This window comes from Triticum urartu, chromosome 2A, assembly GCF_056163025.1.
Source record: "Triticum urartu cultivar PI428250 chromosome 2A, HENAU_Tu73, whole genome shotgun sequence".
NCBI classification, from domain to species: Eukaryota; Viridiplantae; Streptophyta; class Magnoliopsida; order Poales; family Poaceae; genus Triticum; species Triticum urartu.
Window position 1 is genome coordinate 621,804,084 of NC_141874.1, and position 288,358 is coordinate 622,092,441.

Consider the following 288,358-nt stretch of genomic DNA (forward strand, 5'->3'; position numbering starts at 1 on the left):
CATGGGGTAGCATGCCCTTGCGTCCCGCAGTACGATGCTGCCGAAGTACACCGGGTGCTCGGCGAGGGCTGGCACACTGTTGAGGCTCGGGTCTTGCGGAGATTGTGGCGTATCCTGGGGTGGAGGGTTTCCTGAGACTTGGCCATCCTCAGGAGTTTTCGCGACGTTGCCCTGCCGAGCTTGATCTTCCGCCGCTGGTGGCTCCGGTGTGCCTTCCTAACCCTGCGCTGCATCAGCCCTGGCTTGGCGCGACACACCCTTGTCTTTGCGCTCCTCCCGAACCGCCACCAGCGCCGCGCTGACGGAGTACGGGGTGGCGGCGAGGTAGAGTACCAGAGGCTCGAGAGGTCGTGGCGCCACCATCACCGGGGGGCTGGTGAGGTATTTCTTGAGGTCTTGGAAGCCCGGTCGGCCTCTCGGGTCCACTCGAAGGGGCCTTTCTTCTTCATGAGCTTAAAGAAGGGTAAGGCGTGCTCGCCTAGCTTAGAGATGAAACGCCCTAACGCGATCACCCGTCCTGCCAGCTTTTGCATCTCCTTGAGGGTCTGTGGTGGGCTCATGTCTTCGATGGCCTTGATCTTCTCCGGGTTCGCCTTGATCCCTCTATGGGATACGAGAAACCCTAGTAGCTTGCCGGAGGGGACGCCAAACACGCACTTCTCCGGGTTAAGCCTCAAGTTCACCCGGCGTAACCTCTCAAAGGTCTCCTCCAAGTCTTGAATCAACGTCCTCGCCTCGTGAGATTTGACCACTATATCATCAACGTAGGCCTCTGTGTTCCTACCGAGCTGCCGCCCAAGGCGATGTGCATCAGCCGCTGAAAGGTTGCGCCTGCGTTGCGAAGGCCGAAAGGCATGCAGGTGTAGCAGTACACCCCACATGGTGTCAAGAAGGCTGTCTTCTCCACATCCTCCACCACCATCTTGATCTGATGGTATCCAGAGAACACATCTAGGAAACACAACAAATCGCACTCGGCGGTGGAGTCGACGATTTGATCGATGCACGGAAGGGGAACGGATCTTGGGGGCAGGCTTTGTTGAGGTTGGTGAAGTCGATGCACATCCATTCCTTCCCACCTTTCTTCGGTACTACGACGGGGTCCGCCAGCCATTCGGGGTATCAAACTTCTCGGATGGTACCTGCCGCCTCCAGCTTGTGTGTCTCTTGGACGATGAAGGCCTGCTTCTCAGTGGACTGCCGTCTTGCTCGCTGCTTCACAGGGCGTACGTTGGGGCACACCCTTAGATGATGCCGGATTACCTCTCTTGGGACCCCTACCAGTTGATTGGGCTCCCACACGAATATCTCCTTATTCGCGTGCAAAAACCTCACCAAAGCTTCTTCTTGTCCCGGGTGAAGGCCGCTTCCTATGGTGAAGGTGGCTCCTGAAGACCTGTCCTCGTTGACCGGCACCTGCTTGGTCTCCGACTAGTCTTAGGTGAACAGTTGCTTCTTCTTGGTGGGCGCGGTCTCCTTGGCCTCAGGCGCACCGGCGCTGGCTGGCTGTGTCGCTGCCGCGGTCTTGAAGGCGAGCCTGAGCGCCGTCACGACCTCCTTAGTGTCCCCCTTGATGGTGAGGACGCCCTTGCTCCCTGGCATCTTCATGAGGTTGTAGGCCGGGTGAGTCGCCGCCATGAACTGAGCGAGAGCCGGGTACCCAAGGATGGCGTTGTACGGGAGACCGATGCGGGCGATGTCAAAGTCCACCAGCTCGGTGCGATAGTTGTCTCGCGTGCCAAAGGTGACAAGGAGGCGGATCTGCCCCAGAGAGTGGGCAGCTCCACCACCCACGCCCACGAAGGGCTTGCTGAGGCCGAGCTGCTCGAGCGGCACATGAAGAAGGCTGAAGGCTTCTATGGAGAGCAAGTTGAGGCCGGCGCCGCCGTCGACGAGGGTCTTGGTAATGGCCACGTTGCAGATGGTGGGCGTGCAGAGCATCGGGAGCACCCCGGAGCCGGCGGTGGAGTCGGGGTGGTCTTCCGAGCCGAAGGTGAGGTCGGCCTCCGGCGCAGCCCAACCCGGCGGAGCCCCCGGGCGCCCGGTGGCTGCCCCAATCTTACGGAAGAAAGGTTTGACGTGGCAATCTGAAGGTGGTGCTTGAGAGCCATCCAGCAGTGTCGCGACTGTGTGGTGCACCGACACCGCATAGCGCACGGTGAAGAGGTCACGGAGTTCCCCCAAGGATGCCACCGTGGATCTCGGGAGGTGGAGCAGCCAGGCGCGCGGCTCACCGGCGAGGGCCATGGGGAACCATTTGGCCATGATCTTGTCGTCGCCCCCGGCTTCAAGGACGGCCTCCTCGTACGCCAGCAGGAACGGCGGCATCTCCGGCTTGAACTTGGTTGGCCACTACACTCGCCGCAGGGCGGGGGCCAGGGCTCGGTACCCAGACTCCCTGTTGCTGGTGTCGGCCGCAGAGGTGGGTGCCGGGGAACCTTCCATGGGAGCGAAGTGTAGCGACGCGGGGCACAGGTTGGTGGAGAGGAGCTCCGGCGCACCCCTACCTGGCGCGCCAAATGTCGGATGTGGGGTTCCAGCAAACCCTTAAGGTAACACTGGGGTGTGCGCAAAGTCTTTCCCTCCTATCGATCTACGCTCTAGCTCGCTAAGATCTTGCGGACGAACTCGACGAACTCACAACACAGAAAGACACGGGGTTTATACTGGTTGGGGCCACCATTGTGGTGTAATACCCTACTCCAGTGTCTGGTGGTGGATTGCCTCTTGGGCTGATGATGAACAATACAAGGGGAAGAACAGCCTCCTGAGGTTGAGGTGTTCTTGTGCTTATGAACTTGTGGTGTGTATATTCCCTCAAGCTAAGATGAGACGAGATCCCATCCCCTACTATGGTGGTGGCTAGTCCAACTTATAGAGGCCCTGGTCCTCTTCCCAAATATCAAGCGGGAAGGGAGCCAACAATGGCGGGCCAATTTGAAGGGGTACAGCTAGTACAAGCTATCCTGACAAAAGCGGTCTTCGCCTGTGAAAGGCTCTGGGGTGACACTGTCTTGGGCTCCACGATGACCTCCGTCTTGCAGTCCATGGTCTTGGTCTTGTTGCACCGATATGGCAACCTTTGCTTGAGGCCTCGGTACTCCGCGGCTGCACTTGCCCCCTTTGCACCAAAGGGGAAACAAGGACGCTGCGCGCGCTGGGGCCCTCCTGGCGCCCGCCTTGTGTCGATCGTCATGGCTCACGTCACAAGAGCCTCGTGAGGTTCGCCTCACCTTGATATCTCCACTCTTCGCAATCCTGCCTGACCAGGCCACACTAGAGGAGGTCTTGCGTCGTCCCCCTCGCGAGGCTTGGCCCCTCGCGAGGGTCTTGGATGCTTTGTTGATGAAGGTGGGTTGTACGGCCTGCTGGCTCCGCCACGCCGCGGACCGCAGGCAGGCAAGTCTGGGGACCCCCATTCCCAGAATGCCGACAAAAGCCTACACTCCAAAAATGTTTTTGTGCGACTTGTATGAGGGAGTCCTGGATTAGGGGGTCCTCGGACAACCGGACTAGATACTTTGGCCGGACTGTTGGACTATGAAGATACAAGATTGAAGACTTAGTCCCGTATCCGGGTGGGACTCTCCTTTGCGTGGAAGGCAAGCTTGGCAATTCACATATGTAGATCTCCTCCCTTGTAACCGAGTCTGTGTAACCCTAGCCCCCTCCGGTGTCTATATAAACGGGAGGGTTTAGTCCGTAGGACAAGAACAATCATAATCATAGGCTAGCTTCTAGGGTTTAACCTCTACGATCTCGTGGTAGATCAACTCCTATAATACTCATATCATCAAGATCAATCAAGCAGGAAGTAGGGTATTACCTCCATCGTGAGGGCCCGAACCTGGGTAAACATTGTGTCCCCCGCCTCCTGTTACCATCAGCTTTAGACGCATAGTTCTGGACCCCCTACCCGAGATCCGCCGGTTTTGACACCGACATTGGTGCTTTCATTGAGAGTTCCACTGTGCTGTCATGATAAAGGCTTGATGGCTCCTTCGATCATCGGCAACGATGCGATCCAGGGTGAGGTTTTTCTCCTCGGATAGATCTTCATATTCGGTGGCTTCGTACTGCGGGCCAAATCGCTTGGCCATCTGGAGCAGATCGAGAGCTACGCCCCTGGCCATCAGGTCAGGTTTGGAATCTTGCACTATACTGATGACATCCGCGGAGACTTGATCTTCGATGGATTCGAGCCCATGTCAGGTGCGCCGCACAGTCACAACGAGCATGACTTAGCTCTACCATCGGACGGTGTTCGGGAGGTCACACCTGTGGCTACTCCAGCCCTCAATCCGGAGCAGATCGTGCCGTCCGAGGACGGGTGGTTGGACCCCGCCACAGAAGCCGCACACTCAGCGGCGATAGAGCTGAATACTGACTTCCTATGAGACCTGTGTTACCGGACACTTGGATTCATCCCCGGCCACATGCTCCGAACCGCCTGCGGCCATGCCTGTCCAATCTGATTGGGCACCGATCATGGAGTTTACCTCCGCGGATATTTTTCAGCACTCGCCCTTGGGCGATGTGCTAGATTCATTGAGGTCTCTCTCCTTGTCCAGAGACCCTCGGCCGAACTATGTCCGGCTCGAGTGGGCAGCGGACGACGAAGGAATTCCTTCCCCACCCACCACCCACTTAATAGCCACTGTCGACGACTTAATCGACATGCTTGATTTCGACTCCGAAGACATAGACGGTATGGACGACAATGCAGGAGAGAAACAGGAACCACCGCCCACAGGGCGCTGGACAGCTACTTCATCACACGATATATACATGGTGGATACACCCGAAGAAAACAACAACGAGGAATGGGAGGATGAAGCGAAGGATAGTCCCCTCGAGAAGCAACCAAAGCGACGACGTAGGCGCCGCTCCAAATCCGGCCTCAGCAAAAACAGTGATAACAGTGCAAGAAAGAATAATACCCCGGTCGACTCCAAAGGAAACGGCGACCACATGGACCCAGCGATGGAGCAGGATGAGCTAGCGGACGGCGAGCATGGTACAGAGCCGCTGTCCGATCACGGCGGCGCCGAGGGTAAAGCTCATCAACCTGTCTCCGAAGAGGAGAACAGTCCAAACGACGATGCACACATCATCCCGGAAAGGCACTTGGAACAAGAGAACCTCCATAGAAGGCTTATCGCCACCGTGAGGAGCCTGAAGAAGCAAAAGCAAAGGCTTAAGGCCGCGCAGAATACGCTCAACAATAGATGGAACAAAGTGCTTGACACTGAAGCAAAGAGCTATCCAAAGCGCAAGCTCATGCCTGAATTTGACGACGAGGCTTTATAGCCCATTCAGCCGAAAAATACAATGGTCGATCAGCCGGATCGACCACCCCGTGGCCGCGACAGGGCGGCTAACGACGTCACACACAAGTCAGCACACGATTTACGTGAAGACCTGAACAAAAAGGCCCGTATGGCCAGGTCCATCTACGGATCTTGGAAGCGCGCTCCAGCACAAACTCATGGCTGCCCAAATGACTATACTAACTGAATAACAGCTCGGAATCAAAACAAACGCTACAACTGTCCGAAGAATGCCATGACACATCCAAATAATGGAGTGTCGCACACCCCTATGCTTCACCGATGAGGTGCTGGACCATGAATTTCCAGAGGGATTCAAACCCGTGAACATAGAGGCATACGACGGAACGACAGACCCTGGGGTCTGGATTGAGGACTTTATCCTTCACATCCACATGGCTCGCGGAGATGATCTCCACGCCATCAAATACCTACCCCTCAAGTTGAAAGGACCACCTCGGCACTGGCTGAAAAGCCTCCCCGAAAACTCAATTGGAAGCTGGGAAGAGCTTGAGGATGCTTTTAGGGCCAATTTTCAAGTGACCTATGTCCGACCTCCGGACGCAGACGATTTAAGTCACATAATTCAAAAGCCCGGAGAGTCAGCCCGAATGCTTTGGAACAGATTTCTCATGAAGAAGAATCAAATCGTCGACTGCCTGGATGCCGAAGCCTTAGCGGCTTTCAAGCACAGTGTTCGGGATGAATGGCTTGCCAGACACCTCGGCCAAGAAAAACCGAGGACAATGACAGCCCTAACAAGCCTTATGACCCGCTTTTGCGCGGGCGAAGACAGTTGGCTGGCTCGTAGCGGCACCAGCAACCCAGGCACATCCGAAGTCACGGATGGCAACGGGAAACCGTGACGCAATAAAAGCAAGCGTCGAAACAACAAAGACATCCCAGATAACATAGCGGTAAATGCCAGATTCAGGGGCTCTCGACCCGGTCAACGGAAAAAGCCATTTAAAGGCAGTAGAGATGGACCGTCCAGCCTAAACAAGATTCTAGACAGATTATGTCAGATTCATGGCACCTTCGACAAACCTGCAAATCACACCAACAGAGAATGTTGGGTCTTCAAGCAGGCTGGCAAGCTAAACGCCGAACACAAGGGGAGGGATACACCAAGCGAAGACGAGGATGAGCCTCGCCAGCCGAACACTGGGGGACAGAAAAAATTCCCACCAGAAGTCAAAACAGTGAACATGATTTATGCAACTCACATACCGAAAAGGAGGCGGCAGCGTGCAGCACGAGACGTATACGCTATGGAGACCGTCACCCCCAAATTCAACCCTAGGTCGGCCTGCCCGATCACTTTTGATCGCAGGGATCACCCGACTAGTATCCGGCACGGAGGATCGGCTGCCTTGGTGCTAGAGCCAATAATTGATGGATACCACCTCTCCCGAGTCCTTATGGATGGCGGCAGTAATCTTAATCTGATTTATCAGGACACCGTCCACAAAATGGGGATAGACCTGATAAGAATCAGCCAAAGCAATACTTACTTTAAAGGAGTAATACCAGGCCCAGAGGCCCTCTGCACGGGCTCTCTAGTTTTAGAGGTTGTATTCGGTTCTCCCGACAACTTCCGAAGCGAAGAATTAACCTTCGACATCGCTCCATTCCGAAGCGGCTACAACGCACTACTCGGAAGAACAGCCTTCACTCGTTTCAATGCAATACCGCATTACGCTTATCTTAAGCTCAAGATGCCCGGTCCACGTGGCATCATCACAGTTAGTGGAAACACAGAGCGTTCCTCATGTACGGAGGAATATGTGGCGGCTCTAGTAGCCAATCGCTGAATGGCCTCTCCAACCAGAAGAAATGATCGGTCGTCAAGACCGCGGACACGGTTAGACGAGTCCGGCGCACCACTAGTTGTAACAGCTTAGATAAACCTGAGAGTGGGTCGATAGATATACCCCCATAGGTGGTGCTAGGGGCTTCCCGCACATAAAAAGGGCTACAGTTTGGCCTAACCCTATTTAAAATTGCATTTTAATGGTTCATTAAGAATAACTAATTTTTCGCACAAAGACTTTCACCTGGGTTTTTCTCTTTTACAGATGATCATCGTGCTACACCCTTCCAGGATACAGCACAACGGAGACACAGGCGCAGACGTGCAGCAGGTCCCCGCTCAAAGGTTTCTTTTTAGATTAAGACCCTGTGTAAACCTTTTTTACTGTCTCTTGTTGCTTCACTCCCTCCGGATACTCAACACAGCCGAAAGGGATGCTGGCGTTATTGACATTTCGTCACGTCAGACTAATGCAAGTACCTGGAAATTAAGGGCTCATAATCGAGGGCGTTTCTCAGCCCAGTATATGATGCAAAGTCCGAACACCTTAGGGAGTGTTCGGCATCGCGAGTTTGGCCTTATATGCATTAGCTCCGAATCATGTCTTTGGTCAATAGTTGGGTTTGCCTGGTTCCCGTGTTTTGCTACCTTACATTCCGCTCTATCGGCTAAGGTGGCACTGGGAGAACTACTGCGATTGTGCCTTGGTTCATCTGGATGAGCACCTCAGTAGAGAAAGCCGAAAACTGACTATCATGATAAAGCGCGAGACTGGTCAACCACTCGATGACTCAGCGGAATCTTTGCGATTCCTCTGCATTAACGAAGGACCGGTTTCCCGGTCATGTATGTACGTGCACCGTGTTCGGATGAGCGCAGAAGTACCATGGGCTATATAGTAGCCCCACCGTCAAACTCCTATGGCTAAGTGAAAGTGTTAAAGCTATATAGTCTGATTGCCTTGTTCGCCGCGCTATCACCTCCTTAATGGACCAAGACGTTGGGTCAAGTGTGAACACGCGCTTTTACGAACACCCCCGCATTATATGTGTGGGGGCTGAAGCCGACAACTGCAAACTTTCAAGTTATATACATACATAAACGGCCGCACAGGAGGCATCATAATACTTTCAGGTAAAAGTATAAACACAGCCTTTATAATCCAAATAGCATTGTTTTTACAATTGAGATACATGTCACTCGAACATGATACTCTTCGAGCACTGAGCCTCGCCAAAATAACTATTCGGCCTTGGCCCCTTCGGCCAAAGATGATCCACGACAGACCTCATGGCAAGTCTGGACAACCTATGGAGCTCGGTCCACTCGGCCATTTGTTCATTCAATAGCAGTGGATGCATTGGAGCACTGAACTGCGACCAGAACATCCTCTCCACTTCATGATCTTTCTGATCTTTGAAAAACTCAGTCGCATCAGCGGCACTCATTGCCAAGCCCGAATACGCGTCTGCAACACTCCATAATTGATCCAGAGGGGCATATTTCGGATCTCCGAACTTCGACCGCAAAAAAAGGGCTTCCCAGCCGTGATATCTCTGGCCACGGAGCTCCTCCTTTGCCGCTCTGATTTCAGAGCGGGTTTCCTTGGCTGCTTCCATGGCTTTCTTCAGGTCAGCCGCTTTCTCTTGGCTTTCCTTTTCAAGAAGCTCATATCGGCCGGCGGCATCTTTCACCTCAACAGCCATCTTGGCTATTTTATCTTCACTCTGGCGACGAGCAGCATGTTCGGCTCTTAAGTCTTTGGCCGCCTTTAGGGCGGCCGCATCACTTCTCCTTGCTTGTTCCTTGGCTCGGGCAAGTTCCGCCCGAAGGGTCTCCACGACCGCAGCTCCATCTGCAGTCACAGCATATTATAGATACTAGCATCATGCTCCTCTTAATATTTGTTGACCACCCGAAAATACATACCATGTGCCTCGTCAAGCCGCTTGTTCACAAGCACAATGTCGGCATCTGCCGCGTCAAGTTGTCGCCTCAGTCCAGCCAGCCACCAGACCCTCAGCCGCCTGCACATGAAAGCAACACGATCATTACATGGGACTATGATCCTCTGTTTGTCGCCTCTGGACAGCAACCAGAGTTTCAGGGGCTACTATCTATATAGAGCACACCTAGCGTGTGCGGTATCGTCAAAAAAATTATATATTACTTTGCGTACCTCAAAGCCTCTTAGCAGGCTCGTAAAAGCCTCATGCAACCCACTTTTGGCGGATGAAATCCTCTCAGCCACCGTACCCATTAAAGTACGATGCGCCTTTGAGATAGTCGCTTGCTCCAAAAGACCCATCAGTGCGTCTGGTTGTGCACCGGACAATCTCAGACTCTTTATGTTGCTCTCCTTAGGAGCCGAATACTCCAGACTTCGGGTGGCTGAAGGGTCACCTTCTAGCCTTGGCGGATCTGGAGAAATCCTCCGTGATGACACCTCAGGGTCGTCCCCCCCAGGTGGCGGGGAGGCAGGGGGAGGCGTTCCGCTCTCCATCATCTCCGGAAGAAGATCCCCCAAGACGAACTCTGTCGAGAAGCGCTACGAGCCGGACTTCAAGATATAGGTCGCAGTTATTGTCCTTGGAGATAAAGCAGGATACATTTACCAAAAGTACTCTTGTTCACTTACAACTTGGTGGAGGGCTGGCCCCCTTGCGGGCACTGTGCGGTAAGGACGCCCTCCGGAGCAGGGGCCCCTGGCGAAGGTTTCTTCCCTCATTTGGAAGTCTTTGTTTCCAGGTCTTCAGAGGCGGTCCTTTTCCTTCCTTGGGGAGAGGGGATTCTGGATTCTTCTCCCCGATTATCCTCCTTCGCGGAGACACTAATTCCCCCGGTTTGGATGAGTAATGCATGAAGCCTGCTTTCGGCTTCTTTTATCCTCCCTTTATCTTCCCCTGATGGCACTTGATAAGGTGCACACTCAAGCATCCTGGCTAGCACAGGATACGGTGAGCCTTCGGGAAGGGGGGTCGAACACCTGATCATCTTCGCCTTTCTTATCCAGTCCTGGCCGAGAGCGATCTTTTCAGAATGATGTTGTGACAAATAAAAAGACAACATGTTCGGCCACGGAATTACTTACATGGGTGTCTGGACGGTTGCAGTTGAGACCCGCATCCTCGGTGGTGTCCGGACACTTTATTCGTGATCTGAAGAACAATCCGTACATCTCTTCGAGCGTCATGCCGAAGAATTGATGAATAGTTCGCGGTCCTTCCAGGTTGAACTCCCACATGCGGAGAGATCGATGTTGGCATGGCAGGACCGGACGAACTAGCATAACTTGAAATACCTTCACAAGACTGACATCCCTCTTGAGGAGATCTCGAATGCGACTTTGCAATGTCAGCACATCATTAACTGGCCCCTAGTCCAGCCCCTTGTTGACCCATGACGCCGGTTGTGGCGGGGGGGGGCGAGCGGAAGGCGGGGGCAGCGGCCCACTTTTTACTTCGGGGAGCTGTGATGTAAAACCACTCCCGCTCCCATAAGTTGGACACCTCTGGGAAGGAGCCCTTAGGCCATGGAGCATCGGCGCCTTTGCTTATTATGGCACCTCCTCATTCTGCGTGTCGCCCGTCGATCATCTTTGGCTTCACATTGAAAGTCTTGAGCCATAAGCCAAAGTGTGGGGTGATGCGGAGGAAGGCCTCGCACACGATGATAAATGACGAGATGTGAAGGATGGAATCCAGAGCTAGATCATGGAAATCGAGCCCGTAGTAGAACATAATCCCTCTTACAAAGGGATCAAGACTAAAGCCTAGCCCTCGGAGGAAGTGGGAAACAAATACGACACTCCCATTGGGTTCGGGAGTGGGGATGACCTGCCCTTGAGCAGGCAGCCTGTGTGAGATTTCGGCGGTCAGATACCTGGCTTCCCTTAGCTGCTTGATGTCCTCCTTTGTGACAGAGGAGGCCATCCACCGACCTTGAAAGTTGGATCAGGACATGGTTGAAGGTCCGAAGCGCTTAGCCTAATCCTTGGGTGTTGGAACTCGAGGTGGGGGAGGGGAAGGATCGGACGCGAGAAGAAAAGGACAAGCCTTGGCCCCTTTATAAAGAGGGTGAATATCAAGCGTCCTCTGCTTGGCCGTTTGGAACTTGCCTAAAATTGAGGAGTCATACTAACAAACACGATTGGGTTACCCACACCCCTATTGATAGGAATCTCGTGATAAGGGGAACAAGATCTCTGCTTCGACAAGACGTGCCAATAAAACCGCCTTGCAACACGTGCAGTGGCAGGCAGGTAAAAACGGTCCGTAATGACCGGGCCACGGTGATACGTCTCCAACGTATCTATAATTTTTGATTGCTCCATGCTATATTATCTTCTGTTTTGGACATTATTGGGCTTTATTATACACTTTTATATTATTTTTGGGACTAACCTATTAACCGGAGGCCCAGCCCAGAATTGTTGTTTTTGCCTATTTTAGGGTTTCGAAGAAAAGGAATATCAAACGGAGTCCAAACGGAATGAAACCTTTGGGAACGTGATTTTTGGAACGAACAAGATCTAGGAGACTTCGACCCTACATCAAGCAACCAACAGCAAGGCCACGAGGTAGGGGCGCGCGCCTCCCCCCCCCCCAGGCGCGCCCTCCACCCTCGTGGGCCCCCTATTGCTCCACCGACGTACTTCTTCCTCCTATATATACCTACGTACCCCCAAACGATCTGATACGGAGCCAAAACCCTAATTCCACCGCTGTAACTTTCTGTATCCACGAGATCCCATCTTGGGGCATGTTCCGGAGCTCCGCCGGAGGGGGCATCGATCACGGAGGGCTTCTACATCAACACCATAGCCTCTCCGATGAAGTGTGAGTAGTTTACCTCAGACCTTCGGGTCCATAGTTATTAGCTAGATGGCTTCTTCTCTCTTTTTGGATCTCAATACAAAGTTCTCCCCCTCTCTTGTGGAGATCTATTCGATGTAATCTTCTTTTGCGGTGTGTTTGTTGAGACCGGTGAATTGTGGGTCTATGATCAAGTTTATCTATGAACAATATTTGAATTTTCTCTGAATTCTGTTATGTATGATTGATTATCTTTGCAAGTCTCTTTGAGTTATCAGTTTGGTTTGGCCTACTAGATTGATCTTTCTTGCAATGGGAGAAGTGCTTAGCTTTGGGTTCAATCTTGCGGTGTCCTTTCCCAGTGACAGTAGGGGCAGCAAGGCACGTATTGTATTGTTGCCATCGAGGATAACAAGATGGGGTTTCATCATATTGCATGAGTTTATCCCTCTACATCATGTCATCTTGCTTAAGGCGTTACTCTGTTCTTATGAACTTAATACTCTATATGCATGCTGGATAGCGGTTGATGTGTGGAGTAATAGTAGTAGATGCAGGCAGGAGTCGGTCTACTTGTCTCGGACGTGATGCCTATATACATGATCATACCTAGATATTCTCATAACTATGCTCAATTCTGTCAATTTCTCAACAGTAATTTGTTCACCCACCGTAAAATACTTATGCTCTTGCGAGAAGCCACTAGTGAAACCTATGGCCCCCGGGTCTATCTTCATCATATTAATCTTCCAACACTTAGTTATTTCCTTTGCATTTATTTTACTTTGCATCTTTATCATAAAAATACCAAAAATATTATCTTATCATATCTATCAGATCTCACTCTCGTAAGTGACCGTGTAGGGATTGACAACCCCTTATCGCATTGGTTGCGAGGATTTATTTGTTTTGAGTAGGTGCGAGGGACTGGCGCGTAGCCTCCTACTGTATTGATACCTTGGTTCTCAAAAACTGAGGGAAATACTTACGCTACTTTGCTGCACCACCCTTTCCTCTTCAAGGGAAAACCAACGCAAGTGCTTAAGAGGTGGCAAGAAGGATTTCTGGCGCCGTTGTCGGGGAGGTCTACGCAAAAGTCAACATACCAAGTACCCATCACAAACCCTTATCTCCCGCATTACATTATTTGCCATTTGCCTCTCGTTTTTCTCTCCCCCACTTCACCCTTGCCGTTTCATTCGCCCTCTCTCTCTATCTTCCCTCTCTTTCTCTATTTGCCTCTTTTTGCTCGTTCCTTGTTTGCTTGTGTGTTGGATTGTTTGTTTGTCACGATGGCTCAAGATAACACTAAATTGTGTGACTTTACCAATACCAACAACAATGATTTTATTAGCACTCTGATTGCTCCTCTTACCGATGTTGAATCTTGTTAAATTAATGCTGCCTTGCTGAATCTTGTCATGAAAGATCCGTTTTCTGACCTTCCTAGTGAATATGCCGCTACCCATCTAAATAGCTTCGTTGATTTGTGTGATATGCAAAAGAACAAAGATGTGGATAATGATATTGTTAAATTTAAGCTATTTCCTTTTTTGCTTAGAGATCGTGCTAAAGCTTGGTTTTCGTCTTTGCCTAAAAATAGTATTGATTCTTGGAATAAGTGCAAAGATGCTTTTATCTCTAAGTATTTTCCTCCCGCTAAGATCATCTCTCTTAGAAACGATATTATGAATTTTAAGCAACTTGATCATGAACATGTTGCACAAGCTTGGGAGAGGATGAAATTAATGATATGTAATTGCCCAATGCATGGTTTAAATTTGTGGATGATTATACAATTTTTTTATGCCGGATTGAATTTTTCTTTTAGAAATCTTTTAGATTCGGCCGCGGGAGGCACTTTTATGGAAATCACTTTAGGAGAAGCTACTAAACTCCTAGATAATAATATGGTTAATTATTCTCAATGGCACACTGAAAGATCTACTAATAAAAAAGTGCATGCGATAGAAGAAATTAATGTTTTGAGTGGAAAGATGGATGAACTTATGAAATTATTTGCTAATAAAATGTTTCTTCTAATCCTAATGATGTGCCTTTGTCTACTTTGATTGAGAATAATAATGAATCTATGGATGTGAATTTTGTTGGTAGGAACAATTTTGGTAACAATGCATATAGAGGAAACTTTAATCCTAGGCCTTATCCTAGCAATTCCTCTAATAATTATGGTAATTCATACAACAATTCTTATGGAAATTATAATAAGATGCCCTATGATTTTGAATCTAATATTAAATAATTTATTACTTCGCAAAAGAATTTCAATGCTTTGATTGAAGAAAAATTGCTTAAGATTGATGAGTTGGCTAGGAACGTTGATAGAATTTCTCTTGATGTTGATTCTTTGAAACTTAGATCTATTCCTCCTCAGCATGATATCAATGAGTCTCTCAAAGCCATGAGAATTTCCATTGATGAGTGGAAAGAAAGAACAGCTAGGATGCGTGCTAAGAAAGATTCCTTTATAAGAGCGTGTTCTTCTAGTTTCCATGATAATAAAGATGAAGATCTAAAAGTTATTGATGTATCCCCTATTAAATCTTTGTTTTGCAATATGAATCTTGATAATGATGGGACTGAATATGATCCACCTTTACCTAGAAGGCATTCCAAAAATTCAGAGTTTTTAGATATTGATGCTAAAATTGATAAAAGTGGGATTGAAGAGATCAAAACTCTAGATGTTAATGAACCTACTGTTACGCCCTCGATGCGGCTATATCTCCTACGTGTCGAAGCACGACTTAGAGGCATAACTGCATTGAAAGCAATGTCGCAAGTAAGGCAATCTTCACAACATCCCATGTAAATAGATAATAAAAGGGGAAGGTACATAGTTGGATTACACTCGCCACGTCAAACAAAGTACATAAATAGCATTACATCATCCAATCACTCATGGCCCGACTACGGTGCCAAAATAAAAGATCAACCCAACATGCGACACGGTCCCGATCGCCCCAACTGGGCACCACTACTGATCATCAGGGAAAGACACATAGTATCGGCGTGAGTCCTCGTCGAACTCCCACTTGAGCTTAATCGCATCATCTGGAACGGAGTCGTCTGGCCCTACATCTGGTTTGGAAGTAATCTATGAGCCATAGGGACTCAGCAATCTCGCACCCTCACGATCAAGACTATTTAAGCTTATAGGTAAGGCAATGTAATTATGTGGAGCTGCAGCAAGCGACTAGCATATATGGTGGCTAACATGTTCGCAAAAGAGAGCGAGAAGAGAAGGCAAAGCGCGAACGAATAACTAGAGAACAACCTGCGGCAAGCATTACTCCAACACCGTGTTCACTTCCCGGACTCTGCCGAGAAGAGACCATCACGGTAACACACACGGTTGATTCATTTTAATTAAGTTAAGGTTCAACTTATCTACAACCGGACATTAACAAATTCCCATCTGCCCATAACCGCGGGCACGGCTTTCAAAAGTTCAAATCCCTGCAGGGGAGTCCCAACTTAGCCCATGACAAGCTCTCACGGTCAACGAAGGATATACCTTCTCCCGAGACATTCCGATCAGACTCGGTATCCCGGTTCTACAAGACACTTCGACAAGTTAAAACAAATCCAGCAACACCGCCCGAATGTGCCGACAAATCCCGATAGGAGCTGCACATATCTCGTTCTCAGGGCACACTCAGATTGTCCAAACTTCCGGTAGGCTAGCCTAGAGTTGCCCCTGGTGGCCATCGGCGGCTGATGAGGTGGACCAACACTCAGAGGAGCACTGGCCCGGGGGGGTTTAAATAAGATGACCCTTGGGCTCCGGAAACCCAAGGGAAAAAGAGGCTAGGTGGCAAATGGTAAAACCAAGGTTGGGCATTGCTGGAGGAGTTTTATTCAAGGCGAACTGTCAAGGGGTTCCCATTATTACCCAACCGCGTAAGGAACGCAAAATCCGGGAACATAACACCGATATGACGGAAACTAGGGCGGCAAGAGTGGAACAAAACACTAGGCTAAAAGGCCGAGCCTTCCACCCTTTACCAAGTATATAGATGCATTAAGATAACAAGATAATATAGTGATATCCCAACAAGAAAATAATGTTCCAACAAGGAACGGTCTCCAATCTTCACCTGCAACTAGCAACGCTATAAGAAGGGCTGAGCAAAGCGGTAACATAGCCAATCAACGGTTTGCTAGGACATGGTGGGTTAGAGGTTTGACATGGCAATTTGGGAGGCATGATAAGCAAGTGGTAGGCATCGTAGCATAGGCATAGCAAAAGAGCGAGCATCTAGCAAAGCAAAGATAGAAGTGATTTCGAGGGTATGATCATCTTGCCTGCAAAGTTGTCAGAGTTGACTGGATCCTCGAAAGAAAACTCAATGGGCTCCTCGTTAGCGAACTCGTCTCCCGGCTCTACCAAACAAGACAAACAAGTAACAAGAACACAATCAACCACGTGCAAACTCAAACAACATGATGCAAACATGGTATGCTATGCGAGATGCGATATGTGATGCATATGCAAGATTTGGCAAAGAATGAATGAACCTGGCCTCAACTTGCAAATCCAAGAGTTCCACTGTAAAGATGAGGTGATTCCGGTTGAAATCGATATAAAGAACACCGGAATCGGAGACACGGTTTGGAAATGGCAAGCAATTCAAATATGGCACCGGTCTGTGATAAACAGCAAGTAGCCATCTAAATGCAACAAGATGAACATGCTACAACACTCAAACATGGCAACAAAATACATGGCAGGGGTCCATTCATAATGCTTAACAAAAGATGAACACTGAGCTACGGCCAATTCATCCATTAACAGGTTCAAACAATCATGGCAAAAGTGCAATTGGTAAACAGATTTCAGACTTAGTGAAATTAACACTTGTCTGGAATTTCAGATCAGGTAGCACACTTTGGAGTAAGAAAACTATATGCTACAGGAACTTAACATGGCAAAGCAAGGCATAGAATGGATCTACTCAAATAGCTTAACAAAAGTTCCTTAGTGGCCTTGAGCCAAAAGGGAACAGAAAATACAATTGCAAGCATGTGAACATGGCAAAAACATAATCAGATCACAGACTTAGAGAAAAACTGGAGCATGCAAAACAGATATCAAGTAGGCATGTTTACGAGATCGATGCACTCAGTACAGAGCATGTCATGACAAACTAATCATTCACCCATCAAGAATACACATTACACAAGCTAGACATGGCAAGAACAATAACATAGCATGCACGGATCAACTACAACATCCTCGGCAAAATCGCTAACAAGTAGACAATCTGCCCAGATTCATGAAATAGCAAAAGTTGAGCTCGATTGACTCAAGATAGGGTGCTCCATAATTGCAAAAAAAGACATGGATGGATAGAGCACTACAAGATTAACAAATCATCCTTACTGATCATCCTCAAAAGAGGCACGGATCACTAGGAAACAACATGAACATATGGCATATTGATAAAAACAGATCAAGGACTATGGAATTGCTAAGTCCTTGAAATCAGCATTAACGAATGCACCACTTTGCAAACTTGTGCTAGTCACCACACACATCACAAAAATACATGTATAGCACCTCTGGAAAGATGGCAAAGCATATAACAAAACTCATGTAGAGCTCAGGAGCATATCATGCACACAATAATCATGGCAAAAATGACAAATAGCTATTTGGAGCAGCAGATCTGACAATTAACTCAAATAGCACTCTTCCAACAGCATTTCGGGCATCAAGATGAACTCAAATGAAAATTACGCAATGAGATGAAATGATGTGCTCTTTGAGACGAACATTTTGATATGCTACACGCCCAAAACGGATCTACGGATGCGGAGATATAGCAGGTCAAAGTATGCAAAAATGAATAAGGAGGGAGGGGGAAAGTCAACCCGAGAGTGGATCTGAGATCTAGGGTTTTCGGGGCCGACACTGTAGCTGACGGCTCGAGGTCGCCGGAGGGAAGCAGTCCGGCGAGGGGACTGGCGGATCCGGCGAGAGGGGTCGCCGGCGCGGGTCTGTGGAGCGTCGGGACGGCGGCGCGGCGTCGGCGAGGCAGGGGCGGCGAGGTGGCGATGGCAAGCGCGATGGCCGGCGATGGCGGGCGCGGTGGCGCGAGGCGAAGTCCGGCGAGGTGGGCGCCGGCTCGGAGGAAGGAGACGCGGGCGCGGGTGGCGCGGCTTCGGGCCGGGGAGGGCCTGCTGCGGGCCGAATGGGCCGGCGGCGATGTGGGTGCCGCGGGTGCCACGTGGCGTTCCCGGAGTGGCCGGTGGGGAAGCGGACAATGTCCGGCCTGCGGGTTTTTGTCCAGCGGTGGCGGGTGGAGGTGGATCTAGGGTTTCGGGAGAGGGCAAACGAGAATTTCGGAGGGGGGTATATTTATAGGCATAGAGGGAGCTAGGAGTGTCCAAATGAGGTGCGGTTTTCGGCCACGCGATCGTGATCGAACGCTCTAGATGAAGGAGAGGGTTTTGGTGGGTTTTGGGCCAAATTGGAGGGGTGTTGGGCTGCAACACACACGAGGCCTTTTCGGTCCCTCGGTTAACCGTTGGAGCATCAAACGAAGTCCAAGTGGTACGAAACTTGACAGGCGGTCTACCGGTAGTAAACAAGGGCCGCTTGGCAAGTCTCGGTCCAATCTTGAAATGTTTAACCCCCACACACGAAAGAAAGGTAGAAATGACCACCGGAGGAGAACGGAGCGCCGGAATGCAAAACGGACAACGGGGAAAATGCTCGGATCCATGAGACGAACGCGTATGCAAATGCAATGGATATGATGACATGATATGCGATGCAAGACAACGACAACAACACACGTAGACAAAAACCCGAACCCGAGGAAATAAAATAACTTAACGTCGGAAACGGCAAGAGTTGCATTACATATTAGGTAAATCATATCCGGGGTGTTACACCTACTATTTTGGATTTCAAGGAATTTCATTATGATAGCTGCTTTTTGATAGATTGTATTTCCTTGTTGCAATCCGTGCTAAATTCTCCTCATGCTTATAGCCAAAATAAAGCTTTTACCAAACATATCGTTGATGCTTTGATGCAATCTTATGAAGAAAAACTTGAGTTGGAAGTTTCTATCCCTAGAAAATGTTATGATGAGTTGAACCAACTATTAAAATTAAAATTAAAGATCATGAATGCTATGCTTTGTGTGATTTGGGTGCTAGTGTTTCCACGATTCCAAAAACTTTGTGTGATTTGTTAGGTTTCCGTGATTTTGATTATTGCTTTCTAAACTTGCACCTTGCGGATTCCACTATTAAGAAACCTATGGGAAGAATTAATGATGTTCTTATTGTTGCAAATAGTAATTATGTGCCCGTAGATTTTATCGTTCTTGATATAGATTGCAATCCTTCATGTCCTATTATTCTTGGTAGACCTTTCCTTAGAACGATTGGTGCAATTATTGATATGAAGGAAGGAAATATTAGATTCCAATTTCCATTAAGGAAAGGCATGGAAAACTTTCCTAGAAAGAAAATAAAATTACCTTATGAATCTTTTATGAGAGCCACTTATGGATTGCCTACCAAAGATGGCAATACCTTGATCTATCCTTGCTTTTTATGCCTAGATAGGGGTGTTAAACGATAGCGCTTGTTGGGAGGCAACCCAATTTTATTTTTATTCCTTGATTTTTGCGCCTGTTTAGTAATACATAATTTATCTAGACTCTGGTTTTGTTGTGTTTTTTGTGTTTAATTAGTGTTTGTGCTAAGAAGAACCGTTGGGAAGACTTGGGGAAAGTCTTGTTAATCTTGCTGTAAAAAACAGAAACTTTAGTGCTCACGAGAACTACTGCCATTTTTATTTGGAAAGTTCTATTTAGATAATTATTTTTGAAGATGATTAATATATAAATTCCTCACGTCCATCAATTTATTTTAGAATTTTTGGGGCTCCAGATATTGCGCTAGCTACAGATTACTACAGACTGTTCTATTTTTGACAGATTCTGTTTTTCCTGTGTTGTTTGCTTATTTTGATGAATCTATGGCTAGTAAAATAGTTTATAAACCATAGAGAAGTTGGAATACAGTAATTTTAACACCAATATAAATAAATAATGAGTTAATTACAGTACCTTGAAGTGGTATTTTGTTTTCTTTCGCTAACGGAGCTCACGAGATTTTCTACTTTAAGTTTTGTGTTATGAAGTTTTCAAGTTTTGGGTAAGGATTTTATGGATTATGGAACAAGGAGTGGCAAGAGCCTAAGCTTGGGTATGCCCATGGCACCCCCAAGATAATCTAAGTACACCTAAAAGCCAAAGCTTGGGGATGCCCCGGATGGCATCCCCTCTTTCGTCTACTTCTATCGGTAACTTTACTTGGAGCTATATTTTTATTGACCACATGATATGTGTTTTGCTTGGAGCCTCTTGTATGATTTGAGTCTTTATTTGTTATTTTACCACAATCATCCTTGCTGTAAACACCTTTTGAGAGAGACACACATGATTCGGAAATTATTAGAATACTCTATGTGCTTCACTTATATCTTTTGAGTTATATAGTTTTGTTCTAGTACTTCACTTATATCTTTTTAGAGCACGGTGGTGGATTTGTTTTATAGAAACTATTGATCTCCTCATGCTTCACTTAGATTATTTTAAGAGTCTTAAATAGCATGGTAATTTGCTTAAATAATCCTAATATGCTAGGTATACAAGATTAATAATAGAATTCTCTTATGAGTGTGTTGAATACTAAGAGAAGTTTGATACTTGATGATTGTTTTGAGATATGGAGATGGTGATATTAAAGTTGTGCTAGTTGAGTAGTTGTGAATTTGAGAAAAACTTGCGTTAAAATTTGTGATTCCCGTAGCATGCACGTATGGTGAACCGTTATGTGATGAACTCGGAGCATGATTTATTTATTGATTGTCTTCCTTATGAGTGGCGGTCGGGGACGAGCGATGGTCTTTTCCTACCAATCTATCCCCCTAGGAGCATGCGCGTAATACTTTGCTTTGATAACTTGTAGATTTTTGCAATAAGCGTATGAGTTCTTTATGACTAATGTTGAGTCCATGGATCATACGCACTCTCACCCTTCCATCATTGCTAGCCTCTCTAATACCGTGCACTTTTTGCCGGTATCATACACCCACCATATACCTTCCTCAAAACAGCTACCATACCTACCTATCATGGCATTTCCATAGCCATTCCGAGATATGTTGCCATGCAACTTTCCACCGTTCCGTTTACTATGACACGCTCCATCATTGTCATATTGCTTTGCATGATCATGTAGTTGACATTGTATTTGTGGAAAAGCCACCGTTCATAATTCCTTCATACATGTCACTCATGAGTCATTGCATATCCCGGTACACCGCCGGAGGCATTCATATAGTCATATCTTGTTCTAAGTATCGAGTTGTAATTCTTGAGTTGTAAGAAAATAAAAGTGTGATGATCATCATTATTAGAGGATTGTCCCAGTGAGGAAAGGATGATGGAGACTATGATTCCCCCACAAGTCGGGATGAGACTTCGGACGAAAAAAAAGAGGCCATAAAAAAAGAGAGAAAAGGCCCAAACAAAAAAAAATATGAGAGAAAAAGAGAGAAGGTACAATGCTACTATCCTTTTACCACACTTGTTCTTCAAAGTAGCACCATGATCTTCATAGTAGAGAGTCTCCTTTGTTATCACTTTCATATACTAGTGGGGATTTTTCATTATTGAACTTGGCTTGTATATTCCAATGATGGGCTTCCTCAAAATGCCCTAGGTCTTCGTTAGCAAGCAAGTTGGATGCACACCCACTTAGTTTCTTTTTGAGCTTTCATATAGTTATAGCTCTAGTGCATCCGTTGCATGGCAATCCCTACTCACTCACATTGATATCTATTGATGGGCATCTCCATAGCCCATTGATACGCCTAGTTGATGTGAGACTATCTTCTCCCTTTTTGTCTTCTCCACAACCACCATTCTATTCCACCTAAAGTGCTATGTCCATGGCTCACTCTCATGTATTGCGTGAAGATTGAAAAAGTTTGAGAATGTCAAAAGTATGAAACAATTGCTTGGCTTGTCATCGGGGTTGTGCATGATTTAAATACTTTGTGTGGTGAAGATAGAGCATAGCCAGACTATATGATTTTGTAGGGATAACTTTCTTTGGCCATGTTATTTTGAGAAGACATAATTGTTTAGTTAGTATGCTTGAAGTATTATTAATTCTATGTCAATATTAAACTTTTGTCTTGAATCTTCTGGATCTGAATATTCATACCACAATTAAGAAGAATTACATTGAAATTATGCCTAGTAGCATTCCACATCAAAAAAATTGTTAATTACTCCTTGTAGTTGATGCTAGTTGGTTTATTTGGTGGAAGATCATATGTTCAGATCCTATATGCATATTAATACCCCTCTGATTATGAACATGAATATGCTTTGTGAGTAGTCACGTTTGTTCCTGAGGACATGGGAGAAGTCTTGCTATTAGTAGTCATGTGAATTTGGTATTTGTTCGACATTTTGATGAGATGTATGTTGTCTCTCCTCTAGTGGTGTTATGTGAACGTCGACTACATGACACTTCACCATTATTTGGGCCTAGAGGAAGGCATTGGGAAGTAATAAGTAGATGATGGGTTGCTAGAGTGACAGAAGCTTAAACCCTAGTTTATGTGTTGCTTCGTAAGGGGCTGATTTGGATCCACATGTTTCATGCTATGGTTAGGTTTACCTTAATACTTCTGTTGTAATTGCGGATGCTTGCAATAGAGGTTAATCATAAGTGGGATGCTTGTCCAAGTAAGGACAGTACCCAAGCACCAGTCCACCCACATATCAGATTATCAAAGTACCGAACGTGAATCATATGAACATGATGAAACCTAGCTTGACGATATTCCCATGTGTCCTCGGGAGCGCTTTACATAATATAAGAGTTTGTCCAGGCTTATCCTTTGCTACAAAAAGGATTGGGCCACCTTGCTGCACTTTATTTACTTTTGTTACTTGTTGCCCGTTACCAATTATCTTATCACAAAACTATCTGTTACCTATAATTTCAGTGCTTGCAGAGAATACCTTGCTGAAAACCGCTTATCATTTCCTTCTGCTCCTCGTTGGGTTCGACACTCTTACTTATCGAAAGGACTACGATAGATCCCCTATACTTGTGGGTCATCAAGACTCTTTTCTGGCGCCGTTGCCGGGGAGTGAAGCGCCTTTGGTAGGTGGAATTTGGTAAGGAAAAATTTATATAGTGTGCTGAAATTTACTGTCACTTGTTACTATGGAAAGTAATCCTCTGAGGGGCTTGTTCGGGGTATCTTCACCCCAACCAGTAGAGCAAAGAGTTGCTCCTCAACCTACTGAACCTACTGAAAATGAAAATGTCTAATTTGAAATTCCTTCGGGTATGTTAGAAAAACTGCTAGCTAATCCTTTTGCAGAAGACGGAACAATGCATCCTGATGAGCACCTAATATATGTGGATGAAGTTTGTTGATTATTTAAGCTTGCAGGTGTACCCGGAGATGTTATTAAGAAGAAGGTCTTCCCTTTATCTTTGAAGGGAGATGCATTGACATGGTATAGGCTATGTGATGATACGGGGTCATGGAACTACAAACGATTGAAATTGGAATTTCATCAGAAGTTTTATCCTATGCATCTTGTTCATCGTGATCGCAATTATATATATAATTTTTGACCTCGCGAAGGAGAAAGCATCGCTCAAGCTTGGGGGAGGCTTAAATCAATGTTATATTCATGCCCCAATCATGAGCTCTCAAGAGAAATCATTATTCAAAATTTATATGCTCGGCTTTCTGATAACAATCACACCATGCTCGATACTTCTTGTGCTGGCTCTTTTATGACGAAGACTATTGAATTCAAATGGGATTTATTGGAAAGAATTAAACGCAACTCTGAAGATTGGGACCTCGACGAAGGTAAGGAGTCAGGTATGACACCTAAGTATAATTGTGTTAAATCTTTTATGGATACCGATGTTTTCCGTAAATTTAGCACTAAATATGGACTTGACTCTGAGATAGTAGCTTCTTTATGTGAATCTTTTGCTGCTCATATCGATCTCCCTAAGGAGAAGTGGTTTAAATATCATCCTCCCATAGAAGTAAAACTAGATGCACCTATTAAAGTTGAAGAAAAGACTGTTACTTATAATGATCCTATTGTTCCTACTGCTTATGTTGAGAAACCTCCTTTTCCTGTTAGGATAAAAGATCATGCTAAAGCTTCAACTGTGGTTCATAAAAGCAATATTAGAACTTATACACATCTTGAGCAAGTTAAAGTTGAACCTAATATTGCTATTGTTAAAGATCTCTTGTCTGATAATATTGATGGGCATGTTATTTATTTCTGTGATGAAACTGCTAGAATTGCTAAACCTTGTGCTAAAGATAAACATAGACCTGTGGTAGGCATTCCTATTATTTCTGTTAAAATAGGAGATCATTGTTATCATGGCTTATGTGATACGGATGCCAGTGCTAGTGCAATACCTATTGACTTATCCAGAGAAATTATGCATGATATTGCACCTGCTGAGTTAGAAGATATTGATGTCACAATTAAACTTGCCAATAGAGATACTATTTCACCAATGGGAATTGTTAGAGATGTTGAAGTCTTGTGTGGGAAAACTAAATATCATGCTGATTTTCTTGTTCTTGGTTCCCCACAAGATAGCTTTTGCCCATTATATTTGGTAGACCCTTCTTAAACACTGTTAATGCTAGGATAGACTGCAACAAGGATGTTATTACTATTGGTTTAAGTGATATGTCTCATTAGTTTAATTTCTCTAAATTTCGTAGACAACACCGTGAAGAGGAATTGCCTAGTAAAGATGAAATTGTTGTTCTTGCTTCTATGGCCGTACCTCCTAGTGATCCTTTAGAACAATATTTTCTAGACCATGAAAATGATATGTTTATGAATGAAAGAAGGGAAATAGATGAAGTATTCTTTAAACAGGAACCCATCCTGAAACACAATTTGCCTGTTGAAATCCTAGTGGATCCTCCTCCACCCAAGGGTGATCCCGTGTTTGAGCTTAAACCGTTACCTGATACTCTTAAATATGCTTATCTTCATGAAAATAAGATATATCCTGTTATTATTAGTGCTAACCTTTCAGAGCATGAAGAAGAGAGATTACTGAAAACTCTGAAGAAGCACCATGCTGCTATTGGATATACTCTTGATGATCTTAAGGGCATTAGTCCCACTCTGTGTCAACACAAAATAAATTTGGAGGAAGATGCCAAACCAGTTCGTGATCATCAATGACGGCTGAATCCTAAGATGAAGGAAGTGGTAAGAAAGGAAATACTAAAGCTTCTTGAGGCAGGTATAATTTATCCCGTTGCTGATAGTCAGTGGGTAAGTCTTGTCCAATGTGTCCCTAAGTAGGGAGGTATTACTGTCGTTCCTAATGATAAAGATGAGATGATCCCGCAAAGAATTATTACAAGTTATAGGACGGTAATTGATGTCCACAAATTAAATAAAGCTACTAAAAAAGATCATTACCCCTTACCTTTTATCGATCAAATGCTAGAAAGATTATCCAAACATGCACATTTTTGCTTTCTAGACGGTTATTCTGGTTTTTCTCAAATACCTGTGTCAGCTAATGATCAATCAAAGACTACTTTTACTTGCCCTTTTGGTACTTTTGCTTATAGACATATGCCTTTTGGTTTATGTAATGCACCTGCTACCTTTCAAAGATGCATGATGGCTATATTCTCTGACTTTTGTGAAAAGATTTGTGAGGTTTTCATGGACGATTTTTCCGTCTATGGATCCTCTTTTGATGATTGCTTAAGCAACCTTGACCGAGTTTTGCAGAGATGCGAAGAAACTAATCTTGTCTTGAATTGGGAAAAGTGCCACTTTATGGTTAATGAAGGTATTGTCTTGGGGCATAAAGTTTTTGAAAGAGGTATTGAGGTTGATAAAGCCAAGGTTGATGCTATTGAAAAGATGCCATGTCCCAAGGACATCAAAGGTATAAGAAGTTTCCTTGGTCATGCCGGTTTTTATAGGAGGTTCATTAAGGACTTCTCAAAAATTTCTCGGCCTCTGACTAATTTATTACAAAAGATATACCATTTGTTTTTATGATGATTGTGTAGAAGCATTTGAAATACTTAAGAAAGCATTGATCTCTGCACCGATTGTTCAGCCAGCTGGTTGGAATTTACCCTTTGAAATTATGTGTGATGCTAGTGATTATGTTGTAGGTGCTGTTCTAGGGAAAAGAGTTGATAAGAAATTAAATGTTATTCAATATGCTAGTAAAACTCTAGACAATGCTCAGAGAAATTATGCTACTACTGAAAAAGAATTCTTAGTAGTTGTATTTGCTTGTGATAAGTTCAGACCTTATATTGTTGATTCTAAAGTAACTATTCACACGGATCGTGCTGCTATTAAATACCTTATGGAAAAGAAAGATGCTAAACCGATACTTATTAGATGGGTTCTCTTGCTGCAAGAATTTGATTTGCATATTATTGATAGAAAGGGTGCTGAGAACCCCGTTGCAGACAACTTGTCTAGGCTAGAGAATGTTCTTGATGACCCACTACCTATTGATGATAGCTTTCCTGATGAACAATAAATGTCATAAATGCTTCTCGGACTGCTCCATGGTATGCTGATTATGCTAATTATATTGTTGCTAAATTTATACCACCTAGTTTCACATACCAGCAAAAGAAAAAGTTCTTCTATGATTTGAGACATTACTTTTGGGATGACCCACATCTTTATAAAGAAGGAGTAGATGGTGTTATTAGACGTTGTGTACCTGAGCATGAACAGGAACAGATCCTATGCAAGTGTCACTCCGAGGCTTATGGAGGACACCATGCTGGAGATAGAACTACACACAACGTATTGCAATCCAGTTTTTATTGGCCTACTCTCTTCAAGTATGCCCGTAAGTTTGTCTTGTCTTGTGATGAATGTCAAATAATTGGTAATATTAGTAGACGTCAAGAAATGCCTATGAATTATTCACTTGTTATTGAACCATTTGATGTTTGGGGCTTTGATTATATGGGACCTTTTCCTGCCTCTAATGGATATACACATATTTTAGTTGTTGTTGATTACGTTACTAAGTGGGTAGAAGCTATTCCAACTAGTAGTGTTGATCATAACACTTCTATTAAAATGCTTAAAGAAGTTACTTTTCCAAGGTTTGGAGTCCCTAGATATTTAATGAATGATGGTGGTTCACATTTTATTCATGGTGCTTTCCGTAAACTGCTTGCTAAATATGATGTTAATCATAGAATTGCATCTCCTTATCACCCACAGTCTAGTGGTCAAGTAGAATTGAGCAACAGAGAACTCAAATTAATTTTGCAAAAGACTGTTAATAGATCTAGAAATAATTGGTACAAGAAACTTGATGATGCATTATGGGCCTATAGAACCGCATATAAAATCCTATGGGTATGTCTCCGAATAAAATGGTTTATGGAAAAGCATGTCACTTACCTCTCGAACTAGAACATAAGGCTTATTGGGCTATTAAAGAGCTCAACTATGATTTCAATATTGCCGGTGAGAAGAGGTTATTTGACATTAGCTCACTTGATGAATGGAGAACCCAAGCCTATGAGAATGCCAAATTATTTAAAGAAAAAGTTAAAAGATGGCATGACAAAAGGATACAAAAGCGTGAGTTTAATGTAGGTGACTATGTATTGCTATACAACTCTCGTTTAAGATTTTTTGCAGGAAAACTTCTCTCTAAATGGGAAGGTCCTACGTTATCGAGGAGGTCTATCATTCCGGTGCCATAAAAATCAACAACTTCGAAGGCACAAATCCGAAGGTGGTGAACGGTCAAAGAATTAAACATTATATCTCAGGTAATCCTATAAATGTTGAAACCAATGTTATTGAAACCGTAACCCCGGAGGAATACATAAGGGACACTTTCCAGAATGTTTCAGACTCCGAAAAGGAATAGGTATGTGATACGGTCAGTAAACCGACTCCAAAACAGTTCTAATGGCATTTTTCTTCTATTTTGGAATATTTAGAAAAATAGAAAGATAAGAAGCAGTCCGGGAAGGACACGAGGGCTCCACAAGGGTTGTAACATCCCAAATTTTCAATTTGGAATGTTATACATTAGATCATCAATGCATATCATATTTTATTTTGCATTTTGGTTGATCCTAGAAATTCTACGCAACTCAATGACCCACCGAGAGAGTTGGAGATTTCGTTATTTTCATATTTGAGTTTTCTCAAATTTTGAGAATAGGATCATTTGATTTTATTTATTTTATCGTCAATTATTTCTATTACAAAAATATGAGAGAGGGAATAAAATGACTTTCCCAAAATAAAGAAATATTGAGGATTTAATAATAAAATCAAATAAGATTTTATTTCTGAGTTTTTCAGTGTTTTATTTGAATTTAGGAAAAAAAGTGTGTTTTTCAAAATTGCATTTAGGTCCCAATAAATGTTCACCTTGTGCGGCTTGATTTTAGAAGCCCGTGAAAATTTATTTCGGAATTTTTGGAGTCCGTTTAGTATTTCTTTTTATTTTTCTTCCGAGCGGAATAATTAAAAAAAACGAACCGACTTAACGGGCCGTGTCCGACCTGCACACCGACCGGGAGGCCTTTATAAGCCGAGGCCCGGCCCCGGGGGAAACCCTAAAGCGCCCTAAGCCACCGCTGCCCTAAGAAGCCGCCGCTGATGTCTGCCGCCGCCGTCGCCGGATCTCGCCGCCGAGGTTCGTCGCGCCTCGCTTTCCGTGCCGAAAAAAAGTCGGTGTTCGTCGTTTTTCTTTTTCTCGGATTAAATCCACGATTTTTCTGATCGTGATTCCTGATCCGATTTTCGTTTTAGTTTAACTTTTTGCTTGTTTATCGGAATCAGGCGATTCAAGCGCCTAGAGATTCGTCTCGAAACCCTCTATCCGTTTAACCAACTTAAACAAGATTTTGCTACTGTAAAATTTGCCCTAGATCCAGATTACTAGAACGAAGTTGTTTTCTTTCGCCGTTTGTCTTTCGTTGCTTCGTTCGATTTGATTCTTTTTGCAACCAGAGTTCTTAAGTTGAACCTTCTGGTTAGATCTCTTATTTGAGTTTTACCTGTGCATTAGATGATTACTTATTGTATGCTTGTTTGTTTGTCTGCGATAGAATACCCAAAGTGCGCCGCTTGTTACTTCGAATCGTTAGGTTTCGCGGATCATCAGCAAGGCAAGTAACACTTTGATCATACCTTTTCTACTACCCAGTTTTATTGCATTAGATCAATCCTCACACATTGCATGATTAGGATCTAATTAAATTGTGGGATGGGAAGTAGATGAGGTAGTACCTATTACCTGTTTATTATCAAACCTTTGGGAGTTACTTCTATGTTTGCTTATTATGCCATGCTATGCTAGTAGACGTGGATTGGGTGAGTGATATCCAGGACAGATGTGAGCTTGTTAATTAATGGTTTATCTAAGGTGGCAACTTAAACACACATCTGGGTGGATTGAGGCACCTCGGTATTCCAGGACTTGCCTGTTTTCTTTTGGACCGCCACCCAGGCTCAAGGGATCATGAGACTATCCATACTAGAAACTTCCGTGTGCAGTCACAAGCTATTATGGGCTCTAGCATAGTTGACTAAGTTGTGCGAACTCTTACAGTGGTAGACTAGCAGATGTAGGGGATGTAGGTGGTACGGTCTACCCGATCGTAAGGTGCTAGCACTTCCGAAAGACTATGTCTCAGTCATCCGTCTTCTCAAACACCATGTAGTGCGAGAAACCAAACAGAGGCGATCGAGTCTTGTGGGGAAAAGTGCGCAAACCTTTGCAGAGTGTAACAAACTAATCATGGTTAGCCGTGTCCCCGGTTATGGACATCTTGAGTATCTAGTACTTGGATTATCATGTGAATCTCAACATGTTACTCTAAAATTTATTTTGTTGGGTTATGTTTAATGATGATGCTTAATTGGGATTGAGAATGCTATCAACCATTCTCAATGTTTAACAACCACCATGATAGTAATTAAATTTTATTCCTTTGAAGTAGGGAAAAATTGGCTTTACGCAAAACTGTAACCACAGAGCTTTCCACCAGCCAAATATGCATGTAGTATAGCTGTTTCATTCCATTAGTCTCTATATGCCAGCATATTCCATGTGCTGACCCGTTTTCGGGCTACAATGTTAATGTTGCAGACTTTTCAGACAATGATTAAGGAGTTTTTAGGTCGTGGTTCTATACTCAGTAATGCCGTTGGAGTTGATGGACTCACTTATCTTCCAAGCCTTCCGCTGTTATCGTTATTAGATGGCCTTAAGCCATATTTATTGTAATAAGTTCTCTTTTGAGACACTCGATGTAATAAGTGTGTGATTGCTACTCTGTTATAAATCCTCCGAGTACTGTGTGGTGTCAGCATTACTGATCCAGGGATGACACCGGAGCACAGAGATCAGACTGTTTGAGGTCTGGTCGCTACAAGGGTGGAGGGTGCGCCCTACCCCCTGGGCGCGCCCCCTACCTCGTGGGCACCTCGTGTGCTCTCCGGACTCCGTTTTCGTACACGACACGTATTTTGGTCGGTAAAAATTCATTATATAACCTCCCAAAGGTTTTGACCACCGTATCACGCAAAAATCTCCTGTCTTTGTTTTGAGCCGTTTTTCTGACAGATCCAGGTCGTCATGTCGTCTTCAAGTGCCCCCAAGGACCAGTTCTTCGAGAAGGTCATCAACCCCTACCTCGCGGAAGTGTTCCAACACCCTCAAACCATTGAGATGCGTGAGGGGTTGTTGCACATCCGCGATGTTGAGGGACCAAGGAAGACCGGAAGCATGGAGGCAAGGCTCGAGGCATTGGAGCAAGAAGTTTTCAAGTGTCAGGAGATGGTGGAGCGTGGACTCGATTCCAATCACATTATGATCACGGAGTTCACCAACAACCACAAGCTGGATGTCAAGGACATTAGGGAGGCCATCTTCAAGCTTCATGAGAAAATCGAGCACCTCCAAGCCCACATCAAAACTATGAGTATGAATATAGATTCAAGAGGATGAGTTTGGCTGCAGATTTGAGGTTTCAGGAGACTCGATCGTCCTTCTATGATGGTGAACCTATGCCTTGGAAGAAGGACGACAAGCCTACGCCATCAACAAAACCATCAACTTCTTCACTAACACTACAAAAAAATACACTTCCGTGATGATACGTGTTTGTCACATTAGGTCGCGTTTTCTGTCATGCATGTACATCCATGACAAATTTATGACAGAATCAAGATAGTCATACCTTTGCTGTCGTAGAAGTGTTCCATGACATTACCAAAATTATCATCACGGAAGTGTCCACTTCCATGACGATAAATCATGCGTCACATAAGTGCTTTCGTAAAGGGTGACCGACACATGGCATCCACCGTAACAGAACGCCGTTAAGCTACCGGGTCGGGTTTTGGATCCGATAACCCGTTAACAGCCCCGACCAATGGGATTTTCCACGTGTAAAATCATAATTGGCTGGAGGAGACACGTGTCAGGTCCGCGTTGGCACAGGTGTCACTCATCCAATGGGCGAGACGCACCTATGATATGTTGACACGTGGACCGGCCCATCCAGTTTAAATGGGCCGGCCCAACTAAAGGCCCACAAGATTTTGTGGACCATAATGGGCCGGCCCAGCTAAAGGCCCACGAGATTTTGCGGACCATAATGGGCTGGCCCAGCTAAAGGCCCACAAGATTTTGCGGGCCATAATGGGCCGGCCCAGGTAAAGGCCCATAAGATTTTTGTGTGCCATAATAGGCCGGCCCAGGTAAAGGCCCACAAGATTCTTGCGAATCATAATGGGCTGGCCCAGCTAAAGGCCCATGAGATTTCGCCGACATTAATGGGCCGGCCCAGCTGTAGGCCCACAAGATTTTGAGGACCCTAGTAGGCCGGCCCATTAACTAGCTGCCATGTTTTGGGCCAAATGCCGACCCATATTTGATCCGGTCCATTAATGGCCTGCCACGCTCCGGACCTAATAGTGGCCCATATGACCTAATAGTGGCACATTCTGGGCCAAATTACGGCCCAGATCAGGTCCGGCACTTTAAGAGGCTTTGGGCTCAATTATGGCCCATATCAGATTCGGCCCGTCAACTGGACACTATGCTTTTGGGCCCACTTGCTAAAGGCCCACTTAGTAATTTGGCCTAATATTAGTTTTGGCCTGTTAAGGGCCCGTTTAACATTTTGGCCCTATATTAATTTCAGCATGTTGAAAGCCCGTCATATAGTTGGGCCTAACTACGGCCTGGTTTGCATCCGGCCTGCTCGCAGCCGATATCTGATTGGGCCAAACAAGGACCGAGACATTTTTGGCCTGTTAAAAGCCCATGATTTGATTCGCACAATCATGGGCCGGGATTCATTTCGGGCTGCTGCCGGCCCATGAGCTGTTCGGCACGTTTTAGGCCCAACCTACATCGTGATTGCATGATGGCCCGATTATGTACCGTAATTTTACGGTTTGGCCAGTTTACTGCGAAGACAGGATATATATATATATATACGGTAAAATAACTGCAGCATCGTGTATAAGGAAAAACCTAGACTATACAATAAAGAAATTACGGCATATTACATCCACTGGGCATCAAAGTTCGCCACTATGATAATAAAGCACAAGCAGACAGGAGATTACATACACTGGGCATCAAAGATCGCCACTAGTGCAAATAAACACGCCGACAAAATAATATACAAAACCGACAGCACTTCAATAGAGTTCAAGAAAGGTTAGCCCTGCTGGGGAGCTGCAGTGCAAGCAGCTGAGCAAGATGATGAGACTGCGCTTGTTCAACACTTATATCTTCCTCACTCTGAAAGATAAACAAGCAGACCGATGACAAGTTTTGCACATAAAAGTATCAGTGCTGACAATTCATCGCATTTCTTACTAACGAATAAAGTGACATAGTTTAAAATTGCATTAACACAATATGGTATTGTTCAGGTCAAGACATGGCAGGAAATGACATTGTGAAGGAGTTGGCAGCTTCACGACACCACTGGATTACAGATCAAGAACTCATAAGTATCAATGGTTAGTGTGTTGTCAATTTATACCATTTCAGATTGGCAAATAAAGAGACGGTTTAAATAATAGTAGAATGATATGACATTATTCATAGTTAAGACATTGCAGAATATGACATTGTGTTGTAGTGGGTAGGTTCACCACACCACTGGATTACAGATGAAGAACAGAAGCATACATGCAGTGCCAAAGAAGATCATTTGCTCTTTATAGTTTAATTTACATGGTATGAATAAGGAACTTGGTTGTACAACTGAAAACTTAAATTGAGAAAGGACAAACTTTTGTTTATGAACTACATAATAAACTTTAAACAAGCAATTTGATGCAAACACCAAAAATAAACAGCTGTTGCAGTCATGCCTAACCAAATATATACAACAAAGTTTGAAGGCTTGAGATGGACAAACTTACATTATTTGTGAAGACAAGCTCTATAAAGGCCTTGTCCATGCTGATGGGGGGGGGCAATTCAAGTAGTTTACCACAGAATCTTCTTCAAAAGCATTGCCTTTATTCTACATTTTATTAAGAGTAAATATAGATGTGATAATATACGAAAAAATGGAGAATATTTAAGATAAGATGAAGAGTGATGCTACATAACCAAGTAGCTATAAATGTAAGTGCAGCGATACAGGCAAAAGGTACAGCCAAGAGCAATGCACAGCTAAACTTCTTCAGTACCAACCTTATGGTAAGAGTAAATATAGATCTGATGTGTAGAAAATGGAGGGCAAAGGAAAATAAGCTGCAGAGTGATGGTACATGAAAAACTACCTGTCATTATAAGTACACTGATGAAGGATAGCATGTACTTACAAGAACAATGCAAAGCTAAAAACATTAGCATTGGATATATTCTACACTAATGTAACCATTCATACAGATCAGATAATTTGGAGCGAACAATTGATAAGCAAGCTATCATGCATACTGCTGTGACATAATGAACCAGGTATGTATGCAAGTACAGTGATACAGTACAACAGGTACTAACAAGAGCAAAGCAGCGGCCAGCATATTTGCGATATCCTGTCGTTCTTGTCAAACCAAAATTCTTCTTCGAGCAGATTTCCTGCAAAAAAGATCCGTAAGGCACATGCGGAAAAGTAGAAGTTCAAATTGTCATTTGATTTCATAGACAGTACCTCATCCTGGGAACGAGACCAGTGCATAACAAGGTTTTTCCATTCAATGTCTTCTAAATTTAGCACAGGAGACTTCCCAGAAATTCGTTTATAGACTTGCCATCAAAGTGTGATTTCCTCAGGTAACACCGATACTGCTGCAATGCTTCCTTGAAAATCACAAGCAAGCTTTGCTCGTCATGACTATCCAGATTGACCCTCGCCTAGTTACAACAATGTAATGTAAATCATTGATGTGTTCAATCAGCAGAAAACAGGAAAATAATAACCATGAATAATAGCACTTACACGTAAGTTGGACAGGAAGATGTGAAAATGGTGTTTGTCTTCACAATAATCTTTCCATGATGGGAATATATGCACGTAGTCCCTAACAACATTGAAAGAATTGTCTTTTAAACTGGGGATAAATGGAATGGGGTTCCAATCTGCAAGAATTGGCCGTCTCTGCAGTTGGGATAGGTCTTCGGCCGGTGGATTGCTGTACTTTTTGCTGGAGTGGGATTTTTCTGTGGTACAGCTAAACCCTAAACCACTAGCCCCACCATACAGATCCCTTTTGGCTCAAGGTTACTAAGGGACTTTTGTTAAGTACTTTGAGTAGCTTCATGTCATGCCTTGCTTTGCCATGTTAAGTTCCTGTAGCTTGTAGTTTTCATGCTCCAAAGTGTGCTTCCTGATGATAAATCCCAGACTTGTGTTAATTTCACTAAGTCTGAAACATGTTATCGTTTTCCCTTTTGCCATGCTTGTTTGAACCTGTTAATGGATGAATTAGCCGTAGCTCAGTGTTCATCTTTTCTCAAGCATCATGAGTGGATCCCTGCCGTATATTTTGTTGTCATGTTTGAGTGCTGTAGAATATTTATCTTGATGCATTTAGTTGGTCACTTGCTGATTATCGCAGGCCGTTGCCATATTTGTTTTGCTTGCCATTTCCAAACTGTGCATCCGATTCTGGTGATCTTTATATCGATTTCAACCGAAATCAACTCCTCTTTCCAGTGGAACTCTTGGATTTCCAAGTTGAGGCCAGGTTCAGTCATTCCTTTCCAAATCATGCATATGCATCACATACCGCATCCCGCATATCATACCATGTTCGTGTGTTGGTTGTTTACTATGTTGTGTGCTTCTTTCCGGTGTTGCTTCTTCGGGTTGGTTCCGGCAACGTCGTGATTGTGAGGACCCGTTCGACTACGTCCGTTCATCTTCTTCATGGACTCGTTCTTCTTCCTTGCAGGATCTCAGGCAAGATGACCATACCCTCGAAATCACTTCTATCTTTGCTTGCTAGTTGCTCGCTCTTTTGCTATGCCTATGCTGCGATACCTACCACTTGCTTATCATGCCTCCCATATTGTTAAACCAAGCCTCTAACCCACCTTGTCCTAGCAAACATTGTTTGGCTATGTTACCGCTTTGCTCAGCCCCTCTTATAGCGTTGTTAGTTGTAGGTGAAGATTGGAGCTTGTTCCATGTTGGAACATGGATATTTTGTTGGGATATCACAATATCTCTTATATAATTAATGCATCTATATACTTGGTAAAGGGTGAAAGGCTCGGCCTTATGCCTGGTGTTTTGTTCCACTCTTGCCGCCCTAGTTTTCGTCATATCAGTGTTATGTTCCCGGATTTTGCATTCCTTACGCGGCTGGGTTATAATGGGAACCCCTTGACAGTTTGCTTTGAATAAAACTCCTCCAACAAGGCCCAACCTTGGTTTTACCATTCGCCACCTAGCCTTTTTCCCTTAGGTTAGGCCAGCCCAAGGGTCATCTTTATTTTAACCCCCCGGGCCAGTGCTTGTCTAAGTGTTGGTCCGAAACAGAGCCACTTGCGGCGCCACCTCGGGGAAACTTGAGGGCTGGTTTTAGCTGTACTAGTGTTCATCCGGTGTTGCTCCGAGAACGAGATATGTGCAGCTCCCATCAGGATGTCGGCGCATCGGGCGGTCTTGCTGGACTTGTTTTACCATTGTCGAGGATGTCTTATAATCTGGATGCCGAGTCTGATCGGATTGTCTTGGGAGAAGGAATATCCTTCGTTGACCGTGAGAGCTTCTGATGGGCTAAGTTGGGACACCCCTGCAGGGTTATGAACTTTCGAAAGCCGTGCCCGCGGTTATGGGCAGATGGGAATTTGTTAATGTCCGGTTGTAGAAAACCTGAAGTTGACCTTAATTAAAATACATCAACCGCGTGTGTAACTGTCACACCCTAATTTTCATGCCACAACACTTAACTAACAATCATGATAAAATGTGGTTTGACAAAAACATTTTGAGTGTTTTGGACCTTGCCTTGATTGGATTTTTGTCTGTTGTTTGCAAGTGCTCTAAAAATCAAATAAATCCTCCAACTCCTATACTTCATCTCCTTGCTCCAAACTCTTGAACCAATGATCATGCCATGTGTATAGAGCAATATAGTATTTTCTTACAAAAATAATTTGGCCAAAAAGTATTTTCAAAAATTAGTTTTCCAAAAACCCCTGAATTAAGATTTGTACTGCAAGTACTTAATTCAGGGCAGTAAAAATCTTTCCAAAAATATGTTTGACTCCTATTAGATATAGGATACCCAGAAACCACAAAAATATAATTTTATAAGTTATTTTACTATTTTATTTAAAAGCTTTTTCTTAAGGCCAGAAATGGTCTTTAATAGGGAAAAATTATTTTATTGTTTCAAAAATATTTGACAAAAATCAGGGAAACTCAATGGACATATATTGTCCATATATAAGAGTTTCAACACATGGTCATGTTCAAAATATTGGTCAAAGCCCTCAAAAACCATTTCTGCCCATTTCAAGGATTTGAAATATTTCTACAGGAAATATTCCCCAGCAATTCCAAGAAAATTCTAGCATGTCACATATGACATGTTTGATGATCTTGCCAAGTATCATGTCATGGAGAATAGTATAACCCCATGAGATATCCTCAAAACCATTTCTGTCCATTTTGAAGTTTGAGCAACTTTACATTGCCAAACATGTCCAAATGTTCTCAAACCTTGTGAACATGCTGAAATGGTCTAATTATTCATCTAGACCAAATGGCACAAGTTGGAGAGAATGTTATCTTGCTCAAAGTGCCCCAAAACCCTTTCTGTCCAGAACCAAATTTGAACAACTCTACATTGCCAAGTGTGTCCTTTTGATCTGAATTTTTGTGGACATGTTCAAATCCTCAAATGATGACACTACACCAAGTGGTGCATCAAGGAGAATAGATTTGCATGACTAAATCTTGGTAAAGCCAATTCTATTGATTTCTAGGGTTTACCAAAGTTACATTGGCTACTTTGCCCAAATGAGCTCAAACTTGGTGGAACATCCTACTTCTATGTGCCATTCCATCCTGTTAATTCTCATGGCAAGTGGAATTAATTTTCTTGCCCAAACCAACAACAAACACCTTCTGCCATTTTCCCAAAATCATCATTTTGACCTCTTCCACTAATCTCCTTGAGCTCAACTTTTTACCACAGCTCCTCCTAGCCTTCTCCTACCTCCAGTAACTCTCCCCTGGCCATTTCTCAATGATTAAGGGGTAAAATACCCCCATTTACCTCCCTGGACAGCCCCTCTCTCCCTCTTCTTCTACCTCTCTCCTCTCCTACTGGCTCACCAGGGCACCCAAGGCCACCACCCATTTGTTTACTCCTCCCCTGACCCCCTAGACACTAGTGGCCACACCCTGGGTTCCAAAAAGATGCCAATGCCAGCCATATGCGTGCTCTGGAGCGCGCTACAGTGCACCAGAGCACTGTAGCCGCGTCCTGCCCGAGGCTTCTGACCACCTAGGGCCCTCCCCTTGTGTCCCCCGAGGCCGCCTCGGCGTCCGGGACACGCAAGACGGTCAGCCCCCCTCCTCCTTCTCCCTCCTCTTGCCCAGCTCGCACGCGCGTCAGGCCGCCCGAGCGCTCCAATGGGAAGCCTCACACGCACGATGCACTGGCCCTTCCCCGCTATCTCTCTTCTCTCCCCTCGCCCTAGACCAACCCCACGAGCACCCCAGACACGCCCACGCGCACCCCCGTGACTTGCAACGACGGCAACAGCCTCGCCGGCGCATGAGCTCACGGTGCACCATCGCCCCGCCATAAAAGGCCACCCCGAGCCCTCTCTGGCCTCGGTTCACTCCCTCTTCCCCCCAGCAACCTCCTCGAGCAGCCTGATCCTCCTCTTGCACCTTCCTTCTCCTCCAACCACCGCATGGCCGCCGCTTTGGCTCGCTCAAATTCGAGCAACACCGAGCTCACCTCCCTCCCTTTCCTCCACACAAAAGCTCCCCGTGGTCCGGCGAACCTCCCCACCTCCTCGAACCGTCGCAGGGATGCTCGAACGCCGAGAGCCACAGATGGCCGACGACCTCCCCCGCCACCGTCAAAGCTGCGGTCACCTCGGCCCCCTCCAGCGGCCGTGACCTGCACCAGCAGATGCCCCGCTCCGCGCTGAGCTCGCCCATAGGCGGAGCGCCGCGGGAGACGGCCGAAGGCGCTGGCTATCGTCAGACGAGCGCCGGCGTGCGCTCTGCCTCCCCTGCTCAGCCTCGAGTGGGAGGTAGAGGACGACCGCCCCGCCAGCTGGCAGGGGGCCCGCCCATCAGCGGTAGATGCGACCGAGCCGGCCCACCAGTCGGGTTAAGTGGAAACGGCTTCGGTCCGATCCGCTTACCCCCCTGGTCGCGCCCTCCCGCAGTACGCCTTCGGCGTCACCACCTCTGCCCACGCAGCTGAGCCGCCGGGCCGGCCCAGTGGCGCCCTGCCACTATATCTCGCCCGGTGCGCCCAACCGCCGCCCAGATCCGGCCCATTTAGGTAAATCCTTTGTCTTTTTCTTTTTCAAGTCAACTTCAAAAATCCATCAATAATTCAACAGATCTCCAAATCCAATGATTCAAATTCCTAGTAGCTCCATAAATCATGATCTATCACATGGTGTTACTTGCACATTTTTACAGAAATATTTCTTTCACAAATAATTAGCAAATCCTATTTTTCCATTCCTTTGGTAAACTTTAGAAAATCACAGAGAGCCCCTTTTTGATCCAAATTCCATGATTCAAAATCCTAGGTGTCTATAAGTTCAAAACTTACTTTTTGAACATTTTTACTAATACTTTCTGTATCACCTCAAATAATGGTCTATTTCTTCATATTTGTCAACTTTGCAAATTCATAGGAAAATCATTTCAACTCCAAATCCAGTGAAACCAACTCCTAGATGCTTATAAAATCATGGTTTGTTAAATGGGTGCCTTTGCTCATTTTTCAAAAATATGTTTCTCTACACTTCTTGCAAACCCCTTGATTCCATCATATCAAAATGTTTAGAAATATCCATTGATCCAATTCCAATGAAATCACTTTGGTCATTCCTCACATGACCAGAGGTATCCTGGAAAAGTCAAATCAATATTTTTGGAGCACTTTTATTTCTGCCTTGTTGTGTTGCTTATTATGGTTGCTTTCAACGATAGTTGACGAAGTAGACGAAATGCTTGGAGTTGGACCAGAGCTATTTGAAGACCTCGAAGACTTTGTTAAAACAGGAAAGCAGCCCTTTGACCATATTTATGAAACCCTTTTTGTGCATGTCATATAGCACTTTATTAGTGTTGCATCGGAATCATGATGAGATGGTAACCACTTTGATGGGATGCCTCTGTTACTTCCTCGTTGATACTTCCATTGTGCATGACCCTACCTCCTTATGAGGGTTATGCTGGTGGGAGTAGATAGGATGCTAAGTAGTGCTATGCAAAAGGGACGGGTATATGCATGGTGATGGAGACAAAGTATTTTCAAAAGGACTTTTCGAAAACCCCGTCGGGTGCCACTTATGCCCGAGGGAGATAATGAGATGGGTAACCACTTGATGACGAAGTGGTGTACCGAGGCAAGGGTGTGTGTTGTTTTCGAAAACGGATTAGATTTAAGATTTGTCGACTGTCCCAACCTTACATGCGCAACCACTCTACCCTTATATGGGAAAGGGCATTATTGATTACCTAGGACGATACTAGTTTGGAGCCCACATTACTAGTGACGGGAGAGTTGTTGGTGCGCTCTCTCGGGACAGGGTCGTGCCAGGTAGGGCGGCCATGACTGTTTTCACAGGGCACCGGATACACCGTTGTGTCCCCTCTCGGATGTTACGATCTCAAGTGAGTCTCGTATGATGTACATCGTGAGGATATGGAACAACGAGTGGACTCCTTGTTAGTGTCGTCTAGGGAAAGATAGTGATCGGGTGCTTACCCCAGGTACTTGAGGTATCGCGGGTCGTGGATGACACGGAAGTTCCCCGGATCTTGTGGGTAAAGTGTGCAACCTCTGCAGAGTGTAAAACTATTCGAATAGCCGTGTCCACGGTCAAGGACAGTTGGGCGGTGCTGCTTAAACTACGTCCACATGTTTACAAACCAGTGTGTGTGTTTGGATAAGTGGGAAGAACTACTTTGGGTCAAGTCAAAGGACTTGACGTGATTGAGTTGGGTTGATGCCTACTCTATTTATGTTGATATCTGTAACCTATCCTCATGGTTAATTGAATTCTCCTAATGCATGTCTTACAAGTTGTTGAACATGTCATTGCACTCAAAAACTAGCTTTCCACAAAAATTTACCTATATCATGCATTATTGTATCTTGAACCAAAACATGGGTTGCTTGCGAGTACATTCAAAGTACTCATTGGCTTGCCACTGGTTATTTTATTGGCTAGGCATGAAAGAACAGGATATGATGAAGAATACTTCGGTGACGAACATGCGAGCTAGGACGCTTCCCAGTCAGAATGCCTGTAGGGTTAAGGCAGATGGCATGGGTCCAAGTTATCGACGAAGATTTCCGCTGCAATGTTATAATCAAGACTTGACCATAATGGTCCTACTTGTGTAATACGGTATGTATGGATGTAAGACTCTTGTTATTCAGCTTCTGTGTGTTCAGTGAGCATTGATCTCTGGGATCACTGTACATGTGCATCCGGTGATCACGACTTATGAGTCAGGGTCCCCACAGAGCTGGTATCAGAGCCATCCTGACTGTAGGAAGCCTTAGTTAGCATGGTCGTTAGTCAGGGTAAAACTATTTCCAAAACTACTACTAGTTTTCAAAACTATCTATACTTCTCTTCCCTTCTCAGTTTTTCGAAAACTAAGGTATACTTTCCTTATTGATCTCTCCCCCTTCAAAACCTTTGGTCGCTAGAACCCTTATGCCCCTGACCACTGGGTTCCTTGTAATCCTCGTGGATAATCTAGAAGGAAGATGCCTTGTTAGACATTCACCCACATCTCCTGAACACAAGATTGGCGACATCACAACAAGACGATACCAACAGAAGATACATCCTCGAGGGATGAGGACCTGAAGGCCCAGGAGATGGTGACACCTGCCCCAAGATGATGCAACCTTAGCCTACGACGATTAGGGCATAGGATATGCAAGATCATGATATACATCGCTAATAGGGTAACCCTGTCACTACCGTTGTTGTATCGGCGGCCACCGGTGGATGAGGACCTAGCCATTTGGTCCGCCTCACTATAGTGAGCAGGAAAACAGTTCTCTTCATCCCCCGCTCTCGGTGACGATATTGTCAACAATGTGTCCGATGGATTGGACCTCTATTATGCCTTGTTAATGTCATTGCATATAGGATGGCCACCTAGAACCGCCGACACCTTAAAAAGGCAAAAGCGATCATCATGATTAGGAGGACAAGAGAAGACCAAGTCAATGCCAGCTACGAGGACCCACCTTCACCCCATCATCTCATCAGGCGAGAAGTGTTGAAGATTCTTCAGGCCAACCCGGATCATTTCATCAAACAACTACAAAAGATGTAGCGACACCTGAGGAAAAATCCAGAAGACTTCATGAGGCACGAAGTAAAGCACGACTACTTAGTTCGAGAACCCCTAGGGTAGGATGAGTCGTGTACCCCCTATGCGGAGTCGAGTCCGTATGAAGGTTCGAATAGAACCATTATTGTGTGTTGCTTGTTTTTATTTGATTGTGTTTTGATATAAGTCGCACTTTTGCCCTAGGCAACAAGTACGCGACTATATCACCTTCCTTGTTTTCCTTTGTTTGGCCCTTTTGGCACCCGTTTGGTTGCACTTGCACTATAGAACCCCCTTTAGGCATTCCCCTCCTCTATGCTACTTTTCCCTCGCATCTCTTTCATCAACTGAAGATCAGCAAGACAAGATGCACCAAGGATTCTACCTCGGCAACCAACTGGCAATGAAGACTTTTGCTACCGTCTCCTCGACCAAGTGAAACCCCGTAGAGTTAGATTTAACCCTCCAGACTAGAAACCCATTCTTAGACCCTTCGAGACTTCACGAGATACCCCAGGTCGAGTCCTTAACCATGTGCTTAACCCATAGAATTGCAAGAGAACTAGTTAAGTCTCTGTAAACCTTGCACAACACTGGGTTCATTATGGAACTAGTGGACATAGTGAACGAGCACATTATCATCCTAAAATAGCACCAGAACTGACGATGCCATAAGGAAGACCAAATTGAGGATATAGGACAATTGGCATCTCAGAAACTGTGCTCAAGGATGGGATGATAAACATTCACTCGCACACTAGAGTCCTTGAAACCCTTACGCCCTACCAAGCCACAACATGGTCGGATCCTGACCTTGGGCTTTGGCTCTAGATCAATAAGATCTTGGCCAATACTCAACCGTGACCACCACCAATGCCTCAGCCCACTCTACGTACCCCATAGACTTCATGGAGTGCTTGGACAAGTTAGTTGTCATCTTTCTTTGATGACATACTTGTCTACCCGAAGACGGAAGAAGAATCGTTGAGCTGGTCAAGGAACATCTGAAGATCGTCATGTCTAGGAGGAAGAACTACACCAACCACCATCTTCAAGAAGTATACATTCGCATCAAAGACCAGGCATATCTGCAAACCACTTCTCTTAAAGGAACCAAGCATTTCCATGTCAAAGGGAAGCTCACACCAAGATTTATCGGCCCTCTCCAAGATCACTGCAAGACGAAGAATAAATGGCTACCAGCTAGAGTTATCACCTGAGTCACCCACTGTGCACAACGTTTTTCCACACGACACCACTCCGGAAGCATTTCCAACTTCCTAACTAGCCCGGTCTCTACAAGGACATCGACCACCGAGCCACCGACCCCTAGCCCAATCTAACCTACCGCGAGCTACCCATTAGCAACCTGGATCAAGAGGAGCGTCATACACGAAGCCACACCATCAAGTACCTCAAGCTCAATGGAGCACTACATGGAAGCAGAAGAAACATGAGGACTTGAAGACTACCCTAGATCCAAGTTTCTGTATCCCTTTTCCGCGCCTAGTTTGGGAATCTCGGGACGAGATTCTTGTAAGGGGGGTAGGTCTGTCACACCCTGATTTTCATGCCACAACACTTGAGCTAACAATCATGATAAAATGTGGTTTGACAAAAACTTTTGAGTGTTTTGGACCTTGCCTTGATTGGATTTTTGTCTGTTGTTTGCAAATGCTCTAAAAATCAAATAAATCCTCCAACTCCTATACTTCATCTCCTTGCTCCAAACTCTTGAACCAATGATCATGCCATGTGTATAGAGCAATATAGTATTTTCTTACAAAAATAATTTGGCCAAAAAGTATTTTCAAAAATTAGTTTTCCAAAAACCCCTGAATTAAGATTTGTACTGCAAGTACTTAATTCAGGGCAGTAAAAATCTTTCCAAAAATATGTTTGACTCCTATTAGATATAGGATACCCAGAAACCACAAAAATATAGTTTTAGAAGTTATTTTACTATTTTATTTAAAAGCTTTTTCTTAAGGCCAGAAATGGTCTTTAATAGGGAAAAATTATTTTATTGTTTCAAAAATATTTGACAAAAATCAGGGAAACTCAATGGACATATATTGTCCATATATAAGAGTTTCAACACATGGTCATGTTCAAAATATTGGTCAAATCCCTCAAAAACCATTTCTGCCCATTTCAAGGATTTGAAATATTTCTACAGGAAATATTCCCCAGCAATTCCAAGAAAATTCTAGCATGTCACATATGACATGTTTGATGATCTTGCCAAGTATCATGTCATGGAGAATAGTATAACCCCATGAGATATCCTCAAAACCATTTCTGTCCATTTTGAAGTTTGAGCAACTTTACATTGCCAAACATGTCCAAATGTTCTCAAACCTTGTGAACATGCTGAAATGGTCTAATTATTCATCTAGACCAAATGGCACAAGTTGGAGAGAATGTTATCTTGCTCAAAGTGCCCCAAAACCCTTTCTGTCCAGAACCAAATTTGAACAACTCTACATTGCCAAGTGTGTCCTTTTGATCTGAATTTTTGTGGACATGTTCAAATCCTCAAATGATGACACTACACCAAGTGGTGCATCAAGGAGAATAGATTTGCATGACTAAATCTTGGTAAAGCCAATTCTATTGATTTCTAGGGTTTACCAAAGTTACATTGGCTACTTTGCCCAAATGAGCTCAAACTTGGTGGAACATCCTACTTCTATGTGCCATTCCATCCTGTTAATTCTCATGGCAAGTGGAATTAATTTTCTTTCCCAAACCAACAACAAACACCTTCTGCCATTTTCCCAAAATCATCATTTTGACCTCTTCCACTAATCTCCTTGAGCTCAACTTTTTACCACAGCTCCTCCTAGCCTTCTCCTACCTCCAGTAACTCTCCCCTGGCCATTTCTCAATGATTGAGGGGTAAAATACCCCCATTTACCTCCCTGGACAGCCCCTCTCTCCCTCTTCTTCTACCTCTCTCCTCTCCTACTGGCTCACCAGGGCACCCAAGGCCACCACCCATTTGTTTACTCCTCCCCTGACCCCCTAGACACTAGTGGCCACGCCCTGGGCGCCAAAAAGATGCCAATGCCAGCCATATGCGTGCTCTGGAGCGCGCTACAGTGCACCAGAGCACTGTAGCCGCGTCCTGCCCGAGGCTTCTGACCACCTAGGGCCCTCCCCTTGTGTCCCCCGAGGCCGCCTCGGCGTCCGGGACACGCAAGACGGTCAGCCCCCTCCTCCTTCTCCCTCCTCTTGCCCAGCTCGCACGCGCGCCGGCCGCCCGAGCGCTCCAATGGGCAGCCTCACACGCGCGATGCACTGGCCCTTCCCTGCTATCTCTCTTCTCTCCCCTCGCCCTAGACCAACCCCATGAGCACCCCAGACACGCCCACACGCGCCCCCGTGACTTGCAATGACGGCAACAGCCTCACCGGCGCATGAGCTCATGGTGCACCATCGCCCCGCCATAAAAGGCCACCCGAGCCCTCTCTAGCCTCGGTTCACTCCCTCTTCCCCTAGCAACCTCCTCGAGCAGCCTGATCCTCCTCTTGCACCTTCCTTCTCCTCCAACCACCGCATGGCCGCCGCTTTGGCTCGCTCAAATTCGAGCAACACCGAGCTCACCTCCCTCCCTTTCCTCCACACAAAAGCTCCCCGTGGTCCGGCGAACCTCCCCACCTCCTCGAACCGTCGCAGGGATGCTCGAACGCCGAGAGCCACGGATGGCCGACGACCTCCCCCGCCACCGTCAAAGCTGCGGTCACCTCGGCCCCCTCCAGCGGCCGTGACCTGCACCAGCAGATGCCCCGCTCCGCGCTGAGCTCGCCCATAGGCGGAGCGCCGCGGGAGATGGCCGGAAGCGCTGGCTATCGTCGGACAAGCGCCGGCGTGCGCTCTGCCTCCCCTGCTCAGCCTCGAGTGGGAGGTAGAGGACGACCGCCCCGCCAGCTGGCAGGGGGCCCGCCCGTCAGCGGCAGAGGCGACCGAGCCGGCCCACCAGTCGGGTTAAGTGGAAACGGCTTCGGTCCGATCCGCTTACCCCGCTGGGTCACGCCCTCCCGCAGTACGCCTTCGGCGTCACCACCTCTGCCCGCGTAGCCGAGCCGCCGGGCCGGCCCAGTGGCGCCCTGCCACTATATCTCGCCCGGTGCGCCCAACCGCCGCCCAGATCCGGCCCATTTAGGTAAATCCTTTGTCTTTTTCTTTTTCAAATCAACTTCAAAAATCCATAAATAATTCAACAGAGCTCCAAATCAAATGATTAAAATTCCTAGTAGCTCCATAAATCATGATCTATCACATGGTGCTACTTGCACATTTTTACAGAAATATTTCTTTCACAAATAATTAGCAAATCCTATTTTTCCATTCCTTTGGTAAACTTTAGAAAATCACAGAGAGCCCATTTTTGATCCAAATTCCATGATTCAAATCCTAGGTGTCTATAAGTTCAAAACTTAGTTTTTGAACATTTTTACTAATACTTTCTGTATCACCTCAAATAATGGTCTATTTCTTCATATTTGTCAACTTTGCAAATTCATAGGAAAATCATTTCAACTCCAAATCCAGTGAAACCAACTCCTAGATGCTTCTAAAATCATGGTTTGTTAAATGGGTGCCTTTGCTCATTTTTCAAAAATATGTTTCTCTACACTTCTTGCAAACCCCTTGATTCCATCATATCAAAATGTTTAGAAATATCCATTGATCCAATTCCAGTGAAATCACTTTGCTCATTCCTCACATGACCAGAGGTATCCTAGAAAAGTCAAATCAATATTTTTGGAGCACTTTTATTTCTGCCTTGTTGTGTTGCTTATTATGGTTGCTTTCAACGATAGTTGACGAAGTAGACGAAATGTTTGGAGTTGTACTAGAGCTATTTGAAGACCTCGAAGACTTTGTTAAAACAGGAAAGCAACCCTTTGACCATATTTATGAAACCCTTTTTATGCATGTCATATAGCACTTTATTAGTGTTGCGTTGGAATCATGATGAGATGGTAACCACTTTGATGGGATGCCTCTGTTACTTCCTCGTTGATACTTGCCTTGAGCATGACCGTACCACCTTATGAGGGTTATGCTGGTGGGAGTAGATAGGATGCTAAGTAGTGCTACGCAAAAGGGACGGGTATATGCATGGTGATGGAGACAAAGTATTTTCAAAAGGACTTTTTGAAAACCCCGTCGGGTGCCACTTATGCCCGAGGGAGATAATGAGATGGGTAACCACTTGATGACGAAGTGGTGTACCGAGGCAAGGGTGGGCGTTGTTTTCGAAAATGGATTAGATTTAAGATTTGTCGACTGTCCCAACCTTACATGCGCAACCACTCTACCCTTATATGGGAAAGGGCATTATTGATTACCTAGGACGATACTAGTTTGGAGCCCACATTACTAGTGACGGGAGAGTTGTTGGTGCGCTCTCTTGGGACGGGGTCGTGCCAGGTAGGGCGGCCATGACTGTTTTCACAGGGCACCGGATACACTGTTGTGTCCCCTCTCGGATGTTACGATCTCGAGTGAGTCTCGTATGATGTACATCGTGAGGATATGGAACAACGAGTGGACTCCTTGTTAGTGTCGTCTAGGGAAAGATAGTGATCGGGTGCTTACCCCGGATACTTGAGGTATCGCGGGTCATGGATGACACGGAAGTTCCCCGGATCTTGTGGGTAAAGTGTGCAACCTCTGCAGAGTGTAAAACTATTCGAATAGCCGTGTCCACGGTCAAGGACAGTTGGGCGGTGCTGCTTAAACTACGTCCACATGTTTACAAACCAGTGTGTGTGTTTGGATAAGTGGGAAGAACTACTTTGGGTCAAGTCAAAGGACTTGACGTGATTGAGTTGGGTTGATGCCCACTCTATTTATGTTGATATCTGTAACCTATCCTCATGGTTAATTGAATTCTCCTGCTGCATGTCTTACAAGTTGTTGAACATGTCATTGCACTCAAAAACTAGCTTTCCGCAAAAAATTACCTATAGCATGCATTGTTGTATCTTGAACCAAAGCATGGGTTACTTGCGAGTACATTCAAAGTACTCATTGGCTTGCCACTGGTTATTTTATTAGCCAAGCATGAAAGAACAAGATATGATGAAGAATACTTCGGTGACGAACATGCGAGCTAGGACGCTTCCCAGTCAGAATTCCTGTAGGGTTAAGGCAGATGGCATGGGTCCAAGTTATCGACGAAGATTTCCGCTGCAATGTTATAATCAAGACTTGACCATAATGGTCCTACTTGTGTAATACAATATGTATGGATGTAAGACTCTTGTTATTCAGCTTCTGTGTGTTCAGTGAGCATTGATCTCTGGGATCACTGTACACGTGCATTCGGTGATCACGACTTATGAGTCGGGGTCCCCACAGTAACCGTGATGGTCTCTTCTCGGCGGAGTCCGGGAAGTGAACATGGTGTTGGAGTTATGCTTGATGTAGGTTGTTCTAGGATCACTTCTTGATCATAGTTGTTCGACCGTGCTTTTGCCTTCTCTTCTCGCTCTCTTTTGCGAATAGGTTAGCCACCATATATGCTAGTCGCTTGCTGCAACTCCATCTCATACCTTTTACCTTACCTATAAGCTTAAATAGTATTGATCGCGAGGGTGTGAGATTGCTGAGTCCCAGTGACTCACAAATATTTCCAAAACCAGTTTGCAGGTGCCGATGTTATTGTAAAGTTGACGCAACCAAGCTTAGGAGGAGCTCGATGAAGATCTTGTCCTTTATGTTGTTCCGTTTTCCCAGTTGATCAGTAGTGGAGCCCGGTTGGGGTCGATCGGGGATCTGTGTAGCATTTGGGGTAGTCTTCTTTCATTTTGGTTCCGTAGTTAGACCTTGATTGTATCTGGATGATTGTAATGTTATTCATGTATTTGTGTGACGTGGCAAGTGTAAGCCAACTATGTATCCTTTACCCCTTTTATCTATTTACATGGGTTGTTGTGAAGATTACCTTACTTGTGACATTGCTTTCAATGCGGTTATGCCTCTAAGTCGTGCTTCGACACGTAGGAGATATAGCCGCATCGAGGGCGTTACAAGTAACCACTCGTATTCGCTATCGGCGGTGGTGGTGGAACAGTCCGGAAGGAGAGTCCTTCCCTTCTTGGACCCTCTGGCCTCCCCGGTTGGGGCGGCCTTCCTTTTCCTGTCTCCCCCGGCTGGAGGGGGAGAACCGTCATCTTCCTCCTCCTCATTTTCACGGAGGAGTTCGTCTCGGAGTTCTCGGACGATGAGTCCGATACCACCTGGCGCCGGGAACTCTTTCGGGTTCCCGTGGCCTTCTTCTTGATTTTCTCCGGCACCTCATAAGGCGCCGGAGTCTGCATCTCCGTCAGGAGAGCGTCTGCAGGGTCTTCGGGCAGAGGGGCCGGACAGTCAATCTGCTCCGATGTCTCCACCCTATCCTGTCAAAGGCATGGGAGCTCAGACCCCGCACATGGTTAAACTATGGAAAATAAATACCCTACGATATGTACAGAACTTACCGGATTCGCAGGGTGCGTCGCGCTTAGCCCACGGTCCTCGGTAAGGGGAGGGGGGACCTCGGCGCCCTTGAACAACACCTTCCAGACGTCCTTATGCATCGTGTCGAAGAGCTCACGTAGAGTCTGGTGTTGGGGCGGGTCGAACTCCCATAAGTTGAAAGCCCGTTGTTGACACGGGAGGATCCGGCGGAAGAGCATGACCTAGACTATGTTGACAAGCTTGAGTTTCTTGCCTATCATGTTCCGGATACACTTCTGGAGTCCGTCCAGCTCCACCGATGAGCCCCAGGACAGGCCCTTCTCCTTCCAGGAAGTGAGCCGCGTGGGGATTCCGGATCGAAACTCGGGGGCCGCCACCCAGTTGGTGTCACGCGGCTCGGTGATGTAGAACCCCCTTGATTGCCCACGTAGGAGCCCTTGAGCCATGTAACGTTGGGCATTTTGCCCACCATGGCTTCACCGCATTCCGCTTGTTGGCCGCCTACTACCTTCGGTTTGACATTGAAGGTCTTTAGCCACAGGCCGAAGTGGGGCCGGACGCGAAGGAAAGCCTCGCACACGACGATGAACACTGAGATGTTGAGGATGAAATTCGGAGCTAGATCATGGAAGTCCAGCCCATAATAGAACATAAGGCCACGGACGAATGGATGGAGGGGAAACCCTAGTCCGCGGACGAAGTGGGTGAGGAAAACCACCCTTTCGTAAGGTTCCGGGGTAGGGACGATCTGCCCCGCGGCTGGCAGCCGGTGCGCAATATCCGCGTCTAAGTATCCGGCCCCGCGCAGCTTTTTGATGTCTCCCTCCATAACGGAGGAGACCATCCACTTGCCTCCCGCTCCGGACATGTTTGGTGAGGGTTGAGGAGAAGGATGTGGACTTGGGCGCTGGAGCTCAAGTGCGCGAGAATGGATGAGCAAGGAGGAAGAAGGCGTGGGTAGAAAAAGGTGAACCCTTATCCCTTTATAAGGGCGGACGAAACTATGCGCCCCCACCAGCCTGATAAAACTCGCTTATCCCCCAAACGCCGTAATTGATGGCGCGGTTGAGTAACCCACGTCCGTATTGATGGGAATCCCGTAATAAGGGGACACGATCTCTGCTTCGAGAAGACGTGCCAAGGAAACCGCCTCACGAAACACGCTGAGGTTGGTTGTGAAAAACGATTCGAATGGTGACCTGGCTGTGGTGTGATGTCACACTGCGGAATGCGTCGGCAGATTAGATTTGTGAAAATATTATTCTCTCTACGGTTGTATGTGGAACTTTTTTTGCAGAGTCGGACACGATCCTCATGTTCAAAATCTTCTATGAAGTATTCAGAGGAGGAACCCGCCTTGCAATGCCGAAGATAATCTGCGCGCCAGACTCATCGTCATTGAAGCCTGGTTCAGGGGCTACTGAGGGAGTCCTGGATTAGGGGGTATCCGGACAGCCGGATTATATCCTTTGGCCGGACTGTTGGACTATGAAGATACAAGATTGAAGACTTCGTCCCGTGTCCGGACGGGACTCTCCTTGGCGTGGAATGCAAGCTTGGCAATACGGATATATAGATCTCCTTCCTTGTAACCGACTCTGTGTAACCCTATCCCCCTTCGGTGTCTATATAAACCAGAGGGTTTAGTCCGTAGGACCAAGAACAACAATCATACCATAGGCTAGCTTCTAGGGTTTAGCCTCTTCGATCTCGTGGTAGAACAACTCTTGTAATACTCATATCATCAAGATCAATCAAGCAGGAGTAGGGTTTTACCTCCATCGAGAGGGCCCAAACCCGGGTAAAAACATCGTGTCCCCCGTATCCTGTTACCATCCGCCTAGATGCACAGTTCGGGACCCCCTACCCGAGATCCGCCGGTTTTGACACCGACAGTCATGCACCCTTGAAGAGTGGTATATTTGTGTTAAATCTCGATAGTAGTGACACATATATTCATAATGTTGAAGCCAAAAGAGGCAGAGTTGATAATGATAGTGCAACTTATTTGTGGCACTGCCGTTTAGGTCATATTGGTGTAAAGCGCATGAAGGAACTCCATACTGATGGACTTTTGGAATCACTTGATTATGAATCTCTTGGTACTTGCGAACCATGCCTCATGGGCAAGATGACTAAAACGCCGTTCTCTGGAACAATGGAGCGAGCAACAGATTTGTAGGAAATCATAGATACTGATGTATGTGGTCCAATGAATATTGAGGCTCGTGGCGGGTATCATTATTTTCTCACCTTCACAGATGATTTCAGCAGATATGGGTATATCTACTTAATGAAACATTGTTGGGTTTCGTAGTAATTTCAAAAAATTTCCTACGCACACGCAAGATCATGTGATGCATAGCAACGAGAGGGGAGAGTGTTGTCTACGTACCCAACGCAGACCGACTGCGGAAGCGCTTACACAATGTAGAGGAAGTAGTCGTACGTCTTCACGATCCAACCGATCAAGCACCGAAACTATGGCACCTCCGAGTTCAAGCACACGTTCAGCTCGATGACGATCCCCGGACTCCGATCCAGCAAAGTGTCGGGGAAGAGTTCCGTCAGCACGACGGGGTGGTAACGATCTTGATGCACTACAGCAGCAGGGCTTCGCCTAAACTCCGCTACAGTATTATCGAGGACTATGGTGGCAGGGGGCACCGCACACGGCTAAGGAATAGATCACGTGGGTCAACTTGTGTCTTTCTGGGGTGCCTCTGCCTCAGTATATAAAGGACTAGAGGGGGGAGGCTGGCCGGCCATAGGAGGCGCGCCAGGAGAGTCCTACTCCCTCTGGGAGTAGGATTCCCCCCAATCCTAGTTGGAATAGGATTCGCGGAGGGGGAAAAGAGAGATAGGGGGCCGGCCACCTCTCCTAGTACTAATAGGACTAGGGGAAGGGGGAGGCGCACAGCCCATGTAGGGTTGCCTCTTCTCTTTTCCACTAAGGCCCATCATGGCCCATTTAGCTCCCGGGGGGTTCCGGTAACCTTCCCGGTACTCCGGTAAAATCCCGATTTCACCCGGAACACTTCCGATATCCAAACATAGGCTTCCAATATATCAATCTTTATATCTCGACCATTTAGAGACTCCTCGTCATGTCCGTGATCACATCCGGGACTCCGAACAACCTTCGGTACATCAAAATGCATAAACTTATAATATAACTGTCATCGTAACCTTAAGCGTGCGGACCCTACGGGTTCGAGAATAATGTAGATATGACCGAGACACGTCTCCAGTCAATAACCAATAGCGGGACCTGGATGCCCATATTGGCTCCTACATATTCTACGAAGATCTTTATCGGTCAGACCGCATAACAACATACGTTGTTCCTTTTGTCATCGGTATGTTACTTGCCCGAGATTTGATCGTCGGTATTCCAATACCTAGTTCAATCTCGTTACCGGCAAGTCTCTTTACTCATTCTGTAATACATCATCCCGCAACTAACTCATTTAGTTGTAATGCTTGCAAGGCTTAAGTGATGTGCATTACCGAGAGGGCCCAGAGATACCTCTCCGACAATCGGAGTGACAAATCCCAATCTCGAAATACGCCAACCCAACATCTACCTTTGGAGACACCTATAATGCTCCTTTATAATCACCCAGTTATGTTGTGACGTTTGGTAGCACCCAAAGTGTTCCTCCGGCAAACGGGAGTTGCATAATCTCATAGTTATAGGAACATGTATGAGTCATGAAGAAAGCAATAGCAACATACTAAACGATCGGGTGCTAAGCTAATGGAATGGGTCATGTCAATCAGATCATTCAACTAATGATGTGACCTCGTTAATAAAATAACAACTCTTTGTTCATGGTTAGGAAACATAACCATCTTTGATTAACGAGCTAGTCTAGTAGAGGCATACTAGTGACACTCTGTTTGTCTATGTATTCACACATGTATTATGTTTCCGGTTAATACAATTCTAGCATGAATAATAAACATTTATCATGATATAAGGAAATAAATAATTACTTTATTATTGCCTCTAGGGCATATTTCCTTCAGTCTCCCACTTGCACTAGAGTCAATAATCTAGTTCACATCGCCATGTGATTTAACAGCAATAGTTCACATCACCATGTGATTAACACCCATAGTTCATATCGATATGTGATCAACACCCAAAGGGTTTACTAGAGTCAGTAATCTAGTTCACATCGCTATGTGATTAACACCCAAAGAGTACTAAGGTGTGATCGTGTTTTGCTTGTGAGATAATTTTAGTCAACGGGTCTGTCACATTCACATCCGTAAGTATTTTGCGAATTTCTATGTCAACAATGCTCTGCACGGAGCTACTCTAGCTTATTGCTCCCACTTTCAATATGTATCTAGATTGAGACTTAGAGTCATCCAGATCTGTGTCAAAACTTGCATCGACGTAACTTTTTATGACGAAACTTTTTGTCACCTCCATAATTGAGAAATATTTCCTTATTCCACTAAGGATAATTTTGACCGCTGTCCAGTGATCTACTCTTAGATCACTATTGTATTCCCTTGCTTAACAAAGTGTAGGGTATACAATAGATATGGTACACAGCATGGCATACTTTATAGAACCTATGACTGAGGCATAGGAAATGACTTTCATTCTCTCTATCTTCTGCCGTGGTCGGGCTTTGAGTCTTACTCAACTTCACACCTTGTAACACAGGCAAGAAACTTTTTCTTTGACTGTTCCATTTTGAACTACTTCAAAATCTTGTCAAGGTATGTACTCATTGAAAAACTTATCAAGCGTCTTGATCTATCTCTATAGATCTTTATACTCAATATGTAAGCAGCTTTACCGAGGTCTTTCTTTGAAAAACTCCTTTCAAACACTCCTTTATGCTTTGCAGAATAATTCTACATTATTTCCGATCAACAATATGCCATACACATATACTTATCAGAAATGATGTAGTGCTCCCACTCACTTTCTTGTAAATACAGGCTTCACTGCAAGTCTATATAAAAATATATGCTTTGATCAACTTATCAAAGCGTATATTCCAACTCCGAGATTCTTGCACCAGTCCATAGATGGATCGCTGGAGCTTGCTTATTTAGTTAACACCTTTAGGATCGACAAAACCTTCTAGTTGCATCGTATACAACTCTTCTTTAGTAAATCCATTAAGGAATGCAGTTTTGTTTATCCATTTGCCAGATTTCATAAAATGCGGCAATTGCTAACATGATTCGGACAGACTTAAGCATAGATACGAGTGAGAAAATCTCATCGTAGTCAACACCTTGAACTTGTCGAAAACCTTTTGCGACAATTATAGCTTTGTAGATAGTAACACTACTATCAGCGTCCGTCTTCCTCTTGAAGATCCATTTATTTTCTATGGCTTGCCGATCATCGAGCAAATCCATCAAAGTCCATACTTTGTTCTCATACATGGATCATATCTCAGATTTCATGGCCTCAAACCATTTCGCGGAATCTGGGCTCATCATCGCTTCCTCATAGTTCGCAAGTTCGTCATGGTCTAGTAACATGACTTCCAGAACAGGATTACCGTACCACTCTGGTGCGGATCTCACTCTGGTTTACCTACGAGATTTGGTAGTAACTTGATCTGAAGTTACATGATCATCATCATTAGCTTCCTCACTAATTGGTGTAGTAGTCATAGGAACATATTTCTGTGATGAACTACTTTCCAATAAGGGAGCAGGTACAGTTACCTCATCAGGTTCTACTTTCCTCCCACTCACTTCTCTCGAGAGAAACTCCTTCTCTAGAAAAACTCCGAATTTAGCAACAAAAGTCTTGCCTTCGGATCTGTGATAGAAGGTGTATCCAAGAGTTTCCTTTGGATATCCTATGAAGATTTACTTCTCCGATTTGGGTTCGAGCTTATCATGTTGAAACTTTTTTCACATAAGCATCGCAGTCCCAAACTTTAAGAAACGACAGCTTAGGTTTCTTGCCAAACCATAGTTCATATGGTGTCGTCTCAACGGATTTAGATGGTGCCCTATTTAACGTGAATGCAGCTGTCTCTAATGCATAACCCCAAAGCGATAGTGGTAGATCGGTAAGAGACATCATAGATTGCACTATATCCAATAAAGTACGGTTATGACGTTCGGACACACCATTATGCTGTGGTGTTCCATGTGGCATGAGTTTGTGAAACTATTCCACATTGTTTTAATTGAATACCAAACTCGTAACTCAAATATTTGTCTCCGCGATCAGATTGTAGAAACTTTATTTTCTTGTCACGATGATTTTCCACTTCACTCTGAAATTCTTTGAACTTTTCAAATGTTTCAGACTTATGTTTCATTAAGTAGATATACCCATATCTGCTCAAATCATCTGTAAAGTTCAGAAAATAACGATACTTGCCGTGAGCCTTAACACTCATCGGGCCGCATACATCAGTATGTATTATTTCCAATAAGTCAGTTGCTCGCTCCGGAGAACGGAGTCTTAGTCATCTTGCCCATGAGGCATGGTTCGCAAGCATCAAGTGATTCATAATCAAGTGATTCCAAAATCCTATCACCATGGAGTTTCTTCATGCGCTTTACACCAATATGACCTAAACGGCAGTGCTACAAATAAGTTGCACTATCATTATTAACTTTGCATCTTTTGGTTTCAATATTATGATTATGTGTATCACTACGATCGAGATCCAACGAACTATTTTCATTGGGTGTGTAACCATATAAGGTTTTATTCATGTAAACAGTACAACAATTTATTCTCTTACTTAAATGAATAACTGTATTACAATAAACATGATCAAATCATATTCATGCTCAATGTAAATACCAAATAACACTTATTCAGGTTCAACACTAATCCCGAAAGTATAGGGAGTGTGCGATGATGATCATATCAATCTTGGAACCACTTCCAACACACATTGTCACTTCACCCTTAACTAGTCTCTATTTATTCTGCAACTCCCGTTTCGAGTTACTAATCTTAGCAACTGAATTAGTATCAAATACTGAGGGGTTGCTATAAACACTAGTAAAGTACACATCAATAACATGTATATCAAATATACTTATGTTCACTTTGCCATCCTTCTTATCTGCCAATCACTTGGGGTAGTTCCGCTTCCAGTGACCAGTCCCTTTTGCAGTAGAAGCACTTAGTCTCAGGTTTAGGATCAGACTTGGGCTTCTTCACTTTGAGCAGCAACTTGCTTGCTGTTCTTTTTGAAGTTCCCCTTCTTCCCTCTGCCCTTTTCTTGAAACTAGTGGTCTTGTCTACCATCAACACTTGATGTTTTTCTCGATTTCTACCTTCATCAATTTCCGCATTACGAAGAGCTTGGGAATCGTTTCCGTTATCCCTTGCATATCATAGTTCATCACGAAGTTCTACTAACTTGGTGATGGTGACTAGAGAATTCTGTCAATCACTATCTTATCTGGAAGATTAACTCCCACTTGATTCAAGCGATTGTAGTACTCAGACAATCTGAGCACATGCTCACTAGTTGAGCGATTCTCCTCCATCTTTTGGCTATAGAACTTGTTGGAGACTTCATATCTCTCAACTCGGGTATTTGCTTGAAATATTAACTTCAACTCCTGGAACATCTCATATGCTCCATGACGTTCAAAACTTCTTTGAAGTCCCGATTCTAAGTCATTAAGCATGGTGCACTAAACTATCAAGTAGTCATCATATTGAGCTAGCCAAATGTTCATAACGTCTTCATCCGCTCCTGCAATAGGTCCGTCACCTAGCGGTGCATCAAGGACATAATTCTTTTGTGCAGCAATGAGGATAAACCTCAGATCACGGATCCAATCCGCATCTTTGCTACTAACATTTTTCAACACAATTTTCTCTAGGAACATATCAAAATAAACACAGGGAAGCAACAACGTGAGCTATTGATCTACAACATGATTTGCAAAATACTACCAGGACTAAGTTCATGATAAATTTAAGTTCATTTTAATCATATTACTTCAGAACTCCCACTTAGATAGACATCCCTCTAATCCTCTAAGTGATCACATGATCCAAATCAACTAAACCATGTCCGATCATCACGTGAGATGGAGTAGTTTCATTGGTGAACATCACTATGTTGATCATATCTACTATATGATTCACGCTCAACCTTTCAGTCTCCGTGTTCCGAGGCCATATCTGTATATGCTTGGCTCGTCAAGTATAACCTGAGTATTCCGCGTGTGCACCTGTTTTGCACCCGTTGTATTTGAACGTAGAGCCTATCACACCCGATCATCACGTGGTGTCTCAACACGAAGAACTTTCGCAACGGTGCATACTCAGGGAGAACACTTCTTGATAATTAGTGAGAGATCATCTTAAAATGCTACCATCAAACTAAGCAAAATAAGATGTATAAAAGATAAACATCATATGCAATCAATATAAGTGATATGATATGGCCATCATCATCTTGTGCTTGTGATCTCCATCTCCGAAGCACCGTCGTGATCACCATCGTCACCGGTGTGACACCTTGATCTCCATCGTAGCATCGTTGTCGTCTCGCCAAGCTTATGCTTCCACGACTATCACTACCGTTTAGTAATAAAGTAAAGCATTACATCGCGATTTCATTGCATACAATAAAGCGACAACCATATGGCTCCTGCCAGTTGCCGATAACTCGGTTACAAAACATGATCATCTCATACAATAAAATTCAGCATCATGTCTTGACCATATCACATCACAACATGCCCTGCAAAAACAAGTTAGACGTCCTCTACTTTGTTGTTGCAAGTTTTACGTGGCTGCTACGGGCATAAGCAAGAACCAATCTCACCTACGCATCAAAACCACAACGATAGTTTGTCAAATAGACTCCATTTTAACCTTCGCAAGGACCGGGCGTAGCCATACTCGGTTCAACTAAAGTTGGAGAGACAGTCGCCCGCAAGCCACCTATGTGCAAAGCACGTCGGGGGAACCGGTCTCGCGTAAGCGTACGCGTAAGGTTGGTCCGGGTCGTCTCGTCCAACAATGCCGCCGAACCAAAGTATGACATGCTGGTAGGCAGTATGACTTATATCGTCCACAACTCACTTGTGTTCTACTCGTGCATATAACATCAACATAAATAACCTAGGCTCGGATGCCACTGTTGGGTTTCGTAGTAATTTCAAAAAATTTCCTACGCACACGCAAGATCATGTGATGCATAGCAACGAGAGGGGAGAGTGTTGTCTATGTACCCAACGCAGACCGACTGCGGAAGCGCTGACACAACGTAGAGGAAGTAGTCGTACGTCTTCACGATCCAACCGATCAAGCACCGAAACTACGGCACCTCCGAGTTCGAGCACACGTTCAGCTCGATGACGATCCCCGGACTCTGATCCAGAAAAGTGTCGGGGAAGAGTTCCGTCAGCACGACGGCGTGGTGACAATCTTGATGCACTACAGCAGCAGGGCTTCGCCTAAACTCCGCTACAGTATTATCGAGGACTACGGTGGCAGGGGGCACCGCACACGGCTAAGGAATAGATCACGTGGATCAACTTGTGTCTTTCTGGGGTGCCTCTGCCTCAGTATATAAAGGACTAGAGGGGGGAGGCTGGCCGGCCATAGGAGGCGCGCCAGGAGAGTCCTACTCCCTCTGGGAGTAGGATTCCCCCCAATCCTAGTTGGAATAGGATTCGCGGAGGGGGAAAAGAGAGATAGGGGGCCGGCCACCTCTCCTAGTCCTAATAGGACTAGGGGAAGGGGGAGGCGCACATCCCATGTAGGGTTGCCTCTTCGCTTTTCCACTAAGGCCCATCATGGCCCATTTAGCTCCCGGGGGGTTCCGGTAACCTTCCCGGTACTCCGGTAAAATCCCGATTTCACCCGAAACACTTCCGATATCCAAACATAGGCTTCCAATATGTCAATCTTTATGTCTCGACCATTTCGAGACTCCTCGTCATGTCCGTGATCACATCCGGGACTCCGAACAACCTTCGGTACATCAAAATGCATAAACTCATAATATAACTGTCATCGTAACCTTAAGCGTGCGGACCCTACGGGTTCGAGAATAATGTAGACATGACCAAGACACGTCTCCGGTCAATAACCAATAGCGGGACCTGGATGCCCATATTGGCTCCTACATATTCTACGAAGATCTTTATCGGTCAGACCGCATAACAACATACGTTGTTCCTTTTGTCATCGGTATGTTACTTGCCCGAGATTCGATCGTCGGTATTCCAATACCTAGTTCAATCTCGTTACCGGCAAGTCTCTTTACTCGTTCTGTAATACATCATCCCGCAACTAACTCATTTAGTTGTAATGCTTGCAAGGCTTAAGTGATGTGCATTACCGAGAGGGCCCAGAGATACCTCTTCGACAATTGGAGTGACAAATCCCAATCTCGAAATACGCCAACCCAACATCTACCTTTGGAGACACCTGTAATGCTCCTTTATAATCACCCAGTTACGTTGTGACGTTTGGTAGCACCCAAAGTGTTCCTCCGGCAAACGGGAGTTGCATAATCTCATAGTTATAGGAACATGTATGAGTCATGAAGAAAACAATAGCAACATACTAAACGATCGGGTGCTAAGCTAATGGAATGGGTCATGTCAATCAGATCATTCAACTCATGATGTGACCTCGTTAATCAAATAACAACTCTTTGTTCATGGTTAGGAAACATAACCATCTTTGATTAACGAGCTAGTCAAGTAGAGGCATACTAGTGACACTCTGTTTGTCTATGTATTCACACATGTATTATGTTTCCGGTTAATACAATTCTAGCATGAATAATAAACATTTATCATGATATAAGGAAATAAATAATAACTTTATTATTGCCTCTAGGGAATATTTCCTTCAAGCATAAGTCTGAAACATTTGAAAAGTTCAAAGAATTTCAGAGTGAAGTGGAAAATCATCGTAACAAAAAAAATAAAGTTTCTACGATCTGATCGTGGAGGAGAATATTTGAGTTACGAGTTTGGTTTACATTTGAAACAATGCGGAATAGTTTCGCAACTCATGCCACCCGGAACACCACAGCGTAATGGTGTGTCCGAACGTCGTAATCGTACTTTACTAGATATGGTGCGATCTATGATGTCTCTTACTGATTTACCGCTGTCGTTTTGGGGTTATGCTTTAGAGATGGCTGCATTCACGTTAAATAGGGCACCATCAAAATCCGTTGAGACAACGCCTTATGAACTATGGTTTGGCAAGAAACCAAAGTTGTCATTTCTTAAAGTTTGGGGCTGCGATGCTTATGTGAAAAAGCTTCAACCTGATAAGCTCGAACCCAAATCGGCGAAATGTGTCTTCATAGGATACCCAAAGGAAACTGTTGGGTACACCTTCTATCACAGATCCGAAGGCAAGACATTCATCGCTAAGAATGGATCCTTTCTAGAGAAGGAGTTTCTCTCCAAATAAGTGAGTGGGAGAAAAGTAGAACTTGATGAGGTAACTGTACCCGCTCCCTTATTGGAAAGTAGTTCATCACAGAAACCGGTTCCTGTGACACCTACACCAATTAGTGAGGAAGCCAATGATGATGATCATGAAACTTTAGATCAAGTTACTACCGAACCTCGTAGGTCAACCAGAGCAAGATCCGCACCAGAGTGGTACAGTAATCCTGTTCTGGAGGTCATGTTACTTGACCATGACGAACCTACGAACTATGAGGAAGCGATGATGAGCCAAGATTCCGCAAAATGGCTTGAAGCCATGAAATCTGAGATGGGATCCATGTATGAGAATAAAGTGTGGACTTTGGTTGACTTGCCCGATGATCGGCAAGCCATCAGAAATAAATGGATCTTCAAGAAGAAGACAGACGCTGATGGTAATGTAACTGTCTACAAAGCTCGACTTGTTGTGAAAGGTTTTCGACAAGTTCAAGGAGTTGACTACGATGAGACCTTCTCACCCGTAGCGATGCTTAAGTCTGTCCGGATCATGTTAGCTATTGCCGCATTTTATGATTATAAAATTTGGTAAATGGATGTAAAGACTGCATTCCTGAATGGATTTCTAGAAGAAGAGTTGTATATGATGCAACCTGAAGGTTTTATCGATCCAAAATGTGCTAACAAAGTGTGCAAGCTCCAGCGATCCATTTATGGACTGGTGCAAGCCTCTCGGAGTTGGAATAAACATTTTGATAGTGTGATCAAAGCATATGGTTTTATACAGACTTTTGGAGAAGCCTATATTTACAAGAAAGTGAGTGGGAGCTCTGTAGCATTTCTAATATTATATGTGGATGACATATTGTTGATTGGAAATGATATAGAATTTCTGGATAGCATAAAAGGATACTTGAATAAGAGTTTTTCAATGAAAGACCTCGATGAAGCTGCTTACATATTGGGCATCAAGATCTATAGAGATAGATCAAGATGCTTAATTGGACTTTCACAAAGCACATACCTTGACAAAGTTTTGAAGAAGTTCAAAATGGATCAGGCAAAGAAAGGGTTCTTGCCTGTGTTACAAGGTGTGAAGTTGAGTAAGACTCAATGCCCGACCACTGCAGAAGATAGAGAGAAAATGAAAGATGTTCCTTATGCTTTAGCCATAGGCTCTATCATGTATGCAATGCTGTGTACCAGACCTGATGTGTGCCTTGCTATTAGTTTAGTAGGGAGGTACCAAAGTAATCCAGGAGTGGATCAAGCGGTCAAGAACATCCTGAAGTACCTGAAAAGGACTAAGGATATGTTTCTCGTTTATGGAGGTGACAAAGAGCTCATCGTGAATGGTTACGTTGATGCAAGCTTTGACACTGATCCGGACGATTCTAAATCGCAAACCAGATACGTGTTTATATTGAATGGTGGAGCTGTCAGTTGGAGCAGTTCTAAACAAAGCGTTGTGGCGGGATCTACATGTGAAGTGGAGTACATTGCTGCTTCGGAAGCAGCAAATGAAGGAGTCTAGATGAAGGAGTTCATATCCGATCTAGGTGTCATACCTAGTGCATCGGGTCCAATGAAAATCTTTTGTGACAATACTGGTGCAATTGCCTTGGCAAAGGAATCCAGATTTCACAAGAGAACCAAGCACATCAAGAGACGCTTCAACTCCATCCGGGGTCAAGTCCAGGTGGGAGACATAGAGATTTGCAAGATACATACGGATCTGAATGTTGCAGACCCGTTGACTAAGCCTCTTCCACGAGCAAAACATGATCAGCACCAATGCTCCATGGGTGTTAGAATCATTACTAAGTAATCTAGATTATTGAATCTAGTGCAAGTGGGAGACTGAAGGAAATATGCCCTAGAGGCAATAATAAAGTTATTATTTATTTCCTTATATCATGATAAATGTTTATTATTCATGCTAGAATTGTATTAACCGGAAACATGATACATGTGTGAATACATAGACAAACAGAGTGTCACTAGTATGCCTCTACTTGACTAGCTCGTTGATCAAAGATGGTTATGTTTCCTAGCCATAGACATGAGTTGTCATTTGATTAACAGGATCACATCATTAGGAGAATGATGTGATTGACTTGACCCATTCTGTTAGCTTAGCACTTGATCGTTTAGTATGTTGCTATTGCTTTCTTCATGACTTATACATGTTCCTATGACTATGAGATTATGCAACTCCCGTTTACCGGAGGAACACTATGTGTGCTACCAAATGTCACAACGTAACTGAGTGATTATAAAGGTGCTCTACAGGTGTCTCCGAAGGTACTTGTTGAGTTGGCATATTTCGAGATTAGGATTTGTAACTAATGAGTTAGTTGCGGCATGATGTATTGTGGAACGAGTAAAGAGACTTGCCGGTAACGAGATTGAACTAGGTATTGAGATACCAACGATCGAATCTCGGGCAAGTAACATACCGATGACAAAGGGAACAACGTATGTTGTTATGCGGTTTGACCGATAAAGATCTTCGTAGAATATGTGGGAGCCAATATGAGCATCTAGGTTACTCTATTGGTTATTGACCAGAGACGTGTCTCGGTCATGTCTACATAGTTCTCGAACCCGTAGGGTCCGCAGGCTTAAAGTTCGGTGATGATCGGTATTATGAGTTTTTGTGTTTTGATGTACCGAAGGTAGTTCGGAGTCCCAGATATGATCACGAACATGACGAGGAGTCTCGAAATGGTCGAGACATAAAGATCAATATATTGGACGACTATGTTCGGACACCGGAAAGTTCCGGGGGGCTTAATGGGCCTACATGGGCCTTAGTGGAAATAGAGGGCAGCAAGGGAAGTGTGGGGCGCACCCCCCATGGCCCAAACCGAATTGGTTTAGGGAAAGGTGGGCCGGCCCCCTATTTCCTTCTCCTGCTCTCCCTTTCCTTCCCCCTCTCCTACTCCTACTAGGAAAGGGAGGAGTCCTACTCCTAGTGGGAGTAGGACTCCCCCTCTTGGCGCGCCTCTCCCTGACCTGCCGCCTCCTCCCCTTGCTCCTTTATATACGGGGGCAGGGGGGCACCCCATAGACACAACAATTGATCATTGATCTCTTAGCCGTGTGCGGTGCCCCCCTCCACCATAATCCACCTCGATCATATCGTAGCAGTGCTTTGGCGAAGCCCTGCATCGGTAGCATCATCATCACCGTCACCACGCCGTCGTGTTGACGAAACTCTCCTGTGAAGCTTTGCTGGATCGGAGCTCATGGGACATCATCGAGTTGAACGTGTGCAGAACTCGGAGGTGCCGTGCGTTCGGTACTTGGATCGGTCGGATCGTGAATACGTACGACTACATCAACCGCGTTGTGCTAACACTTCCGCATTCGGTCTACGAGGGTAAGTGGACACACTCTCCCCTCTCGTTGCTATGCATCACCCTGATCCTGTGTGTACGTTGGAATTTTTTTTGAAATTACTATGTTCCCCAACATTATTTTCTAAGCTTCCAGGCTATACTTAGCTGCTCAAAGATTAGCAGTGAGCAAAAATTAAGCCAAGCCGCTATGAAGGTTTGAGTGTGGGAGAGGAGGAAAAGGGGAAGCCTGGGAGAGAAGTGAGGGAGATGGAGCGAGAAGAGATGGAGGATGGTAGAGAGGAGGGTGGGGGAGACAGGGAGAGAGACAGAGAGTGAAATATAACATAAGTTGATTATGTGTTTGAAACTCATGTAGCTTCCATACACTATTGAGCCATGAGGGAGATGGTGGCCTCATAGGGGAAGTGGGAGGCATGTCGCGGGAGTGAGTAGGTTGGAAACAGTCGAGGGAGAGGGAGGCATGGGACTGTAGTGTGGTCTGATGATCGACAGAGGCACAAGAGTGCATAGTGCAGATTCGTCATGAAGATGAGAGGGGCAGGCTGGTGCGGGGTGGGGATGGCAGTGGAGGGGAGTGTTGGGGAACACAGTAATTTAAAAAAAAATCCTACGCACACGGAAGATCCATCTAGGTGATGCATAGCAATGAGAGGGGAGAGTGTGTCCATGTACCCTCGTAGACCGAAAGCGGAAGCGTTAATAACGCGGTTGATGTAGTCGAACGTCTTCGCGATCCAGCCGATCAAGTACCGAACGCACCACACCTCCGCGATCTACACACGTTCAGCTCGGTGACGTCCCTCGTACTCGTGATCCAGCTAAGGCCGATGGAGAGTTTCGTCAGCACGACAACGTGATGATGGTGAGGATGAAGTTACCGGCGCAGGGCTTCGCCTAAGCACTACAACGATATGACCGAGGTGGAAATCTGTGGAGGGGGGCACCGCACACGGCTAAGACAACTGTCAACTTGTGTGTTCTAGGGTGCCCCCTGCCCCTGTATATAAAGGAGCAAGGGGGAGGCCGGCCGACCCTATAGGGGCGCGCCCCAAGTAGGATTCCTACTAGGAATAGGAATCCTATTCCTAGTAGGTTTCCAACAAGGAAGAGAGGGGGAAGGGGAGAGGGAGAAGGAAAGGGGGGTGCCGCCCCCCTTCCCTAGTCCAATTCAGACCCAAGGGGGAGGGGGGGCGCGGCCTTCCCTAGCCGCCCCTCTCTCTCTGTCTCCACTAAGGCCCATGAGGCCCATTAGTCCCCCCCCCCCGGGGGGGGGGGGGGTTCCGGTAACCCTCCGACACTTCGGTTTTATCCGAAACTTCTCCAGAACATTTCTGGTGTCCGAATATAGTCGTGCAATATATCAATCTTTATGTCTCGACCATTTCGAGACTCCTCGTCATGTCCGTGATCACATCCGAGACTCCGAACTACCTTCGGTACATCAAAACACATAAACTCATAATACTGATCGTCATCGAATGTTAAGCGTGCAGACCCTACGGGTTCAAGAACTATGTAGACATGACTGAGACACTTCTCCGGTCAATAACCAATAGAGGAACCTGGATGCTCATATTGGCTCCTAAATATTCTACAAAGATCTTTATCGGTCAAACCGCATAACAACATACATTGTTCCCTTTGTCATCGGTATGTTACTTGCCCGAGATTCGATCGTCGGTATCTCAATACCTAGTTCAATCTCATTATCGGCAAGTCTCTTTACTCGATCCGTAATGCAACATATCGCAACTAACTCATTAGTCACATTTCTTGCAAGGCTTATAGTGATGTGCATTACCGAGAGGGCCCAGAGATACCTCTCCGATACACGGAGTGACAAATCCTAATCTCGATCTATGCCAACTCAACAAACACCATCGGAGACACCTGTAGAGCATCTTTATAATCACCCAGTTACATTGTGACGTTTGATAGCACACAAGGTGTTCCTCCGGTATTCGGGAGTTGCATAATCTCATAGTCATAGGAACATGTATAAGTCATGATGAAAGCAATAGCAATAAAATTAAACGATCATTTATGCTAAACTTGAAGGAAATATTCCCTAGAGGCAATAATAAAGTTGTTATTTATATTTCCTCATATCATGATAAATGTTTATTATTCATGCTAGAATTGTATTATCCGGAAACTTAGTACATGTGTGAATACATAGACAAACAGAGTGTCACTAGTATGCCTCTACTTGACAGCTCGTTGAATCAATGATGGTTATGTTTCCTAACCATAGACATGAGTTGTCATTTGATTAACAGGATCACATCATTAGAGAATGATGTGATTGACTTGACCCATCCGTTAGCTTAGCACGATGATCATTTAGTTTACTGTTATTGCTTTCTCCATAACTTATACATGTTCATATGACTATGAGATCATGCAACTCCCGAATACCGGAGGAACACTTAGTGTGCTATCAAATGTCACAATGTAACCGGGCGACTATAAAGATGCTCTACAGGTGTCCCCGATGGTGTTTGTTGAGTTGGCATAGATCGATATTAGGATTTGTCACTCCATGTATCGGAGAGGTATCTCTGGGCCCTCTCGGTAATGCACATCACTATAAGCCTTGCAAGCAACATGACTAATGAGTTAGTTGCGGGATGATGCATTACGAAATGAGTAAAGAGACTTGCCGGTAACCAGATTGAACTAGGTATTGAGATACCGACGATCGAATCCCGGACAAGTAACATATCGATGACAAAGGGAACAACGTATGTTGTTATGCGGTTTGACTGATAAAGATCTTCGTAGAATATGTAGGAACCAATATGAGCATCCAGGTTCCGCTATTGGTTATTGACCAAAGATGAGTCTCAGTCATGTCTACATAGTTCTCGAACCCGTAGGGTCCGCACGCTTAACGTTCGGTGATGATCGGTATTATGAGTTTATGTATTTTGATGTACTGAAGGTAGTTCGGAGTCCCGGATATGATCACATACATGACGAGTTGTCTCGAAATGGTCGAGACATAAAGATTGATATATTGGACGGCTATATTCGGACGTCGGAAGTGTTCTGGGTGATTTCGGAGAAAACCGGAGTTCGTGGGCCTTAGTGGAGAGAAACGGAACTCTCCCTCGAAGCTCTACTGGATCGTGAGTTCTTGGGACGTCACCGAGCTGAACGTGTGCAGATCACGGAGGTGCCGTACTTTCGGTACTAAGATCGGTCGGATCGTGAAGACGTACGACTACATCAACCGCGTTGTCATAACGCTTTCGCTTACGGTCTACGAGGGTACGTGGACAACACTCTTCCCCTCTCGTTGCTATGCATCACCATGATAGATCTTGCGTGTGCATAGGTTTTTTTTTGAAATTACTATGTTCCCCAACAAAGCTAACGGATGGTTCTTGTCCATCACATCATTCTCTAATGATGTGATCCCGTTCATCAAATGACAACACATGTCTATGGTCAGGAAAATTAACCATCTTTGATTAACGAGCTAGTCAAGTAGAGGCATACTAGGGACACTCTGTTTTGTCTTTGTATTCACACATGTACTAAGTTTCCTATTAATACAATTCCAGCATAAATAATAAACATTATCATGATATAAGGAAATATAAATAACAACTTTATTATTGCCTCTAGGGCATATTTCCTTCAGTCTCCCACTTGCACTAGAGTCAATAATCTAGTTCACATCGTCATGTGATTTAACACCAATAGTCCACATCTTTATGTGATTAGTTCACATGTCCAAGTGACTAATACCCAAAGGGTTTACTAGAGTCAATAATCTAGTTCACATCACTTTGTGATTAACACCCAAAGAGTGATCATGTTTTGCTTGTGAGAGAGATTTAGTCAACGGGTCTGCCACATTTAGAGCCGTATGTATTTTGCAAATTTTCTATGTCTACAATGCTCTGCACGGAGCTACTCTAGCTAATCGCTCCCATTTTTAATATGTATCTAGATCGAGACTTAGAGTCATCTAGATCGGTGTCAAAAGCTTGCATCGATGTAACTCTTTATGACGAACTCTTTTATCACCTCCATAACTGAGAAATATATCCTTTGTCCTCTAAGGATAATTTTGACCGCTGTCCAGTGATCTACTTGTAGGGACCCGACCCGAATGGATCAAGTCTCTGTGCTTAAGTGTCATCCCTGGATCAGTATGCTGAAACACACAGTACTCGAGGATTTATAACAGAGGTAAATCATAGGTATAAACTAATGTAAACACTATTACCTCAATCCATATAGCGGAAGTAACAATAAGGTTGTGGATTCCCATCAACACCAACGGCAAAGTTGAGTGTAGAAATTGTAACCCTAACGTATCACTTGTCGTAAGATTCCTGCAACATGAGACGTTGCAGCCACAAAGGGTTAGTACATTGAATGTACTGGCAAATTCACACCACAGGATAATAGCTATCACAACATGCATATTTGGCTGGTGGAAAGATCTAAGTTTAGTTTTTGCATAAAGCCAATTTTTCCCTACAACAAAGGAATATATTTTATTTAACTATCATGGTAGTTGAAACATTGAGAATGGTACCCCCATCTCAATCCCAATTAAAAGTAAATATCAACCCAACAAATTAATTAAGTAAAGTGATGATATCAACATGATAATCCAAGAACCAGATACTCAAGATGTCTATAACCGGGGGACACAGCTAATCACGATTAGTTTGTACACTCTGCAGAGGTTTGCGCACTTTTCCCCACAAGACTCGATCTCCTCCATTGGATTTCTCGCACTACATGGTGTTTGAGAAACAGATGACCGAGACATAGTCTTTCAGAAACATTAACTCTTTACTCTGGGTGGACAGTTACACCTACTTTGCCCTACATCTGCTAGCCCACCACTGAAGGAGGTCATGCAACATACTCAACTATGCTAGAACCCATAATAGCTTGTGTGCACACGGAAGTTTCTACCATGAATAATCTTATGATCCCTTTGATCCTGGGTGGCATTCCATAGGGTGATCACACGGGTCCTCCTGGATCCCCTTGGGCAAGCACTGGGTTCTCAAGGTGCCCGGGCAAACCACTGGGTGCTCCAGGGTGCCCCAACCATTCCACCCAGATGTGTGTTTAAGTAGCCACCTTAAGTTAACCATTAATTAACAATCTCACATCTGTCATGGTTTCACTCAAACCCAATCCACGTCTACAAGCACAGCATAGCAACATGAGCATAACATAGAAGTAACTCCCCAGGGCTTGATAATAAAAGGGCAATAGGTCCCTACCTCATCAACTACTTCCCAATACCCACATGTTATCAATCCTACTCATGCAATGTTTGCGGGTTGAAACTAATGCATAAAAACTGGGTAATGAAAAATATGATCAAAGTGTGAACTTGCCTCGTACTGTTGATGTAGAAGATTCGCACTCATAACTCTTGATAGCTCTACTCGTCATACTCCGGTCAATCTAGCGTAAGCAAGCAATAGTAACCACACATAAGAAATCACTCAAAAGATCGAGAAGAACGAAGAAGATAGTTCGGAAAAGATCAAAACCAAGAAAATAACTCTTGCAACATAAAACAATTTCTAACGGTACCAAAATTATGTGAATTTGGCCTTATCAGAAAGTTTAGGTCAAGAGCTTCGATTTGTAAAAAGAATCAATTAAATCGAAGTTATAAAACTCAAGTTATTATCAAAAGAAGTTTGAATATGAATCTGAACAAATTTCGAAATTTGAAAATTTCAAAAAGTTGATGTGACAGGTTCACTGGATAGGTGAAAACACGACAAAACTATAGGCGCTGGTTTCATCTAATTTGGATGAACGGGTAAAAAATAATGGCTATTTGAAAAATCAGGGCCAAACTGTTTTACGAAAGAAAAATAGCTACGGCTAAAAAAATTTAGGTCTAATGTATAAATACATAGACTAATTGATAATCTAATTATTCTATTGTACTTGTCTAGAAATAATAAACTACGGAAGTACAAAAATAAAAATACAAAGAAAGAGAGAAAAGACAATTTCGGAGAGAGGAGATAATTTCGGGAAGTCCCGCCGAAGAGGAAAAAAATAATTTTTTTAATGAACTTAGTCAAACCAAAATATTGATTTAACCCGAATCATATGATTTTTGGAGGCTCTATGGGTCTATATTTATAGGTAAAAAAGAGGTTTAAGGGCCAAAGGTTAGGTAATGTGGGAGTAAACATATATGTATGTAGATGAAAATTAAAAAAAATCATGGGCTAAAAGTTAGGTCCGGACGCGCGCGCTGTAGTTTTCTAAAAAACAAAATTCGGGCAAATAAAAAAAGGCTGGCTGGGCCTGGCCCATGTAGGAGAGAAAAAAATGATGGGGTGCCTGACGCCACTATGCTGCGCACGGGGGCAACAGTTAGTTCGAGGCGCACGCACAGTTTTCTTTTTTAATAGAAACCGAAAAGGAAAAACGGAATAACAAAAATAAAAGTAAAATTATATATAGGAATATTGTATATCGCAATTTTCAAAAAAAGATTTTTCTACGACTTCAACATTTTTCTAGCATCAAATAAAATCCACACAAATTCAAATAGATCAAACAGTGCTACTGCTATAATAGAATCCAATAAAATTCATTTTAAAAATACCAAAATGATTTCAAATTTATTTCTCTCCAATTTTATATTGTAGGAAATCATTTAACCCTATTTTCCATATATTTTATTTTTGAAGAAAAATAATTTGAATAAAATCCAAATAACTCCAAATTGAAAATAATTTCCAAAAGGACTTTAAATTTGATCCTTTTAAACTCCCAACTCATATTTCATATGTTTTGAAGAAGTCATTTTATCTTCTCTCATGAAAATCATTGAGTTTCTTAAAGTTTCTGAATTTAAAATATTTCCAAAGGAAATTCAAATCTTTTCAAAACCCTTTTCATTTATTTAAGTGGAAGAAGTCATGCCATCTTCTCTCTAGGGTTTTGTATTTGAAAAGAAATTGAATTTACGGATATCATTAATGCAAAAATGAAAGTTTGGGAAAGTCCTTTTATTCCCTCTCATTTAACTTTTAGAAAGTTTCAAATTTCACTAAATTTCACTCAAGCAACCACACCGCAATCAAACAATCAATCAAATCTATCTATTTGTTATAACATTCCAAAATTTAGAATTTTGGGATGTTACAAACCTACCACCCTTAAAATGAATCTCGTCCTTGAGATTCGGAGAGGCTAGAAAGAAATAGGTTAGGTTTGGGGGTCTTCTCAAAATCCATCTATCGTCTCCGAGGTCTCGGGTGCTACCACCCTTAGAAGCATTGTTACGGTTCCATCAAAACTCATATTCTCCATCCTCATTGTTGGCAGTGCTTTCTCATCTTGTAGGATAATTCCTTCTCGGGGCTCTTCCCGTAGTGGCTTAACCTTTTCCTAAATTCTTCTGCCCTTTCATCTTGGTAAGGTTCTTCCGAGACAGTGCTTTCTCATCTGACGGGTCTGGCGCCAATACTAAACAACTATCGATATCTCAGGGTGGTCAATCCTTTATGGTTTCTCCTGCAGAAAATGGGTCTAGGCTTCATTCTCACCGTTCATCCTACGAGTGGCAACGGTTGCCTAGTACAAGGGAAAAAATTGTCATACCATTCTAAGGTTTCAGCAAGGTTTTGATCGTCGTCTCTCTACTATAGGCAAGTCACTCAGATTTACCATCCCATACAACAAGGTGAATAATAAGAGTAAGTCGGTATGGTGATAAATCCATCCCGCACCCAAATCATTACCCTGTATATGGTTTAGCAAATCTCGCATTCTAACACTTGGTCATCCTCATAGGCGTTGCAGAATTTCTCTTGTTGATGAACCAAGTTCGAATAAATCCATGGATTCTGCAAGCCAAACAAACATCTATCATTCCTTCATAACTCTCAGGTTTTGTGTTTACTCCTATAAGATCGTCTGTCGATAAAATCGTATCTTCTTCCAGGGTTTTTCCTTCAGCAAGAGTGTGCTTCCTTCTTGGCAGGTCCTGAAGCCTATGGGTTATGGCCCATCTCATCACTTGTAAACCTTAAACTCATCATCGGGGCAACAAATCATTATTCCAACATCCAGCTTCCTAGCATTCTTAAATCCATCCAATTTTACTGTCCTTCTTCCTTCTATTGGTACCAAACTAAGACGTGATTACTCAGACTCATCATGGAGTTACAATTGCTCCATATTTCCAACATTCTACCTCCTTTATATCCAATAATACTTCATCTCTCCATACTCTTGGGATATCCCACATATCGAGACAAAACTCATACTTATTTTGTCCGTAGTCCACTCTGTGGAATATCTTTATCTTTTCCAGGGGTCAAGAGTCCTCACATGGTACTACCACCCTTGAGATGCGCAAATTCATCCATAGACCATATTTCTCATATCCTCAAAAATGGTCAACAATCTTTCTTCATAGAGTAACAACTCATAAAATCCAAATTAGTACCAACTATGCTAACTTTATTGATTCTCAAATTATTACAATCTCCTGCATTTCCATTACATGCATCAACTCAACACCTCAATATAAAAGAAATGTTCCCACTGCTACTACTATATTTCTCACAGACACAACTAATTATCACAAGTCTCCTTCTCCTTGGGACAATCCCTGGCAAAGTGCCCTGCTTCATTACAACGAAAACATATTACTTCTAACAAGTCCCGAGGTTTCCTTTTTGGCAACCCCTGAAGTAGTGCCCTGACTCCTTGCACCTGAAACAGGTGATATGACTCAGGTCCTTCCCGGAATCCAATCTACTTTTCTTCCTGGACTTTTCCGTTCCAATCAGGGCTTCTATTTCCTGTGGGTCATGCTCTACTTCCTCTATCGGGAATTCTACTAGATCCCCATTCATACAATTCTGGGAGATGTGTCCTTCTTCTCCACATGAATACCAAGACTTGGTGTAGGGTTTAATTATGTTTCCTTTGTGTGTGTCCTCGACATCTTCCTTCATCACCGGTTCTTCTAAAATTTCCATGAGGGCTCCTTTAATTACTTCTTTCTTCTGCTGGATGGTTCTTTGTACCATGGGGTAAATGTGACACTGAGCAGGATAGTGGGTAGTCCCTTCACAAAAGAAACAAGTAATCTGCCTAGTTGGGCATTCTTCAGCTGGGTTACTTCCTTCACAATTAGGGCATTCATCCTTGTGTTCTTTATGGTTGTGTCCTATTTCTCCATAGAGCTTGCATGCACAAGACTTCCTCATATCATTTCCATAAGGCTTCATCTTCTGGGACACAAGCCGAGACTTTAGCAGAGTCAAATTAAATTCTTTCCAAGTGGTTACTCCTTGCCATCCATTGATGGTTTGGTACATCCTCCACCAAGTAGCAGCGCCTCTTTCAAAGCACTGAAGAGCATGCTGGGTCATATACTTTCCGGCTATAGGGTTTTCCTCCATGTGATCCTCCATGTTCTGAATCCATCGGTCTCTCTCCAATTGACTCATCGGTTCAGAAAATACAAGCTCATCTCCATTCATCCTCTATTGGGTCCATGTGTTTTTGGGTGAGATAAGAGAGATAGAGAGGGATGCACACAATACAAACAATAGTTTTGAAAAGACAGATTTTTATTTGTGGCTGTCGGAAAAACATCAAACAAATGACAGCTCACAAACGTCGCATCTAATGTAGGTATATAACAGGGGTTTGGTCTTCTAAAGGTCAATAAATCTTCAACGTAGCCAAACTCTTCAAGTCTTGCTCATGTCTATGATGACTTCTTCTGATCGTGCTTGTCCTTCTCAAGTTCTTTTGCCAAATCATCTCTGTTGACGCGAAGTCTCTCATGACGTCCTTTAATATTCCTGGAGTTGCATTCCAAACTTCTGGGTTTCAACATCCTTGGCATGAGCCATGGTACTACTGTTCTTCAGTTCCTGACGAATCTCCGGTATCTCAAGGTTTTGCTCCTCCAGCTTGGCTACTTTCAGCTTCTGGGTCCCGAGTTCTTCATGAAATGCTTCCCTGTCAAATACGACTTCCTGAAGGTCCATCTAAAATTTCTTCATGTAATACTCCAGATCCTGGCGATACACCAGCTAAGGTTAAAACTGCATCCTTTTCCGACAGATGCTCCATCATCCTTCTACCATCCAATCCTTCCATGCATATGCATGCTTAACTCAGCACGGTGACAATAGCATAAGCGGGTGATAACATCATGGGTAGCCGTGTTTCTTCCCTTGTCATTGCCATGAGCTATCATTCCATAGTTGATATCTCCTGCCTTAGGGTTTCTTGACAAAAACTTTGAGTTCTAATGCTCCATGTTTCGGTCTTTCTCCGATACACCTTGATCTCGAGTATTGACAGCTTCAATAGTCTGACAAGTTCCATAAGGGTAGCCTTCCTAGTCATACCAATCGGGAAATACTTCAGAGCCTTCAAATTCTCCTAGTCTTCGGAGTCTTCAACCATTGTAGTTTCCATTATTGTAATGCACGGTAAAATCCTCTTCATTCCGAAGTGGTCTTAGTTGTCCAATATCTTGTACTTCTTGTTGTGGTCTCATCAGTCAAATTTTCGTGTGGTCAAAACGGAAAAGGGGTATGGCCTCACCAAAAAGGAATATTTGAATAAGCTCAGAAGAGAAGAGAGGCAAAAGATCTTTTTGAAAATGAAGTTTTAGAAAAAAATCTTTCCTATGGGCTTGCCAGTTTTTAGGGTCACATCATACAGTCAATATGTGCTCTGATACCATCTTGTAGCAACCCGACCCGAATGGATCAAGTCTCTGTGCTTAAGTGTCATCCCTGGATCGGTATGCTGACACACACAGTACTCGAGGATTTATAACAAAGGTAAATAACATGTATAAAGTAACGTAAATACTATTACCTCAATCCATATAGCGAAAGTAACAAGGTTGTGGATTTCCATCAACACCAACGGCAAAGTTGAGTGTAGAAATCGTAACCCTAACGTATCACTTACTTGTCGTAAGATTCCTGCAACATGAGACGTTGCAGCCACAAAGGGTCAGTACATTGAATGTACTGGAAAATTCACACCATAGGATCATGATGAATAATAGCTATAACTACATGCATATTTGGCTGGTGGAAAGCTCTAAGTTTAGTTTTTGCATAAAGCCAATTTTTCCCTACAACAAAGGAATACATTTTATTTAACTATCATGGTAGTTGAAACATTGAGAATGGTACCCACATCTCAATCCCAATTAAAAGTAATTATCAACCCAACAAATTAATTAAGTAAAGTGATGATATCAACATGATAATCCAAGAACCAGATACTCAAGATGTCCATAACCGGGGACACGGCTAATCATGATTAGTTTGTACACTCTGCAGATGTTTGTGCACTTTTCCCCACAAGACTCGATCTCCTCCATTGTATTTCTCGCACTACATGGTGTTTGAAAAATGGATGACCGAGACACAGTCTTTCAGAAACATTAACTCTTTACTCTGGGTGGACAGTTACACCTACTTTCCCCTACATCTGGTAGCCCACCACTGAAAGAGGTCATGCAACATACTCAACTATGCTAGAGCCCATAATAACTTGTGGCTACACACAGAAGTTTCTAACATGAATAATCTTATGATACCTTTGAGCCTGGGTGGCATTCCATAGGGTGATCACACGGGTCCTCCGGGATCCCCTTGGGCAAGCACTGGGTTCTCCAGGTGCCTGGACAAACCACTGGGTGCTCCAGGGCGCCCCAACCATTCCACCTAGATGTGTGTTTAAGTAGCCACCTTAAGTTAGCCATTAATTAACAATCTCACATCTGTCATGGATTCACTCAAACCCAATCCACGTCTACGAGCATAGCATAGCACCATGAGCATAACATACAAGTAACTCCCCAGGGTTTGATAATAAAAGGGCAATAGGTTCCGACCTCATCAACTACTTCCCAATACCCACATGTTATCAATCCTACTCATGCAATGTTTGAGGGTTGAAACTAGTGCATAAAAACTGGGTAATGAAAAATATGATCAAAGTGTGAACTTGCCTCGTACTGTTGATGTAGAAGATTCGCACACATAACTCCTGATAGTTCTACTCGTCATACTCCGGTCAATCTAGCGTAAGCTAGCAATAGTAACCACATATAAGCAATCACTCAAAAGACCGGGAAGAACGAAGAAGACAGTTCGGAAAATATCAAAACCAAGCAAATAACTCTTGCAACATAAAACAATTTCTAACAATACCAAAATTATGTGAATTTGGCTTTATCAAAAAGCTTAGGTCAAGAGCTTCGATTTGCAAAAAGAATCAATTAAATCGGAGTTATAAAACTCAAGTTATGATCAAAAGAAGTTTGAATATGAATGTGAACAAATTTCGAAATTTGAAAATTTCAAAAATTTGATGTGACAGGTTCACTGGATAGGTGAAAACACGACAAAACTATAGGCACTGGTTTCATCTAATTTGAATGAACGGGTAAAAAATTATGGTTATTTGAAAAATCAGGCCAAGCTGTTTTATGAAAGAAAAATAGTTATGGCTAAAAAAATCTAGGTCTAATGTATAAATATATAGATTAATTGATAATCTAATTATTCTATCGTACTAGTCTAGAAATAATAAACTATGGAAATATAAAAATAAAAAACAAAGAAATAGAGAAAAGACAATTTCGGAGAGAGGAGACAATTTCCAAAAGTCCCGCCGAACAAGAAAAAAATATTTTTTTAATGAATCTAGTCAAACCAAAATATTGATTTAATCTGAATCGGATGATTTTTGAAGGCTCTATAGGTCTATATTTATAGGTGGAAAAGAAGACCAAAGACTAGGCAATGTGGGATTAAACATATACGTATGTAGATGAAAATATTAAAAAAGATCATGGGCTAAAAGTTAGGCCTGGCCGTGCGCGCTGTAGTTTCAAAAAAACAAAATTCGGTCAAATATAAAAAAGGCTGGCAGGGCCTGGCCCATGTAGGAGAGAAAAAATGATTGGGCGCCCGATGACACTGTGCTGCACACGTGGGCGACAGTTAGTTCCAGGCGCACGCGCAGTTTTCTTTTTTTAATAGAAACCAAAAAGGAAAAACGTAATAACGAAAATAACAGTAAAACTATATATAGGCATATTATATATCGAAATTTTTAGAAAAAGATTTTCTACGATTTGAAATTTTTTCTAGCATCAAATAAAATCCACACAAATTCAAATAAATCAAATAGTGCTACTGCTCTAATAGAATCCAATAAAAATCATTTTAATAATACCAAAATGATTTCAAATTTATTTCTCTCCAATTTTCTAATGTAGGGAATCATTTTACCCTATTTTCCATATATTTTATTTTTGGAAAAAAATATTTTTAATAAAATCCAAATAACTCCAAATTGAAAATAATTTCCGAAAGGACTTTAAATTTGATCCTTTTAAACTCCCAACTCATATTTCATATGTTTTGAAGAAGTCATTTTATCTTCTCTCATGAAAATCATTGAATTGCTTAAACTTTCTGAATTTAAAATATTTCCAAAGGAAATTCAAATATTTTCAAAAACCCTTTTCATTTATTTAAATGGAAGAAGTCATGTCATCTTCTCTCTAGGGTTTTGTATTTGAAAAGAATTTGAATTTGCGGAGATCATTAATGAAAAAATGAAAGTTTGGGAAAGTCCTTTTATTCCCTCTCATTTAACTTTCAGAAAGTTTCAAATTTCACTAAATTTCACTCAAGCAACCACACCACAATCAAACAATCAATCAAATCTATCTATTTATTATAACATTCCAAAATTTAGAATTTTGGGATGTTAAACTACTCCTAGATCACTATTGTATTCCCTTGCCAAAATCATGCTAAGGTATAAAATAGGTCTGGTACACAACATAGCATACTTTATAGAACCTACGACTGAGGCATAGGGAATGAGTTTTCATTTTCTTTCTGTTTTCTGCTGTGGTCGGGGTTTGAGTCTTTACTCAACTTCACACCTTGCAACACGGGCAGGAACTCCTTCTTTGACTGTTCCATTTTGAACTACTTCAAAAACTTGTCATGGTATGTACTTATTGAAAAATTTATCAAGCGTCTTGATCTATCTCTATAGATCTTGATGACCAATATGTAAGCAGCTTCACTGAGGTCTTTCATTTTAAAAACTCATTTCAAACACTCCTTTATGCTTTCCAGAAAATTCTACATCATTTTCGATCAACAATATGTCATTCACATATACTTATCAGAAAGGCTGTAGTGCTCCCACTCACTTTCTTCTAAATACATGCTTCACCGCAAGTCTGTATAAAACCATATGCTTTGATCACTTTATCAAAGCATATATTCCAACTCCGAGATTCTTGCACCGATCCATAGATGGATCGCTGGAGCTTGCACACTTTGTTAGCACCTTTAAAATTGACGAAACCTTCATGTTGTACCATATACAACTCTTCTTTACGTTATCCATTAAGGAATTCAGTTTTTGACATCCATTTGCCAGATTTCATAAAATGTGGCAATTGCTAACATGATTCAAACAGACTTAAGCATCGCTACGAGTGAGAAAATCTCATCATAGTCAACATCTTGAACTTGTCGAAAACCTTTTGCGACAATTCAAGCTTTGTATATAGTAATACTACTATCAGCATCTGTCTTCCTCTTGAAAATCTATTTATTCTTAATGGCTCACTGATCATCGGGCAAGTCAATAAAAGTCCATACTTTGTTCTAATACATGGATCCCATCTTAGATTTCATGGCTTCAAGCCATTTCGCGGAATCTGGACTCATCATCGCTTACTCATAGTTCGTAGGTTCATCATGGTCAAGTAACAAGAGCTCCAGAACAGGATTACTGTACCACTCTGGTGCGGAACGTACTCTGGTTGACCTACGAGGTTTGGTAGTAACTTGATCTGAAGTTTCATGATCATCATCATTAACTTCCTCACTAATTAGTGTAGGCATCACTGTAACTGATTTCTGTGATGAACTACTTTCCAATTTGGGAGAAGGTACAATTACCTCATCAAGTTCTACTTTCCTCCCACTCACTTCTTTTGAGAGAATCTCCTTCTCTAGAAAGGATCCACTCTTAGCAACACAGATCTTGCCTTCGGATCCGTGATAGAAGATGTACCCAATAGTTTCTTTTGGGTATCCTATGAAGACACACTTCTCCGATTTGGGTTTGAGCTTATCAGGCTGAAACTTTTTCACATAAGCATCGCAACCCCAAACTTTAAGAAACGACAGCTTAGGTTTATTGCTAAACCATAGTTCATACAGTGTCATCTCAACGGATTTTTAGATGATGCCCTATTTAACGTGAATGCAATTGTCTCTAATGCATAACCCCAAAATGACAGTGCTAAATCGGTAAGAGACATCATAGATCACACCATATCCAATATAGTACGGTTACGACGTTCGGACACATCATTACGCTATGGTGTTCCAAGTGGCTTGAGTCGTGAAACTTTTCCACATTGTTTTAAATGAAGACCAAACTCATAACTCAAATATTCACCTCCACTTTCAGATCGTAGAAATTTTATTTTCTTGTTACGAAGATTTTCCACTTCACTCTGAAATTCTTTGAACTTTTCAAATGTTTCAGACTTCTGTTTCATCAAGTAGATATACCAATATCTTCTCAAATCATCTATGAAGGTCAGAAAATAACGATACCCGCCGCGAGCCTCAACACTCATCGGACCGCATACATCAGTATGTATTATTTCCAATAAGTCAGTGGCTCGCTCTATTGTTCCGGAGAATGGACTCTTAGTCATCTTGCCTATGAGGCATGGTTCGCAAGCATCAAGTGATTCATAATCAAGTGATTTCAAAAGTCCATCAGCATGGAGTTTCTTCATGCGCTTTACACCAATATGACCTAAACGGCAGTGCCACATATAAGTTGCACTATCATTATTAACTTTGCATCTTTTGGCTTCAATATTATGAATATGTGTATCACTATGGTCGAGATTCAGTAAACCATTTATATTGAGTGTATGACCACAGAAGGTTTTATTCATGTAAATAGAACAACAATTATTCTTTGACTTAAATGAATAACCGTATTGCAATAAACAGGATTCAATCATATTTATGCCCAATGCAAACACCAAATAACTTTTATTTTAGGTTCAACACTAACCCCGAAGGTAAAGGGAGTGTGCGATGGTGATCTTATCAACCTTGAAATCACTTCCAACTCACATCATCACCTCGCCCTTAACTAGTCTCTGTTTATTTTGCAATTCCTGTTTTGAGTTACTACTCTTAGCAACTAAACTAGTATCAAATAGTGAGTGGTTGCTATAAACACTAGTAAAGTACACATCAATAACATGTATATCAAATATACCTTTGTTCACTTTGCCATCCTTCTTATCCGCCAAGTATCTAGGGTAGTTCCACTTCCAGTGACCATTTCCTTTATAGTAGAAGCACTCGGTTTCAGGCTTGGGTCTAGCTTTGGGTTTCTTCACGGGAGTGGCAACTTGCTTGCCATTCTTTGAAGTTCCCTTTCTTTTCCTTTGCCCCTTTTCTTGAAACTAGTGGTCTTGTTAACCATCAACACTTGATTCCCTTTCTTGAATTCTACCTTCGTCGATTTTAGCATCACGAAGAGCTTGGGAATCGTTTTCGTCATCCCTTGCATATTATAGTTCATCACGAAGTTCCAGTAACTTGGTGATAGTGACTAGAGAACTCTGTCAATCACTATCTTATCTAGAAGATTAACTCCCACTTGATTCAAGCGATTGTAGTACTCAGACATTCTGAGCACATGCTCACTGGTTGAGCTATTCTCCTCCATCTTTGTAGGCAAAGTACTTGTCATAGGTCTCATACCTCTCGACTCGGGCATGAGTCTGAAATATCAATTTCAGCTCTTGGAACATCTTATATGCTCTGTGGCATTCAAAACAGTTTTTGAAGTCCCGGTTCTAAGCCGTAAAGCATGGCGCACTAAACTATCAAGTGGTCATCATACCGAGCTTGCCAAACGTTTATAACGTATGCCTCTGCTCCTGCAATAAGTCCGTCACATAGCGATGCATCAAGGACATAATTCTTCTGTGCAACAATGAGGATAATCCTCAGATCACGGAGCTAGTCCGCATCATTTCTACTAACATCTTTCAACTTAGTTTTCTCTAGGAACATATCAAAAATAAAACGGGGAAGCTATGCGCGAGCAATTGATCTACAACATAGATATGCAAATACTATCATGACTAAGTTCATGATAAATTAAAGTTCAATTTAATCATATTACTTAAGAACTCCCACTTAGATAGACATCCCTTTAATCATCTAAGTGATCACGTGATCCATATCAACTAAACCATGTCCGATCATCATGTGAGATGGGGTAGTTTTCAATGGTGAACATCACTATGTTGATCATATCTACTATATGATTCACGCTCGATGTTTCGGTCTTAGTGTTCCCAGGCCATATCTGCATATGCTAGGCTCATCAAGTTTAACCTGAGTATTCTGCTTGTGCAAAACTGGCTTGCAGCCATTGTATGTGGATGTAGGAAGCGCGTGGAATTTGGCTGGCACAAAAATTATTCTGGCGAGGCAATGCTATGTGTTGGCCGGCCTACCTTTTTAAATGATCCGTTGCATGGAGAGCCATATGATTCAACAAGGGAAGCCGTCAGATTCAGTTGTGAGCTTTGCAACAAGGATGATGTTGCGCTCGGACATTTGGAACATAGTTCATGTTGCGGAATTTTTTGCAACAGAGGTATTGCTGCAGAAATTTTTCTGCAACAGAGTAATGTTGCAAAAAAATCTTTTACCTTTATACATGTGTCACTGAAGAAAGTTTTGCAACATCACAAATGTTGCAAAATCTTTTTTGCAATAGGGAGAATATTGCAACAAAATACCACTGTCGTTTGCCACGAGCTCCTGTCACGGTGGTGAGGGAGGAGCAGCGCAGCCCATCGCCGCCGCCGAGCGCTGGATCACCGACAAGTTCCCCTCGCCTCCATCCTCCTACCTGACGAGGTGGGTGCACTGCGCACGGCTGACGGGCATGGTGGAGGCGGCTAGCAAGCACCACGGCAGCGACCGCGCCCAACCTCCGGTTGCAACGACGCACCACAACGGCGACCGCGCCGGGCCGTTGGCTCACGGCAAACCGTGACCACCCTGTTGTGCTGCTGATGCCTCGGGATGAAATGATAACAAAGACATGGTGGTGGTCAAGGATTCACGTAAGATCCAGATCCTGCAATAGATTAGTTATTGCGGTGGGGAAAATTGCAACAACAACTCAGTTGCAAAACCAGGTTGCACCCCAAACCATTCAATCAAGATAGATCCGACAGTCACAAGGCGACGGACGCGCATATTGTTATCAGCCGGCTAGCTGATGGCGAGCGTTTTCCATAGTATATACTAAACAAATTGATAAATGTGGTATACATTAGACATGTCGTTAGATAACCGGGTTGATTCATTTACTTGCATTTTGTCTGTAGCAACGCGAAGACATCTTGTATGTCATTGACAAACATCCACATAATGTATATATTCTGGAACTTATACATATATCAAAGCCGCCAGTGGTTAAAACTCTCAGGTATTTATTGAAATAAAGCAACCAGGTAGGAATTTCGATATATCTAGCTGACAACATTTATTCCTGCCTGGTATTCCAACGAGCATAGGCAGGTAATAAATTTATATATTTCTTTATCATAACATGCACAAATAAGCATTTTTATCACTATATTCAAGATAATATTAATTTAGAAAATTATTGGGATGTGTCTGGTTATTTTCTTTTTATTTTATGTTCTGAAAAAACGGTAAAGAATCGACTCGTATGGTTTGCATGCTGAATATTTCCAGTTACACATTTTAAGACTTTCGATGTGAAGTATTTTTGCTAACTACATATATTGCTTGTGTAGAACGGGTATGAGTTAAGGAATATATTTTTATTATACTTGCTCAAATACCGTGCGAATGAAGCTAACAACAACATTCCTGATATTATGTGAGAATTTTTTAAGTGTGCCAAGTGGATCTTAATTTGTAACAGATTTTGAGTTGGACAATCGCTCTATACGTATACATCATCAAATTGACTTTTGTTATCAATTTACATTGCAAGTGAACTAAACTTTAATCGTTATGCTATCTATTCTCTACATGTGAAATTTTATATGCATTATGTTTATATAACCCAACAAAATATTTCAAATGAAGTTGCAACTACAACTGATTCAGAGGAGCAAATATCTGACAACTCACAAGTGTTACCAATTACCGTTTTAAAAATCGCGTGTTTCCTTTATTACTGAATCACCTACCGGATGAGCAAGCGAAGCAGACTCAGCAGTGCTTGACGAAGTCGGCCACGACGGCGAGCTCCTTGGCGGCATCGTCGCAGTCGGGACGGAACAGGAAGTAGGTGTGCTTCTTTCCCCTGGTCTCGTAGAACTCGAGCTCACCGGCCCACCCGCACGCCTTTATCCCCTCCGCGTACACGCGCGCCCTCTCCAAAAACCAGCACAACTCCGCCATGGTGACCAGCACGCGACTGGACCCGAGCTGGCACCACTCCTGTGGCGACACCGCCGGGTTGATGTACGGGTGATCACGGCCGAACTCGCCGCCGCAGGCCACATCCCACACGCGCTCCATGTCGCCGGGGTAGTAGAAGGCGGTGTCCGAGAACTCGCCGCCCACCGGTTCAGTCCCCCAGAAGTAGGAATGCAAGAGCGCCACGCCGCTGACCTTGTTGCCGTAGCCCCCGATGCCTTCCTTCCGCAGCCTTATCGCCGTGTTGTGCGCCATGTTGGCGCCGGCGCTGTCACCGGCGAGGACGACGCGGGAGGCGTCGCCATGCGCGGCGAGCCAGGGCTCGGCGCCGTCTGGGGGGCAGGCGGCGACGACCGCCTTGAGGGCCGTGAAGGCGTCGTTGCACGTGGCCGGGAGGTAGTCCTCGGGCGCGAGACGGTAGTTGATGGAGACGACGACCGCGGGCGCCGCGACGTACTTGTGGTAGATCGGTGACGCCACTGTGTGATGTAGGGTAGGAACCCTAGGGGCCGATCTTTCATGATAGGAGCGGATCCCGTGATGAACACGAAGAACACAAGGGGAAAAACGAGGGGAACATAAAGGAAAACACAGGAGAAACACTAAACCAACACAAGCTAGTCACACATGTGCTAGATCCTCGGTACATAAGAGTTCACACGGTACACGATCAACTAGGGACAATACAAGGGTAGCCGGTCTTCTCCGTGAGGAGGTCTTGAATCCAAAGGGATCTTCTCCGAAGAGGCCACAGTCTCTCTCGAGGAGTAGATCCGATGTGGATGAGCAATGCTCTATCTCTCAAATGAGCTAAACCAATGCTAACCCTAGAAAGTTGGACGAGGTGGAGTATATATAGTCTTAGTGCAAAAGAGGGGGGGCGAAGGGGTACATGGGCTGCGGCCCAACACGAAATAGCGCACATGCGTCGAACGACCGGGAGTCACCGGTCGTCCGGAGGCTCGCGAGGGTCCGGACGTCCGGTGCCTGTCGGACATCCGTAGATTCGGCTCGGGTGGTCTTCGGTCGGACGTTCGGTCGGGGTCGGTCGACCGTGGAGCTTCGGAAGTCCATCATTTTGGCTCGGGTGTGGAAGTGTCAGACGTCCGGAGCCTGGAGGTCGTCGGACGTCCGGTCCTGGCCGGTCGTCCGGAGCCTGTAGCTTCTTCTTCATCACTTCTTCTTCTCCGTCGTCACATCCATCTTCCTCTTCCTCTTCTCCTTGCTCCTTAGCTTCTCCATGATACCTGAGCATGCACTAAGTGTCCGTATGAGGTAGTAGCCATATCTCATGTGCACCAAAGTGGAAATGTGAGAGGAGAGATGTCACCTCGGTTTCAAGAGCTCTTGCACGTGCTCGTGTCATGGGTCCAAGAGGTGTCGTAGGAGATGTAGTTGGGTCCATGGGGATGGCCTTGGGATTCTCCGCATCATCTCCCCTCCCTTGGGGAAGATCCGTCCTCGGATCAAATTGTTCATCACCATGGAAGGGAGAGAGATCTTTGACGTTGAAGATGTCGCTCACATTGTACTTGTCGCGTGGGAGGTCGATCTTGTAAGCGTTGTCGTTGCATCGTGCGAGCACCTTGAAGGGTCCATCCGCTCGGGGTCGAAGCTTGGACTTGCGTTCTTGTGGAAAACGGTCCTTGCAAAGGTGTATCTACACAAGATCACCAATGTTGAAGACCATAGGGTGCTTGTTGAAGTTGAGCTTGGACGCAAGGCGTTGAACTTGGCGCTCGATGGTGTTCCTTGTATCTTCATGCACCTTCTTGAGATGTGTCGCTCTTGCACTAGCGTCCAAATTGATGCGCTCTTGGAGTGGTAGAGGGAGAATGTCCAATGGTGACAAAGGGTTGAAGCCATAGACGACCTCTAAGGGGGACTTGCCAGTTGTTGAGTGTCTCGCTCAGTTGTAGGCGAACTCGGTGATAGGTAGGCACTCCTCCCACTCCTTGATGTTCTTCTTGATGAGTACTCGAAGTAGAGCGGAGAGTGTACGGTTGGTAACTTCCGTGTGGCCATCGGTTTGTGGATGATACGCCGTGGAGAAAAGTAGCTTGATTCCGAGCTTGGCGCATAGGGTCTTCCAAAAGTAGCTAAGGAACTTGACGTCGTGGTCCGAGACGATCGTCTTTGGCACTCCGTGTAGACGCAATATTTACCTACAAAAGAGAGTAACAACATGTGAAGCATTGTCTATCTTGTTGCAAGGAATGAAATGTGCCATTTTTGAGAAACGGTCCACAACGACAAATACCGAATCCTTCCCATTTCTAGTCCTAGGCAAACCAAGTACAAAGTCCATGCTAATGTCTTCCCATGGTTGATATGGAATTGGTAGAGGCATATAAAGGCCATGGGATTGAGCTTTGGACCGAGCTTTGCAACATGTATAGCATCGTTTGGTGAAGCGACCGACGTCGCGAAACATCTTGGGCCAAAAGTAGTTCTTCGAGAGCGTGGTGAACGTCTTGTCGCGTCCAAAATGTCCCATTAAGCCTCCTCCATGAGATTCTTGCAAAAGCAACAAACGAAGAGAAGACTCGAGGATGCAAAGTTTGTTGGCTCTCATAAGATATCCGTCTTTGATGTAATAGCATTCCCAAGAGGTGTGTGACAAACACTTGGCATAAGGAGTAGCAAAAGTAGGATCATGCTCATACAAGTCTTTGATATGCTCAAAACCAATGACATCCAATTCAAGTTGAGTAACAAGCATGCATATGCGAGAAAGGGCATCCGCGATAATGTTTTCTTTACCTTTAATGTACTTGATGACATAAGGAAAAGACTTAATAAATTCACTCCATTTAGCATGACGCTTGTTGATAACCCACAAGTATAGGGGATCACAACAGTTTTCGAGGGTAGAGTATTTAACCCAAATTTATTGATTCGACACAAGGGGAGCCAAAGAATATTCTCAAGTATTAGCAGCTGAAGTTGTCAATTCAACCACACCTAGAAACTTAATATCTGCAGCAAAGTATTTAGTAGCAAAGTAATATGATAGTAGTGGTAACGATAACAAAAGTAACGGTAGCAAAAGTAATGTTTTTGGTATTTTGTAGTGATGATAACAATAACAACGGAAAAGTAAATAAGCGAAGAACAATATATGGAAAGCTCGTAGGCAATGGATCGGTGATAGTGAATTATGCAGGATGCGGTTCATCATGTAACAGTCATAACCTAGGGTGACACAGAACTAGCTCCAATTCATCAATGTAATGTAGGCATGTATTCCGAATATAGTCATACGTGCTTATGGAAAAGAACTTGCATGACATATTTTGTCCTACCCTCCCGTGGCAGCGGGGTCCTAGCAGAAACTAAGGGATATTAAGGCCTCCTTTTAATAGAGTACCGGACCAAAGCATTAACACATAGTTAATACATGAACTCCTCAAACTATGGTCATCACCGGAAGTGGTCCCGATTATTGTCACTTCGGGGTTGCCGGATCATAACACATAGTAGGTGACTATTGACTTGCAAGATAGGATCAAGAACTCACATATATTCATGAAAACATAATAGGTTCAGATATGAAATCATGGCACTCGGGCCCTAGTGACAAGCATTAAGCATAGCAAGGTCATAGCAACATCAATCTCAGAACATAGTGGATACTAGGGATCAAACCCTAACAAAACTAACTCGATTACATGATAAATCTCATCCAACCCATCACTGTCCAGCAAGCCTGCGTTGGAATTACTCACGCACGGCGGTGAGCATCATGAAATTGGTGATGGAGGATGGTTGATGATGACGATGGCGATGGATTCCCCTCTCTGGAGCCCCGAACGGACTCCAGATCAGCCCTCCCGAGAGAGTTTAGGGCTTGGCGGCGGCTCCGTATCGTAAAACATGATGAATCTTTCTCCTTGATTTTTTTCTCTCCGAACACGAATATATAGAGTTGGAGTTGAGGTCGGTGGAGCTCCAGGGGGGCATGAGGTAGGGGGCACGCCCAGGGGGGCAGGCGCGCCCCCACCCTCGTGGCTAGGGTGTGGGCCCCCTGGTCTTGATCTTTTGCCAGTATTTTTTATTATTTCCAAAAATAATCTCCGTGAAGTTTCAGGTCATTCCGAGAACTTTTGTTTCTGCACATAAATAACACCATGGCAATTGATACGTCTCCAACGTATCTATAATTTTTGATTGCTCCATGCTATATTATCTACTGTTTTGGATGTTTATGGGCTTTATTATACACTTTTATATCATTTTTGGGACTAACCTATTAACCCAGAGCCCAGTGCCAGTTTCTGTTTTTACCTTGTTTTAGGGTTTCGAAGAAAAGGAAACTCAAACGGAGTCCAATTGACCTGAAACTTCACGGAACTCATTTTTGTAAGGAAAGAAGCCCAGAAGACTTGAAGTGCATGTAAGGGAAGCTTCGATGAGGCCACGAGGTAGGGGTGCGCGCCCACCCCCTAGGGCGCGCCCTCCACCCTCGTGGGCCCCTCGTGGCCCCCCTGACGAACTTCTTCCGCCTATATATCTCCATACACCCTAAAACTTCCAGAGAGACAATAGATCGGGAGTTCCGCCGCTAGAAGCCTCCGTAGCCACCTAAAGCCAATCTAGACCCGTTCCGGCACCCTGCCGGAGGGGGAATCCCTCTCCGGTGGCTATCTTCATCATCCCGGTGCTCTCCATGACGAGGAGGGAGTAGTTCTCCCTCGGGGCTGAGGGTATGTACCAGTAGCTATGTGTTTGATCTCTCTCTCTCTCTCTCGTGTTCTTGAGGTGATACGATCTTGATGTATCGCGAGCTTTGCTATTATATTTGGATCCTATGATGTTTCTTCCCCCCTCCACTCTCTTGTAATGTATTGAGTTTCCCCTTTGAAGTTATCTTATCGAATTGAGTCTTTAAAGATTTGAGAACACTTGATGTATGTCTTGCCGTGCGTATGTGTGGTGACAATGGGATACCACGTGATTCACTTGATGTATGTTTTGGTGATCAACTTGCGGGTTCCGCCCATGAACCTATGCATAGGGGTTGGCACACGTTTTCTTCGTGATTCTCCGGTAGAAACTTTGGGGCACTCTTTGAGGTTCTATGTGTTGGTTGAATAGATGAATCTGAGATTGTGTGATGCATATCGTATAATCATAACCACGGATACTTGAGGTGATATTGGAGTATCTAGGTGACATTAGGGTTTTGGTTGATTTGTGTCTTAAGGTGTTATTCTAGTACGAACTCTAGGGCTGTTTGTGACACTTATAGGAATAGCCCAACGAATTGATTGGAAAGAATAACTTTGAGGTGGTTTCGTACCCTACCATAATCTCTTCGTTCATTCTCCGCTATTAGTGACTTTGGAGTGACTCTTTGTTGCATGTTGAGGGATAGTTATGTGATCCAATTATGTTATTATTGTTGAGGGAACTTACACTAGCGAAAGTATGAACCCTAGGCCTTGTTTCCTATCATTGCAATACCGTTTACGCTCACTTTTACCATTAGTTACCTTGCTGTTTTTATATTTTCAGATTACAAAAACTATTATCTACCATCCATATACCACTTGTATCACCATCTCTTCGCTGAACTAGTGCACCTATACAATTTACCATTGTATTGGGTGTGTTGGGGACACAAGAGACTCTTTGTTATTTGGTTGCAGGGTTGCTTGAGAGAGACCATCTTCATCCTACGCCTCCTACGGATTGATAAACCTTAGGTCATCCACTTGAGGGAAATTTGCTACTGTCCTACAAACCTCTGCACTTGGAGGCCCAACAACGTCTACAATAAGAAGGTTGTGTAGAAGACATCAGCAATTCTTCTGAAAACAGCGTCAGTCCAGGTTAGTTCCATTCAAATCATGCAAGTTAGAGTCCAAAACAAGGGCAAACGTGTTTGGAAAGTAGATACGACGGAGACGTATCAACTCCCCCAAGCTTAAACATTTGCTTGTCCTCAAGCAATTCAGTTGACAAACTGAAAGTGATAAAGAAAAACTTTTACAAACTCTGTTTGCTCTTGTTGTTGTAGATATGTAAAGCCAACATTCAAGTTTTCAGCAAAGATTATAAACTAACCATATTCACAATAACGCTTGGGTCTCATGTTTACTCATGTCAATGGCATAATCAACTAGCGAGCAATAATAATAAATCTCGGATGACAACACTTTCTCAAAACAATCATAATATGATATAACAAGATGGTATCTCGCTAGCCCTTTCTGAGACCGCAAAACATAAATGCAGAGCACCTTTAAAGATCAAGGACTGACTAGATATTGTAATTCATGGTAAAAGAGATCCAGTCAAGTCATACTCAATGTAAACTAACAGTAATGACTGCAAATGACAGTGGTGCTCTCCAACTGGTGCTTTTTAATAAGAGGATGGTGACTCAACATGAAAGTAAATAGATAGGCCCTTCACAGAGGGAAGCAGGGATTTGTAGAGGTGCCAGAACTCGGTTTTGAAATAGAGATGAATAATATTTTGAGCGGTATAATTTCATTGTCAACATGACAACTAAGAGATGGCGATATCTTCCATGCTACACACATTATAGGCAGTTCCCAAACAGAATGGTAAAGTTTATACTCCCCCTCCACCAACAAGCATCAATCCATGGCTTGCTTGAAACAACGAGTGCCTCCAACTAACAAGAGTCCCAGGGGGAGTTTTGTTTGCAATTATTTTGATTTGATTTGCATAAAGCATGGGACTGGGCATCCCGGTGACCAGCCACTTTCTCGTGAGTGAGGAGCGGAGTCCACTCCTCTTGAGAATAACCCGCCTAACATGGAAGATACGGACAACCCTAGTTGATACATGAGCTATTCGAGCATACAAAACAGGATATTTATTTGAAGGTTTAGAGTTTGGCACATACAAATTTACTTGGGATGGCAGGTAGATACCGTATATAGGTAGGTATGGTGGACTCATATGGAACAACTTTGGGGTTTATGGGATTGGATGCACAAGCAGTATTCCCGGTTAGTACAGATGAAGGCTAGAAAAAGACTGGGAAGCGACCAGCTAGAGAGCGACAACAGTCATGAACATGCATTAAAATTAATCAACACCGTATATAGGTAGGATATAATTTACCATGAACATAAATATCATAGAGGCTATGTTGATTTTGTTTCAACTACATGCGTGAACATGTGCCAAGTCAAGCCACTCGAATCGTTCAAAAGAGGATACCACCCTATCATACCACATCACAACCATTTTAATAGCATGTTGGCACGGAAGGTAAACCATTATAAGCTCCTAGCTAATTAAGCATGGCATAAGAAACTATGATCTCTAATTGTCATTGCAAACATGTTTATTCATAATAGTCTGAATTAGGAACGATGAACTAATCATATTTACAAAAAGAAAAGAGGTCGAGTTCATACCAGCTTTTCTCATCTCAATAAGTTCATCATATAATCATAATTATTGCCTTTCACTTGCACGACCGAATAGTGCGGATAATAATAATAGTGCACGTGCATTGGACTAAGCTGGAATCTGCAAGCATTCAATTCAAGAGAGAAGACAAGGTAATATGGGCTCTTTGTCAGATCAACAATAATGCATATAAGAGCCACTTCAACAATTTAATCATGATCTTCTCCTATCGACCCCCAAAGAAAAGAAAAGAAATAAAACTATATACACGGGAAAGCTCCCAACAAGCAAAAAGAAGAACATGAAATCTTTTTGGGTTTTCTTTTTAATTACTATTACAAGCATGGAAATTAAAACTAGCTAAAAGCTACAACTAATTTTGTTTTGTTTTTCTTAATGTTTATTAAGCACACAAGAAGAAAGCATAAAAAGAGAAAACAAACTAGCATGGATATTACAATGAAAAAGTATGAGCACCGACAACTAGCAATGAGTGTGTGAACATGAATGTAATGTCGGTGGGAAATACGTACTCCCCCAAGCTTAGGCTTTTGGCCTAAGTTGGTCTATGGGCACGGTTGGCCTCGCGTATATCCATGGTAATAGTTGGGGTCGTACTAAGAAGAAGAAGACTCTGATTGCCACTGGTTGGCAATCATCTCCAGATCCCACTGGTAATTAGACTGTCGTGGAGGATCAACTTGTGGTTCCGACTCTGACTCTATGGCTGATGTAGGGTTCCGGTAGGCGTGAATAGCCTCCAACGGAACAAGGTACTTTCCTGCAGATAAATCAAACAAGGAAGGAGCAGGCAGGGTAATAATCTCAGGATGATGTTTATCAAAGAACAATTTGTATTTGAGCTCATTTTCCCTATTCTTAACAATAAAATCGTGTGCTACCATACTCTTATAATCTAAATAAACAGGAGGCAGCAATTTTTCTTCCTTCTCATATGCCTAATAGGTATGTTAAAATGTGTAGCTAGGTGCGAGGCGAAGATGCCTCCAAAGATGGGGCCCTTAGTATGGTTAAGGTTTAACCGCTTTGCAATAATAGCACACATGCTGAATGTATCATCACGAAATAAGGCGTGGCACAAAATAACAATATCAGGGGCACTCGGGTTTCCACAGTTTCCGCACCCAATTAAGCATCTACTAGCAAATATAGCAAAGTAACGTAGAACATGAAAGTGTATGCTAGTAGATCGTGCATCGGAAACCTTCCTCATTTCCCCTACAGTGATGGTATCAATAAGCCCATCCACATCGTTGCGATGTCGTTCCTCTATGATGCCCTCGAAAGGGATCAAACAAACCTGACAAAAATCACGAAGTGACATCTCCTATGCTCATCATATAAATAAAACTCCACCGTAGGTGGTGAGCTCCTAGCATGGAAATAAAAGTTTTGCACAAAGATATTGGTGAGTAAGAGATACTGTTCACGTTGGTCGTGGAGGAAGGCGGAGAGGCCTGCATTCTCAGCCAATTCATAGAAATCATCATAAATCCCGGCTGCTCTCAAGAAATCATCACAAGGCCATTCACACGGCCGAACTCCGAGATGCGAGGCAGATTATACTTGGACCTCTTTTCTTCTTCATTTTGCTTTTCCTTCGAGCTTTGGCTCGATGAGCCCCTAAAAAATCTCTTCATTATTTTTTGAAAAATTGTGAAATTTTTAGTAACTTCAAATAAAAGTGAACCAAACTCAACAATATTGATAGCAACTACTCCTACAAGTGCCTAGAGCCTATATCATGCATCAAAACTACTTGGAACCACATAAATTTGACATGCAAGCTCAAGAACATGGCCATCCTAGGCAACACAAATTTGCAATGAATAAAGCACTAGAACAAAAACTAATTGGACCAATGGAGGAGTCACATACCAAGGAACAATCCCCCAAAGAAGTTTTGTGAGAGGTGCTTTGATCAAGGAGATCAAAAATCGCAGCAAAATGAGCTAGAACTCGTGCTTCAGCTGGATAATGGTGTTTGTGGGAGGAAGAAGGAGTGTGTGGGTGCATGAATAAGTGGAGGAGGGTCATCATGGGCCCACGAGGCAGGGGACGCGCCCAGGGGGGTAGGGCGCGCCAACCACCCTCGTGGCCAGGTGGATGCCTCCCCTGTTGTGTTCTCAATGCCAAATATTCTCAAATATTCCAGAAAAAATCATTTTAAATTTCGGGGCATTCGGAGAACTTTTATTTTCGGGGTATTTTTATATTGCACGGATAATTCAGATAACAGACAGAAAATACTAATTTTATTTTATTTAATATAAATAACAAAAAGTAAAACGAGGGCACAGAAGGTTGTGCTCTCTAAATTCATCCATCTCATGATCATCAAAAGGAATCCATTAACAAGGTTGATCAAGTCTTGTTAACAAACTCATTCCGAATAACATGGAACCGAAGAAATTTTGAATAACACTATGTTACCTCAACGGGGATATGCACATCCCCAATAATTAGAATATCATATTTCTTCTTGATAGTAGGAAGAGGAAATTCAAAACCTCCAAAAATAATCGATGGAACTTTTCCAATAGAATTAATACTATGAACTTGAGGTTGTTTCCTCGGAAAGTGTACCGTATGCTCATTACCATTAACATGAAAAGTGACATTGCCTTTGGTGCAATCAATAACAGCCCCTACAGTATTCAAAAAGGGCCTTCCAAGAATAATAGACATACTATCGTCCTCGGGAATATCAAGAATAACAAAGTCCATTAAAATAGTAACGTTTGCATCCACAATAGGCACATCCTCAGAAATACCGATATGTATAGCAGTTGATTTATCAGCCATTTGCAAAGATATTTCAGTAGGTGTCAACTTATTCAAATCAAGTCTACGATATAAAGAGACAGGCATAACACTAACACCGGCTCCAAGATCACATAAAGCAGTTTTAACATAATTCCTTTTAATGGAGCATAGTATAGTGGGTACTCCTGGATCTCCTAACTTCTTAGGTATTCCACCCTTAAAAGTGTAATTAGAAAGCATGGTGGAAATTTCATTCTTTTATTAGTAACAATTTCTTTCATGTACTTAGCATAAGGATTCATTTTGAGCATATCAGTTAATCGCATACGCAAAAAGATAGGTCTAATCATTTCAGCAAAGCACTCAAAATCCTCATCATCCTTTTTCTTGGATGGTTTGGGAGGAAAAGGCATGGGTTTCTGAACCCAAGGCTCTCTTTCCTTACCGTGTTTCCTAGCAACAAAGTCTTTCTTATCATAACGTTGATTCTTTGATTGTGGGTTATTAAGATCAATAGCAGGTTTAGTTTCTATTTTATTATCATTGCTAGGTTAAGCATCAACATGAACATTATCACTAGTTTTAGGTTCATTACCAGATTGTGTTTCAGCATCAGAAATAGAAATATCATTTGGATTCTCAGGTGTTTCAGCAATAGGTTCACTAGAAGCATGCAAAGTCCTATCATTTTCTTTTTCTTCCTTTTAGAAGGACTAGGTGCCTCTATATTATTTCTCTGAGAATGTTGCTCAATTCTCTTAGGGTGGTCTTCAGGATACAAAGGTTCCTGAGTCATTTTACCAGTTCTAGTAGCCACTCTAACAACATATTCCTTATTCTTACTATTCAATTCATTGAGCAAATCATTTTGAGCTTTAAGTACTTGTTCTACTTGAGTGGTAACCATAGAAGTATGTTTACTAATAAGTTTAAGTTCACCTTTGACATTAGCCATATAATCACCCAAGTGTTCAAGCATATCAGCACTGCGTTTTAATTCTCTACCAAAATAAGCATTGAAGTCTTCTTGCTTAACCATAAATTTATCAAACTCATCTAAGCATGGGCTAGCAAACTTAGTAAATGGGATTTCGGCTTTATCATATCTATAGATAGAATTTAGCTTTACTACCTGTGTCGGGTTATCAAGACCATGTGTTTCTTCAATAGGTGATGGATTAAAACCATATATTTCTTCAACAGGCGGTAAATTGAGACCATGTATTTCTTCAATAGGAGGTAAATTCTTAACATCTTCAGCTTTAATACCCTTTTCTTTCATGGATTTCTTTGCCTCTTGCATATCTTCAGGACTGAGAAATAGAACACCCCTTTTCTTCAGAGTTGGTTTAGGAACAGGCTCAGGAGTTGGCTCAGGAAGTATCCAATTATTTTCATTTGTCAACATATTATTCAATAGAATTTCAGCTTCATTCGGTGTTCTTTCCCTGAAAACAGAACCAGCACAACTATCCAGGTAATCTCTGGAAGCATCAGTTAGCTAGTCCATTATAAAAGATATCAAGTATTTCATTTTTCTTAAAAGGGTGATCAGGCAAAGCATTAAGTAATTGAAGAAGCCTCCCCCAAGCTTGTGGAAGACTCTCTTCTTCAATTTTCACAAAATTATATATATCCCTTAAGGCAGCTTGTTTCTTATGAGCAGGGAAATATTTAGCAGAGAAGTAATAAATCATATCTTGGGGACTACACACACAACCAGGATCAAGAGAATTAAACCATATCTTAGCATCACCCTTTAATGAGAACGGGAATATTTTAAGAATATAAAAGTAGTGAGTTCTCTCATCATTAGTGAACAGGGTAGCTATATCATTTAATTTAGTAAGATGTGCCACAACAGTTTCAGATTCATAGCCACAAAAAGGATCAGATTCAACCAAAGTAATTATATCAGGATCAATAGAGAATTCATAATCCTTATCAGTAACAAAGATAGGTGAAGTGGCATAAGCAGGATCATATTTCATTCTAGCATTCAGAGTTTTTTGTTTAAGCTTAGCTAATAATTTCTTAAGATAACTTCTATCATTGCAAGCAAGAAAGTCTCTTTTAGGTTCTTCATCCATAACATAGCCCTCACACTACAAAAAAATACACTTCCGTGATGATATGTGTTTGTCATAGTAGGTCGCTTTTTTTGTCATGCATGTACATCCATGACAAATTTATGACAGAATCAAGATAGTCATACCTGTGCTATCGTGGAAGTTTTCCATGACATTACCAAAATTATCATCATGGAAGTGTCCACTTCCATGACAATAAATCACGCGTCACAAAAGTGCTTTCGTCAAGGGTGACCGACACGTGGCATCCATCGTAACGGAACGCCGTTAAGCTATCGGGTCGGGTTTTGGATCCGATAACCCGTTAATAGCCACGACCAATGGGGATTTTCCACGTGTAAAATCATCATTGGCTGGAGGAGACACGTGTCAACTCATCCAATGGGCGAGACGCGCCTATGATATGTTGACACGTGGACCGGCCCATCAAGTTTAAATGGGCCAGCCCAACTGAAGGCCCACAAGATTTTGTGGACCATAATGGGTCGGCCCAGCTAAAGGCCCACGAGATTTTGCGGACCATAATGGGCTGGCCCAGCTAAAGGCCCACAAGATTTTGCGGGCCATAATGGGCCGGCCGAGGTAAAGGCCCATAAGATTTTTGTGTGCCGTAATGGGCCGGCCCAGGTAAAGGCCCACAAGATTCTTGCGGATCATAATGGGCTGGCCCAGCTAAAGGCCCCCGAGATTTCGCCGACATTAATGGGCCGGCCCAGCTGTAGGCCCACAAGATTTTGAGTACCCTAGTAGGCCGGCCCATCAACTGCCTGCCATGTTTTGGGCCAAATGCCGGCCCCATATTTGATCCGGTCCATTAATGTCCTGCCACGCTCCGGGCCTAATAGTGACCCATATGAGATCCGGCTGTTAAAGGCCTACCACGTTCTGGGCCAAATTAGGGCCCAGATCAGGTCCGACCCTTTAAGATGCTTTGGGCTCAAATATGGCCCATATCAGATTCGGCCCGTCAACTGGACACTATGCTTTTGGGCCCACTTGCTAAAGGCCCACTTAGTAATTCAGCCTGATATTTGTTTTGGCCTGTTAAGGGCCCTTTTAACATTTCGGCCCTATATTAATTTCAGCCTGTTAAAAGCCTGTCATATAGTTGGGCCTAACTACGGCCCAGTTTGCATCCGGCCTGCTCGCAACCGATATCTGATTGGGACAAACAAGGACCGAGACAATTTTTCGGCCTGTTAAAAGCCCGTGATTTGATTCGCACAATCATGGGCCGGGGTTCATTTCGGGCTGCTGCCGGCCCGTGAGCTGATCGGCACATTTCAGGCCCAACCTACATCGTGATTGCATGACGGCCCGATTATGTACCGTAATTTTATGGTTTGGCCGGTTTACTGCGAAGACAGGATATATATACAGTAAAATAACTGCAGCATCGTGAATAAGAAAAAACCTAGACTATACAATAAAGAAATTACTGCATATTACATCCACTAGGCAGCAAAGTTCGCCACTATGATAATAAAGCACAAGCAGACATCAGATTACATATACTGGGCATCAAAGATCACCACCAGTGCAAATAAACACACCGACAAAATAATATACAAAATCGACAGCACTTCAATAGAGTTCAAGAAAGATTAGCCCTGCTGGGCTGCAGGGCAAGCAGCTGAGCAAGATGATGAGACTGCGCTTGTTCAACACTTGTATCTTCCTCACTCTGAAAGATAAACAAGCAGACAGATGACAGGTTTTGCACATAAAAGTATCAGTGCTGACAATTCATCACATTTCTTACTGACGAATAAAGTGACATAGTTTAAATTTGCATTAACACAATATGGTATTGTTCAGGTCAAGACATGGCAGGAAATGACATTATGAAGGAGTTGGCAGCTTCACGAAACCACTGGATTACAAATCAAGAACTCATAAGTATCAATGGTTAGTGTGCTGTCAATTTATACCATTTCAGATTGGCAAACAAAGAGACAGTTTAAATAATAGTAGAATGATATGACATTGTTCATAGTTAAGACATTGCAGAATATGACATTGTGCTATAGTGGGTAGGTTCACCACACCACTGGATTACAGATGAAGAACAGAAGCATACATGCAGTGCAAAAGAAGATCACTTGCTCTGTATAGTTTAATTTACATGGTATGAAGAAGGAACTTGGTTGTACAACTGAAAACTTAAATTGAGAAAGGATGAACTTTTGTTTATGAACTACATATAATAAACTTTAAACAAGCAATTTGATGCAAACACCAAAAATAAACAGTTGTTGCAGTCATGCCTAACCAAATATATACAACAAAGTTTGAAGGCTTGAGATGGACAAACTTACATTATTGGTGAAGACAGGCTCTATAAAGGCCTTGTCCATGCTGATGGGGGGGGGCAATTCAAGAAGTTTACCACATAATCTTCTTCAAAAGCATTGCCTTTATTCTACATTTTGTTAAGAGTAAATATAGATGTGATAATATACGAAAAAATGGAGAATATTTAAGATAAGATGAAGAGTGATGCTACAAAACCAAGTAGCTATAAATGTAAGTGCAGCGATACAGGCAAAAGGTACAGCCAACAGCAATGCACAGCTAAACTTATTCAGTACCAACCTTATGGTAAGAGTAAACATACATATGATGTGTAGAAAATGGAGGGCAAAGGAAAATAAGCTGCAGAGTGATGGTACATGAACAACTACCTGTCATTATAAGTACACTGATAAAGGACAACATATACTTACAAGAGCAATGCAGAGCTAAAAAAACATTGGCATTGGATATATTCTACACTAATGTAACCATTCATACAGATCAGGTAATTTGGAGCGAACAATTGATAAGCAAGCTATCATGCATACTGCTGTCACATAATGAACCAGGTATGTACGCAAGTACAGTGATACAGGACAACAGGTACTAACAAGAGCAAAGCAGCGGGCAGCATATTTGTGATATCCTGTCGTTCTTGTCAAACCGAAGTTCTTCTTCGAGCAGATTTCCTGCAAAAAAGATCCGTAAGGCACATGTAGAAAAGTAGAAGTTCAAATTGTCATGTGATTTCATAGACAATACCTCATCCTGGGAACGAGACCAGTGCATAACAAGGTTTTTCCATTCAATGTCTTCTAAATTTAGCACAAGAGACTTCACCGGAAATTCGTTTACAGACTTGCCATCAAAGTGTGATTTCCTCAAGTAACACCGATACTGCTGCAATGCTTCCTTGAAAAGCACAAGCAAGCTTTGCTCGTCATGACTATCCAGATTGACCCTCGCCTAGTTACAACAATGTAATGTAAATCATTGATGTGTTCAATCAGCAAAAAACAGGAAAATAATAACCATGAATAATAGCACTTACACGTAAGTTGGACATGAAGATGTGAAAATGGTGTTTGTCTTCACAATAATCTTCCCATGATGGGAATATATGCATGTAGTCCCTAAAAACATTGAAAGCATTGTCTTTCAAAATGGGAATAAATGGAATGGGGTTCCAATCTACAGGAATTGGCCGTCTCTACAGTTGGGATAGGTCTTCGGCCGGTGGACTTGCTGTACTTTTTGCTGGAGTGGGATTTTTCTGTGGTACAGCTGGTGCTATGGCAAATGAAATCGGTATACCTTTTGCTGGAGTGCAGGTCCTATGTGGTGGGGCTAGTGGTGTGGCCAGTGAAGTATGGGTACAGTCTGCTGGAGTCGGTCCTACGTTTTGTGTCACTAGTTGTACAGCTAATATAAGTGGGGTGCTGTCTGATTTCTCCAGCACCACCACGTTTTTCAAGGACTTTGCTGGTGCTCCTTCAGGTTCGGCAATCACCCTCTTCCTTTTTGATGTCTGATGCACCAGAACAACATTTGAGTGAAAAAACATGGTACGATGACAGATGGAATATGTATTGATAATGGATGGGCATGGCATCTCGACATATATGATGAGTAAACTAAGCAGATGGCGGTGCAACAAAGTAGAAGAAATGCAAGACAACATATGCAAGATACGCGCAATCAATAAAACCTTGCCAAATTAGAACAGGCACCTTGATGGGTGAACAGGACAGGCCATCTTCCTTTGACTCCTCGAGGTTAGAATAGTCATTAGGATGATATTCTGAACAAGAATCAACAGGTGGGGAGCGTACGAGTTTCATTGCTTCCAGAATGGCACTCAATGCCTTGGTGCCAATTTTGTAAGTCATTGCAGTGTTCCACAATATTCTTCTGATGCACGGATTCTGATATTCACTGTAATTGCGTATGATATCTGAGAACCATGAAAACATAAATAGTTGTGAGTTTATCTTTGTAATGCAGATGATATTCTAATATAGGGGCGCCCCTGTAAACACCTGTGTGCTATCACTGGATTCTGATGAGAGAGCTCATGTGTGCTGTAATATGGTGCGTGCATTTATATAATCTGGCACAAGTACACAAAAAATAGGCTCCGGAAGTAAGGATAGCTGGCAGATGATAGGTTCATAGTATACTGTATAGAGAGTTTATTGCCAAACCATGATAACAAGAGCACACAACAACTAGGCAGATCATAGTGTACATAATAGGGGTACACCATAACCAGGATATATAAATCGGGAAAGTGGAACTGGCTGGAAATTACGGTGTTGTATTGCCGCTAGTAATTGAAAGCCTATCGATCACGTACAGGCCAGCTCTATCAGCTGTTAGACTGCAGATGTCCCTACTCCCCTTCCTGACAAGGAACATACTGTGCTTCCCATACAGAACACCGCACGGGCCACCGGCCTAACCACCGGCCCCACCGCCTGTGTTCCTCCGCCACCCCCACCCCCGCCCCCACCCGCGTCGAGTTTTCTTCGTTCGTCGAGGCCCCACCACCGCCCCCACAACCACCGTCCCCACCCGAGCCCCTTCGATCGCACCGGCGAACTCCGGCGAGCTCTGAAAAATCGACTGACCCAATTTTGAAATTTAGTCTACTGTGATTTAACTAGTGTGGAATATAAAAGGGGAAAACCATGAGCATTGCGAGTATGGTGTTGAGCATGCCATGGCGGATCTGAAGGTGCAAACCGGACAAAGGCAACTTCGCAACCAAGACAAGAAATCAGAGTAAAGCAGTGGCGATCTATTTTCTTGCTGCAATAAATAAGTTGAGCAGATACGAAAGAGTACCGCCTCTGGTGCGGCGCCGTGTATGCATCTGTTGAGAATTTGACGGTGCTGCGGTAGCGATGGCTGTCGATGGCGTGGAAGCAGATCTAGGAGGGTAGACAGTGGCGGCGGGGTGCGGTGGACGAGACGGTCGTAGGAGCGGCGCCGGCAAGGTGGACGACGGCGGGGATGAAGCGAGAGGACGGGATGCAAGGATCCTGGTCTGAAGCCGTGGATGAGAGAGGTCGATCTCTTGTAATGGACGGCGGCGTGGGGGTATCAGCTCCGGCATGGTGGAGGAGGACGGCGGTGGATGGGGTGGTGGACGGCGGCGGCGGACGGAGGAGGGTGGGGTGGAGAGGGTGTTTTGGCGCCCATGGAGTACGAATGGGGAAAAGGGAGGTAGAGAGGAAGGGGGGAACCATGTATTTAGGGCGCGCTTGTCTCAAATGCGAGGAAATTTACAAACTTAGCCCCCGTTTCAAATTTCTACTACATCACCGCAACACTAGTCGGTTGGGGATAGGACGGTAATCTCGCATACACCGAATATTTGCCGACGAGAGTTTGTTTTTGGCGCCCACCGTGTATGAATATGAATCGGGGAGGGAGTCGATTTCGGCCGAGGACATACCGTGTTTTGGCGCCCACCGTGTATGAATCCGGGTGAGAGGCGGTTACGTCACATTTGGGTGAAATTACAAACCTACCCCTATCGAAACCTATAGAAATCCAGCATATAGGCTTTGCGTGGCAGGGATAGGCAGTAGTGATTTCCATCTCGCAGATTTTGGTTTCGGGCGGTTACTGCGACTTTCCCCGCTTCATTCAAATTTTGCAGAGTGCACGTTTACCGTGCCAACTCAATTCGAATCCCGTTTGTATTCTTTTTTTTCCGGGCGGGATCCATTTTCAATTGGAATTACATTCTATATACATCATTTTTATATATACTTTCAAAAGCACAACAAAGAATTCTGCTCCTTTATATGTATAATATGATTTACAAATACAACGATCTCGAAATCTTAAGGTTGAATTCGAATTTTTTTAACCTAATTATGTTCTACTAAAATGTATGGATCAGCAATATCTGCATATTAAATAACATAGATGTGCGTGAATTCATATGAGTATGCATGTTTGATAGATCAATTTTGGTTCGAGTATGGATTACATGTATCATCATCTCGAATTCAAATATTTGAATCCCTTTTTTGTTCACTCCTTTCACGCCCATCTCTCTCGCATGCATGCTTCTTCAGGTAGCTATCACTCTCTTTTCTCCAGCTCACCCGCACGCTCACTTCATGTTGCTCCTATCCTCGCAAACATGGTCTCTCGAGGTCTCCCTTGAGAAGTGTCACACTCTCCCTATCATTATACATTACACAATTTTCATTATCTCTCATGTCTCTACTGTTCTCTAGTATCACTCGGTACCTAAGCTTTCTTTTTCACCGCCAAACACACATTCTCCACTCGTCTTTCACTTTGTCTTTCTCTCTATGGGATTCTCTCACACACCCTATATGTCTCTACATATGACTCATACCACTAAAATTACTCTCTCTATCTCTCCTATAGACACAACATTTGTTGCGGTCTCCTTTTTGTCTCCATCCCAGACTGACATTATTCATTTGTTTACCGACCAGACAACCCCGACTACCGTCTCCTCTCTCTCTCACAGACACACACACACAACTCCTGCTTCCACTCCCCTTCCCGACTACCGTCTCTCTCTCTCACACACAAAACTCTCGCTTTCGCACCCAACTCGTATTTCTCTCACAAACATTTATCGACTAGCTAGCCTCTAGATAGGTTTATACACCCGCACACTCGTGCTTCCACCATCGCATACATGTCTCTCTCCCGCTCCTTGTATCTATGTAGATTTTTCTTCCCTTCTTGAGACACGCCCTCTCGATCGTGCACACACACACTATCGCCTCATTTTAAGCTGATACCTACGCACACACACTCCTTGTGTCTTTGTCACACATGCACTCCGTCCTCCTCCACTCGCCCTCTCTCTCACACACACATGGGCTTTTTGCAACAACTAGCAAGATGCCCATGCGTTGCACGGAACATCAAGATGCATTTGTATGAGTAGTTTATCTTGTGGGGGAAAAGGATGAATGAGGGAAGGCCTTATTTGCAAATGTGGAGAGGGGTGTGGGTATCTTTTTGCAAAATTGCCATAGTTTCCTTCCTATCCGTCAGATATAGATCGGACGGCCTATATTGCAGGATGGCAGGCGCACGATCATCACCGACAATGCTTATTATAAGAGTAGGGATAAAAAATAGAGTTGGTGATGATGGTGGGCTTGCCATCCTACAATGTAGGTCGTCTGATTTATATCTGACGGATAGGAAGGAAAATATGGCAATTTACCCGCACTCTTCACCACATTTGCAGATAAGGCCTTCCCTCGTTCATCCTTTTCTCCCACAAGATCCTGATGTTCTGTGCAACACATGGGCATCTTGCTAGTAAGAGTAGAAATTAGACATATACCACTTCTCGAATCTTGAAACCAACAACATTCCTCCCTTATCTCATCAAAACCGCCAAAGGAATATATTTTGAGTGAAACATAACATATTTTTAGTGGTATACGTATTTCAAAGCTAGACTTTTTTCTATCAAATCGGTGAATATGTATTAATCCAGTGGCGGAGATAGGCCTGGGGAAGCTAGGGCTATAGCCCCAGGCCTAGAAACAACTTCCTTTGTAATTTCTTCATGCAAAGCATAGAAAATCATAGAAGTTTATCACTCAACATAGCATAGCCCTAGGCGTAATCTGCATCTAGCTCCGCCACTGTATTAATCTACTTTGATCGTGTGGCAACGCATTGGCACATTGCTAGTAGTTATTATAATTTTTTGGACACCAGACAAATGGTGGAGTACATATACGAAGAGAAGAGGCGCACGCACGCAGTCGGCCTCTCGCTGTCTCGCACACATGAGTGTTAAGTAAAGGCGATGTTAACAAATAAACTCTAAAACCCTAGGGGCACGATTGCTGCATTCGCGGGTAGCGGGTACGTGGTGGAGCACCTTTGTAGGAATAGTCAGCTCGTGTGATAATTTGATCCGTAGGAGTTGATGGTCGGGACCACAGGTGAACGACTTGGAGCGCGTTGGCTCGCCAGTTGCCACAGATCGAGTAGCCATGTTTAAAATATCATTTTTTAGTGGGGGTTAAGAGTTCCAATTTTCAATGGCGCGTTATAAGTAGTAAGTAGTTTTTAGAACGATTGGTATGGAGCGAAAATGGAATTCATAGTACTACATACCTCCTTGGCGTATGGTTGTATGGTTTGTTATTTTTTTCGATGGAGGTTGTATGGGTTTATGTTGCGAGATGTTGAACCTGGTAGTTCTAGGCAAATACTATGGTTTAGATTTAGATGCTGCTTTTCTTTAATGAAAATCGGAAGGGGAAACCCTTCTTCCATTAAAAAAACTACTACCTCCATTCTGGTTTACTAGTCCCCATCGTACTTTGGGTCAAAGTTTGTCCACGAACTATACTTGTAAAATGTGAATGGAAAATGAGATTTTGTTATACCCAAACAAAAAACGACTCGAGGGAGTGATTGCTCTGACACGGACGTGACCTCTCATAGAGCAGGCATTGAAACGGCGCGCCGACCAAGAGGGCCGCATTCGCTGCAGGCCCGCCTGAGCACGCCTCCTCGCCGCGTGCAACCAGCTTAAGACTGCCCCGCCTGCCTTCATTGAATCCGCGCGTGTGCCGGCAACACGTCCTTTCGCGAGCCGGCAGGCATTTTAGAACACAAAAAATGACTAAAATATAATTAATTTACGCATGGTCTTGACTTGTTGTGCTCACACTGGTAGCAGGAACTAGTAGAGAATTTTCTTTATTTATAACTCTCCTCACATTTTTTTTGGCTTTGAAGTGAAACATGGTTGTGGACATTATGTATGAATGTGCAGATATCTATGAACATGAGTTTGGTGTGGAAGTTGAACTTGGAATGTCGGGCTTGCGCGTGAACTATACCATGTCCAATGCTTCGTCTGTTATTGTTTGGAAAGTAATTGCTGTTATTAGATGACCCGAAAAAAAACATTTTGTGCCACATCAGTAGATGCACAGACATCACAACAGGCATGCTGACTGGATAAACATTTGAACCTAGCTATTATGAAGGAAATTTTGTATTGACAACATTTTTAGATAGCAGGAGACGCCTAGCCTACTCTGCCTCTGCTAGCTTATTTTTGGCTTCTTCCGTCTCTTCTTTGGCTTGGGTGAAGAGAGCATCTGATTGCTCTTTTTGCTTCTTCAGGAACTCAGCTACATTCTCAAGGGCTGCTGCACGCTTTCTTTCAGCATTTACTAATGCCACGAGGACACGAACAGCCGACGACTCCACCTGGCTTGTGTGTAATCCAGCATCATCTGGGAATTTGCACCTTGTGTCTAATCCAGCATCATTAGGGAACTGGCACCTTGTGTGTAATGCAGCCTTATTTTGGAAACATGATCTCGAGGTTGACCATACTTCCCTCCTTGCAGGAACTGCATCCTGACATGAAGTTACTTCTTTTTTAGATCAATACTCAGAGCAACCTAGATCCATTTAGTAGAAGCCAGATAAACAGAACTCGGAGAAGTGAATTCAAAAGGAAAAAATAAATGAAAACAGACTACAAGGTGAGAACACCCACTTCCTACATCAAGCTAAAAACGAAAGCATTAGGACGATTAAGACTCTCCTTATTACACATCGAAGAACACCATGCTTAAGAGAAATATAAACAGAAACTACAACATATACACATCGAAGAACACGAGGCTACACGAAAGTAATTGAAAGGGTGTTACTTACCAAAGCTCATTTACAGGTTCGGTGCAGCTCCTCTTTAACTTGCCGCGCTCCTTGAAGATGTCCCGAATATCCCGTGTTTGGTCTCAATTGCTCCTCTGCATGTTCGCACTCGTGGCTTTAAAATCTCAACATGGCAAGAAAAATATACTACTAGTAATACTCGCGCATCTTGTGGGCAACATTAAAGCACTCGTCTGCCACGTTAGAGCATCTCCAACAAAATAAACTTCTCATACAAATGCATCTTGATGCGTGCAACACATGGCATTTTGCTAGTTCTAAAAACCTTTCCATCATTTGCCACACTACTGGATGCAGATGAAAAACCTACCCAAGCACAGCGCGATATAGGAGCGATGCACAATTACAAGCTGATATTCTGTTGGACAATGGAGGCTATAACCAATTACTTTTACGGGAACAATAGCACCCAGGAAATTTGAAGGGTAGGTATGAAACTGCACATGTACTGCTAAGTGATTCAATACACACATTACCAGTCGAGGAGGAGAACGATGGTCGCGGCAGCCTCTGTGAGTCATGGTCGGCAACGGGAGTCAGTTCATTGTCCACGATGGTGGTACTTCTACGCTTGGTGTCGGCTTCCGGGAAGCAGATCCGAGACCGTGGAAGACGATGCTGGGGAAGAGGCTCCGTGTATGACGACGATGGTGGACCGGCTCCAGTGCGGCGTACGAGGTCGTCGATGAGGCAGATGCGCTGCGGTGGACGAGTGCGCCGATGTAAAGGGGAGGAGCATGAAGGATGTGGTGCCGTAGAGAAGTCTATTTCGCAGTGGGGATAGAAAATGGGGAGTATTCAGGTGTACTACTCTGGGTGCCAGGGTGGGGTTGGCTGGGTAGGGTGAACCTAAAGTTACGAAAACAGCCCCCTACCAAGCGTCATCTGTAAGCCTGTTCCGAAGGCTATGATGGTAACTTCCCACTGCTCGAATCAGGGTCGCGGGAGATTTTCCTGCCGACCTCAAAATTTTGTGACACTGGACTCCCCGTGTGGCGTGTTGAGTGATTCGGCTAAGCAAATAGCGAGTAGTAGTAGAAAACTCTGCATATTAGGTTTGATCGAAGTCAAACTTCCTAAAGTTTGACCAAGTTTATAGAAAATATAAACATTTACCATAACAAATATGCATGATGTGAAAGTACATTCAATAATGAATCTAATGGTATTTATTTGTTATTGTATATGTTAGTATTTTTTGTTATAAGCTTTCTGAGAGTTTACAAAACTTGACTTTGACCAATGCTAATACGCGGACTTAAATAAAAACGGAGGGAGTACACATTTGTTTTCTTAGTTTGTACTGAACTAATCATTTGTTGAAATTGTGAAATAAATATATTAGGCTATTGACTTCGAATGTAATGGTCTATACAATTCAATAGTTACAATCATTATCGAATCCCATGATGTATACAAGGTCTATAGTACTTCACAACATGCTCAAACTCACATAATCCGAGTCAAATGAGAATCTAAATGCATTTCATAGTTATTACTTTGTAGGATGCAACAAGAACAACCATAACTCTACATCAACCATTATAGAAGCAACATTTTGACATATCCCAATGTGCGAATGAAACGTGCAGAGAGAGCTTTTGAAGATGGAGCAGATAGGGCGGGAAAGATTGTATGTATGTGGACGAGAGAGTAGGAATCAAACCTAACAAGACAGAGAGAGAGAGAGAGAGAGAGAGAGAAAGAGAGAGGAAGAAGTTAGGTCTGTGAGAAAGATGCATACATGTAATATACATGAGATGCGTGTGCATCTGGATTCTGTATACGTGGAAGGAGAAGAGACAACATGTTTGATGAGAGAGCAGGAAAAACATGGACGAGAGGGGAAGGATCTCGTGGGTTGAGGGATTGACAATTTTGTGCGGGGGAGAGAGGGATAGGTAATTTTGTGCAAGAGAGAGAGGGCGGGGGGAGGAGTCAGTCAGCCGTCGTCACATCACCCTGCTTCCAAATGTCCCTGCATTCTCTAGCACAGTGTGGTCGCCGTCTTCGATCTGCTCGTTACCCTCTTTGAAGATTGAGGTGTTGTGCATGTTGGGGTGCAAAGAAGCACAAGCGAGAGTGGTCGCCGTATAACCTTGGATGGGGATGAATTGTGTGCTCGGGGGAGTGTGTGTGTGTGTGTTGTGCTGCGTGTGTCTCTGTGTGTGTGTGTGTCAGATATTGAGAGAAAAAAAACCTAAGGGGAGAAATGGGTATTCACGAAGAGATTGTGCGGGCCTTGAGGTGGGTAGGGGCCGGGTGAGGGTGTCAAAATGTGCGCGTTGATGCATGTGTTACATGCAACCGTGCGAGGGACGGACGAATCGAGAGAGATGGTTGTTGTGTTACGGATGCTCCTCTCTCTGTCTCTCTTTCTCTCTCTCTCTCACACACAAGTAAACTAGAAGACCGTTCTCTCATGTATACACAACGTATCGGCATCTGTCTATCTCACTCATGCATGATCATTTGCACATTCATACCTCTCTATGTCTGTATCACACGCACACCGTCTCCACATTGCCCTTCCACCACAACACACATATGGACACATACACACATTCTCTCTCAGTCACACACGCAAAATCAGTATTAAAAAAAAACTAGCGCACACCTAAAACGTCCAAATCCAAATAAACACGAACTGCAGCTAAATTCAAATATATGGAAATATGGCAGCGTCAAGAACTTTCACAGGAAAAAAAAGTTGAGTAATACTCGAGGATTGTTTTCACACACACAAAAAGGTTCGGTGGATGTCCTTCGAGTGCGACACGGTGACGCACCGTTCGATCAACCGCGCGGGCACGGTTCACATGCTTGCACAGTATTCCGTATCGTGGCTGTGGTACTAACTAATAAAAGCGCTGCCTAAGTCTAATGTTTACGTGTACTAGTACGGTTTTCTTTTAAGTTTGACCAACCTTATATTTAAAACTAAAGTAAGCTCCCACGCGCGCACTCATCAATATGCCACCGCTGCCGTTGCGCATGCCGGCGCCCGCCTGCTCCGGCCAACAATTTCTCGCCCATCACCGCCGTGTCGCCGCCATCCCTGTGCCATGAAGCCGAAGGCTCACCCGCTCATGTCGTTTGCAGTTCCTCCTCGCAATGCCGCCGCGCTGCCAAGCACGTGAGCAGCTGGTGGAGCCGCGTCTATGCACGCAGCGTACGAAGAGGAGGATGAGCGCGTGCTCCAGCACGCCGGCGAGGAGGAACTAGCGTGTCATTGTCGTCTCCGCCCGCGCGGAGGAGGCGCGCATGGTGGCTGTCGTGGCGGAAGCCGGTCGCGCGTGCGTCGAGCCCGCAAACCGGGTGCGGACGAAGGAATCTACCTTCGAGACCTTGAATGCCACGTGGATCCTGCAATCTGAAGGAGCAATTTGGGTCAGTCGACTCATGTGAGCCGTTTGATGCAACATGGATGGCTAGAAGGGCTTCTTCTACCTCTTCTGCCGTCTTCTTCCTTCGCTCCGTCGAACTTCTTTCACAAATCGACTGACCCAAATTATACTACTAGTACGAACGTATTAAGTACAGTAGGAACATGAAGATACGAGCAGTAGTACCAACTGCAAGAAGAACACTAGTAAGACATAGTACTAGTAGTACTGTACGTACTAAAAGTTCAAATAACGAGAAAGAACATAAACATAGTTCTACTGGGGCCTCAGCACAACACACCCTTGAAAAAAAACTAATAAGCAACTAGTCCGCTTGACACTAGAGTAGAACCAGCATGAGCGACGGCACTGCCACCTATTTGGAGTCCGAGTCCACGTCCTGGACTTCGTCCTCGTCCCTCTTCCTCTTCCTCTTCGCCGACGCTTCTTTGCTTGAACCGGACACTGAGCTCTGCTTCTTCATCCAACCCTTGTAGATATTTAAACAAAGGTAGGCATCCATTGCTGCGTACAGGATGTGATCTTCATCTAATGTCTTCGACTCCCATGCATGATGAAACTCGTGATGAGGTTTCTTCAGTTTAGCGTACGAAGGATCAATCATGGCTGCTGCCAGGGTCAGCATTGAAGGTTGAGAGGAGGACACCAGGCTTGCCTTCTGGAGATCGAAGGGCTGGCCTACAACAAGACCTATCCGACGCAGGATGTCACTGTCGTTCTTAAAGCCTACAGTAACGAATTTCACTCTTTTGTCCTTGAGGAAGTTCTTAAAATCCTGGCACTCAACGTCGGCATGGCATATGTGGTACACCAAGCAAACGTTATGTACGCAAACCTGGATCACGGCAGGCTTCTTCCTCTCTTCATCCTTTAGATCCTTCTCTCGTCCTAGGACTGTGGTGTACTCAACATCTAGCCCAGCGACCCACTCATCCGTTGAACTGTTGAACATGTGTAGAAAGCGAGCAAGCCATGCTTTCACAGTCTTGGATCCATGTGTGTAGATGACGATGAACTGATCGCCGATGATGGCTCTAACCTGGTACTCAGCGGCGACCATGGAGATTTAGGAGGCCATGGATTTTGGAGGAGGGTTAGGAGAAGTTGAACTGTTGTACCCCGCAAAAAAAACTGGGAGCGAACTAATGTGAAAGGACGGGACGACTGGGAGCGAACTGTTGTAAGGTAGAAGACGGGGACGAGTAGGGCGTGTGAACGGCGTGGGGTTGCTGGCTTGCCCGGTGGATAAACGGCTGCAAGCCCCCAAAGAGTTCTCGAGAACTATGCGGGACCCACTAGATGTCATGTCTACTAGACCCACATCGTAGGCCTGATAGTATAGCTTCTGCCTGTTCGCACGCCATGCCGGCGCGTGGATGTAACTTCACTTAATTCCGTCAAACGTCGCGCCTCCCACGACCTTCGCCTCCCTCGCTCGGTCGCGCCCTTAGAGACTTCGACCGGCTATAAATGAGCAACTTTTTTTGCCTTTTTTTAGACAAGCAATTTTTTTGCCTACTCCGCATGCATGATACTCCCTCTCGTCCTTTTTACTCCCGTCAACCGTTTGCAAAGTGCTTGACCAAATTTATACTTTTTTGAACACCACCTTATATTAATTAACCAGCCACACTAGTACACTCATTCGATACAATATTCCCAAAACACTTAGGCGCGGTGCATTAACTTCTACCTCGTTTCTTGTTTCTTGACATATCAACCAATAGGAGATGTGGGTGTGCATGCTTTTAATGACTTGAGACTACCAAACACGACATGCAGTGGTTAGTTTATTGCATGCAATGCTATTAATTAGCAAATAAACATTAAGATCTCTCGTTTTCCCCTCCTCCTTGGTCACAGTGCACAATCTAAGATGACTTGCTCACCTAGACGGAGGGAGTACTGATTATAATGAGTATAAGAACTACTATTTATAATGAGTGTAAAAATATTGATTTGACATTGTGAATGTTGACACATTGTGGAATAGTTTTTTAAGTCTGCAAAAGTACTCAACTAGTGCTGTCGTTCTCCATAAAAAAATGTGTTTACCAATGCATGCATGAACACTAGTTACTCTAACCCCCCTCTCTTCTTTAATTCTTTGCCACATCAGCATGTTTGCTATTCCCGTGTGCTAAGATACCACCATTATGGCCAGCCTTAATCATCGCATGCAATAATTTAGTGCACCTTGAAATATGAACATGTGTGGGGTGTGTTTGTTTTTAATGACTTGAGACTATACCTAGCCTGGCATGCAAGATGACTTATTATGCACCATTCCCCATACCTGCAGGAAGCCCGTTCGTCTCCAAATCTTTTCCTCTCCACGTGTGGAAATAATATGCCTACCAAACTCTCCTTATCCCTCCGGAGGTCCCACCACTCCACCCCGTGTGAAAAAATTCTACATGCATGACTCTCCTCCCCCCACGCTCGTCTAATCCGTTGTGACCAGCAATATTTCCACCCCATCGCTCCCCCGTAATTTACTCCAAGAGATATGCCCACGTAGCTGTTACTTAACTGCAGGTGCATTCGGTCACTGACATATGGGCCCAACATGGGTCTGGCCCACATGTCAGTGACGCAACTGGACCTGCAGTTAAGTCAGTGCAGCTCAGTCCATATCTTACGTAGGTGTGCCATTGCTCGCTATAAATACCGCGCCTCCCACGACATCGCTATCTCCTCCCCCTCATGTTCACATTCATCGCTATCTCCTCCCCCTCCCTCTCACGTCGACCACCATGGCATTGCCCCTCCCAAGCCCTAGGAGCCCCTCGCAGCACCGCGCGGACGGTCACGCGTCGCCGCTCCGTTCCTCGCCGCCACTAGTCGAGGAGGACGCGTCGGTGTTCCGCTCCTCGCTGCTACGCGACGCGTTGCCGTTCTGTTCCTCGCCGCCACTAGTCGAGGAGGACGCGTCGGCGTTCCGCTCCTCGTCACGACGCGTCGAGGTGGACGCGTCAGCGTTCCCAATCTCGCCATCACGCGCGCCAGAGGACGCGTCGGCTCCCCGCTACGAGGAGAACGCCGCGCCGCCCGCCGAGCCCCCCCAGCCTTGAGGGGATTTGGAAAGAAATGGATGTCGCCTTGTGGGAGGCTTTGCCTCCAGCAGAGCGCGCCAAAATAGAGGCAGAGAAGAAGGCCAAGGAAGGGAAGTGCACCATGGAACAAGCTTCCTGGGAGGCCTATGTCGCGTCCGAGAGAGTCAGGCAATTGGCTCTTTGGCAGAAGGCTCGTGCGAGGGCCGTGAGGGTGGCGGAGGACGCCCGTGCCGACGCCCTGAGTGCAGTCGGGCCCAAGCGCCTCATCTACGCTTGGCGGAACATGTACCGGGTGCACGCTTCCAGCGAGGAGGAGTACCTATTGGTGCCGGATCACCACACCGGTGAGATCACGCTCGCCCGCCGGCAAGCCGCCAATCAGCACCTCACGAGTTGCGAGGCTGAGGAAGAGGCGTTGTGTCGGTGCATTGGGAAACGGCCGCGCACTAGGGCACTCGTGGCGCGTCGCAAGTGCTCCTGCGAGCGTCGTGGCTTTTAGGAGGAGTATAATTTTTGTTTTGTAAGGCGATCTCATTAGTTTTGGAACGCAAATGATAAATCCCGAATGTTCAACAATTTTTAGCGTCCTTAATTAAATATGTAAAAGGGAAAGTTTGGAAACCTTGTGTATTCGTACGCATTTTGCAAGTATGTGCATATAGCACAAACTTTACTATATACTATCACACTACACGTCTCTCTCGATATATGCTTGCAGACTGTGCTACTCCCTCCGTCCATGTCAATAAGTCATCTTCGGTTGTGCACCGTGACCAAGAAGGAGGGAAGACTTATACACCTAGACATAGGGAGTACTACTATTACTTATGTACGTGCAAATGCACGTTTTAACATTATGATGCAGGTTTTTTCAAAGTGGAAAAACAGCACTAGTCAAGCTTGTGAAACGATTCAATGCAAAACAAATGCAAAAATGCTCATTTGATTGTTTACTTTTAGCTTCCTTCTCTGTGGTTATTTCTCTGTCGTACTTTGTACGGAGTATCTCACTGGTTGGAAAGGCATGCAAATTCCCAAACCGCTTCCTACACCTTGTATCGAATTTTTTGCCTAACAGGTTGTGCCGTGCAATTGGAATTCCAACTTGAGTACTACTTCTAGTAGGAGTACCAGGGGCCAGTTCTTTTAGGCTTCTAGATTAGTAATCCCATAACTACTACCTCCGTCCTGGTTTATTGGTCCCCATTGTAATCTGTGTCAAATTTTAATTACAATGGTGAGGAAAAACCAGTTAAATCTTTGGTCAAAATTTAGCACAAATTACAATGGTGAGGAATAAACCAGGACGGAATAGTAGTTTAGAAGCCCAAATAAATGAGTGAGGCGCCTTATTGTTACTCTCCACTGTGACTAGTCTTGTGGGAAAAGCTGGGGAGCCGCCGAAAGAACTGGCCCTAGGAGTAGTAGCTAGGGATTGAGTGTGCGAGATGAACCGGAGAAAGTAAATGCAGAGAGATGAAATGCAAAAAAGACAGAGGGATGTGATGGTTGCTTGTCCGTTTATTTTACCAGGCCACTTATTACTGGGAGTGGTTGGGTTTTGTGATATGACGGCTTTACTGCCCGCCACGAGCGGGGTGAAAGGTGAGACTCTCGTGCAGCGCCGCCCTCTACACGTACTACTACTCCCTCCATCCATTTTTACAGGACCTAACTTGTCAATCTTTCGTACCAAGGCATGTCCGCAAAAAGAGGAACTGGTTTTGGGACTAGCATCTGGATCCCGTGTAATCTTGCATGCAGCCTCGTTTGAATGCCTAGCCGCTGGCCTCCCTTCCTTTAATCCCTTGCATGCAAATTACTCTCCTCCCTTTTCTACATGCATGCCCAACCATAATTCCTCAAATCATGCATGCCTTGTCTGAAATATAGAGCTCGCTCCTCCTTTGAAAATATGGTGGTGCTATCCATGCATGCAAATCAATGCTACAGCCAAAGCATTTTCACGATGAAGGGACCACACACGACTTACAAGAGAAAATTAAGATGGAGATGCCTCGGTTAGTTCATTTGGATAGGTTTGTTCGGATATTATTTCATCTCTAGAGCTCACAAACATCCAGGTGAAATAGATAAGAAGTATCTTTTGCAAACAAAAGCGTTCAACTGTTCAACCTGCATCCAAAACTTGTGAAGAAATAACTCTTATTGTGCTTTGCAGGAAATGATCTTCAAGAATTAGTTTTTGAGTATCCATTGTTATACATGTTGGCTACAGATGACATGGCACTTTCTTGTAGCCAACAGTTGGCTATACTATTTAAGTATTAACCATGCCCTTATACACCTAGACGGAGGGATTAAATCAGGATGACTTGGGAGGGGGCAGAGGATATGTAAGAAATGGTTCATCATAAGTCTTTCACCAGTACCGTAGTAAAAATTCATACATGGAAGATTCTAGACTAAACAATAAATGGATACACTTTTATTTATGCGCGATACTCCAATAGAGCAAGATCATGCATGGAAGTCTCCACATGCTTAGACAGCGGATTACATTGAGCGAAGACTAATGATCAACATTTAACTAGAAAATGCAGATGTCCAGGTGAACCTCCTTGGAGTCCCCGTGCACATTGTTGGAGTCCAAATAACACCATGGGTTTTCCATGTCCACATCGGCGGGAAAGTCCCAGCTCCACAGAGTCCAAGTATGCTCGGCGTAGCCAGTGTCGCCGCCCACGCGTGTAGGTCTCCTCTTCTCATGATCATACAAGTGGTAGAAGAGCTCACCTTATAAAGGCCTACTAGCAAAATTCCAACATCGACCAGGCCGTCCATGAAACGGGAGTGGCTGTAGGGGACGTTGCGCCAGTTGAATATATGAGCAAGTTACTACGAGATTTAATCCGAATAAGCACAAAATAAATCATGACGGCTATAACAGAGATGAAACTAATAATGTGGACTAGCATAGTAGTAGGATACAGAGTAGAAACATGAATTCTACCATGATTTCGAACAGCAAGGATAGAAACACATACGGTGCAACGGGAGCAGCACCGTTGGCGTTGAGGTTGTCGCCCATGTCCAAACACCACGTAGACACGGTCTTTGATCACGGTTCGTAGTCGTTCCATGCTCGGGCATTGAAGTTTGTAACTATTTTAGATTAAAATATACTACTCCTCCGGTGCTAGTAGTAGAGCAGAGTCCTACTCTACTACTCTACTCAAGCAAGTTAGGGCATAGCACTGCAGGGAGTACCAGTACTGTGATCACTCAAGGAAGTTGTCTGGCATCGACATGACCCTACGCCGCTGGTATGTGTCTCGTAAGTCAAGCGGCGTGATGTAGTCATCATCACCTGTCCACTTCCTGCAGCACATATTCGCTTCTCCATCTTTGTCCGCACATAATCTCGTCCAATGTTCCATCCCCGCTAAGGCGCCTCCCCCCTCGTCCGAAACCCAACCACTAACAATGGCAGAACCGAGCAGCGTCCGCCGAAAGAGTGGCTGGAATTCGCTCCCCACAGAGGTAATCAAGCTCATTGTTTCGCATGTGGACAATCTCAGTACCATGCCGTTCGCCGCGTGCTCGTCGGGGCTGTACCGTTTACTCAAAGCCCTCAGGCTGGAGCTTTTTAAGCCAGCTCCTTGCTTGCTGATGCTGCCTGATCTTCAGAAACGGCGTGTCACGCAGCATAACGATCGTAGGGTGGCGAGCATCAACCCCCTTGACTGCGTTCTGATCCCCGTCAGCCTCAACTACATTAACGGTATGTACTGGGTCGGCATGAACACGTCTTGGATGGTTCTCGTCGACGGTCGTGGCAGCTGGATGCTCGTGGAGGTCTACACCCGGCGATTGACCCCCCCCTTCCTTCGATTAACACTGCACTGCTTTGGCACCACAGCCCAGAATACTCGGAATCTTACAGTAGCCAACATGATACCAAGTTTGATTTGCTCAAGGTTGTAATCTGCCAAGTGCCCACAAGATCTGCGGATTATAAAGACTTCAGGCTAATTGCGTTCTTCAACCGCGGTCTCGCCTATCTGACAGGTCACTACGGTAAGTGGATAAATCTGCATGTCCATCGCAGGATCATACATCCTCCATGGTTCTCTGATGCAATTAAACACAAGGGCTTCATTTACGCTGTCGACTCCTTCTATGGCTGGACGTATTGCTAGCCTACACCAGTCATCGCTACAAACGGCTGTTACAGCAGTATGTTACTTTCCTATGATATCATGATGGCTTGCTTATATTACTGTCTACATTTGCTGAAAAATATTCATGCTCATAACATGCTGTTCTTAAGATTAACTAAACCAAGAGCCCTTTTTTATTTGACTCCAACTTGATATGATGTTGTAGGCCGCCTGGTGTCCCTACCCTTCCTAATCCCAGAACCTTTCAAAGAAAAGCGGCATGGCAGTTGCAGGTGGTTCCTGGCTCGATCAGACGACGGCGAAAGATTGATGATCGTTTGCACGTACCGGACGTGTTGTTTCGCGGAATACAATCACAGTCAGTGCAAGGTCTTTGAGCAGGATCCCAGCTTCTCTGGGCCTTCAGGAATTTTTGACTGGAGGCTGGTAAGTAGCCTTGGTACACGCTCTCTGTTTGTCGTTCATCAGGCAAAACTGTGTGTACACAGCGTACCATGCGTCTCTGCATGCACCATACCCTGATATGTGCCGCCATGCTCTGCAGCCCAAAGTAGGAGAGAGGGTCGCAAGTATCAGACTTCGACCTGTTGGCTGGAGTTTCCCCCGTCAGGCACCCATCTGGTTCAAGCCGTCAGCCAATCTCCACAGCTTAATAAATAGTAATGTCTAACTAAGCCAGTTAGTTAGATGCGTACACTTGGTGTAGTAGGATCTTTATTTAGTTTTATGCATACACTTGTTCTTTTTTGGTATCCCTTTTGTAATGATGGCTGATGTTTGGTTTGGAAGAGAGAGCTGCGTCTTCACTCTTCTGGCCTGCTTACTGCTTCTGTTGCACCCCCAGCCTTGGTTGCTGCTGCTGTTTTCAATGTACAATCAGTAGTATATTTCGTCTGTTGGTTGAATAAATGTGTTGTTAGAATGACAAACACAATGTTTTGGAAGTCGTTGCACGGTTCGATCCTTTAGTGCCCCGTACCGTACGTAGCGCATACTATTTTTCGTACGGAACACATTTTTTTTGAAACTCGGAACACATTTTCCACTTGTTGATAACATGCAGCCCACTGATGAAGGCCCAATAGAGAAGTCCATAATTAACTGGAAGGGAGGCTCTCACATGAATCCGGCCCAGGTACATGCTCATGGTCCCCTAAACATAAATAAGTAAATAAATAAAGCTAAATGCTCATGCACCATTTCTTTGGGAAAATAGCTAGCCGAGTATTTCTTTTTGAAGAATACCCAAGCTAGGCCTATTTGTTTTCTCTGAATTACTGGGCTGCAAATCTTTCAAGACGAGGAGGGATGCATTCTGGCCTGTCTTAAGAGTATGGTCAATGTCTGTTAAAAGTAATATCAAAAGGGGTTGAAAATTCCAAAAAATTTATAGCAAATGGGATATAAGTTTCTTTTTTTTTTGTTCTTCACTGATATCTTATACGTATTTCATTGGATTTAACATGACATAGTACTAATTTATTTTTAATTTTTTTACTATGGCTATTAATTTTTGGATTAAGAATATTTCGTTCCCCAGCAAAAATTTGCGAATTTTCAAAATTTCCCACATATTTAGTTAATTTTTGACCCTGGTACTGACCAGAAAATGGCCAGCAATTCTAAAAATGGAAACGGGCTGCAATAAATTCCATATGAATTAGAAAATGAGTAAAAAATATAAAAATAATAGCAAATGGGTTGTACACACCACGGATTTTGAGGCTGACTTGTTTACGAAAGGCTTTGTGAGTGAACACACATGCTAGCAGCAGTTAGTGTTGGATGTCCATCCAACGGCCAACGTGCTTCTTTAATCTCTGATCTTCCTGCCCCAGCCGCCTAAACTAGCGCCGGCGGGACTGCCTGCTCCCTCCTGTTGTGGCCCGCTGTGATGCCGCGCAGGCTTCCCCGGCTCACCCTACTCCCTCCGCTGGCCTGGCCGCACGCAATCAACTGCCTCCTTATTACGCGAAAAAAATTGATTCCTCCCACTGACATCTGGGGCGCACCAGTTGGGAGGCTAACCTGTGGGCCTACTAAGTTGACGTGTACGCAGGGCTTGTCAACTTAGTCAACAAACGATTCTAGCAGCAGTAACCGTTGGATTTGAATCGAACGGTCCTGCTGCTTCTTCAATCGCTGCTCTTCTTGCACCAGCCGCCCAAACCAGCGCCGGGGAGACCGCCTGCTCCTGCCTCCAGTGGCCGGTTGTGCTGCCGATGAGGCCTCATCGACCCCTACTACTCCCACCGCTAGCCAGGCCCTGCGGCGATGGCAGCCTCACACCACAGCCGAACTAGTGAACCCTCATACTCCTCTCCGCGTGGGCATCCACTACCGCGTCTTCCCTGGCTCTGCGTCGTCCCCTTCCTAGGCCTCGCCGTTGTCCACCGCCTTGGTGCTCTCAGCGCGGCGTGGTCAACGTGGTCAACGACATTCCATCGGAAGAGTACTGTACGTGGAGAGACTGACAGCTGGGTCTACGGCCACAACCCAGTTTTTTTGTGATTTGCCAAGTAAGTCACTTTGTCAGGCCTGTTGGGCTGCAAATCTTTCAAGATGAGGAGGAGAGCTTTCATTCGGCTGGCCGAGAAAATGGCCCATCAGTAATAAGAAATGGGCTGTACATTTTTAAAACACATCAAACCGGCAATTAGTTTCAAATATCTTTTTTTCATTTCGAGATTTGAAATTACATTAATTTTTATGCGTGGAGAATTTTTTGTATTTTATATTGATATACATTTATTTTTAAAATCAGTTTGAATGTGAGTCGAAATTTCGGGATTAAAAACAGTTCGGACCGCACCGAAATATGCAAAATTTCGTATAATTTTTTAACCATGGCCACAATATGGGCTGTAATGCTAACAAAAAGAATATGGGATCCAAAAAAAACCTTAATAATTAGCAAATGGGCTGTAAATTATTAGAAATAATGGCAGATGGGCTGTATGCTGTTTCCCACAGATTTGAGGCTTTCCTAAAAAAGGTTGACGCACAAGCAGTGACTGTTGGATGGCCATCCAACGGTCGTCGTGCTTCTTCAATCTCTGCCCTTCCTGCTCCAGCCGCTCAAACAGGCGCCGGCGGGACTGCCTGCTCCCTCCTCCCCGCGACCGGCTCTGCTGTCGCGCAGGCCTCACTGCCCCACTGTACTCCCATCGCTGGCCTAGCCATCCCTCTACTCACCCACACCTGCTGTTATTCTCCGGCAATGGCAGACGAACCAGTAAACCCTCGTACAGTCGTACTCCCATCCGCATGGGAAACAACTGCCGAGTCTTCCCTGCCTCCGTGTCGTTCCCTTCCTAGGCCTCGCCGTCGTCCACCGCCCTGGTGCTCTCAGCACGGCCTGGTCAACGTGGTCAACGACCGACATGCATCTGAAGTGGACTTTAGGTGGAGAGGCCGACAGATGGGTCCACGGCCGCACGCAAGGAAACGCCTCCTTATTACGCGCAAAATAATGATTCCTCCACCTGACATCTGGGACCCACCGGAAGGGCCTCTGCATTTCGTGAAAAAAACATTACCGCCGCTGACAGCTCGGACCCACCAGCTATATCTTCGCACGCCAGGAAGTGCCTCCTTATTACGCACAAAAAAATGAATACTCCCCCTGTTAGCTGGGACCCAGTATAGTGGTAGGCTGACTTGTGGGCCTACTAAGTTGACGGGGATGGAAGGCTTTGTCAACTTAGTCAATATGCACGATTCTAGCTCCAGTGACAGTACGATGTCCATCCAACAGCCATCGTGCTTCTTCAACCTCTGGTCTTCTTTCTCCAGCCGCCCAAACCAGCGTCGGTTGTGCCTCATGCTCCTGCCTCCCGTGGCTGGCTGCGATGCGGCGGAGGCCTCATCGCCCCCTACTACTCCCACCGCTGGCCAGGCCATCCCTCTACTCACCCACACCCCCTGTTACTCTGCGGCGACGGCAGCCTCACACCGCAGCGAACCAGTGCCCTCGTACTCCTCTACGCGTGGGCATCCACTGTCGCGTCTTCCCCGGCTCCGCATTGTCCCCTTCCTAGGCCTCGCCGTCGTCCACCGCCCTGGTGCTCTCAGCGCGACATGGACAACATGGTCAAGGAACGGCTTCCATCGGACATGGACTGTACATGGAGAGGCTGATAGCTGGGTCCACGGCCGCAGCAAGGAAGTGCCTCCTTATTACATGCAAAATAATTATTCCCCCACCTGACAGCGGGGACCCACCGGACGGGGTCTCGAACAGGCGGGGTCTCGAACGCCTACTCGCGCATACGTACGGCGAGGGCTCGTGTACATGGCTGGGTCGGAACAAAGAAACAGCGTCGTCATGTTCGTGGGTTGGAACAGAATGCGTGGTTGTGTTCATCGGGAGGGCTTGGACGGAAGAGGCGATGGAAATGAGGCCTGGCGTACCGCACAACGGAGGAAACAGACCTCCTACGGTCGAAACGGGGGTCATGTTCATCGGGAGGGGTGTGGCGTACCGCAAAACGGATGAAACAGACCTCCTACGGTTGAAACGGGGGACCTGTTGATCGGGAGGGGTGTGGTGTACCGCAAAACGGAGGAAACGGACCTCCTGCGGTCGAAACAGGGGTCCTGTTGATCGGGAGGGGTGTGGCGCACCGCAAAACAGAGGAAACGGACTTGTGTTGGAGCGCTACGGTCGAAACGGGGGTCCTGTTCATCGGGAGGGGTGTGGGGTACTGCAAAACGGGACTCCACGGTATACTGTTCATCTCCACCGTCGACCCCCTCCAGCCTCCACGAGCTACTGTTCATCCACCGTCGACCTCCTCCAGCCTCCACTGGCTCCTGCTCATCCAGCCTCCACCGCATGCTACTCCACCGGCTACTGTTCAACCACCCCTCCATCGTCTACTGTTCATCCAGCCCTCCACACCACGGGGTCCTTTTCAACCACCCCTCCACGAGCACCCCTCCACCATCTACTGTTCATCCTGCCCTCCACACCACGGGGTCCTGTTCATCCACCCCTCCACGGGCACCCCTCCACCGTCTACTGTTCATCCAGCCCTCCACCACACCACGGGGTCCTGTTCATCCAGAGGCAACGCCACCGCTCACTGTTCATCCACCCCCCCCCCCGCGCGCAACGCTCACTGTTCATCCCATCGATCGGCTTCAGTTAGCAGCAGTAGCCAAGGAATTGCTCGATCGGGTTCAGTAACGCGTAGCCTGCAGTGCAATCGCTCGGGTTCAGTTAGAGCCCAACGCCTCGCTCGGGTTCAGTTAGAGCCAACGCCTCGCACACACGCGCCTACGTGTACGAGAGAAGCGCGCATCGCTCGGCCCCCGACCTCCCACCGTAACCGGGAACTCCCCGAAATCCCCCCCTCGCTTCTACCACGGTTTTTTCCGTCATGGACGGCCCAAAGAATGTCATGCAGCTGCGTCTCCGGCCCGCCCAGGACGAAAAGCCCATTTTCTGTCATGATTTTTTCATAGAAGTAGGAGCCCACCACATCTATGATGATACCGGGTTTTTTCACAATTATCGTCATATAAGTGTCATATGTATGACAGAAAAAAAATTCGTTCAGCCCAAAATGTCACGGATGTGTCTTTTTTTTATAGTGTCAGGCACAACATGTAATTCATATTTATTAGGAGAGCCTTCATAATCACTTTCATTAGTATTATCAGTTTCAATAATTTAATTCTCTCTAGCCCTAGCAAGTTGTTCATCAAGAAATTCACCAAGTGGCACAATTGTATCAAGCATAGAAGTAGTTTCATCATAAGTATCATGCATAGCAGAAGTGGCATCATCAATAATATGCGACATATCAGAATCAATAGCAGAAGCAGGTTTAGGTGCCGCAAGCTTACTCAAAACAGAAGGTGAATCAAGTGCAGAGGTAAATGGCAGCTCCTTACCTCCCCTCGTAGTTGAGGGATAAATCTTGGTTTTTGGATCTCTCAAGTTCTTCATAATGATAAGCAGATATAAATCCCAAGTGACTCAAAGAATAGAGCTATGGTCCCCGGTAACGGCGCCAGAAAATAGTCTTGATAACCCACAAGTATAGGGGATCGCAACAGTTTTCGAGGGTAGAGTATTCAACCCAAATTTATTGATTCGACACAAGGGGAGCCAAAGAATATTCTCAAGTACTAGCAGCTGAGTTGTCAATCCAACCACACCTGGAAACTTAATATCTGCAGTAAAGTATTTAGTAGCAAAGTAATATGATAGTAGTGGTGACGATAGCAAAAGTAACAGTAGCAAAAGTAATGTTTTGGTATTCTGTAGTGATGATAACAATAGCAATGGAAAAGTAATAAGCGAATAATAATATATGGAAAGCTCGTAGGCAATGGATCAGTGATAGAGAATTATGCCGGATGCGGTTCATCATGTAACAGTCATAACCTAGGTTGACACAGAACTAGATCCAATTCATCAATGTAATGTAGGCATGTATTCCGAATATAGTCATACGTGCTTATGGAAAAGAACTTGCATGACATCTTTTGTCCTACCCTCGCGTGGCAGCGGGGTCCTAGCGGAAACTAAGGGATATTAAGGCCTCCTTTTAATAGAGTACCGGACAAAAGCATTAACACATAGTGAATACATGAACTCCTCAAACTACGGTCATCACCGGAAGTGGTCCCGATTATTGTCACTTCGGGGTTGCCGGATCATAACACATAGTAGGTGAATATAGACTTGCAAGATAGGATCAAGAACTCACATATATTCATGAAAACATAATAGGTCCAGATCTGAAATCATGGCACTCGGGCCCTAGTGACAAGCATTAAGCATAGCAAAGTCATAGCAACATTAATCTCAGAACATAGTGGATACCAGGGATCAAACCCTAACAAAACTAACTCGATTACATGATAAATCTCATCCAACCCATCACCGTCCAGCAAGCCTACGATGGAATTACTCACGCACGGCAGTGAGCATCATGAAATTGGTTATGGAGGATGGTTGATGATGACGATGGCGATGGATTCCCCTCTCCGGAGCCCCGAACGGACTCCGGATCTTCCCTCCCGAGAGAGTTTAGGGCTTGGCGGTGGCTCCGTATTGTAAAACGCGGTGAATATTGCTCCTTGATTTTTTTCTCTCCGAACACGAATATATAGAGTTGGAGTTGAGGTCGGAGGAGCTCCAGGGGGCCCACGAGGTAGGGGGCGCGCCTAGGGGGGCAGGTGCGCCCCCACCCTCGTGGCTAGGGTGTGGGGCCCTTGTCTTGATCTTTTGCCAGTATTTTTTATTATTTCCAAAAATAATCTCCGTGAAGTTTCAGGTCATTCCGAGAACTTTTGTTTCTGCACATAAATAACACCATGGCAATTCTGCTGAAAATAGCATCAGTCCGGGTTAGTTCCACTTAATTCATGCAACTTAGAGTCCAAAACAAGGGCAAAAGTGTTTGGAAAAGTAGATACGACAGAGACGTATCACTTGTTCAACTTGGTTTGGCCCTTAAGATAGTTGAGCATTTCATGATCGATATGAATGATAAACTCATGAGGGCGAAGATTGTGTTCCCATTCATGCAAAACGTGGACTAAAGCATAGAGCTCTTTGTCATAGATGGGATAATTGAGTTGCGCGTCAGAGAGTTTCTCACTAAGTAAGCTATGAGGCGGTTCTCTTGCGTTAACACACCTCCTATGCCATTACCACTAGCATCGCAATGAATCTCAAAGGGTTTGTCAAAGTTGGGTAATGCAAGCACGGGAGCATGAGTAAGCAAATTCTTAAGCTCATTGAAAGCGGTACCTTGGGATGGTCCCCAAACAAAAGGCGCATTCTTCTTGCTCAAAGCATGCAAATGCGAAGCAATGGTGCTAAAATCTTTCACAAAGCGACGATAGAAACCCGCAAGGCTAAGAAAGCTACGCACTTGTTGCAAATTGGTTGGTTGTGGCCAAGTCTTAATAGCATTGATCTTGGACTCATCAACATGAACACCCTTAGAAGATACAACAAAACCCAAGAAAACGAGCTTGTCAATGCCAAAAAGGCATTTCTCCAATATTAGCATAGAGACGCTCTTTTCGAAGAGTTTGGAAAATGGTGCGGACATGGGTGACATGCTCTTTGAGAGACTTGCTAAAAACAAGGATGTCATCGAAGTAGACCACAACAAACGCACCAATGTAAGGGCAAAAGACATGATTCATAAGACGCATAAAAGTACCCGGTGCTTCCGAGAGACCCATAGGCATGACTAACCACTCATACAAGCCAAACTTGGTTTTGAAAGCGGTTTTCCATTCATCACCCTCTTGTATGCGGATTGATAGTAACCACTCTTAAGATCAATTTTGGAAAAGATAGTGGCACCACTAAGTTCATCAAGCATATCATCAAGGCGTGGAATGGGATACCTATACCGAACGGTTATAGCATTGATAGGTCTACAATCGGAGCACATGCGAAAACTACCATCTCGTTCTGGCACAAGAATGACCGGGACGACACAAGGGCTCAAACTTTCACGCACATGTCCATGGTCTATGAGATGCTGTACTTGCCTTTGTATTTCTTTGGTTTCTTTGGGGTTGACGCGGTAAGGAGCTTTGTTCAGAAGCGGTGCTCCGGGGATGAGGTCGATGCGGTGCTCAATGCCTCATAGTGGAGGTAGTCCCGGGGGTAGCTCGTCGGGGAAAACATCGTGAAATTCCTGCAAAAGATAAGACAACAGTAGAGGAAGGGTGTGAGAAGTGTTAGTTTGTGGTGCATTGTCCTTGCACACAAGGACGTAGTGTAGGACACAAGATGGGTTCTCACACACTCCTCTTATCTCACTTTTGGTGGCAAATAGGACTAAGTTCTGCTTGTCGCTCATCGTGGAGGCGTTCGATTTGGCTTGTGGCGCTCACTCTCTTTTTGGCGGCTCGCTCTCTCACTATGATCTCCACGATGGGTGGCTTGTTTGCCGGCGATCACTTGACTTGGCGACATTGGACGGAGGACGTACTCCTTGCCCTTCATCTTGAAGATGTAGTGGTTCGTTCGGCCGTTGTGGATGACTCCTCTATCAAATTGCCATGTGCGTCCAAGGAGAAGGTGGCAAACGATCACTGGAATGACGTCGCACTCCAAGTTGTCTTCGTAGGCGCCAATTTTAAAGGAGACTTGTACTCGGTGCTCGACCTGGATGGTGCCGGAGTTGCTAAGCCATTCACTACAAAAAAATACACTTTCGTGATGATACGTGTTTGTCACAGTAGGTCGTGTTTTCTGTCATGCATGTACATCCATGACGATTTTATGATAGAATCAAGATAGTCATACCTGTGCTGTCGTCGAAGTGTTCCATGACATTACCAAAATTATTATCACGGAAGCATCCACTTCCATGACGATAAATCGCGCGTCAAAGAAGTGCTTTCGCCAAGGGTGACCGACACGTGGCATCCACCGTAACGGAATGCCATTAAGCTATCGGGTCGGGTTTTGGATCCGATAACCCATTAATAGCCTCGACCAATGGGGATGTTCCACATGTAAAATCATCATTGGCTGGAGGAGACACGTGTCAGGTCCGCATTGGCACAAGTGTCACTCATCCAATGGGCGAGACGCGCCTATGATATGTTGACACGTGGACCGACCCATCAAGTTTAAATGTGCCAGCCCAACAGAAGGCCCACAAGATTTTGTGGACCATAATGGGACGGCCCAGCTAAAGGCCCACGAGATTTTGCGGACCATAATGGTCTGGCCCAGCTAAAGGCCCATAAGATTTTGCGGGCCATAATGGGCCGGCCCAGGTAAAGGCCCACAAGATTTTTGTGTGCCATAATGGGCAGGCCCAAGTAAAGGCCCACAAGATTCTTGCGGATCATAATGGGTCGGCCCAGCTAAAGGCCCACGAGATTTCGCCGACATTAATGGGCCGGCCAAGCTATAGGCCCACAAGATTTTGAGGACCCTAGTAGGCCGGCCCATTAACTGGCTGCGATGTTTTGGGCCAAATGCCGGCCCATATTTGATCCGGGCCATTAATGGCCTGCCACGCTCCGGGCCTAATAGTGTCCCATATGAGATCCGATCCGTTAAAAGCCTACCATGTTCTGGGCCAAATTACGGCCTAGATCAGGTCCGGCCCTTTAAGAGGCTTTGAGCTCAATTATGGCCCATATCAGATTCGGCCCGTCAACTGGACACTATGCTTTTGGGCCCACTTGCTAAAGGCCCACTTAGTAATTCGGCCTGATATTAGTTTTGGCATGTTAAGGGCCCGTTTAATATTTTGACCCTATATTAATTTCGGCCTGTTAAAAGCCCGTCATATAGTTGGACCTAACTACGGCCCGGTTTGCATCCGGCCTGCTCGCAGCTGATATCTGATTGGGCCAAACAAGGACCGAGACAATTTTGGCCTGTTAAAAGCCCGTGATTTGATTCACACAATCATGGGCCGGGTGTCGGTGTCAAAACCGGCGGATCTCGGGTAGGGGGTCCCGAACTGTGCGTCTAGGCCGGATGGTAACAGGAGGCAAGGAACACGATGTTTTACCCAGGTTCGGGCCCTCTTGATGGAGGTAAAACCCTACGTCCTACTTGATTAATATTGATGATATGGATAATACAAGAGTAGATCTACCACGAGATCAAGGAGGCTAAACCCTAGAAGCTAGCCTATGGTATGATTGTTGTATGATGAAGTTCTCCTACGGACTAAAACCCTCCGGTTTATATAGACACCGGAGAGGGTTACGGTTACACAAAGTCGGTTACAATGGTAGGAGATCTTGAATATCCGCATCGCCAAGCTTGCCTTCCACGCCAAGGAAAGTCCCATCCGGACACGAGACGAAGTCTTCAGTCTTGTATCTTCATAGTCCTGGAGTCCGGCTGAAGGTATAGTCCGGCTACCCGAACACCCCCTAATCCAGGACTCCCTCAGTAACCCCTGAACTAGGCTTCAATGACGAGTCCGGCGCGTAGATTGTCTTCGGCATTGCAAGGCGGGTTCCTCCTCCAAATTCTTCATAAAAGTTTGTAAACACCAAGAGTAGTGTCCGGCTCTGCAAAATAAGTTTCCACGTATTGCCACAGAGAGAATAATATTAACACAAATCTAATCCGCTGACGTATTCCGTAGCGTGACATCACACTACGGCCAAGCCTTTATTCGAATCGCTTTCACTTTTCCACCTCAGCGTGTTTTGCGAGGCGGTTTCCTTGGCACGTCTTGTCAAAGCAGAGATCGTGTCCCCTTTATTTACGGGATTCTCATCAATACGGACGTGGGTAACCCAATCGTGCCCGTTAGCATGTCTTCTCGATTAAAGGCGAGTCCCAAACGGTTACGGGGAGGGCTCCTGGTATTCAACCTCTTATAAAGAGACCAAGGCCTTACTCCTTTTCCCCAATCTCAAAACAAGTTCGCCTGTCGCCTCGAGTTCCAACACCCTAGGCTCCAGATTCCAGGCGCTTCGGACCTTCGACAATATCCGGTTCCGACCTTCAAGGCCGATGGATGCCCTCCTCCGTCATGGAGGAGGACGTGCTAAAGTTGAGAGAGGCTAAGTTCTTGACCGCCGAAATTTTGCATAGGTTGCCTACTCAAAGGCAGGCTATTTCCAGTCCCCAGCCCGGTGAGAGCATAGTGTTCATGTCTCACTTCCTTCGGGGGTTAGGCTTCCCGATGGATCCCTTCATGAGGGGGCTGATGTTCTATTATGGGCTGGAATTTCATGACTTAGCTCCGGAGTCCAGCCTCCACATTTCCTCATTCATCGTTGTGTGCGAAGCGTTCCTCCGTGTTACTCCTCACTTCGGATTATGGCTCAAGACTTTTGGAGTGGAGCCAAAGATGATCGAGGGACGGCACGCAGAGTGCGGAGGCGCTGTCATAAGTAAGAATGCTGATGCTCCATGGCCCGAGGGCTCCTTTCAAGAGGAGCTCGGCTTGTGGCAACGAGAGTGGTTCTATATCACCGCTCCCAGGAGCACCAAGTGGGTGGCTCCTCCTGCCTTTCGCTCGGGTCCCCCACCACGACTAGCGTCATGGGTCAACAAAGGATTAGATTGGGGGTTATCCAAAGACGTGCCCTTGTTGTAGGGCCGCATTAGGGATCTCTTAGAAAGAGACCTCAACCTGGTCAAGGTGACGCGGGTCATGCTGATTCGCCGAACACTGCCGGCAAACGTCGCTCCCTTCGTCTGTGGGAGTTTAATCCGGAGGGACCACGAGCTCTCCAGCATTTTATGGGTGCAACGCCCGTGGAGATGTATAAAATGTTCTTCGAATCACAAGCAATGTGTCCGGATTTGACCGAGGACGCAGGTTTAAGCTGCAATCGCCCGGATACTCAAGTAAGTAACCTTGTGCCCGGACTCGCTATCCGTAAAATTGTCATAAATTCGCACCTAAAAGAGCTGTCCTTTTAAACAGGAGTGGATAGCGAAGGCAAAGCTGATCAGGTGTCCTGCTCCCCTTCCTGAGACCAGGTCGGATCCCGTGCTAGTCAGGATGTTAAAGATCGTGCCTTTGGAGGGAAGTGAGGGGGAGGACAAGGAGACTATGGCCTCCTCGAAGGAGGCTGCTCCAAAGGGAAGAAACGACAATTCCTCTCCTAAGGGGAAGAAGAGGGCCGCCTCTGACAACCCGGAGACCATGGCCTCAAAGCGGGGGAAAAAGTCCTCGTCAGAGGGTCCGACGCCGGGGAGATCCTCGGCTGAACTACGCCCTCAAAGGGATCAGCCCTCCAGCGAGCCATAAGTAGAGAAAGATTTTCCTTTAGAGGGATGAGAGAAATCCTTGCTTTTTATATGAGAAGATTAACTGAAATTTTACTTTGTAGCTCGGACCTCAGCCCTTCTCAGCAGAGCTCGTCTTCGGGGGATCTTCTTCCGGAGATGATGGAGAGTGGAACGCCTCCCCCTGCCGTACCGCCTGGCGAGGCGGGCGACCCTGAGGTGTCGTCGCGGAGGGTTTCTCCGAATTCGGCGGGGGTGGAAGGTAGCCATATGTCCCCCCAAGGTTCTCCACGTCCGGCCTTCGATGGAGGTCATAGGACGAGTCCGGCACCGTCCGATGCGCGGTCGGAGGAGCTGATGATTCTGCTGGGGTGAGCTTCTATCTCAGAGGAGCACCGTGCATTGATGGGTACGGTGATTGGAAGGATTTCGTCCGCGGAAAGCGGATTGCATGAGGCCGTCAGAAGTTTGCTGACGGGTTTTGAGGTACGTTTGATAATGTACTTCTTTGTTAGTTGCGCATAAACAAGATGCGCCCTATGTAGATAGTAGCCCCTGAGACTCTGTGCGTTGTCAAAATTGACGGCGCGCAGAGGATCATAATCCCAGGTCTAAAATGTCGCCTTTGTATACAGGTGGCGAAGTGTTCGGGATCGAGCCGAACTGATGATTTTGCCGAACTAAAGCGGAAACTTGACGTGGCAGATGCCGACATCGCGCTCGTCAATGAGCAGCTTGATGAGGCTCAAGGTATGCAATTCTTCGGGCGGCATCTGGTAAGAGGAGCTTTATGCCAGTATCTTACAATGTGTGTGCTTGACGCAGATGGTGCAGCCGCCCTGGAGAGTCTTCGGGCGGAACTTGCCCGAGCTAAGGAACAAGCCAGGAAAAGTGATGCGGCTGCCGAGAAGGCCCTTGAAGAGCTGAGAGCCGAACAGGCTGCTCACTGCCGAAGCAAGAAGGAGATGGCCGTGATGGCCGTGAAGTTAAAAAGTGCTGCTGACCGTTGCAAGTTTCTTGAGAAAGAAGACCGGGCGAGACAGACGGACTTAGAGAAGGCCGTTGCTGATGCCAAGCACGCTCGCTCTGCGATGAGAGCTGCGAAGGAGGAGCTGCGTCAGGCCGGATAGATTGCGGCTGGAAAGCCCTTTATGCTGCGGAGGAAGTTTTGCGATCCGAAGTTTGCTCCATTGGACCGGATGTGGAGTGCGGAGGACACCTATCTGGATTTGGCAGCGAGTGATGCTGATGCGACCGAATACTTTCGAGATCAAGAAGATCGCGAAGTGGAAAGGCTTTTCTAGTCGCAGTTCTAGAATCCAGAGCGTCCACTGGCAGTGGACGATCGTCTGGCTCAATGGGCCGAATTGAATAGATTGTCCGGACTCGCCATGAAGTACGTCATGGGTCATCTGTGGCCGGGGAGATCGGAGCCGAAGAGTTATTTCAGCTTGGTGCAGCAATTCCTTGACGCGGTGCCATGTATCAATGCGATGAAGAGGTGAGCATGCATAGAGGGCGCACGAATGGCTCTTGCCCGTGTCAAGACATACTGGGCAGAGATGGAGACCACCGTTGTTGCATCCCGAGATTCGGACAAAAGCCGAGTACCCTCCGAGCACTATTTTCAGGAAGTCCTTGAAGGTGCTCGTGTAATAGAGACGCAGTGCTCGAAGGATGCTATGTTCTGATAGCATATGTAATTATAAAGCAATATTTTGATGAATTGTAGTAGCCTTTTATACTTGTGCCTTCAAGTATTTGGAACACCTCCTGTGCGGCCGTTTTAAGATATATATACAAAATCTGAAAGATTGCAGTCGTTGGCTTCAGCCCCCACGCACATAGTGCGGGGGTGCTCGTAGAAGGCGCATTTTCACACTTAATCCAATGTCTTGGTCCTACAAAGGAGGTGATAGCGCAGCGAGCTAGGCAACAGGACTATAATGCTTTAACACTTTCACTTAGCCATAGGAGCTTGACAATGGGACTATTTCGGTAGCCCCTGGTGGCCACTGCGCTCGCCCGAATTCGGGGCGCGTATGTGCCTGGCCGGGAAACGGCCCTTCGTTAATGCGGAGGAATCCTACAGATTCCGGAGAGTCATCAAGTGGTTGACCAGTCTCACGCCATATCATGACAGTCGGTTTTCGGCTTTCTCTACTGAGGTGCTCGCCTGGCCGAACCAGGGCACAATCGCAGTAGTTCTCCTGGTGCCGCCTTAGCCGATAGAGCGGAATGTAAGGCGGCCGAACACAGGAGCCGGGCAACCCAACATTTGACCAAAATCATGACTCGGAGCTGATGCATATAAGGCCAAACTCGCGACGCCGAACACTCCCTAAGGTATTCGGTCTTTATGAGAGCGGGTGAGGTAACGCTCTGAGGTATAAGCCCCTAGTGTCCAGGTACGCGCAAGAATTCTGACGTGGCCACATGCCAAGACGCCAGCCTCCTCCTTGGTCATAGAACCAGGGGATGTGTATCAACAAGAGACAGTAAAAAAGGTTTATGCAGGGTCTTAATCTGAAAAGAATCCTTGGAACGGGTCCCTACTGCACGTCTGCGCCTGTGTCTCCGTTGTGCCGTATCCTGGACGGGCGCAGCACGACGTTCATCTGTAAAAAGAGAGCAACTAAGTTGAAAAAGGGGCGTGCCGAACAAAAGTTATATGAAATAAACAAACTTTAAAGTAAAATATGAAAAATTGAGCTTTATTGTCTCTTATTTTATACGTGTGAAGCCCCTAGTGCAGGGGTATATGGCAACTAAGCCTTTATCAATGATACTTTTGTGCCGGACTCGTCTATCCGTGTCCGTGGACTTAATGACCTGTTCCGATGTTCTGGCTGGTGAAGCCATTGTATTGTGGGGCTGTTAAAGCGGCTGCACAATACTCCGCTTGGGGGAGGTGTTCTCACTGCTTCCCCTTTAAGTAGATGATGCCGTGTGGACCGGGCATCTTAAGCGTAAGAGATGCATAATGCGGTATTGCGTTAAAGCGGGCGAAAGCTTCGCGTCCCAGTAGTGCTTGATAGCGACTTGAGAATGGGACAATGTGGAAAGTTAGCTTTTCGCGATGGAAGTTATCGGCAGAGCCGAAAATAACCTCGAGCCGGAGAAAACCCATGCAATGGGTGTCCGGACCTGGCGTTACTCCTTGAAAGGAGGTTTTGCTGTGGCGAATTCTTTTTGGGTCGATCCCCATGTGGCAGATTGAGTCCTGATATATCAGGTTGAGTCCGCTGCCACCGTCCATAAGGACATTTGAAAACTGGAGTCCGCCAATTATTGGATCGAGTACCAGGGCAGTCCAGCCTGGGTTCCTGACACTTCTAGAATAATCCAGATGATCAAAGATGATTGGTTTTGACAACCAGTGGCGGGATTCCTTTGGGATAGGCCGTGGGGCACGTACCTTTATGGGCGCCGCACGTTTTGTTATGTGGAGTAAGTTTACTGTTTTTACTTCTTGTGGGAAATTCTTTTGTTTCCTGGTACTCTGCTTTTGGGGTTCGTCCTCGTCTTCGCTTGGTGTGTCGAGCCCCTTGTGTTCGGCGTTGAGTCTGCCGGATTGTTTGAAAACCCAACAATCTCTGTGGGTATGGTTAGCAGGCTTTCCAGGAGTGCTGTGTATTTGACATATCCTATCCAAGATTTTGTTTAGGTTGGATAGGTCGTCCCTGTTATCTTGGAGGGGCGGCTTTTTCTGATTCTGTCGTCAGCTTTTGAATCCGGCGTTGACTGTCGTGCTCTTCGGACTTTTTTCCTTAGTCCGACGACGGTCCTTATTGCGTCGCGGTTTTCCGTTTCCATTCCTAGTTTCGGATGTACTTGGGTCACTGGTGCTGCATCTTGCTAACCAGCTGTCCTCTCCTGCGCAAAAGCGAGTCATGAGGCTCGTTAGTGCGGCCATTGTTCTTGGCTTTTCTTGGCCGAGGTGTCTGGCGAGACATTCATCTCGGACATTATGCCTGAAAGCCACTAAGGCTTCAGCGTCTGGACAGTCGACTATCTGATTCTTTTTAGTAAGAAATCTATTCCAGAATTGTCGAGCTGACTCTCTTGGCTATTGAGTTATGTGACTAAGATCGTCTGCATTCAGAGGGCGGACATAGGTCCCTTGAAAATTTGCTCGGAAAGCGTCCTCGAGCTCTTCCCAACTTCCGATTGTGTTTTCAGGAAGGCTTTTGAGCCAATGCCGGGCTGGCCCTTTAAGCTTGAGGGGTAAGTATTTTATGGCGTGGAGGTCATCTCCTCTAGCCATATGTATGTGGAGGATATAATCCTCGATCCAGACTGCAGGGTCTGTTGTTCCATCATATGCCTCTATGTTTACGGGTTTGAATCCCGCTGGAAATTCATAATCCAGGACCTCATCGGTGAAACATAGGGGGTGTGAGGCACCCCTGTATTTGGGTGTGCCGGATTCTGATAATGGCTTTATTGCATTGCTTACGAGAGCTTGCTTTCTTGGCCCGTAAATGGACCTGGCTGGGCCATGATGCGAATCCTTAAGTCGGTCGCATGCCGGCTTAAGTGCGGCGCTGCTTGCCGCTTTATGCTGGCCATGGGTCGTCTATCCGACCATGTGGCTTTCTCACTTTTGGAATGCGAGGGCTCTAAGGCCTCCTCGTCGAATTCAGGAAGTAGCTTTCTCTTCGGATAGCTTTTAGTGCGGCGACTATTGCCGTATTTGTCTGTGGTATTGATTACTTTACTCATTCTGATCCTGAGTGCATCTTCCGCAGTTTTTAGCTTCCGCTTCTGCTTTTTCAGGCTACGTGCGGTTGCAACGAGCCGTTTGTGGAGATTCTTCTGCTTCGTGGGCTTGTCCGGCGTAGGGTCGTCCGGAATGCCATTTTCGCCGGGGGAGGAATGTTCGGTTTCTCTATCCGGGTTGTCCTGTTGGGACGGTTGCTCTAAGGCATGCTCGTCGTCTACCAGCTCATCCTGCTCTATGGCTGGGTCTTTATCGAGGCGGGGCTTGGGTCGGTGTTTACGCCGACGCTTTGATTGTTTTTCGAGAGATCGATCCCTCTTTCCATCCCCGTATTCCTCGTTGTTTATTCCTTTAGGGGTATCCACCATGTACACATCGTGAGATGAGGTGGCTGTCCAATGCCCTATAGGTGTTGGTTCTTGGTTGTCTCCTGCATCGTCGTCCATACCGTCGATGTCTTCGGAGTCGAAGTTGAGCATGTCGGTTAAGTCGTCGACAGTGGCTACGAAGTGGGTGGTGGGTGGGTTTTGAATTTCTTCATCATCCGAATCCCATCCTTGCTGACCGTAGTCCGGCCAGGGCTCTCCTGATAAAGAGAGAGACTTTAGCGAATTCAGGATGTCGCTGAAGGGCAAGTGCTGAAAGATGTCTGCGGCGGTGAACTCCATTATCGGCGCCCAATCGGATTCGATCGGCAGGGGCGCGGGGGGCTCGGAGGTCGGAAAGAAATCCGGCTCCTCGGAGTCACGGGCCATGCGGAGTGCGGGGCTGGAGTTTGGCTCGATTGCCTCTGAGATCGCAGCCCCTGAGGCAGCGTCCAACCGCTGATCCTCGATCGGCGCAGTAGGCTCCAAATCAATGGTCGGAACCGATGCGTGTGCGGCCTCCAAGGCGCTGTTCGGCGGCAGAGCTATATCATGCCCATCGAGACAGTGCGACGCGCTTGGCTGTGGCTCGAATACGTCGAAGATCAAGTCCCCGCGGATGTCAGCCGTGTAGTTTAGGCTTCCAAACCTGACCTGGTGGCCAGGGGCGTAGCTTTCGATCTGCTCAAGGTAGCCAAGCGACTTGGCCCGCAGTGCAAAGCCGCCGAAGACGAAGATCTGTCCGGGGAGAAAAGTCTCACCCTGGACTGCATCGTTGATGATGATCGAAGGAGCCATCGGGCCTAAAGACGACGACACAGAGGAACTCTCAATGAAAGCACCAATGTCGGTGTCAAAACCGGCGGATCTCGGGTAGGGGGTCCCGAACTGTGCGTCTAGGCCGGATGGTAACAGGAGGCAAGGAACACGATGTTTTACCCAGGTTCGAGCCCTCTTGATGGAGGTAAAACCCTACGCCCCGCTTGATTAATATTGATGATATGGATAATACAAGAGTAGATCTACCACGAGATCAAGGAGGCTAAACCCTAGAAGCTAGCCTATGGTATGATTGTTGTATGATGAAGTTCTCCTACGGACTAAAACCCTCCGGTTTATATAGACACCAGAGAGGGTTAGGGTTACACAAAGTCGGTTACAATGGTAGGAGATCTTGAATATCCGCATCGCCAAGCTTGCCTTCCATGCCAAGGAAAGTCCCATCAGGACACGGGACGAAGTCTTCAATCTTGTATATTCATAGTCCTGGAGTCCGGCTGAAGGTATAGTCCAGCTACCCGAACACCCCCTAATCCAGGACTCCCTCACCGGGGTTCATTTCGGGCTGCTGCCGGCCCGTGAGCTGTTCGGCACATTTCAGGCCCAACCTAGATCGTGATTGCATGACGGCCCGATTATGTACCGTAATTTTACGGTTTGGCCGGTTTACTGCGAAGATAGGATATATATACAGTAAAATAACTGCAGCATCGTGAATAAAAAAACCTAGACTATACAATAAAGAAATTACGGCATATTACATCCACTGAGCATCAAAGTTCGCCACTATGATAGTAAAGCACAAGCAGACAGCAGATTACATACACTGGGCCTCAAAGGTCGCCACCAGTGCAAATAAACACGTCGACAAAATAATATACAAAGCCGACAGCACTTCAATAGAGTTCAAGAAAGGTTAGCCCCGCTGGGGAGCTGCAGCGCAAGCAGCTGAGCAAGATGATGAGACTGCGCTTGTTCAACCCTTATATCTTCCTCACTCTGAAAGATAAAAAAGCAGACAGATGACAGGTTTTGCACATAAAAGTATCGGTGCTAACAATTCATCACATTTCTTACTGACGAATAAAGTGGCACAGTTTAAAATTGCATTAACACAATATGGTATTGTTCAGGTCAAGACATGGTAGGAAATGACATTGTGAAGGAGTTGGCAGCTTCACGACACCACTGGATAACATATCAAGAACTCATAAGTACCAATGGTTAGTGTGCTATCAATTTATACCATTTCATATTGGCAAATAAAGAGACGGTTTAAATGATAGTAGAATGATATGACATTGTTCATAGTTAAGACATTGCAGAATATGACATTGTTCTGTAGTGGGTAGTTCACCACACCACTGGATTACGGATGAAGAACAGAAGCATACATGCAGTGCAAAAGAAGATCACTTGCTCTTTATAGTTTAATTTACATGGTATGAAGAAGGAACTTGGTTGTACAACTAAAAACTTAAATTGAGAAAGGACAAACTATTGTTTATGAACTACATAATAAACTTTAAACAAGCAATTTGAAGCAAACACCAAAAATAAACAGCTGTTGCAGTCATGCCTAACCAAATATATACAACAAAGTTTGAAGGCTTGAGATGGACAAACTTACATTATTGGTGAAGACATGCTATATAAAGGCCTTGTCCATGCTGATGGGGTGGCAATTCAAGAAGTTTACCACAGAATCTTCTTCAAAAGCATTGCCTTTATTCTACATTTTGTTAAGAGTAAATATAGATGTGATAATATACAAAAAAATGGAGAATATTTAAGATAAGATGAAGAGTGATCTTACATAACCAAGTAGCTATAAATGTAAGTGCAGCGATACAGGCAAAAGGTACAACCAAGAGCAATGCACAGCTAAAGTTCTTCAGTACCAACCTTATGGTAAGAGTAAATATAGATCTGATGTGTAGAAAATGGAGGGCAAAGGAAAATAAGCTGCAAAGTGATGGTACATGAACAACTACCTAGCTGCAAAGGACAGCATGTACTTACAAGAACAATGCAGAGCTAAAAAACATTGGCATTGGATATATTCTACACTAATGTAACCATTCATACACATCAGATAATTTGGAGCGAACAATTGATAAGCAAGCTATCATGCATACTGCTGTCACATAATGAACCTGGTATGTATGCAAGTACAGTGATACAGGACAACATGTACTAACAAGAGCAAAGCAGCGGACAACATATTTGCGATATCCTGTCGTTCTTGTCAAACCGGAATTCTTCTTCGAGCAGATTTCCTACAAAAAGATCCGTAAGGCACATGCGGAAAAGTACAAGTTCAAATTGTCATGTGATTTCATAGACATTACCTCATCCTGGAAATGAGACCAGTGCATAACAAGGTTTTTCCATTCAATGTCTTCTAAATTTAGCACAGGATACTTCACCGGGAATTCGTTTATAGATTTGCCATCAATGTGTGATTTCCTCAGGTAACACCGATACTGCTGCAATGCTTCCTTGAAAAGCACAAGCAAGCATTGCTCGTCTTGACTATCCAGATTGACCCTCGCCTAGTTACAACAATGTAATGTAAATCATTGATGTGTTCAATCAGTAGAAAACAGGAAAATAATAACCATGAATAATAGCACTTACACGTAAGTTGGACAGGAAGATGTGAAAATAGTGTTTGTCTTCACAATAATCTTCCGATGATGGGAATAGATGCACGTAGTCCCTAACAACATTGAAAGCATTGTCTTTTAAACTGTGAATAAATGGAATGGGGTTCCAATCTGCAGGAATTGGCCATCTCTGCAGTTGGGATAGGTCTTCGGCCGGTGGACTTGTTGTACTTTTTGCTGGAGTGGGATTTTCCTGTGGTACATCTGGTGCTATGGAAAATGAAATCGGTATACCTTTTGCTGGAGTGCAGGTCCTGTGTGGTGGGGCTAGTGGTGTGGCCAGTGAAGTATGGGTACAGTCTGCTGGAGTCGGTCCTACGTTTTGTGTCACTGGTTGTACTGCCAATATAAGTGGGGTGATGTCTGATTTCTTTGGCACCACCATGTTTTTCAAGGACTTTGCTGGTGCTCCTTCAGGTTCGGCAATCACCCTCTTGCTTTTTGATGTCTGATGCACAAGAACAACATTTGAGTGGAAAAACATGGTATGATGACAGATGGAATATGTATTGATAATGGATGGGTATGGCATCTCGACATATATGATGAGTAAACTAAGCAGATGGCGGTGCAACAAAGTAGAAGAAATGCAAGACAACATAGGCAAGATACCCGCAATCAATAAAACATTGCCAAATTAGAACAGGCACCTTGATGGGTGAACAGGACAGGCCATCTGCCTTTGACTCCTCGAGGTCAGAATAGTCATTAGGATCATATTCTGGACAAGAATCAACAGGTGGGGAGCGTATGAGTTCCATTGCATCCAGAATGGCACTCAATGCCTTGGTGCCAATTTTGTAAGTCATTGCGGTGTTTAGCTTCAAGAGTGGACTACTGCTAGTGCGACACAAAGTAGCTACACAGATCATAGTGTAGATATAACGGGAAAACCTTGAGCATCAGAGTAAAATCAGCAAAGTGGAACTTGCTGGAATATATGTGCTAGTATTGCCGGTACGGCTAGAAAGGCTTCGGATACCAGCTCTCTTCAAGTGAAGGTGCGGTATTTCTAATATCAGTGTAACTCTCAAAGGCGACACAGCTCCCCGCATTTCCTTGCTATTCTTATAGGATTCAAGTGGGCAGGCCACTACAAATCCTATTCCTATGTTTACAAGATCCTACGAATCAAAGAGGCTCAAAGTGTCCATCACAACCGACCGTATAGACCTCTACACTACAAATGTCCCTGCTCATCTTCAGTACAAGGAACATACTGTACTACTATCATACTCCCTCCGTTCCAAAATATAAGTCTTGGTAGAGATTTCCACTATGGATCACATACAGATGTATCCAGATACATTTTAGAGTGTAGATTCACTCATTTTGCTCCATATGTAGTCCATGGTGGAATCTATACAAAGACTTGTATTTAGGAACGGAGAGAGTACATATTAAAGAAGAGTGGAAGAGGAACATGGTAAAGAAGAGCAAGCAGATTTTGGATAATAAAATTTTGGTTGCGCAGTGCCCACACATGATGAACCAGAGCAGATTAAGAATGCAACTCCCAGCTGTCTCTCAACCATTTCAGGCGGCTGGATGAAGATCCTACGTTTCCTAACCCTTCTTCTTCCTCGTCTCTGATTCTTCCCATACAGAACACCGCACGGGCCGCCGACCGGACCACCGGCCCCCACCACCTGCGTTCCTCCGCCACCCCACCCCCGCCCCAACCCCCACCCGTGTCGAGTTTTCTTTGTTCGGCGAGGCCCCACAACCACCCGAGCCCCTTCGATCGCACCGGCGAACTCCGGCGAGCTCTAAAGAATCGACTGACCCAATTTTGAAATTTAGTCTACTGTGATTTAACTAGTGTGGAATATAAAAGGGGAAAACCATAAGCATTGGGTGTATAGTGTTGAGCATGCCATGGCGGATCTGAAGGTGCAAACCGGACAAAGTCAACTTCGCAACCAAGACAAGAAATCAGAGTAAAGCAGTGGCGATCTATTTTCTTGCTGCGATAAATAAGTTGAGCAGATACGAAAGAGTACCGCCTATGGTGCGGCGTCGTGTACGCATCTACTGAGAATTTGACGGTGCTGCGGTAGCGATGGCTGTCGGCGGCGTGGAAGCAGATCTAGGAGGGTAGACGGTGGCGGCAGGGCGCAGTGGACGAGACGGTCATAGGAGCGGCGCCGACAAGGTGGACGACGGCGGGGATGAAGCGAGAGGACGGGATGCAAGGGTCCCGGTCTGAAGCCGTGGATGAAAGAGGTCGATCTCTTGTAATGGACGGCGGCGTCGAGGTATCAGCTCCGGCATGGTGGAGGAGGACAGCGGTGGATGGGGTGGCGGACGGCGGCGGACGGAGGAGGGTGGGGTGGTGAGGGTGTTTTGGCGCGCATGGAGTACGAATGGGGAAAAGGGAGGTAGAGAGGAAGGGGGGAACCATGTATTCAGGGCGCGCTTGTCTCAAATGCGGGGAAATTTACAAACTTAGCCCTCCTTTCAAATTTCTACTACATCACAAGAACATTAGTCGGTTGGGGATAGGATGGTAATCTCGCATACACCGAATATTTGCCGACGAGAGTTTGTTTTTGGCGCCCACCGTGTATGAATATGAATCGGGGAGGGAGTCGATTTTGGCCGAGGACACGCTGTGTTTTGGCGCCCACCGTGCAAGAATCCGGGTGAGAGGCGGTTATGTCACGTTTGGGTGAAATTACAAACCTACCCCTATCGAAACCTATAGAAATCTAGCAGATAGGCTTTGCGTGGCAGGGATATGCAGTAGTGATTTCCATCTCGCGTGATTTTGGTTTCGGGCGTTAGTGCGACTTTCCCCGCTTCGTTCAAATTTTGTAGAGTGCACATTTACCATGCCAACTCAATTCGAATCCCGTTTGTATTCTATATTTTTTTGGGCGGGATCCATTTTCAATTGGAATTATTCTATATACATCATTTTTTATATATACTTTCAAAAGCACAATAAAGAATTCTGCTCCTTTATATGTATAATATGATTTACAAATACAATGGTCTCGAAATCTTAAGGTTCAATTCGAAAAAATTTAACCAAATTATGTTCTACTAAAATGTATGGATCAGTAATATCTACATATTAAATAACATAGATGTGCGTGAATTCATATGAGTATGCATGTTTGATAGATCAATTTTGGTTCGAGTATGGATTACATGTATCATCATCTCGAATTCAAATATTTGAATCCCTTTTTTGTTCACTCCTTTCACGCCCGTCTCTCTCGCATGCATGCTCCTTCAGGTAGCTATCACTCTCTTTTCTCCAGCTCACCCGCACGCTCACTTCATGTTTCTCCTATCCTCGCAAACATGGTCTCTCGACCTCTCCCTTGAGAAGTGTCACACTCTCCCTATCATTATACATTACACGGTTTTCATTATCTCTCACGTCTCTACTGTTCTCAGGTATCACTCGGTACCTAAGCTTTCTTTTTCACCGCCACACACACAGTCTCCACTCGTCTTTCACTTTGTCTTTCTCTCCATGGGATTCTCTCACACACCCTATATGTCTCTACATATGACTCATACCACTAAAATTACTCTCTGTGTGTGTGTGTCTCTCTCTCCTATAGACACAACATTTGTTGCGGTCTCCTTTTCGTCTCCATCCCAGACTGACATTATTTATTTGTTTACCGATCAGACAACCTCGACTACTGTCTCCTCTCTCTCTCTCAGACACACGCACACCACTCCTGCTTCCACTCCCCTTCCCGACTACCGTCTCTCTCTCTCACACACACACACAGAAAACTCTCGCTTTCGCACCCCGAGTCGTATTTCTCTCACAAACATTTATCGACTAGCTAGCCTCTAGATAGGTTTATACACCCGCACACTCGTGCTTCCACCATCACATACATGTCTCTCTCCCGCTCCTTGTATCTATGTAGATTTTTCTTCCCTTCTTGAGACACGCCCTCTAGATCGTGCACACACACACTATCGCCTCATTTTAAGCTGATACCTATCGCACACACACTCCTTGTGTCTTTTTCAAACATGCACTCCGTCCTCCTCCACTCTCCCTCTCTCTCACACACATGGGCTTTTTGCAACAACTAGCAAGATGCCCATGCGTTGCACGGAACATCAAGATGCATTTGTATGAGTAGTTTATCTTGTGGGGGAAAAGGATGAACGAGGGAAGGCCTTATTTGCAAATGTGGAGAGGGGTGTGGGTATCTTTTTGCAAAATTGCCATAGTTTCCTTCCTATCCGTCAGATATAGATCGGACGGCCTATATTGCAGGATGGTAGGCACACGATTATCATCGACAATGATTTTTATAAGAGTAGGGATAAAAAATAGAGTTGGTGATGATGGTGGGCCTGCCATCCTGCAATGTAGGTCATCTGATTTATATCTGACGGATAGGAAGGAAAATATGGCAATTTACCCGCACTCTTCACCACATTTGCAGATAAGGCCTTCCCTCGTTCATCCTTTTCTCCCACAAGATCTTGATGTTCCATGCAACGCACGGGCATGTTGCTAGTAAGAGTAGAAATTAGACATATACCACTTCTCGAATCTTGAAACCAACAACATTCCTCCCTTATCTCATCAAAACTGCCAAAGGAATATAATTTGAGTGAAACATAACATATTTTTAGTGATATACATATTTCAAAACTAGAATTTTTTTCTATCAAATCGGTGAATATGTATTAATCTACTTTGATCGGGTGGCAACGCATTGGCACATTGCTAGTAGTTATTATAATTTTTTGGACACCAGACAAACGGTGGAGTACATATACGAAGAGAAGAGGCGCACACACACAGTCGGCCTCTCGTTGTCTCGCACACATGAGTGTTACGTAAAGCGACATTAACAAATAAACCCTAAAACCCTAGGTGCACAATTGCTGCATTCGCGGGTACCGGGTATGTGGTGGAGCACCTTTGTAGGAATAGTCAGCTCGCGTGATAATTTGATCCGTAGGAGTTGATGGTCGGGACCACAGGTGAACGACTTGGAGCACGGTGGCTCGCCAGTTTCCACAGATCGAGTAGCCATGTTTAAAATATCGTTTGTTTAGCGGGGTTAAGAGTTCCGATTTTCAATGGCGCGTTATAAGTAGTAAGTAGTTTTTAGAATGATTGGTATGGAGCGAAAATGGAATTCATAGTACTACGTACACTACTAGGAAAAGGCCTACTAATGGCGCACCTAATTTGGCCATTAATGGCGCATTAGTGGTGCGCCATTAGTAGCACGCCATTAGTATATTTTACTAATGGCGCACCACAGGTGCGCCATTAGTATCTGGTATACTAATGGCGCACCCCAGATGCGCCATTAGTATATACAACAGTGCGCCATTAGTATGCCTCCCAGGGGGGCCATGTATACCCAGGTGCTTTGGCATACTAATGGCGCACGACAACAAGATGCGCCATTAGTAACTTCGGCATACTAATGGCGCACTCTTTAATGATGTGCAATTAGTATCCTTTGGCATACTAATGGCGCACTATGATGTGATGCGCCATTAGTATGAATATTAGGTTTTTTTATTTTTTTATTTTCTGTTTTTTGCACAGGTTACAAAATGTATAATTGGACAAAATATAGACAGCACACATCAACAACAAATTCATCGAATACAATAGAAGATTAGTCTCTGAATACAATTCATCATTTTAGTCTCCGAATACAAGTCATCATATTAGTCTCCGAATTGAAAAGACCGAACAAAGATAGAACATTATATTACAAGTCTCGAGACCGCGAGTTTGTCTTCACATTACAAGTCGATATCGATCATCTAAACTACCATCACATAGAAGAGAGCTGCGGTCATCACGATGAGCATCATCACGATGAAACTCGTATTCATCCGGTTCCTCCAACGCTCCCTCCCCTCTCCCGCTAGATGGCGGGCGTATCTAGATTTGGCCTCGGCCCTAGTGGCGCACCCTTTGTAACTGTTACCGCTGAATCGGTGAACCTGTCTCCGACACTCCTCCCAGTCGTCGTAGACTCCGGGAACCTTACCCTTGTACACGACATACCACGGCATCGCTATGCAGTAGCCAAACGAAACATTAGTACCAATTAACACACAATACATAAGCAATATATAAGTATGCAACAGAACGATCGGAAGAGAAAAGCAAGACATTAATAGCATCGATTACATCTTAAGTTGAACGACTCTCGAAACCAAAGAGACATACTACAAGTTCATTAAAGTTTAATTACAACATGAGACTCAAGGGACCGGAGCATGGATGAAGCTGCCGTCTATCGTGGGAGTCATGAAAGAACGGGCGTTGTCAGCCTGCATTTGTAGGATTGTGTCGATGTCACTGTTGGACGGTTGATTTCTGAGGTAGAACTGCCCCGTGGTACGAAGGACATCTTGATGGATGATTTCCGCAAACTCCGACTGGATGCGGAAGAATTCTTATCTGATGTCCGCGTCCTGGATTGCCGACACGCTCGCGGCCCAATCTTTGAGTCTACTCGGTAGCAGAAGTTGATGATGGTCCCGTACGATCGCCCGCATGTGATGGATGGCGTAGTAGGCACCCTTCTGACCGCCAGGCGGCTGCTTGACGCAGCAGAACATCGTATTGTGGGAGAACACGTGCTTGCCATACTTACGAATAGGCCTGGTGAAGGTGCCTCTAGATTTGACGTAGCCGGGGAGAACATCATCAAGAACCTTCTTGACATTTGTGTAGTCTACGTTCGACTGACGGTCCGGGTCGAAATACGTGGCCATGGAATATTTGGGGCTTAGGAGGATGAGCGTGCAACGTGTGTCACTGCAGAAAACACGGAATGTTAAAAGAAAAACGATCGAAATCTAAGAATTCATATGTTACGGGGCGGTTGAGGGGAGGACTTACTCGGGAAAGTAAGGCACAAGGAAGTTATCCTTATCTTGGTTTGCCAGAATGACGCCTTCGAGGTAAGAACTCGCGACTTGCCGGTCCCCAGCGCTGCCCAAGATCTTGGCACGCATGTAGAAGGGGTCGACTATCACGATGTCCGGGGTCTTGTCGCGAATGATCCGCATCTCCATACTCAGCAAAAATAGCCAAACAAAGGTGTAGTGCAGCGGATGAAGGTTCAACATAGCGTGGATGTCATCAAACCGCAGGACGATCGTACCCCCGATGGATTTATCCACAAAGCCCTTGCCCTCTGGCACCTTGGCCGCGAAAACCGGGTATGCCACATCCTTCTCTCCGAGACGCCGCTTCTCCAAAGAAAGAACACTGTCATGCGGACTCCGCATAGCACCGGTTGCAGCATCGAGCATATTTCTCGGTAGCATCGGCCTACCCGCCACATGCACCCTCCTCAAGATATCCTCAGGTGAAGGTGGCCCGTCCTGAGCACGGATCGTACTCGGTGCCGGCTGGCCCGCACCCTTGTTAGTCTTTCTTTTGCGTGCCTTCTTCTTCTCCTGTAATAGGACCGAGTTCTGTTCACAGACCGCCTTCTTGAGTGTGTTGGGGCTTATCATATTTCGCACCTCGCCTATCTGAGGCTCGGTGAAGTCGGCAGCTGGAGGCGTCTCCTGAGAGCTGAACTACAGACGACGCCTGTTGCAACTTGGCTTCTCCGCGGTACCAGCTAGATCGCGCACGTCTTTTGTTGGGTTGGGTTCTTGAGAAGGAGGCCCCATGAAGTCGCCACCGTACCCATGATTGGCAAAGTACTGATCGACGTTGGCAAATGTATCGTCGTCGTTCTGATCCTGTGCCATATGCATGTTTGGATCCAGTGGCATAGGGATGTCCGGCACCATTGTGGCGGTCTTGCCATGGGGCCGACTTGGCGCCGACACGACTGGCGTGTTGTCTTTGGGGTGGTGTCCCCCGCCCCCAAATGAATCTGGCTCTTCGGCCAAAGCAGGGGCCAGCTCAGGCAGGCGCTGAGGGTCATCACGTCATCATCGTCGGCCCCGACGGGTCGAATCGGAGGTAACAACTCGTCGCAGCCTGGCAGCACCCGAACCAGTTGAACCCTAAACAAGTTGGGTGGCATCTGGGTACCGTGGAACAAGGGGTTACCCGGTTGAACGACTTTGCCCTTGGCGACATCGACCAACTCGTTGTTCACGAAGTGCAGGAGAGTGCACGGAACATCGGCGGCGCCCTAAGAAAACATGTAGGGCGTCAGGGATGCCCAGTCAAAGGCAAGGAGATGAAGTCCTCGGCCGAGAGAGGCTTAATTAGTTACCGTGATGATGGCGTCGAGCTCGGCTAATGTCGAGGCACCGCCAACGGCAGGCGTGCAGTTGACGGAGGGGCCGCTTGCTGCAGAGGTGCCGGCCGACGTACACCCGGGTGCATTAAGCTCCCGTGCCAGCGTCGGAGACACCAATGCCGCCTCCGCCGGAGACACCAATGGCCCCGCCATCACGTTCTGTGAGTTGCTGGCCGTGAAGCTAGGAATCGGGGGTGGCCCCTGTTGGCCGCCCGCAATCCACGCACTAATCCCCTGGATCAAGGTAGGCACAATGGCGGTGATCGTCGCTCCGAGTTGTTGTTGCACTTGCTCTTGGACAATCTCCGGAATCCGCACCACCTGTGCCCTGAGTTCTTGAACCTCGCGCGCCTGGCTTTCCGAGCTGGTCTTTTTCTCCTTTCGCCCACCAGTGTTATAGTATGACGACCATTTTGTCGACAAGCCTTTGCCGGCCACACGACCAGCTGACGTCGGCTTACTGAGCTTATCCTTGTTCTTCATTACATTCAACGCCCTATTTAGAGTGGTGTCCCAAGGGTTGCTCTTAGTCGACCCCGCGCTACTGCTTTCAGTCGCCTGCGGAAGGAATGTGAACCATTTAGAAATTTGGCTTCATTAATTAGAATGCAACCATATGGAGCTAATTACGCGGGGGTGTATTCCTTACCAGAACAAGCTCAAGCGCCCTGGTCTTCGGATCCGTGGTAAGCTCCTTTGTTTTCGGGTCCTTCTTGTACCGGGCCCTGACAAAGTTCCTGGTCTGCTTGTCACCGTATTTATCGAAGAGGGGCGGTAGGCCTTGCTCGGCACGGTCCGCCTCCTCCTTGTCCCATATAGGCTCCGCCACTCTGTAACCGCCGGGACCGAGTGTGTGTTCCCCTAAGTTCAGCTCCCGCATTTCTTTCCCCCACTTACTTGATTTGGAGCTTGCGGTGCTCGAGCAATTGATCTTGAAGTCGTTGTAGTCATCTTCGGTGATCGAAGGATTTTTCTCCTTGATCTTCTCATAACTCTCACCTTTCTCGATCATTCTCTTCACATTGCTTTTCCAAGTAGACAGGGCCGTGCTCATCTTCGTGAGGGCAGCATTGTTCACTTTATTCCCTTTGAGGCTTGTGTTTTCAAATTCAGCGGGGAACTTGTATCGTTCATGCAGCTTCGTGAAGAGGAGGTTGCGCAAATTCCCTCGGTCAGGATGCCTTAGGTTCTCGGTGTTGATCGAGACGGTGCTCCGGAGAATGCACCCGAGCTGAAGCGAGTACCCCTTGACTATTCGTTCGGGCGCCGTTGGATTCCCGTTGGAGTCCACTTCAGTAACTTCCTCCTTGAGGGTGCAGAGCACGGTCGGGCGCCGGTCCTTCCGTTGCCTCTTCGGTTGGCTGCCATCTGTGCGTGCGCCGCCATCATCATTGGTGGCATCCTCGGCGGCACCATCAGTGGTGGCATCAGTGGGGTCATCCTCGGCGGTACCATCAGTGGTCTCAGGATTGGTGGGGAAGGCGGCGTCCTCATACAAGTGAGGTTGTTCCTCCATCTCCTGGGACAGCTCCCAGAATTTCTTGCCGCCCGAACCCCCGGCCTCATCGTTGTTGGCCATGTTTCTCTATAAATAGGAACAAAATTTGGTCAAAAAGTTGGTTATTGTCAAGGAATAAGATCTCTAAGTTGACCAAATAACCTAATTCTCGAGGAATGTCGCCAAAAAGTTGGTTATTGTCAAGGAACAATTGAGAGATGTTTGTGATATTGCCTAGGTGTTTTGGGATAGAACCTGTTAGTGTGTTGTTGCTAAGGTCCAAGTCCACGTTCTCAGGGTAACCTAGTTCTTGAGGGGTGTGTCTAGAAAGTTGGTTGCTGCAAAGATACAAGGTTGTGAGTTTGGTCAAATTGCCTATGATGTTTGTGATATTGCCTTGGATCTTGAAGGCACTGTTGCATGATGCAGTGGTACAGCCAGCATGGGACCTCATCTTTGCAGGCTAATTTTCTAGATTGTAACACTGGGATTTGTGCACAAGCTAAGCTAGCTAAGACAGTAGCTTCCTTGCAACCCACAAAAGACAAAGGAAAAGGGGTGAAAAGGGGGAGATGGTTAGCTTTGATGAGCAGGCAACATCTTCCTAACCCCCTTCTTCTTGTCTCCTCTCACTATCTCTCTCACACACATGGCAAGCAAGGGTGTCTGAGTGTGTGAAAAAAATACTAAACTAATCCAACCACTAAAGCAAATTAATTTTTATTTCGGTTGAGAATCGGGCACCTTCTAGGTCAAGAAAATTGGGCATGACCTTTGCTAATTTTCTTGACCTTGGAGTGCCCCATTTCTCAACCGAAACGGAAATTAATCAACATTTCAGGAGAAAGGGGTCATTTTAGAAGATCACAAGTAGCAGCAGCATCACTTGACAAAATCACAAATAGCAGCAGCAACTCGCAGATAGCAGCAGCAGCATCACTTGACAAGTAGTACAGCAGCAGCAGCATGCATGCACTGGTCCATGGCACAAAGTCCATGACCCAGAACAGAGCACTTTACTAAAAATGAAGAAGAAAAAAGGCATGCATGCACTAGTTGTAGCAAATCATCACTTCTGAATCAAAACACCATGCTGGTGTAGCCATAGGCCCACATTAGTCTAAACTCCTGCTTTATTTTTCACAACAGAAAGGTCAAAACAACAATAAAAAGGAGAGCCCAATCTGGTCTAATTGATCCTTGGAAATTATAGAATGTTCATCTATGCATGGAAAAACAACAATTAGGACAGGGAAATTACTATGCAGCTAATAGTCTTTAAGCATTGAAACATAGCTAAGGTTACAATCCAGAAGTGATGGTTAACACTTCTAATAAACATGGCAATTTTAAATTATGACACACAATGCCATAATTAATCAAGAGTTACTACTACAGTACTCATGTACTCCATCTTACAGAGTTACTCCATCACAGCAACAACAACCTTGCAGATCAAAAATGATTTGTGTAATCTGGTTGGTACTCTTAGAGTTGCATAAATTGAAAAAAAATTGATCTGTGTGATCTGGGTTACAGTATCAGCAACCTTGCATTTCATTTTATACAAAATTGTACTCCATCACCAAATTCATTGATGTTTCTAAGGAAAATTCACAAGTTCAGAAGATCACAAGTTCACAAGATCTACAGTAGCAGCAGCATCACAAGTTGACAAAATTCAGTGGACTTAGAAGTTAGAGCTAGAGCAGCATCACTAGAGTGCAACTACAAGAACAAGCACCGGCATCACTTAAGCAGCAGCAGCAACAACATCGAGCAGATTACACATCGCGGGTCACTAGAGCGGATTAAGTGATGACAGCCTACTCCTCGGATCTTTGGACAAGTAGCTGACCACCACCAGATGGAGTGGTCACTGGAGAAGATTACACATCACAAACAGGAACTCACTAGAGCAGATTACACATCCAAGCATCACTTAAGCTATACTCCCGACGAACCGAAGGGGAAAGGGAGGGGATCGACAGAGGAGCTCACAAAGGCCATGTCATGCTTGGCAATATTTGTTTACTGAAACTAAATGAACATTTTACTGGTAGTGTACTGATAGTGTAGTCTAGCTATTGTACTGATATTTCTGTCTCTTTGAACATTTTACTGTCAATAAAAATGATGTACTGCTGCTTTCAGTTAATTCAAATTAGCTAAAACCTTTTACTGTCAAATAGTGCTAATGTTTACTCTATGAAATAAACTACTCCTCCTCTCTTCTCTTCTTCAGTTAATTAGGAATAGTTTTAGAGGTAACTAACTGAAACTATTTATCATGTTGACAACAGTAGCATGTGGACCTATCATGGTGATTTCATATCAAAATAGAGGAGTACTCCTGTTCATTTGGAGAACTCATACAACAATTGTTATGCATCAAACTTGGGATCAACAGTAGCATGTGGCCTTATCATTCTGGTTTTTGGATGATTTAGTTAATCAAATTCCTCAATTGAGGAACACCTGGACTTGTCATTCCGGTCTTGGGATCAACAGTAGCATATGGACTTATCATTCTTGTTTCTGGATGATTTAGTTAATCAATTTGACATCAATTGACCTGGTTTTTGGATCAATTACAGTTGCTGCTGCTGTGAATCAACTATACAAAGGCCCAAAATTACACTAATAATTACAGTGTAAAAACTATGGAAATACACAGTAATTCCACTAAAAATGCCACTTGCAAATACAGAGCAAAAATCCACTAGAAGTACACTGTAAACCCACTAACATTTATAGTGTAAATTCCACTAACAATTACAGTGTAAATTTCACTGAAAATGCACAGTAATTACACTAAAAGTACACTGTAAATACCACTTAAAACACACAAAAGAATTACACTACTGGAGAGGGCGATTCCTCCATGATCTAGAGTTCTAGACACAAACATGGCTGGAGAAGCAAAAAAAAAAATCACAGGTAACCAGTCAAGAGGGGGAGAGGGGGAGAGGGGGAGAGGGGGAGGGGGAGCTCACGGGGGCCGGGGAGTGGGGCGCGGGGAGGATGCCCGGGAGTGGGGCGCGGGGAGGATGTCGGCGACGAGGTCCGGGTGGTGGTGGTCCTCCGGCGACGGTGGTGTGGACGGGGCGGCGTCCGGGCGGCGGGGTCGCGTCGAGGCGGCGGGGCAGCGTCGAGGTGGCGGGGCAGCGGCGTCGGGGCGGGGTCGAGGCGGCGTCGGGGCGGCGGGGCAGCGTCGAGGCGGCGTCGGGGCGGCGGGGCAGCGTCGAGGCGGCGGGGCAGCGGCGTCGGGAGAGGAGAGGGGAAGGGGATCGAGGGCGAGGGCGAGGGAGAGAGAGGGGATAGGGAGGGGCCGGGGAGGGAATATGGATGGGGCCGGGCACAATACTAATGGCGCACCACCCCTCGGTGCGCCATAAGTATATCCATACTAATGGCGCACCTCACCCTGGTGCGCCATTAGTATTTTTTTCTGCTCGAGCCAACAGGTTATCTTCCACCTGACCTGATCCACACCAAGCCCCCTCTACTAGCTCGACTGGTCAGTAGCCAGTTCTCACACCAGGAGGTCCTGGGTTTGATTCCCAGGCTCCACAAATTTTTTTTATGCATTTAAAATGCTATTTGATACTTATTTGTGTTTAAATATGTTCAAACTTGTTTAAATCATAACAGTAATATTTTTTTTATAAGACAGTAATAATTTTTTTTTAAATATCATCAAATAGTAATGCCGGTGGAGCGGGGGAGGGTGCGCGGGGTGCGGGGGGTCGGCGGCGGCGGTTGAGTAGGGGAATCGAGGGTGCGCGGGGTCGGCAGCGGCGGCCGGTGGACCGGGGGGTGCTCGGCGGCGAGGGGGACCGGATCTGGCGAGGTGGGATAGCGATCGAGATGGAGGAGGATCGAGATCGAGTGTCCATGAAATTTAAAAATATTCATGATAGTTCAAAAAGTGCCCATGAAATACAATCGAGAAATGAAGGCTACGATTTAAATACAATCGATCTTAGCTAGCTATCTGTTCACAATCTTCTTGCCCTTCTTTTTCGCAAATGGAGTTCTTCTGTGGAACGGGCGTCCTTTAGGTAGGGTGGTCCTGCTTCTTCTTGTGGTGTATGCTGCTACTTCATCGTCGTCGTCATGTTCGATCCTCGGGTCGCCGTACTTGTCAAAGTCTTGCTCATTGGCTACTCCATCCATTCCGATGATCTTCCTTTTGCCTCTCCTCACGACAACACGACTGGGCTTTGACGGGTCGGTAATGAAAAAGCATTGGTCCACTTGGGAAGCCAGTACCCATGGCTCATTTTTCGCGGTGACGTTTGCGCCCGCGGTCTTGGATTTGGCTTCGGGTATAACCATGGTGGTGAAATACCGGTCTTCTTTTAGGACGCTCTTGGCCCATCTGACACGGAACATCAGGACCTTCTCTCCGGCGTAGCTCAGCTCCCAGATCTCCTTGATCCTTCCGTAGTATCTGTCCTTGTCGTTACCGGTGTAGGATTCCATCGTTACCCCGGAGTTCTGATAACCATCGCTCTTCATGTCCTTGGCCTCGGTGTAGAATGTGTAGCCGTTGATATCGTACGCCTCATAGGTCATCAGGTTGTGCTCGGTGCCTTGTTACAAGGCGAATATGAGTTGTTCTTCCGTGGAAGAATCCTCATGTAAAGGGTACGACAGAAGCTTCTGCTTGAACCAATGCGTGAAACATGAGTTGTGCTCTTTGAGTATATCTCGGTCCGTCCTCTGTTGGCCTCGGTCATTGTACGTCTTCTTAATAAAGGTTTTGTGCTGTACCACCCAAGGATCGACCACGTCTATGTGTTGTAGCGCGACTAGGTTTGCTCTTTCAAAGTCGGCGAGTCGACCCTCTAAGTCGACATGCATTTCGCGACGACCCTCACGGTGACCCCATCCAGCGAGCCTGCCGAGGTGCCTATTGATGGGCAGACCAACGGGGTTCTCGATGCCTAGATAATTCGTGCAGTAGGAGATGCACTCTTCGGTCAGAAAGCCCCTGGCTATGCTTCCCTCTGGACGTGACATGTTGCGAACGTATCCTTTGATGACACCATTCATCCTTTCGAACGGCATCATGCTGTGCAGGAACGTCGGCCCGAGTTGGATGATATCGTCCACGATATGGACCAGCAGATGCACCATAACGTCGAAGAATGCGGGAGGGAAGTACATCTCAAGCTCGCATAGTATCACCACGATCTCTTCCTGTAGCCTTCTGAGTTGCCTCACGCCAACAGACTTCCAAGAGATGACGTCAAAAAAGTTGCATAGGCCAAATAGGGTTTCACGGACGTGCGCATCCATGATCCCACGGATTGCAACTGGAAGTATCTGCGTCATCAGCACGTGACAGTCGTGAGACTTCATCCCGCTGAAATTCAGCTTCGCTGGGTCTAGGTATCTGCTTATCTTCCCCGCGTAACCGTAAGGAAGTTTTACTCCTACGAGGTAGGTGAAAAACTGCTCGATCTCCTCCTGACTTAGAGTGAAGCACACGGGAGGGTAGTCATTTCCGGTCTTCTTGGACTTTTTGCCTTTGTGACGACTTTCCGTGTCCTGCTTTGCCTCATCATCATCATCATCATCATCATCATGATCATCATATATAGCGTGAAGCTCCTGCCTGATGCCCATTGATTTCAAGTCTGCCCTTGCTTTCGGCCCATCTTTGGTCCTCTCTGGCATGTTGAGCAGGGTACCAAGCAGACTCTCGCACACGTTCTTCGTGATATGCATGACATCAAGGCTGTGAGGCACATGGTGGATCTTCCAGTACGGCAAGTCCCAGAAAACAGACCTCGTTTTCCATACCTTCAGCAGCGGCTCTGGCGCCTTTCGCTTCTTTCCCGGCTCTGGCGCCTTTTGCTTCTTTCCCGGCAGTGGGCAGTCTTTCCAATTTTTCAACAGCTCGTCTATTTCCTCGCCGCTCCTCGTACGCGGGCGTCCTCGGGGTTCGGTTTCACCATCGAACAGATCCTTGCGTTTTCTCCACGGGTCATCGTCGCGAAGCCACCTTCGATGTCCCATGAACACGGTTTTCGAAGATCCGGGATCTCTATCTAGCTGGCGATACGTTGTGTCATCCATGCACCTGACGCATCCAGAAAATCCGTGGACCACCTGCCCCGCGACATATGCGTAACCGAGATAGTCGTGCACCGTCGTGAGCAGCGCGGCTCTCATAGGGAAATATTCTTTCTCTGCGGCATCCCACGTATTGGCTGGCGTTTTCCACAGCGTGTCAAGCTCCTCTTTCAGCAGCCCCAGATACAGATTGATGTCGTTCCCTGGTTGTTTCGGTCCTTCAATTAGCATACTCATGTGAATGTACTTCCTCTTCATGCACAACCAGGGGGGAAGGTTGTACATCCACACAAACACAGGCCAGGTGCTAAGTGTGCTTCTCTGGCTGCCAAACGGATTGACTCCATCGGTGCTCGCGCCCAGCACGATGTTCCTTGGATCATTCCCAAATTCTGGGTCTTCGAAGTTCAACGCTTGCCACTGGCTCGCATCCTTAGGGTGACTCAGCATCTTGTCTTTTTTATCTATCTCCGGATCATTTGCGTCATCTTCTCGCTTCTTCTCCTCCCTAACCGCGTGCCAACGCAGGAGCTTTGCTACCTTAGGGTCCACGAAATACCGCTGGAGACGAGGAGTGATCGGAAAGTACCACACCACTTTTCGAGGAGCTTTCTTCCTCTTCTTGTATCGAGTGACGCCGCACACCGGACATATGGTAGACTCCGCGTGCTCGTCCCGATAAATGATGCAATTGTTCATGCACACATGGTATTTCACGTGCGGTAAATCCAGAGGACACACGATTTTCTTCGCCTCCCCCAAACTAGTCGGGCACTTGTTCCCCTCGGGAAGACGTTTGTGCCAGAATGACATGTTCTCGTCGAAGCATGCGTCGGTCATTTTTTGTTTTACCTTCATCTCCAGAGCCATGAGCATTACTTTCAGGCGGGTATCCTCGGGCCTGCATCCTTCATACAATGGAGTAACCGCGTCTAACTCAAGTTGATCCATCTTGGCTTTCTCTCGGGCGGCAGCTCTTGCGTTATCCGTGTGCTTGAGAAGCAGCTCTTGAATATGAGGGTCCTGCACCCAGCCCATCGATGGTCCAGCGTCGTCTTCTCCGCCGGCATCATCCTCTTCATGATCATGCCCGTCGACTGCTCCGGCATCTTCCTCATCATCATGTCCTGCATCTTCTACATGATGACTGTGTACAGCATCACCGTTGTGATCATCTCCTGGGGATTCTTCGTCTTCTCGCCCGCCCGAGCCGCGGTGGTTGTCTTGCTGCCCTTCCTCATTTCTTGCCCGGCCCCCATGGACGACTTCGTAGTCATCTTCATCACCTTGCCACCGATAGCCATCCATGAAACCACGCAAGAGCAGGTGGTCCCGCACCTGCCCGGATTCCGGGTCCGCAATAAGGCTCTTCGGCTTGCATCTTCAACACGGACATCTTATCTCTGTCTCGTTCTTTTGAAGCATCTCGGCCTTCGCGGACCTCAAAAACCTATTCACGATGCCTTCGGTCATCATGCGGACCATGGTCGCCTGCGGGGCAGAGCAAAACGATATTTTAGAACCAAGAAAAAATTTGGCATGACTTTCCCTAAAAATAGGACCAAAAAGAATGCTTAATGCCAAAATTCTCGCCGAAACGGAAATGAATCAACATTTCGGCAAAATATTGGCAACTATCGAATTTCAAATACCGGTACACCTCCAAACACAAACACATATGCAACACCACAAACATATGCAACACCACGAACATACATAGATCTAGCTAGGCCATAAAAAGTGCATGTGCACATTGTTGTAGGGAGAACAACATAAATATAGCTTCCCCCCTTACTTACCTATCAAAACAGGGTAATTTAACCACTTAAATTGAATGAATCTATGGTGGAAATGAGGTGAAAAAGAGGAGGCACCCGAGACAAGGAGGAGGTGGAGAGAATGAAGTGGGGAGAAAGTGAGTGTGGGTAGGAGAGGCTGTCCAAAATATCTTGTTGCTGCCCACTTACTAATGGCGCACCAACTCTAAATGCGCCATTAGTAATCCAGGTCACTAATGGCGCACCTCCTGGTGGTGCGCCATTAGTAGTTTTGCAAAAAAAATACTAATGGCGCACTGTCCCACAGTGCGCCATTACTAGTTTAAACTAGTAATGGCGCATGGTGGAACAGTGCGCCATTAGTAGTTTTGCAAAAAAGGGAATAAAAAATATAATAAAAAAAACAACATTAGTGGCGCACTTTCCGGCTGGTGCGCCATTACTAGTTACAACTAGTAATGGTGCACTGTGTCTGGATGCGCCATTAGTATGTTTGGATAGGCGCACTAGTTAAAAAAAATTTGATACTAACGGCGCACCCGGGGCCAGGTGCGCCATTAGTAGTTTCAACTCTAATGGCGTATCAGTAGGTGGTGCGCCATTAGTATATACTAATGGCGCACCGCTTGTCTGGTGCGCCATTAGTATCAATCCCATCTATAGCCCTTTTTCTAGTAGTGGTACCTCCTTGGCGTATGGTTGTATGGTTTTTTTGCGATGGAGGTTGTATGGGTTTATGTTGCGAGATGTTGAACCTGGTAGTTCTAGGGAAAATACTATGGTTTAGATTTAGATGCTGGTTTTCAGTAATGAAAATCGGAAGGGGAAACCCTTCTTTGGTTAAAAAAACTACTACCTCCATTCTGGTTTACTAGTCCCCATCGTACTTTGGGTTAAAGTTTGTCCACAAATTTTACTTGTAAAATGTGAATGGAAAACGAGATTTTGTTATACCCAAACAAAAAAGGACTGGAGGGAGTGATTGCTCTAAGACGGACGCGGCCTCTCATAGCGCAGGCATTGAACCGGCGCGCCGGCCAAGAGGGCCACACTCACTGTAGGCCCGGCTGAGCACGCCTCCTCGCCGCTTGCAACCAGCTTAAGACTGCCCCGCCTGCCTTCATTGGATCCGCGCGTGTGCCGGCAACACGTCCTTCCGCGAGCCGACAGGCATTTTAGAACACAAAAAATGATTAAAATATAATTAATTTATGCATGGTCTTGACTTGTTGTGCTCGCACTGGTAGCAGCAACTAGTAGAGGATTTTCTTTATTTATAACTCTCCTCACATTTTTTTGGCTTTGAAGTGAATCATGGTTGTGGACATTATGTATGAATGTGCAGATATCTGTGAACATGAGTTTGATGTGGAAGTTGAACTTGGAATTTCAGGCTTGCGCGTGAACTATACCATGTCCAATGCTTCGTCTATTATTGCTTGGAAAGTAATTGCTGTTATTAGATGACCCGAAAAAACATTTTGTGCCACATCAGTAGATGCACGGACATCACAACAGGCATGCTGACTGGATAAAAATTTGAACCTAGCTATTATGAAGGAAATTTTGTATTGACAACAGTTTTAGATAGCAGGAGACGCCTAGCCTGCTCTGCCTCTGCTAGCTTATTTCTGGCTTCTTCCATCTCTTCTTTGGCTTGGGTGAAGAGAGCATCTGATTGCTCTTTTCGCTTCTTCAGGAACTCAGCTACATTCTCAAGGGCTGTTGCACGCTTTCTTTCAGCCTTTACTAATGCCACGAGGACACGAACAACTGACGACTCCACCTGGCTTGTGTGTAATCCAGCATCATCTGGGAATTTGCACCTTGTGTCTAATCCAGCATCATTAGGGAACTGGTACCTTGTGTGTAATCCAGCCTCATTTTGGAAACATGATCTCGAGGTTGACCATACTTCCCTCCTCGCAGGAACTGCATCCTGACATGAAGTTACTTCTTTTTTAGATCAATACTCAGAGCAACCTAGATCCATTTAGTAGAAGCCAGATAAACAGAACTCGGAGAAGTGAATTAAAAAGGAAAAGAATAAAAACAGACTACAAGGTGAGAACACCCACTTCCTACATCAAGCTAAAAACGAAAGCATTAGGATGATTAATACTCTTCTTATTACACATCGAAGAACACCACGCTTAAGAGAAACATAAACTACAACATATACACATCAAAGAACACAAGGCTACACGAAAGTAATTGAAAGGGTGTTACTTACCAAAGCTCGTTTTACAGGTTCGGTGCAGCTCCTCTTTAACTTGCCACGCTCCTTGAAGATGTCCCGAATATCCCGTGTTTGGTCTTCATTGCTCCTCTGCATGTTCGCACTCGTGGTTTTAAAATCTCAACATGGCAAGAAAAATATACTACTAGTAATACTCGCGCATCTTGTGGGCAACATTAAAGCACTCGTCTGCCATGTTAGAGCATCTCCAACAGAATCGCAACGTGCGGCGCTTTAGAAATCTCAACATGCTATCTCTACTCTCTTCTCTACTATTATATTTATTTTATATTTAATATTTATCTCTACTTCCTTTACTGTCTACTTTTTTTCTTGCAATATAGGCCGTCCAATTTATATCTGACAGATAGGAAGAAAACAAATCGGAATTTTGCAAAAAGATAACCATACCCCTCTCCAGATTTGCAAATAAGGCCTTCCCTCGTTCATCCTTTTCTCCCACAAGATAAACTACTCATACAAATGCATCTTGATGCGTGCAACGCATGGGCATCTTGCTAGTTCTAAAAACCTTTCCATCATTTGCCACACTACTGGTTGCAGATGAAAAACCTACCCAAGCACAGCGTGATACAGGAGCGACGCACAATTACAAGCTGATATTCTGTTGGACAATGGAGGCTATAACCAATTACTTTTATGGGAACAATAGCACCCAGGAAATTTGAAGGGTAGGTGTGAACAAAATTGGAACTGCACATGTACTGCCAAGTGATTCAATACACACATTACCAATCGAGGAGGAGAACGATGGCCGCAGCGGCCTTTGTGAGTCATGGTCGGCAACGGGAGTCAGTTCATTGTCCACAATGGTGGTACTTCTGCGCTTGGTGTCGGCTTCCGGGAAGCAGATCCGAGACCATGGAAGACGATGCCGGGGAAGAGGCTCCATGTACGATGATGACAGTGGACCGGCTCCAGTGCGGCGTACGAGGTCGTCGATGAGGCAGATGCGCTGCGGTGGATGAGTGCACCGATGTAAAGGGGAGGAGCACGAAGGCTGCGGTGTCGTGGACAAGTCTATTTTGCGGTGGGGATAGAAAATGGGGAGTATTCAGGTGTACTACTCTGGGTGCCGGGGTGGGGTTGGCTGGGTAGGGTGAACCTGAAGTTATGAAAACAGCCCCCTACCAAGCGTCATCCGTAGGCCTATTCCGAAGGCTATGATGGTAACTTCCCACTGCTCGAATCAGGGTCGCGGGAGATTTTCCCGCCGACCTCGAAATTTTGTGACACTGGACTCCCCATGTGGCATGTTGAGTGATTCGGCTAAGCAACTAGCGAGTAGTAGTAGTAAACTCTGCATATTAGGTTTGACCGAAGTCAAACTTCCTAAAGTTTGACCAAGTTTATTGAAAAATATAAACATTTACCATAACAAATATGTATGATGTGAAAGTACATTGAATAATGAATCTAATGGTATTTATTTGTTATTGTATATGTTAATATTTTTTGTTATAAGCTTTCTGAGAGTTTACAAAACTTGACTTTGACCAATGCTAATACGCAGACTTAAATAAAAACAGAGGGAGTACACATTTGTTTTCTTAGCTTGTAGAGAACTAATCATTTGTTGAAATTGTGAAATAAATATATTAGGCTATTGACTTCGAAAGTAATGGTCTATACAATTCAATAGTTACAATCATTGTCAAATCCCAAGATGTATACAAGGTCTATAGTACTTCACAACATGCTCAAACTCACATAATCCCAGTCAGATGAGAATATAAATGCATTTCATAGTTATTACTTTGTAGGATGCAACAAAAACAACCATAACTCTACATCAGCCATTATAGAAGCAACATTTTGACATATCCCAATGTATGAATGAAACGTGCAGAGAGAGCTTTTGAAGATGGAGCAGATAGGGCGGGAAAGATTGTATGTATGTGGACGAGAGAGTAGGAGACAAACCTAATGAGACAGAGAGAGAGAAAGAGAGAGGAAGAAGTTAGGTCTGTGAGAAAGATGGATACATGTAATATACATGAGATGCGTGTGCATATGGATTCTGTATACGTGGAAGGAGAAGAGACAACATGTTTGATGAGAGAGCTGGAAAAACATGGACGAGAGGGGAAGGATCTCGTGGGTTGAGGGATTGACAATTTTGTGTGGGGGAGAGAGGGATTGGTAATTTTGTGCAAGAGAGAGAGAGGGTGGGGGGAGGAGTCAGTCAGCCGTCGTCACATCACCCTGCTTCCAAATGACCCCGCATTCTCTAGCGCGGTGTGGTCACCGTCTTCGATCTTCTTGATGCCCTCTTTGAAGATTGAGGTGTTGTGCATGTTGGGGTGGAAAGAAGCACAAGCGAGAGTGGTCGCCGTATAACCTTGGATGGGGATGAATTGTGTGCTCGGGGGAGTGTGTGTGTGTGTTGTGCTGCGTGTCTCTCTGTGTGTGTGTGTGTGTGTCAGATATTGAGAGAAAACAAACCTAAGGAGAGAAATGGGTATTCACGAAGAGATTGTGCGGGCCTTGAGGTAGGCAGGGGCCGGGTGAGGGTGTCAAAATGTGCGCGTTGATGCATGTGTTGCATGCGACCGTGTGAGGGACGGACGAATCGAGAGAGATGGTTGTTGTGTTATGGATGCTCCTCTCTCTGTCTCTCTCTCCCTCTCTCTCTCTCACACACACACACACAAGTAAACTAGAAGACCATTCTCTCATGTATACACAACGCATCGGCATCTGTCTATGTCTCACTCATGCATGATCATTTGCACATTCACACCTCTCTATGTCTGTATCACACACACACCGTCTCCACATTGCCCTTCCGCCACAACACACATATTAGAGTACCACTACCTCCCTTCTAGTTTAAAAGGCTCGATTCAAAATTTTCACCTACTCTTAGCAAGATAGTAGAGGCGGTGGAATAGTTTTTGAAGTCTACAAAAGTACTCAACTAGTGCTGTCGTTCTTCACAAAAAATGTGTTTGCCAATGCATGCATGAACACTAGTTACTCTAAACCCCCTCTCTTCATTAATTCTTTGCCACATCAGCATGTTTGCTATTCCCGTGTGCATGATACCAGCTAAGATACCACCATTTTGGCCAGCCTTAATCATCGCATGCAATAATTTAGTGCACCTTGAAATATGAACATGTGTGGGGCGTGTATGTTTTTAATGACTTGAGACTATACCTAGCCTGACATGCAAGATGACTTATTATGCACCATTCCCCATACCTGCAGGAAGCCCGTGTGAAAAAATCTGCATGCATGACTCTCCTCCCCCCACGCTCATCCAAACCGTTGTGACCAGCAATATTTCCACCCCTTCGCTCCCCCATAATTTACTCCAGCAAATATGCCCATGTAGATGTTACTTAACTGCAGGTGCATTGGGTCACTGACATATGGGCCCAACAGGGGTCTGGCCCACATGTCAGTGACGCAACTGGACCTGCAGTTAACTCAGTGCAGCTCAGTCCATATCTTACGTAGGTGTGCCATTGCTCGCTATAAATACTGCGCCTCCCACGACAACGCTATCTCCTCCCCCTCACGTTCACGTTCATCGCTATCTCCTCCCCTCCCTCTCACGTCGACCACTATGGCATTGCCCCTCCCAAGCCCTCGGAGCCCCTCGCTGCACCGCGCGGACGGTCACGCGTCGCCGTTCCGTTCCTCGCCGCCACTAGTCGAGGAGGACGCGTCGGTGTTCCGCTCCTCGCCGCTACGCGATGCGTCGCCGTCCCGTTCCTCACCGCCACTAGTCGAGGAGGACGCGTCGGCGTTCCGCTCCTCGCCGCGATGCGATGATACGTCTCCAACGTATCTATAATTTTTGATTGCTCCATGCTCTATTATCTACTGTTTTGGACTATATTGGGCTTTATTTTCCACTTTTATATTATTTTTGGGATTAACCTATTAACCGGAGGCCCAGCCCAGTATTGCTGTTTTTTTTGCCTATTTCAGTGTTTCGGAGAAATAGAATATCAAACGGAGTCCAAACGGAATGGAACCTTCAGAAACGTGATTTTATCATCAGATAAGATCCAGGAGACATGGACCCTCTGTCAAGAAAGCCACGAGGCGGCCACGAGGGTGGAGGGCGCCCCCTAGGGCGCGCCCCCTACCTCGTGGGCCCCTTGAAGCTCCACTGACGTACTTCTTCCTCCTATATATACCTGCGTACCCCCAAACAATCGGGGACGGAGCCAAAAACCTAATTCCACCGCCGCAACTTTCTGTATCCACGAGATCCCATCTTAGGGCCTATTACGGAGCTCCGCCGGAGGGGGCATCGATCATGGAGGACTTCTATATCATCATCCAAGCCCCTCCGATGAAGTGTGAGTAGTTTACTTCAGACCTACGGGTCCATAGTTAGTAGCTAGATTGCTTTTTCTCTCTTTTTGGATCTCAATACAATGTTCTCCCCCTCTCTCGTGGAGATCTATTCAATGTAATCTTCTTTTTGCGGTGTGTTTGTTGAGACCGATGAATTGTGGGTTTATGATCAAGTCTATCTATGAATAATATTTGAATCTTCTCTGGATTATTTTATGTATGATTGGTTATCTTTGCAAGTCTCTTCGAATTATCAGTTTGGTTTGGCGTACTAGATTGGTTTTTCTTGCCATGGGAGAAGTGCTTAGCTTTGGGTTCAATCTTGCGGTGTCCTTTCCTAGTGACAGAAGGGGCAGCAAGGCACGTATTGTATTGTTGCCATCGAGGATAACAAGATGGGGTTTTTATCATATTGCATGAAACTATCCCTCTACATCATGTCATCTTCCTTAAGGCATTACTCTGTTTTTAACTTAATACTCTAGATGCATGCTGGATAGCGGTCGATGAGTGGAGTAATAGTAGTAGATGCAGGCAGGAGTCGGTCTACTTGTCTCGGACGTGATGCCTATATACATGATCATACCTAGATATTCTCATAACTATGCTCAGTTCTGTCAATTGCTCAACAGTAATTTGTTCACCCGCCGTAGAATACTTATGCTTTTGAGAGAAGCCACTAGTGAAACCTAGGGCCCCCGGATATCTTTCTCATCATATCAATCTCCATCACTTTATTATTGCTTTGCTTTTACTTTTTACTTTGTATCTCTATACCAAAAATATTATTTATCATCTCTATCAGATCTCACTTTCATAAGTGACCGTGAAGGGATTGACAACCCCTAAGCGCGTTGGTTGCGTTGAGCTATTGTTTTTGTGTAGGTATGAGGGACTCGCGCGTAGCCTCCTACTGGATTGATACCTTGGTTCTCAAAAACTGAGGGAAATACTTACACTACTTTGCTGCATCATCCTCTCCTCTCCGGGTAAATCCAACGCAGTGCTCAAGAGGTAGCAAGAAGAATTTCTGGCGCCGTTGCCGGGGAGTCTGCGCAAAAGTTAACATACCAAGTACCCATCACAATCCCTATCTCCCGCATTACATTATTTGCCATTTTGCCTCTCGTTTTCCTCTCCCCCACTTCACCCTTGCCGTTTTATTCGCCCTCTCTCTCTATCCTCCCTCTCTATTTGCCTCTTTTGCCCGTTTGCTTTTTGTTTGCTTGTGTGTTAGTTTGTTTGCTTGTCGTTATGGCTAGTCTCATATCTTCTCCATTGTCTCCCGAGAATGAAGTTCTAAATTTTAAACAAAGGGAGGGAGAAAATCTAAAATATGCTTGGTATAGAATTTGCAATGCTCAAAATAGATCTACCAGGAAGCAATCTACTTCAGTTCTTCTCCGCCATTTTTATGTAGGTGCTAGTCCTTGGTATAGATATATTCTTGATACCATTACCAAAGGGAATTTCTTGGGTAGCCATACTTTTGATTCTTATAATGCTATGTTAGATTTATTTGGCTCACCACCTCTTTTGGTTAATGGAACTATGGTAACTTTGGAGCATGTTATGCAAAGACTTGAAATTATTGAAAATAAAGCTGCTACCATTGAATTAATTGAAAATCTAGATAAAAAGATCCACAATCAAATTACCCAATATGGATCTAGGGTAGGAATGACTTTGAAAAATATTAAGGAAAAGGAACCCATAGTTAATGAGAAAATAAATCTAGATTCCACTAGAATCGATAAACTTGAGGATATCATTACAAACTTGGGAACCTCTTTTTATTCCGTAAAGAATACTCCAAGTCCTCCTACTAAAATTTCCAAGCTTATGTATGTTCCTAAAAATAAGGGTGAATCATCTAGTAAGGAAACTGTGGATCTTAAATCTATAAGTATTCATCCCAATCTTTTTGCTATCATTAAGGAACCAATTGCTACAAATGAATTTTTTGATCTTGTGCCTAAGAGTTTGATAATCACTAGAAAGAAAGAAATTCCTATAGGAGATAGATGCCTCATTGAAGAATTGCCTACCAAAGATGGCAATACCTAGATCTATTCTTGCTTGTTATGCCTAGCTAGGGGCGTTAAACGATAGCGCTTGTTGGGAGGCAACCCAATTTTATTTTTATTCCTTGCTTTTTGCTCTTGTTTAGTAATAAATAAATTATTTAGCCTCTATTTTGGTTGTGTTTTTTGTGTTTAATTAGTGTTTGTACCAAGTAGAACCGTTGGGAAGACTTCGGGAAAGTCTTGTTGAACTTGCTGTAAAAAACAGAAACTTTAGCGCTCACAAGAACTGCTGTCATTTTTATTTGGAAAGTTCTATTTAGTTAATTATTTTTTCAGATGATTAATAGATAAATTCCTCACGTCCAGAAATTTATTTTAGAATTTTTGGGGTTCCAGATCTTGTGCTAGCTACAGATTACTACAGACTGTTCTGTTTTTGACAGATTCTGTTTTTTGTGTGTTGTTTGCTTATTTTGATGAATCTATGGCTAGTAAAATAGTTTATAATCCATACAGAAATTGGAATACAGTAGCTTTAACACCAATATAAATAAATAATGATTTCATTACAGTACCTTGAAGTGGTCTTTTGTTTTCTTTCGCTAACGGAGCTCACGAGATTTTCTACTTTAAGTTTTGTGTTGTGAAGTTTTCAAGTTTTGGGTAAAGATCTGATGGATTATGGAACAAGGAGTGGAAAGAGCCTAAGCTTGGGGATGCCCATGGCACCCCCAAGATAATCTAAGGACACCTAAAAGCCAAAGCTTGGGGATGCCCCGGAAGGCATCCCCTTTTTCGTCTACTTCTATCGGTAACTTTACTTGGAGCTATATTTTTATTCACCACATGATATGTGTTTTGCTTGGAGCGTCTTTTATGATTTGAGTCTTTGCTTGTTAGTCTACCACAATAATCCTTGCTGTAGACACCTTTTGAGAGAGCCATACATGATTTGGAATTTGATAGAATACTCTATGTGCTTCACTTATATCTTTTGAGCTTTATAGTTTTGCTCTAGTGCTTCACTTATATCTTTTAAAGCATGGTGGTGGATTTGTTTTATAGAAACTATTGACCTATCATGCTTCACTTAGATTATTTTGAGAGTCTTAATAGCATGGTAATTTGCTTAAAATCCTAATATGCTTGGTATGCAATATTAATAATTAAACTTTCTTATGAGTGTGTTGAATACTAAGAAAAGTTTGATGCTTTATGATTGTTTTGAGATATGGAGGTAATAATATCAAAGTCATGCTAGTTGAGTAGTTGTGAAATTGAGAAATACTTGTGTTGAAGTTTGCAAGTCCCGTACCATGCACGTATGGTAAACGTTATGCAATAAATTTGAAACATGAGGTGTTATTTGATTGTCTTCCTTATGAGTGGTGGTCGAGGACGAGCGATGGTTTTTTCCTACCAATCTATCCCCCTAGGAGCATGCGCGTAGTGCTGAGGTTTTTGATGACTTGTAGATTTTTGCAATAAGTATGTGAGTTCTTTATGACTAATGTTGAGTCCATGGATTATACGCACTCTCACCCTTCCATCCTTGCTAGCCTCTTTGGTACCGTGCATTGCCCTTTCTCACATTGAGAGTTGGCGCAAACTTCGCTGGTGCATCCAAACCCCGTGATAGGATACGCTCTTTCACACATAAACCTCCTTATATCTTCCTCAAAACAGCCACCATACCTACCTATTAAGGCATTTCCATAGCCATTCCGAGATATATTGCCATGCAACTTTCCATCATTCCGTTCATCATGACACATTCATCATTATCATATTGCTTAGCATGATCATGTAGTTGACATAGTATTTGTGGCAAAGCCACCGTTCATAATTATTTCATACATGTCACTGTTGGTTCATTGCATATCCCGGTACACCGCCGGAGGCATTCATATAGAGTCATCTTTGTTCTAGTATCGAGTTGTAATCATTGAGTTGTAAATAAATAGAAGTGTGATGATCATCATTATTAGAGCATTGTCCCAAGTGAGGAACAAAAAAAAAGAAAGGCCATAAAAAAGAGAAGGCCCAAAAAAATGAGAGAAAAAGAGAGAAGGGACAATGTTACTATCCTTTTACCACACTTGTGCTTCAAAGTAGCACCATGATCTTCATAGTAGAGAGTCTCTCATGTTATCACTTTCATATACTAGTGGGAATTTTTCATTATAGAACTTGGCTTGTATATTCCAACAATGGGCCTCCTCAAGTGCCCTAGGTCTTCGTGAGCAAGCAAGTTGGATGCACACCCACTAGTTTCTTTTGTTGAGCTTCCATACATTTATAGCTCTAGTGCATCCGTTGCATGGCAATCCCTACTCCTTGCATTAACATCAATCGGTGGGCATCTCCATAGCCCATTGATTAGCCTTGTTGATGTGAGACTTCCTCCTTTTTTGTCTTCTCCACATAACCCCCTCATTATATTCTATTCCACCCATAGTGTTATATCCATGGCTCGCGCTCATATATTGCGTGAAAGTTTATAGGTTTGAGATTACTAAAGTATGAAACAATTGATTGGCTTGTCATCGGGGTTGTGCATGATGAGAGCATTCTTGTGTGACAAAAATGAAACATGACTAAACTATATGATTTTGTAGGGATGAACTTTCTTTGGCCATGTTATTTTGAGAAGACATAATTGCTTAGTTAGTATGCTTGAAGTATTATCATTTTTATGTCAATATGAACTTTTGTCTTGAATCTTTTAGATCTGAATATTCATACCACAATTAAGAAGAATTACATTAAAATTATGCCAAGTAGCACTCCGCATAAAAAATTCTCTTTTTATCATTTACCTACTCGAGGACGAGCAGGAATTAAGCTTGGGGATGCTTGATACGTCTCCAACGTATCTATAATTTTTTATTGCTCCATGCTATATTATCTACTGTTTTGGACTATATTGGGCTTTATTTTCCACTTTTACATTATTTTTGGGACTAACCTATTAACCGGAGGCCCAGCCCAGAATTGTTGTTTTTTGCCTATTTCAGTGTTTCGGAGAAACAGAGTATCAAACAGAGTCCAAACGGAATGAAACCTTCGGAAACGTGATTTTCTCATCTGATAAGATCCAGGAGACTTGGACCCTCCGTCAAGAAAGCCACGAGGCGGCCACGAGGGTGGAGGGCGCGCCCCCTGCCTCATGAGCCCCTCGAAGCTCCACTGACGTACTTCTTCCTCCTATATATACCTACATACCCCCAAACGATCGGGGACGGAGCCAAAAACCTAATTCCACCGCCGCAACTTTCTGTATCCACGAGATCCCATCTTGGGGCCTATTCCGGAGCTCCGCCGGAGGGGGCATCGATCACGGAGGGCTTCTACATCACCATCCAAGCCCCTCCGATGAAGTGTGAGTAGTTTACTTCAGACCTACGGGTCCATAGTTAGTAGCTAGATGGCTTCTTCTCTCTTTTTGGATCTCAATACAATGTTCCCCCCCTCTCTCGTGGAGATCTATTCGATGTAATCTTCTTTTTGCGGTGTGTTTGTTGAGACCGATGAATTGTGGGTTTATGATCAAGTCTATCTATGAATAATATTTGAATCTTCTCTGAATTCTTTTATGTATGATTGGTTATCTTTGCAAGTCTCTTCGAATTATCAGTTTGGTTTGGCCTACTAGGTTGGTTTTTCTTGCCATGGGAGAAGTGCTTAGCTTTGGGTTCGATCTTGCGGTGTCCTTTCCCAGTGACAGAAGGGGCAGCAAGGCATGTATTGTATTGTTGCCATCGAGGATAACAAGATGGGATTTTTTATCATATTGCATGAAACTATCCCTCTACATCATGTCATCTTGCTTAAGTCATTACTTTGTTTTTAACTTAATACTCTAGATGCATGCTGGATAGCGGTCGATGAGTGGAGTAATAGTAGTAGATGCAAGCAGGAGTCGGTCTACTTGTCTCGGACGTGATGCCTATATACATGATCATACCTAGATATTCTCATAACTATGCTCAATTCTGTCAATTGCTCAACAGTAATTTGTTCACCCACCGTAGAATACTTATGCTCTTGAGAGAAGCCACTAGTGAAACCTATGGCCCCCGGGTCTCTTTCTCATCATATCAATCTCCATCACTTTATTATTGCTTTGCTTTTACTTTTTACTTTGCATCTCTATACCAAAAATATTATTTATCATCTCTATCAAATCTCACTTTCGTAAGTGACCGTGAAGGGATTGACAACCCCTAAGCACGTTGGTTGCGTTGAGCTATTGTTTTTGTGTAGGTACGAGGGACTCGCGCGTAGACTCCTACTGGATTGATACCTTGGTTCTCAAAAACTGAGGGAAATACTTACGCTACTTTGTTGCATCATCCTCTCCTCTTCGGGGAAATCCAACGCAGTGCTCAAGAGGTAGCACGCGACGCGTCGCCGTTTCGTTCCTCACTGCCACTAGTCGAGGAGGACGCGCCGGCGTTCCACTCCTCGCCGCGACACGCTGAGGTGGACGCGTCGGTGTTTCCAATCTGGCTAGCATGCGCGCCGGAGGACGCGTCGGCTCCCCGCTATGAGGAGAACGCCGCACCGCCCGCCGAGCCCCCCCCCCAACCTTGAGGAGCTTTGGAAAGAAATGGATGTCGCCTTGTGGGAGGCTTTGCCTCCAGCAGAGCGCGCCAAAATAGAGGCGGAGAAGAAGGCCGAGGAAGAGAAGCGCACCACGGAACAAGCTGCCTGGGAGGCCTATGTCACGTCCGAGAGAGTCAGGTAATTGGCTCTTTGGCAGAAGACTCATGCGAGGGCCGTGAGGGTGGCGGAGGACGCCCGTGCCGATGCCCTGAGTGTAGTCGGGCCCAAGCACCTCATCTACGCTTGGCGGTACGTGGACTGGTTGCACGCTTCCAGCGAGGAGGAGTACCTGTTGGCGCCGGATCACCACACCGGTGAGATCGCGCTCGCTCGCCGGCAAGCCGCCAATCAGCACCTCGCGAGTTACGAGGCTGAGGAAGAGGTGTTGTGTCGGCACACTGGGAAATGGCCGCGCACCAGGGCACTCGTGGCGCGCCGCAAGCGCTCCTGCGAGCGTCGTGGCTTTTAAGAGGAGTATAATTTTTGTTTCGTAAGGCGATCTCATTAGTTTTGGGACGCAAATGATAAATCCCGAACGTTCAGGAATTTTTAGCATCCTTGATTAAGTATGTAAAAGGGAAAGTTTGGAAACCTTGTGTATTCGTACGCATTTTGCAAATATGTGCATATAGCACAAACTTTACTATATACTATCGCACTACACGTCTCTCTTGATATATGCTTGCAGACTGTGCTACTCCCTCCGTCCAGGTCAATAAGTTATTGTTGGTTGTGCACCGTGACCAAGAAGGAGGGAAGACTTATACACCTAGACGGAGGGAGTACTACTATTACTTTGTACGTGCAAATGCACGTTTTAACATTACGATGCGGTTTTTGTAAAAGTAGAAAAACAGCACTAGTCAAGCTTGTGAAACGATTCAATGCAAAACAAATGCAAAAATGCTCATTTGATTGTTTACTTTTAGCTTCCTTCTCTGTGGTTATTTCTTTGTCGTACTTTGTACGGAGTATCTCACTGGTTGGAAAGGCATGCAAATTCCCAAACCGCTTCCTACACCCTGTATCAAATTTTTTGCCTAACAAGTTGTGCCATGCAATTGGAATTCTAACTTGAGTGCTACTACTAGTAGGAGTACCAGGGGCCAGTTCTTTTAGGCTTCTAGATTAGTAATCCCATAACTACTACCTCCGTCCTGGTTTATTGGTCCCCATTGTAATCTGTGTCAAATTTTGATCATAAATTTAACTAATAAAATGTTAGTGCATGTCACATGCACTACTCCATCCGTCTAGGTGAGTAAGTCATCTTAGGCTGTGCACCGTGACCAAGGAGGAGAAAACGAGAAACGTTAATGTTTATTTGCTAATTAATAGTATTGCATGCAATGAACTAACCACTGCATGTCGTGTTCGATATCTCAAGTCATTAAAAGCATGCACACTCTTTATCTCTTATTGGTTGATATGTCAAGAAACAAGAAACGAGGTAGAAGTTAATGCACCGCACCTAAGTGTTTTGGGATTATTTGGTTTTCATAAGATGACTTACACACGTAGACGGAGGGATTACAATGGTGAGGAATAAACCAGTTAAATCTTTGGTCAAAATTTAGCACAAATTACAATGGTGAGGAATAAACCAGGATGGAGTAGTAGTTTAGAAGCCCAAATAAATGAGTGGGGCGCCTTATTGTTACTCTCCACTGTGACTAGTCTTGTGGGAAAAGCTGTGGAAGCCGCCAAAAGAACTGGCCCTAGGAGTAGTAGCTAGGGATCGAGTGTGAGAGATGAACCGGAGAAAGTAAATGCAGAGAGATGAAATGCAAAAAAGACGGAGGGATGTGATGGTTGCTTGTCCGTTTATTTTACCAGGCCACTTATTACTGGGAGTGGTTGGGTTTTGTGATATGACGGCTTTACAGCCGCGCCACGAGCGGGGTAACAGGTGAGACTCCCGTGCAGCGCCGCCCTCTACACTTGTACTACATCGGTCGTGGTTTATTAGTCCCCATTGAATTTGACTAAATATTTAACTTACAAAATGTTAGTGCATATCAACAAAAACTATATCGTTGGATTCGTATTTGAACATAGTTTTGAATGATATAATTTTAGGTGACATGCATCAGCATTTATCGTACTATATATAATGTTAGTTCAATTTTTGGTCGTACTAATCTATAGTAGTAAGGTGCCCGTGCGTTGCACCGAAGAGTGAAATGCATTGATCGGGGAGTTGTTTATTTTGACAAAGGATGTGGGGGTCATCTCATGTGTAACGGGTATCGATAGGTTTATTCGGATATTATTTCATCTCTAGAGCTCACAAACATCTGGGTGAAATAGATAAAAAGGTATCTTTTGCAAACAAAAGCGTTCAACTGTTCAACCTGCATCCAAAACTTGTGAAGAAATAACACTTATTGTGCTTTGCAAGAAATGATCTTTAAGAATTAGCTTTGAGTATCGATTGTTATACATGTTGGCTACAGATGACATGGCACTTTCTTATAGTCAACAGTTGGCTATACTATTAAGTAATATTAACCATGCCCTTATACACCTAGATGGAGGGATTAAATCAGGATGACTTGCAAGCGGGCAGAGGAGATGTAAGAAATGGTTCATCGTAAGTCTTTCACCAGTACTATAGTAAAAATTCATACATGGAAGATTCTAGACTAAACCATAAACGGATACACTTTTATTCATGCGCGATACTTCAATAGAGCAAGATCCTGCATGGAAGTCTCCACATGCTTAGACAGTGGATTACATTGAGCGAAGACTAATGATCAACATTTAACTTGATAATGCGTATGTCCAGGTGAACCTCCTTGGAGTCCCCGTGCACCGCGTCGGCGGGTAAAGGATGCCATGGGTTTTCCAAGTCCACATTGGCGGGATAGTCCCAGCTCCCCAGAGTCCAAGTCCGTTCGATGAGGCCGGTGTCACCGCCCAGGCGACCCGGAGGGGTAGTAACACTGACCACGCACCCGTACATCGGCCTCGTGACAGTGTTAGCGTCAGCGCGTCGCCCCTGACGCGCATTACAGAGACGGGGCGGCGGCCTGCACGGGCCTCGTCGGTGCCCATGATCAAGAGGAAGACGCTGCCATCCTCCTTCGAGACTAGCAGGCGGCGGTGATCCTCCAGCGACTCCGGCATGGTGAACGGGTAGCACGTCTCGTACTTGATGTTCTCCGCCAAGGGCCAGCAGTGACCGCTGCACGCATCCGTGAGGTGATGCACCATGTCCACCGGCGAGCCACAAAACGGCATCAGACACTCATAGCAGTGGACGAAGGGCTCCTTGGAGGCATCGACCAGGCCGTCCATGAAACGGGAGTGGCTGTAGGGGACGTTGCGCCAGTTGAATATATGAGCAAGTTACTAGGAGATTTAATCCGAATAAGCACGAAATAAATCATGAATTCTACCACGATTTCAAACAGGAAGGACAGAAACACATACGGTGCAACGGGAGCAGCACCGTTGGCGTTGAGGTTGTCGCCCATGTCCAAACACCATGTAGACAGGGTCTTTGAGCACGGTTTGTAGTCGTTCCATGCTCGGGCATTGAAGTTTGTAACTATTTTAGATTAGAATATACTACTCCTCCGGTGCTAGTAGTAGAGCAGAGTCCTAGTCTACTACTCTACTCAAGCAAGTTAGGGCATAACACTTTAGGGAGTACCAGTACTGTGATCACTCAAGCAAGTTGTCTGGCATCGACATGACCCTAAGCTGCTGGTATGTGTCTCGTAAGTCAAGCGGCGTGCTGTAGTCATCATCACCTGTCCACTTCCCGCAGCACATATTCGCTTCTCCATCTTTGTCCGCACATAATATCGTCCAATCTTCCATCCCCGCTAAGGCGCCTCCCCCCCTCGTCCGAAACCCAAGCACTAACAATGGCAGAACCGAGCAGCGTCCACCGAAAGAGTGGCTGGAATTCGCTCCCCACAGAGGTAATCAAGCTCATTGTTTCACGTGTGGACAATCTCAGTACCATGTCGCTCGCCGCGTGCTCGTCGGGGCTGTACCGTTTACTCAAAGCCCTCAGGCCGGAGCTTTTTAAGCCAGCTCCTTGCTTGGTGATGCCGCCTGATCTTCAGAAACGGCGTGTCACGTAGCATAACGATTGTAGGGTGGCAAGCATCAACCCCCTTTACTGCGATCCCATCCCCGTCAGCCTCAACTACATTAACAGTATGTACTAGATCGGCATGAACACGTTTTGGATGGTGCTCGTCGATGGTCGCGGCAGCTGGATGCTCGTGGAGGTCTACACCCAGCGATTGATCCTCCTTCCTTCGATTAACACTGCACTGCTTTGGCACCGCGGCCCAGAATACTCGGAATCTTACAGTAGCCAACATGATACCAAGTTTGATTTGCTCAAGGTTGTAATCTGCCAAGTGCCCACAAGATCTGTGAATTATAAAGACTTCAGGCTAATTGCGTTCTTCAACCGCGGTCTCGCCTATCTGACAGGTCACTGCGGTAAGTGGATAAATTTGCACGTCCATCGCAGGATCATACATCCTCCATGGTTATCTGATGCCATTGAACACAAGGGCTTCATTTACGATGTCGACTCCTTCTATGGCTGGACGTATTGCTGGCCTACTCCAGTCATCGCTACAAATGGCTGTTATAGCAGTATGTTACTTTCCTACGATATCATGATGGCTTGCTTATATTACTGTCAACATTTGCTGAAAAAATATTCATGCTCATAACATGCTATTCTTAAGATTGACTAAATCAAGAGCCATTTTTTATTTGACTCCAACTTGATATGATGTTGTAGGCCGCCTGGTGTCCCTACCCTTCCTAATCCCAGAACCTTTCAAAGAAAAGCGGCATGGCAGTTGCAGGTGGTTCCTGGCTCGATCAGACGACGGCGAAAGATTGATGATCGTTCGCACGTACCGGACGTGTTGTTTCGCGTAATACAATCACAGTCACTGCAAGGTCTTTGAGCAGGATCCCAGCTTCCCTGGGCCTTCAGGAATTTTTGATTGGAGGCTGGTAAGTAGCCTTGGTACACGCTCTCTGTTTGTCGGAATGAATTATCCGATTAACCAGGAGATAACCGACGGCAAGGATCATGATGGCAGCGCGGTTTCGTTCATCAGGCAAAATTGTGTGTACACAGCGTATCACGCGTCTCTGCATGCACCATACCCTGATATGTGCCACCACGCTCTGCAGCCCAAAGTAGGAGAGAGGGTCGCAAGTATCAGACTTCGACCTGCTGGCTGGAGTTTCCCCCGTCAGGCACCCATCTGGTTCAAGCCGTCAGCCAATCTCCACAGCTTAATAAATAGTAATGTCTAACTGAGCCAGTTAGTTAGATGCGTACACTTGGTGTAGTAGGATCTTTATTTAGTTTTATGCATACACTTGTTCTTTTTTGGTATCCCTTTTGTAATGATGGCTGATGTTTGGTTTGGAAGAGAGAGCTGCGTCTTCACTCTTCTGGCCTGCTTACTACTTCTGTTGCACCCCCGGCCCTGGTTGCTGCTGCTGCTGTTTTCAATGTACAATCAGTAGTATATTTCATCTGTTGGTTGAATAAATGTGTTGTTAGAACGACAAACACAATGTTTTGGAAGTCGTTGCACGGTTCGATCCTTTAGTGCCCCGTACCGTATGTAGCGCATACTATTTTTCGTATGGAACACATTTTCCACTTGTTGATAACATGCAACCCACTGATGAAGGCCCAATAGAGAAGCCCATAATTAACTGGAAGGAAGGCTCTCACATGAATCCGTCCCAGGTACATGCTCATGGTCCCCTAAACATAAATAAGTAAATAAATAAATAAAGCTAAATGCTCATGCCCAGTTCTTTGGGAAAATAGGTAGCCCAGTATTTCTTTTTGAAGAATACCCAAGCTAGGCCTATTTGTTTTCTCCGAATTACTGGGCTGCAAATCTTTCAAGACGAGGAGGGATGCATTCCGGCCTGGCTTAAGAGTATTGTCAATGTCTATTAAAAGTAATATCAAAAGGGGTTGAAAATTCCAAAAAAATTATAGCAAATGGGATATAAGTTGTTTTTTGTTTTTGTTCTTCACTGATATCTTATACGTATTTCATTGGATTTAACATGACATAGTACTAATTTATTTTTAAATTTGTTTTAGTATGGCTATTAATTTTTAGATTAAGAATATTTCGTTCCCCAGCAAAAATTTGCGAATTTTACAAATTTCCCACATATTTAGTTAATCTTTTTGACCCTGGTACTGACCAAAAAATGGCCAGCAATTCTAAAAATGGAAAACGGGCTGCAATAAATTCCATATGAATTAGAAAATGAGTAAAAATAATAAAAATAATAGCAAATGGGCTGTACACGCCACAGATTTCGAGGCTGACTTGCTTACGCAAGGCTTTGTCAGTGAACACACGATTCTAGTAGCAGTGACTGTTGGATGTCCATCCAACGGCCCACGTGCTTCTTCAATCTTTGATCTTCCTACTCCAGCCGCCTAAACTAGCGCCGGTGGGACTGCCTGCTCCCTCCTCTTGTGGCCCGTTGTGATGCCGCGCAGGCTTCCCCGGCCCACCCTACTCCCTCCGCTGGTCTGGCCGCACGCAATCAACTGCCTCCTTATTACGCGAAAAAAATGATTCCTCCCACTGACATCTGGGGCGCACTGGTTGGGAGGCTGACCTATGGGCCTACTAAGTTGACGTGTACGCAGGGCTTGTCAACTTAGTCAACAAACAATTCTAGCAGCAGTAACCGTTTGATTTGAATGGAACGGTCCTGCTGCTTCTTCAATCGCTGCTCTTCTTGCACCAGCCGCCCAAACCAGCACCGGGGAGACCGCCTGCTCCTGCCTCCAGTGGCCGGCTGTGCTGCCGTTGAGGCCTCATCGCCCCCTACTACTCCCACCGCTAGCCAGGCCCTGCGGCGACGGCAGCCTCACACCGCAGCCGAACCAGTGAACCCTCGTACTCCTCTCCACGTGGGCATCCACTACCGCGTCTTCCCCGGCTCCGCGTCATCCCCTTCCTAGGCCTCGCCGTCGTCCACCGCCTTGGTGCTCTCGGCGCGGCGTGGTCAATGACATTCTATCGGAAGAGTACTGTACGTGGAGAGGCTGACAGCAGGGTCCACGGCCACAGCCCTGTTTTTGTGATTTGCCAAGTAAATCGCTTTGTCAGGCCTGTTGGGCTGCAAATCTTTCAAGACGAGGAGAGCTTTCATTCGGCTGGCCGAGAAAATGGCCCATCAGTAATGAGAAATGGGATGTACATTTTTAAAACACATCAAACCGGCAATTAGTTTCAAATACCTTTTTTTTTCATTTCGAGATTTTAAATTACATTAATTTTTATGCGTGGAGAATTTGTTGGATTTTATATTAATATACATTTATTTTTCAAATCAATTTGAATGTGAGTTGAAATTTCGGGATCAAAAATAGTTCGGACCGCACCGAAATATGCAAAATTTCGTATAATTTTTTAACCGTGGCCACAATATGGGCTGTAATGCTAACAAAAAGAATATGTGCTCCAAATAAACCTTAATAATTAGCAAATGGGCTGTAAATTATTAGAAATAATGGCAGATGGGTATGTATGCTGTTTTCCACAGATTTGAGGCTTTCCTAAAAAAAGGTTGACGCACAAGCAGTGACTGTTGGATGGCCATCCAACGGCCGTCGTGCTTCTTCAATTTCTGCTCTTCCTGCTCTAGCCGCTCAAACAAGCGCCAGCGGGACTGCATGCTCCCTCCTCCCCGCGGCCGGCTCTGCTATCGCGCAGGCCTCACCGCCCCACCGTACTCCCATCGCTGGCCTAGCCATCCCACTACTCACCCACACCTGCTGTTATTCTCCGGCGACGGCAGACAAACCAGTAAACCCTCGTACAGTCGTACTCCCCTCCGCGTGGGAAACAACTGTCGAGTCTTCCCTGCCTCCATGTTGTTCCCTTCCTAGGCCTCGTCGTCGTCCACTACCCTGGTGCTCTCGGCGCGGCCTGGTCAACGTGGTCAACGACCGACATGCATCTGAAGTGGACTGTACGTGGAGACGCCGACAGCTGGGTCCACGGCCGCACGCAAGGAAATGCCTCCTTATTACACGCAAAAAATGATTCCTCCACCTGACATCAGGGACCCACCGACAGGGCCTCCGTATTTCGCAAAAAAAACATTACCGCCGCTGACAGCTCGGACCCACCAGCTATATCTTCGCACGCAAGGAAGTGCCTCCTTATTATGCACAAAAAAATGAATACTCCCCTATTAGCTGGGACCCAGTATAGTGGCAGGCTGACTTGTGGGCCTACTAAGTTGAGGGGGACGGAGGGCTTTGTCAATTTAGTCAATATGCACGATTGTAGCTCCAGTGACCGTACGATGTCCATCCAACGGTCGTAGTGCTTCTTCAACCTCTGGTCTACTTTCTCCAGCCGCCCAAACCAGCGCCGGTCGTGCCTTGTGCTCCTGACTCCCGTGGCCTGCTGCGATGCGGCGGAGGCCTCACCGCCCCCTACTACTCCCACCGCTGGCCAGGCCATCCCTCTACTCACCCACACCCCCTGTTATTCTGCGGCGATGACAACCTCACATCGCAGCGAACCAGTGAACCCTCGTACTCCTCTACGCGTGGGCATCCACTGCCGCGTCTTCCCCGGCTCCGCGTCGTCCCCTTCCTAGGCCTCGCCGTCTTCCTCCGCGCTGGTGCTCTCGGCGCGGCGTGGTCAACATGGTCAAGGAACGGCTTCCATCGGACGTGGACTGTACATGGAGAGGCTGACAGCTGGGTCCACGGTCGCAGCAAGGAAGTGCCTCCCTATTACGTGCAAAATAATTATTCCTCCACCTGACAGCGGGCACCCACCGGACGGGCCATCGTATTTCACAAAAAAAACGTTTCCCCCTGACTGCTGGGACCCACCAGCTACATCTTCGCACGCAAGGAAGTGCCTGACAGTCGGGACCCACCTGGTCGAAGCGTACGTAGCGTTGTCATTCTGGTCACGAACGTGTACGTACATATATACTGGTGGATGTAGAGGCGCGCACGTGTCGTAGTAGAGGCGCGCACGTAGCATGTACACGTACGTACAGCGGCCAGGGTGCAAGAAAGAAAATACGGCCACGTATGTGTACATACGGGCGGGGTCTCGAACGCCTACTCGCGCATACGTACGGCCAGGGCTCGTGTACATGGCTGGGTCGGAACAGAGAAACAACGTCGTCGTCGTGTTCATGGGGAGGCAACGTAATGCGTCGTATTCATGGGGAGGCAACGGAATGCGTCGTGTTCATGGGGAGGCAACGGAATGCGTCGTGTTCATCGGGAGGCAACGGAACGCGTGGGAGCCAACTGGCTGGGTCAGAACGGAATGCGTGGCCGTGTTTATCGGGAGGGCTTGGACGGAACAGGTGATGGAAACAAGGCCTGGCGTACCGCAAAACGGAGGAAACGGACCTCCTACATTTAGAACAGGGTCCTGTTGATCGGGACGGGTGTGGCGTACCACAAAACGGAGGAAACGGACCTCCTACGGTCGAAACGGGGGTCCTGTTGATCGGGAGGGGTGTGGCGTATCACAAAACGGATGAAACGGACCTCCTACGGTCGAAACGGGGGTCCTGTTGATCGGGAAGGGGTGTGGCGTACCGCAAAACGGATGAAACGGACCTCCTACGGTCGAAACGGGGGTCTTGTTCATCGAGAGGGGTGTGGCGTACCGCAAAACGGAGGAAACGGACCTCCTACATTCGGAACAGGGTCCTGTTGATCGGGAGGGGTGTGGCGTACCACAAAACGGAGGAAACTGACCTCATACGGTCGAAACGGGGGTCCTGTTGATCGGGAGGGGTGTGGCGTATCACAAAACGGATGAAACGGACCTCCTACGGTCGAAACGGGGGTCCTGTTGATCGGGAAGGGGTGTGGCGTACCGCAAAACGGACGAAACGGACCTCCTACGGTCAAAACGGGGGTCTTGTTCATCGGGAGGGGTGTGGCGTACCGCAAAATGGGACTCCACGGGATACTGTTCATCTCCACCATCGACCTCCTCCAGCCTCCACGGGCTACCGTCGACCTCCTCTAGCCTCCACGGGCTCCTGTTCATCCAGCCTCCACCGCGCCCTATTCCACCGGCTACTATTCAACCACCCCTCCACGAGCACCCCTCCACCGTCTACTGTTCATCCAGCCCTCCACACCACGGGGTCCTGTTCAACCACCCCTCCACGGGCACCCCTCCACCGTCTACTGTTCATCCAGCCCTCCACACCAGGGGGTCCTGTTCATCCAGAGGCAACGCCACCTCTCACTGTTCATCCAACCCCCCCCTGCAACACTCACTGTTCATCCAATCGATCGGCTTTAGTTAGCAGTAGTAGCGAAGGAATCGCTCGATCGGGTTCAGTTAACAGCCATCGATCGTTTGCTCGGATTCAGTAACGCGTAGCCTGCAGTGCAATCGCTCGGGTTTACTTAGAGCCCAATGCCTCGCTCGGGATCAGTTAGAGCCAATGCCTCGCACACATGCCCGTACGTGAGAAACGCGCATCGCTCGGCCCCGACCTCCCACTGTAACCGGGAACTCCCCAAAATTTCCCTCCCCCTCGCTTCTACCATGGTTTTTTCCGTCATGGACGGCCCAAAGAATGTCACGCAGCTGCGTCTCCGGCCCGCCCAGGACGAAAAGCCCATTTTCTGTCATGATTTTTTGTCATAGAAGTAGGAGCCCACCACATCTATGATGATACCGGCTTTTGTCACAATTATCGTCATAGAAGTGTCATATGTATGACATAATTTTTTTTCGTTCGGCCCAAAATGTCACGAATGTGTCTTTTTTTGTAGTGATTGCACTTTGTATGGATGTGGGTGCTTCGTCTTGGGAAATTGGAGCTTGGAGCAAAGTTCTTCACTTGCGAGATTATGACAACTCCCTCCATCAATGATGACCTTGACGGATCGTCCATTGATGTCGGCCTTGGTGTGGAATATGTGGCATCTTTGGTCTTCTTCTTGGTGATGTTGGAGAGTCAAGACTTTGGAGACGACAACGGCGGGACTTGAATCTTCATCGCAAAAGACTTGTTCCTCTTCATTGTTCACTTGCCGGTGCATGGCGACTTGCTCAAGAGCGTCCATTTCTCCTTCACACATCGAGTCGTATGTGTCGTCGTTGTTGAGGATCATGGTCCGCTTGTTGGTGCACTCGTATGACTTGTGGCCTCGGCCTCCGCATGTGAAGCATTTGAAGGAACTCGTCTCGACGGTCTCATCGGTTGGAGTGGATGATGATGGAGCTCTCAGCTTGAATTTGCTCGTAGTAGGAGGATGACTTGGAGTTGATGAAGCTTTCTTGGAACTCGACTTGTCGATGTTGCTAGTAGAAGGCTTGGTAGACGGTGTAGGAGTTTTTGAAGCTTGGTTGTTGGAGAAACCGTATGACTTGGATGAGAACTTGGCATACTTGAAATCATCTTGCACTTGGCGTTCCGCTTTGGTAGCTTGATGCACTAGCTCAATGAGGTTTGAGTATGGTTGGAAGTCGGCGATCTTCTTGATAGGATGGTTGAGTCCATTCAAGAAACGTGCCATTGTTTTCTCATCATCTTCCATGACATTGGCTCGTATCATGGCAATCTCCATCTCCTTGTGGTACTCTTCAACGCTCTTGGTTCCTTGCTTGAGTAGTTGGAGTTTATTGAAGAGGTCGCAGTTGTAGTAGGTAGGCACAAAGTGTGCTCTCATGACATCCTTCATTTGCGCCCAAGTAGTGATGGGTGGTTCACCTCTTGCCTCTCTGCGCTCTATGACTTGTTCCCACCAAATGAGGACATAGTCTTGGAACTCAAGGGATGCCATCGCGATCTTCTTCTCTTCTTCATAGTTGTGCAAACGGAAGATTTTGTCGACCTTCAATGCCCATGAAAGGTAATCTTCGAGATCATTGCTTCCATTGAACTTGGGCATGGTGAACTTGAGCTTTCCGTAGCATTGCTCTTCATTGTATTGGGGTCGGGGATGATGACGCCCGTGTTGTAGGTGATTGTCAAGCTCGTGTCGCTCTTGGTGAGGAGGATTGTCAACCTCATGTTGCTCTTGTCGTGGATGATTTCTATTGCCGTCATGCTCTTGATGAACTTGATGTTCTTGGTGAGCTTGTGGAGGCGCTTGTCGAGCTCGAGGAGGAACTTGGGGAACGTGACGGTGCACGCGAGCTTGATGTCGTCGTTCATGAAGTTCTTCGCGAAGTTCTTCCTCTTGTTCACGGACTTGTCGGCCTTGGTTGGCTACGGCTCGACTTGAATCTTGGAGGGCTTGTTGCGCCTCAAGTTCTTGAGCTTCACGGAGTTGTTGTTCTTGGCGTTGTGCCTCGGCATCTTGTGCAACTTGGTGTAGACGCGCTTGCTCTTCCTCTTCATGTTGGTGTTGTCGTTGCCGTTCTCATGCTAGTGCAAAAGCCTCTTGAGTTTGACGTTGTCGGCGCTCTTGAGAGTTGGTATCGCGTAGAGGATTGAGGCTTGCTTGACGATCATTGCGCGCCTCACGACGTAGAGTGTTCGATGTCGGTGTACTTGAGCCGGAGAGGGTGAAGTCGGAGTGTCGACTTGAGCGAGTCCTTCTTGATGAAGACGAAGTGGAAGAAGAGGAGTTGAGCAACAAAGCATGAATCTCGTCCATCCTTGCGTCATTCTCTTGCTTGTGATCGTCGAGCTTGTGGTCGAAGTAGTTGTAACGCCCACGATGCGGCTATATCTCCCACGTGTCGAAGCACGACTTAGAGGCATAATCGCATTGTAAGCATTGTCGCAAGTGAGGTAATCTTCACACAACCCATGTAATACATAAGGTAAAGAGATACATAGTTGGCTTACAATCTCCACTTCACACAATTACATGAATAAAGCATTACATCAACCAGATACAATCAAGGTCTGACTACGGAACCAAAATAAAAGAAGACTACCCCAAATGCTACACAGATCCCCGATCGTCCCAACTGGGCTCCACTACTGATCAACTGAAACGAAACAACACAAAGGAAAAGATCTTCATCGAACTCCTCCTTGAGCTTGGTTGTGTCACCTGCCCGGTATCATCGGCACCTGCAAACTGGTTTTGGAAGTATCTGTGAGTCCCGAGGACTCAGCAATCTCACACCCTCGCGATCAAGAATATTTAAGCTTATAGGAAGGGTAAAAGGTATGAGGTGGAGCTGCAGCAAGCGACTAGCATATATGGTGGCTAACATACGCAAATGAGAGCGAGAAGAGAAGGCAAAAGCACGGTCGAATAACTATGATCAAGAAGTGATCCTAGAACAACCTACGTCAAGCATTACTCCAACACCGTGTTCACTTCCCGAACTCCGCCGGAACGAGACCATCACGGTTACACACGCGGTTGATCCATTTTAATTAAGGTAAGTTTCAGGTTTTCTACAACCGGACATTAACAAATTCCCATCTGCCCATAACCGCGGGCACGGCTTTCGAAAGTTCAAAACCCTACAGGGGTGTCCCAACTTAGCCCATCACAAGCTCTCATGGTCAACGAAGGATATTCCTTCTCCCAAGACAATCCCATCAGACTCGGCATCCCGGTTACAAGACATCCTCGACAATGGTAAAACAAGTCCAGCAAGACCGCCCGATGCGCCAACATCCCGATAGGAGCTGCACATATCTCGTTCTCATGGAACACCGGATAAGCAATCCGTACAACTAAAACCAGCCCTCGAGTTTCCCCGAGGTGGCACTGCAAGGGGCTCTAGTTTGGACCAACACTTAGACAAGCACTGGTCCGGGGGCGTTAAAAGAAAGATGACCCTCGGGATGCACGACTCCCAAGGGAAAAAGGCTAGGTGGCGAATGGTAAAACCAAGGTTGGGCCTTGCTGGAGGAGTTTTATTCAAAGTGAACTATCAAGGGGTTCCCATTATAACCCAACCGTGTAAGGAACGCAAAATCCGGGAACATAACACCGATATGACGGAAACTAGGGCGGCAAGAGTGGAACAAAACACCAGGCATAAGGCCGAGCCTTCCACCCTTTACCAAGTATATAGATGCATTAATTAAATAAGAGATATTGTGATATCCAAACAAAATATCCATGTTCCAACATGGAACAACTCCAATCTTCACCTACAACTATCAACGCTATAAGAGGGGCTGAGCAAAGCGGTAACATAGCCAAACAATGGTTTGCTAGGACAAGGTGGGTTAGAGGCTTAGCTTAACAATTTGGGAGGCATGATAAGCAAGTGGTAGGTATCGCAGCATAGGCATAGCAAAAGAGCGAGCAACTAGCAAGCAAAGATAGAAGTGATTTCGAGGGTATGGTCATCTTGCCTGAGATCCCGCAAAGAAGAGGAACGAGTCCATGAAGAAGACAAACGGACGTAGTCGAACGGGTCCTCACAAACGCGACGTTATCGGAACCAACCCGAAGAAGCAACACCGGAAAGAAGCACACAACATAGTAAACAACCAAGCATAACATGGCATGATGCACAACCAAGTATGATGCATGTCCGATTTAAGTATGCATTGCATGGCAAAGTGCACAAACAATCCTACAAATTAAGTCTAGCTCATTATGCAACGGAGTTGCATATTGAAGAAAACACCACATGACTTATTTAGTTCTCTCTCGTTTATGTACCCAACAAGATTAAATGTTGTTAGCATGGCAAGAGGTGAAGCATGATGAAACTATGTAATATAGGCAAGTTTAAATGAGGCCGGAACAACAAAACAACAAGTCCGGAAACTCCTCATATGCATATATTAGGCTTGGTACTGTTCTGCCCTAAACATAATTTTAGAGTTGTTAAGCATGCAAAGTGAAGCCACCATGTTAAACTAGGAAAAATTCTACCCCATTTACATATAAAGTTTATTAAAATCCGACCTCCGGTTATTTAGTTATGAATTAAAGCATTTTAGCATGGCATATGGACAAATTTAACCAAACAGCATTTTAAACATTTCAAACATGCATGAAAGTTGTATATTATAATACTACACAAAATTCTAAGCAACTTTCATATATAATTTGTTTTAATCCGATGCACGGTTGTGGAGATATTAAATGCATTATCTAGAGGGACTTTTCTGCAAAACTGTTGTCTCAGGAAAAAATGATAAAATCGCCAAAACGGAAAAAAGGTGCAGGCTGAATCTAGTGGGCACTGGGAGCTCACCATGGGCCTAGCCCAGTTCAGAAGAAGAGGAGGCCGGATTAGGCAGCGGTTGGGCCGGCATGCCTACGGCCCACACGGGCGCTGGATCTGGGCCAGGGGCGCAGGATCTGGTGGCCCAGCGAGGAGGCGAGCGGGGCTGAGCGGACGTCCACCTGATCCCGCGCACAACACAGAGGTCATGGCGGTGACTGCTTGGGGCGAGGCAGGGGAGGTCCGGCAGGGCGCGGGTCTCCAGGGCGGCGGGCCTGGCCGAAAGGAAGCAGGTCAGAGGGGGTGAGGCCCACGGGCGACGAAGACGATGAGAGGATGAGGCGCTGCTATTCTCGTTCCTGAAGAACTGAAACCGCAGCAGGTTCTTGGCAATGTCGAAGACGATGCAGAAGGGTTTCGGCGGGGGGGTCGACGGGAGCCAGCCGGGACGGGTGGAACGGAGCGTGGGGAGTGCCTGGGTTCAGATATGGCAAGGGGAGGCGCGGATCGGAGCTTGGAGCAGAGGCGCGGATCCACCTGTTCGAACAAAGAGAGAGGGAACTCGAGGTGAGGAAGAGAGTAAATAGAGGGGAACGAGGAGGAGAGGGCAACGTGAGGGCTTGCTGGTTCGGTCGTCGGGACGTGCTGCTCCTGAACCTCTCGGGGTCGAGCATGGGAGAGGCTCCGGTTAGTGGGATGGGTGGATCGAATGCGAGGTGATTGGCCTGGTTGAGAAAACGAGGAGGAGGGTGGCGTTGTGGATGGATGGATTTGATAGATGGCGGCGGTGTTTTTCCTAGGAGGGAGGAGCCTGTAGGTGGCGGCGGCTAGGGAGGACAAATGTCCTAGTTTTTAGGGTTGGGTCTAGATTTAGACTAGAGAGTATATGTATATATATATATATAAAGATGAAGACATTTAGGGGCCAATCCGTTCCTCCAAATAAATCGAGCGGTCGAGAAAAATAGACTAGGAAGTCCAATAACAAAACGGAGACGTTTTGTAGATGTTTGGGGATGATCCGGACACAACGGTGACGACTGCCCGGATCGGGTCCGGGACAGCTTTCGGACGCGCGCGCGAGGAGGTCCGTGGACTGATGAGAGAGCCTAGGTTGGGCCTGGCGGTAGGTAGTGGACTGTGCAGAAGGTCTCAGGCTGAGAGAAGAGAAGAGAGGCCCGGCGACTGTTTCCGGAGACCGAAAACGTCCGATGTTTGACCGACTATATTGTCGCTATAGTTAATCATTGGGGCGTCAAACGAACTCCGAATGTGATGAAACTTGACAGGCGGTCTATCTACACTATAATAAGACCACACGCCAACTTTCATCCCATTCCGAGAACATTTTCCGGCCACTTATAAAATATTATTTCGCACATGCCGCGGGCGCGTGCAAGTGTCTCTGGGCTCAGAACGGACAACGGACGGAACTGGGAGACCCGGACTAATGCAAGTTTTGAAAACATGATGATGCAATGCACATGATGACATGGCAAGATGCAACACGCAAGCAAATGACATGGCAGCAACAGCGAATAGCAGGAAGACACCTGGCACATCGGTCTCGGGGCGTTACAACACTCCACCACTATGAGAGGATCTCGTCCCGAGATCTAGAATGGCACCGGAGGGAAAAACGGAAGAGAAAGAGAAGAGGTAAAACTAAGTTGCTTCTTTGACAAACGAGTGAAACCAAAGAACCTTGAAAAGGTTAAGCCATTTCGAGAAAAAAATACAACGGAGATGAGCGAAGTTGAAAGCACTCCATTTGGAAAGAGGAACGAGGAAGAACAAAGTTGAAAGCACTCCGGTAGGGAAGAGTAATAAGGAAGAACAAATTCGGATAGCACTCCGGTTGAAAAGAGATGCAAAGCTTGATAAGGCGAAAAGAACTTGAGCAAAGGGGCACAATACTCCGGTTAAAACAAGATAGGGAAGGAATAAGAATGATATAATTTGGACAGCACTCCGCCTGTAAATTGAAGGAATTGAACTTGACAAGATGAGAGGATACTTGAAAAGAGGACACGACACTCCGGTTAAAAGGATAAGCACGAAAAGAACATGGTCCTGACAATCCGAGATGATGAATGAAAAGAGCAACACCTCAATGCCTCCGTAAGAGATAAAAGAATGGAATCAAAAGAACGGAGAAGAAAACAACATCTTCTACCTCAAATGAGCTTGAAAAGCATCTTTAGGAGAAGTGTCGAACGGAGTTGTTGGGAATCCAACAACGAAAAAAATAAACTTGTTGTGGTCTTATGGAAAACATCTCAAAACTATGAGGTGAAATTCTGTCACTAACGGAAACGATAGATTGGATTGGTATGAATGAAAAGACGAGAAACTTATTTCACCAGGAGGATAAATGAAGAACTTGGGTCATTTATAAGCACCAAAGATAGCAACAATCCTTAGGGAAGGCTTTAGGTGAAATATAACCCAAGATAACTCCAATGGCAAGATTGATGGATTTAAAATATCTCATTCTTAACAACATGTGAATCATGGAACATGAACTCAAATTATCAAGAATGACATAATACCACCTCTAGTGATACAAAAGAAAGAATTGCACTTCGGATTGCAAGATGAAGAATACTTGATCTCCTTAGAAAAGAATCTCGATGAAAACTTCGAGAAGGGATAAAATCCTTGATGAACCATCATGTAGAACCTTCATTAGGAACTCCGGTAGCAAAAGAATGATCAAACGAAATGAAGGATGAAAAGAATAAGGTTGAATCCTTGCAATGATTTAGATGGATCTTCATGATGATATAATTGAGAGATCTTGGAACTCCGGGAGAAAAGATAAAGCATCTCGAACCGAGAATGTGATATGATGTACCACTCCGGAAAGCAGGGATTGAATTCACTCGATGAAACAAGAATAAGAATTACATTATGCTTATCCTTCATCAATTAAATTGATGACAAACAATGGATTTGGCACACTACTTATTCTCATAGAAAGGATTAAGAGAGATATAGCGCAAACTTGACAAGGTCTTCAACGAACCACCGGTATAATTTGAAAGAACGAAAGAATTGATATGATAGCCAAGGAAGAGAGATCTTCAACGAACCACCGCAAAAAAATTGAAAATGAACGAATAAAAGATGAAGAACCATCGGGAAGAGAACGAAAGAAGATATTTGAGAGAATTTAGATACAAGTGAACGAAGAGATCCCGAGCTGATTAGAGAAATTTGAATGATGCACCAGTAAGATTTAGATTATGAGAGCTGAAAGCTGAGAATGACTAATTATGAGATGATGGCCTTCGGAGAATCAAACTGAAAAAAGACTCCTGAATTACACCGGATGGGTGAAAATAATTCCCACAATCAAAAGCAATTATGAGAGGATGGCCTCAAACTAGAATCATGAATCTTTGAGAGAACGGATAAGATTGAGAGAGAAATCTTCTTCAGTCTTCAAATGCAGAGAATGACAATGAGAAACACCACCATGAATTATTTAGACACTCCGGGAGAATCAAAAGCGAAGAGGTAGAGCCAACGATGAAAGAATTGAAAAAAATCTTGTAGAAAGGCATTTGACTGATGATAACTCATTCTTACGTCAAACTTTGAAAAGAATTTGAGAAGCTCTGGTAAAATAAGAAGAGTCAGGTAAGATCCTGGGGCCCACTCAAAAGAAACACCGTTGAGCGAATTAAAAGAGGGAATGCACCGGTTGAATTAAAAGGCATGAATGAGATAACATCCTCGAAAGAGCTTGAACGAAAGCAGAGTGGAAACACGAATCATCGAGATATCTTGAGCACTCTAGAACAAATGATTAGCGAGAAATGGATGATTGAGAGGTGCACCAGCAAGAGAAGACATTTAAGACGAGGAAAGGATATGATCAACAAAGCTTGAATTGAAACTACCGGAGAAGAAAACGAGTGAAAAGTGACGAACTTGAGGCTCCGTTAGTATCTTCATGAGAATCACCAGGTAAGAACATTTACAAAAAAGAAAGAAGAGACTTCATAATCATAAGATAGATACTTGATAAAGAAATCTTAGTCCTTGAAGAAAAATGGGGGTGGGTGGGTGGGAAAACAAAGGCAACTTGGAACGAATGAAGCAAACACCGTTGAGAAGAACTGATAATTGATATTTGCTGGTGTTGAAATGATCGGATCCACTTGAAGAGAAACACGCCGTTAAAAAGGATTTACATGCCAATCTCGATTATCATGAAGGATTGATATTCGCATCGGAGCATGAGAACACCATTAGGGAAGGTATGGAATCAACACTAGACATTGAAGCAACTCGAATACCACAACTCAAAACAAAACAAAGGATTGGCTTGCAGGGTAAGCCAGAACAAACGTATGATAGAGATTTCGTCCGAAGTTTTCGTGGTGGGGCCTACACGGGCTCGATCGTACAACACCATCATGTACAAGGCAATGCACATGACATACGAAGCGTCCCCGAGTCGGCATAGTCAAGGACTCTTTAAGACACAACGAGACCACTGTAAAACCAACCGTGAATAGGCGGACCACTAGACGTCGAACCCCAATTTCATATCATACATCTGTCGAAAAGATATCCTAAGAGCTACTTGAATTCCCACTTATAAACTCCCGAAATTTTCCGGTTATGCAATCAGGTGTTGGGGATACAGGGGAAGCATAATATCTCACCCAAAACTAGCAAATCCTACATCCAGCTGTATCCATCCTTCAACACATAACCAAGAAACCTTCGGAAATCGTTTACCTCAACCTTCGAAAAGCATCCGTCATACGAGTTATGGCAATACTCCCGCCCCAGTACTGGGTGACGTCGAGGTTATCTCACCAACAACTACATAAAAGAGATTTTCGATGTCGGCGAACTCAGGTATTCCAGAACTGCAACGATAAAATTGTGACGACAACACCTCGGAGCTCAACTCCCCGAGACACTGCCACAACCCCTAAATGTCAGGAGGCACCAAGAACAATGTTCTCGTCACAAAACCATCGGAACGATTCCAAGATACCCGCGTGATCCTAATTTTTTTAGTGAAATTTGAGAAGAGAAGAGTCAAAACTCTACGTCAGGATGCCTCACCAGAGCGAGAAGGGACTGAGGAGTAAAAAGAATTCCTAACTCTCCGATATATATAATTCCTAAATGACTCAAAACATTTTTCTAGACTCAACAACGCCAATGATTCGATCAAGCAGGGGGCTCCTAAGGTCGGGGAAGGCTCTGATACCAACTTGTAACGCCCATGATGCGGCCATATCTCCCACGTGTCGAAGCACGACTTAGAGGCATAACCGCATTGTAAGCATTGTCGCAAGTGAGGTAATCTTCACACAACCCATGTAATACATAAGGGAAAGAGATACATAGTTGGCTTACAATCGCCACTTCACACAATTACATGAATAAAGCATTACATCAACCAGATACAATCAAGGTCCGACTATGGAACCAAAATAAAAGAAGACTATCCCAAATGCTACACAGATCCCCGATTGTCCCAACTGGGCTCCACTACTGATCAACTAAAACGAAACAACACAAAGGACAAGATCTTCATCGAACTCCTCCTAGAGCATGGTTGCGTCACCTGCCCGGTATCATCGGCACCTGCAAACTGGTTTTGGAAGTATCTGTGAGTCCCGGGGACTCAGCAATCTCACACCCTCGCGATCAAGACTATTTAAGCTTATAGGAAGGGTAAAAGGTATGAGGTGGAGCTGCAGCAAGCGACTAGCATATATGGTGGCTAACATACGCAAATGAGAGCGAGAAGAGAAGGCAAAAGCACGGTCGAATAACTATGATCAAGAAGTGATCCTAGAACAACCTACGTCAAGCATTACTCCAACACCGTGCTCACTTCCCGAACTCCGCTGGAAAGAGACCATCACGGTTACACACGCGGTTGATGCATTTTAATTAAGTTAAGTTTCGGGTTTTCTACAACCGGACATTAACAAATTCCCATCTGCCCATAACCGCTGGCACGGCTTTCGAAAGTTCAAAACCCTGCAGGGGTGTCCCAACTTAGCCCATCACAAGCTCTCACGGTCTACGAAGGATATTCCTTATCCCAAGATAATCCGATCAGACTCGGCATCCCGGTTACAAGACATCCTCGACAATGGTAAAACAAGTCCAGCAAGACCGCCCGATGCGCCGACATCCCAATAGGAGCTGCACATATCTCGTTCTCAGGGCACACCGGATAAGCAATCCGTACAACTAAAACTAGCCCTCGAGTTTCCCCGGGGTGACGCTGCAAGGGGCTCTAGTTTGGACCAACACTTAGACAAGCACTGGCCCGGGGGGTTAAAATAAAGATGACCCTCGGGATGCGCGACTTCCAAGGGAAAAAGGCTAGGTGGCGAATGGTAAAACCAAGGTTGGGCCTTGCTGGAGGAGTTTTATTCAAAGTGAACTGTCAAGGGGTTCCCATTATAACCCAACCGTGTAAGGAACGCAAAAACCGGGAACATAACACCGATATGACGGAAACTAGGGCGGCAAGAGTGGAACAAAACACCAGGCATAAGGCCGAGCCTTCCACCCTTTACCAAGTATATAGATGCATTAATTAAATAAGAGATATTGTGATTTCCCAACAAAATATCCATGTTCCAACATGGAACAACTCCAATCTTCACCTGCAACTAGCAACGCTATAAGAGGGGCTGAGCAAAGCGGTAACATAGCCAAACAATGGTTTGCTAGGACAAGGTGGGTTAGAGGCTTGGCTTAACAATTTGGGAGGCATGATAAGCAAGTGGTAGGTATCACAGCATAGGCATAGCAAAAGAGCGAGCAACTAGTAAGCAAAGATAGAATTGATTTTGAGGGTATGGTCATCTTGCCTGAGATCCCGCAAGGAAGAAGAACGAGTCCATGAAGAAGACAAACGGACGTAGTCGAACGGGTCCTCACAAACGCGACGTTATCGGAACCAACCCGAAGAAGCAACACCGGAAAGAAGCACACAACATAGTAAACAACCAAGCATAACATGGCATGATGCACAACCAAGTATGATGCATGTCCGATTTAAGTATGCATTGCATGACAAAGTGCACAAACAATCCTACAAATTAAGTGGAGCTCATTATGCAACGGAGTTGCATATTGAAGAAAACACCACATGACTTATTTAGTTCTCTCTCGTTTATGTACCCAACAAGATTAAATGTTGTTAGCATGGCAAGAGGTGAAGCATGATGAAACTATCTAATATAGGCAAGTTTAAATGAGGCCAGAACAACAAAACAACAAGTCCGGAAACTCCTCATATGCATATATTAGGTTTGGTACTGTTCTGCCCTAAACATAATTTTAGAGTTGTTAAGCATGCAAAGTGAAGCCACCATGTTAAACTAGGCAAAATTCTACCCCATTTACATATAAAGTTTATTAAAATCCGAGCTACGGTTATTTAGTTATGAATTAAAGCATCTTAGCATGGCATATGGACAAATTTAACCAAACAGCATTTTAAAAATTTCAAACATGCAAGAAAGATGCATATTATAATACTACACAAAATTCTAAGCAACTTTCATATATAATTTGTTTTAATCCGATGCACGGTTGTGGAGATATTAAATGCATTATCTAGAGGGACTTTTCTGCAAAACTGTTGTCTCAGGAAAAAAATGATAAAATCGCCAAAATGGAAAAAAGGCGCAGGCTGAATCTGGTGGGCACTGGGAGCTCACCATGGGCCTAGCCCAGTTCGGAAGCAGAGGAGGCCGGCTTAGGCAGCGGTTGGGCCGGCATGCCTGCGGCCCACACGGGCGCAGGATCTGGTGGCCCAGCGAGGAGGCGAGCGGGGCTGAGCGGACGTCCACCTGATCCCACGCACAACGCAGACGTCATCGCAGCGACTGCTTGGGGTGAGGCAGGGGAGGTCCGGCAGGGCGCAGGTCTCCAGGGCGGCGGGCCTGGCCGAAAGGAAGCAAGTCAGAGGGGGTGAGGCCCACGGGCGACGAAGACGATGAGAGGACGAGGCGCTGCTGTTCTCGTTCCTGAAGAACTGAAACCGCAGCAGGTTCCTGGCGATGTCGAAGACGATGCAGAAGGGTTTCGGCGGCGGGGTCGACGGGAGCCAGCCGGGACGGGTGGAACGGAGCGTGGGGAGTGCCTGGGTTCAGATCTGGCAAGGGGAGGCGTGGATCGGAGCTCGGAGGAGAGGCGCGGATCCACCTGTTCGAACAAAGAGAGAGGGAACTTGAGGTGAGGAGGAGAGTAAACAGACGGGAACGAGGAGGAGAGGGCAACGTGAGGGCTTGCTAGTTCGGTCATCGGGACGTGCTGCTCCTGAACCTCTTGGGGTCGAGCATAGGAGAGGCTCCGGTTAGTGGGATGGGTGGATCGAATGCGAGGTGATTGGCCTGGTTGAGAAAACGAGGAGGAGGGTGGCGTTGTGGATGGATGGATTTGATAGATGGCGGCGGCGTTTTTCCTAGGAGGGAGGAGCCTGTAGGTGGCGGCGGCTAGGGAGGACAAATGTCCTAGTTTTTAGGGTTTGGTCTACATTTAGACTAGAGAGTATATATATATATATATATATATATAAAGAAAGATGAAGACATTTAGGGGCTAATCCGTTCCTCCAAATAAATCGAGCGGTCAAGAAAAATAGACTAGGAAGTCCAATAACAAAACGGAGACGTTTTGTAGATGTTTGGGGATGATCCGGACACAACGGTGACGACTGCCTGGATCGGGCCCGGGACAGCTTCCGGACGCGCGCGCGAGGAGGTCCGCGGACTGACAAGAGAGCCTAGGTTGGGCCTGGCGGTAGTTAGTGGACTGTGCAGAAGGTCTCAGGCTGAGAGAAGAGAAGAGAGGCCCGGCGACTGTTTCCGGAGACCGAAAACGTTCAACGTTTGACAGTCGGGACCCACCTGGTCGAAGCGTACGTAGCGTTGTCATTCTGGTCACGAACGTGTACGTATATATATACTGGTGGATGTAGAGGCGCGCACGTGTCGTAGTAGAGGCGCGCACGTAGCATGTACACGTACGTACAGCGGCCAGGGTGCAAGAAAGAAAATACAGCCACGTATGTGTACATACGGGCGGGGTCTCGAACGCCTACTCGTGCATACGTACGACCAGGGCTTGTGTACATGGCTGGGTCGGAACCGAGAAACAACGTCGTCGTCGTGTTCATGGGGAGGCAACGTAATGCGTCGTATTCATGGGGAGGCAACGGAATGCGTCGTGTTCATGGGGAGGCAACGGAATGCGTCGTGTTCATCAGGAGGCAACGGAACGCGTGGGAGCCAACTGGCTGGGTCGGAACGGAATGCGTGGCCGTGTTTATCGGGAGGGCTTGGACGGAACAGGCGATGGAAACAAGGCCTGGCGTACCGCAAAACGGAGGAAACGGACCTCCTACATTCGGAACAGGGTCCTGTTGATCGGGAGGGGTGTGGCGTACCACAAAACGGAGGAAACTGACCTCCTACGGTCGAAACGGGGGTCCTGTTGATCGGGAGGGGTGTGGCGTATCACAAAACGGATGAAACGGACCTCCTACGGTCGAAACGGGGGTCCTGTTGATCGGGAAGGGGTGTGGCGTACCGCAAAACGGACGAAACGGACCTCCTACGGTCAAAACGGGGGTCTTGTTCATCGGGAGGGGTGTGGCGTACCGCAAAATGGGACTCCACGGGATACTGTTCATCTCCACCATCGACCTCCTCCAGCCTCCACGGGCTACCGTCGACCTCCTCTAGCCTCCACGGGCTCCTGTTCATCCAGCCTCCACCGCGCCCTATTCCACCGGCTACTATTCAACCACCCCTCCACGAGCACCCCTCCACCGTCTACTGTTCATCCAGCCCTCCACACCACGGGGTCCTGTTCAACCACCCCTCCACGGGCACCCCTCCACCGTCTACTGTTCATCCAGCCCTCCACACCACGGGGTCCTGTTCATCCAGAGGCAACGCCACCGCTCACTGTTCATCCAAACCCCCCCCCCTGCAACACTCACTGTTCATCCAATCGATCGGCTTTAGTTAGCAGTAGTAGCGAAGGAATCGCTCGATCGGGTTCAGTTAACAGCCATCGATCGTTCGCTCGGATTCAGTAACGCGTAGCCTGCAGTGCAATCGCTCGGGTTCAGTTAGAGCCCAATGCCTCGCTCGGGAGCAGTTAGAGCCAATGCCTCGCACACATGCCCGTACGTGAGAAACGCGCATCGCTCGGCCCCGACCTCCCACCGTAACCGGAACTCCCCGAAATTTCCCTCCCCCTCGCTTCTACCATGGTTTTTTCCGTCATGGACGGCCCAAAGAATGTCACGCAGCTGCGTCTCCGGCCCGCCCAGGACGAAAATCCCATTTTCTGTCATGATTTTTTGTCATAGAAGTAGGAGCCCACCACATCTATGATGATACCGGCTTTTGTCACAATTATCGTCATAGAAGTGTCATATGTATGACATAATTTTTTTTCGTTCGGCCCAAAATGTCACGAATGTGTCTTTTTTTGTAGTGATTGCACTTTGTATGGATGTGGGTGCTTCGTCTTGGGCAATTGGAGCTTGGAGCAAAGTTCTTCACTTGCGAGATTATGACAACTCCCTCCATCGATGATGACCTTGACGGATCGTCCATTGATGTCGGCCTTGGTGTGGAATATGTGGCATCTTTGGTCTTATTCTTGGTGATGTTGGAGAGTCAAGACTTTGGAGACGACAACGGCGGGACTTGAATCTTCATCGCAAAAGACTTGTTCCTCTTCATTTTTCACTTGCCGGTGCATGGCGACTTGCTCAAGAGCGTCCATTTCTCCTTCACACATCGAGTCGTATGTGCCGTCGTCGTTGAGGATCATGGTCCGCTTGATGGAGCACTCGTATGACTTGTGGCCTCGGCCTCCGCATGTGAAGCAATTGAAGGAACTCGTCTCGATGGTCTCATCGGTTGGAGTGGATGATGATGGAGCTCTCGGCTTGAATTTGCTCGTAGTAGGAGGATGACTTGGAGTTGACGAAGCTTTCTTGGAACTCGACTTGTCGATGTTGCTAGTAGAAGGCTTGGTAGACGGTGTAGGAGTTGTTGAAGCTTGGTTGTTGGAGAAACCGTATGACTTGGATCAGAACTTGGCATACTTGAAATCATCTTGCACTTGGCGTTCCGCTTTGGTAGCTTGATGCACTAGCTCGATGAGGTTCGAGTATGGTTGGAAGTCGGCGATCTTCTTGATAGGATGGTTGAGTCCATTCAAGAAAGGTGCCATTTTTCTCATCATCTTCCGTGACATTGGCTCGTATCATGGCAATCTCCATCTCCTTGTGGTACTCTTCAACGCTCTTGGTTCCTTGCTTGAGTAGTTGGAGTTTATTGAAGAGGTCGCGGTTGTAGTAGGTAGGCACAAAGTGTGCTCTCATGACATCCTTCATTTGCGCCCAAGTAGTGATGGGTGGTTCACCTCTTGCCTCTCGGCGCTCTATGACTTGTTCCCACCAAATGAGGACATAGTCTTGGAACTCAAGGGATGCCATCACGATCTTCTTCTCTTCTTCATAGTTGTGCAAATGGAAGATTTTGTCGACCTTCAATGCCCATGAAAGGTACTCTTCGGGATCATTGCTTCCATTGAACTTGGGCATGGTGAACTTGAGCTTTCCGTAGCATTGCTCTTCATTTTATTGGGGTCGGGGATGATGACGCCTGTGTTGTAGATGATTGTCAAGCTCGTGTCGCTCTTGGTGAGGAGGATTGTCAACCTCATGTTGCTATTGTCGTGGATGATTTCTATTGCCGTCATGCTCTTGATGAACTTGATGTTCTTGGCGAGCTTGTGGAGGTGCTTGTCGAGCTCGAGGAGGAACTTGGGGAACGTGACGGTGCACGCGAGCTTGATGTCGTCGTTCATGAAGTTCTTCGCGAAGTGCTTCCTCTTGTTCACGGACTTGTCGGCCTTGGTTGGCTACGGCTCGACTTGAATCTTGGAGGGCTTGTTGCGCCTCAAGTGCTTGAGCTTCACGGAGTTGTTGTTCTTGGCGTTGTGCCTCGGCATCTTGTGCAACTTGGTGTAGACGCGCGTGCTCTTCCTCTTCATGTTGGTGTTGTCGTTGCCATTCTCATGCTAGTGCAAAAGCCTCTTGAGTTTGACGTTGTCGGCGCTCTTGAGAGTTGGTATCGCATAGAGGATTGAGGCTTGCTTGACGATCATTGCACGCGTCACGACGTAGAGTGTTCGATGTCGGTGTACTTGAGCCGGAGAGGGTGAAGTCGGAGTGTCGACTTGAGCGAGTCCTTCTTGATGAAGACCAAGTGGAAGAAGAGCAGTTGAGCAACAAAGCGTGAATCTCGTCCATCCTTGCGTCATTCTCTTGCTTGTGATCGTCGAGCTTGTGGTCGAAGTAGTTGTAACGCCCACGATGCGGCTATATCTCCCACGTGTCGAAGCACGACTTAGAGGCATAATCGCATTGTAAGCATTGTCGCAAGTGAGGTAATCTTCACACAACCCATGTAATACATAAGGGAAAGAGATACATAGTTGGCTTACAATCGCCAGTTCACACAATTACATGAATAAAGCATTACATCAACCAGGTACAATCAAGGTCTGACTATGGAACCAAAATAAAAGAAGACTACCCCAAATGCTACACAGATCCCCGATCGTCCCAACTGGGCTCCACTACTGATGAACTGAAACGAAACAACACAAAGGAAAAGATCTTCATTGAACTCCTCCTTGAGCTTGGTTGTGTCACCTGCCCGGTATCATCGGCACCTGCAAACTGGTTTTGGAAGTATCTGTGAGTCCCGGGGACTCAGCAATCTCACACCCTCGCGATCAAGAATATTTAAGCTTATAGGAAGGGTAAAAGGTATGAGGTGGAGCTGCAGCAAGCGACTAGCATATATGGTGGCTAACATACGCAAATGAGAGCGAGAAGAGAAGGCAAAAGCACGGTCGAATAACTATGATCAAGAAGTGATCCTAGAACAACCTACGTCAAGCATTACTCCAACAACGTGTTCACTTCCCGAACTCCGCCGGAAAGAGACCATCACGGTTACACACGCGGTTGATCCATTTTAATTAAGGTATGTTTCAGGTTTTCTACAACCGGACATTAACAAATTCCCATCTTCCCATAACCACAGGCACGGCTTTCGAAAGTTCAAAACCCTGCAGGGGTGTCCCAACTTAGCCCATCACAAGCTCTCATGGTCAACAAAGGATATTCCTTCTCCCAAGACAATCCGATCAGACTCGGCATCCCGGTTACAAGACATCCTCGACAATGGTAAAACAAGTCCAGCAAGACCGCCTGATGCGCCAACATCCCGATAGGAGCTGCACATATCTCGTTCTCATGGCACACCGGTTAAGCAATCCGTACAACTAAAACCAGCCCTCGAGTTTCCCCGAGGTGGCACTGCAAGGGGCTCTAGTTTGGACCAACACTTAGACAAGCACTAGTCCGGGGGCGTTAAAATAAAGATGACCCTCGGGATGCACGACTCCCAAGGGAAAAAGGCTAGGTGGCGAATGGTAAAACCAAGGTTGGGCCTTGCTGGAGGAGTTTTATTCAAAGTGAACTGTCAAGGGGTTCCCATTATAACCCAACCGTGTAAGGAACGCAAAATCCGGGAACATAACACCGATATGACGGAAACTAGGGCGGCAAGAGTGGAACAAAACACCAGGCATAAGGCCGAGCCTTCCACCCTTTACCAAGTATATAGATGCATTAATTAAATAAGAGATATTGTGATATCCAAACAAAATATCCATGTTCCAACATGGAACAACTCCAATCTTCACCTGCAACTAGCAACGCTATAAGAGGGGCTGAGCAAAGCGGTAACATAGCCAAACAATGGTTTGCTAGGATAAGGTGGGTTAGAGGCTTGGCTTAACAATTTGGGAGGCATGATAAGCAAGTGGTAGGTATCGCAGCATAGGCATAGCAAAAGAGCGAGCAACTAGCAAGCAAAGATAGAAGTGATTTCGAGGGTATGGTCATCTTGCCTGAGATCCCGCAAGGAAGAGGAACGAGTCCATGAAGAAGACAAACGGACGTAGTCGAACGGGTCCTCACAAACGCGACGTTATCGGAACCAACCCGAAGAAGCAACACCGGAAAGAAGCACACAACATAGTAAACAACCAAGCATAACATGGCATGATGCACAACCAAGTATGATGCATGTCCGATTTAAGTATGCATTGCATGGCAAAGTGCACAAACAATCCTACAAATTAAGTGGAGCTCATTATGCAACGGAGTTGCATATTGAAGAAAACACCACATGACTTATTTAGTTCTCTCTCGTTTATGTACCCAACAAGATTAAATGTTGTTAGCATGGCAAGAGGTGAAGCATGATGAAACTATCTAATATAGGCAAGTTTAAATGAGGCCGGAACAACAAAACAACAAGTCCGGAAACTCCTCATATGCATATATTAGGTTTGGTACTGTTCTGCCCTAAACATAATTTTAGAGTTGTTAAGCATGCAAAGTGAAGCCACCATGTTAGACTAGGAAAAATTCTACCCCATTTACATATAAAGTTTATTAAAATCCGACTTCCGGTTATTTAGTTATGAATTAAAGCATTTTAGCATGGCATATGGACAAATTTAACCAAACAGCATTTTAAACATTTCAAACATGCATGAAAGTTGTATATTATAATACTACACAAAATTCTAAGCAACTTTCATATATAATTTTTTTTAATCCGATGCACGGTTGTGGAGATATTAAATGCATTATCTAGAGGGACTTTTCTGCAAAACTATTGTCTCAGGAAAAAAATGATAAAATCGCCAAAACGGAAAAAAGGTGCAGGCTGAATCTGGTGGGCACTGGGAGCTCACCATGGGCCTAGCCCAGTTCGGAAGAAGAGGAGGCCGGCTTAGGCAGCGGTTGGGCCGGCATGCCTACGGCCCACACGGGCGCTGGATCTGGGCCAGGGGCGCAGGATCTGGTGGCCCAGCGAGGAGGCGAGCGGGGCTGAGCGGACGTCCACCTGATCCCGCGCACAACGCAGAGGTCATGGCGGTGACTGCTTGGGGCGAGGCAGGGGAGGTCCGGCAGGGCGCGGGTCTCCAGGGCGGCGGGCCTGGCCGAAAGGAAGCAGGTCAGAGGGGGTGAGGCCCACGGGCGACGAAGACGATGAGAGGATGAGGCGCTGCTATTCTCGTTCCTGAAGAACTGAAACCGCAGCAGGTTCTTGGCAATGTCGAAGACGATGCAGAAGGGTTTCGGCGGCGGGGTCGACGGGAGCCAGCCGGGACGGGTGGAACGGAGCGTGGGGAGTGCCTGGGTTCAGATATGGCAAGGGGAGGCGCGGATCGGAGCTTGGAGCAGAGGCGCGGATCCACCTGTTCGAACAAAGAGAGAGGGAACTCGAGGTGAGGAAGAGAGTAAATAGAGGGGAACGAGGAGGAGAGGGCAACGTGAGGGCTTGCTGGTTCGGTCGTCGGGACGTGCTGCTCCTGAACCTCTCGGGGTCGAGCATGGGAGAGGCTCCGGTTAGTGGGATGGGTGGATCGAATGCGAGGTGATTGGCCTGGTTGAGAAAACGAGGAGGAGGGTGGCGTTGTGGATGGATGGATTTGATAGATGGCGGCGGTGTTTTTCCTAGGAGGGAGGAGCCTGTAGGTGGCGGAGGCTAGGGAGGACAAATGTCCTAGTTTTTAGGGTTTGGTCTAGATTTAGACTAGAGAGTATATGTATATATATATATATATAAAGATGAAGACATTTAGGGGCTAATCCGTTCCTCCAAATAAATTGAGCGGTCGAGAAAAATAGACTAGGAAGTCCAATAACAAAACGGAGACGTTTTGTAGATGTTTGGGGATGATCCGGACACAACGGTGACGACTGCCCGGATCGGGTCCGGGACAGCTTTCGGACGCGCGCGCGAGGAGGTCCGTGGACTGACGAGAGAGCCTAGGTTGGGCCTGGCGGTAGGTAGTGGACTGTGCAGAAGGTCTCAGGCTGAGAGAAGAGAAGAGAGGCCCGGCGACTGTTTCCGGAGACCGAAAACGTCCGATGTTTGACCGACTATATTGTCGCTATAGTTAATCATTGGGGCGTCAAACGAACTCCGAATGTGATGAAACTTGACAGGCGGTCTATCTACACTATAATAAGACCACACGCCAACTTTCATCCCATTCCGAGAACATTTTCCGGCCACTTATAAAATATTATTTCGCACATGCCGCGGGCGCGTGCAAGTGTCTCTGGGCTCAGAACGGACAACGGACGGAACTGGGAGACCCGGACTAATGCAAGTTTTGAAAACATGATGATGCAATGCACATGATGACATGGCAAGATGCAACACGCAAGCAAATGACATGGCAGCAACAGCGAATAGCAGGAAGACACCTGGCACATCGGTCTCGGGGCGTTACAACACTCCACCACTATGAAAGGATCTCGTCCCGAGATCTAGAATGGCACCGGAGGGAAAAACGGAAGAGAAAGAGAAGAGGTAAAACTAAGTTGCTTCTTTGACAAACGAGTGAAACCAAAGAACCTTGAAAAGGTTAAGCCATTTCGAGAAAAAAATACAACGGAGATGAGCGAAGTTGAAAGCACTCCATTTGGAAAGAGGAACGAGGAAGAACAAAGTTGAAAGCACTCCGGTAGGGAAGAGTAATAAGGAAGAACAAATTCGGATAGCACTCCGGTTGAAAAGAGATGCAAAGCTTGATAAGGCGAAAAGAACTTGAGCAAAGGGGCACAATACTCCGGTTAAAACAAGATAGGGAAGGAATAAGAATGATATAATTTGGACAGCACTCCGCCTGTAAATTGAAGGAATTGAACTTGACAAGATGAGAGGATACTTGAAAAGAGGACACGACACTCCGGTTAAAAGGATAAGCACGAAAAGAACATGGTCCTGACAATCCGAGATGATGAATGAAAAGAGCAACACCTCAATGCCTCCGTAAGAGATAAAAGAATGGAATCAAAAGAACGGAGAAGAAAACAACATCTTCTACCTCAAATGAGCTTGAAAAGCATCTTTAGGAGAAGTGTCGAACAGAGTTGTTGGGAATCCAACAACGAAAAAAATAAACTTGTTGTGGTCTTATGGAAAACATCTCAAAACTATGAGGTGAAATTCTGTCACTAACGGAAACGATAGATTGGATTGGTATGAATGAAAAGACGAGAAACTTATTTCACCAGGAGGATAAATGAAGAACTTGGGTCATTTATAAGCACCAAAGATAGCAACAATCCTTAGGGAAGGCTTTAGGTGAAATATAACCCAAGATAACTCCAATGGCAAGATTGATGGATTTAAAATATCTCATTCTTAACAACATGTGAATCATGGAACATGAACTCAAATTATCAAGAATGACATAATACCACCTCTAGTGATACAAAAGAAAGAATTGCACTTCGGATTGCAAGATGAAGAATACTTGATCTCCTTAGAAAAGAATCTCGATGAAAACTTCGAGAAGGGATAAAATCCTTGATGAACCATCATGTAGAACCTTCATTAGGAACTCCGGTAGCAAAAGAATGATCAAACGAAATGAAGGATGAAAAGAATAAGGTTGAATCCTTGCAATGATTTAGATGGATCTTCATGATGATATAATTGAGAGATCTTGGAACTCCGGGAGAAAAGATAAAGCATCTCGAACCGAGAATGTGATATGATGTACCACTCCGGAAAGCAGGGATTGAATTCACTCGATGAAACAAGAATAAGAATTACATTATGCTTATCCTTCATCAATTAAATTGATGACAAACAATGGATTTGGCACACTACTTATTCTCATAGAAAGGATTAAGAGAGATATAGCGCAAACTTGACAAGGTCTTCAACGAACCACCGGTATAATTTGAAAGAACGAAAGAATTGATATGATAGCCAAGGAAGAGAGATCTTCAACGAACCACCGCAAAAAAATTGAAAATGAACGAATAAAAGATGAAGAACCATCGGGAAGAGAACGAAAGAAGATATTTGAGAGAATTTAGATACAAGTGAACGAAGAGATCCCGAGCTGATTAGAGAAATTTGAATGATGCACCAGTAAGATTTAGATTATGAGAGCTGAAAGCTGAGAATGACTAATTATGAGATGATGGCCTTCGGAGAATCAAACTGAAAAAAGACTCCTGAATTACACCGGATGGGTGAAAATAATTCCCACAATCAAAAGCAATTATGAGAGGATGGCCTCAAACTAGAATCATGAATCTTTGAGAGAACGGATAAGATTGAGAGAGAAATCTTCTTCAGTCTTCAAATGCAGAGAATGACAATGAGAAACACCACCATGAATTATTTAGACACTCCGGGAGAATCAAAAGCGAAGAGGTAGAGCCAACGATGAAAGAATTGAAAAAAATCTTGTAGAAAGGCATTTGACTGATGATAACTCATTCTTACGTCAAACTTTGAAAAGAATTTGAGAAGCTCTGGTAAAATAAGAAGAGTCAGGTAAGATCCTGGGGCCCACTCAAAAGAAACACCGTTGAGCGAATTAAAAGAGGGAATGCACCGGTTGAATTAAAAGGCTTGAATGAGATAACATCCTCGAAAGAGCTTGAACGAAAGCAGAGTGGAAACACGAATCATCGAGATATCTTGAGCACTCTAGAACAAATGATTAGCGAGAAATGGATGATTGAGAGGTGCACCAGCAAGAGAAGACATTTAAGACGAGGAAAGGATATGATCAACAAAGCTTGAATTGAAACTACCGGAGAAGAAAACGAGTGAAAAGTGACGAACTTGAGGCTCCGTTAGTATCTTCATGAGAATCACCAGGTAAGAACATTTACGGAAAAGAAAGAAGAGACTTCATAATCATAAGATAGATACTTGATAAAGAAATCTTAGTCCTTGAAGAAAAATGGGGGTGGGTGGGTGGGAAAACAAAGGCAACTTGGAACGAATGAAGCAAACACCGTTGAGAAGAACTGATAATTGATCTTTGCTGGTGTTGAAATGATCGGATCCACTTGAAGAGAAACACGCCGTTAAAAAGGATTTACATGCCAATCTCGATTATCATGAAGGATTGATATTCGCATCGGAGCATGACAACACCATTAGGGAAGGTATGGAATCAACACTAGACATTGAAGCAACTCGAATACCACAACTCAAAACAAAACAAAGGATTGGCTTGCAGGGTAAGCCAGAACAAACATATGATAGAGGTTTCGTCCGAAGTTTTCGTGGTGGGGCCTACACGGGCTCGATCGTACAACACCATCATGTACAAGGCAATGCACATGACATACGAAGCGTCCCCGAGTCGGCATAGTCAAGGACTCTTTAAGACACAACGAGACCACTGTAAAACCAACCGTGAATAGGCGGACCACTAGACGTCGAACCCCAATTTCATATCATACATCTGTCGAAAAGATATCCTAAGAGCTACTTGAGTTCCCACTTATAAACTCCCGAAATTTTCCGGTTATGCAATCAGGTGTTGGGGATACAGGGGAAGCATAATATCTCACCCAAAACTAGCAAATCCTACATCCAGCTGTATCCATCCTTCAACACATAACCAAGAAACCTTCGGAAATCGTTTACCTCAACCTTCGAAAAGCATCCGTCATACGAGTTATGGCAATACTCCCGCCCCAGTACTGGGTGACGTCAAGGTTATCTCACCAACAACTGCATAAAAGAGATTTTCGATGTCGGCGAACTCAGGTATTCCAGAACTGCAACGATAAAATTGTGACGACAACACCTCGGAGCTCAACTCCCCGAGACACTGCCACAACCCCTAAATGTCAGGAGGCACCAAGAACAATGTTCTCGTCACAAAACCATCGGAACGATTCCAAGATACCCGCGTGATCCTAATTTTTTTAGTGAAATTTGAGAAGAGAAGAGTCAAAACTCTACGTCAGGATGCCTCACCAGAGCGAGAAGGGACTGAGGAGTAAAAAGAATTCCTAACTCTCCGATATATATAATTCCTAAATGACTCAAAACATTTTTCTAGACTCAACAACGCCAACGATTCGATCAAGCAGGGGGCTCCTAAGGTCGGGGAAGGCTCTGATACCAACTTGTAATGCCCATGATGCGGCCATATCTCCCACGTGTCGAAGCACGACTTAGAGGCATAACTGCATTGTAAGCATTGTCGCAAGTGAGGTAATCTTCACACAACCCATGTAATACATAAGGGAAAGAGATACATAGTTGGCTTACAATCGCCACTTCACACAATTACATGAATAAAGCATTACATCAACCAGATACAATCAAGGTCCGACTATGGAACCAAAATAAAAGAAGACTATCCCAAATGCTACACAGATCCCCGATCGTCCCAACTGGGCTCCACTACTGATCAACTAAAACAAAACAACACAAAGGACAAGATCTTCATCGAACTCCTCCTAGAGCTTGGTTGCGTCACCTGCCCGGTATCATCGGCACCTGCAAACTGGTTTTGGAAGTATCTGTGAGTCCCGGGGACTCAGCAATCTCACACCCTCGCGATCAAGACTATTTAAGCTTATAGGGAGGGTAAAAGGTATGAGGTGGAGCTGCAGCAAGCGACTAGCATATATGGTGGCTAACATACGCAAATGAGAGCGAGAAGAGAAGGCAAAAGCACGGTCGAATAACTATGAGCAAGAAGTGATCCTAGAACAACCTACGTCAAGCATTACTCCAACACCGTGTTCACTTCCCGAACTCCGCTGGAAAGAGACCATCACGGTTACACACGCGGTTGATGCATTTTAATTAAGTTAAGTTTCGGGTTTTCTACAACCGGACATTAACAAATTCCCATCTGCCCATAACCGCGGGCACGGCTTTCGAAAGTTCAAAACCCTGCAGGGGTGTCCCAACTTAGCCCATCACAAGCTCTCACGGTCTACGAAGGATATTCCTTATCCCAAGATAATCCGATCAGACTCGGCATCCCGGTTACAAGACATCCTCGACAATGGTAAAACAAGTCCAGCAAGACCGCCTGATGCGCCAACATCCCGATAGGAGCTGCACATATCTCGTTCTCAGGGCTCTAGTTTGGACCAACACTTAGACAAGCACTCGTCCGGGGGCGTTAAAATAAAGATGACCCTCGGGATGCATGACTCCCAAGGGAAAAAGGCTAGGTGGCGAATGGTAAAACCAAGGTTGGGCCTTGCTGGAGGAGTTTTATTCAAAGTGAACTGTCAAGGGGTTCCCATTATAACCCAACCGTGTAAGGAACGCAAAATCCGGGAACATAACACCGATATGACGGAAACTAGGGCGGCAAGAGTGGAACAAAACACCAGGCATAAGGCCGAGCCTTCCACCCTTTACCAAGTATATAGATGCATTAATTAAATAAGAGATATTGTGATATCCAAACAAAATATCCATGTTCCAACATGGAACAACTCCAATCTTCACCTGCAACTAGCAACGCTATAAGAGGGGCTGAGCAAAGCGGTAACATAGCCAAACAATGGTTTGCTAGGATAAGGTGGGTTAGAGGCTTGGCTTAACAATTTGGGAGGCATGATAAGCAAGTGGTAGGTATCGCAGCATAGGCATAGCAAAAGAGCGAGCAACTAGCAAGCAAAGATAGAAGTGATTTCGAGGGTATGGTCATCTTGCCTGAGATCCCGCAAGGAAGAGGAACGAGTCCATGAAGAAGACAAACGGACGTAGTCGAACGGGTCCTCACAAACGCGACGTTATCGGAACCAACCCGAAGAAGCAACACCGGAAAGAAGCACACAACATAGTAAACAACCAAGCATAACATGGCATGATGCACAACCAAGTATGATGCATGTCCGATTTAAGTATGCATTGCATGGCAAAGTGCACAAACAATCCTACAAATTAAGTGGAGCTCATTATGCAACGGAGTTGCATATTGAAGAAAACACCACATGACTTATTTAGTTCTCTCTCGTTTATGTACCCAACAAGATTAAATGTTGTTAGCATGGCAAGAGGTGAAGCATGATGAAACTATCTAATATAGGCAAGTTTAAATGAGGCCGGAACAACAAAACAACAAGTCCGGAAACTCCTCATATGCATATATTAGGTTTGGTACTGTTCTGCCCTAAACATAATTTTAGAGTTGTTAAGCATGCAAAGTGAAGCCACCATGTTAGACTAGGAAAAATTCTACCCCATTTACATATAAAGTTTATTAAAATCCGACTTCCGGTTATTTAGTTATGAATTAAAGCATTTTAGCATGGCATATGGACAAATTTAACCAAACAGCATTTTAAACATTTCAAACATGCATGAAAGTTGTATATTATAATACTACACAAAATTCTAAGCAACTTTCATATATAATTTGTTTTAATCCGATGCACGGTTGTGGAGATATTAAATGCATTATCTAGAGGGACTTTTCTGCAAAACTGTTGTCTCAGGAAAAAAATGATAAAATCGCCAAAACGGAAGAAAAAAAAGGCGCAGGCTGAATCTGGTGGGCACTGGGAGCTCACCATGGGCCTAGCCCAGTTCGGAAGCAGAGGAGGCCGGCTTAGGCAGCGGTTGGGCAGGCATGCCTGCGGCCCACACGGGCGCTGGATCTGGGCCAGGGGCGCAGGATCTGGTGACCCAGCGAGGAGGCGAGCGGGGCTGAGCGGACGTCCACCTGATCCCGCGCACAACGCAGAGGTCATGGCGGCGACTGCTTGGGGTGAGGCAGGCGAGGTCCGGCAAGGCGCAGGTCTCCAGGGCGGCGGGCCTGGCCGAAAGGAAGTAAGTCAGAGGGGGTGAGGCCCACGGGCGACGAAGACGATGAGAGGACGAGGCGCTGCTGTTCTCGTTCCTGAAGAACTGAAACCGCAGCAGGTTCCTGGCGATGTCGAAGACGATGCAGAAGGGTTTCGGCGGCGGGGTCGACGGGAGCCAGCCGGGACGGGTGGAACGGAGCGTGGGGAGTGCCTGGGTTCAGATCTGGCAAGGGGAGGCGCGGATCGGAGCTCGGAGCAGAGGCGCGGATCCACCTGTTCGAACAAAGAGAGAGGGAACTTGAGGTGGGGAGGAGAGGGCAACGTGAGGGCTTGCTGGTTCAGTCATCGGGACGTGCTGCTCCTGAACCTCTCGGGGTCGAGCATAGGAGAGGCTCCGGTTAGTGGGATGGGTGGATCGAATGCGAGGTGATTGGCCTGGTTGAGAAAACGAGGAGGAGGGTGGCGTTGTGGATGGATGGATTTGATAGATGGCGGCGGCGTTTTTCCTAGGAGGGAGGAGCCTGTAGGTGGCGGCGGCTAGGGAGGACAAATGTCCTAGTTTTTAGGGTTGGGTCTACATTTAGACTAGAGAGTATATATATATATATATATAAAGATGAAGACATTTAGGAGCTAATCCGTTCCTCCAAATAAATCGAGCGGTCGAGAAAAATAGACTAGGAAGTCCAATAACAAAACGGAGACGTTTTGTAGATGTTTGGGGATGATCCGGACACAACGGTGACGACTGCCCGGATCGGGCCCGGGACAGCTTCCGGACGCGCGCGCGAGGAGGTCCGCGGACTGACGAGAGAGCCTAGGTTGGGCCTGGCGGTAAGTAGTGGAATGTGCAGAAGTTCTCAGGCTGAGAGAAGAGAAGAGAGGCCCGGCGGCTGTTTCCGGAGACCGAAAACGTCCAACGTTTGACCGACTATATTGTCGGTATAGTTAATCGTTGGGGCGTCAAACGAACTCCGAATGCGATGAAACTTTACAGGCGGTCTATCTACACTATAATAAGACAACACGCCAACTTTCATCCCATTCCGAGACCATTTTCCGCCCACTTATAAAATACTATTTCGGACATGCCGCGGGCGCGTGCAAGTGTGTCTGGGCTCAGAACGGACAACGGACAAAACTGGGAGACCCAGACTAATGCAAGTTTTGAAAACATGATGATGCAATGCACATGATGACATGGCAAGATGCAAAACGCAAGCAAATGACATGGCAACAACAGCGAATAACAGGAAGACACCTGGCACATCGGTCTTGGGGCGTTACAGTTGTCCTTTGTACGTTGCTCCGAGAGTCGCAAGTCGGCGGCGAGGCTGTCGATGCATTCACTCATTGCTTGTTGCTCTTAATGCAAAGCACGTTGTGCACCAAAGAGGTGGCTCTTGGTGACATAGGAGTTCATGTCGTCGTCGTGCTCAATGAAGAGTGGGTTGGTAGAAGTACTCGGCCTATCCATCATTCCAAGACAAATGTGAGTGGTAGAAAGAGAAGAACAAATACCAAATGTACCTTGACCGAAGTTGAAAGTGGATCGATGATCACTTCAATGTAGGACAAGGAAATAGCACAATTGGTACTAGCTCTTGTCGGTTTCTCACACCTACACAAGTAAAAGCTTATGATGGAGCTTGGTTAGGATGGTGGCACAAAATTTGATGTAATCGTAAGTGAGCTTCAATAATGTTGGAAAAGATTCGCAAGATGCAATGTAACAAGTAGACCAAGCATATAAGGTACACGGAAACACACACGCAAAGAGATAAGTGGGGTCGTGCAACCAAGAGTGAGCCAAAATGTGGAATCCACGAAAATTCTCTTGTTGCACAACACTAGAGAGACGTTAGCACGGTTGCACAATAGGCGGATACAAAGAACTTGTGCACAACCTACTTAGCAAAAATGCAACGACTTCTATCCGAAGTATGCTCTATGCAAGGTGTTTCTATGATATGATCCAAGATGATCTAGTATGACAAACTTAATGTTGTATGATGCTATGGTTCTTACTTAAAAACTCTTTGCTTATCTTGTTTGGCTCTTTGATGTTTGAGCTCTTTGATGTTTGAGCTCTTTTCTCATGCAATGCTTGACGAACCAAGATAGCAATTGTGTATGCGATGACAACTTTGTGACACAAGAGATGATACCAATATATGCAACAATGATGTATGTATGCTATGGGAAGTATGATCACTAATGTGCACAAGTCTCGTTGCCGGCAATACTCAATGGCTAGTCTCAATGGGTAAGCAACGCAAAGGAGTAAGGCTATGATGGCTATCAATGTAATGGCAAGAATGATGTATCACGATACCAAGACGAGGTTACCGGTCTTGCTTCCGGTATGGTGTCAAAATGGTGGACCGAATACCAAGATGTAGTCGAGGTGGTCGTTGTTGTTGATGCGTCCGTGGCGAAGATGAGCGGCGGTGATGTTGATGTCGAACCATACCTAGATAGCCGAAACACAAAAGAATACAGAACCGCAACTCAAATTCTCAAAGCTCGAAGTGGCAACACGTGTCGGAGAGCGAAACGGTCCAAATGGTGGTGGTGTGCGGAAATGGTGATGGTGTATTGGTGGTAGGAGTGCGTGTGCGGAAATGTGGGGCGGTGGTGGTGACTACACTGGAAAAAAATTCAGTTTCGTCAGAGTTCGTCGGACGTTCGGATTGGGTCGGTCGTCCGGTCGTCAGACGTCCGGGCTGGGTCGGACGTTCGGTGCCTGGGCGAAATTCGGGCACGGGATGAACTTCACGTGTTCGTGATGGGGATGACGAAAATGGTCAAATCCGAAGGATTTTGTGGATGGAAAGGATGGGGAAAAGCTAGATCCACTCAAAACAAAGTAAATCCACGGATCCAAACCAACAAAATCTCAACACACGAACAAATCACAAAAAAAATTGGGGCTATTTTTGTGGTGAATTTTCGAATTAGGACGAAAAACAACGAAACAAGGCTAGAAACACAACGGGGAGGCTCCGAGATCGTGATCAACGTGGCTCATGATACCAAGATGATATAGGGTAGGAACCCTAGGGGCCGATCTTTCACGATAGGAGCGGATCCCGCGATGAACACGAAGAACACACGGGGAAAAACGAGGGGAACACAAAGGAAAACATGAGAGAAACACTAAACCAACACAAGCTAGTCACACATGTGCTAGATCCTCGGATACATAAGAGTTCACACGGTACACGATCAACTAGGGACGATACAAGGGTAGCCGGTCTTCCCGTGAGGAGGTCTTGATGTTCTTCTCCGCGAGGAGGTCTTGAATCCAAAGGGATCTTCTCCGAAGAGGTCGCGGTCTCTCTCGATGAGTAGATCCGATGTGGATGAGCAATGCTCTATCTCTCAAATGAGCTAAACCAATGCTAACCCTAAAAAGTTGGACGAGGTGGAGTATATACAGTCTTAGTGCAAAAGAGGGGGGGCGAAGGGGTACATGGGCTGTGGCCCAACACGAAACAACGCACAGGCGTCGGACGTCCGGGAGTCACGGTCGTCCGGAGGCTCGCGAGGGTCCGGACATCCGGGAGTCACCGGTCGTCCGGAGGCTCGCGAGGGTCCGGACTTCCGGTGCCTATCGGACGTCCGTAGATTCGGCTCGGGTGGTCTTTGGTCGGACGTCCGGTCGGGGTCGGTCGTCCGAGGAGCGCCGGTCGTCCGTGGAGCATCGGAAGTCCGTCGTTTTGGCTCGGGTGTGGAAGTGTCGGACGTCCGGTCTGGGTCGGACGTCCGGAGCCTGGAGGTCGTCGGACGTCCGGTCCTGGCCGGTCGTCCGGAGCCTGTAGCTTCTTCTTCATCACTTCTTCTTCTCCGTCGTCACATCCATCTTCCTCTTCCTCTTCTCCTTGCTCCTTAACTTCTCCATGATACCTGAGCATGCACAAAGTGTCCGTATGAGGTAGTAGCCATGTCTCATGTGCAGGGGCGGAGCCACGTTATCGCTTCCGGTGTCACTGGCACCGGGTAAAGTATGTGCTTACCTTATACATAGTCCTGATTTTTGGGCTGGACACCAGTAATTATTGGACCTGGACACTGGCCAGCCCAGACAAACACAGGCGAGGCAATGCAGCCCAGCTATAAATTAATCGATCCCTGGTCCTGTACATGCGCGTGTTGAAAAAAAAACTATCGATCCCCATACGGCTGTACCCTACCTGTAGGTGCGCCTGTTCGGTTGCTCGTCCGCTCGGCTTCTGCGCTTCAACCCTCACAGCGCCGCCGTTCTCAGCCCTTCTCCGTCGCGCGGCCAGCCGCCGGTCCGCCGAGCTGCCGTTGTTCAAGCATCGCTAGCCGGCCACCTCTACCCTCGCCCCGCTCAGGGATTGTTGGAAATTCGAGGTAGGTCTCAACTCTCAACTCAGCACTTGGGAATTGCCGATCTCTCTCAAATCTGAAATCTCTATTCAACTGTGTGTAAGAATTTCATTTTTTTTTATTTCTATTTTTCTAATTGTAAGGCTAGGGTCTTAAAATTTGAAGGTATTTGGGGACAATTCGCTGCGATTCATATATAACTAAGGGAGGATTATTTTTGTGACAGCAATGAGGCACAATGTCGAGTAAGTTTAGGTCCCTAATCGTATCATTCAATCAATACGTTTTGTTTATTGTTTCTATTCTTGCATATGCAAACACAAATAATGTAACTCGTACATTTTTACTAATACAATAATAATTAATCATAGGAGAATTTATGGAAATGTTTTTAAAAAAAAATGAAGCCTCGGCATAAGATGATATAACTAGCCCATCACATTTAGGATATATTGACATATGTCGTCATCTGATCATATTTGTTTTCATTGTTTGGAGTTCTTATGCTTAATTGTTCAAATTTACATAATCAATTAGTATTTCAAGTGGAAGTGAACAATTTATTTTGGTAAGAAATCTTGTTGCCATATAATTTGTGTTGTTGGGTGTGTTATTTATATATACTCGCTCTGTAAAATAATACAAGATAGTAATCTAAAAAGTCTTATATTACTTTACAGAGGGTATTATTGCTTAGTGTCCATCCTTGTATATATGATGTGCACGTGGACACCGGGACATTTTTGTTCTGGATCCGCCCCTGCTCATGTGGATCAAAGTGAAAATGTGAAAGAAGAGATGTCATCTCGGTTTTAAAAGCTCCTGCACATGCTTGTGTCATGGGTCCACAAGGTGTTGTAGAAGATGTAGTTGGTCCATGGAATGATCTTGGGATGCTCCGCATCACTGTGTGGACAACGAACGCGCCGCCGTGAAAGTAGACGACGACGGGAGCTTCCTTCCCGGCTCGGCTGCGGCGGCAGCGGGGAGGTAGAGACGCGCGGAGACGTTGGCCACCGGGTCAAGGACGACGTCCTTGGAGGCGACGCCGTTGGCGGGGCCACCGGAGGGGCAGGGAGGGACGGTCTCGGTACCTCGCAAGCGCTCCACGCGACCGCTCCTGTGGATGCGTATGAAACCGGGCATGTCGTACACGATCTCGGAGCTTTGGTCCATGACGGTGGACGGCGGCCTTTGCCTTCCCGGCGTAGTGCAAGACGGCAAGCGGAGCAACGAGCGGACGGCAAAGCTCAGGTTTTGTGATGGATTATCGTAGCAGAGTTGCACGATGGGTTATGAGATACTAATCCATTTTGTTGCACGGGTACCGATCAAACACGTCAGCTCGCAGTCTCGACGAAGTACGAATCATTTTATATTTTTTTTAACGGATTTGCCTCATTAATTAATTAAGAAGAGAATTGTTTGGTTAATTAACGGAAAACCGGACAAAAACCAATACATATAGATTACATATGGACTGCTCGCTAAAAAAAAACTCCATGACCTTACAGTTAACCAGACAAATATACATAACATGCAACAACCACAAACCCTGACACTTCTATGTCGCAAAAAAAACCCTGAACAAAACCGATGTTGAATACATCATACGCCAAGAAATCCACGGAGACGAGCCACTCGAAGATGGGAACAAAGAGACCGAGTATAGCCGCAGATGCCTTATCAATGGCGCCACTCTTCTTGCCTATGCTCCTGAGAGCCTTCTTCACCTTCTTTATTTTGCATATAAAAACCTCATCCACTAGGAGGCAAGCAATCACATTGCGAGACCTAGAACAAGTTGCCTCCAAAAAAGCGAGCAAATGGTCAAGTTTTTTCACAAAGACCACCTCGTAAATACGTGCCAACATAGCGTCACGATCAAAGAAGGGCGACCGAATTCGGCGTCTCAGAAGTAGCTACCAAAGCATCTATCTCATCAACCTCGGCACCCACGGATGCCACCTGGGCAACAACCTCAGGCGAGAGAGCAATAGCAACATCCAAACCTCCACGGTTCACATAGGCGAGTAGCTGACTGGGCTCCAACGACAATGGTGAGGGCGCAGTCGTCCCCTCCTAACGACCCCATCTCCTTAGGAAGCATCATCAAAAAAAGGCGAAGTGGGCTCCCCACAAAGCTTCTGCAACTCAAGCATAATCTATAACACTGGAGCCACGATCTCGACAACGGCTTCACTCCCAAAAGCAATCGACACGACGGGCAACGACAACCGACAAGATGTAGCACGAGGGGAGAGATGTAGCAATGGACTTTTGGGATCAGTAACACATTGCCGTATTGCACTGAACAGGACAGCCCGGGCCGAGACGGTGAGAGAAGCACACCGTAACTCCGTAAGCCTCGCTCGCCTCGCTTTCTAACTACTCAACAAGCTTCCAGGGCAGCCGCGACCCAGCAATCCTCTCTCGATTTTCTTATACTCTGCAAATCAGGTCAATTTGGATAAGAAAACATGTGTAAAATGTCACATAAAGCATGAATCAAAGACCTAAAAACCCAAGTCTGACTTATAAACCCGACCAGAGGTAGTAGCCATACTGTTGAATTCACTCCCTCTATTATCTGTTACTTCGTGCTAAACCAGCGACAATTAATATGGATCGAAAGGAGTACCCAAGTTCCTTCCCAAAGAAAACAACCATTTTCTCAATCCATATCACACTCCAATAGCCTGACAGTGAAGATATGGAAGAACCACACAACACCCGCAGCATAACAGCTGGCACAGCATCAAAACAGGCACTTGAATAAGAGGATAAAATCACTACAACACAAATAGAAATGATGTATACACTAAATACATAAGATCGGGCATCTTTTTACTGCACACACTATCCCATACATCCATATCACCTCTTGGCGCCCTTCTCACCAAACAGAATCGCCCAACATCGGATGCAGAAGCATCCCTGATTCCCTCTCAAGAGCTGCTGGCAACTCGCATGCAACTCAACCAGCAAAACAATTCCAACGAGTTTCACCATATGTGCCCGCAGTTCGACATAAGCCATCAAAGGCTGCGCTTAAGCACTGAAGCTTCAGGCAGTGGTTAAAGCATTACATGTTGTGCATGTGAAGCCTAATGTTCCATTAAAGCCGCATCAGTTTCTGATAATGGTGCGAGCAAGTCCTCGTACGCGTACGTGTCGTGGAACAAGGAAGGCTCCAACATAAGTGGCGGGGAGAACATTTGATCCAGAGCATCATCCGTCATAAACGATTGACCACTGACTGGATCAAAGAAGTTTGCAGCACTGCTTGGATCATCATAGCCATTCGGTTTACCTGACAGAGCTGGGGCTGCAGGCATTGGGCTGTCAGGATTGAAGTAAGGATCACCTGTGCTCTTGAGCAACTTCGACTGTGACGACGGTAGACCTGTCCTTTGTTTTCTTCGATTTGCCACAGCACCCACGTCCTTCCTTGAAGCAACTGTTGATAGGGGAATGAAAAAGTGCTCTGAACCATCGTCACTGCTCTTGTCCTGTGCACTCTCCCTGCTGCTCAATGGCTTTGACAGAGCGGCTTCACGAACAGAACGCCTGATGTCATGGGCAAAATAACCATCATTTTCATGCACTGAACCATTTGCTTGATCTTTGGTTGAGAGGTCAATAAGTGATTTCTCTTCCGGCATAATTTCTTTGCTAGGTTGGCGTGCTAGGGCATTCCGTCTTTGTGTCTGTATTCCTTTTCCAGAAGAACTCGGAGTCAGGCTAAATAAAGGAGGAAGCTTCAGAGCAGGACTACTCCCAGCCTTGTCAATGCGCATTGAAGAGAGCTTAGAAGTCATCTCTGAAACTTCGCAGCTGCTTTCTTCTGATCTTCCAAGCACTGTATTTTGCAAAGACAACTGTCTGGAGTTTGTTTGATCCATTGGGTTACTAGGTACACTATTCACTTCTTCTGAAAGTTCTGCTATTGACTGCTGCATTGCTGGAATAGCTTCTTTGAGTTGATTAATTAGGCCCTGTATACTGACTAAATGCTGGCGATGTTCAGCCAGTGTTGCAGTTAATGAGTCAGCATGGCTACTAGTTTCGCCGTCAGACGCACTGCGGAGTAATTCTGGCCCCTCCCCATCATTTGCTTTGGCCAAATGAAGAGATTGTTTATGAATACGCTGCAAAGCATGAGTCCACCGTCGAAGAATTTCAGCTACATCAACAGTTTGTTGGGCACGCCCATTCCTATCATCTAATCTTGAAAGGGCTTCTTCCTTTCCCTGGAACAGAGATATCTGCTCCTGCTTGTCCAAACTTGAACCCATATCCATTGCTGCTAGCAACTGCGATCCAGATATGCGATACCTATGCTCACGATGTGCTATAAGATCTTCAATTGGCCCGGAAGCTAAAACCTCATGCTGGTCTTTGCGAGCCAATATCGATTCCCACAAACGTGTTGCCTTAGATACCAAATGTGAATTCTGTCCAGACGAGCTTGATATACGTTCGTCCCACGGTTCCCCCTCTATCTTGGCTTTGTTTCTCATAACTTGTAGCTTCTCTAACTCCTGCTGCAGACATGCCTCTTCAGCACACAGACTTCGGAATTCAGCAGTCATTTCATGGGCTAAATTCGACCAGGTTGTTTGCCTCTGAACAGCAATATTTGCATTTTCTAGAAATTTTCTCCTCTCGAGAGCAATCCTTGCCTTGGTTACAGGAAGCAATGCAGCCGCATGAAGATAAGAGACATCTGTGAGCGCCGCCGGCAGTGGATTTGATGCCGCATCAGCCGGAAACGTCCTCCTGTGGACCTCCCTCAAGGCATGGACAGAGAGCTGCCACAAAAGCTCAACGAACCTCGGCCCGCAGCAGGTGGCGAGGGACGAAACCCTGGAGTTGCTCCGCGGCAGCGCCCCCTGCTGCTCCAGCTCGCTGATGACGCCTTGCACGATCTTGCGGAACTCCCTGGACTGCGCGGAATCGAAGATGGGCCACACCTTGTCGAAGTCCTTGGCGGACTGCGCGGGGCCGCGGAGCGAGGACAGGAGGAAGTAGAGGAGCTGCTCGCCGAGGCGAGGGTTGGAGTGGCGGAAGAGGCCGACGCGTGTGGGGGCGGCGCCGGCGCCGGCGCCGGCGGGGGAGCCGAGGACGGCGGGATCGAGGCCGAGGAGGAGGCAGTTGGTGTACATGGCGCCCTCCAGCTCCGCCTCCCGCTCCTTCTCCCGATCCGTCGACATGGCCGCCGGCTTCTGCTGGATGGCTGGGTTGGGGCTAGGTTTAGGTGGAGCGGGGGGAGGCCGGCGGCATTGGAGTCGGGAGATCTCGCGAGGCGGAGGCGGAGGTGGAGGTGGGAGACGAACAAACAAACAAAGAAAAGCAGGCCAGCCGGGCCGAGTCGAAATGGAAACAATTTTATTCAGGGCCGGTTCGGGCTCCTACGAAGAGGCCAATCTTGTCCCTGTTCAGACCGGCGGACCAGCGCAAGGTAGTAGAGTGGACGCTACTCATGTTGTGTTGTGGATCCATTCCATTCCGCTGTGCGTCCAGATTTTTGTTTAAGAATAGCTAAGCCCAACTCCAACGCTGATACCCATTTCATTCGGTTGTATCCGTTTGAATCATTGCGGACAGAAAATATGGCGCGGCCCAATGCACCGATGCAAACGAACGGCGTCCGTTTTTCTGTCCGCCGCGACCCATTTTCAGTCCAAATTTAAGCCGGTTATGCGTCGGCACGACAAAGGCATGGATGCGCGCGACACCCTTGTCCTCTCCTTGGTCCATCAGTCAGTGGCAGAGTGGCATTTCTTTCCCTCCTTTCTTTTCACACTCTTCCACTCCTCGTCGCCATCGCTCATTCTCGGCCGCGACGACACCGCCCAGGCACGGCCGCCGCATCCAACAACTTCCTCGCCGTACCCACTAACTTCCCCATCGCATCCACCAAGGCATGGCCACCACGGCATCCACCGAGGCCGACGTCTGTGGCCATTCAGTGCCGCCATCGTAGTAGGAGAAGGGACGCCTGTCAAGGGACGCTGGCACAACCCTCGCCTCTTCGATCACCACCGGAGGGAGTGGACATTAACATGCCTACAACCCTTCACATATCGCGCCTACACCACGCCCGACGCCGTTGCCGCCCGCAATGTGTTCGGCCTTTTGCCCCCAAGGTACCATGGTCGACATCGATGATGAATTTTTTCCATCAATGACATTTGTTCATCGGATGATTCATGTGACCCACCAACTTCCCCACCGCATCCACCGCATCCACCGAGGCCGCGCGTCTGTGGTCGTTCAGTGTTGTCGTCATAGTAGGAGAAGGGACGTCGACCAAGGGACGCCGACACAGCCCTCGCCTCTTCAATCACCACCGGAGAGAGTGGACATTGACATGCCTACTGCCCTTCACATGTCGTGCATGCATCACGCCCGGCACCGTTGCCGCCCGCAATGTGTTCGACCTTTTGCCCCAAGGTACCATGATCGACATCGATGATGATTTTTCCCAACAATGTCATTTGTTCATCGGATGATTCATTGTCCGATGAAGAGGACTTTGTGGTTGCTACTATGGTGTCAATGAGCACTAGGATGCGAACAATGTTTAGGGGGTCGATCCGAGACCATACTTCGGCCTTGAATCGTAATAGGGAGAACGATCATTGCCTACTCTATAACGATTATTTCCAATGCACATCCCCACTTTTCAATGTCAAGCTTTTTCGGCGACGCTTCCGGATGGCTAGACATGTGTTCAACCATATTCAGGAGGGAGTGGTGGAGTATGATGTTAATTTAGATGCAAGAGTGGTGCCCTAGCAAGGGTTGGCTTCTCCTGTTATCAGAAATGCACTATAGCTATCCGGATGCTTGCATACGAAATTCCCGGTGATTTTGTGGATGAGTATGCCGGATGAGTGAGTTCACATGCCTTGAATCACTATATAGGTTCTACAAAGCTGTGGCAGCAGTGTTTGGCCCGGAGTACTTGAGAGAACCAAATGCTACAGATACAGCCCGGTTGTTGGCGATCAATGTATCCAGAGGCTTTCCAGGAATGCTTGATAGCATAGATTGTATGCACTTGAAGTGGAAGAATTGCCCATTTGCTTGGCAGTGGCCGTATAAGGGGCATGTTAAAGCTTTCACGGGCATACTTGAAGCCGTTGCATCACAAGACATCTGGATTTGGCGCTCTTTCTTTGGCTTGGCAGGTTCTCACAATGACCTGAACGTACTTCATTCATCGGTCTTTGGTGTTTGCACGGCTTGTAGAAGGCAGCAACCGATAGGTCAACTTTGAGGTCAATGGCCACCACTACAATAAGGGATACTAGCTAGTTGATGGTGTCTATCCTCACTGGTCAAGCCGGTAGGAGAGAAGCAAGCTAGGTCTGCCCAAGCCCAAGAGAGTGTTAGGAAGGATGTGTAGCGTGCTTTCATGTGCTCCAAGCTAGCTAATCGTCGTCAAAGAATTAGAGGGAGGAGATTAGAACTGGAGGAAATATGCCCTAGAGGCAATAATAAAGTTGTTATTTATATTTCCTTATATCATGATAAATGTTTATTATTCATGCTAGAATTGTATTAATCGGAAACTTGATACATGTATGAATACATAGACAAAATAAAGTGTCCCTAGTATGCCGCTACTAGACTAGCTCATTAATCAAAGATGGTTAAGTTTCCTGACCATAGACATGTGTTGTCATTTGATGAACGGGTTCACATCATTAGGAGAATGATGTGATGGACAAGACCCATCCATTAGCTTAGCATAATGATCGTTAAGTTTTATTGCTATTGCTTTTTTCATGACTTATACATATTCCTCTAACTATGAGATTATGCAACTCCCGAATACCGGAGTAACACCTTGTGTGCTATCAAACATCACAAATGTAACTGGGTGATTATAAAGATGCTCTACAGGTGTCTCTGAAGGTGTTTGTTGGGTTGGCATAGATCAAGATTAGGATTTGTCACTCCGTGTATCGGAGAGGTATCTCTAGGCCCTCTCGGTAATGCACATCATGATAAGCCTTGCAAGAAATGTGACTAATGAGTTAGTTGCGGGATGATGCATTACGGAACAAGTAAAGAGACTTGCCGGTAACGAGATTGAACTAGGTATGAGGATACCGACGATCGAATCTCGGGCAAGTAACATACGGATGACAAAGGGAATTGCGTATGTTGTCATTGCGGTTTGACCGATAAAGATCTTCGTAGAATATGTAGGAAAAAAAATATGAGCATCCAGGTTCCGCTATTGGTTATTGACCGGAGATGTGTCTCGGTCATGTCTACATGGTTCTCGAACCCGTAGGGTTCGCACGCTTAATGTTCGATGACCATTTGTATTATGAGTTATGTGTTTTGGTGGCCAAAGATTGTTCAGAGTCCCAGATGAGATCATGGACATGACAAGGAGTCTTGAGATGGTCGAGGTAAAGATTGATATATTGGACGATAGTATTTGGACACCGAAATGGTTTTGGGACGTTTCGGATATTTATCGGAGTACCGAGGGGTTACCGGAACCCCCCGGGGAAGCCCCCCGGGGAAGTAATGGGCCAACACGGGCCATAGGGGAGAGAGGGGAGCCCACAATGGGTTGCGCGCACCCCCATGGGCTGTCCGAATTGGACAAGGGGAAGGGGGTACCCCCCTTTCCTTTCCCCCTGTCCCTCTCCTTCGGTCTTTCCCCCTCCATGAGAAGGAAAGGGGGGGGTCCTACTAGGACTGGAGTAGGGCACCCCTTCGCGCACCCCCTGCTACCGGCCTCCTCCTCTCCCTCCTTTATATACGTGGGCAGGGCACCCCTTGAAGACACGCCAATCGTTCCAAGCCGTGTGCGGCGTCTCTATCCACGATTTACTCCTCCGGTCATATTCACGTAGTGGTTAGGTGAAGCCCTGCGTGGATCACATCACCATCACCGTCACCACGCCGTCGTGCTGGCGAAACTCTCCCTCGACCCTCTACTGGATCAAGAGTTTGAGGGACGTCATCGAGCTGAACGTGTGCTGAACTCGGAGGTGCCATACGTTAGGTACTTGATTGGTTGGATCGCGAAGACGTTCGACTACATGAATCGGGTTAACCTAACGCTCCCGCTTTCGGTCTACGAGGGTACGTGGACACACTCTCCCCGCTCGTTGCTATGAATCTCCTAGATAGATCTTGCGTGATCGTAAGAATTTTTTTGAAATTGCATGCTACGTTCCCAAACAGTGGCATCCAAGCCAGGTCTATGCGTAGATGATATGCACGAGTAGAACACAAAGAGTTGTGGGCGATCATAGTCATACTGCTTACCACCAGTGTCTTACTTTGATTCGGCGGCATAGTTGGATGAAGCGGCCCAGACCAACCTTACATGACTACGTTCATGAGACCGGCTCCACCGATAGACATGCAACTTGTTTTGCATAAAGGTGGCTGGCGGGTGTCCGTTTCTCCAATTTTAGTTGAATTGAGTTTGACTACGGTCGGTCCTTGTTGAAGGCTAAAACAATGCACTTGATGAAAAATCATTGTGGTTTTGATGCGTAGGTAAGAACGGTTCTTGCTAGAAGCCCGAAGCAGCCACGTAAAACTTGCAACAACAAAGTAGAGGATGTCTAACTTGTTTTTGCAGGGCATGTTGTGATGTGATATGGCCAAGACATGATGTGATATACGTTGTTGTATGAGATGATCATGTTTTTTAAAAGTTATCGGCAACTGGCAGGAGCTTTACTTTATCACTATGCGTTAGCGATAGTTGTAGAAGCAATAGTTGGTGAGACGACAACGACGCTACGATGGAGATCAAGGTGTCAAGCCGGTGATGATGGAGATCATGACGATGCTTTGGAGATGGAGATCAAAGGCACAAGATGATGATGGCCATATCATGTCACATATTTTGATTGCATGTGATGTTTATCTTTTATGCATCTTATTTTGCTTAGTACGGCGGTAGCATTATAAGATGACCCCTCACTAAATTTCAAGGTATAAGTGTTCTCCCTGAGTATGCACCGTTGCGACAGTTCGTCGTGCCAAGACACCATGTGATGATCTGGTGTGATAAGCTCTACGTTCACATAAAACGGGTGTAAGACAATTTTGCACATGCAGAATACTCGGGTTAAACTTGACGAGCCTAGCATGTACAGATATGGCCTCGGAACACTGAGATCGAAAGGTCAAACGTGAATCATATAGTAGATATGATCAACATAGAGATGTTCACCATTGAAAACTACTCCATCTCACATGATGATTGGACATGGTTTAGTTGATTTGGATCACGTAGTCATTTAGATGACTCAAGGGATGTCTATCTAAGTGGAAGTTCTTAAGTAATATGATTAATTGAACTTAATTTATCATGAACTTTGTCCTGATAGTATTTGCATATCTATGTTGTAGATCAATAGCTCGCGTATAGCTCCCCTGTTTTACTTTTGATATGTTCCTAGAGAAAACTAAGTTGAAAGATGATAGTAGCAATGATGCGGACTTGGTCAGTGATCTGAGGATTATCCTCATTGTCGGCGTTCTGGGAATGGGGGTCCCCAGATTTGCCTGCCTGCGGCCTGCGGCGTGGCTCAAAGGGGGGCCCGGCATGGCCCATCTTCACCAACACAAACCCAAGACCCTCGCGAGGGGCCAAGCCTCGCGGGGCGGATGACGCGGAGCTTCCTCAGGCACGGCCTCGTCAGGCTGGCTCACGAGGAGGCGGAGAGATCAAGGCAGGGTACCTCACGAGGTGCCCGTGACACAAGCCATGACGACTCAGGGCGCCAGGCGGGTGCCAGCCCGCGCAGCGTCCTCCTTTCCTCTTTGGTGCAAAGGGGGCAAGCGCAGCCGCGGAGTACCGAGGCATCAGGCAAAGGTTGCCATTTCGGTGCAACGAGACCAAGACCAGGAGGACTACGAGACGGAGGTCACCGTGGAGCCCAAGACGGCATCATCACCAGAGCTTTGCGCAGGCGAAGACTACTTTTGTCAGGATAGCTGATACTTGCTGTCAGCCCGCCAATGTTGGCTCCCTTCCCGCTCAATATTTGGGAAGAGGACCAGGGCCTCTATAAGTAGGACCAGCCACCCACATAGGGAGGGGGTTCGGTCGGTTGGAGGGGGTCCGGTCGGTTGGAGGAAGCAGAGAAAGAGAGAGAGAGAGAGAGAGAGAGAGAGAGAGAAAGGTGACTGAACTCCTCCGAGCAGTTCATCGCCCAAGCGAAGAACAGACCCTTGCGAGACTGTTCTCCCTTGTATTGTTCATCATCATCAGCCCAAGAGGCAATCCACCACACCACACACTGGAGTAGGGTATTACACCACAAGGTGGCCCGAACCAGTATAAACCCTGTGTCTCCTGTGTCGTTCTTTCCATAGTTTTAGATCCTAGAATGGTGGAGGGGTGCAGGTAGGTAGGAGGCGAAATCTCCGCGCGCACCCCAGTGTTCGAACCTCAAGGGTCTGCCGGAACCCGAAATCCGACATTTGGCGCGCCAGGTAGGGGTGCGCCGGAATTTGTCTTCCACCACCCCGTTCTCCTCCGACCATCTCGCCCATGTCTGACGCTCGTCGGGCCCGCGCCGAGCGCCGGGCTGCACTCGCCTCCCGCGTCGCCCAGACGGCCCCCGTCGGCGGGCATCCACGCTGTTCCCCGTCGCCTGCCGTCAACGCCGCCACTGGCCCGGCAGGGGACGAGCGGCAAGCATCGTCCCAGCATCCGTCCGTGCGGCAAGACGGCTGTACCGCAACTCCCTCGCTCGCCCCGGCTGGATCTTCGTCCCGCGCGCTTCGCGCGCCCATGGAGGCTCGGGCTGCACTCATCACGGCAAACGAGCTCCTACACTACCGCCCTGTCGACGACGTCTACGAAGAATGGCTCGATCGCGTCGCCGAGCTCATCCGCGCCGCAGGGGGCTCTCCTGCGCCGTCCGTTCTGCTGCACCGCACCCCGCCCCGCGCGGGCGATGAGGCTCCGGCGGCGCCCTGGCCGCCTCCTCCTCAAGAAGACGCCATGGATCCAAGGCGCGTGGCCCCTGGGTGGAACCCGCTCCGTCAGGCACCAGCGCGGAAAGAACAGAGCTGCCAAGAAGTCCCTCGCCCGCCAGAAGCTGCCCGGGCGCTCCCTGCTCCAGCACGTCGCGACCATCCTCCTGCTCCAGCGCGTGGGGACATGCAAGACCAAGCTCCCCGTCACCCAAGGCCTCCCGTGGCCACAGCAGGCTGCCGCGCCTTCACCACCGAACTACGCAGCGTCGCGTGGCCCGGCAAGTTCAAGCCAGACTTGCCTCCTCGCTACGACGGCATGGCTGACCTTGCAGAGTTCCTCCAGCTCTACGAGCTGGGCATCGAAGCTGCCAACGGAGACGAGAAGGTCATGGCGAACTGGTTCCCCATGGCAATCAAGGACGGGGCCCGCACCTGGCTCCTGAACCTGGCTTCAGGCACAATCTCCTCCTGGGACGAGATGCGCATCCGCTTCATCGCCAACTTCCAAGGCACTCGCGACCGGCCACCCGCCGTGAGCGACATGCACCGCATCAAGCAACAACCCGGGGAGACCCTACAGAAGTACATCCAGCGCTTCAACAATGCACGCCTCAAGATTCCCAAGGTGACTGAGGAGGCCATCATCTCGGCCTTCTCCGACGGCGTGCGCGACGTTAAGATGAAGGAGGAGCTGGCGATGCATGAAGACCTGTGCACTTCCTTGGAGCTGTTCAACTTGGCAAACAAGTGCGCCAAGGCTGAGGAAGGGCGTCTCTCCCTCCTCGAGCTGCCTGCCGCAGACCCAGAGGAGAAGAAGCTCAAGGCCAAGGATGTGAAGCGCAAGGGGGCTGCCGTGCTCGCGGCAGAACCAGACACCAAGCGGGGCAGAGATCAGCCCGAAGTTTCCAAGGGCAGCCGGTACTGTGTGTACCACGACCTCCACACCCACAACACCAACGAATGTCAAGAACTCCGAGCCATGCGAGAAGGAAGGATCAGCCTCGCCCTGACCGCGGTGGCCGGGGCTACGGTCGAGGAGGAGGAAGGAACGCAGGACGCTGGGAAGACCGTGGCCCGCACCAAGGGTGGCGCGACCAACCTCGCGAGGATCGCTGGCAAGACCCGCCTCGCGAGAGAGGATGGAGGGATCAACCTCGCGAGGGAGACTGGAGGGATCAGCCTCGCGAGGATCGCCCGCAAGGCAACGCAGGCCTCCCACCGCTGCCGCCACAGCCAAGGAGAAACGAGGACTGCCACCAGGACGAGGAGGCTGGGGGCTTCCAGGAGCCGCGCATGATCGCCTGCATCCTGGGCGGGGCTCAAGCCCCAGCCTCTCAACGCATCTTCAAGCAGTTATCCCGCGAAGTGAATGCAGTCCTCCCCAGGCTCGAAGCCACGCGCCCCCTCAGGTGGTCGGCATGCGCCATCACGTTCAGCTCAGCAGATCAGCTCAAGTGTGCAGCTACAGCCGGAGTCCTCCCGATGCTTTGTTCCCCAATCATCAGCAATATGGTGGTCACCAAGACCCTCATCGATGGAGGGGCAGGGCTCAACGTCCTGTTCGTGGAGACGTTCAACAACCTCCAAGTGCCCTATAGCCAGCTTCAGCCAACTAAGCCTTTCTCCGGTATCACCGACGGCTCCATGGTCCCGATTGGGCAGGTCCGCCTCCCTGTCACCTTCGGGGCACGCGACAACTACCGCACCGAGCTCATCAACTTCAACGTCGCCCACATTCGCCTACCGTACAACGCCATCCTTGGGTACCCAGCGCTGGCCAAGTTCATGGCCGTAACTCACCACGGCTACAACGTCCTCAAGATGCCAGGAAGCGGCGGAGTCATCACGGTGCCATGTGAAGAGAAGGACGCGGTGTGTTCCTTGGAACGAGCCTTTCAGGCCGCATCACTGGAAGACCCGGATCGCGGGAGCAGGAGGCTTCCCGAGGCCGTCCCCAAGAAGAAGAAGACATCGTCCGGCCCGGCCCCTCAGGAGGCAAGCCCCTCTGGGCCCGCGCCTGCCCAGGGGAACCTCCCTCCATCGCATAGGAAAGCGCGCCCGGCGCCCTCCTCAGGCAGGGCTCGGGGGCTCTCCCCTGGAGGGCCACCAACCTGGCTAGGGTCACGAGGGAGGCGCTTGGGCACCACATGGAGGCGTGTTTTGAAGCACGTTTCCCTCAAGAAGGATCAAGGCAAGGAGATTCAGACCCTCAGGAGTTCGTCAGCAAGGCCATTCAGGAGCTACAGGAGTCAAGAGTCATGAGAGGCGGCCGTCGCCTACCAGTAGTGGCCCCCCATCCAGGCGAGGATGGCGGGCTGCGCGTCTGCATTGATGTACCGGGGCTCAACCAAGTCGCCTCCCTGGAGTGCCTCTAGCCCTCGCGAGTGGGGCGCTGCGGAGGTCCACCCCATAGCTACGTTCGCATGCCTTACGGTTTGCCAAGCGCGGCTGACATGTACCAGCGCCTCATGAGGGGCATCGCGGAGGCACGAGAGGCCAGGCGTTCCGCAGCCCTGGCAGAGATGGAGATGGCCCGCGAGGAGCCGCCAGCGCCTCCGGAGCCTCCCGAGGCCCCTGGGCCTGGGGGCTCATGAGGATCGGCTTCCGCAGCCCACCGAGTCTGCTACACCAACACCCCTTCGTCTTCAACGTCATCAGGTGACATCTTTCGAGTTTTACTTCTAACTGGGAGCGCCCCCAGGGCTGCATTATTCCCAGGCCGCGTGGGTCCGTCCCCGCGGCGTGTATCCCTTTTATTCTATGTTGTCAGCTTACCTTGTTGGGGGCGCCCCTCAGGATGCATGATCCCCAAGCCGCTCGGGCCAGGCCCAGTGGCATGTATCCCATTTGCATTTATTTTCGATTATGCGTTAAACCCACCATGCATGATTATTCGATGCCGGTCCACGGCACCTCTACTTCTCCATGCCGACCACTTGCACGTTAAAGGGGGGGTACCTGAGCATCGCGACTCAGGGCTCTTACTGGCTCTCCAGCCCTCACGCTCTGGCCTTGTCCATGGCATCGTGACCTGGCATACCAGCGACGGCTGAGACCAGCTCGAGGGCCGGGACCCGAGGACGTAGAGTGCAGGAATCTAACCAAATTTGCAGGGACACACCACAAGATAAGGCCCAGTGCCAAGCGCAACCCGCCTAGAGGTAGGGCCCCGCGAGTCCCGCGCTGGCTCACGGGTGCCCAGATACACCTCGCCAGGCCCTACCGTGCCAGCCACGTGTCAGGGCGGGGCTGTACACGCCCCGGGGGCTCCTCCCGGAGGGGGGGCCCCCTCCCACGTACCAGTGGAAGCACCATGCTCCGTGCTGGCTGACGACACTACCGAGGAGCGGCTATGCCCGTACACATATGGTAGCACTATGCTCCGTGCTAGTGATAAACAACTGAGGGTGGCCCCCGGGCCGCATCAACCTCAGGGAGCCCAGAGCTCAGTGTCTAGCCTCATCGTAACGCCTCCCCTCGGGAGTGCCGCGCGAGGGGGCTGGGCACGGGGGCTGCGCCTGGGTGACACCCAGACGCACGCCGCCCAGCCAGGTCCCCCTGGGCCTGGTTCGTCGCGCGTCTCTCCACGAGCGGAGCCAAGGTACGAAGGCTGTTTGAGCGTCAAGGGGGACTCCTGAGCATCGCGACTCAGGAGCCTAACTGGTCACGTAGCCCCTCACTCCGTGGCCCCGTCCTGGTTTCCGGTCGGGACCATCGCTGGGTGAGGCACGCGCGCGGCCGGGCTCTACAGACGTAGAACGGTAGATCCACCCACATCACACCTCCCTACTTGCTGTTCGTGCGCCAAGGGGGACTCCTGAGCATCGCGACTCAGGAGCCTAACTTGTCACGTAGCCCCTCACTCCTTGGTCCCGTCCTGGTTTCCGGTCGGGACTATTGCTGGGTGAGGTACGCGCGGGGCCGCGCTCTGCTGGCGTAGAACATAAGCAAGTAGGAAGGAAAAGCGCAAATTCCAAGGAATTCAAAAGCAAATATTACAGTCCACACTGTTATCCCAGTACCAAACGCAAGTTTAAACGCCTCCCCGAGGCATGATACATGTGCAGGAATTAAAAGCAGGACAGGAGCCACGACGGAGTCACTTGGCGGCGGGGGAGCAGCGCGGAGTGGGTTCGCCTCACGGAGCAGCGGGGCCGGCAGCGCCTTGCTTCGGCTTGGCGCTGAAGGCCCGGAACTTCCCTAGCAGAGCTTCTGCGTGACCCTTCACGGCCTCGGCAGCGGCAGCGGCACGCTCGCCGCTCACTGGCTCCAGCAGGCTGTCGAGGTCAACGCCGGGATCGCGAAGGTAGATGTGGGTGAGGACCCGCGTCAGCGCTGCAGAAGACAGGACACGCGCCTCAGCCTCGGCCGTGGGGCCAAGGCCAAGGGCGACATCTTCAAGAGCATGAACCAGGAAGGGAAGCAGCTTGGCGGGGCCGTCCTCGGCGCCAGCCAGCGGGCTCTCCAGGCCGCTGTCGTAAAGTGTCCTCAGCGAGGAGCAAGCCTTCGCCTCCAACTTCGTGAAGGCCGCGCGGTCCTCGGCAAGAACCAGGGCCTTGCCGTCCAGCTCGGCCTTCCTCGCCCCCAACTCCTACTCCAGCGCGCCTAGGCGGTCGCGGCGCTTCCTGAGCTTGGCCTCCCGGCCCTCGACGGCCGCCTCGCGAGCCTTCATGCCTTCTTCCTGCTCTTGGCGAAGGCGGACCTCTTTCGCGAGCTGATCCCGCAGGCGTTGCAGCTCGTCCTCCAGCGCCTTGCAGCGACCACAGACGTCGACCACCTCCCCCAGGGCTACATCACGAGCAGCCTTCACCTCCAGGACGGCCTGCTTCTCCTCGTCGCATGCCGCCGAGGCCTGGACCAGCGCCGCCCGAATCAAGGCGTCTGAGCGAACCCATGCTGAAGCCAGCTCCAAGCGCCCGGCCACCAAGCGGGGGTCGGCGCCAAGAAGATCCTGACGCAGTCGGTCCAGCTCAGCAACAGCATGATCCAGAACGGCAGAAGGAGTCGGAGAGATAGCGGCCGGTGGAGTAGGAGGAGAAGGCGGTAGCGTAGCCGCGGCATCCTGGGGCGGAGTCTGCCGCGCCCCGACAGCTGTAGTGGCGGCGGCAGGCAAGAGCACCTCGGGAGCCACTTGGGCCGTGGGGGCTGAGCTCGCCCCAGCCGGCTCAGCCAGGCCTCGCGAGGACGACCGGGCAGGAGAAGCCTGTGCGTCGCGGTCACCCTCCTTCACGGGCAGAAGCGCCGCCACGGATGGAACCACGGGAGCCCCCTTCGGCTTCTTTGCTGCGGGCGCCAGCCTATCCAAAAGGATGCAGACGTCAAGCCTCAGAAGCAGAGCAAGAGATAAAGACAAGAATCGAATGCTTACGGGTCGTTGCCAGTGAGCTCAAGCGGCCTCCGGCCAAATTTGAAGCCTGAAAGCCGGCTGGAAGGAAATTTGAAGCCTGAAAGCCGGCTGGAAGGGTCAACCTCGGGAAGCTTGGAGGCGGAAGGTGCGTCTGCAGTTCGCCCCGGGGCCGAGGGAGACCCGCGGGAGATCAGCCCGGTCCTGTCCTTCTTCGGGATCAGGGGCGAGCTCCCGCCGCCCTGCCCGTCGTTGTCCTCGTCGTCGTCTTCTTCGTCATCCTCATCGTCATCGCTCGGAGAGAGGCGGAGAGCGCGGGACCTGCGCCGGGGGAGGGGAGCCCTCGACTCTCCGTCAGTCGCCTCGGAGTCAGGCCCTTTTCCCCGCTACCCTCCTTCCTCCTCTTCGCTGGAGTCGCCGGAGGGCACGTCCACCGGTCCCTCGGGAGCTTCCAGGGGCACGGGCCCCTCCCCGTTGAAGACGGGCATGGACTTCACCACCCGCTCCCAGTCGTCGCGGAGGAACAAGGTCGTAGGAGCGCCCTCCAACCTCGCCACATTGCCCCCGACCAGAGATTGGAGAACCGCAGCCAGGTCTCCGTCGGCCAAGGCCGCGGGGCTCGGACGGGGCCTCCACATTGGAAGTGAGTACTGCCGAAGCGGAGCCAGCCGGTGCTCCAGGAACTCCCTCAGCAGCGATGCGCCGGTCAGCTTCGCCGCCGCCATGTCGGTCGGCCTCAGATCCGCGTCCATCTTCTCCAACACCATCTTCGCGCGGGGATCCGCGAGCTCCGCTCGACCCCAGTCGCTGGAGCTCGTGGGCTACTCCGTGGGCAGGATCAGCCGAGGGTGGATGCGCCCAGCATCCACCAAGATCCACTTGCTCCTGAAGCCCTCAATCCTCTTCCCAGAGTTCAAGATGGCAATGGCACCGCCGTACGCAACGAAGCTCGCGCACGCGGAAGCAGTCCCACGAGAGGTCCGGAGGTAGAAGTAGTGGCGTAGTAAGGCCACTGAGGGCTGCACCCCAACGTGAGCCTCGCAATAATAAGCAAAGATTGCTAGGAGAAGGACGGAGTTGGGATGGAGATGCAGGGCCTGTAGCTTGTAATGGCGGAGGACAGAGAAGAAGAACTCGGAGAAGGGAGGCACCAGGCCAGCAACAATGGCACTTACGAAGAGAGGATAGAAGGTGCTCCTTTGACCCTTAGGGGTGGCGGAGCTGGCCTTGAACACCTTCGCCCCATCGATGCCCCACGCCGTCGCCATCCGGCGCAACCAGGCAAGGCTCACCTCTGACACGTTAGGCGAGTCCAGAGCAGACGAGTACCAAGCTGCGGCCGGGGGCTGACGAGGTGCCATGGCTCCCTAGGTCGCGCGGTCAGAGCAGATCTGGAAATTTCGGAGGACGGAAGGAGAGGCGCAAGAAAGGGGATCTGAGCAGCAACCGGGGAAAGCAAGAAGCAAGGCCTAGGCGGATGCCACTCCTTTATCAACTCGCACGGTTGCTAAGGCGCCCACGTCCAGTCAACCGCCACGCGGCGCCCAAGGCCGCAGGCTGTTAGGGCCCGCGGCGCTTCGCTCTTGCCCTTCCGCCTCCCTGCACGGACAAGTCCGGGCGCGCCTTGGGCCCGGGGGCTATTGTCGGCGTTCTGGGAACGAGGGTCCCCAGACTTGCCTGCCTGCGGCGTGGCTTAAAGGGGGGCCCAGCACGGCCCGTCTTCACCAACACAAACCCAAGACCCTCGCGAGGGGCCAAGCCTCGCGAGGCGGACGACACGGAGCTTCCTCAGGCACGGCCTCGTCAGGCTGGCTCACGAGGAGGCGGAGAGATCAAGGCGGGGTACCTCACGAGGTGCCCGTGACGCAAGCCATGACGACTCAGGGTGCAAGGCGGGTGCCAGCCCGCGCAGTGTCCTCCTTTCCTCTTTGGTGCAAAGGGGGCAAGCGTAGCCGCGGAGTACCGAGGCATCAGGCAAAGGTTGCCATTTCGGTGCAACGAGACCAAGACCAGGAGGACTACGAGGCGGAGGTCACCGTGGAGCCCAAGACGGCGTCATCACCAGAGCTTTGCGCAGGCGAAGAGTACTTTTGTCAGGATAGTTGATACTTGCTGTCCCCCTTCAAATTAGCCCGCCAATGTTGGCTCCCTTCCCGCTCAATATTTGGGAAGAGGACCAGGGCCTCAATAAGTAGGACCAGCCACCCACATAGGGAGGGGGTTCGGTCGGTTGGAGGGGGTTCGGTCGGTTGGAGGAAGCAGAGAAAGAGAGAGAGAGAGAGAGAGAGAGAGAGAGAGAAAGGTGACTGAACTCCTCCGAGCAGTTCATCGCCCAAGCCAAGAACAGACCCTCGCGAGGCTGTTCTCCCTTGTATTGTTCATCATCATCAGCCCAAGAGGCAATCCACCACACCACACACTGGAGTAGGGTATTACACCACAACGGTGGCCCGAACCAGTATAAACCATGTGTCTCCTGTGTCGTTCTTTCCATAGTTTTAGATCCTAGCATGGCGGAGGGGTGCAGGTAGGTAGGAGGCAAAATCTCCGCGCGCACCCCATTGTTCGAACCTCAAGGGTCTGCCGGAACCCGAAATCCGACACTCATTGCTGCACAGAAGAATTATGTCCTTGATGCACCGCTAGGTGACAGACCTGTTGCATGAGATGATGCAGACGTTATGGACGTTTGACAAGTTCGGTATGATGACTACTTGATAGTTTAGTGCGCCATACTTTACGGCTTAGAACCGGGACTTAAAAAACATTTTGAACGCCATGGAGCATATGAGATGTTCCAAGAGCTGAAATTTGTATTTCAGACTCATGCCTGTGCTATGAGGTATGAGACCTCTGACAAGTACTTTGCCTACAAGATGGAGGAGAATAGCTCAGCTAGTGAGCATGTGCTGAGAATGTCTGAGTACTACAATCACTTGAATCAAGTGGGAGTTAATATTCCAGATAAGATAGTGATTGACAGAGTTCTCTAGTCACTGTCACGAAGTTACTAGAACTTTGTGATGAACTATAATATGCAAGGGATAACGGAAACGATCCCCAATCTCTTTGCGATGCTAAAATCGGCGAAGGTAGAAATCAAGAAAAAGCATCAAGTGTTGATGGTTGACAGACCACTAGTTTCAAGTAAAAGGCCAAGGGAAATAAAGGGAACTTCAAGAAGAATGGCAAGCAAGTTGCCACTCCCGTGAAGAAACCCAAAGCTAGACCTATGCCTAAAACTGGGTACTTCTACTGCAAAGGGAATGGTCACTAGAAGCGGAACTACCCCAAATACTTGGTGGATAAGAAGGATGGCAAATGAACAAAAGTATATTTGATATACATGTTATTGATGTGTACTTTACTAGTGTTCATAGTAACCCCAGGTGAAAGTGCTTTATATCGACTAGAGGGGGGGGGTGAATAGGCGATTTTTATGAAAGTCTTCAAAACATGGGAGTTTTGAAGACAAACAATAAAATTAAACCTATTACCATGCAGCGGAAGGTAGACTACACTAGGCAAACCATAGTCAAATATTTAATGAAGTGAAAGCACAAAGACTAATAGCAGCTAGGTAGTAAGGATCAGGTAGGAAGATATTGTGAAGCCAAACAGAACATGCAGTCACTCAGTGAAGACAAATGATAGAGCAAACATACAATGTCTTCACAAGGAGGAACAGTAAGTAAAGTGAAGTGAAGATGAAACCAGTGACTCGTTGAAGACAATGATTTGTTGAACCAGTTCCAGTTGCTGTGACAACTGTACGTCTGGTTGGAGCGGCTAGGTATTTAAACCTTAGGACACACAGTCCCAGACACCCAGTCCTGAACACGCAGTTCAGGACACCCAGTCCTCACCGTATTCTCCTTGAGCTAAGGTCACATAGACCTCGCCCAATCACTCTGGTAAGTCTTCAAGGTAGACTCCCAAACCTTCACAGACTTCGTTCACTGGCAATCCACAATGTCTCTTGGATGCTCAGAACGCGACGCCTAACCAGCTGGAGGATACACAGTCCTCAAGTGTAATAAGTCTTTAGATCACACAGACAAGAAGACTTAAGTGATGCCCAATTCTCTCTGGATCTGGGTGGTTAGGGCTTTATCCTCGCAAGGAATTCTCTCTCAAAGGCTTCGAGGTGGGTTGCTCTCAAACGACCAAAGTCGTACTCTCAATCTAAGCAGCCAACCGTTTATGGTTGTAGGGGGTGGGCTATTTATAGCCACTTGGCAACCCGACCTGATTTGTCCAAAATGACCCTGGGTCACTAAGGAACTGACACGTGTCCCAACGGTCAGATTTCAAACTCACGCGGCAACTTTACTTGGGCTACAAGCAAAGTTGACTTGTCCGACTCTGGACAAGATTCGCTCTCATAGTCTTCACTCAAAGACATAGGTTTTTGGTTTAGGCATCACTTCAGTCATTCTGACTGGTTCTCTTAGACCCCACTTAACAGTACGGTGGTTCCTATGACTCAACACAAAAGAAAAAGAACTACGAAAGATCTAGGTCTTCGAGCTCCATAGGCTTCATATCGTGTCTTCTCTTGTCATAGTCTTCAATGTGACACCAGAGTAGTGACGACGGATGTGCATCATCAGGCTGTGGTCCACGAACCATGCATGGATAGAAGCTTTGGGCAATAGCTTCATCTCTGGACCTGGGTTGAAGATTCTTGTATAAGATGTCTCCCCACGGTCTTTTGATGGCACTTTTCTCAGCATACTCTTGGGTTGTGAAGCGGTATTTGAACCATTGTTCCGCCCAATAGCGTCGAATCCATTGGATTCGGGTCTTGCGCTGACCATAATCCTCTTCAGGATCTGTCTTATACATTTCTGCGAGTTCATCAGGCAGATCTCTGGATGTTCCGCCACGACGTTGTCTGCCCCCCTTCCTTGCTGCTTTCTCTGAAGCCATAAACTTTAACTTGAAAGGCTTCAAGACGTTCAACAGCTTCAAAGGCTTTCTCTTGCTGGACCAACAGGAACTGGCTTAAGGAGAATTTATGTGATGCTGTAAGAATTCTGCAAATGAATGCAGACTATGAGAACCAAAGGATTCTCCCACGGACATGTACCTGTGACAGCATTAAGTTCCGAGGGAAGGGGAAGAGGTCATATGCATTCTCAGAAGATTTTGAAGATAAATCAGTTTAGAAGACATTGACCTCATCGTGCGAAGACATTCACTCATAGATAAGAAGTTGGTTCCAGATTTGTACGAATCCACAGATACAAGTGAGGAATCTAACTACTTTGTGAAGCATAAGTGAATATACTAGGCATGTTATGAGATGCAGTATGAGAGAGATCTAGCTTGTGTGAACTGAAACTACTTGTGGTAGAAAGTGACAGATCAATAGGATCAACGGTGCTATAAAAAGGGAGTTTTATTTACCACACTGAGAACTGCTAGACGGAGTGGGAGATGAGGCCGAGCAGTTCACTCTTTCGTGCCCTAACTTGGCGACGGAGGAGACCTACGGCGACGACGGAGAGGATGATGTTCGCGGTCGGCGTGAAGACAGCGTCGGAGAGGTTGCGGCAGCGAAGCGCTTCGTCGCCGGCGTCGTCGAGAGCTAGCGGTGGCGCTAGGGTTCGTGCGAGGGTGGAAGAAGAGATAATTACCGCTGTGAGTGTGCATTTATAGGCATAGGGGCGGCACTGTGCTATTACACAGGTGCCCCTGGCGATTCGCATCTGAGGAACACGTGGCCAGTATGCGGAATTTTGGGGTTTGTTCCACGTCCCACGCACGCCTAGATTGTCGGGTGGTCGTTCCTACTTCTCCGGATTTCATGTGGAGGAATGAGCATTGAAAATGGACTTAATGGTTGTCTCTATATCTTCTGCTGACAAGGATGCGGAGAAGACATTCGACAGTTTCAATAGAATGCATATGACTTGGAGAGATAGAGTTTGAGATAGAAAGCATAGAGAAGTTGGGGTCCGATCACATTCACTTAGTTCAAAAGATTCAACACGAAGACATAGCTATAAGTGAATGCTGTAGAGGACAGCACACTAGCATATATATATATATATATATATATATATCTATAATCAACATAGTGAAGATAATCATGAAAATATGTTGAGTCCGAAGCCAAACCAAATGTGAAGACATTGCAAGGTAACGCCATGAGTGAAACACTTCAAAATAGAACGTTTGGTGGTGGCGTTACCCACCGTATAGGAAGTATTAGACCCAAACACGGCGCACAATTATCGTGGCGCTCCGAAGTCAAATTCCACATTAATGTATTCACACTTAGAATGTATGTCTTCATTGATTGAAGATATACTTCACTTCGTGTGTTGCACATCTAAGTCATCAATATGCATAAGGGTTAGGATGTGTGCCTGATCACAGGACATTTGAGGATTCCAGGATATTTAGCTCACACCGTAACTTGCAAAACCTCTTCTCATCCAAGGGCTTGGTGAAGATATCTGCTAATTGCTCTTCAGTGTTGACGTGTATGATAGCAATGTCTTCCTTCACAACATGATCTCTGAGAAAGTGATGACGAATTTCAATGTGCTTTGTCTTCGAGTGCTGAACTGGGTTGTTAGCAATCTTGATGGCGCTTTCGTTGTCGTAGTAAAGTGGCACTTGCTTCAGATGAATGCCATAGTCCTTGAGTGTTTGCTTCATCCACAGAAGCTGAGTGCAGCAAGATCCAGCAGCAATGTATTCAGATTCAGCAGTGGAGAGAGATACACAGTTCTGCTTCTTTGAAGACCAACATACAAGTGATCGTCCCAGAAAGTGACATGTGCCTCATGTAGACTTGCGATCAACTTTGTCACCAGCATAATCAGCATCCGAGAATCCAACCAGATCAAACTCTGAGCCCTTTGGATACCATAATCCTAGAGTTGGGGTGTGAGCCAAATATCGAAGAATTCGCTTCACAGCTAAGTGATGCGACTCCTTTGGTGCCGCTTGAAATCGAGCACACATGCAAACACTGAGCATAATATCTGGCCTAGATGCACATAGATAAAGTAAAGAACCAATCATGGAGCGGTATACCTTTTGATCGAACTCTTTACCATTGTCGTCAGGACCCAGATGATGTTTGGCTGGCATTGGTGTTGTGAAGCCTTTGCAGTCTTGCATACCGAACTTCTTCAGGCAATCTTTGAGATACTTCTCTTGAGATATGAAGATGCCATTGCGTTGTTGTCGTATTTGAAGACCAAGGAAGAACTTCAGCTCCCCCATCATGGACATCTGATATTGCTCTTGCATCATATATCCAAACTCTTCACTGTACTTCTGATTGGTGCAGCCGAAGATAATGTCATCCACATATATTTGGCACACAAACAGTTCACCATCATATGTCTTTGTGAAGAGAGTGGGATCTAGGGAACCAGGTATGAAGCCTTTGCTCTTCAGGAAGTATTTGAGTGTGTCATACCAGGCCCTAGGGGCTTGTTTGAGTCCATACAGTGCCTTGTTGAGCTTGTATACCATGTCAGGATGTTTTGGATTTTCAAAGCCAGGCGGTTGTGCAACATACACTTCTTCTTCAATCTTGCCATTGAGAAAGGCACTCTTCACATCCATTTGATATAGAAGTATGTTATGATGATTTGCATAGGCCAGCAGTATGCGTATGGCTTCAAGTCTAGCCACAGGAGCAAATGTTTCATCGAAGTCAATGCCTTCCACTTGAGTATATCCTTGAGCAACGAGACGAGCTTTGTTTCTGACAACTTGACCATGCTCATCTTGCTTGTTGCGGTATATCCATTTGGTGCCTATTATATTGTGCTTCCGTGGATCAGGACGCTTAACCAGTTCCCATACATTATTCAGCTTGAACCGTTGAAGCTCTTCTTGCATAGCTTGAATCCATTCAGGTTCCATGAAGGCTTCTCCAACTTTCTTGGGTTCTGATATTGAGACAAATGCGAAGTGCCCACAGAAATTTGTTAGCTGAGTTGCCCTTGAACGAGTGAGTGGACCAGGTGCATTGATGCTATCAATTATTCTTTCAATCTGCACTTCATTGGCAACGCGAGGATGTACAGGGCGAAGACTTTGCTCTTGCTGTTCATTGTCGTTATTGGAAGGAATGTCTTCAGGCTGAGCATTGTCTTCATGTTGACCAGGTGTTGAAATGATAAGTTCTTCTTCGGGATGAGCTTCAGAAGGTACAATTTCTCCAGTTCCCATTAGCTTGATTGATTCACTGGATGGAACTTCATCTAGCACACTTGGCAGCTGCTCTCTTTGTGAGCCGTTGGTCTCATCGAACCGCACATCCACTATTTCAACCACTTTGTAATGAAAGAGATTGAAGACTCTGTAGGAGTGCGAATCCTTTCCTATCCAAGCATAAAACCCTCATGTTCTTTTGGTGCAAATTTTGAGGTGTGATGTGGGTCCTTGATCCAGCACCTTGCGCCAAATACTCTGAAGTAACTGACATTTGGCTTTTTGCCAGTAAGGAGCTCATAAGATGTCTTGTTCAGTAGCTTGTGAAGATAAACACGATTGATTGTATGGCATGCAGTATCAATGGCTTCGGGCCAGAATTTTCTTGGGGTCTTGTATTCATCTAGCATCGTTCTGGCCATCTCAATTAGTGTTTTGTTCTTGCGTTCGACGACGCCATTCTGCTGTGGCGTGTACGAGGCTGAGAATTCATGTGTGATGCCCAAGGTATCAAGATATGTATCAAGGCCAGTGTTCTTGAATTCAGTGCCATTGTCACTTTTGATGTGCTTTATCCTGGCGCCAAAATTGTTCATAGCTCGATTGGCGAAGCGTCTGAAGACATCCTGCACTTCAGTCTTGTAAAGGATTATGTGCACCCAAGTATATCTAGAATAATCATCAACAATGACAAAGCCATAGAGACAAGCAGTAGTAATAAGAGTTGAGTAATGAGTGGGAACGAAAATATCCATGTGGAGCAATTCGAAGGGTTGAGTAGTAGTCATGATTGTCTTCGAGGGATGTTTGGCCCTCGTCATCTTCCCTGCTTCACAGGCACCGCATAAGTGGTCTTTCTTGAACTTGACGCCCTCGATGCCTATGACATGCTTCTTCTTCACAAGGGTGTGGAGGTTCCTCATGCCAGCATGTCCAAGCCTCCGATGCCAGAGCTAGCATTCTGAAGCCTTTGCTAGAAGACATACTGCAAGCTGTGGCCCTGCCGAGAAATCTACCATGTACAAATCATCTTTTCGATACCCTTCAAACACTAGAGACTTGTCAGATTCCATTAGTACAAGGCAACGATATTTTCCAAACATTACGATCATGTTCAAATCGCAAAGCATTGAGACAGAAATTAAGTTGAAGCCAAGGGATTCAACAAGCATGACTTTATACATGTGTTGATCCCTTGAGATTGCAACTCTACCTAGACCCAATACCTTACTTTTACCAGTGTCAGCAAATGTGATGTGGCTCTTGTCGGATGGACGTAAGGTTGAGTCCATAAGAAGACTTCTTTTGCCAGTCATGTGATTTGTACACCCACTGTCAATAATCCATTCTGAAGACGCTGGTGTCGTACCCTATAGTGCAGTTAGGGGGATAGGCTTCACCAAGAGCATTGTGAAGCAAAAACATTTGATGAACCAGTGGGTTATGAAAGCTTAGATCCAGGTTAGGACTAATAGGGAGAGTAGCAAGCGATTCAGGTACGAAGTACATAGTAAGACCATTTGGGCATTTGATCTTGCGCCCTACAAGATGTTTAAGGTCCCCAGCAATAGCGTCAGACGATTTTGGTTTTCTGCTGGAGACCTTTCCCTGCAAAAGAGAGTTAAGCCTTCTTAACCACCCACATTTTCAAGGGTGGCTTAGAAGCAATAAGTCTAAGTGCAGCATCTGAGAATTTTGGCTTTGAAGCCTTAGCAAATAGTCCTGCAGGCAGACAATAGTACTCATAAGAATAAGCAGAATAGTTCTTGGTCTTATGAACATGGCGGTTTGATGAACCGCTCTCATATTCATATGCCTGAGTATGGTTTCCCTGCAAAACATTTGCGTTAGTGCGACTCAGGTGAGTCCTCTGTTTGTATGAAGCCTTTGGACCGTATGAAGCCTTTGGTCTGAGGTTTGTCTTCTTCAAGTGAGGTGTCATGAAGACATTCACAGGAAGATTTTCCAGACACTTTTTCGGAACCCAGATCTTCTTCATAGGCGGTCCATTCCTGCGGTTAGTACCAATGTACCTGGCAAACACTTCACCATTCTGATTCTTAAACAGTATGTAGTTTGCATCAAAGGATTCATCAATGATAATGGGTTTAGCACAAGTGAAGCCAGTTAGATTGGATGGATCTGCTGAAGGTTCCTTTGCAGCAACCCACATGGTTTTGGGGTACTGCTCAGGTTTCCAGTAAGAGCCATCTGCATTCATTTTCCTTACGAACCCAACACCCTCTTTCCTAGGGTTTCGGTTCAGAATCTGCTTTTTGAGGACATCACATAGTGTCTGATGCCCTTGAAGACTTTTGTACATCCCTGTTTCAAGCAATGTCTTCAACCTAGCATTCTCATCAACAATAGCGGTGGTATCCTCAGCAGAGGGGTTAGTTACCGCATCAACAGTTGAAGATATTGCAACAGCAGTAGCAGTAGAACATTCAACAACAGAAGTAGCATTATCACGCTCAATGCATTTAAGACATGGTGGTTCAAATCCTTCCTGAGCGGGACTGATCTGTTTGGCGCGAAGTGACTCATTTTCCGTTTGAAGATCTTCATGAACCGCTCTCAATTTCTCAAGATCTTGCTTCCTTTGAAGGTAATCATAGGAAAGCTTTTCATGAGTTGTTGAGAGAGTTTCATGACGACTTTCAAGTTCCTGATACTTAACGTGAAGATTTTTTATGTCTTCAATTAAGGATTCAGATCGAGTCATTTCAGCACCTAACAGATCATCGCTTCTGTCTAACAGTTTTTGAATATGTTCCATAGCTTTCTGTTGTTCAGTTGCAATTTTAGCAAGTGTTTTGTAGCTAGGTTTTGAACCACAGTCAGAGTCATCGTCACTAGATGTTTGATAGTGAGTAGTGCGTGTGTTTACCTTGGCACCGTGTGCCATGAAGCAGTAGGTAGAAGCGGAGTAGTCCTTGTCATTTGCATCGGTGTCGGTGATGAAGTCATTGTCTTCAGTGTTGAAGATGGACTTGGCAACGTATGCTGTAGCCAGACTTGCGACGCCTGAGTCGGATTCCTCCTCAGACTCCACCTCCGCCTCCTCAGAAGCAGACTCCTCTGAATCCATTTCCTTTCCAACAAACGCACGTGCCTTGCCAGATGAGCTCTTCTTGTGTGATGAAGACTTTGAGGAAGACTTGGAAGAAGACTTTGAGTATTTCTTCTTCTTCTTCTTGTCGTCAGAGTCATATTCCTTGCTCTTCTTCTTCTTTTTGTTCTCATTGTCCCACTGTGGACACTCAAAGATGAAGTGGCCAAGTTTCTTGCACTTGTGACATGTTTTCTTCTTGTAGTCATGAGCAGGAGCTTCATCATTCCTTGAACTTGATCGGGAAGACTTTCTGAAGCCTTTCTTCTTGGTGAATTTTTGGAACTTCTTGACAAGCATAGCAAGTTCCCTTCCAATGTCTTCAGGGTCATCAGAACTGCTGTCAGATTCTTCTTCAGATGAGGAGACAGCTTTTGCCTTCAAGGCACGAGTTCGCCCATAGTTTGGACCATAGATCTCTCTTTTCTCAGAAAGCTGAAACTCATGTGTGTTGAGCCTCTCAAGTATGTCAGACGGTTCGAGTGTCTTGAAATCAGGACGTTCTTGAATCATCAGGGCCAGGATGTCAAACGAACTATCAAGTGATCTCAGCAGCGTCTTGACGACTTCGTGTTTGGTAATCTCAGTGGCGCCGAGGGCTTGAAGCTCATTTGTGATGTCAGTGAGTCGGTCAAATGTGTGCTGGACATTCTCAGTGTCGTTTCGCTTGAAGTGGTTGAAGAGGTTGCGAAGGACACCGATTCTCTGATCTCTCTGGGTTGAGATGCCTTCATTGACCTTGGAGAGCCAGTCCCAGACCAGCTTGGATGTCTTCAAAGCACTCACACGGCCATACTGTCCTTTGGTCAGATGACCACAGATGATATTCTTGGCAGTAGAGTCCAGTTGAACGAATTTCTTGACATCAGCAGCAGTGATAACTTCTCCTGCCTTGGGAACGCTGTTCTCGACGACATACCATATGTCAACGTCAATGGCTTCAAGATGCATACGCATCTTATTCTTCCAGTAGGGATATTCAGTTCCATCGAAGACGGGGCACACAGCGGAGACTTTAATTATCCCTGCAGTCGACATAGCTAAAACTCCAGGTGGTTAAACCGAATCACACAGAACAAGGGAGCACCTGGCTCTGATACCAATTGAAAGTGCGTTATATCGACTAGAGGGTGGGGGTGAATAGGCGATTTTTATGGAAGTCTTCAAAACATGGGAGTTTTGAAGACAAACAATAAAATTAAACCTATTACCATGCAGCGGAAGGTAGACTACACTAGGCAAACCATAGTCAAATATGTAATGAAGTGAAAGCACAAAGACTAATAGCAGCTAGGTAGTAAGGATCAGGTAGGAAGATATTGTGAAGCCAAACAGAACATGCAGTCACTCAGTGAAGACAAATGATAGAGCAAACATACAATGTCTTCACAAGGAGGAACAGTAAGTAAAGTGAAGTGAAGATGAAACCAGTGACTCATTGAAGACAATGATTTGTTGAACCAGTTCCAGTTGCTGTGACAACTGTACGTCTGGTTGGAGCGGCTAGGTATTTAAACCTTAGGACACACAGTCCCGGACACCCAGTCCTGAACACGCAGTTCAGGACACCCAGTCCTCACCGTATTCTCCTTGAGCTAAGGTCACATAGACCTCGCCCAATCACTCCGGTAAGTCTTCAAGGTAGACTCCCAAACCTTCACAGACTTCGTTCACTGGCAATCCACAATGTCTCTTGGATGCTCAGAACGCGACGCCTAACCGGCTGGAGGATACACAGTCCTCAAGTGTAATAAGTCTTCAGATCACACAGACAAGAAGACTTAAGTGATGCCCAATTCTCTCTGGCTCTGGGTGGTTAGGGCTTTATCCTCGCAAGGAATTCTCTCTCAAAGGCTTCGAGGTGGGTTGCTCTCAAACGACAAAAGTCGTACTCTCAATCTGAGCAGCCAACCGTTTATGGTTGTAGGGGGTGGGCTATTTATAGCCACTTGGCAACCCGACCTGATTTGTCCGAAATGACCCTGGGTCACTAAGGAACTGACACGTGTCCCAACGGTCAGATTTCAAACTCACGCGGCAACTTTACTTGGGCTACAAGCAAAGCTGACTTGTCCGACTCTGGACAAGATTCGCTCTCATAGTCTTCACTCGAAGACATAGGTTTTTGGTTTAGGCATCACTTCAGTCATTCTGACTGGTTCTCTTAGACCCCACTTAACAGTACGGTGGTTCCTATGACTCAACACAAAAGAAAAAGAACTACGAAAGATCTAGGTCTTCGAGCTCCATAGGCTTCATATCGTGTCTTCTCTTGTCATAGTCTTCAATGTGAATATCTTCATATACCACCTTTGACTTCAATGTCTTCATACATTTTTAGGGGTCATCTCTGGTAGTGAAACCGAATCATAAGGGACTTCTACCTGTGTTATCCTGCAATTCTCACAAACACATTAGTCCCTCAACTAGGTTTGTCGTCAATACTCCAAAACCAACTAGGGGTGGCACTAGATGTACTTACACCAGGGTATTCGATACCGGTTCAGTTGCTAAGATTAGTAACTCGAAATAGGTGTTACAAAATGATCGCGGAGGCGAATATTTGAGTTACGAGTTTGGCTTCATTTAAAGCAATGTTGAATAGTTTCACAACTCACACCACCTGGAACACCACAATGTAATGGTGTGTCTGAACATCGTAACCGTACTTTATTAGATAGGGTGCGATCTATGATGTCTCTTACCGATTTACCACTATCGTTTTAGGGTTATGCATTAGAGACGGCTGCATTCACGTTAAAGAGGGCACCATCTAAATCTGTTGAGCTGACACCATATGAACTGTGGTTTGGCAAGAAACCTAAGTTGTCATTTCTTAAAGTTTGGGGTTGCGATGCTTATGTGAAAAAGCTTCAGCCTGATAAGCTCGAACCCAAATTGAAGAAGTGCGTCTTCATAGGATACCCAAAAGAAAATGTTGGGTACACCTTCTATCACAGATCCGAAGGCAAGATCTTTGTTGCTAAGAATGGATCCTTTCTAGAGAAGGAGTTTCTCTCGAAAGAAATGAGTGGGAGGAAAGTAGAACTTGATGAGGTAATTGTACCTTCTCTCGAATAGGAAAGTAGCTCATCACAAAAATCAGTTCCAGTGATGCCTACACCAACTAGAGAGGAAGATAATGATAATGATCATGAAACTTCAGATCAAGTTACTGCCGAACTTCGTAGGTCAACTAGAGCACGTTCCGCACCTAAGTGGTATGGTAATCCTATTCTGGAAGTCATGTTACTAGACCATGACGAACCTACGAACTATGTGGAAGTGATGATGAGCCCAGATTTCGCAAAATGGCTTGAGGCCATGAAATCTGAGATGGGATCCATGTATGAGAACAAAGTGTGGACTTTGGTGGACTTCCCCGATGATCAGCAAGCCATTGAGAATAAATGGATTTCCAAGAGGAAGACGGACGCTGATGGTAGTGTTACTATCTATAAAGCTCAAATTGTCGCAAAAGGGTTTTTGACAAGTTCAAGGTGTCGACTACGATGAGATTTTCTCACTCGTATCGATGCGTAAGTCAGTTCGAACCATGTTAGCAATTGCCGCATTTTATGAAATCTAGCAAATGGATGTCAAAACCGCATTCCTTAAATGGATTTATTAAAGAAGAGTTGTATATGACACAACCAGAAGGTTTTGTCAATCCTAAAGGTGCTGACAAAGTGTGCAAGCTCCAGCTATCCCTCTATGGACTGGTGCAAGCATCTCGGAGTTGGAATATACGTTTTGATGAGGTGATCAAAGCATATGGTTTTATACAAACTTTCGGAGAAGCCTGTATTTACAAGAAAGTGAGTGGGAGCACTACAGCCTTTCTGATAAGTATATGTGAATGGCATATTGTTGATTGGAAATGATGTAGAATTTTCTGGAAAGCATAAAGGAGTGTTTGAAAGGAGTTTTTCAAAAGAAGGACCTCAGTGAAGCTGCTTACATATTGGGCATCAAGGTCTATAGAGATAGGTCAAGACGCTTGATAAGACTTTTGATGAGTACATACCTTGATAAGATTTTGAAGGAGTTCAAAATGGATCAGTCAAAGAAGGAGTTCTTGCCTGCACTAGTAGAAAAAGGGTCAAATGTTCAGCTCATTAGTCCCGGTTTGTATTTGAGCCGACACTAATGTGACCAATAGTGCCAGTTCCAATGGCTAGGCGGGCGGCGCTCATTAGTACCGGTTCGTGGCGAACCTTTAGTACCCGCTCGTGCCACGAACCGGTACTAAAGAGGTGGTGGCCTTTAGTATGGGTTGGTGGCTCCAACCGGTACTAAAGACCCCCCATTTTAGTACCGGTTGGAGCCACCAACGGGTACTAAAGGTGGTGGCCTTTAGTATGGGCTGGTGGCTCCAACTGGTACTAAAGACCCCCCTTTAGTACCGGTTGGAGCCACCAACCGGTACTAAAGGTGGTGCACTGCCACCCACAGTGCACAATGTTTAGTCCCACCTCACTAGTTGAGAGGAGCTCGCACCGGTTTATAAGCCCCGCCACGGCTACCTTGTCGAGCTCCTCTCTAAGTAGGCCTTTGTGGGCCTATTTGCAAGTCTTCTGCCCTATGGGGCCTACTGGGCCTACTGGGCCTGCATCCTGGCCCAACTAGAGGTTGGGTTTCTAGTCGTATGCAGGCCGTGCCGGCCCTGTAGGCGGGCTGTTTTTTCTTTATTTCAAAAAAATCAAAAAAACTCGGGACTAATGGTCCCCCGGACCACGGCACGCCTCATGCCATGTGGTGGGCCTTTGGTCCCGGTTCATGTTGAACCGGGACTAAAGGGGGCGGACCTTTAGTCCCCATCCTTTAGTGCCGGTTCCAGAACCGGTACTAAAGGTCCTTACGAACCGGTACTAAAAGTCATTTTTCTACTAGTGCTGAGTTGTAAGGTATGAAATTGAGTAAGACTCAAAACCCGACCACGACAGAAGATAGAGAGAGAATGAAAGTCATTCCCTATGCCTCAGCCATAGGTTCTATAAAGTATGCCATACTATATACCAGACCTATTGTGTACCTTGTCATGAGTTTTGTAAGGGGTACAATAGTGATCCAAGAGTAGATCACTGGACAGCGGTCAAAACTATCCTTAGGTACCTAAAGAGGACTAAGGAAATATTTCTCGGTTATGGAGGTGATAAAGAGTTCATCGTAAAAGAGTTATGTTGATGCAAGTTTTGACACCAATCTGGATGACTCTGAGTCTCGATTTGGATACATATTGAAAGTGGGAGCAATTAGCTAGAGTAGCTCCATGCAGAGCATTGTAGACATAGAAAATTTGCAAAGTACATACGGATCTGAATGTGGCAGACACATTGACTAAACTTCTCTCGCAAGCAAAACATGATCACACCTTAGTACTCTTGGGGTGTTAATCACATAGCGATGTGAACTAGATTATTGACTCTAGTAAACCCTTTGGGTGTTGGTCACATGGCGATGTGAACTATGGGTACTAATAACATGAAGATGTGAACTATTGGTGTTAAATCACATAGGCGATGTGAACTAGATTATTGACTCAAGTGCAAGTGGGAGACTGAAGGAAATATGCCCTAGAGGCAATAATAAAGTTGTGATTTATATTTCCTTATATCATGATAAATGTTTATTATTCATGCTAGAACTGTATTAACCGGAAACTTGATACATGTGTGAATACATAGACAAAATAAAGTGTCCCTAGTATGCCTCTACTAGACTAGCTCGTTAATCAAAGATGGTTAAGTTTCCTGACCATAGACATGTGTTGTCATTTGATGAACCGAATCACATCATTAGGAGAATGATGTGATGGACAAGACCCATTCGTTAGCTTAGTATAATGATCGTTAAGTTTTATTGCTATTGCTTTCTTCATGACTTATACATATTCCTTTGACTATGAGATTATGCAACTCCCGAATACCAGAGGAACACCTTGTGTGCTATCAAATGTCACAACGTAACTGGGTGGTTATAAAGATGCTCTACAGGTGTCTCCGAAGGTATTTGTTGGGTTGGCATATATCAAGATTAGGATTTGTCACTCCGTGTATCAGATAGGTATCTTTGGTCCCTCTCGGTAATGCACATCATGATAAGCCTTGCAAGCAATGTGACTAATGAGTTAGTTTCGGGATGATGCATTACGGAATAGGTAAAGAGACTTGCCGGTAACGAGATTGAACTAGGTATGAGGATACCGATGATCGAATCTCGGGCAAGTAACATACCGATGACAAAGGGAATTACGTATGTTGTCATTGTGGTTTGATCGATAAAGATCTTCGTAGAATATGTAGGAACCAATATCAACATCCAGGTTCCGCTATTGGTTATTGACCGGAGATGTGTCTTGGTCATGTCTACATAGTTCTCGAACCTTTAGGGTCTGTGTCGATGTCAAAACCGGCAGATCTCGTGTAAGGGGTCCCGAACTGTGTGTCTAAGGATCGAATGTAACAGGAGGCAGGGGACACGGTGTTTACCCAGGTTTGGGCCCTTTTGATGGAGGTAAAACCCTACATCCTACTTGATTGACTTTGATGAGTATATGGGTTACAAGAGTAGATCTACCACGAGATTGTAATGGCTAAACCCTAGATGTCTAGCATGTATGATTATGATTGCCTCTACGAACTAAACCCTCCAGTTTATATAGACACCGAAGGGGGCTAGGGTTTGTACAGAGTCGGTTTACAGAGAAAAGAATCTTCATATCCGAACGCCAAGATTGCCTTCCACGCCAAGGAGAGTCCCATCCAGACATGGGGGAAGCCTTCTATCTTGTATCTTCACGGCCCACTAGTCTGGCCCACGCCACATAGCCCGGGCGCCCGGGGACCCCCTAATCCAGGACTCCCTCAGTAGCCCCTGAACCAGGCTTCAATGACGATGTGTCCGGCGTGTAGATTGTCTTCGGCATTGCAAGGCGGGTTCCTTCTCCGAATACTCCAAAGCAGTCTTCTGTACATAGGAACTATATCCGGCTCTGTTCAATAAACACAACCCTAAGCTGCGAGGGCACAAATACTTAAAAAAAAGTAAGTCACATCCACTGGCGACTTTTTCGGTGAGACATTATGTTCTGGCCTTGTTATTATTCTGAACCGTTTTACAGCCCTAGCTTCGGCTTCAAGGCACGACCATTGATACGTCCATTTTGCATCATGCTTTTATATCGATATTTATTGCATTATGGGCTGTTATTACACATTATGTCACAATACTTATGCCTATTCTCTCTTATTTTACAAGGTTTACATAAAGAGGGAGAATGCCGGCAGCGGGGATTCTGGGATGGAAAAGGAGCAAATATTAGAGACCTATTCTGCACAGCTCCAAAAGTCCTGAAACTTCACGTAAGTTATTTTCAGAATATATAGAAAATACCGAGCGCAAGAAGTACCAGAGGGGGGCCGCTCACCAGCCACGAGGGTGGGGGCGCGCCCTACCCCCTGGACGCGCCCCCCTGCCTCGTGGGCCCCCTGGTGGCCCTCCGATGCCCATCTTCTACTATATGGAGTCTTTCGTTGAGAAAAAAAATCATAAGCAAGCTTTCGAGACGAGACTCCGCCGCCATGAGGCGGAACCAATCTAGGGCTCTGGCGGAGCTGTTCTACCGGGGAAACTTCCCTTCGGGAGGGGGGAATCATCGCCATCGTCATCACCAACGCTCCTCTCATCGGGAGGGGGCTAATCTCCATCAACATGTTCACCAGCACCATCTCCTCTCAAACCCTAGTTCATCTCTTGTATCCAATTCTTGTCTCTAAGTCTGGGATTGGTACCTGTAGGTTGCTAGTAGTGTTGATTACTCCTTGTAGTTGATGCTAGTTGGTTTATTTGGTGGAAGACCATATGTTCAGATCCTATATGCATATTAATACCCCTCTGATTATGAACATGAATATGCTTTGTGAGTAGTTATGTTTTTTCCTGAGGACATGGGAGAAGTCTTGCTATTAGTAGTCATGTGAATTTGGTATTCGTTCGATATTTTGATGAGATGTATGTTGTCTCTCCTCTAGTGGTGTTATGTGAACGTCGACTACATGACACTTCACCATTATTTGGGCCTAGAGGAAGGCATTGGGAAGTAATAAGTAGATGATGGGTTGCTAGAGTGACAGAAGCTTAAACCCTAGTTTATGCGTTGCTTCATAAGGGGCTGATTTGGATCCATATGTTTCATGCTATGGTTAGGTTTACCTTAATACTTCTGTTGTAGTTGCAGATGCTTGCAATAGAGGTTAATCATAAGTGGGATTCTTGTCCAAGTAAGGACAGTACCCAAGCACCGGTCCACCCACATACCAAATTATCAAAGTACCGAACGCGAATCATATGAACGTGATGAAAACTAGCTTGACGATAATTCCCATGTGTCCTCGGGAGCGCTTTCTTCTATATAAGAGTTTGTCCAGGATTGTCCTTTGCTACAAAAAGGATTGGGCCACCTTGCTGCACTTTATTTACTTTTGTTACTTGTTGCTCGTTACAAATTATCTTATCACAAAACTATCTATTACCTATAATTTCAGTGCTTGCAGAGAATACCTTGCTGAAAACAGCTTATCATTTCCTTCTGCTCCTCGTTGGGTTCGACACTCTTACTTATCGAAAGGACTACGATAGATCCCCTATACTTGTGGGTCATCAAGACTCTTTTCTGACACCATTGCCGGGGAGTGAAGCGTCTTTGGTAGGTGGAATTTGGTAAGGAAAAATTTATATAGTGTGCTGAAATTTACTGTCACCTGTTACTATGGAAAGTAATCCTCTGAGGGGCTTGTTCGGGGTATCTTCACCCCGAACAGTAGAGCAAAGAGTTGCTCCTCAACCTACTGAACCTACTGAACCTACTTAAAATGAAAATGTCTACTTTGAAATTTCTTCGGGTATGATAGAAAAACTGCTAGCTAATCCTTTTGCAGGAGATGGAACATTACATCCTGATGAGCACCTAATATATGTGGATGAAGTTTGTGGATTATTTAAGCTTGCAGGTATGCCCGATGATGTTATCAAGAAGAAGGTCTTCCCTTTATCTTTGGAGGGAGATTCATTGACATGGTAGATGCTAGGTGATGATATGGGATCATGGAACTACAAACGATTGAAATTGGAATTTCATCAGAAGTTTTATCCTATGCATCTTGTTCATCGTGATCGTAATTATATATATAATTTTTGGCCTCGCGAAGGAGAAAGCATCGCTCAATCTTGGGGGAGGCTTAAATCAATGTTATATTCATGCCCCAATCATGAGCTCTCAAGAGAAATGATTATCCAAAATTTTATGCTCGGCTTTCTGATAACAATCGCACCATGCTCGATACCTCTTGTGCTGGCTCTTTTATGATGAAGACTATTGAATTCAAATGGGATTTATTGGAAAGAATTAAACGCAACTCTGAAGATTGGGATCTCGACAAAGGTAAGGAGTCAGGTATGGCACCTAAGTTTGATTGTGTTAAATCTTTTATGGATACCGATGTTTTCCGTAAATTTAGCACTAAATATGGACTTGACTCTGAGATAGTAGCTTCTTTCTGTGAATCTTTTGCTACTTATGTTGATCTTCCTAAGGAGAAGTGGTTTAAATATAATCCTCCCATTGAAGTAAAAGTAGTTGCACCTATTAATGTTGAAGAAAAGACTATCACTTATAATGATCCTATTGTTCCTACTGCTTATGTTGAGAAACCACCTTTTTCCTGTTAGGATAAAAGATCATGCTAAAGCTTCAACTGTGGTTCGTAAAAGCAATATTAGAACCTATACACCTCCTGAGCAAGTTAAAGTTGAACCTAATATTGCTATTGTTAAGGATCTATTGGCTGATAATATTGATGGGTATGTTATTTATTTATGTGATGAAACTGCTAGACTTGCTAAACCTTGTGCTAAAGATAAACATAGACCTGTGTTAGGCATGCCTGTTATTTCTGTTAAAATAGGAGATCATTGTTATCATGGCTTGTGTGATATGGGTGCTAGTGCAATACCTATTGACTTATACGGAAAAATTATGCATGATATTGCACCTGCAAAGTTAGAAGATATTGATGTCACAATTAAACTTTCCAATAGAGATACTATTTCACCAATGGGGATTGTTAGAGATGTTGAAGTCTTGTGTGGGAAAACTAAATATCCTGCTGATTTTCTTGTTCTTGGTTCCCCACAAGATAGCTTTTGTCCCATTATATTTGGTAGACCCTTCTTAAACACTGTTAATGCTAGGATAGACTGCAAAAAGGATGTTGTTACTATTGGTTTAGGTTTTATGTCTCATGAGTTCAACTTTTCTAAATTTCGTAGTGTAACACCCACGATGCGGCTATATCTCCCACGTGTCGGAGCACGACTTAGAGGCATAACCGCATTATAGGCAATGTCGCAAGAGGGGGTAATCTTTACACATCCCATGTACTGAATAAGAAAGAGGTACATAGTTGGCTTACAATCGCCACTTCACACAATACATAAATATGGCATTACAATCCTCTAGATACAATCAAGGTCCGACTACGGAACCAAAATAAAGACAACCACAAATGCATAAGATCCCCGATCGCCCCAACTGGGATCCACTACTGATCGTCTGGAAAGGAAACATAGTATCGTCCTGAGTCCTCATCGAACTCCCACTTGAGTTCAGTCGCATCTCCTGGAATGGTATCATCGGCACCTGCATCTGGTTTTGGAAGTAATCTGTGAGTCATGGGGACTCAGCAATCTCACACCCTCGCGATCAAGACTATTTAAGCTTATGGGTAGGTAAAAGGTATGAGGTGGAGCTGCAGCAAGCACTAGCATATATGGTGGCTAACATACGCAAATGAGAGCGAGAAGAGAAGGCAAAGCACGTTCGAGAATCTATGATCAAGAAGTGATCCTAGAATTACTTACGTTCAAGCATAACTCGAGACCGTGTTCTCTTCCCGGACTCCGCCGAATAGAGACCATCATGGCTACACACGCTGTTGATCCATTTTAATTAAGTTAAGTTTCAGGTTTTCTACAACCGGATATTAACAAATTCCCATCTGCCCATAACCGCGGGCACGGCTTTCGAAAGTTCAAATCCCTCCAGGGGTGTCCCAACTTAGCCCATCACAAGCTGTCATGGTCAATGAAGGATATTCCTTCTCCCAGGACGGCCCGATCAGACTCGGAATCCCGGTTACAAGACATCTCGACTATGGTAAAACTAAACCAGCAAAACCGCTCGATGTGCCGAAAAATCCCGATAGGAGTCGCACGTATCTCGTTCTCAGGGCACACCGGATGAGACATCCTACGAGTAAAACCAACCCTCAAGTTGCCCCGAGGTGGCCCCGCAGTCTACTCGTTTTGGACCAACACTCAGAGGAGCACTGGCCCGGGGGGGGGGGGGGGGGTTAAAAAAAAGATGACCCTTGAGTCCGCGAAACCCAAGGGAAAAAGGCTAGGTGGAAAATTGTAAAACCAAGGTTGGGCTTTGCTGGAGGAGTTTTATTCAAGGCGAACTGTCAAGGGGTTCCCATTTTAACCCAACCGTGTAAGGAACGCAAAATCAAGGAACATAACACCGGTATGACGGAAACTATGGCGGCAAGAGTGGAACAAAACACCAGGCATAAGGCCGAGCCTTCCACCCTTTACCAAGTATATAGGTGCATTAAAGTAAACAAGATATATAATGATATCCCAACAAGAAACATGTTCCAACAAGGAACAAGCTCCAATCTTCACCTGCAACTAGCAACGCTATAAGAGGGGCTGGGCAAAGCGGTAACATAGCCAAACAACGGTTTGCTAGGACAAGGTGGGTTAGAGGTTTGACATGGAAATATGGGAGGTATGATAAGCAAATCTTAGGTATCGTAGCATAGGCATAGCAATAGAGCGAGCAACTAGCAAGCAAAGATAGAAGTGATTTCGAGGGTATGGTCATCTTGCCTGCAAAGTTCTCCGAGTTGACGTAAGCTTGATCCTCGTAAGCATACTCAACGGGTTCCTCGATCACGTACTCGTCTCCCGGCTCTACCCAAAGCAAGAACACAAGCAAAGGGAACCACGATCAACCACGGTGCAATGCGCAAGCAACATGATGCAAAACATGGCATGATATGCGGGAGGATGTGATATGCAATGCATATGCATGCTCCGGAAGGAAAATATTGAACCAGGCCTCAACTTGGAAAACCAAGAGTGCTGCTGGAAAGATGAGTTGATTTCGGTCAAAATCGATATAAAGATCACCGGAATCGGTTGCACGGTTTGCAAATGGCAAGCAAAACAAATGGCACTATTCTACGATTAACAGCACGTTGCCATTTAAATGCATCAAGAAAAATAAGCTACTGCACTCTAACACAGCAACAAAGCACATGTCAGTGATCCACTCAATATGCTTGACAAAAGATGAACACTGAGCTACGTCTAAATCACTCAATAGCAGGTTCAAACAAGCATGGCAAAAGTGCAAAAGATATTAGGTTTACAGACTTACTGAACTAACAACATGTCAGGATTTAACATCAGGAAGCAATGTTTAGAGCAAGATAACAACATGCTACAGGAACATATCGTGGCAAAGCAAGGCATGGCATGAAACTACTCAAAGCATATAATAAAAGTCCCTTACTGACCATAAGACAAAAGGGATCAGAAAACATGATGGCACCCATGTAAACATAGCAAGTTTCGTTAACAGATTCAGACTTTGCAGAAAACTGGACGTGGCAAAAACAGATTTAGGTAGGCATGTTTGCGAGATCGATGCACTCACCACCAGGCATTGCATGAAAAACTAAGCATACACCGAGCAAGAAGACATGATCACTAAGCTAACCGTGGCAAGAACCATCTCATAGCATGCATGGAACAACTACAACAACCTCGGCAAAATTGATTAACACGTAAACAATCTACCAAGAACATTTTATAGCAAAAGTAGAGCAAGATTGAGTCATGCTAGGTTACTCCATAATTGCAAACAAAGACATGGATGGATAGTGAATAACAATATCTCAAAATCATCCTTACTGAACATGCTCAAAAGAGGCATGGATCACTCTGTAGCATCATGAATACATGGCATAAAAATAACATCAGGGAAATGACTTGGAAGAATTCTAAGTCCCTGAAATCAGCAACATCACGAGAGCTACTTTGCATGCTTGTGCTAGTCACCACATCGATCACAAAAATACATGGCATACACCCCTGTAAAGATGGCATGGCATAGCCCAAAACACATGTAGGGCTCAAGTTCATAGGAGGCACACATTAATCATGGCAAAAATGACAAATGTCCATAATCTGATAAGAATCAGAACCTAACATTACATAGCACTCTTGCAACGACATTTAGGGCATCAAGATGAACTCAAATGAACATGGTGCAATGGAAAGAAATGAAGTGCACATCCAGACGAACAATTTGATATGCTACATGCCCAAAATTGAGCTACGGATGCAAAGATATGACATGATGAAGATGCCTAAAAATACTGAAAACTGGGGACTTAGAGAAAACGGAAGTCAACCCTCTCTGGATCTGGATCTGAGCAGGTTCTTCGAAGATCACCGGAATAGTGCGGGGTCGCCGGAGTTGTTGCCGGACTTGCCGGAGAAGAGGGAGGCGGCCGGACTTGACTCGCCGGCGACGAGGAGCAGGGGAGGCGGCGAGCGGCGGAGCTGACACGGGGCGTCGCCGGAGCTGGTGTGGGGTGGCGAGGAGGCGCGGCGGACGGCAACTGTGCGGCGAGGCCTCGGGCGGCGGAGGCGGGCGGCGCAGGGCACGAGCGCTGGTGGCAGGCGGCGGCCCAGTTCGGGCCCGACGGGGGCCGGATCTGGGCTCGCGAGCCCGCGGCGGCGCGCAGTGGGAGACGGCGGCGGCGGGGACACGTGGCGATGACAGATTGGTCGGGCGGCGGCAGACGGACATGTCCGGCCTGATCCGGACGCGTCCGGTGGCGGGAGGAGGAAGAGGCTAGGGTTAGGGGGGGTTTGCCCGAAATTATGGAGGGGGAGGCCTATTTATACATAGAAGGAGTTAGGAGACTCCAAATGAGGTGCAATTTTCGGCCACACGATCGTGATTGAACGACCGAGATGATGGAGCGGGTTTAGCTGGGTTTTGGGCCACTTTGGAGAGGTGTTGGGCTGCAACACACACGAGGCCTTTACGGTTCCTCGGTTAACCGTTGGAGTATCAAATGAAGCCCAAATGGCACAAAACTTGACAGGCGGTCTACCGGTTGTATACCAAGGCCGCTTGGCAAGTCTCGGTCCAATCCGAGAACGTTTAACACCCACACACGAAAAGAGGTAAAAGGGGACGTCGGAGGACATAGGAGCGCCGGAATGCAAAATAGACAACGGGGAAAATGCTCGGATGCATGAGACGAACACGTATGCAAATGCGATGCACATGATGACATGATATGAGATGCATGACAAGGACAAAAGCAAAACGAATACAAAACCCAACCACGAGGGAATATCATAACTTAGTGCCGAAAATGGCAAGAGTTGGAATACAAATATGGCAAGTTACATACGGGGCGTTACAACACTCCACCACTACGAAAGGATCTTGTCCCGAGATCTACGACTGGAAAAACTCCGGGTATTCGGAATGGAGGTGGTCCTCGCGTTCCTAGGTGGCTTCATGGTCGGAATGTGACCAGTTCACTTTCCAGAACTTGATAGACTTGTTGCGAGTCTTGCGCTCAGTTTCTTCAAGAATAACAATGGGATGCTCATGATAAGACAGGTCTTCTTGGAGATCAATCTCTTCGAAGTTGATGGTGCTGTCAGGAGTCTTGAAACACTTGCGAAGCTGAGACACATGAAACACGTCGTGCACGTTTGCAAAGTTGGATGGAAGCCCAAGTTGATAGGCGAGATCGCCTCTTTTGCCAATGATCTTGAAAGGACCCACGTATCTAGGGGCAAGCTTCCCTTTGATACCGAAGTGACGAGTACCTTTCATTGGAGAGACGCAGAGGTAGACATGGTCTCCGATCTCGAAAGCCAAGTCACGATGCTTGCTATCATAGTAACTCTTCTGACGCGATTGCGCGGCTTTGAGATTTTCACGAATGACTTTGCACATTTCTTCAGCCTCTGTGATCAAGTCATTGCCAAGAAGTTGGCGTTCACCAGTCTCTGACCAGTTAAGAGGAGTACAACACTTTCTGCCATAGAGAATCTCGAATGGGGCCTTGCCCAAACTCGCTTGGAAGCTGTTGTTGTAGGAGAACTCGGCATATGGAAGACAATCTTCCCACTTCATACCGAAAGAAATGACACAAGCCCTGAGTATATCTTCAAGAATTTGATTGACTCGCTCGACTTGGCCACTAGTTTGAGGATGAAAGGCTGTACTGAAGCGAATGTTGGTGCCCATAGCCTTCTGAAAGGAATCCCATAACTTTGAGGTAAAGATGCTCCCACGATCTAAAGATATCAACTACGGAATGCCGTGCAAAGAGACAATCCTGGAGGTATATAGCTCTGCCAATTGAGCTGCTGTGATAGATTCTTTGATAGGAAGAAAATGAGCCACTTTAGTGAGCTTGTCGATGAAAACAAAGATAGCATTATTGCCACGCTTGGACTTGGGAAATCCAGTCACGAAGTCCATCTCAATATGGTCAAACTTCCATTCTGGAATGGCAAGAGGTTGGAGGAGACCAGCTGGTCGTTGGTGTTCTGCTTTCACTCTTCTGCAGGCATCACATTCATTCACGAACAGAGCAATCTCGCGCTTCATTCGAGTCCACCAATACGACTGCTTGAGGTCATGGTACATCTTTGTACTTCCAGGGTGAATAGAGAGGAGTGAATTGTGAGCCTCGTTCATAATGACTTTACAAAGGTCACCCTCAGGAACAACAATGCGATCCTCGAAGAATAGAGTATCCTTGTCATCAAGGAGATAGCACTTGTACTTGGGTTGGCTCTTGGCAATCCCAATCTCCACCTTCTTCAGCATAGCATCAAGAAGTTGAGCCTCACGAATCTGATCTTCCAAAGTAGGAGAGACTTGGAGGTTGGCAAGGAATCCTTGAGGAACAACTTGGAGATTAAGTTTGCGAAAAGCTTCACAAAGCTCTGGTTGGTAGGGCTTGATAATCAAACTATTGACCTGCTCAATGCGTCAGCAATGACATTGGCCTTTCCTGGAGTATATTTGATACTTAGATTATACTCTTGAATCATTTCGACCCAACGAGTCTGCCTGAGGTTGAGGTTTGCATGAGTGAAGATGTATTTGAGACTCTTATGATCAGTGAAGATGTCCACTTTCCTTCCCAACAAGAGATGTCTCCATGTTAAGAGAGCATGGACAACTGCCGCCAACTCGAGGTCATGAGTGGGGTAGTTCTTTTCATTGGGCTTCAACTGGCGAGAGGTATAGGCCACAACTTTCTTCTCTTGTATTAACACAGCACCGAGACCTTGAAGGGAAGCATCACAGAAAACCTCGAATGGTTTGGATTCATCAGGAGGAGTCAGAACTGGAGCTATGACTAACTTCTCTTTGAGGGTGTTGAAAGCGATGTCACATTCAGGCGTCCAGACATACTTCACATGCTTCTGGAGGAGGTTGGAAAGAGGCTTCGCGATCTTAGAGAAATTCTCAACGAACCTTCGACAATAGCTTGCGAGCCCAAGGAAGCTGCGGAGCTGCTTCACATTCTGAGGCGGTTCCCAATTCACAATTGTAGACACCTTCTCAGGATTAACAGCTACACCCTTGGCGGAGATGATATGCCCAAGGTAGAGAACCTCATCGAGCCAAAACTCGCACTTTGAAAACTTCGCATAGAACTGATGTTCTCTGAGTTTGTCCAGCACCAATCTCAAGTGCTTGGCATGATCCTCCTTGTTCTTGGAAAAAACCAAAATGTCATTGAGATAGACCAAGACGAAGTCATTTGTGTAGGGGTTGAAGATGAAGTTCATCATGCGAGAGAATGTTGGAGGAGCATTGACAAAGCCGAAAGACATGACAGTGTATTCATAGGAACCATAGCTTGTTCTGAATGCTGTCTTGGGGATATCTTGTTCACGAATGCGAATCTGATGATAGCCCATAGGGAGGTCAAGCTTGGAGAATACTTGAGCACCTTTGAGTTGCTCGAAAAGCTCATTGATGTTGGGAAGTGGGTACTTGTTCTTTATGGTCTTCTTGTTCAATGGACGGTAGTCGACACAAAGTCGGTCCATTCCATCCTTCTTCTTAACAAAAAGAACACCACAACCCCATGGAGAAGAACTTGGTCGGATGAGACCCATACGCTCTTGTATATCGAGTTGTTTCTTCAGCTCCTTCAACTCTTCTGGTCCAAGCTTGTAAGGACGTTTGCAAAAAGGTTCCGTGCCAGGCTCAAGATCGATAACGAATTCAACTGGCCAGTGAGGAGGCATTCCTGTAAGTTCTTCTGGAAAGACGTCTTGATATTCACAAACGACTGGAATCTGAGAGATGGCATTCAACTTGCCCTTCTCATTGAGAGAAAACAGTCGAATGGTATCATCACGAGCGGCAAAGATGATTACATCCTCAGACGAATGTGTCAATTGAATCTGCCTGGCAGCACAATCAAGCTGAGCCTTGTGCTTAGAAAGCCAGTCCATTCCGAGAATAAGATCAATATCCGAGTTACCAAGGACCACTGGAGAGGACAGAAATTTATAGTCTCCAAACTGAACAGAGACATCGGGAGCAACAAAACTAGAAGTCATAAGCTTTCTGGGAGAAACAACTTGCATGACTTTGGACAAAACCTCTGTGTCAACATTGTGCTTCGATGCAAAAGGGAATGACATGCAAGAATGCGATGCACCAGTATCAAAAAGAAATGTTGCAGGAATATCATTAACAGGAAGGTTACCCATAATCACTTCTGACGAGTCCTCTGCCTGAGCTGCGTTCATCATGTTGACCTTTGCAAACTTGGGATTATGCTTGACCACTGCGGTGCTGGCAGATCTCACAGGAGGAGGAGGAGGAAGACGCCTCTGGTTGAAGCATTTGTTTGCATAGTGACCCTGCTGCTGACACTTGTTGCACGTGACCTCTGAGAGCGGACGGTGATACGGAGCACTTGATCTTGGAGCATGAGACGAAGCCTTGTTCTGAAAGCCTGGGTTCGGTGGGCGGGAAGATCCATTGCCACCTTTGCTCTTCTGCTGATAAGGCTGACAGAACGAAGGAGGAGGAGGCAACCAATACTTTTGCTGCTTAGCTGCCACTTGAGTTGAAGAAGAAGGAGTTGCATCTCTGACTCTCTTCTTGGAAGCATCGCACTTGAGCTGAGAAGTCTCTTGCTTCAGTGCCATGTTGTAGAACTCATCATACTTTTTCGGCTCAAAAAGCACAAGAGCTAGTTGCAGATCTTCTTTGAGGCCACCTCTGAACTGATAAATCATGCTCTTCTCGTCAGGGACGTCTTGCTTAGCGAAACGAGCGAGCTTCTGGAACATGATGTTGTATTGGTAAACAGACAAGCTGCCTTGCTTCAGATTGTAGAACTCCTCACGCTTGCTCTCAACAACACTCTAAGGAATGTGGTGAGCTTTGAAGTCTTGGCGGAAATCATCCCAGGTGTCGGTGTCAAAAGCGGCGGATCTCGGGTAGGGGGTCCCGAACTGTGCGTCTAGGCCGGATGGTAACAGGAGGCAAGGGACACGAAGTTTTACCCAGGTTCGGGCCCTCTTGATGGAGGTAAAACCCTACGTCCTACTTGATTAATATTGATGATATGGGTAGTACAAGAGTAGTTCTACCACGAGATCGGCCGGTTTTGACACCGACATTGGTGCTTTCATTGAGAGTTCCTCTGTGTCGTCACCGTCAGGCTTGATGGCTCCTACTATCATCAATAGTGATGCGGTCCAGGGTGAAACTTGTCTCCCCGGACAGATCTCTGTCTTCGGCGGCTTTGCACTGCGGGCTAATTTGCTTGGCCATCTGGAGCAGATCGAAAGCTACGCCCCTGGCCGTCAGGTCAGGTTTGGAAGTTTAAACTACACGGCTGCCATCCGCGGGGACTTGATCTTCGATGGAGTCGAGCCACTGTCGAGCGCGCCGCACTATCACGACAGGCATGATCTAGCTCTGCCGCCGAACAGTGCCCTGGAGGTCGCACCCGCATCGGCTTCGACCCTTAATTCGGAGCCAACTGCGCCGATCGAGGATGGGTGGTTGGACACCGCCTCGGGGGCTGCGATTCCAACGACGATCGAGCCGAACACCAGCCCCGCACTCCGCGAGACTCGTGACTCCAAGGAGCCGGAATCCTCCCCGGACTCCGAACCTTCCGCGCCCCTGCCGATCGAATCCGATTGGGCGCCGATCATGGAGTTTACCGCCGCGGACATCTTTCAGCACTCGCCCTTCGGCGATATTATGAAATCACTAAAGTCTCTCTCTTTGTCAAGAGAGCCCTGCCCGGATCATGGCCAGCAGGATTGGGATGCGGAAGACGAAGAAATTCGACGCCCACCCACCACCCACTTTGTAGCCACTGTCGACAATTTAACCGACATGCTCGACTTCGACTCTGAAAACATCGACGGTATGGACGACGATGCGGGAGGCGAAGAAGAACCACCGCCCACAGGGCGCTGGACGCCCACCTCATCATATGACGTATACATGGTGGACGCACCAAAAGATGACGACGAGGAGCGGAAGGACGCACCGAAGGCTTGTTCCCTCGAGAAGCAGTCAAAGCGGCGACGCAAGCGCCGCCCCAAATCCCGCCTCGACAGAAATAACGATCACACATACCCAGTGCTGGAGCAGGGCGAACCGCTGCCGGACAACGGTAATCCGGATAATCAAACCGAACAAACAAATTCTATCAAGGATAATAGTCCGGACGACATAACGCCGGACAGGCACCCGGAGCAGCAGAATGGCCGTAAAAGGCTTGTTGCCACCGCGAGGAGTCTTAAAAAGCAGAAGCAAAGGCTCAAGGCTGCGCAAGACACACTCCAAATCAGATGGAGTAAAATACTCAACACAGCAGCGAGGTACGGCGACAATCGCCCCTCCAAGAGCTACCCAAAGCGGAAGCTGCTACCTGAATTCGATGAGGAGGCCTCAGACCCCCCACAACCAAATATCAAAGCAGCCACCTGGCCGGATAGACGACCCCTCTGCCAACACAGAGCGGCATACGACGCCACTCACAATACAACACGCGACCCATGCGAGGGCTCGCACCCAAAGGACGGCGCAACAAGATCCATCTATGGACCACGCAAGCGCGCCCAAGCATACAATGCAACACAACAAACATCCGAGCAACGCGGTACACCCACCTACAGGGGTGCTGCACACCCCCTATGTTTCACCGATGAGGTGCTGGACCATGAATTTCCAAAGGGATTCAAACCCGTAAACATAGAGACATACGACGGAACAACAGACCCTAGGGTCTGGATTGAGGACTACATCCTTCATATCCATATGGCTTGCAGAGATGATCTCCACGCCATCAAGTATTTACCCCTCAAGCTCAAAGGGCCAGCTCGTCACTGGCTTAAAGGCCTCCCCAAAAGCTCCATTGGAAGTTGGGAAGAGCTCGAAGACGCCTTTCGGGCAAATTTTCAAGGGACTTATGTCCGACCTCCGGATGCGGACGATTTGAGGCATATAACTCAACAGCCCGGAGAGTCAGCCCGAAAGCTTTGGAACAGGTTTCTTACTAAAAAGAACCAGATTGTCGACTGTCCGGACGCCGAAGCCTTGGCAGCTTTTAAGCATAGCGTCCGTGACGAATGGCTCGCCAGACACCTCGGCCAAAATAAGCCGAGAACGATGGCCGCATTAACAAGCCTCATGACCCGCTTTTGCACGGGTGAGGATAGCTGGCTAGCCATATGCAGCACCAGCGACCCCAGTACATCTGAAGTTAGAGATGGAAACGGGAAATCACGGCGCAACAACAATAACAAACGCCGAAATAAAGAAGACATCACGAAGGGCACGACAGTAAACGCCGGATTCAAAAGCTCTCAGCCAGGTCAGCAAAAGCTGCCCTCTAAAGGCACCAGGGATGAACTGTCCAGCCTCAACAAAATTCTGGACCAAGTATGTCAGATCCATAGTACCCCTGGTAAACCTGCTAATCATACCCACAGAGAATGTTGGGTCTTCAAGCAGTCCGGTAAGCTCAACGCCGTACACAAGGGGGAGGATACACCAAGTGAAGACGAGGACGAGCCTCCCAAGCAAGACACTGGGGAACAAAAGAAATCTCCACCAGAAGTCAAAACAGTAAACGTGTTACACGTGATCAAGGGAAAAAACAACGCGGCACTCCCAGGAAAATATACCCAAGTGCCTGTCACCGTGAAGTCCTTCCACTGGTCGTCTCAACCGATCACTTTCGACCATCACGATTACTCAGCAAGTATCCGACGCGCAGGATGGGCTGCCCTGGTATTAGACCCAGTAATTGGCGGATATCACTTCACACGAGTCTTGATGGACGGTGGCAGCAATCTAAACCTAATATATCAGGATACAATCCGCGGGATGGGGTTAGACCCAACAAAAATTCGCCATAGCAATACTACCTTTAAAGGAGTAACGCCAAGCCCAGGGGCTCGTTGTACAGGCTCCCTCCTACTACAAGTTATATTCGGCTCCCCCGATAACTTCCGTCGCGAGCATTTAACCTTCCACATCGCTCCGTTCCAAAGTGGCTATCAAGCACTGCTCGGACGCGAAGCTTTCGTTCGCTTTAATGCAATACCACACTACGCCTCCCTCACACTCAAGATGCCCAGTCCACGTGGCATCATTTCAGTGAACGGAAATATCAAGCGATCTCTGCGTGCCGAAGAGAGTGCGGCTGCCTTGGCAGCCGCACACTAAAGGCGCCCGGACCAGCGAAAGCATCCAATAGGTCTTCAAGACCTCAGACACAACTAATCAAGTCTGGCGCCATTATTTATACCGAATAAATGGTCACACCCCTATTTGTCAATACAAGGGGCTCAACACGCAGACAAGTGGCAATTTTTTCTCATCTTGAATTATACATGGTTTCTTTAAAAACTATCTTTTTGCACGACAACTTTTTCACCTAAATTCCTCTCTTTTACAGACGATCATCGTGCTACACCCGTCTAGGATATGGCACAACGGAGACACAGGCGTAGACGTGCAACAGGGACCCGCTCCAAGGATTCCTTTTAGATTAAGACCCTGCGTAAACCTTTTTTACTGTCTCTTGTTGATACATATCCACCGTTGAGAAGGATGCTGACGTCTTGGCATGTGGCCACGCCAGAACAATGCACGTACCTGGACACAAGGGGCTTCTTACAAAGGCCATTATTTAGGCCCGGTTTATAGCACAAAGACCGAATACCTTAGGGAGTGTTCGGCGTCGCGAGTTTGGCCCTATATGCATCAGCTCTGAATCATTGCCTTTGGTCAAATGTTGGGTTTGCCCGGCTCCTGTGTTTTGGTGCCTTACGTTCCGCTTTACCGGCTAAGGTAGCACCAGGAGAACTACTGCGATTGTGCCCTGGTTCATCCGGACGAGCACCTCAGTAGAGAAAGCCGAAAACTGACTGTCATGATATAGCGTGAGACTGGTCAACCACTCGATGACCTGTTGGAATGTTAGAATTCCTCCGCCTTAACGAAGGGCCGTTTTCCAGCCAGGCATGTACGCACCCCGGGATCGGGAGAGCGCGGAGCCACCAGGGGCTATCTAGTAGCCCCACTGTCAAACTCCTATGGCTAAGTGAAAGTGCTAAAGCATTATAGTCCGGTTGCCTCGCTCGCTCCGCTATCACCGACTTAATAGGACCAAGACGTTGGGTTAAGTGTGAACGCGTGTTTTTTGTGAGCACCTCCGCATTATATGCATGGGGGTTGAAGCCGACGGCTGCAATCTTTCAGGTTATACACATGTATACATAAACGGTCGCCCAGGAGGCATCATATTACTTTCAGGAAAAAGTATAAAAATAGCCTTATAAAAATTTATAAAAGCATTTCGCTTACAATGAGATTACATATCACTCAAACATAATATTTTTTGAGCACTGGGTCTCTATCAAACGAGCACCCTCAAGAACTTCTTCAAAGTAGTGCTCAGCAGCCATTCGGCCTATGGCCGAATCCCGCGCTGCAACAGTGGTAGCATCCATCTCCGCCCAGTATGCTTTAACACAGGCAAAGGCCATCCGTGAGCCCTCTATGCATGCCGACCTCTTCATCGCATTAATGCGCGGCACCACGTCAAGGAACTGATGCACCAAGCTGAAATAGCTGTTTGGTTTTGGCCTTTCCGGCCATAGCTGATCCACAACAGACCTCATGGCGAGTCCGGACAACCTATTCAGTTCGGCCCATTCGGCTAATTGGTCAGTCAATGAAAGCGGACGCTCGGGAGAATGGAATTGTGTCCAAAACAGCTGGTCCACTTCATGGTCCGTCTGACCCTGGAAGTACTTGGCCGCATCGGCAGCGCTCGCCGCCAAATCCATATACACATCCTCCGAACTCCACAGCCGATCCAGAGGGGCATACCGTGGATCTCCGAACTTCCTCCACAACATAAAGGATTTCCCAGCTACAATATCCCCGGGTTCCCACAGCTCCTCCTTCTTCGCCCTCATAGCAAAGCGGATGTCTTTTCTCGTCGCAGCAGCCTTCTCAAGGTCCGATGCCTTCGCTAGGTTTTCCTTTTCAAGAACCCGGCAAGGTCGGCGGCGGCTTTTAATTCTATGGCCATCTTGGCCATCTTATCTCGGCTCTCGCCATGCGCGGCCTTCTTGGCTTTCAACTCTTCGGCCGCCTTCAAAGCAGCCGCATTACCAAACCTCGCTTGTTCCTTGGCTTGGGCGAGTTCTGCCCGCAAGGCTTCAACAGTGGCAGCTCCATCTGCAGTCACAACATATTAAAGATACTGACATCATGCTGCTCTTACTATGTGGCGTTTACCAGATAATGACACTTACCCTGTGCCTCGTCAAGCCTTTTGTTAACAAGCTCGATGTCGGCGTCTGCCGCATCCAACTGCCGTTTTAAATGGGCAAACTCGCTAGTCCGGCTAGCCACTGGAGCTTCCATCACCTGCACATAGAGGCAGTATGGTTATTACCTAGGAATATGATCCTTTGTCGTCGTCGTTTCCGATGACAACCAGAGTCTCAGGGGCTACTATCTACACAGGGCACACCTAGCATGTGCAGGACTATCATACATTATTTTACGTACCTCAAAGCCTGTCAGTAGACTCATAAAAGCTTCATGCAATCCGCTTTCGGCGGACGAGATTCTCTCCATCACTGTATTCATCAGCGTACGGTGTTCATCTGAGATGGCCGCTCGCCCCACCAACTCCCTCAGAACATACGATCGCACACTAGACAGTGCCAGACTCTTTTGTCTGCTCTCTTCGGGAGCCGGACACTGGGAGCTTCGGGGGTCAATGGGATTATCTTCTGGCCTCACCGGACTCGGAGAGGCCCTCTGCGACGACACTTCGGGGTCGCCCGCTTCCGGGGCGGAGGAGTCCAGAGGAAGCGTTTCGCTCTCCATCATCTCTGGAGGAAGATCCCCCGAAGATGAGCTCATTTGAGAGGGGCTAAGGCCCGAACTGCAAAGATATATGCGGTGGTTATTTTCTCAGAAAAAAAAGATGGCATACCTGTACTATTAAAGTATTTCGGGTCACTTACGACTCGCTGGAGAATTGATCCCCCCGCGGACTTTGTGGGGCAAACGCACCCCCCAAGGTAGGACCCTCTATGGGAGACTTCTTCTCCCGTTTGGAAGCTTTGGCTTCCGAATCCCCGGGCGCAGTCCTTTTCCTCCTCCGGTCGTCTTCCTTCATGGAGACGCTCGCTCCCTCGGTTAGAATGGGCAGCGTTGGGGGCCCGCGTCCACCCGTATTGTCCTCCCCAGTATCTTCCTTCAAGGGCTCCGGGCAAGGTGCGACCTGGAGCATCTTTTCCAATACCGGATTGTCCAAACCCTCAGGGAGGGGGGCCAAAAACTGAATCAACTTCGCCTTTGTTAGCCATTCCTGGTCAAAAAGCGAACTCTCAGAAATTACTTCGTAACAAATGAGAGATAGTATGTTTGGCCGGAAGATTCCTTACCTGTTCGGCGGCGCGGTTACTGCTCAGGCCCACGTCCTCGGTGATTTCCGGACACTCTACCTGAGGTCCGAAGAATGACTTGTACATCTCCTCGTGCGTCAGGCCGAGGAAATTTTGAATGACACGTGGTCCCTCGGGATTGAACTCCCACAAGCGAAGGGGCAGGCGTTTGCAAGGCTGGACTTGACGAACCATCATAACTTGTATTACCGCAACCAAACTAAAATCTCCATTGAAGAGATCTCGAATGCGGCTTTGCAGTATAGGCACGTCCTTGGCTGGACCCCAGCTCAGACCTCTGCTGATCCATGACATCAGTTGTGGTGGAGGGCCCGAGCGGAAAACAGGGGCGGCCGCCCACTTGGCACTTCTAGGAGCCGTGATGTAGAACCACTCCTGTTGCCACAATTCAGACACCTCTGGAATGGAACCTTTGGGCCATGGATCTCCCGTCATCTTGCATATTGAGGCACCTCCACACGCTGCATGTTGCCCCTCGATCATCTTCGGCTTTACTTCAAAGGTCTTGAGCCACAGGCCAAAGTGAGGGGTAACCCGAAGGAAGGCCTCACACACGACAATAAATGTCGTGATATGAAGAAAGGAGTCCGGAGCTAGATCATGGAAATCTAGCCCGTAATAAAACATCAAACCCCTGACGAAAGGATCCAGAGCAAGGCCTAGACCTCGGAGGAAGTGGGAGACGAACACGACGTTCTCGTTGGGTTCGGGGGAGGGGACGGCCTGCCCTTGGGTAGGCAGCCGATGCGAAACCTTGGCGGAAAGATATCTGGCCTCCCTCAACTTTTTGATGTCTTCTTCCGTGACGGAGGAAGGCATCCATTGGCCTTGAAGGCTAGATCCGGACATGATTGAAGGTTCGGAGCACCTGACCTGAACTTTGGGTGTTTGAGCTTGAGGTGGGGGAAGGATTCGATTGAGCACGGGAGGGAAAAAATAAAAGCTTTGTCCCTTTATAAAGAAGGTGAATATCAAGCGTCCTCTCCGTGGCCGTTTGGACTTGCCTATAGTCTAGGAGTCGTAGATGCGGTTGGGTTACCCACGCCCGTATCGATGAGAATCCCGGAATAAGGGGACACGATCTCTGCTTTAACAAGATGTGCCAAGGAAACCGCCTCGCATGACACGCTGAGGTGGGATAATAAAACGATTAGAATAAAGGCTTGGCCGTGGTGTTGTCATGCTACGGAATACATCAGCAAATTAGATTGGTGTGAACATTATTCTCTCTATGGAAATATGCGGAAATTTATTTTACAGAGCCGGACACTATTCTTTGTGTTCAGAATCTTCTATGAAGTACTTGGAGGAGGAACCCGCCTTGCAATGCCAAAGACAAACTGCGCGCCGGACTCGTCATCATTGAAGCCTGGTTCAGGGGCTACTGAGGGAGTCCTGGATTAGGGGGTGTTGGGATGGCCGGACTATACCTTCAGCCGGACTCCTGGACTATGAAGATACAAGATTGAAGACTTCATCCCATGTCCGGAAGGGACTTTCCTTGGCGTGGAAGGCAAGCTTGGCGATACGGATATGTAGATCTCCTACCATTGTAACCGACTTTGTGTAACCCTAACCCTCTCCGGTGTCTATATAAACCGGAGGGTTTTAGTCCGTAGGACAACATACAGAAAAACAATCATACCATAGGCTAGCTTCTAGGGTTTAGCCTCTCCGATCTCGTGGTAGATCTACTCTTGTACTACCCATATCATCAATATTAATCAAGCAGGACGTAGGGTTTTACCTCCATCAAGAGGGCCTGAACCTGGGTAAAACTTCATGTCCCTTGCCTCCTGTTACCATCCAGCCTAGACGCATAGTTCGGGACCCCCTACCCGAGATCCGCCGGTTTTGACACCGACACCAGGTAATCACATGACCTCCTCTGGAATCTCTGTATTGTTGATACCACTCTACAGCTTGGTCTTTGAGTTGGAACGAAGCAAACTTGACAAAGTCCTTAGGCCTAACATTGCTGCACTCGAAATGTTTGCAAATATCCACGAGCCAATCATCAGCGTCTGTGGCCTCGACACAGTTACTGAATGTCTTTGGCTGGTTTGCGAGGAACTGGTTGAGGGTAGCAAACTGATTTTGATTGTTGCCATGGCCTTGATTTCCTTGGTTGCGCTCTTGCAAGACTTGCATAAGCATCTGTGTGTTGGCGTTGGTAGCGGCCATCACAGCTTTCCATGCCTCTGGAGGTGGAGGTGGTGGCGGCGGATCCGGATTCAGATGCGTTGGAGGAGCCATCCTGAAGAGGGTGACATCCGTTAGCATCTTGAATGACATATATTCAAGCTGAATCAAAATGATCGAAATTGCAACATATAGCCTTAACATTCGAACAAGAATGAACGAATGAATTCCAAATTAAATGATCACACTTCCATAAATTGAGAAGCCACTTAGATATATGTAGATGAATAAAACAACAAGGTACGGATATGAACAAAGACTTGGTAAGGATTACCCAATCACAAACCAAATATCCACGGAAGAAATACTAGAGCTACATGAATTCCCACCTATGAAACACCTGAAATTTTCCGGTTATGCAATCAGGTGTTGGGGATACAGGGGAATCATAATATCTCACCCAAAACTAGCAAATCCTACATCCAGCTGTATCCATCGTTCAACACATAACCAAGAAACCTTCGGAAATCATTTACCTCAACCTTCGAAAAGCATCTGTTATACTAGTTATGGAAATAATCCCGAACTCCCGCCCCAGTACAGGGTGGCATCGAGGTTATCTCACCAACAACTGCATAAAAGAGATTTTCGATGTCGGCGAAACTCAGGTATTCCAGAACTGCAACGATAAAATTGTGATGACAACACCTCGGAGCTCAACTCCCCGGGACACTGCCACAACCCCTAAATGTCAGGAGGCACCAAGAACAATGTTCTCGTCACAAAACCATCAGAACAATTCCAAGATACCTGCATGATCCTAAATTTTTTTAGTGAAATTTGAGAAGAGAAGAGTCAAAACTCTACGTCAAGATGCCTCACTAGAGCGACAAAGGGATTGAGGAGTAAAAATAATCCTACTCTCCGATATATATAATCCTAAAAACTCAAAACATTTTTTCTAGACTCAACAACGCCAGCGATTCGATCAAGCAGGGGGCTCCTAAGTCGGGGAAGGCTCTGATTACCAACTTGTAACACCCACGATGCGGCTATATCTCCCACGTGTCGGAGCACGACTTAGAGGCATAACCGCATTGTAGGCAATGTTGCAAGAGGGGGTAATCTTTACACATCCCATGTACTAAATAAGAAAGAGGTACATAGTTGGCTTACAATCGCCACTTCACACAATACATAAATATGGCATTACAATCATCCAGATACAATCAAGGTCCGACTACGGAACCAAAATAAAGACAACCCCAAATGCATAAGATCCCCGATCGCCCCAACTGGTCTCCACTACTGATCGTCTGGAAAGGAAACATAGTATCGTCTTGAGTCCTCATCGAACTCCCACTTGAGTTCAGTCGCATCTCCTAGAACGGTATCATCGGCACCTGCATCTGGTTTTGGAAGTAATATGTGAGTCACGGGGACTCAGCAATCTCACACCCTCGCGATTAAGACTATTTAAGCTTATGGGTAGGTAAAAGGTATGAGGTGGAGCTGCAGCAAGCACTAGCATATATGGTGGCTAACATACGCAAATGAGAGCAAGAAGAGAAGGGAAAGCACGTTCGAGAATCCATGATCAAGAAGTGATCCTAGAATTACTTACATTCAAGCATAACTCAAGACCGTGTTCTCTTCCCGGACTCCGCCGAAAAGAGACCATCATGGCTACACACGTTGTTGATCCATTTTAATTAAGTTAAGTTTCAGGTTTTCTACAACCGGACATTAACAAATTCCATCTGCCCATAACCGCGGGCATGGCTTTCGAAAGTTCAAATCCCTGCAGGGGTGTCCCAACTTAGCCCATCACAAGCTCTCACATTCAACGAAGGATATTCCTTCTCCCAGGACGGCCCGATCAGACTCGGAATCCCGGTTAAAAGACATCTCGACAATGGTAAAACTAAACCAGCAAAACCGCTCGATGTGCCAACAAATCCCGATAGGAGTCGCACGTATCTCGTTCTCAGGGCACACCGGATGAGACATCCTACAAGTAAAACCAACCCTCAAGTTTCCCCGAGGTGGCCCCGCAGTCTACTCATTTCGGACCAACACTCAGAGGAGCACTGGCCCGGGGGGGGGGGGGTTTAAAATAAAGATGACCCTTGAGTCCGCGAAACCCAAGGGAAAAAGGCTAGGTGGCAAATGGTAAAACCAAGGTTGGGCCTTGCTGGAGGAGTTTTATTCAAGGCGAACTGTCAAGGGGTTCCCATTATAATCCAACTGTGTAAGGAACGCAAAATCAAGGAACATAACACCGGTATGACAGAAACTAGGGCGGCAAGAGTGGAACAAAACACCAGGCATAAGGCCGAGCCTTCCACCCTTTACCAAGTATATAGGTGCATTAAAGTAAACAAGATATATAATGATATCCCAACAAGAAACATGTTCCAACAAGGAACAAGCTCCAATCTTCACCTGCAACTAGCAACGCTATAAGAGGGGCTGGACAAAGCGGTAACATAGCCAAACAACGGTTTGCTAGGACAAGGTGGGTTAGAGGTTTGACATGGCAATATGGGAGGCATGATAAGCAAATGATAGGTATCGTAGCATAGGCATAGCAATAGAGCGAGCAACTAGCAAGCAAAGATAGAAGTGATTTCAAGGGTATGGTCATCTTGCCTGCAAAGTTCTCCGAGTTGACGTAAGCTTGATCCTCGTAAGCGTACTCAACGGGTTACTCGATCACGTACTCGTCTCCCGGCTCTACCCAAAGCAAGAACACAAGCAAAGGGAACCACGATCAACCACGGTGCAATGCGCAAGCAACATGATGCAAAACATGGCATGATATGCGGGATGTGATATGCAATGCATATGCATGCTCCGGAAGGAAAAGATTGAACCAGGCCTCAACTTGGAAAACCAAGAGTGCTGCTGGAAAGATGAGTTGATTTCGGTCAAAATCGATATAAAGATCACCGGAATCGGATGCACGGTTTGCAAATGGCAAGCAAAACAAATGGCACTATTCTACGATTAACAGCACGATGCCATTTAAATGCATCAAGAAAAATAAGCTACTGCACTCTAACACAGCAACAAAGCACATGGCAGTGATCCACTCAATATGCTTGACAAAAGATGAACACTGAGCTACGTCTAAATCACTCAATAGCAGGTTCAAACAAGCATGGCAAAAGTGCAAAAGATATCAGGTTTACAGACTTAGTGAACTAACAACATGTCAGGATTTAACATCAGGAAGCAATGTTTAGAGCAAGATAACAACATGCTACAGGAACATAAGTCCCTTACTGACCATAAGCCAAAAGGGATCAGAAAACATGATGCACCCATGTAAACATAGCAAGTTTCGTTAACAGATTCAGACTTAGGAGAAAACTGACATGGCAAAAACAGAGTTACGCAGGCATGTTTGCGAGCTCGATGCACTCACCACAAGGCATTGCATGACAAAGTAATCATACACCCAGCAAGAAGACATGATCACTAAGCTAACCATGGCAAGAACCATCTCATAGCATGCATGGAACAACTACAACAACCTCGGCAAAATTGATTAACACGTAAACAATCTGCCAGGAACATTTTATAGCAAAAGTAGAGCAAGATTGAGTCATGCTAGGTTACTCCATAATTGCGAACAAAGACATGGATGGATAGATAATAACAATATCTCAAAATCATCCTTACTGAACATGCTCAAAATAGGCATGGATCACTCTGTAGCAACATGAATACATGGCATAAAAATAACATCAGGGAAATGACTTGGAAGAATTCTAAGTCCCTGAAATCAGCAACATCACGATAGCTACTTTGCATGCTTGTGCTAGTCACCACATTGATCACAAAAATATATGGCATACACCCCTGTAAAGATGGCATGGCATAGCTCAAAGCACATGTAGGGCTCAAGTTCATAGGAGGCACACATTAATCATGGCAAAAATGACAAATGTCCATAATCTGATAAGAATCAGAACCTACCATTACATAGCACTCTTGCAACAGCATTTAGGGCATCAATATGAACTCAAATGAACATGGTGCAATGGAAATAAATGAAGTGCACTTCCAGACGAACAATTTGATATGCTACACACCCAAAACGGAGCTACAGATGCAAATATATGACATGATGAAGATGCCTAAAAATACTGAAAATTGGGGACTTAGAGAAAACGAAAGTCAACCCTCTCTGGATCTGGATCTGAGCACGTTCTTCAAAGATTGCTGGAATAGTGCGGGGTCGCCGGAGCCATTGCCGGACTTGCCCGAGAAGAGGGAGGCGGCCAGACTTGACTCGCCGGCGACGAGGAGCAGGGGAGGCGGCGAGCGGCGGAGCTGACACGGGGCATCGCTGGAGCCGGCGTGGGGCGGCGAGGAGGCACGGCGGACGGCGGCGAACGGCGTGGCGGAGCGGCGAGGCCTCAGGTGACGGAGGCGGGCGGCGCGGGGCGCGAGCACTGGCGGCAGGCGGCGGCTCTGTTCGGGCCCGTCGGGGGCCGGATCTGGGCTCGCGGGCCCGCGGCGGCGCGCAGTGCGAGACGGCGGCGGGGACACGTGGCGATGGCATATTGGTCGGGCGGCGGCGGAGGGACGTGTCCGGCCCGATCCGGACGCGTCCGGCGGCTGGAGGAGGAAGAGGCCAGGTTTAGGGGGGTTTTTGCCCGAAATTTCGGTGGGGGAGTCCTATTTATACATAGGAGCTAGGAGACTCCAAATGAGGTGCCGTTTTCGGCCACGCGATCGTGATTGAACGACCGAGATGATGGAGGGGGTTTAGCTGGGTTTTGGGCCACTTTGGAGAGGTGTTGGGCTGCAACACACACGAGGCCTTTATGGTTCCTCGGTTAACCGTTGGAGTATCAAACGAATTCCAAATGGCACGAAACTTGATAGGCGGTCTACCGGTAGTATACCAAGGCCGCTTGGCAAGTCTCGGTCCAATCCGAGAATGTTTAACACCCGCACACTAAAAGAGGCAAAAGGGGACGCCGGAGGACATTGGAGCGCCGGAATGCAAAATGGACAACGGGGAAAATGCTCGGATGCATGAGACGAACACGTATGCAAATGCGATGCACATGATGACATGATATGAGATGCATGACAAGGAAAAAAGCAAAACGAAGACAAAACCCAACCACGAGGGAATATCATAACTTAGTGTCGAAAATGGCAAGAGTTGGAATACAAATATGGCAAGTTACATACGGGGCGTTACACGTAGACAACACCGTGAAGAGGAATTGCCTAGTAAAGATGAAATTATTGGTCTTGCTTCTATTGCCGTACCTCCTAGTGATCATTTAGAACAATATTTGCTAGACCATGAAAATGATATGTTTATGAATGAAAGAAGGGAAATAGATGAGGTTTTCTTTAAACATGGACCTATTCTGAACACAACTTGCCTGTTCAAATCTTAGGGGATCCTCCTCCACTAAAGGGTGATGCCGTGTTTGAGCTTAAACCATTGCCTGATACTCTTAAATATGCTTATCTTGATGAAAAGTAGATATATCCTGTTATTATTAGTGCTAACCTTTAAGAGAAGGAGGAAGAAAAATTATTGAAAACTCTAAAGAAGCACCGTGCTGCTATTGGATATACTCTTGATGATCTTAAGGGCATTAGTCCCACTCTATGTCAACACAAAATAAATTTGGAAAAAGATGCCAAACCAGTTATTGATCACCAACGATGACTGAATCCTAAGATGAAAGAAGTGGTAAGAAAATAAATACTAAAGATCCTTGAGGCAGATATAATTTATCCTGTTGCTGATAGTCAGTGGGTAAGTCCTGTCCATTGTGTTCCTAAGAAGGGAGGTATCACTGTCGTTCCTAATGATAAAGATGAATTGATTCCGCAAAGAATTATTACAGGTTATAGGATGGTGATTGATTTCCGCAAATTAAATAAGGCTACTAAAAAAGATCATTACCCCTTACCTTTTATTGATCAAATGCTAGAAAGATTATCCAATCATACACATTTTTGCTTTCTAGATGGTTATTCTGGTTACTCTCAAATACCTGTATCAGCTGATGATCAATCTAAGACCACTTTTTCTAGCCCTTTCGGTACTTTTGCTTATAGACATATGCCTTTTGGCTTATGTAATGCACCTACTACCTTTCAAAGATGCATGATGGCTATATTTTCTGATTTTTGTGAAAAGATATGTGAGGTATTCATGGATGATTTCTCCGTTTATGGATCCTCTTTTGATGATTGCTTGAGCAACCTTGATCGAGTTTTGCAGAGATGTGAAGAAACTAACCTTGTCTTGAATTGGAAGAAGTGCCACTTTATGGTTAATGAAGGTATTGTCTTGGGGCACAAAATTTCTGAAAGAGGGATTGAAGTTGATAAAGCTAAAGTTGATGCTATTGAAAAGATGCCGTGTCCCAGGGACATCAAAGGTATAAGAAGTTTCCTTGGTCATGCCGACTTTTATAGGAGGTTCATTAAGGACTTCTCAAAAATTTCTCGGCCTTTGACTAATTTATTACAAAAAGATATACCATTCGTCTTTGATGATGATTGTGTAGAAGCGTTTGAAATACTTAAGAAAGAATTGATCTCCGCACCTATTGTTCAGCCACCTGATTGGAATTTACCTTTTGAAATTATGTGTGATGCTAGTGATTATGCTGTAGGTGCTGTTCTAGGGCAAAGATTGATAAGAAATTAAATGTTATTCAATATGCTAGTAAAACTCTAGACAATGCCCAGAGAAATTATGCTACTACTGAAAAAGAATACTTAGCAGTTGTATTTGCTTGTGATAAGTTCACACCTTATATTGTTGATTCTAAAGTAACTATTCACACTGATCATGCTGCTATTAAATATCTTATGGAAAAGAAAGATACTAAACCTAGACTTATTAGATGGGTTCTCTTGCTACAAGAATTTGTTTGGCATATTATTGATAGAAAGGGAGCTGAGAATCCCGTTGCAGAAAACTTGTCTAGGTTAGAAAATGTTCTTAATGACCCACTACCTATTGATGATAGCTTTCCTGATGAACAATTAAATGTCATAAATGCTTCTCATACTGCTCCATGGTATGCTGATTATGCTAACTACATTATTGCTAAATTTATACCACCTAGTTTCACATACCAGCAAAAGAAAAAGTTTTTCTATGATTTAAGACATTACTTTTGGGATGACCCACATCTTTATAAAGAAGGAGTAGATGGTGTTATTAGACGTTGTGTACCTGAGCATGAACCGGAACAGATCCTATGCAAGTGTCACTCTGAAGCTTATGGAGGACACCATGCTGGAGATAGAACTGCACACAAGGTATTGCAATCCGGTTTTTATTAGCCTACTCTCTTCAAGGATGCCCGTAAGTTTGTCTTGTCTTGTGATGAATGTCATAGAATTGGTAATATTAGTAGATGTCAAGAAATGCCTATGAATTATTCGCTTGTTATTGAACCATTTGATGTTTGGGTCTTTGATTATATGGGACCTTTTCCTGCCTCTAATGGATATACTCATATTTTAGTTGCTGTTGATTACGTTACTAAGTGGGTAGAAGCTATCCCAACTAGTAGTGCTGATCATAACACCTCTATTAAGATGCTTAAAGAAGTTATTTTCCCGAGGTTTGGAGTCCCTAGATATTTAATGACTGATGGTGGTTCACATTTTATTCATGCTGCTTTCCGTAAAATGCTTGCTAAGTATGATGTTAATCATAGAATTGCATCTCCTTATCACCCAAAGTCTAGTGCTCAAGTAGAATTGAGCAACAGAGAGCTTAAATTAATTTTGCAAAAGACTGTTAATAGATCTAGAAAGAATTGGTTCAAGAAACTTGATGATGCATTATGGGCCTATAGAACTGCATATAAAAATCCTATGGGTATGTCTCCGTATAAAATGGTTTTTTGGAAAAGCATGTCACTTACCTCTCGAACTAGAACATAAGGCTTATTGGGCTATTAAAGAGCTCAACTATGATTTCAAACTTGCCGATGAGAAGAGGTTATTTGACATTAGCTCACTTGATGAATGCCCAAGCATATGAGAATGCCAAATTGTTTAAAGAAAAAGTTAAAAGATGGCATGACAAAAGGATACAAAAGCGTGAGTTTAATGTAGGTGACTATGTATTGTTATACAACTCTTGTTTAAGATTTTTTGCAGGAAAACTTCTCTCTAAATGGGAAGGTCCTTACGTTATCGAAGAGGTCTATCGTTCCAGTGCCATAAAAATCAACAACTTCGAAGGCACAAATCCGAAGGTGGTGAACGGTCAAAGAATCAAACATTATATCTCAGGTAATCCTATAAATGTTGAAACCAATGTTATTGAAACCCTAACCCCGGAGGAATACATAAGGGACACTTTCCGAAACATTTCAGACTCTGAAAAGGAATAGGTATGTGGTATGGTAAGTAAACCGACTCCAAAACATTTCTAATGGCAATTTTTTCTCTGTTTTGGAATATTTAGAAAAATAGAAAAATAAGAAGCAGTCCGGGAAGGACACGAGGGCCCCACGAGGGTGGAGGGTGTGCCCTAGCCCCCTGGGCGCGCTCCCTACCTCGTGGGCACCTCATGCGCTCTCCGGACTCCGTTTTCTTGCACGCTACATATTTTGGTCGGTAAAAATTCATTATATAATCTCCCAGAGGTTTTGACTCCTATATCACACAAATATCTCTCGTCTTTGTTTCGAGATGTTTTTCTGACAGATCTAGGTCGTCATGTCGTCTTCAAGTGCCCCCAAGGACAAGTTCTGCAAGAAGGTCAACAACCCCTACCCCGCGGAGGTGCTGCAACAGCCTCAAACCATTGAGATGCGTGAGGGGTTGTTGCACATCCGCGATGTTGAGGGACCAAGAAGACCGGAAGCACGGAGGGAAGGCTCGAGGCATTGGAGCAACAAGTTTTCAAGTGTCAGGAGATGGTGGAGCGTGGACTCGACTCCAATCACATTATGATCACGGAGTTTACCAACAACCACAAGCTGGGCATCAAGGACATTGGGGAGGCCATCTTCAAGCTTCATGAGAAAATCGAGCACCTCCAAGCCCAGATCTATGACCTGCAAAATCAAAACAGTGAGTATGAATATAGATTCAAAAGGATGAGTTTGGCTACAGATTTGAGGATTCAGGAGACTCGATCATCCTTCTATGATGGTGAGCCTATGCCTTGGAAGAGGGACGACAAGCCTACATCATCAACAACTCCAACTCCTTCACCAGCAAAAGAGATATAATCACATGGGTATGGGCACTCCCCTTGGCAACTGCCAAGCTTGGGGGAGTGCCCTGGCATCGTATCACCATCACTTTTATCTTTACCGTTTTTCCTAGTTCGATCCTTTTGATAATATCTTGATCTAGTAGAATAAAGTTTTAGTATGATCTAGTTGTGAGTTTTGCTTTATGATCTTCATATGTAATCAAGTCCGTGAGCTATATAATAAAGATTAGTGTTGAGTCAAGGGCTTTATTATTTTGCCATGATCTTGAGTGAATAAAATAAAAGAGAAAGAATAAAAAGAAATAAAACAGATCATATGGATCTTATGGAGAGTAATGAGCTCACATATAAAGAGTATGATGATTAAAAGTTGTTGAGAGTTGACAAACATAGTTTTGGTCATCATTGCAATTAATAAGAAGTAATAAAGAAAGAGAGGTATTCACATATAAAAACACTATCTTGGACATCTTTTATGATTGTGAGCACTCATTAAAATATGACATGCTAAAGAGTTGACATTGGACAAGGAAGACAACATGATGGGGTATGTTTTCTTACATCTAAGATATTATATTGCCATGGATCATCCAACATGATTGAGCTTGCCTTTCCCCCTCATGCTAGCCAAATTCTTTGCACCAAGTAGAGATACTACTTGTGCTTCCAAATATCCCTAAACCCAGTTTCGCCATGAGTCCACCATATCTACCTATGGATTGAGTAAGATCCTTCAAGTAAGTTGTCATCGGTGCACGCAATAAAAATTGTTCTCTAAATATGTATGACTTATTAGTGTGGGAGAAAATAAGCTTTATATGATCTTGTGATATGGAGAAATAAAAGCGACGGACTGCATAATAAAGGTCCATATCACGAGTGGCAATATAAAGTGACGTTCTTTCGCATTAAGATTTTGTGCATCCAACCATAAAAGCGCATGACAACCTTTGCTTCCCTCTGCGAAGGGCCTATCTTTTACTTTTATCTCCCAACTTACATAAGAGTCATGGTGATCCTCACCTTTCCTTTTTACATTTTATCTTTTGGCAAGCACAATATGTTGGAAAGATCCTGGTATATATGGCTAATTGATGACCCACAAGTATAGGGGATCTATCGTAGTCCTTTCGATAAGTAAGAGTGTCGAACCCAACGAGGAGCAGAAGGAAATGATAAGAGGTTTCCAGCAAGGTATTCTCTGCAAGTACTGAAATAAGTGGTAACAGATAGTTTTGTGATAAGATAATTTGTAACGAGCAACAAGTAACAAAAGTAAATAAGGTGCTGCAATGTGGCCCAATCCTTTTTGTAGCAAAAGACAAGCCTGGACACACTCTTATATGATGTAAAGCGCTCCCGAGGACACATGGGAATATCGTCAAGCTAGTTTTCATCACGTTCATATGATTCGCGTTCAGTACTTTGCTAATTTGGTATGTGGGTGGACCGGTGCTTGGGTGCTGCCCTTACTTGGACAAGCATCCCACTCATGATTAACCTCTATTGCAAGCATCCGCAACTACAACAAAAGTATTAAGGTAAACCTAACCATAGCATGAAACATATGGATCCAAATCAGCCCCTTACGAAGCAACGCATAAACTAGGGTTTAAGCTTCTGTCACTCTAGCAACCCATCATCTACTTATTACTTCCCAATGCCTTCCTCTAGGACCAAATAATGGTGAAGTGTCATGTAGTCGACGTTCACATAACACCACTAGAGGAGAGACAACATACATCTCATCAAAATATCGAACGAATACCAAATTCACATGACTACTAATAGCAAGACTTCTCCCATGTCCTCAGGAACAAAAGTAACTACTCACAAAGCATAAACATGTTCATAATCATAGGGGTATTAATATGCATATAGGATCTGAACATATGATCTTCCACCAATTGAACCAACTAGCATCAACTACAAGGAGTAATTAACACTACTAGCAACCTACTAGCACCAATCATGGACTTAGAGACAAGAATTGGATACAAGAAATGAACTAGGGTTTTGAGATGAGATGGTGCTGGTGAAGATGTTGATGGAGATTGCCCTCTCCCAATTCGAGGAGCGTTGGTGATGACGATGGCGATGATTTCCCCCTCTGGGAGGGAAGTTTCCCCGACAGAACAACTCCGCCAGAGCCCTAGATTGGTTCCACCAAGGTTCCGCCTCATGGCGGCAGAGTTTCGTCCAAGAAGATGGCTCATGATTTTTTTTCCATCGAAAGACTCCATATAGCAGAAGATGGCCACCGGAGGGCCACCAGGGGCCCACGAGGTAGGGGGCGCGCCCAGGGGGGTAGGGCACGCCCCACCCTCGTTGGCAAGGTGTGGCCCCCTGGTGAAGTTCTTGCTCTCAGTATTTTTTATATATTTAGAAAACATCTTCTGTCGTGGAGTTGTCACGGCAGATGTCCTAGAGCAAGGACTTAGTCATAGGGCCATCGCACTAGGAAGCTTAAAGGGGTTAATCGGGACAAAGGACACGAGAGAGTTTTATACTAGTTCGGCCCCTTACGATGAAGGTAAAGCCTACATCTAGTTGGGGTTGGTATTGCTGAGGTTTTGATCACCAATAGGCTTAACTCGCCGGCTTGGTTATCGACTTGTTGTTTCTTGTCCTAAGCCGCTACCGGGTCGTCCCCTTATATACATGGGTTGACGCCTGGCGGCCTACAGAGTCCCGGCCGGCTCATAAAACGTGTCCGGCTCGGTGACTTCTTTTATATGCCTTTCTTTACAAGTCTTTCTTTACATATGGCGGTTTACAATATTGGGCCTTAAGCCACCTTTGGGCTTAGGCCTTCTACAAGTCTTAATAAACTATCACCTTGAATATTACTAGGCTTCTTTTTGTAACTCACCATTGGGGTTGACCCGGCCCCTCCTGGTCGGGTCATACCTGGTAGCTATATCCCCAACATTAGGCCCCAGGTTGACTTGAACTTTGTTCTTTGTCAATCTTCAACACTTAGACGAAATCCATCTTCCTCTGTCTGAAAAAACTCTGTAACCCTCCATGACGTCATCTTCTGAAAACATGAAAGCCTGCTATGACGTCATCTTCAACGGATCTTCTATCTTTTAATGTCTTCCAAGAATCGAGGCGTTCATTTAGCTGGATAATCATTATTTTGGTCTTCCTCAATTTTCGCGCCTGCCTGTTCACTTCTTTCCCTTATAAATAGGCTTGGCCGACCCTTCTTCTTTCTTCTTCTTCCTTCCATCTTCTCGCTACCTCTCTGCTTCTTGAGCTCCGCCGCTGCCGTAGCACTCACCATTGCCCTCAACGTCGGCCGCTGCATCATCCTGAGCTCGTCCAGAGAACTGCGGCGACTCTTCGCAGTAGATCTGCATCTCATAAGTTCCTTCTTTTTCACGCACTTATATCTGTATTAGGGTTGCAAGTTCATCGGTGTTCTTCGCTGTTCATCACGGATCTTCTTGTAGTTCTTCTTCCGCAGCCTCTTCTGATCCAAAAAGGAACACATAACTCGTCCGGTAGTTGTTTTGCGTCCATTTTTGATACCCGTAGATCCCTTTTTTCTGTACAGATGCCTCATTATAACTCACGAACTCATCTGTACTAGATTTTTAGGTCTAGAATATTTTATTTTCGGAACGACCATTTGATCCAAAATAGTAATGACAGCTTGGTAAACTTGTTTGTGCCAACACTTAACTGAATCCGCTTTCTGAAATAATCTGTAGTCATGGCGGCTTACCGCACCGGCTTTCTTTTCCTTATATGTCATTAGCCCTTAGTTAAGCCGCCATTACTTGTTTTGCATCTCCATCCTTTAACTGTTAACCTCACCATAAAACTGAACCGGCATGTTACTTTTCTTTTCAGTTCCTTGCACATCATGCCGTCCAAAACGCCAACCATCTGTAACTGGGTTCCCTCAACCATAACTGAGGAACGCTTAAAAGAGTTCTTCATCATAGGATTTCTGCCATCAAAAGCCGTCATGTCTTACCGTGCCCCTGGCCCAGAAGAAGAACGACCCAATCCAAGAGACAGCGAAGTGATTGTTTTTACTAACCACATGAACCGTGGCTTCTCACCGCCCGGCTCGAAGTTCTTCAGAGAGGTCCTTCACTTTTTCAAACTCCATCCTCACGACATCGGGCCCGATTCCATATCTAATATTTGTAACTTCCAAGTGCTCCGTGAGGTGTATCTTCAGCAAGAGCCGACCGTAGAGCTGTTTAGAGAATACTTTTATCTGAACCGGCAGAACGAGTGCACCAACGGCCTTAGCTTAGAGCTTGGAGGCATCTCAATTCAGCGCCGGCAGGGTGCTGTCTTCCCTCTCATAGTCTTACCAAGTCACCCAAAGGATTGGAACCAAACTTGGTTCTACTGTTAGAACATCTCACCAGCAAACGAGAAGCAATTGCCGGGTTACCGCCCCGATCGTCTTGACTTGAAGTTCGCGCTTCTAGATAAACTCACTGCTGCTGAATGCAAGAGATTGATGCCATCCATCAAAAAGATCAATGCTCTGTTAGGGAATGGGTTGACTGGAGTTGATCTAACCCGCTGCTGGATCTCATGGCGGGTTATTCCTTTAAGCCGTCGGTCAAAGTTGATGTATGAATATGGTGGAGGCCCGGACGACTCTCTTCGTCATAGCTCGGTTCAACTAACCGAAGAAGACATTGTCTCAATGTCAAACCTTTTGGTGAATGGGAAATATGAAGACTGCAGTATTGTTGGGTTAAATCCCTTCCGTAAGCTTAACCCGGTGCCAGAAGTAAGGATATTCTAATCTCTTTTCCTTTGTATTTTGCCCAGCCGTATTGTTTAGCACTGATCTTTCATCTTGTCTTTGCCTGTCTGCAGGCCAACTCTGACTTTTGGAAAGTGAAATATGACCACGAGGCTGCCAAGAAGGCGAAAGCCGCCACCATGAACGCCAAGAAAACGACCCAGAAGTCGAAGAAGAAAAAGAAGAACACTGCTAAAGATTTGATGAAGCTTGATGACATGTCTGATTCGGAGGTAGCCCTTGATTCCATTGGCCAATTTTTTAACAATCTTATTGACACTGATCATTACCAGGATGACACTGGGGCCAGTCAGGCCGGGGAAGCAGAGGTAACTACCATTTCCTCCGACTCAGAGCCCTTACCAAGGCACAAAGTTCGACGAGTGATCCGTAAAGTAAAGTTTTCTAACCCTTTAGCTCACTTGGATCCCAACTTTCATTTGAAAAAGCAGCAACATGAAAGCCACCATCAAGATGGGATTGAAGATGAACCGGCTGTCGTTCTTCAACAAACTCCTCGGAAACGTCCGAATGAGGTTTACTTATTTCTGTCTTTAACTGTGTTTAATGGATCCTTCTCCTTGTATTTCTTTTAATTCTTTTTTATCCTTTCAGGAGGTGTCTCGCTCTTCTGGCGACTCATCGCAAACGCAGTTCCCGGCTTTCAAAATTGCTCCCGGGTAATCAGAAATCCTCCTTTCTTTCGGGTTGTTTAATTGTACCTTTATACTGACAATCCTGTAACATGTTTTCTTAGTGGCCAAGCTTACTCCAAAAAGGCGAAGGCAACTAAACTGGCGGAAGAACCGTCGGTGCTGGCATCTGACCCGACTAGGCCGCCTTCTCCATTAACTGACGCTCTAGAAGACCCGCCTGTTGACACCGGAGCAAATCCTCCTGAGATGTCATTTGACGAAACCACTGTGAACCCTTCTACAACCGGACCATCAAGCTCAGCCAACCCGCCGTCTCCGCCTGCACAAGATGTTCAAATTACCGGGAGCCGCTTTATTGAGCCGGGGAACCCAACCGTGCTGGCTCAGTGTACAGCAAAACAAGAGGCGTTGGAGAGGCAAAAAGTTCGCTTTGACGTTGCCAACTATGACTGTCTCAATGCCAATGATATTTTGTCCGGCTATCTTAATCATGTACACTCCAGCCGCGACTCTGAGATTGAAATGGTCAAACAACTTCAGTTGAAATACGAGGTATGTTTTTCTGGTTTATCTGTATTCCTTCAGCCCCCAAGTCTTCGGATTATGAGAGAAACGGAATGATCTATAGACTTTAAAATATAGGTTGAAACCTTTACCGTTGAAACCTTTCTTGACTTTAATAGATCACAGCTTCACCTGTAGTCCCCAAGGGCCGGTTCATTTTGATAATAAATGAATCGATACTTTAAATTTTTTTTGAGACCGTATTCAAAGTACTTAATACTCCGGTTTAACCTTGATAAACTTGCTAAACTGCATACATTAGCCCCCAAGTGCCAAGTGTTGTTACTTTGTAAGGTACTTGGGACTTAAATATGTCTGTAGAGTCGTAGAAATTTGATTTGACATACATTAGCCCCCAAGTGTCAAGTGGTTTTTTGTAAAGTACTTGAGACTTGAATCTTGATTTTTAAACTTGAAACCAAACCTTGACTTTATCTGAATGTTTTGCAGAATGCCTTATCTGAATTGAACTCTCAACTGTCTGACGCGAAGACCTGGTTAGCAAGTCAGGAGACAGAAATCAAATCCGCTAATTCCAAATTGCAAGTAAGTCTCTCTGCAATGGAAAACTTAAAGACCAGCTTCACTGCCAAGAAGAAAACTTGGGAAGAAGAAAAAACGCTTTTGACCCAACGTGCTGAGACGGCCGAAACAACTCTGAAAGAGATTTCAACAGAGTTGAACGGGTTAAAGGGCCGGGTGTCCCAAATGGTAGCTGCCATCTTTGGTAAGCCGTCTGACTTTAACTTTTATGTGCTTTTTGCCGATCCGAAGTATAATTCGCCAATTGACTTTGCGTATAAAATTTATGCAGGCCCTCGAAGCAAGAATCTAAGCCAAGACCCGTTGATTAAACTGAAGGCAGTATATACTTTGGTTGAACAACTGTATATCGGCGCACAGCAGGCTCTGGCCGCCATCTCTCCTGCTAATCAAGGACCCAACCGGCTCAGCGACGTCCTGAAGAAACTGTCAATCCTTCCCGCCAGGTTTCAAGAAGTAAAACGCTCCTGTGCACGAGCCGGAGCCTTGACTGCCGTGAGCTGCTCCAAGGCTTGGGTGCCAGACCTAGACCCGGCGGATGTAGCCAGGGGCTATCCCACCATGAAGGAACACGGGTCTCCTTTTGATCAGGATGACTTCATGGCTTGCGTGCGCGGAGTCCGGCCTCAGGCAACTACCCTTGGAGATGATACCAATGTTGATAAATACCAGCCGGGTTTTGATAGTGAGAATAAGAAGATGGCCACTCCCTCATACAAGGTAACAGATTTTATCCCACCAGTGAGAGAAGAAACATTTGCCCCGGAAGTTGACTCGGTCGGCCCGATCGACGACGAAGCCGAATTTGTCGCCGTGAATGGTTTTGATTGGTCAAAACCCAACTTCCAGCCGGCAGAAGGTGGTGAACCGGCGAGGGAGGAACAATGATCATCTTCATGGGCTTATAAAGCCTTGTAATAACTTAGTTGTGAAAACACCATATGTTTGCTTATGCCATCGCGCATAAAATACTTTTATGTGAATCTGTGTTTCCTGATGCCAATGTATGCATCGTATTTAATGTTTGTCTCTACAATGTTTGAACTCTGTTCCTGTAAATACAAAGAAAAGACTGGCTTGGCGGTTTAGAACCAAACGGGTTAAAACACCCAATTTATAGCCAATACGTTTACCTCAGTAAGAACCAGAGACAGATATAAATAAAGGACAAGGGCTGAAACTAATTCTTTAGTTAATGCAACAGGTAAGTGCGTATAAGTAATAACCATACCTTGTCCCTTTTGATCCTTAGACCACCAGTTTAAATAACCCGGGTGATGAATTTGATAATTCAATCTTTATGAGAAGCCAACGCTTTTTTTTGAATACTCAATGATTACTATACCTTGGTAGGTTGCACCTTTTGATCCGTAAGCCGCCGGTGTGAATGACCCAGGCGGCTGGGTTGTCAAATAGTCGAGCCGGTGAAGAAGACCAGGCTAATTGTTTGTAATATTGAAACAACAAAAAACTAAACGGAAAGCAACAGATAATAAGCATAATTTAATCCTGTATTCAAAAGGTGGGGGTTTCTGATTCGAATACGACCAGTAAACCGGACCAAAGGGGTTAAGCTAAGGTTCGAATACGACCATATAGCCCCCAATGGCTTTGGCATTGCGCCGATCAAGAGGGTACCGATAGCTATGTTCTCTTTGGTTCGAATACGACCTATGTTTGAATAGGAAGCCCCCAAATGACCTTGAGAGGTTTTTAATGACCCTGATTCGAATATGATCCCAGTCGGACTCAAAAGGGGTTAAGCTATGATTCAGATACGATCAAGAAGCCCCCAAGTGAGTTTGGCCTTGAGCCGGTCAAGAGGGTTACGACAGCTATGTTCTCTTTGGTTCGAATACGACCTATGTTTGAACAGGAAGCCCCCAAGTGACCATGAGATTTGCAGCTAGATTCGGATACGATCATAAGCTGGACCAAAAAGGTTAAACTTGATTCAAATATGATCAGCTCCTTAATAGTCATTTGAAAATAAGAAATAACAAAGATGCATAATCTTTGAAAAGAAAAGAGACCGATGGTCTTACTTTATTGCTTATCATGGTATACACAATGTTAAAGTTTATACATGATGAGAGCCGGTGGCTCAGGTGTAGTATGGCCGGAGTTGAGCAATGTTCCATGGCCGGCGGGTCTCCTCCTCCGACTTACATGAGTCTTTGTGCTCTCGAACGTCAATGAGGTAATATGACCCGTTGTTTAAGTTCTTACTGACCACAAAGGGTCCTTCCCAAGGTGGGGATACCTTGTGTGCATCTGACAGATCCTGGATGAGCCGGAGCACTAAGTCGCCTTCCTTAAAAGTTCTGGACTTAACCCGACAGCTGTGATAACGGCGTAGGTCCTGTTGATAAATTGCTGACCGGGCCCCTGCTAAGTCTCTTTCTTCATCCAACAAGTCAAGTGCATCATGTCTAGCTTGTTCATTATTAGCTTCAACATAAGCCGCCACACGGGGCGAGTCATGACGGATGTCACTAGGCAACACTACTTCTGCTCCATAAACCATGACGAAAGGTGTATAACCTGTAGACCTGTTGGGTGTGGTGTTGATACTCCACAACACCGAGGGTAATTCCTCTACCCAACAACCCGGCGTTCGCTGTAAAGGAATCATAAGCCGGGGTTTGAGCCCTTTCAAAATTTCCTGATTGCCTCTCTCATCTTGACCATTGGATTGAGGATGAGCTACAGAAGAAACATCAAGCCGGATGTGCTCTCGTTGACAAAACTCCTCCATAGCCCCTTGGGATAGATTAGTGCCATTGTCAGTGATAATACTGTGTGGAAAACCAAAACGGAAGATCACCTTTTTCATGAACTGAACCGCCGTGGTTGCGTCACACTTACTCACAAGCTCCGCCTCAACCCACTTGGTGAATTAATCAACTGCCACCAAGAGATGTGTCTTTTTATCCTTAGACCTTTTGAAAGGTCCCACCATGTCAAGCCCCCGGACCGCAAACGGCCAAGTGATTGGAATCATCCGGAGCTCTTGAGCCGGCACATGCGCTCGTCGTGCAAACTTTTGACATCCATCACATTGACTGACCAGATCTTCTGCATCAGCGTGAGCCGTCAACCAGTAAAAACCGTGACGAAATGCCTTGGCCACCAAATATTTTGACCCGGCATGATGACCACAATCGCCTTCATGGATCTCACGAAGGATTTCTTGACCTTCTCTAGGGGAAACACACCGCTAAAACGCTCCGGAAACACTGCGATGATATAACTCTCCATCTAAAATCGTCATTGACTTAGACCGCCGGGTTATCTGTCGAGCCAGGGTCTCATCCGCTGGCAACTCTCCCCGGGTCATGTAAGCCAAGAACGGGACTGTCCAATCTGGGATGACATGAAGAGCCTCCACCAACTGCGCCTCCGGGTCAGGAATAGCTAAATCTTCTTCTGTGAGCAACTTGACAGAGGGGTTATGCAAAACATCCAAAAATGTGTTAGCTGGAACCAGCTTACGCTGAGACCCCAACCGGCTTAAGGCATCAGCCTCTTCGTTCTTTCGACGGTCAATGTGCTCCACCTGATAACCTTTAAAATGCCCTGCAACGGCATCAACCTCCCGGCGATAAGCCGCCATGAGAGGGTCCTTGGAATCCCACTTGCCAGATACCTATTGAACCATTAGATCTGAGTCGCCAAGACATCTGGCCCGGCTCAAACTCATCTCTTTTGCCACTCGAAGACCATGGAGCAAGGCTTCATACTCTGCTGCGTTGTTAGTACAAGGAAACATCAGCTATAACACATAACAAAATTTGTCACCTCGTGGAGAAGTTAACACAACTCCAGCCCCCGAGCCTTCCAACTGTCTGGACCCATCAAAATGAATAGTCCAATACGTGTTGTCTGGTTTCTCTTTTGGCACCCACATCTCTACCCAGTCATTGATGAAGTTAACCGGTGCTTGAGATTTGATCGCAGTACGTGGCACATACTTCAACTCATGAGACCCAAGCTCAATTGCCCACTTGACGACTCGCCCAGTGGCTTCTCTGTTTTGAATGATGTCTCCCAAAGGTGCATAGCTGACCACAGTGAATGGGTGACCCTGGAAATAATGTTTAAGCTTCCGGCTTGCCATGAACACCCCATATACAAGCTTCTGCCAATGTGGATATCGTTGCTTAGATTCAATTAGCACTTCACTAACGTAATAAACCGGCCGTTGAACCGGATCTCTTTGCTAGCCTCCTTGCGTTCTACCACAATAGCCACACTAACAGCTCGTGAGTTGGCAGCCACGTATAACAACAACGGCTCTTTCTCAATGGGAGCAGCCAAGACCGGCGGCTCAGCAAGCTGTGTCTTCAGATCCTCAAAAGCAGCGTTCGCCGCATCGCTCCAAACAAAAGCATCTGTTTTCTTCATCATCTGATACAGAGGCATTGCCTTCTCCCCTAACCAGCTTATGAACCGGCTTAAAGCAGCAACACGACCCGCCAGCCGCTGGACGTCATTGATGCATGTTGGTTTGGCTAGGGATGTAATTGCCTTGATTTTCTCCGGGTTAGCTTCAATACCTCGGTTGGATACCAAAAAACCCAAGAGCTTGCCGGCTGGGACTCCAAAAACACACTTGGCTGGGTTAAGCATCATCTTGTAGACCCGGAGATTATCAAAAGCCTCTTTCAGATCTGTGACCAAGGTTTCCTCTTTCCTAGATTTTACCACTATATCATCCACATAAGCATGAACATTACGCCCAATTTGATCGTGAAGACAATTCTGCACACGCCGTTGGTAAGTCGCCTGGGCACTTTTAAGCCCAAAAGGCATAGACACATAGCAGAAAGCTCCGAAAGGAGTAATGAAAGCTGTCTTCTCTTGATCCTTGACCGCCATCTTAATCTGATGATAACCGGAATAAGCATCCAAGAAACTCAAACGTGTGCAACCCGCCGTAGCATCAATGATCTGATCAATATGGGGGAGAGCAAAAGGATCAGCCGGACAAGCCTTGCTTAGATCGGTGTAATCTACACACATATGCTAGGTGCCATTCTTTTTTAGTACAAGCACCGGGTTAGCTAACCACTCTGGGTGAAAGACCTCCACAATGAAACTGGCCGCCAAGAGCCAGGCCACCTCTTCTCCAATGGCCTTGCACCTTTCCTCATTGAACCTTCGGAGAAACTGTCTGACAGGTTTGAACTTTGGATCAATATTAAGAGTGTGCTCAGCGAGTTCCCTCGGGATACCCAACATGTATGAAGGTTTCCATGCAAAGATGTCCCGGTTCCCACGGATGAACTCGATGAGCGCGCTTTCCTATTTCGGATCCAAGTTCGCACTGATGATGAACTGCTTGGATGAGTCGCCAGGCACAAAGTCAACCATCTTAGTATCATCAGCTGATTTGAATTTCAACGGAAGCTCATGCTTTGTTGTTGGTTTCTTTAATGACGTCATGTCTGCCGGGTCAACAT

The 288,358-nt window shown here is 46.1% G+C and overlaps 2 protein-coding genes across 2 annotated transcripts; both read right to left on the reverse strand.

Moving 5' to 3' along the window:
- Positions 1 to 83,737: 83,737 nt before the first annotated feature.
- Positions 83,738 to 212,425, reverse strand: LOC125537547 (putative carboxylesterase 2). Its single transcript, XM_048700863.2, has 3 exons — positions 212,113 to 212,425; positions 126,260 to 126,292; positions 83,738 to 84,449 (listed from the first exon to the last, which is right to left on the reverse strand). Exons 1-3 carry the CDS (start codon positions 212,337 to 212,339, stop codon positions 83,738 to 83,740), a joined length of 972 nt encoding a protein of 323 aa, XP_048556820.2. The 5' UTR covers positions 212,340 to 212,425.
- A 1,364-nt stretch (positions 212,426 to 213,789) lies between these two features.
- LOC125539248 (AUGMIN subunit 6) lies at positions 213,790 to 216,578 on the reverse strand. The gene has a single exon (XM_048702656.2). The coding sequence runs from the start codon at positions 216,377 to 216,379 to the stop codon at positions 214,271 to 214,273; it is 2,109 nt and encodes a 702-aa protein (XP_048558613.1). The 5' UTR covers positions 216,380 to 216,578; the 3' UTR covers positions 213,790 to 214,270.
- Between the last annotated feature and the right edge of the window lie 71,780 nt (positions 216,579 to 288,358).

What these genes read in the sequence shown, in the direction of transcription:
- LOC125537547 (XM_048700863.2), bottom strand. Translation starts at nt 212,339, where the DNA reads ATGGACCAAAGCTCCGAGATCGTGTACGACATGCCCGGTTTCATACGC. An exon ending in GAGCCGGGAAGGAAGCTCCC is followed by an intron (nt 126,293 to 212,112) that starts GTCGTCGTCTAC and finishes CCGACCCGATAG; the next exon opens with CTTAATGGCATTCCGTTACG. An exon ending in CGTTACGGTGGATGCCACGT is followed by an intron (nt 84,450 to 126,259) that starts GTCGGTCACCCT and finishes ATCGGCCCCTAG; the next exon opens with GGTTCCTACCCTACATCACA.
- LOC125539248 (XM_048702656.2), bottom strand. Translation starts at nt 216,379, where the DNA reads ATGTCGACGGATCGGGAGAAGGAGCGGGAGGCGGAGCTGGAGGGCGCC.